The following is a 255,306-nucleotide window of genomic DNA, read 5'->3' as shown; positions in this document are numbered from 1 at the left end:
GGGAGGTTTGATGCAAATATATTCAATAAGAAGTTGCGGACAGCCAATGAGGAGTAGTCCTCCAGCTTGGGGGTTGGATGTGAGGCTAATAACCTTGTACTGTAAAAACCAGCATTGTTACAAAAAAAGGCCTTATTGATCAAATTCCAGCAGAATTAATTAAAACAGGTGGCAAAAAGTTGCATATGAAGATCCATAAGCTTTTTCAGTTAAAATGGGATAAGGAAGAGATTCCACAACAATGGAATGAATCGATAATTATTCTTATTCGTAAGAAGGGTGACGACAGTGCGGTAATTCCCGAGGAATTGCTCTACTGTCAACCTCATACAAAATTCTATGAAACAATCTTCTGGCGAGATTAACTCCATATTTGAATGACATTATTGGGGATCATCAGTGTGGGTTCAGACGTAACAGATCAATAATTGATAAGATCTTTTGCTTTCGTCAGATACTATAAAAAAATGGGAGTACAGTACATCAATTGTTTATAGATTTCAAAAAAGCCTATGACTCTGTGAAGAGAAAAGTACTGTGCAATATTCTTATTGAATTTGTTATACCAAAGAAGCTAGTGAGTCTAATATGTGCTTAAATGAAACCTGTAGGAAAATTTGTGTGACTCATTTTCCATCAAGAACGGTCTAAAACAAGGAGATGCTTTGTCTCCCTTGCTCTTTAACTTTGCACTAGAATACACCATCAGGGTAGTCCAAGATAGGCAGGAGGGTTTGCAATTGAATGGAACACATCAGCTATTGGCATATGCTGATGATGTTAATTTATTGGGGGACGATATGAATACAATAAAGAGGAACGCAGAAGTTTTACTAGAGGCTAGTAGACAGGTGGGGCTAGAAGTAAATTCAGAAAAAACTAAGTACATGTTAGTACCTTGTCGTCAGCAGACAGGCGGGTAGAATTATCTTTTGGTAGCTAATAAACCCTTTGAAAGTGTTACAAAGTTCAAATATTTGGGAACAACAATAACAAATCTAAATGATACTCATGAGGAAGTTAGGAAGAGACCAAATTCCGGAAATGCTTGCTACTTCTCAGTTCAAAATATTTTGTCTTTCCTTTTGATTTCAAGATTAAATGATACAAAACAATAATTTGTTGTTGTTTTGTATGGGTGTGAAACATGATCTCTCACTGAGAGGGAGGAACACAGATTGCAGGTGTTTGAGAATAGTGTGTTGAGGAGGATATTTGGACCTAGGTGAGAAAACTCCATAATGATGAGCTTGAAAATTTGTACTCCTACAATATTGTCAGTGATTAAGTCAAGAATAATGACATGGGCAGGGCATGTGGCACGCATAAATGGGGCGAGAGGAGTGCACCGGGTATTGGTCGAGAAGCCTAAGGGGAAGAGACCACTGGGGAGACCTAGACGTAGATGGGAGGATAATCTCAGATGGGATCTATGGGAGATAGGAGTTGAAGGAGACTGGATTTTGTTGACCCAGGACAGGGTCAGTGGAGGGATTTGGTTAATTCGGTGATGAACCTTTGGTGTCCGTAAGCCATATAGTTGGTATGAAAAATTATTGAGCCATTTAAATTTTCATGTGAACAAGACAGTTTTAAGAATCAATTTACATAAAAGAATTTTGTTCCTGTAATGTTATTAACCAACTGATCTTTGTAATAGTGAAGTAGGAACTGAATATTATGGTTGCCGTGATGTCAGACCAATGTCAGTTCTGCTGAAGATCCTTCGTCATCTGCCCTAGCTGTTTATAAGAGCATCAGATATTTAAATTCATGAAATTATAATTAATTTATTTGTCATGCACTTCCATTACTTTTATTACATCTTTTATCCAGCTGCTTTAATTATTGCTGATTCCATTCTTTGCACATCTCCTACCTGTTTCCACTAACTAACTAACTAGATGGCTTACCGAACCCGAAGGTTCATCACCGAATTAACCAAAGCCCTCCACCGGACCCTGTCCTGGGCCAACAACATCCAGTTTCCTTCAACTCCTATCTCCCATAGATCCCGCCTGAGATTATCCTCCCATCTACGTCTAGGTCTCCCCAGCGGTCTCTTCCCTTCAGGTTTCCCAACCAGTACCCGGTGCACACCTCTTGTCCCATCCATGCGCGCTACATGTCCCGCCCATCTCACTCTTCTCGACTTAATCACCCTCACAATACTGGGGGAGCAGTACAGATTTTTAAGCTCGTCATTGTGCAGTTTTCTCCACGCCCCATCGTCTTCCCTCTTAGGCCCAAATATCCTCCTCAACACCCGATTCTCAAACACCTGCAATCTGTGTTCCTCCCTCTGAGTGAGAGACCATGTTTCGCACCCATACAAAACAACAGGCAAGATTATTGTTTTGTATACTTTAATTTTCAGGTTCTTAGAAATCAGACGGGAAGACAAAATATTTTGGACTGAGAAGTAGCAAGCATTTCCGGAATTTAGTCTCCTCCTAACTTCCTCACAAGTATCATTTTGATTTGTTATTGTTGTTCCCAAATATTTGAACTTTGTAACCCTTTCAAAGGATTTATTAGCTACCCTAAGATAATTTTGCCCGCCTGTCTTCTGATGACGAGATACTAACATGTACTTAGTTTTTTCTGAATTTACTTCCAGCCCCACTTGTCTACCAGCCTCTAGTAAAACTTCTGCGTTCCTCTTTATTGTATTTATATCGTCCCCCAATAAATTAACATCATCAGCATATGCCAATAGCTGATGTGTCCCGTTCAATTGCAAACCCTCCTGCCTACCTTGGACCTTCCTGATGGCGTATTGTTTCCACTGCTTTTTTAAAAATTTCTCTTTTCCTGTACTCTAGTTTCTGTGCTGTAATTTGTGACTATTTTCTCTCTAGTTTTCATTTCATGTGCAGTCAGTTATATCGCCATCAAACATATTTTAATCCGGTGAAGCAAATTTTGCCTGAAGACAAAATACAGATGTACAACACTCCTGTAAGAACAATATTGAATTTTCTCCAAGCTTCTCAGTGATGGGAAAAGGGTGTCTCTTGTTAGAGGATGTTGGTTAGCTGAGCCTACAAGAATGCAGTTGATGTTGAGGCCTCTTACATGCTGGATATTTTTCTTTGAGAAAAGAAAATATTGCCATTTAAAAAATTTGGGTTGTGGTCTTCTGGGTTATGTCACAGAGTAATTCTGTAGGTGGTTGCCTGGAACCTGTAACTTCCAACTTCAGAACAGAATATTTCTATTGTCCTCAGACTGTACAAAACAGTTTGTAAATAAATAACTATTCACAGAATTGTTTATTTCATGTCAATGCTTCCCTCCTGCTGCCAGTGATCCTACAGAGTACCCAGCACACAGTGTTCCACAACACAAAGTTGGTGTTTGGTACTGAGAGAAGAACTCAGTAACAAAAAACATTACGCCCTAAGTACTAAGACAATTTCAATATACTAATGAGCACATTAAATATTTTATGACATACATTTTACAGATTATAACCAGACTTTGGTTGGGAGGTGATGCAGTAATAAAACCCAGAATTGTGGGCACTCTGGAGATTACCATAATCCCCAAGACCACAAAGAGGAGGGAGGGATGGATCTGTAACTAATATGTTACCAGTAAACTATGAACTCCAGCATTATATAGAATACCGAGGCAATGTATACAATGCCTAAATTGAGTAGGCAAAATATGAAATTCAGGCATTTTATAAAATGCCTAGAACATTTTGGCAATGTAACTTGTGTTGGGCAAGGCCGTGGTCTAGGCAACACAGAGTTTTCCTCTGGGGGCTTCCCCAGTTTCTCCGTGGCATCCCAACAATTACTCCATTCACACACAGAAGAAGGCAATGGCAAACCACTTCTGGATCATCTGCCAAGAACGTATATGAACAGGTCCCAGTCCGAGAAAAGGATGGAAGGATCCTGTTCATATGGACCTGTCGTCAGACAGAACACTAAATAAATAAAAATGAAGCTAATAGTTTATTTTATACTTTGCCTAGGTATTCTATAGAATGCCTCAGATTTTTTAGGCAAAGTATATAACAGAAGTTTCTATAATACAATTTATATAGTTTTATTTTATCTTTTATATTTTCAAAAACTTAATATAAAACAATTCCTTTTAATTCTCAAAACTTGTTATGTTCAGTTTCGGTAGCTTGGTGTTTTTGCGACTATCCTGCACAACCTCCATCTTGACAGCTTACCCTATTGACTTTGATTAATTTTAATTTACACAACCAAACAATATTAACATTACAATTTATTTCATACTTTGCCTACTGACTTTAGGCATTCTGTACATTGCCAGTAAGAAATATATTAAATAAAAGTCATACTGATAGTAACTTTTTCAGATTGGGAAGTAGGCCACCATTCGAGTTGGCGTTCTTTTGTAATTATAATGATGACTCAATTCAATGAGCGAATTACTTGGTTTACTTTATAAATTGTTTTAATCATACATGTAAAATAATGACACTTGATGTAGTGCATCTAATTATGATAATTTGTTACAGAGAAAAAAGAACATGACAGTACTCTATTGGCTTAAACTTTGAGCAGCAAAAAATTCTAGGAAAGCACAGTAAGTACAACTTTATGTTAATAATTGGCTGATTAGTTGTGCATTCTCTGCTTTTTCATGTGAAACATGGATGTGATTCTCTGAGCTCATATACATTGATGGGCGAAATAGTAGTAATAATAGTAGAAGCAGCAGCAGCAGCTGCTCCAGAAGGAAGAAAAGTGCTTTTCGGTCTCAGTTTAGAAGCAATCACAGAAGTTACAAGTACTTAACTAGACATTTTAAAGATATCAGAGCAGTTACAACTGTTACTGCGTATAAACATTTGTAATTATTGTTTATAATTTTAAACTCACAGGAAAATCTTGATTAGTGGTCCATAAAAATCATGCATCAGAATTTAAGAAGTCATCACAGGTTGAAGATGAATGGAAACTGCAATTTTCTTTTTGTTCCTAAATGAAGGCAATTTTGATCTTTTGCCAACAATGTCATTCTTTTTTGATACTCGACAGTGTTTTTGAATGTCTTCTCACAAATGTGGATTAGCAAAAGAACTGTTACTAGTGCTTATTCATTATCCTGTACTTTCTCAAGTACACTTCTGCTTCACCGGATTAAAACATGCTTGATGGTGATAAAACTGACTGCTCAAGAAATGAGAACTAGAGACAAAAATTTTAACTTTAAAAAAATTATCAAATATTTAAAATATTTTTGGTTTTTTGCGCTTTTTATACAATTTCCAGCTGATTTTGATCTTTTGAAAATTTTGAATTTTTTTCAAAATTTTCCGTTACAGATCCATACCAGAATCGATCTATGCCAAACCCGGTAAAAGCCAGGCTCGCTCCCTGTCTCACCCAGTATCTGCCTTAATCAGTCTCTGTCCAACACGGTCTCTTCTTCACCCGGTGTCTGGCACAAACCGTCTCCATCTCACACGATCTCTGCCTCACCCATTCTATGATGTAACTGATTTTTACAAGGCCGGCCCGTTAGTGATACAGTCATACAGAGACCGGGTCCGACAGACACAGGATACGTTAAACAGCGGGCCCGGCGCTGACCGATTGAAAAAGTTCAAAATTTTCAAAAAATCTGAAAATACTGAAAATTGTCCCAAAAGCGAACAAAACACTATATTTTTAAAAAAATTAACTTTAAAAAAATTATCAAATATTTCAAAGAAATTGTTTTTGCGCGCTTTTCCACAGAGACCGCTTCTTTTATGGGAATTTTCAAAAAAATTCAAATTTTTCAAAATTTTTGAAAAATCAAAAAATGCTGGAAATTGTCTGAAAAGCTCACAAAACGAAATTTTTGAAAAAATTATTGAAGGTAAAATTTTTAATTTTTTTGTTTTGTGCCCTTTTTCCACAATTTCTATTTTTTTTGTTTTTTTTCAAAATACTTTCAAAAATTCACCCCACCCGATCGCTCTCAGCATAGTGCTCTCCATCATCCATCTGTGACTCAAGTTTCTCTGACGGACCCTGTCTCAGTACCGTCCGGACTCCGTATTACAGTCTCTATCCTAACTTTACCTAACCTAACCCAACCTAAACTAACCTAACCCAAACAAACCTTACCTGAGTCATGCAGAGTCTGGCAGAGACCGTAATATGACGGAGACCGGTTGAAGCACAGCTCGGGTCAGACAGAGCGTGCCTCCCATAGATCGGGTTTGACAGAGACCGCTTCTTGTATGGACGTAGCAATGAAAATTTTTCAAAAAAGATTTAAATTTTTCAGAAAAATTTGAAAGTAAAATTTTTCAAAAATTTTTGGTTTTGTGCTCTTTTTTTTTACAATTTCCAAACTTTTTGGATTTTGGGAAATTTTGAAAATATTAAATTTTTTTCAAAAATCCTCCCCACTCGATCGCTCTCAGCATAGTGCTCTGCATCATCCGGTCTTTGACCAGACTTACTCTGACGGACCGTCTCAGTACCGTCCGGTCTCTGTATGAGTCTCTAGCCTAACTTTACCTAACCCAACCTAACCTAACGTAACCCAACACACGCTAACCTAACAACTAGTTACTTCTTCTAACGTATTGAAATGTAGCCAAAAATAACCGAGCCGTACGTAACATCAGGTAGACGTGCCGAAACGTGACATGGTGATCACGCGTGCTGAAGAGTCACTAAGCGTGACCTTCGCTCACGTCGTGACAAGGGATCACCATAAGTGTCGAACTGTGACGAAAATTTACAAAGCGTGAGCAAACGTGACTAAGCGTGATGAAGCGTGACTATGCGTGATTTACTGTAAAGGCGTGACCAGGTGTGGCCGGAAGAGTCGAATGATGACGAATAAACAAAACGTGACAATGCGTGACGTAGCGTGACTTAGTGTGACTAGTCATGACGTACTGTAATGGCGTGACGAATTGTGACCATAAGTATCGAATCGTCACAACAATTTTCAAAACATTACCGAACGTAACAAAATACACGAACCTAACCTAACCTAACCTGACCTAACCTAACCGAACCCAACCCAACCTAACCTAACGTAACCCAAACTTGCTAACGTAACCACTAGTTACTTCTAACGTATTGCAATGTAGCCAAAAATAACCGAACCGTACGTAACATCACGTAGACGTGCCGAAACGTGACATGGTGATCACGCGTGCTGAAGCGTGACTAAGCGTGACCTTCGCTCACGCCGTAACAAGGGATCACCATAAGTGTCGAATTGTGACGAAAATTTACAAAGCGTGAGCAAACGTGACCAAGCGTGATGAAGCGTGACTATGCGTGGTTTACTGTAAAGGCGTGATACGATGTGGCCGGAAGAGTCGAAAGATGACGAATATAAAGGAAACGTGACCATGCGTGAAGAAGCGTGTCGATGCGTGACAAAGCGTGACTAGTCGTGACGTACTGTAATGGCGTGACGAATTGTGACAATAAGTATCGAATCGTCACAGAAATTTTCAAAACATTACCGAACGTAACAAAATACACAAACCTAACCTAACCCAACCTAACCTAACGTAACCCAACACATGTTAACCTAATCACTAGTTACTTTTTCTAACGTATTGCAATGTAGCCAAAAATAACCGAGCCGTACGTAACATCAGGTAGACGTGCCGGAACGTGACGTGCTCACGCGTGCTGAAGCGTGACTAAGCGTGACCTTCGCTCACGTAACAAGGGATCACCATAAGTGTCGAATTGTGACGAAAATTTACAAAGCGTGAGCAAACGTGACTAAGCGTGATGAAGCGTGACTATGCGTGATTTACTGTAAAGGCGTGACCAGGTGTGGCCGGAAGAGTCGAAAGATGACGAATATAAACAAAGCGTGACCATGCGTGACGAAGCGTGTCGATGCGTGACAGCGTGACTAGTCGTGACGTACTGTAATGGCGTGACGAATTGTGACCATAAGTATCGAATCGTCACAAAAATTTTCAAAACATTACCGAACGTAACAAAATACACAAACCTAACCTAACCTAACCTAACCTATCCTAACCTAACCCAACCCAACCTAACCTAACGTAACCCAACACATGGTAACCTAACCACTAGTTACTTCTTCTAACGTATTGAAATGTAGCCAAAAATAACCGAGCCGTACGTAACATCAGGTAGACGTGCCGAAACGTCACATGGTGATCACGCGTGCTGAAGCGTGACTAAGCGGGACCTTCGCTCACGTCGTGGCAAGGGATCACCATAAGTGTCGAATTGTGACGAAAATTTACAAAGCGTGAGAAAACGTGATGAAGCGTGACTATGCGTGATTTACTGTAAAGGCGTGACAAGATGTGGCCGGAAGAGTCGAATGATGACGAATAAACAAAACGTGACAATGCGTCACGAAGCGTGACTTAGCGTGACTAGTCGTGACGTACTGTAATGGCGTGACGAATTGTGGGCATAAGTGTCGAATCGTCACAAATTTCAAAACATTACCGAACGTAACAAAATACACAAACCTAACCTAACCTGACCTAACCTAACAACCTAACCCAACCCAACCTAACCTATCGTAACCCAACACATGCTAACCTAACCACTAGCTGCTTCTTAAAACGTATTGCAATGTAGCCAAAAATAACCGAGCCGTACGTAACATCAGGTAGACGTGCCGAAACGTCACATGGTGATCACGCGTGCTGAAGCGTGACTAAGCGTGACCTTCGCTCACGTCGTGACAAGGAATCACCATAAGTGTCGAATTGTGACGAAAATTTACAAAGCCTGAGAAAACGTGACTAAGCATGATGAAGCGTGACTAAGCGTGATTTACTGTAAATGCGTGACAAGATGTGGCCGGAAGAGTCGAAAGTTGACGAATATAAACAAAGCGTGACCATGCGTTACGATGCGTGAGAAGGCGTGACTAATCGTGACGTACTGTAATGGCGTTACGAATTGTGGCCATAAATATCGAATCGTCACAAACATTTTCAAAACATTACCGAACGTAACAAAATATACAAACCTAACCTATCCTAACCTAACCTGACCTAACCTAACCTAACCTAACGTAACCCTTCCTAACCTAACCTATCTCATCCTGAGACATGCGGAGTCCGTCAAGGCGAGGCAAGGCCAATCAAGGCGAGGCAAGGTGAGGCAAGGCCAGGCAAGGAGAAGAAAGTTTAGGGAAGGCGAGGCAAAGCCAGGCAAGGCAAGGCAAGGCCAGGAAGGCGATGGAAATCGAGGCAAGGAGAAGCAAGGCGAGGCGAGGAGTTTATAGGAGAGGCAAGGCGAGGAAAGGCCATTCAAGGCCGGGCAATGCGAGACAAGTCCAGGCAAGGCGAAGCGTTGCCAGGCGAGGACATGCAAGGCCAGGTAAGCCGAGGTAAGGCGTGGCAAAGCGAGGCAAAGAGAGGCAAGGCGAAGCCAAGCGATGCGAGACAAGGACGGGACGAGCTAGACGAGGCATGGCGAGGAAAGGCGAGGTAAGACGAAACCAGGCAAGACGATGACAGGCGAGGCAAGGCCAGGCATGGCCATTCAATGCCAGGAGGGCCAGGCAAAGCGAGGTAAGGAGAGGCAAGACAAGGGAAGGCCAGGCAAGGCCATGCAAGGCGAGGGCAATAGAGGGCAGTCGAGGCCAGACGATGAGAGGCGAGGCAAATCGTGGCAAGTTTAGGCAAGGCCAGACAAGTCCAGGCAAGGCGAGGCAAAGCAAGGCAAGCCGAGGCAATCGAGGCCAGGCGATGAGAGGCGAGGCAAATCGTGGCAAGTTTAGGCAAGGTGAGACAAGGCCAGGCAATGTCAGGCATTGCAATACAAGGCCGTGCAAGGCGAGGGCAGGAGAGATCGGGCGAGGCAAGGCCTGACAATGCCAGGCAAGTTCAGCCAAGGCCAGACAAAGCCAGGCAATGCGAGGCAAGGCGAGGTAAGGTGAGGCAAGGCGAAGCAAGACCTCGCCTTGCGTGGCCTTCTCTGATCTTGCCTGGCATTGTCTGACCTTGCCTCGCTTAGCCTGGCTTTACCTCTCCTTGCCTGTCCTTGGACTTGCCCCGCCTTACTTCGCATTGACTCACCTTGCTCGCCTTGACTTGCCTGAACTCGAGTTGACTCGCCTTGCCTTGCCTTGCTCGCCTTGCGCCGCCTGAACTTGCCTTGACTCGCCTTGTCTAGCCTTGCCTCGTCTTGCCCCGCCTGAGCTAGCCTGAACTCGCCTTGCCTCGCCTTACTCACCTAGCCTCGCCTTGCCTTTCCTTACCTTGCCTGGCCTCGCCGTGCCTCGCTCTGCGTTTCCTTGCCTCACATTGCCTCGCCTTGTCTCCCATTGAGTCGCCTTGCTCGCATTGCCTCGCCCTGATTCGCCCTGCCACGCATTTCTCGCATGCATCGCCCTACCTGCCTTGCCTCGCCTGGCGTCGCCTGGTCTCGCCTTGCTCCCCTAGCCTCGCCTTGTTTCGACTTGCCTCGCCTTGCCTCTCCTTGCATCGCCTGGCCTCTACTTGCCTCGCCCTGCCTCGCCTTGCCTCTCCTTGCATCACCTGGCCTTGCCTGTCCGAGCCTGATCTTGCCTGGCCTTTCCTTGACTTGCCTTGCTTCGCCTAGCTTCGCCTTGCCTTGCCTCGTCTTACCTCGCCTTGCCTGGCCTGCCTCGCTTTGCCAGGCCTTTCCTCGCCTGGATTGGCCTCGTCTTGCTTCGCCTTGCTCGCCTAGTCTCGACTTGCCTCGCCTGGCCTCGTCTTGCCTCGCCTGGCATCGCGTGTCCTCGCCTTGCCTCGCATTTCCTGGCCTTGCCCTTCCTCGCTTTACCTCACCTCGCTTCGTCTTGCCTCGCCTCGCCATGCTCTGGCCTTTTCTCTCCTTGATTCGCTTCGCCTGGCCTCGCCTTCCCTCACCTTGCCTCGCCTTGTTTCGCCTTGTCTCACCGTTCCTCGCCGTTCCTCGCTTTGCCTCGCCTTGAGTCGCCTTGCGTCGCCTTGTCTCGCTTGCTTGCTTTCTATCGCCTTGCCTGACATTGACTGTCCTTACCTGGTCTTGCTTGGCCTTGCCTCCATTTGCCTTGCCTTGCCTGACCTTTTCTGGCCTCGCCATATCTCGATCTGCCTCGCCTTGCCTCACTTTGCCTCGCCCTGACTCACATTACTCGAATAGCCTCGCCTTACCTCCCCTGGCCTCGCCTTGCCACGCAATGCCTCGCCTTGATTTTCTTTGTCTCGCGTTACTTCGCCTGGCTTAGATAGGCCTCGCCTTGCTTCGCCGTGCCTCGCTCTGCCTTGCCATGCTTCGCCTTGCCTCGCCTAGTCTAGTCTGGCCTCGCCCTACCTCGCCTTGCCTCTCCCTTCATCGCCTGGCCTCGCCTTGCATCGCCTTGCTTCGCCTCAACTTGCCTGACCTTGCCTAGCCTAGCCTGACCTTGCCTGGCTTTTCCTTGACTTGCCTGGATTTGCCACGCTTTTCCTTGCCTTGCCAGGCTTTGCCTTGCCTCGCCCTGCCTCACCTTCCCACGTCTTGCCTAGACTGGCCTCGCCTCGACTTGCTTCGTCGTGCCTCGCCGTGCCTCACCCTGCCTCGCCTTGCCTCGCCTTGCTTCGTCGTGCCTCGCCTTGCCTTGCTTTCTTTCGCCTTGTCTCCCCTTAACCCACCTTGCTCGCATTGCTTCCCTGGCCTCGCCTTTCCTCGCAATGCCTCGCCTTGCATCGCCTTGCTTCGCCTGGCCTTCTCTTGCTTCGCTTTACCTCGCCTTGCCTCGCCTTGTCTCGCCATGTCTCGCCTTGCTACGCCTTACCTCGCCTTGTCTCGCCTTGCTTCGTCGTGCCTCGCCCTTCCTCGAATTGCGTTGCAGCGCCGCACCGTGCATCGCCTTGCTCGCCGTCATTCGCCCTGCCTCGCCTTGCCTCGCCTCGCCATGTCAGACCTTGTCTCTATTGCATTGGCTTCGCCTGGCCTCGCCTTGCCTCGCCGTTCCTCGCCTTGCCTGGCCTTGATTCGCATTGTCTGTTCTTGCCTCGCTTTGCTTGCTTTGCCTCGCTTTGCCAGGTCTTCCCTCGCCTGCATTAGCCTCGTCTTGCTTCGCCTTGCACGCCTAGCCTAGCCTTGCCTCGCCTTGCATCTCCTTGCTTCGCCTGGCCACGTCTTGCTTCGCCTTACCTCGCTTTGCCTCGCCTTAACTCGCCTTGCCACGCCTGGCCTCGCCGTGCCTTTCCCTGCCTCACCTTGCCTCGCCCTGCCTCGCCCTGCTCGCCTTTCATCTCCTTGCTTCGCCTGGCCACGTCTTGCTTCGCCTTGCCTCGCCTTGTCTCGCCATGTCTCACCCTGCCTCTCTTGCCTCTCTTTGCCTCGCCTTGACTCGTCTTACTCTCCTAGCCTCGCCTTGCCTCCCCTGGCCTTGCCTTGCCTTTCCTTGCCTCACCTGGCCTCGCATGGCCTCGACTTGCTTCGTCGTTCCTCGCCTTCCCTCGCCTTGTCTCCCATTGACTCGCCTTTCTCGCATTGCCTCGCCTAGTCTCGCCTGCCCTCGACTTGCAATGCCTAGTCTCACCTGGACTCGCCCTGTCTCGCATTCCTCTCCCTGCCTCGCCGTGCCTCGCCTTGCTCGCCTTTCATCTCCTTGCTTCGCCTGGCCACGTCTTCCTTCGCCGTGCCCCTTGTCTCGCGTTGCGTCCCCTGGCCTCGCCTTGCCACGCATTGATTCGCCTTGCCATTCCTTGTCTCGCGTTGCCTCGCATGGCCTCGCCTTGCTTCGCCGTAAGAAGTCATTTGTCCCAAGTGACTTCTGAAGACTCGGGACAAGAACTTCTCAAGACTTGGGACAAGAACTTCTCAAGACTTGGGACAAGTGACTTCTCAAGACTTGGGACAAGAACTTATCAAGACTTGGGACAAGAACTTCTCAAGACTTGGGACAAGAACTTCTCAAGACTTGGGACAAGTGACTTCTCAAGACTTGGGACGAGTGACTTCTCAAGACTTGGGACAAGTGAGTCCTCAAGACTTGGGACAAGAACTTCTCAAGACTTGGGACAATTGACTTCTCAAGACTTGGGACAATTGACTTCTTAACACTTGGGACAAGAACTTCTGAAGACTTGGGACAAGTGACTTCTCAAGACTTGGGACAAGAACTTCTCAAGTCTTGGGACAAGAACTTCTCAAGACTTGGGACAAGTGACTTCTGAAGTCTTGGACAAGAACTTCTGAAGACTTGGGACAAGTGACTTCTCAAGACTTGGGACAAGAACTTCTCAAGACTTGGGACAAGTGACTTCTCAAGACTTGGGACAAGAACTTCTCAAGTCTTGGTACAAGAACTTCTCAAGACTTGGGATAAGTGAGTTCTCAAGACTTGGGACAAGAACTTCTCAAGACTTGGGACAAGAACTTCTCAACACTTGGGACAAGAACTTCACAAGACTTGGGACAAGTGACTTCTCAACACTTGGGACAAGAACTTCTCAAGACTTGGGACAAGAACTTCTTAAGTCTTGGGACAAGTAACTTCTCAAGACTTGGGATAAGAACTTCTCAAAACTTGGGACAAGAACTTCTCAAGACTTGGGACAAGAACTTCTCAAGATTTGGGACAAGAACTTCTCAAGACTTGGGACAAGTGACTTCTCAAGACTTGGGACAAGAACTTCTCAAGACTTGGGACAAGTGACTTCTCAAGACTTGGGACAAGAACTTCTCAAGACTTGGGACAAGTGACTTGTCAAGACTTGGGACAAGAACTTCTCAAGACTTGGGACAAGTGACTTCTCAAGACTTGGGACAAGAACTTCTCAAGACTTGGGACTAGTGACTTCTCAAGACTTGAGACAAGAACTTCTCAAGACTTGAGACAAGAACTTCTCAAGACTTGGGACAAGTGACTTCTCAAGGCTTGGGACGAGTGACTTCTCAAGACTTGGGACAAGTGACTCCTCAAGACTTGGGACAAGAACTTCTCAAGACTTGGGACAAGTGACTTCTCAAGACTTGGGACAATTGACTTCTTAAGACTTGGGACAAGAACTTCTGAAGACTTGGGACAAGTGACTTCTCAAGACTTGGGATAAGAACTTCTCAAAACTTGGGACAAGTGACTTCTCAAGACTTGGGACAAGAATTTCTCAAGACTTGGGACAAGAACTTCTCAAGACTTGGGACAAGTGACTTCTCAAGACTTGGGACAAGAAATTATCAAGACTTGGGACAAGAACTTCTCAAGACTTGGGACAAGTGACTTCTCAAGACTTGGGACAAGAACTTTTCAAGACTTGGGATAAGTGACTTCTCAAGACTTGGGACAAGAACTTCTCAAGACTTGGGACAAGTGACTTCTTAAGACTTGGGACAAATGACTTCTCAAGACTTAGGACAAGTAAATTCTCAAGACTTGGGACAAGGGACGTCTCAAGACTTGGGACAGGTGACTTCTCAAGACTTGGGACGAGTGACTTCTCAAGACTTGGGACGAGAATTTCTCAAGACTTGGGACAAGAACTTCTCAAGACTTGGCACAAGTGACTTGTCAAGACTTGGCACAAGTGACTTCTCAAGACTTGGGACAAGTGACTTCTCAAGACTTGGGACAAGAACTTCTCAAGACTTGGGACTAGTGACTTCTCAAGACTTGAGACAAGAACTTCTCAAGACTTGAGACAAGAACTTCTCAAGACTTGGGACAAGTGACTTCTCAAGACTTGGGACGAGTGACTTCTCAAGACTTGGGACAAGTGACTCCTCAAGACTAGGGACAAGAACTTCTCAAGACTTGGGACAATTGACTTCTCAAGACTTTGGACAATTGACTTCTTAAGACTTGGGACAAGAACTTCTGAAGACTTGGGACAAGTGAATTCTCAAGACTTGGGACAAGAACTTCTCAAGACTTGGGACAAGAACTTCTCAAGACTTGGGACAAGTGACTTCTCAAGACTTGGGATAAAAACTTCTCAAAACTTGGGACAAGTGACTTCTCAAAACTTGGGACAAGTGACTCCTCAAGACTTGGGACAAGAACTTCTCAAGACTTGGTACAATTGACTTCTCAAGACTTGGGACAATTGACTTCTTAAGACTTGGGACAAGAACTTCTGAAGACTTGGGACAAGTGACTTCTCAAGACTTGGGACAAGAACTTCTCAAGACTTGGGACAAGAACTACTCAAGACTTGGGACAAGAACTTCTCAAGACTTGGGACAAATGACTTTTCAAGACTTGGGATAAGAACTTCTCAAAACTTGGGACAAGTGATTTTTCAAGACTTGGGACAAGAACTTCTCAAGACTTGGGACAAGAACTTCTCAAGACTTGGGACAAGTGACTTCTCAAGACTTGGGACAAGAACTTCTCAAGTCTTGGGACAAGAATTTCTCAAGACTTGGGACAATAACTTCTCAAGACTTGGGATAAGTGACTTCTCAAGACTTGGGACAAGAACTTCTCAAGACTTGGGACAAGTGACTTCTTAAGACTTGGGACAAATGACTTCTCAAGACTTGGGACAAGAACTTCTCAAGACTTGGGACAAGTGACTTCTCAAGACTTGGGACAAGAACTTATCAAGACTTGGGATAAGAACTTCTCAAGACTTGGGACAAGTGACTTGTCAAGACTTGGGACAAGTGACTTCTCAAGACTTGGGACAAGAACTTCTCAAGACTTAGAACAAGAACTTCTCAAGACTTGGGACAAGTGACTTGTCAAGACTTGGGACAAGAACTTCTGAAGACTTGGGACACGTGACTTCTCAAGACTTGGGACAAGAAATTCTCAAGACTTGGGACAAGAACTTCTCAAGATTTGGGACAGGTGACTTCTCAAGACTTGGGAGAAGAACTTCTCAAGACTTGGGACAAGTGACTTCTAAAGACTTGGGGCAAGAACTTCTCAAGACTTGGGACAAGTGACTTCTCAAGACTTGGGACAAGAACTTCTCAAGTCTTGGGACAAGAACTTCTCAAGACTTGGGACAAGTGACTTCTCAAGACTTGGGACAAGAACTTCTCAAGACTTGGGACAAGTGACTTCTCAAGACTTGGGACAAGAACTTCTCAAGACTTGGGACATGAACTTCTCAAGACTTGGGACAAGTGACTTCTCAGGATTTGGGACAAGAACTTCTCAAGACTTGGAACAAGTGACTTCTCAAGACTTGGGACAAGAACTTCTCAAGTCTTGGGACAAGAACTTCTCAAGACTTGGGACAAGTGACTTCTCAAGACTTGGGACAAGAACTTATCAAGACTTGGGACAAGAACTTCTCAAAACTTGGGACAAGTGACTTCTCAAGACTTGGGACAAGAACTTCTGAAGACTTGGGACAAGTGACTTCTCAAGACTTGGGACAAGAACTTCTCAAGACTTGGGACAAGTGACTTCTCAAGACTTGGGACAACAACTTCTCAAGTCTTGGGACAAGAACTTCTCAAGACTTGGGACAGGCGACTTCTCAAGACTTGGGACAAGTGACTTCTCAAGACTTGGGACAAGAACTTCTCAAGACTTGGGATAAGTGACTTCTAAAGACTTGGGACAAGAACTTCTCAAGACTTGGGACAAGTGACTTCTCAAGACTTGGGACAAATGATTTCTCAAGACTTGGGTCAAGTAAATTCTCAAGACTTGGGACAAGGGACGTCTCAAGACTTGGGACAGTTGACTTCTCACGACTTGGGACGAGTGACTTCTCAAGACTTGGGACGAGAACTTCTCAAGACTTGGGACAAGATCTTCTCAAGACTTGCGACAAGTGACTTGTCAAGACTTGGGACAAGTGACTTCTCAAGACTTGGGGCAAGAACTTCTCAAGACTTAGGACAAGAACTTGTCAAGACTTGGGACAAGTGACTTGTCAAGACTTGGGACAAGAACTTCTCAAGACTTGGGACACGTGACTTCTCAAGACTTGGGACAAGAACTTATCAAGACTTGGGACAAGAACTTCTCAAGACTTGGGACAAGAACTTCTCAAGACTTGGGATAAGTGACTTCTCAAGACTTGGGACAAGAACTTCTCAAGACTTGGGACAAGTGACTTCTCAAGACTTGGGACAAATGATTTCTCAAGACTTGGGTCAAGTAAATTCTCAAGACTTGGGACAAGGGACGTCTCAAGACTTGGGACAGTTGACTTCTCACGACTTGGGACGAGTGACTTCTCAAGACTTGGGACGAGAACTTCTCAAGACTTGGGACAAGAACTTCTCAAGACTTGGGACAAGGGACTTCTCAAGACTTGGGACAAGAACTTCTCAAGACTTGGGACAAGTGACTTGTCAAGACTTGGGACAAGTGACTTCTCAAGACTTGGGACAAGTGACTTCGCAAGACTTGGGACAAGAACTTCTCAAGACTTGGGACTAGTGACTTCTCAAGACTTGAGAAAAGAACTTCTCAAGACTTGAGACAAGAACTTCTCAAGACTTGGGACAAGTGACTTCTCAAGACTTGGGACGAGTGACTTCTCAAGACTTGGGACAAGTGACTCCTCAAGACTTGGGACAAGAACTTCTCAAGACTTGGGACAATTGTCTTCTCAAGACTTGGGACAATTGACTTCTTAAGACTTGGGACAAGAACTTCTGAAGACTTGGGACAAGTGACTTCTCAAGACTTGGGACAAGAACTTCTCAAGACTTGGGACAAGACCTTCTCAAGACTTGGGACAAGTGACTTCTCAAGACTTGGGTTAAGAACTTCTCAAAACTTGGGACAAGTGACTTCTCAAGGCTTGGGACAAGAACTTCCCAAGACTTGGGACAAGAACTTCTCAAGACTTGGGACAAGTGACTTCTCAAGACTTGGGACAAGAACTTATCAAGACTTGGGACAAGATCTTCTCAAGACTTGGGACAAGTGACTTCTCAAGACTTGGGACAAGAACTCCTCAAGACTTGGGATAAGTGACTTCTCAAGACTTGGGACAAGAACTTCTCAAGACTTGGGACAAGTGACTTCTCAAGACTTGGGACAAATGATTTCTCAAGACTTGGGTCAAGTAAATTCTCAAGACTTGGGACAAGGGACGACTCAAGACATGGGACAGTTGACTTCTCACGACTTGGGACGAGTGACTTCTCAAGACTTGGGACGAGAACTTCTCAAGACTTGGGACAAGATCTTCTCAAGACTTGGGACAAGTGACTTGTCAAGACTTGGGACAAGTGACTTCTCAAGACTTGGGGCAAGAACTTCTCAAGACTTAGGACAAGAACTTCTCAAGACTTGGGACAAGTGACATGTCAAGACTTGGGACAAGAACTTCTCAAGACTTGGGACACGTGACTTCTCAAGACTTGGGACAAGAACTTCTCAAGACTTGGGACAAGAACTTCTCAAGACTTGGGACAGGTGACTTCTCAAGACTTGGGACAAGAACTTCTCAAGACTTGGGATAAGTGACTTCTCAAGACTTGGGACAAGAACTTCTCAAGACTTGGGACAAGTGACTTCTCAACACTTGGGACAAATGATTTCTCAAGACTTGGGTCAATTAAATTCTCAAGACTTGGGACAAGGGACGTCTCAAGACTTGGGACAGTTGACTTCTCACGACTTGGGACGAGTGACTTCTCAAGACTTGGGACGAGAACTTCTCAAGACTTGGGAGAAGATCTTCTCAAGACTTTGGACAAGTGACTTGTCAAGACTTGGGACAAGTGACTACTCAAGAATTGGGGCAAGAACTTCTCAAGACTTAGGACAAGAACTTCTCAAGACTTGGGACAAGTGACTTGTCAAGACTTGGGACAAGAACTTCTCAAGACTTGGGACACGTGACTTCTCAAGACTTGGGACAAGAACTTCTCAAGACTTGGGACAAGAACTTCTCAAGACTTGGGACAGGTGACTTCTCAAGACTTGGGACAAGAACTTCTCAAGACTTGCTACAAGTGACTTCTCAAGACTTGGGACAAGAACTTCTCAAGACTTGGGATAAGTGACTTCTCAAGACTTGGGACAAGAACTTCTCAAGACTTGGGACAAGTGACTTCTTAAGACTTGGGACAAATGACTTCTCAAGACTTGGGACAAGTAAATTCTCAAGACTTGCGACAAGGGACGTCTCAAGACTTGGGACAGGTGCCTTCTCAAGACTTGGGACAGATGACTTCTCAAGACTTGGGACGAGTGACTTCTCAAGACTTGGGACGAGAACTTCTCAAGACTTGGGACAAGAACTTCTCAAGACTTGGGACAAGTGACTTGTCAAGACTTGGGGCAAGTGACTTCTCAAGACTTGGGACAAGTGACTTCTCAAGACTTGGGACAAGAACTTCTCAAGACTTGGGACTAGTGACTTCTCAAGACTTGAGACAAGAACTTCTCAAGACTTGAGACAAGGACTTCTCAAGACTTGGGACAAGTGACTTCTCAAGACTTGGGACGAGTGACTTCTCAAGACTTGGGACAAGTGACTCCTCAAGACTTGGGACAAGAACTTCTCAAGACTTGGGACAAGAACTTTTCAAGACTTGGGACAAGTGACTTCTCAAGACTTGGGAGAAGAACTTCTCAAGACTTGGGACAAGTGACTTCTCAAGGCTTGGGACAAGATCTTATCAAGACTTGGGACAAGAACTTCTCAAGACTTGGGACAAGTGACTTCTCAAGGCTTGGGACAAGAACTTCTCAAGACTTGGGATAAGTGACTTCTCAAGACTTGGGACAAGAACTTCTCAAGACTTGGGACAAGTGACTTCTCAGGACTTGGGACAAATGACTTCTCAAGACTTGGGACAAGTAAATACTCAAGACTTGGGACAAGGGACGTCTCAAGACTTGGGACAGGTGACTTCTCAAGACTTGGAACGAGTGACTTCTCAAGACTTGGGACGAGAACTTCTCAAGACTTGGGACAAGAACTTCTCAAGACTTGGGACAAGTTACTTGTCAAGACTTGGGAAAAGTGACTTCTCAAGACTTGGGACAAGAACTTCTCAAGACTTAGGACAAGAACTTCTCAAGACTTTTGATAAGTGACTTGTCAAGACTTGGGACAAGAAATTCTCAAGACTTGGGACTCGGACTTCTCAAGACTTGGGACAAGAACTTCTCAAGACTTGGGACAAGAACTTCTCAAGACTTGGGACAGGTGACTTCTCAAGACTTGGGACAAGAACTTCTCAAGACTTGTGACAAGTGACTTCTCAAGACTTGGGACAAGAACTTCTCAAGACTTGGGACAAGTGACATCTCAAGACTTGGGACAAGAACTTCTCAAGTCTTGGGACAAGAACTTCTCAAGACTTGGGATAAGTGACTTTTCAAGACTTGGGACAAGAACTTCTCAAGACTTTTGACAAGAACTTCTCAAGACTTGGGACAAGTGACTTCTCAAGACTTGGGACAAGAACTTCTGAAGACTTGGGACAAGTGAATTCTCAAGACTTGGCACAAGAACTTCTCAAGACTTGGGACAAGTGACTTCTCAAGACTTGGGACATGAACTTCTCAAGTCTTGGGACAAGAACTTCTCAAGACTTGGGAAAAGTGACTTCTCAAGACTTGGGACAAGAACTTCTCAAGACTTTAGACAAGAACTTCTCAAGACTTGGGACAAGAACTTCTCAAGACTTGGGACAAGAACTTCTCAAGTCTTGGGACAAGAACTTCTCAAGACTTGGGACAAGTGACTTCTGAAGTCTTGGACAAGAACTTCTGAAGACTTGGGACAAGTGACTTCTCAAGACTTGGGACAAGAACTTCTCAAGACTTGGGACAAGTGACTTCTCAAGACTTTGGACAAGAACTTCTCAAGTCTTGGTACAAGAACTTTTCAAGACTTGGGATAAGTGACTTCTCAAGACTTGGGACAAGAACTTCTCAAGACTTGGGACAAGAACTTCTCAACACTTGGGACAAGAACTTCACAAGACTTGGGACAAGTGACTTCTCAAGACTTGGGACAAGAACTTCTCAAGACTTGGGACAAGAACTTCTTAAGACTTGGGACAAGTAACTTCTCAAGACTTGGGATAAGAACTTCTCAAAACTTGGGACAAGAACTTCTCAAGACTTGGGACTAGAACTTCTAAAGACTTGGGACAAGTGACTTCTCAAGACTTGGGACAAGAACTTCTCAAGACTTGGGACAAGTGACTTCTCAAGACTTGGGACAAGAACTTCTCAAGACTTGGGACAAGTGACTTGTCAAGACTTGGGACAAGTGACTTCTCAAGACTTGGGACAAGTGACTTCTCAAGACTTGGGACAAGAACTTCTCAAGACTTGGGACTAGTGACTTTTCAAGACTTGAGAAAAGAACTTCTCAAGACTTGAGACAAGAACTACTCAAGACTTGGGACAAGTGACTTCTCAACACTTGGGACGAGTGACTTCTCAAGACTTGGGACAAGTGACTCCTCAAGACTTGGGACAAGAACTTCTCAAGACTTGGGACAATTGACTTCTTAAGACTTGGGACGAGTGACTTCTCAAGACTTGGGACAAGTGACTCCTCAAGACTTGGGACAAGAACTTCTCAAGACTTGGGAGAAGAACTTCTCAAGACTTGGGACAAGACCTTCTCAAGACTTGGGACAAGTGACTTCTCAAGACTTGGTTTAAGAACTTCTCAAAACTTGGGACAAGTGACTTCTCAAGACTTGGGACAAGAACTTCTCAAGACTTGGGACAAGAACTTCTCAAGACTTGGGACAAGTGACTTCTCAAGACTTGGGACAAGAACTTATCAAGACTTGGGACAAGATCTTCTCAAGACTTGGGACAAGTGGCTTCTCAAGACTTGGGACAAGAACTTCTCAAGACTTGGGATAAGTGACTTCTCAAGACTTGGGACAAGAACTTCTCAAGACTTGGTTCAAGTGACTTCTCAAGACTTGGGACAAATGATTTCTCAAGACTTGGGACAAGTAACTTCTCAAGACTTGGGACAAGGGACGTCTCAAGACTTGGGACAGGTGACTTCTCAAGACTTGGGACCAGTGAATTCTCAAGACTTGGGACGAGAACTTCTCAAGACTTGGGACAAGATCTTCTCAAGACTTGGGACAAGTGACTTGTCAAGACTTGGGACAAGTGACTTCTCAAGACTTGGGGCAAGAACTTCTCAAGACTTAGGACAAGATCTTCTCAAGACTTGGGACAAGTGACTTGTCAAGACTTGAGACAAGAACTTCTCAAGACTTGGGACACGTGACTTCTCAAGACTTGGGACAAGAACTTCTCAAGACTTGGGACAAGAACTTCTCAAGACTTGGGACAGGTGACTTCTCAAGACTTGGGACAAGAACTTCTCAAGACTTGGGACAAGTGACTTCTCAAGACTTGGGACAAGAACTTCTCAAGACTTGGGATAAGTGACTTCTCAAGACTTGGGACAAGAATTTCTCAAGACTTGGGACAAGTGACTTCATAAGACTTGGGACAAATGACTTCTCAAGACTTGGGACAAGTAAATTCTCAAGACTTGCGACAAGGGACGTCTCAAGACTTGGGACAGGTGACTTCTCAAGACTTGGGACAGGTGACTTCTCAAGACTTGGGACGAGTGACTTCTCAAGACTTGGGACGAGAACTTCTCAAGACTTGGGACAAGAACTTCTCAAGACTCGGGACAAGTGACTTGTCAAGACTTGGGACAAGTGACTTCTCAAGACTTGGGACAAGTTACTTCTCAAGACTTGGGACAAGGACTTCTCAAGACTTGGGACTAGTGACTTCTCAAGACTTGAGACAAGTGACTTCTCAAGACTTGGGACGAGTGACTTCTCAAGACTTGGGACAAGTGAATCCTCAAGACTTGGGACAAGAACTTCTCAAGACTTGGTACAATTGACTTCTCAAGACTTGGGACAATTGACTTCTTAAGACTTGGGACAAGAACTTCTGAAGACTTGGGACAAGCGACTTCTCAAGACTTGGGACAAGAACTTCTCAAGACTTGGGACAAGAACTTCTCAAGACTTGGGACAAGAACTTCTCAAGACGTGGGAGAAGTGACTTCTCAAGACTTGGGATAAGAACTTCTCAAAACTTGGGACAAGTGACTTCTCAAGACTTGGGACAAGAACTTCTCAAGACTTGGGACAAGTGACTTCTCAAGGTTTGGGACAAGAACTTCTCAAGACTTGGGATAAGTGACTTCTCAAGACTTGGGACAAGAACTTCTCAAGACTTGGGACAAGTGACTTCTCAAGACTTGGGACAAGTGACTTCTCAAGGTTTGGGACAAGAACTTCTCAAGACTTGGGACAAGAACTTCTCAAGACTTGGGACAAGAACTTCTCAAGACTTGGGACAAGAACTTCTCAAGACGTGGGAGAAGTGACTTCTCAAGACTTGGGATAAGAACTTCTCAAAACTTGGGACAAGTGACTTCTCAAGACTTGGGACAAGAACTTCTCAAGACTTGGGACAAGTGACTTCTCAAGGTTTGGGACAAGAACTTCTCAAGACTTGGGATAGTGACTTCTCAAGACTTGGGACAAGAACTTCTCAAGACTTGGGAAAAGTGACTTCTCAAGACTTGGGACAAGAACTTCTCAAGACTTAGGACAAGAACTTCTCAAGACTTTTGACAAGTGACTTGTCAAGACTTGGGACAAGAAATTCTCAAGACTTGGGACTCGGACTTCTCAAGACTTGGGACAAGAACTTCTCAAGACTTGGGACAAGAACTTCTCAAGACTTGGGACAGGTGACTTCTCAACACTTGGGACAAGAACTTCTCAAGACTTGTGACAAGTGACTTTTCAAGACTTGGGACAAGAACTTCTCAAGACTTGGGACAAGTGACATCTCAAGACTTGGGACAAGAAATTCTCAAGTCTTGGGACAAGAACTTCTCAAGACTTGGGATAAGTGACTTCTCAAGACTTGGGACAAGAACTTCTCAAGACTTGGGACAAGAACTTCTGAAGACTTGGGACAAGTGAATTCTCAAGACTTGGCACAAGAACTTCTCAAGACTTGGGACAAGTGACTTCTCAAGACTTGGGACATGAACTTCTCAAGTCTTGGGACAAGAACTTCTCAAGACTTGGGAAAAGTGACTTCTCAAGACTTGGGACAAGAACTTCTCAAGACTTTAGACAAGAACTTCTCAAGACTTGGGACAAGAACTTCTCAAGACTTGGGACAAGAACTTCTCAAGTCTTGGGACAAGAACTTCTCAAGACTTGGGACAAGTGACTTCTGAAGTCTTGGACAAGAACTTCTGAAGACTTGGGACAAGTGACTTCTCAAGACTTGGGACAAGAACTTCTCAAGACTTGGGACAAGTGACTTCTCAAGACTTGGGACAAGAACTTCTCAAGTCTTGGTACAAGAACTTCTCAAGACTTGGGATAAGTGACTTCTCAAGACTTGGGACAAGAACTTCTCAAGACTTGGGACAAGAACTTCTCAACACTTGGGACAAGAACTTCACAAGACTTGGGACAAGTGACTTCTCAAGACTTGGGACAAGAACTTCTCAAGACTTGGGACAAGAACTTCTTAAGACTTGGGACAAGTAACTTCTCAAGACTTGGGATAAGAACTTCTCAAAACTTGGGACAAGAACTTCTCAAGACTTGGGACTAGAACTTCTAAAGACTTGGGACAAGTGACTTCTCAAGACTTGGGACAAGAACTTCTCAAGACTTGGGACAAGGGACGTCTCAAGACTTGGGACAGTTGACTTCTCACGACTTGGGACGAGTGACTTCTCAAGACTTGGGACGAGAACTTCTCAAGACTTGGGACAAGTGACTTCGCAAGACTTGGGACAAGAACTTCTCAAGACTTGGGACTAGTGACTTCTCAAGACTTGGGACAAGTGACTTGTCAAGACTTGGGACAAGTGACTTCTCAAGACTTGGGACAAGTGACTTCGCAAGACTTGGGACAAGAACTTCTCAAGACTTGGGACTAGTGACTTCTCAAGACTTGAGAAAAGAACTTCTCAAGACTTGAGACAAGAACTTCTCAAGACTTGGGACAAGTGACTTCTCAAGACTTGGGACGAGTGACTTCTCAAGACTTGGGACAAGTGACTCCTCAAGACTTGGGACAAGAACTTCTCAAGACTTGGGACAATTACTTCTGAAGACTTGGGACAATTGACTTCTTAAGACTTGGGACAAGAACTTCTGAAGACTTGGGACAAGTGACTTCTCAAGACTTGGGACAAGAACTTCTCAAGACTTGGGACAAGACCCTCTCAAGACTTGGGACAAGTGACTTCTCAAGACTTGGGTTAAGAACTTCTCAAAACTTGGGACAAGTGACTTCTCAAGGCTTGGGACAAGAACTTCTCAAGACTTGGGACAAGAACTTCTCAAGACTTGGGACAAGTGACTTCTCAAGACTTGGGACAAGAACTTATCAAGACTTGGGACAAGATCTTCTCAAGACTTGGGCCAAGTGACTTCTCAAGACTTGGGACAAGAACTTCTCAAGACTTGGGATAAGTGACTTCTCAAGACTTGGGACAAGAACTTCTCAAGACTTGGGACAAGTGACTTCTCAAGACTTGGGACAAATGATTTCTCAAGACTTGGGTCAAGTAAATTCTCAAGACTTGATACAAGGGACGACTCAAGACATGGGGCAGTTGACTTCTCACGACTTGGGACGAGTGACTTCTCAAGACTTGGGACGAGAACTTCTCAAGACTTGGGACAAGATTTTCTCAAGACTTGGGACAAGTGACTTGTCAAGACTTGGGACAAGTGACTTCTCAAGACTTGGGGCAAGAACTTCTCAAGACTTAGGACAAGAACTTCTCAAGACTTGGGACAAGTGACATGTCAAGACTTGGGACAAGAACTTCTCAAGACTTGGGACACGTGACTTCTCAAGACTTGGGACAAGAACTTCTCAAGACTTGGGACAAGAACTTCTCAAGACTTGGGACAGGTGACTTCTCAAGACTTGGGACAAGAACTTCTCAAGACTTGCTACAAGTGACTTCTCAAGACTTGGGACAAGAACTTCTCAAGACTTGGGATAAGTGACTTCTCAAGACTTGGGACAAGAACTTCTCAAGACTTGGGACAAGTGACTTCTTAAGACTTGGGACAAATGACTTCTCAAGACTTGGGACAAGTAAATTCTCAAGACTTGCGACGAGGGACGTCTCAAGACTTGGGACAGGTGCCTTCTCAAGACTTGGGACAGGTGACTTCTCAAGACTTGGGACGAGTGACTTCTCAAGACTTGGGACGAGAACTTCTCAAGACTTGGGACAAGAACTTCTCAAGACTTGGGACAAGTGACTTGTCAAGACTTGGGGCAAGTGACTTCTCAAGACTTGGGACAAGTGACTTCTCAAGACTTGGGACAAGAACTTCTCAAGACTTGGGACTAGTGACTTCTCAAGACTTGAGACAAGAACTTCTCAAGACTTGAGACAAGGACTTCTCAAGACTTGGGACAAGTGACTTCTCAAGACTTGGGACGAGTGACTTCTCAAGACTTGGGACAAGTGACTCCTCAAGACTTGGGACAAGAACTTCTCAAGACTTGGGACAAGAACTTCTCAAGACTTGGGACAAGAACTTCTCAAGACTTGGGACAAGAACTTCTCAAGACTTGGGACAAGTGACTTCTCAAGGCTTGGGACAAGAACTTATCAAGACTTGGGACAAGAACTTCTCAAGACTTGGGACAAGTGACTTCTCAAGGCTTGGGACAAGAACTTATCAAGACTTGGGACAAGAACTTCTCAAGACTTGGGACAAGTGACTTCTCAAGGCTTGGGACAAGAACTTCTCAAGACTTGGGATAAGTGACTTCTCAAGACGTGGGACAAGAACTTCTCAAGACTTGGGATAAGTGACTTCTCAAGACTTGGGACAAATGACTTCTCAAGACTTGGGACAAGTAAATACTCAAGACTTGGGACAAGGGACGTCTCAAGACTTGGGACAGGTGACTTCTCAAGACTTGGAACGAGTGACTACTCAAGACTTGGGACGAGAACTTCTCAAGACTTGCGACAAGAACTTCTCAAGACTTGGGACAAGTTACTTGTCAAGACTTGGGAAAAGTGACTTCTCAAGACTTGGGACAAGAACTTCTCAAGACTTAGGACAAGAACTTCTCAAGACTTTTGACAAGTGACTTGTCAAGACTTGGGACAAGAAATTCTCAAGACTTGGGACTCGGACTTCTCAAGACTTGGGACAAGAACTTCTCAAGACTTGGGACAAGAACTTCTCAAGACTTGGGACAGGTGACTTCTCAAGACTTGGGACAAGAACTTCTCAAGACCTGTGACAAGTGACTTCTCAAGACTTGGGACAAGAACTTCTCAAGACTTGGGACAAGTGACATCTCAAGACTTGGGACAAGAACTTCTCAAGTCTTGGGACAAGAACTTCTCAAGACTTGGGATAAGTGACTTCTCAAGACTTGGGACAAGAACTTCTCAAGACTTTTGACAAGAACTTCTCAAGACTTGGGACAAGTGACTTCTCAAGACTTGGGACAAGAACTTCTGAAGACTTGGGACAAGTGAATTCTCAAGACTTGGCACAAGAACTTCTCAAGACTTGGGACAAGTGACTTCTCAAGACTTGGGACATGAACTTCTCAAGTCTTGGGACAAGAACTTCTCAAGACTTGGGAAAAGTGACTTCTCAAGACTTGGGACAAGAACTTCTCAAGACTTTAGACAAGAACTTCTCAAGACTTGGGACAAGAACTTCTCAAGACTTGGGACAAGAACTTCTCAAGTCTTGGGACAAGAACTTCTCAAGACTTGGGACAAGTGACTTCTGAAGTCTTGGACAAGAACTTCTGAAGACTTGGGACAAGTTACTTCTCAAGACTTGGGACAAGAACTTCTCAAGACTTGGGACAAGTGACTTCTCAAGACTTGGGACAAGAACTTCTCAAGTCTTGGTACAAGAACTTCTCAAGACTTGGGATAAGTGACTTCTCAAGACTTGGGACAAGAACTTCTCAAGACTTGGGACAAGAACTTCTCAACACTTGGGACAAGAACTTCACAAGACTTGGGACAAGTGACTTCTCAAGACTTGGGACAAGAACTTCCCAAGACTTGGGACAAGAACTTCTTAAGACTTGGGACAAGTAACTTCTCAAGACTTGGGATAAGAACTTCTCAAAACTTGGGACAAGAACTTCTCAAGACTTCGGACTAGAACTTCTAAAGACTTGGGACAAGTGACTTCTCAAGACTTGGGACAAGAACTTCTCAAGACTTGGGACAAGTGACTTCTCAAGACTTGGGACAAGAACTTCTCAAGACTTGGGACAAGTGACTTGTCAAGACTTGGGACAAGTGACTTCTCAAGACTTGGGACAAGTGACTTCTCAAGACTTGGGACAAGAACTTCTCAAGACTTGGGACTAGTGACTTTTCAAGACTTGAGAAAAGAACTTCTCAAGACTTGAGACAAGAACTACTCAAGACTTGGGACAAGTGACTTCTCAACACTTGGGACGAGTGACTTCTCAAGACTTGGGACAAGTGACTCCTCAAGACTTGGGACAAGAACTTCTCAAGACTTGGGACAATTGACTTCTTAAGACTTGGGACGAGTGACTTCTCAAGACTTGGGACAAGTGACTCCTCAAGACTTGGGACAAGAAATTCTCAAGACTTGGGAGAAGAACTTCTCAAGACTTGGGACAAGACCTTCTCAAGACTTGGGACAAGTGACTTCTCAAGACTTGGTTTAAGAACTTCTCAAAACTTGGGACAAGTGACTTCTCAAGTCTTGGGACAAGAACTTCTCAAGACTTGGGACAAGAACTTCTCAAGACGTGGGACAAGTGACTTCTCAAGACTTGGGACAAGAACTTATCAAGACTTGGGACAAGATCTTCTCAAGACTTGGGACAAGTGGCTTCTCAAGACTTGGGACAAGAACTTCTCAAGACTTGGGACAAGAACTTCTCAAGACTTGGGACAAGTGACTTCTCAAGACTTGGGACAAATGATTTCTCAAGACTTGGGACAAGTAACTTCTCAAGACTTGGGACAACGGACGTCTCAAGACTTGGGACAGGTGACTTCTCAAGACTTGGGACCAGTGAATTCTCAAGACTTGGGACGAGAACTTCTCAAGACTTGGGACAAGATCTTCTCAAGACTTGGGACAAGTGACTTGTCAAGACTTGGGACAAGTGACTTCTCAAGACTTGGGGCAAGAACTTCTCAAGACTTAGGACAAGATCTTCTCAAGACTTGGGACAAGTGACTTGTCAAGACTTGAGACAAGAACTTCTCAAGACTTGGGACACGTGACTTCTCAAGACTTGGGACAAGAACTTCTCAAGACTTGGGACAAGAACTTCTCAAGACTTGGGACAGGTGACTTCTCAAGACTTGGGACAAGAACTTCTCAAGACTTGGGACAAGTGACTTCTCAAGGCTTGGGACAAGAACTTCTCAAGACTTGGGATAAGTGACTTCTCAAGACTTGGGACAAGAATTTCTCAAGACTTGGGACAAGAACTTCTCAAGACTTGGGACAAGTGACTTGTCAAGACTTGGGACAAGTGACTTCTCAAGACTTGGGACAAGTGACCTCTCAAGACTTGGGACAAGAACTTCTCAAGACTTGGGACTAGTGACTTCTCAAGACTTGAGACAAGAACTTCTCAAGACTTGAGACAAGGACTTCTCAAGACTTGGGACAAGTGACTTCTCAAGACTTGGGACGAGTGACTTCTCAAGACTTGGGACAAGTGAATCCTCAAGACTTGGGACAAGAACTTCTTAAGACTTGGTACAATTGACTTCTCAAGACTTGGGACAATTGACTGCTTAAGACTTGGGACAAGAACTTCTGAAGACTTGGGACAAGCGACTTCTGAAGACTTGGGACAAGAACTTCTCAAGACTTGGGACAAGAACTTCTCAAGACTTGGGACAAGAACTTCTCAAGACGTGGGAGAAGTGACTTCTCAAGACTTGGGATAAGAACTTCTCAAAACTTGGGACAAGTGACTTCTCAAGACTTGGGACAAGAACTTCTCAAGACTTGGGACAAGTGACTTCTCAAGGTTTGGGACAAGAACTTCTCAAGACTTGGGATAAGTGACTTCTCAAGACTTGGGACAAGAACTTCTCAAGACTTGGGACAAGTGACTTCTCAAGACTTGGGACAAGTGACTTCTCAAGGTTTGGGACAAGAACTTCTCAAGACTTGGGACAAGAACTTCTCAAGACTTGGGACAAGAACTTCTCAAGACTTGGGACAAGAACTTCTCATGACGTGGGAGAAGTGACTTCTCAAGACTTGGGATAAGAACTTCTCAAAACTTGGGACAAGTGACTTCTCAAGACTTGGGACAAGAACTTCTCAAGACTTGGGACAAGTGACTTCTCAAGGTTTGGGACAAGAACTTCTCAAGACTTGGGATAAGTGACTTCACAAGACTTGGGACAAGAACTTCTCAAGACTTGGGAAAAGTGACTTCTCAAGACTTGGGACAAGAACTTCTCAAGACTTAGGACAAGAACTTCTCAAGACTTTTGACAAGTGACTTGTCAAGACTTGGGACAAGAAATTCTCAAGACTTGGGACTCGGACTTCTCAAGACTTGGGACAAGAACTTCTCAAGACTTGGGACAAGAACTTCTCAAGACTTGGGACAGGTGACTTCTCAACACTTGGGACAAGAACTTCTCAAGACTTGTGACAAGTGACTTCTCAAGACTTGGGACAAGAACTTCTCAAGACTTGGGACAAGTGACATCTCAAGACTTGGGACAAGAACTTCTCAAGTCTTGGGACAAGAACTTCTCAAGACTTGGGATAAGTGACTTCTCAAGACTTGGGACAAGAACTTCTCAAGATTTTTGACAAGAACTTCTCAAGACTTGGGACAAGTGACTTCTCAAGACTTGGGACAAGAACTTCTGAAGACTTGGGACAAGTGAATTCTCAAGACTTGGCACAAGAACTTCTCAAGACTTGGGACAAGTGACTTCTCAAGACTTGGGACATGAACTTCTCAAGTCTTGGGACAAGAACTTCTCAAGACTTGGGAAAAGTGACTTCTCAAGACTTGGGACAAGAACTTCTCAAGACTTTAGACAAGAACTTCTCAAGACTTGGGACAAGAACTTCTCAAGACTTGGGACAAGAACTTCTCAAGTCTTGGGACAAGAACTTCTCAAGACTTGGGACAAGTGACTTCTGAAGTCTTGGACAAGAACTTCTGAAGACTTGGGACAAGTGACTTCTCAGGACTTGGGACAAGAACTTCTCAAGACTTGGGACAAGTGACTTCTCAAGACTTGGGACAAGAACTTCTCAAGTCTTGGTACAAGAACTTCTCAAGACTTGGGATAAGTGACTTCTCAAGACTTGGGACAAGAACTTCTCAAGACTTGGGACAAGAACTTGTCAACACTTGGGACAAGAACTTCACAAGACTTGGGACAAGTGACTTCTCAAGACTTGGGACAAGAACTTCTCAAGACTTGGGACAAGAACTTCTTAAGACTTGGGACAAGTAACTTCTCAAGACTTGGGATAAGAACTTCTCAAAACTTGGGACAAGAACTTCTCAAGACTTGGGACTAGAACTTCTAAAGACTTGGGACAAGTGACTTCTCAAGACTTGGAACAAGAACTTCTCAAGACTTGGGACAAGTGACTTCTCAAGACTTGGGACAAGAACTTCTCAAGACTTGGGACAAGTGACTTGTCAAGACTTGGGACAAGTGACTTCTCAAGACTTGGGACAAGTGACTTCTCAAGACTTGGGACAAGAACTTCTCAAGACTTGGGACTAGTGACTTTTCAAGACTTGGGACAAGAACTTCTCAAGACTTGGTTCAAGTGACTTCTCAAGACTTGGGACAAATGATTTCTCAAGACTTGGGACAAGTAACTTCTCAAGACTTGGGACAAGGGACGTCTCAAGACTTGGGACAGGTGACTTCTCAAGACTTGGGACCAGTGAATTCTCAAGACTTGGGACGAGAACTTCTCAAGACTTGGGACAAGATCTTCTCAAGACTTGGGACAAGTGACTTGTCAAGACTTGGGACAAGTGACTTCTCAAGACTTGGGGCAAGAACTTCTCAAGACTTAGGACAAGATCTTCTCAAGACTTGGGACAAGTGACTTGTCAAGACTTGAGACAAGAACTTCTCAAGACTTGGGACACGTGACTTCTCAAGACTTGGGACAAGAACTTCTCAAGACTTGGGACAAGAACTTCTCAAGACTTGGGACAGGTGACTTCTCAAGACTTGGGACAAGAACTTCTCAAGACTTGGGACAAGTGACTTCTCAAGACTTGGGACAAGAACTTCTCAAGACTTGGGATAAGTGACTTCTCAAGACTTGGGACAAGAATTTCTCAAGACTTGGGACAAGTGACTTCATAAGACTTGGGACAAATGACTTCTCAAGACTTGGGACAAGTAAATTCTCAAGACTTGCGACAAGGGACGTCTCAAGACTTGGGACAGGTGACTTCTCAAGACTTGGGACAGGTGACTTCTCAAGACTTGGGACGAGTGACTTCTCAAGACTTGGGACGAGAACTTCTCAAGACTTGGGACAAGAACTTCTCAAGACTCGGGACAAGTGACTTGTCAAGACTTGGGACAAGTGACTTCTCAAGACTTGGGACAAGTTACTTCTCAAGACTTGGGACAAGGACTTCTCAAGACTTGGGACTAGTGACTTCTCAAGACTTGAGACAAGTGACTTCTCAAGACTTGGGACGAGTGACTTCTCAAGACTTGGGACAAGTGAATCCTCAAGACTTGGGACAAGAACTTCTCAAGACTTGGTACAATTGACTTCTCAAGACTTGGGACAATTGACTTCTTAAGACTTGGGACAAGAACTTCTGAAGACTTGGGACAAGCGACTTCTCAAGACTTGGGACAAGAACTTCTCAAGACTTGGGACAAGAACTTCTCAAGACTTGGGACAAGAACTTCTCAAGACGTGGGAGAAGTGACTTCTCAAGACTTGGGATAAGAACTTCTCAAAACTTGGGACAAGTGACTTCTCAAGACTTGGGACAAGAACTTCTCAAGACTTGGGACAAGTGACTTCTCAAGGTTTGGGACAAGAACTTCTCAAGACTTGGGATAAGTGACTTCTCAAGACTTGGGACAAGAACTTCTCAAGACTTGGGACAAGTGACTTCTCAAGACTTGGGACAAGTGACTTCTCAAGGTTTGGGACAAGAACTTCTCAAGACTTGGGACAAGAACTTCTCAAGACTTGGGACAAGAACTTCTCAAGACTTGGGACAAGAACTTCTCAAGACGTGGGAGAAGTGACTTCTCAAGACTTGGGATAAGAACTTCTCAAAACTTGGGACAAGTGACTTCTCAAGACTTGGGACAAGAACTTCTCAAGACTTGGGACAAGTGACTTCTCAAGGTTTGGGACAAGAACTTCTCAAGACTTGGGATAGTGACTTCTCAAGACTTGGGACAAGAACTTCTCAAGACTTGGGAAAAGTGACTTCTCAAGACTTGGGACAAGAACTTCTCAAGACTTAGGACAAGAACTTCTCAAGACTTTTGACAAGTGACTTGTCAAGACTTGGGACAAGAAATTCTCAAGACTTGGGACTCGGACTTCTCAAGACTTGGGACAAGAACTTCTCAAGACTTGGGACAAGAACTTCTCAAGACTTGGGACAGGTGACTTCTCAACACTTGGGACAAGAACTTCTCAAGACTTGTGACAAGTGACTTTTCAAGACTTGGGACAAGAACTTCTCAAGACTTGGGACAAGTGACATCTCAAGACTTGGGACAAGAAATTCTCAAGTCTTGGGACAAGAACTTCTCAAGACTTGGGATAAGTGACTTCTCAAGACTTGGGACAAGAACTTCTCAAGACTTGGGACAAGAACTTCTGAAGACTTGGGACAAGTGAATTCTCAAGACTTGGCACAAGAACTTCTCAAGACTTGGGACAAGTGACTTCTCAAGACTTGGGACATGAACTTCTCAAGTCTTGGGACAAGAACTTCTCAAGACTTGGGAAAAGTGACTTCTCAAGACTTGGGACAAGAACTTCTCAAGACTTTAGACAAGAACTTCTCAAGACTTGGGACAAGAACTTCTCAAGACTTGGGACAAGAACTTCTCAAGTCTTGGGACAAGAACTTCTCAAGACTTGGGACAAGTGACTTCTGAAGTCTTGGACAAGAACTTCTGAAGACTTGGGACAAGTGACTTCTCAAGACTTGGGACAAGAACTTCTCAAGACTTGGGACAAGTGACTTCTCAAGACTTGGGACAAGAACTTCTCAAGTCTTGGTACAAGAACTTCTCAAGACTTGGGATAAGTGACTTCTCAAGACTTGGGACAAGAACTTCTCAAGACTTGGGACAAGAACTTCTCAACACTTGGGACAAGAACTTCACAAGACTTGGGACAAGTGACTTCTCAAGACTTGGGACAAGAACTTCTCAAGACTTGGGACAAGAACTTCTTAAGACTTGGGACAAGTAACTTCTCAAGACTTGGGATAAGAACTTCTCAAAACTTGGGACAAGAACTTCTCAAGACTTGGGACTAGAACTTCTAAAGACTTGGGACAAGTGACTTCTCAAGACTTGGGACAAGAACTTCTCAAGACTTGGGACAAGGGACGTCTCAAGACTTGGGACAGTTGACTTCTCACGACTTGGGACGAGTGACTTCTCAAGACTTGGGACGAGAACTTCTCAAGACTTGGGACAAGTGACTTCGCAAGACTTGGGACAAGAACTTCTCAAGACTTGGGACTAGTGACTTCTCAAGACTTGGGACAAGTGACTTGTCAAGACTTGGGACAAGTGACTTCTCAAGACTTGGGACAAGTGACTTCGCAAGACTTGGGACAAGAACTTCTCAAGACTTGGGACTAGTGACTTCTCAAGACTTGAGAAAAGAACTTCTCAAGACTTGAGACAAGAACTTCTCAAGACTTGGGACAAGTGACTTCTCAAGACTTGGGACGAGTGACTTCTCAAGACTTGGGACAAGTGACTCCTCAAGACTTGGGACAAGAACTTCTCAAGACTTGGGACAATTACTTCTGAAGACTTGGGACAATTGACTTCTTAAGACTTGGGACAAGAACTTCTGAAGACTTGGGACAAGTGACTTCTCAAGACTTGGGACAAGAACTTCTCAAGACTTGGGACAAGACCCTCTCAAGACTTGGGACAAGTGACTTCTCAAGACTTGGGTTAAGAACTTCTCAAAACTTGGGACAAGTGACTTCTCAAGGCTTGGGACAAGAACTTCTCAAGACTTGGGACAAGAACTTCTCAAGACTTGGGACAAGTGACTTCTCAAGACTTGGGACAAGAACTTATCAAGACTTGGGACAAGATCTTCTCAAGACTTGGGCCAAGTGACTTCTCAAGACTTGGGACAAGAACTTCTCAAGACTTGGGATAAGTGACTTCTCAAGACTTGGGACAAGAACTTCTCAAGACTTGGGACAAGTGACTTCTCAAGACTTGGGACAAATGATTTCTCAAGACTTGGGTCAAGTAAATTCTCAAGACTTGATACAAGGGACGACTCAAGACATGGGGCAGTTGACTTCTCACGACTTGGGACGAGTGACTTCTCAAGACTTGGGACGAGAACTTCTCAAGACTTGGGACAAGATTTTCTCAAGACTTGGGACAAGTGACTTGTCAAGACTTGGGACAAGTGACTTCTCAAGACTTGGGGCAAGAACTTCTCAAGACTTGGGACGAGTGACTTCTCAAGACTTGGGACGAGAACTTCTCAAGACTTGGGACAAGAACTTCTCAAGACTTGGGACAAGTGACTTGTCAAGACTTGGGGCAAGTGACTTCTCAAGACTTGGGACAAGTGACTTCTCAAGACTTGGGACAAGAACTTCTCAAGACTTGGGACTAGTGACTTCTCAAGACTTGAGACAAGAACTTCTCAAGACTTGAGACAAGGACTTCTCAAGACTTGGGACAAGTGACTTCTCAAGACTTGGGACGAGTGACTTCTCAAGACTTGGGACAAGTGACTCCTCAAGACTTGGGACAAGAACTTCTCAAGACTTGGGACAAGAACTTCTCAAGACTTGGGACAAGAACTTCTCAAGACTTGGGACAAGAACTTCTCAAGACTTGGGACAAGTGACTTCTCAAGGCTTGGGACAAGAACTTATCAAGACTTGGGACAAGAACTTCTCAAGACTTGGGACAAGTGACTTCTCAAGGCTTGGGACAAGAACTTATCAAGACTTGGGACAAGAACTTCTCAAGACTTGGGACAAGTGACTTCTCAAGGCTTGGGACAAGAACTTCTCAAGACTTGGGATAAGTGACTTCTCAAGACGTGGGACAAGAACTTCTCAAGACTTGGGATAAGTGACTTCTCAAGACTTGGGACAAATGACTTCTCAAGACTTGGGACAAGTAAATACTCAAGACTTGGGACAAGGGACGTCTCAAGACTTGGGACAGGTGACTTCTCAAGACTTGGAACGAGTGACTACTCAAGACTTGGGACGAGAACTTCTCAAGACTTGCGACAAGAACTTCTCAAGACTTGGGACAAGTTACTTGTCAAGACTTGGGAAAAGTGACTTCTCAAGACTTGGGACAAGAACTTCTCAAGACTTAGGACAAGAACTTCTCAAGACTTTTGACAAGTGACTTGTCAAGACTTGGGACAAGAAATTCTCAAGACTTGGGACTCGGACTTCTCAAGACTTGGGACAAGAACTTCTCAAGACTTGGGACAAGAACTTCTCAAGACTTGGGACAGGTGACTTCTCAAGACTTGGGACAAGAACTTCTCAAGACCTGTGACAAGTGACTTCTCAAGACTTGGGACAAGAACTTCTCAAGACTTGGGACAAGTGACATCTCAAGACTTGGGACAAGAACTTCTCAAGTCTTGGGACAAGAACTTCTCAAGACTTGGGATAAGTGACTTCTCAAGACTTGGGACAAGAACTTCTCAAGACTTTTGACAAGAACTTCTCAAGACTTGGGACAAGTGACTTCTCAAGACTTGGGACAAGAACTTCTGAAGACTTGGGACAAGTGAATTCTCAAGACTTGGCACAAGAACTTCTCAAGACTTGGGACAAGTGACTTCTCAAGACTTGGGACATGAACTTCTCAAGTCTTGGGACAAGAACTTCTCAAGACTTGGGAAAAGTGACTTCTCAAGACTTGGGACAAGAACTTCTCAAGACTTTAGACAAGAACTTCTCAAGACTTGGGACAAGAACTTCTCAAGACTTGGGACAAGAACTTCTCAAGTCTTGGGACAAGAACTTCTCAAGACTTGGGACAAGTGACTTCTGAAGTCTTGGACAAGAACTTCTGAAGACTTGGGACAAGTTACTTCTCAAGACTTGGGACAAGAACTTCTCAAGACTTGGGACAAGTGACTTCTCAAGACTTGGGACAAGAACTTCTCAAGTCTTGGTACAAGAACTTCTCAAGACTTGGGATAAGTGACTTCTCAAGACTTGGGACAAGAACTTCTCAAGACTTGGGACAAGAACTTCTCAACACTTGGGACAAGAACTTCACAAGACTTGGGACAAGTGACTTCTCAAGACTTGGGACAAGAACTTCCCAAGACTTGGGACAAGAACTTCTTAAGACTTGGGACAAGTAACTTCTCAAGACTTGGGATAAGAACTTCTCAAAACTTGGGACAAGAACTTCTCAAGACTTCGGACTAGAACTTCTAAAGACTTGGGACAAGTGACTTCTCAAGACTTGGGACAAGAACTTCTCAAGACTTGGGACAAGTGACTTCTCAAGACTTGGGACAAGAACTTCTCAAGACTTGGGACAAGTGACTTGTCAAGACTTGGGACAAGTGACTTCTCAAGACTTGGGACAAGTGACTTCTCAAGACTTGGGACAAGAACTTCTCAAGACTTGGGACTAGTGACTTTTCAAGACTTGAGAAAAGAACTTCTCAAGACTTGAGACAAGAACTACTCAAGACTTGGGACAAGTGACTTCTCAACACTTGGGACGAGTGACTTCTCAAGACTTGGGACAAGTGACTCCTCAAGACTTGGGACAAGAACTTCTCAAGACTTGGGACAATTGACTTCTTAAGACTTGGGACGAGTGACTTCTCAAGACTTGGGACAAGTGACTCCTCAAGACTTGGGACAAGAAATTCTCAAGACTTGGGAGAAGAACTTCTCAAGACTTGGGACAAGACCTTCTCAAGACTTGGGACAAGTGACTTCTCAAGACTTGGTTTAAGAACTTCTCAAAACTTGGGACAAGTGACTTCTCAAGTCTTGGGACAAGAACTTCTCAAGACTTGGGACAAGAACTTCTCAAGACTTGGGACAAGTGACTTCTCAAGACTTGGGACAAGAACTTATCAAGACTTGGGACAAGATCTTCTCAAGACTTGGGACAAGTGGCTTCTCAAGACTTGGGACAAGAACTTCTCAAGACTTGGGACAAGAACTTCTCAAGACTTGGGACAAGTGACTTCTCAAGACTTGGGACAAATGATTTCTCAAGACTTGGGACAAGTAACTTCTCAAGACTTGGGACAACGGACGTCTCAAGACTTGGGACAGGTGACTTCTCAAGACTTGGGACCAGTGAATTCTCAAGACTTGGGACGAGAACTTCTCAAGACTTGGGACAAGATCTTCTCAAGACTTGGGACAAGTGACTTGTCAAGACTTGGGACAAGTGACTTCTCAAGACTTGGGGCAAGAACTTCTCAAGACTTAGGACAAGATCTTCTCAAGACTTGGGACAAGTGACTTGTCAAGACTTGAGACAAGAACTTCTCAAGACTTGGGACACGTGACTTCTCAAGACTTGGGACAAGAACTTCTCAAGACTTGGGACAAGAACTTCTCAAGACTTGGGACAGGTGACTTCTCAAGACTTGGGACAAGAACTTCTCAAGACTTGGGACAAGTGACTTCTCAAGGCTTGGGACAAGAACTTCTCAAGACTTGGGATAAGTGACTTCTCAAGACTTGGGACAAGAATTTCTCAAGACTTGGGACAAGAACTTCTCAAGACTTGGGACAAGTGACTTGTCAAGACTTGGGACAAGTGACTTCTCAAGACTTGGGACAAGTGACCTCTCAAGACTTGGGACAAGAACTTCTCAAGACTTGGGACTAGTGACTTCTCAAGACTTGAGACAAGAACTTCTCAAGACTTGAGACAAGGACTTCTCAAGACTTGGGACAAGTGACTTCTCAAGACTTGGGACGAGTGACTTCTCAAGACTTGGGACAAGTGAATCCTCAAGACTTGGGACAAGAACTTCTTAAGACTTGGTACAATTGACTTCTCAAGACTTGGGACAATTGACTGCTTAAGACTTGGGACAAGAACTTCTGAAGACTTGGGACAAGCGACTTCTGAAGACTTGGGACAAGAACTTCTCAAGACTTGGGACAAGAACTTCTCAAGACTTGGGACAAGAACTTCTCAAGACGTGGGAGAAGTGACTTCTCAAGACTTGGGATAAGAACTTCTCAAAACTTGGGACAAGTGACTTCTCAAGACTTGGGACAAGAACTTCTCAAGACTTGGGACAAGTGACTTCTCAAGGTTTGGGACAAGAACTTCTCAAGACTTGGGATAAGTGACTTCTCAAGACTTGGGACAAGAACTTCTCAAGACTTGGGACAAGTGACTTCTCAAGACTTGGGACAAGTGACTTCTCAAGGTTTGGGACAAGAACTTCTCAAGACTTGGGACAAGAACTTCTCAAGACTTGGGACAAGAACTTCTCAAGACTTGGGACAAGAACTTCTCATGACGTGGGAGAAGTGACTTCTCAAGACTTGGGATAAGAACTTCTCAAAACTTGGGACAAGTGACTTCTCAAGACTTGGGACAAGAACTTCTCAAGACTTGGGACAAGTGACTTCTCAAGGTTTGGGACAAGAACTTCTCAAGACTTGGGATAAGTGACTTCACAAGACTTGGGACAAGAACTTCTCAAGACTTGGGAAAAGTGACTTCTCAAGACTTGGGACAAGAACTTCTCAAGACTTAGGACAAGAACTTCTCAAGACTTTTGACAAGTGACTTGTCAAGACTTGGGACAAGAAATTCTCAAGACTTGGGACTCGGACTTCTCAAGACTTGGGACAAGAACTTCTCAAGACTTGGGACAAGAACTTCTCAAGACTTGGGACAGGTGACTTCTCAACACTTGGGACAAGAACTTCTCAAGACTTGTGACAAGTGACTTCTCAAGACTTGGGACAAGAACTTCTCAAGACTTGGGACAAGTGACATCTCAAGACTTGGGACAAGAACTTCTCAAGTCTTGGGACAAGAACTTCTCAAGACTTGGGATAAGTGACTTCTCAAGACTTGGGACAAGAACTTCTCAAGATTTTTGACAAGAACTTCTCAAGACTTGGGACAAGTGACTTCTCAAGACTTGGGACAAGAACTTCTGAAGACTTGGGACAAGTGAATTCTCAAGACTTGGCACAAGAACTTCTCAAGACTTGGGACAAGTGACTTCTCAAGACTTGGGACATGAACTTCTCAAGTCTTGGGACAAGAACTTCTCAAGACTTGGGAAAAGTGACTTCTCAAGACTTGGGACAAGAACTTCTCAAGACTTTAGACAAGAACTTCTCAAGACTTGGGACAAGAACTTCTCAAGACTTGGGACAAGAACTTCTCAAGTCTTGGGACAAGAACTTCTCAAGACTTGGGACAAGTGACTTCTGAAGTCTTGGACAAGAACTTCTGAAGACTTGGGACAAGTGACTTCTCAGGACTTGGGACAAGAACTTCTCAAGACTTGGGACAAGTGACTTCGCAAGACTTGGGACAAGAACTTCTCAAGTCTTGGTACAAGAACTTCTCAAGACTTGGGATAAGTGACTTCTCAAGACTTGGGACAAGAACTTCTCAAGACTTGGGACAAGAACTTGTCAACACTTGGGACAAGAACTTCACAAGACTTGGGACAAGTGACTTCTCAAGACTTGGGACAAGAACTTCTCAAGACTTGGGACAAGAACTTCTTAAGACTTGGGACAAGTAACTTCTCAAGACTTGGGATAAGAACTTCTCAAAACTTGGGACAAGAACTTCTCAAGACTTGGGACTAGAACTTCTAAAGACTTGGGACAAGTGACTTCTCAAGACTTGGAACAAGAACTTCTCAAGACTTGGGACAAGTGACTTCTCAAGACTTGGGACAAGAACTTCTCAAGACTTGGGACAAGTGACTTGTCAAGACTTGGGACAAGTGACTTCTCAAGACTTGGGACAAGTGACTTCTCAAGACTTGGGACAAGAACTTCTCAAGACTTGGGACTAGTGACTTTTCAAGACTTGAGAAAAGAACTTCTCAAGACTTGAGACAAGAACTAGTCAAGACTTGGGACAAGTGACTTCTCAAGACTTGGGACGAGTGACTTCTCAAGACTTGGGACAAGTGACTCCTCAAGACTTGGGACAAGAACTTCTCAAGACTTGGGACAATTGACTTCTTAAGACTTGGGACGAGTGACTTCTCAAGACTTGGGACAAGTGACCCCTCAAGACTTGGGACAAGAACTTCTCAAGACTTGGGAGAAGAACTTCTCAAGACTTGGGACAAGTGACTTCTCAAGACTTGGTTTAAGAACTTCTCAAAACTTGGGACAAGTGACTTCTCAAGACTTGGGACAAGAACTTCTCAAGACTTGGGACAAGAACTTCTCAAGACTTGGGACAAGTGACTTCTCAAGACTTGGGACAAGAACTTATCAAGACTTGGGACAAGATCTTCTCAAGACTTGGGACAAGTGGCTTCTCAAGACTTGGGACAAGAACTTCTCAAGACTTGGGATAAGTGACTTCTCAAGACTTGGGACAAGAACTTCTCAAGACTTGGGACAAGTGACTTCTCAAGACTTGGGACAAATGATTTCTCAAGACTTGGGACAAGTAACTTCTCAAGACTTGGGACAAGGGACGTCTCAAGACTTGGGACAGGTGACTTCTCAAGACTTGGGACCAGTGAATTCTCAAGACTTGGGACGAGAACTTCTCAAGACTTGGGACAAGATCTTCTCAAGACTTGGGACAAGTGACTTGTCAAGACTTGGGACAAGTGACTTCTCAAGAGTTGGGACAAGAACTTCTCAAGACTTGGGACAAGATCTTCTCAAGACTTGGGACAAGAACTTCTCAAGACTTGGGACAAGAACTTCTCAAGACTTGGGACAGGTGACTTCTCAAGACTTGGGACAAGAACTTCTCAAAACTTGGGACAAGTGACTTCTCAAGAGTTGGGACAAGAACTTCTCAAGACTTGGGATAAGTGACTTCTCATGACTTGGGACAAGAATTTCTCAAGACTTGGGACAAGTGACTTCTTAAGACTTGGGACAAATGACTTCTCAAGAATTGGGACATGTAAATTCTCAAGACTTGCGACAAGGGACGTCTTAAGACTTGTGACAGGTGACTTCTGAAGACTTGGGACAGGTGACTTCTCAAGACTTGGGACGAGTGACTTCTCAAGACTTGGGACGAGAACTTCTCAAGACTTGGGACAAGAAGTTCTCAAGACTTGGGGAAGTGACTTGTCAAGACTTGGGACAAGTGACTTCTCAAGACTTGGGACAAGTGACTTCTCAAGACTTGGGACAAGAACTTCTCAAGACTTGGGACTAGTGACTTCTCAAGACTTGAGACAAGAACTTCTCAAGACTTGAGACAAGGACTTCTCAAGACTTGGGACAAGTGACTTCTCAAGACTTGGGACGAGTGACTTCTCAAGACTTGGGACAAGTGACTCCTCAAGACTTGGGACAAGAACTTCTCAAGACTTGGTACAATTGACTTCTCAAGACTTGGGACAATTGACTTCTTAAGACTTGGGACAAGAACTTCTGAAGACTTGGGACAAGCGACTTCTCAAGACTTGGGACAAGAACTTCTCAAGACTTGGGACAAGAACTTCTCAAGACTTGGGACAAGAACTTCTCAAGACGTGGGAGAAGTGACTTCTCAAGACTTGGGATAAGAACTTCTCAAAACTTGGAACAAGTGACTTCTCAAGACTTGGGACAAGAACTTCTCAAGACTTGGGACAAGAACTTCTCAAGACTTGGGACAAGTGACTTCTCAAGGCTTGGGACAAGAACTTATTAAGACTTGGGACAAGAACTTCTCAAGACTTGGGACAAGTGACTTCTCAAGGTTTGGGACAAGAACTTCTCAAGACTTGGGATAAGTGACTTCTCAAGACTTGGGACAAGAACTTCTCAAGACTTGGGACAAGTGACTTCTCAAGACTTGGGACAAATGACTTCTCAAGACTTGGGACAAGTAAATTCTCAAGACTTGGGACAAGGGACGTCTCAAGACTTGGGACAGGTGATTTCTCAAGACTTGGAACGAGTGACTTCTCAAGACTTGGGACGAGAACTTCTCAAGACTTGGGACAAGAACTTCTCAAGACTTGGGACAAGTTACTTGTCAAGACTTGGGAAAAGTGACTTCTCAAGACTTGGGACAAGAACTTCTCAAGACTTAGGACAAGAACTTCTCAAGACTTTTGACAAGTGACTTCTCAAGACTTGGGACAAGAAATTCTCAAGACTTGGGACACGTGACTTCTCAAGACTTGGGACAAGAACTTCTCAAGACTTGGGACAAGAACTTCTCAAGACTTGGGACAGGTGACTTCTCAAGACTTGGGACAAGAACTTCTCAACACTTGTGACAAGTGACTTCTCAAGACTTGGGACAAGAACTTCTCAAGACTTGGGACAAGTGACTTCTCAAGACTTGGGACAAGAACTTCTCAAGTCTTGGGACAAGAACTTCTCAAGACTTGGGATAAGTGACTTCTCAAGACTTGGGACAAGAACTTCTCAAGACTTTTGACAAGAACTTCTCAAGACTTGGGACAAGTGACTTCTCAAGACTTGGGACAAGAACTTCTGAAGACTTGGGACAAGTGAATTCTCAAGACTTGGAACAAGAACTTCTCAAGACTTGGGACAAGTGACTTCTCAAGACTTGGGACATGAACTTCTCAAGTCTTGGGACAAGAACTTCTCAAGACTTGGGAAAAGTGACTTCTCAAGACTTGGGACAAGAACTTCTCAAGACTTTAGACAAGAACTTCTCAAGACTTGGGACAAGAACTTCTCAAGACTTGGGACAAGAACTTCACAAGACTTGGGACAAGTGACTTCTCAAGACTTGGGATAAGAACTTATCAATACTTGGGACAAGTGACTTCTCAAGAGTTGGGACAAGAACTTCTCAAGACTTGGGGCAAGAACTTCTCAAGACTTGGGACAAGTGACTTCTCAAGACTTGGGACAAGAACTTCTCAAGACTTGGGACAAGAACTTCTCAAGACTTGGGACAAGTGACTTCTCAAGACTTGGGACGAGTGACTTCACAAGACTTGGGACAAGTGACTTCTCATTCTTGGGACAAGAACTTCTCAAGTCTTGGGACAAGAACTTCTCAAGACTTGTGACAAGTGATTTCTCAAGACTTGGGACAAGAACTTCTCAAGACTTGGGACAAGAACTTCTCAAGACTTGGGACAAGAACTTCTCAAGACTTGGGACAAGTGAGTTCTCAAGACTTGGGACAAGAACTTCTGAAGACTTGGGACAAGTGAAATCTCAAGAATTGGGACAAGAACTTCTCAAGACTTGGGACAAGTGACTTCTCAAGACTTGGGACATGAACTTCTCAAGTCTTGGGACAAGAACTTCTCAAGACTTGGGAAAAGTGACTTTTCAAGACTTGGGACAAGAACTTCTCAAGACTTGGGACAAGAACTTCTCAAGACTTGGGACAAGAACTTCTCAAGACTTGGGACAAGAACTTCACAAGACTTGGGACAAGTGACTTCTCAAGACTTGGGATAAGAACTTATCAATACTTGGGACAAGTGACTTCTCAAGACTTGGGACAAGAACTTCTGAAGACTTGGGTCAAGTGACTTCTCAAGACTTGGGACAAGAACTTCTCAAGACTTGGGACAAGTGACTTCTCAATACTTGGGACAAGAACTTCTCAAGTCTTGGGACAAGAACTTCTCAAGACTTTGGACAAGTGACTTCACATGACTTGGGACAAGAACTTCTCAAGACTTGGGACAAGAACTTCTCAAGACTTGGGACAAGAACTTCTCAAGACTTGGGACAAGTGACTTCTCAAGACTTGGGACAAGAACTTCTCAAGTCTTGGGACCAGAACTTCTCAAGACTTGGGACAAGTGACTTCTCAAGACTTGGGACAAGAACTTCTCAAGACTTGGGACAAGTGACTTCTCAAGACTTGGGACAAGAACTTCTCAAGACTTGGGACAAGAACTTCTCAAGACTTGGGACAAGAACTTCACAAGACTTGGGACAAGTGACTTCTCAAGACTTGGGATAAGAACTTATCAATACTTGGGACAAGTGACTTCTCAAGACTTTAGACAAGAACTTCTCAAGACTTGGGACAAGAACTTCTCAAGACTTGGTACAAGTGACTTCTCAAGACTTGGGACAAGAACTTCTCAAGACTTGGGACAAGTGACTTCTCAAGACTTGGGACAAGAACTTCTCAAGTCTTGGGACAAGAACTTCTCAAGAATTGGGACAAGTGACTTCTCAAGACTTGGGACAAGAACTTCTCAAGACTTGGGACAAGTGACTTCTCAAGACTTGGGACAAGAACTTCTGAAGACTTGGAACTAGTGACTTCTCAAGACTTGGGACAAGAACTTCTCAAGTCTTGGGACAAGTGACTTCTCAAGACTTGGGACAAGAACTTCTCAAGTCTTGGGACAAGAACTTCTCAAGACTTGGGACAATAACTTCTCAAGACTTGGGACAAGAACTTCTCAAGACTTGGGACAAGTGACTTATCAAGACTTGGGACGAGTGACTTCTCAAGACTTGGGATAAGAACTTCTCAAGACTTGGGACAAGAACTTCTGAAGACTTGGGACAATTGACTTCTCAAGACTTGGGACAATTGACTTCTTAAGACTTGGGACAAGAACTTCTGAAGACTTGGGACAAGTGACTTCTCAAGACTTGGGACAAGACCTTCTCAAGACTTGGGACAAGTGACTTCTCAAGACTTGGGATAAGAACTTCTCAAAACTTAGGACATGTGACTTCTCAAGACTTGGGACAAGAACTTCTCAAGACTTGGGACAAGAACTTCTCAAGACTTGGGACAAGTGACTTCTCAAGACTTGGGACAAGAACTTATTAAGACTTGGGACAAGAACTTCTCAAGACTTGGGACAAGTGACTTCTCAAGACTTGGGACAAGAACTTCTCAAGACTTGGGATAAGTGACTTCTCAAGACTTGGGACAAGAACTTCTCAAGACTTGGGACAAGTGACTTCTCAAGACTTCGGACAAATGACTTCTCAAGACTTGCGACAAGTAAATTCTCAAGACTTGGGACAAGGGACGTCTCAAGACTTGGGACAGGTGATTTCTCAAGACTTGGGACGAGTGACTTCTCAAGACTTGGGACGAGAACTTCTGAAGACTTGGGACAAGAACTTCTCAAGACTTGGGACAAGTGACTTGTCAAGACTTGGGACAAGTGACTTCTCAAGACTTGGGACAAGAACTTCTCAAGACTTAGAACAAGAACTTCTCAAGACTTGGGACAAGTGACTTGTCAAGACTTGGGACAAGAACTTCTGAAGACTTGGGTCACGTGACTTCTCAAGACTTGGGACAAGAACTTCTCAAGACTTGGGACAAGAACTTCTCAAGATTTGGGACAGGTGACTTCTCAAGACTTGGGACAAGAACTTCTCAAGACTTGGGACATGTGACTTCTCAAGACTTGGGACAAGAACTTCTCAAGACTTGGGACATGTGACTTCTCAAGACTTGGGACAAGAACTTCTCAAGTCTTGGGAGAAGAACTTCTCAAGACTTGGGACAAGTGACTTCTCAAGACTTGGGACAAGTGAGTTCTCAAGACTTGGGACAAGAACTTATGAAGACTTGGGACAAGTGACTTCTCAAGACTTGGGACAAGAACTTCTGAAGACTTGGGACAAGTGAATTCTCAAGACTTGGGACAAGAACTTCTGAAGACTTGGGATAATTGACTTCTCAAGACTTGGGACAAGAACTTCTCAAGTCTTGGGACAAGAACTTCTCAAGACTTGGGACAAGAACTTCACAAGACTTGGGACAAGTGACTTCTCAAGACTTGGGACAAGAACTTCTCAAGATTTGGGACAAGAACTTCTCCAGACTTGGGACAAGTAACTTCTCAAGACTTGGGACAAGAACTTCTCAAGACTTGGGTCTAGTGACTTCTCAAGACTTGGGACGAGTGACTTCTCAAGACTTGGGACGAGTGACTTCTCAAGACTTGGGACAAGAAATTCTCAAGACTTGGGACAAGTGACTTCTCAAGATTTGGGACAAGATCTTCTCAAGACTTTGGACAAGTGACTTCTCAAGACTTGGGACAAGAACTTCTCAAGACTTGGGACAAGTGACTTCTCAAGACTTGGGACAAGAACTTCTCAAGACTTGGGACAAGAACTTCTGAAGACTTGGGACAAGTGACTTCTCAAGACTTGGGACAAGAACTTCTCAAGACTTGAGACAAGTACTTCTCAAGACTTGGGACAAGTGACTTCTCAAGGCTTGGGACAAGAACTTCTCAAGACTTGGGACAAGTGACTTCTCAAGACTTGGGACAAGTGACTTCTCAAGACTTGGGACAAGAACTTCTCAAGACTTGGGACAAGTGACTTCTCAAGACTTGGGACAAGAACTTCTCAAGACTTGAGACAAGAACTTCTCAAGACTTGGGTCGAGTGACTTCTCAAGACTTGGGACAAGAACGTCTCAAGACTTGGGACAAGAACGTCTCAAGATTTGGGACAAGAACTTCTCAAGACTTGGGACAAGAACTTCTCAAGACTTGGGACAAGAACTTCTCAAAACTTGGGACAAGTGACTTCTCAAGATTTGGAACAAGATCTTCTCAAGACTTGGGACAAGTGACTTCTCAAGACTTGGGACAAGAACTTCTCAAGACTTGGGACAAGTGACTTCTCAAGACTTGGGACAAGAACGTCTCAAGACTTGGGACAAGAACGTCTCAAGACTTGGGATAAGAACGTCTCAAGATTTGGGACAAGAACTTCTCAAGACTTGGGACAAGTGACTTCTCAAGACTTGAAACAAGAACTTCTCAAGACTTGGGACAAGAACTTCTCAAGACTTGGGACAAGTGACTTCTCAAGATTTGGGACAAGATCTTCTCAAGACTTGGGACAAGTGACTTCTCAAGACTTGGGACAAGATCTTCTCAAGACTTGGGACAAGTGACTTCTCAAGACTTGGGACAAGAACTTCTCAAGACTTGGGACAAGAACTTCTCAAGACTTGGGACAAGTGACTTCTCAAGACTTGGGACAAGAACTTCTCAAGACTTGAGACAAGAACTTCTCAAGACTTGAGACAAGAACTTCTCAAGACTTGAGACAAGAACTTCTCAAGACTTGGGACAAGTGACTTCTCAAGACTTGGAACAAGTGACGTCTCAAGACTTGGGACAAGAACTTCTCAAGACTTGAGACAAGTGACTTCTCAGGACTTGGGACAAGAACTTCTCAAGCCTGGAGACAAGAACTTCTCAAGACTTGGGTCGAGTAACTTCTCAAGACTTGGGACAAGAACGTCTCAAGACTTGGGACAAGTGACTTCTCAATACTTGGGACAAGTGACTTCTCAAGACTTGGGACAAGAACATCTCAAGACTTGGGACGAGTGACTTCTGAAGACTTGGGACAAGGGCTTCTCAAGACTTGGGACAAGTGACTTCTAAAGACTTGGGACAAGTGACTTCTCAAGGCTTGGGACAAGAACTTCTCAGGACTTGGGTCAAGTGACTTCTGAAGACTTGGGACAAGAACTTCTCAAGATTTGGGACAAAGGACTTCTCAAGACTTGGGATAAGAACTTCTCAAGATTTGGGACGAGTGATTTCTCAAGACTTGGGACAAAACTTCTCAAGACTTGGGACAAGTGACTTCTGAAGACTTGGGGCAAGAACTTCTCAAGACTTGGGACACGTGACTTTTCAAGACTTGGGACAAGAACTTCTCAAGACTTGGGACAAGAACTTCTGAAGACTTGGGACAAGAACTACTCTAGACTTGGGACCAGGACTACTCTAGACTTGGGACAAGAACTACTCTAGACTTGGGACAAGAACTTCTCAAGACTTGGGGCAAGTGACTTCTCAAGACTTGGGATAAGTGACTTCTCAAGTCTTGGGAAAAGAACTTCTCAAGACTTGGGACAAGTGACTTCTGAAGACTTGGGACAAGAACTTCTCAAGACTTGGGACAAGTGACTTCTCAAGACTTATGACAAAAACGTCTCAAGACTTGGGACAAGAACTTCTCAAGACTTATGACAAGAACGTCTCAAGACTTGGGACAAGAACTTCTCAAGACTTGTTACAAAAACTTCTCAAGATTTGGGACAAGTGACTTCTCAAGACTTGGGACAAAAACTTCTCAAGACTTGGGACAAGAACTTCTCAAGACTTGGGCCAGGTGACTTCTCAAGACTTGGGACAAGAACTTCTCAAGACTTGGGACAAGTGACTTCTCAAGACTTGGGACGAGTGACTTCACAAGACTTGGGACAAGTGACTTCTCATTCTTGGGACAAGAACTTCTCAAGTCTTGGGACAAGAACTTCTCAAGACTTGTGACAAGTGATTTCTCAAGACTTGGGACAAGAACTTCTCAAGACTTGGGACAAGAACTTCTCAAGACTTGGGACAAGAACTTCTCAAGACTTGGGACAAGAACTTCTCAAGACTTGGGACAAGTGAGTTCTCAAGACTTGGGACAAGAACTTCTGAAGACTTGGGACAAGTGAAATCTCAAGAATTGGGACAAGAACTTCTCAAGACTTGGGACAAGTGACTTCTCAAGACTTGGGACATGAACTTCTCAAGTCTTGGGACAAGAACTTATCAAGACTTGGGAAAAGTGACTTTTCAAGACTTGGGACAAGAACTTCTCAAGACTTGGGACAAGAACTTCTCAAGACTTGGGACAAGAACTTCTCAAGACTTGGGACAAGAACTTCACAAGACTTGGGACAAGTGACTTCTCAATACTTGGGATAAGAACTTATCAATACTTGGGACAAGTGACTTCTCAAGACTTGGGACAAGAACTTCTGAAGACTTGGGTCAAGTGACTTCTCAAGACTTGGGACAAGAACTTCTCAAGACTTGGGACAAGTGACTTCTCAATACTTGGGACAAGAACTTCTCAAGTCTTGGGACAAGAACTTCTCAAGACTTTGGACAAGTGACTTCACATGACTTGGGACAAGAACTTCTCAAGACTTGGGACAAGAACTTCTCAAGACTTGGGACAAGAACTTCTCAAGACTTGGGACAAGTGACTTCTCAAGACTTGGGACAAGAACTTCTCAAGTCTTGGGACCAGAACTTCTCAAGACTTGGGACAAGTGACTTCTCAAGACTTGGGACAAGAACTTCTCAAGACTTGGGACAAGTGACTTCTCAAGACTTGGGACAAGAACTTCTCAAGACTTGGGACAAGAACTTCTCAAGACTTGGGACAAGAACTTCACAAGACTTGGGACAAGTGACTTCTCAAGACTTGGGATAAGAACTTATCAATACTTGGGACAAGTGACTTCTCAAGACTTTAGACAAGAACTTCTCAAGACTTGGGACAAGAACTTCTCAAGACTTGGTACAAGTGACTTCTCAAGACTTGGGACAAGAACTTCTCAAGACTTGGGACAAGTGACTTCTCAAGACTTGGGACAAGAACTTCTCAAGTCTTGGGACAAGAACTTCTCAAGAATTGGGACAAGTGACTTCTCAAGACTTGGGACAAGAACTTCTCAAGACTTGGGACAAGTGACTTCTCAAGACTTGGGACAAGAACTTCTGAAGACTTGGGACTAGTGACTTCTCAAGACTTGGGACAAGAACTTCTCAAGGCTTGGGACAAGTGACTTCTCAAGACTTGGGACAAGAACTTCTCAAGTCTTGGGACAAGAACTTCTCAAGACTTGGGACAATAACTTCTCAAGACTTATGACAAGAACTTCTCAAGACTTGGGACAAGTGACTTATCAAGACTTGGGACGAGTGACTTCTCAAGACTTGGGATAAGAACTTCTCAAGACTTGGGACAAGAACTTCTGAAGCCTTGGGACAATTGACTTCTCAAGACTTGGGACAATTGACTTCTTAAGACTTGGGACAAGAACTTCTGAAGACTTGGGACAAGTGACTTCTCAAGACTTGGGACAAGACCTTCTCAAGACTTGGGACAAGTGACTTCTCAAGACTTGGGATAAGAACTTCTCAAAACTTAGGACATGTGACTTCTCAAGACTTGGGACAAGAACTTCTCAAGACTTGGGACAAGAACTTCTCAAGACTTGGGACAAGTGACTTCTCAAGACTTGGGACAAGAACTTATTAAGACTTGGGACAAGAACTTCTCAAGACTTGGGACAAGTGACTTCTCAAGACTTGGGACAAGAACTTCTCAAGACTTGGGATAAGTGACTTCTCAAGACTTGGGACAAGAACTTCTCAAGACTTGGGACAAGTGACTTCTCAAGACTTCGGACAAATGACTTCTCAAGACTTGCGACAAGTAAATTCTCAAGACTTGGGACAAGGGACGTCTCAAGACTTGGGACAGGTGATTTCTCAAGACTTGGGACGAGTGACTTCTCAAGACTTGGGACGAGAACTTCTGAAGACTTGGGACAAGAACTTCTCAAGACTTGGGACAAGTGACTTGTCAAGACTTGGGACAAGTGACTTCTCAAGACTTGGGACAAGAACTTCTCAAGACTTAGAACAAGAACTTCTCAAGACTTGGGACAAGTGACTTGTCAAGACTTGGGACAAGAACTTCTGAAGACTTGGGTCACGTGACTTCTCAAGACTTGGGACAAGAACTTCTCAAGACTTGGGACAAGAACTTCTCAAGATTTGGGACAGGTGACTTCTCAAGACTTGGGACAAGAACTTCTCAAGACTTGGGACATGTGACTTCTCAAGACTTGGGACAAGAACTTCTCAAGACTTGGGACATGTGACTTCTCAAGACTTGGGACAAGAACTTCTCAAGTCTTGGGAGAAGAACTTCTCAAGACTTGGGACAAGTGACTTCTCAAGACTTGGGACAAGTGAGTTCTCAAGACTTGGGACAAGAACTTATGAAGACTTGGGACAAGTGACTTCTCAAGACTTGGGACAAGAACTTCTGAAGACTTGGGACAAGTGAATTCTCAAGACTTGGGACAAGAACTTCTGAAGACTTGGGATAATTGACTTCTCAAGACTTGGGACAAGAACTTCTCAAGTCTTGGGACAAGAACTTCTCAAGACTTGGGACAAGAACTTCTCAAGACTTGGGACAAGAACTTCACAAGACTTGGGACAAGTGACTTCTCAAGACTTGGGACAAGAACTTCTCAAGATTTGGGACAAGAACTTCTCCAGACTTGGGTCTAGTGACTTCTCAAGACTTGGGACGAGTGACTTCTCAAGACTTGGGACGAGTGACTTCTCAAGACTTGGGACAAGAAATTCTCAAGACTTGGGACAAGTGACTTCTCAAGATTTGGGACAAGATCTTCTCAAGACTTTGGACAAGTGACTTCTCAAGACTTGGGACAAGAACTTCTCAAGACTTGGGACAAGTGACTTCTCAAGACTTGGGACAAGAACTTCTCAAGACTTGGGACAAGAACTTCTGAAGACTTGGGACAAGTGACTTCTCAAGACTTGGGACAAGAACTTCTCAAGACTTGAGACAAGTACTTCTCAAGACTTGGGACAAGTGACTTCTCAAGGCTTGGGACAAGAACTTCTCAAGACTTGGGACAAGTGACTTCTCAAGACTTGGGACAAGTGACTTCTCAAGACTTGGGACAAGAACTTCTCAAGACTTGGGACAAGTGACTTCTCAAGACTTGGGACAAGAACTTCTCAAGACTTGAGACAAGAACTTCTCAAGACTTGGGTCGAGTGACTTCTCAAGACTTGGGACAAGAACGTCTCAAGACTTGGGACAAGAACGTCTCAAGATTTGGGACAAGAACTTCTCAAGACTTGGGACAAGAACTTCTCAAGACTTGGGACAAGAACTTCTCAAAACTTGGGACAAGTGACTTCTCAAGATTTGGAACAAGATCTTCTCAAGACTTGGGACAAGTGACTTCTCAAGACTTGGGACAAGAACTTCTCAAGACTTGGGACAAGTGACTTCTCAAGACTTGGGACAAGGACGTCTCAAGACTTGGGACAAGAACGTCTCAAGACTTGGGATAAGAACGTCTCAAGATTTGGGACAAGAACTTCTCAAGACTTGGGACAAGTGACTTCTCAAGACTTGAAACAAGAACTTCTCAAGACTTGGGACAAGAACTTCTCAAGACTTGGGACAAGTGACTTCTCAAGATTTGGGACAAGATCTTCTCAAGACTTGGGACAAGTGACTTCTCAAGACTTGGGACAAGATCTTCTCAAGACTTGGGACAAGTGACTTCTCAAGACTTGGGACAAGAACTTCTCAAGACTTGGGACAAGAACTTCTCAAGACTTGGGACAAGTGACTTCTCAAGACTTGGGACAAGAACTTCTCAAGACTTGAGACAAGAACTTCTCAAGACTTGAGACAAGAACTTCTCAAGACTTGAGACAAGAACTTCTCAAGACTTGGGACAAGTGACTTCTCAAGACTTGGAACAAGTGACGTCTCAAGACTTGGGACAAGAACTTCTCAAGACTTGGGACAAGTGACTTCTCAGGACTTGGGACAAGAACTTCTCAAGCCTGGAGACAAGAACTTCTCAAGACTTGGGTCGAGTAACTTCTCAAGACTTGGGACAAGAACGTCTCAAGACTTGGGACAAGTGACTTCTCAATACTTGGGACAAGTGACTTCTCAAGACTTGGGACAAGAACATCTCAAGACTTGGGACGAGTGACTTCTGAAGACTTGGGACAAGGGCTTCTCAAGACTTGGGACAAGTGACTTCTGAAGACTTGGGACAAGTGACTTCTCAAGGCTTGGGACAAGAACTTCTCAGGACTTGGGTCAAGTGACTTCTGAAGACTTGGGACAAGAACTTCTCAAGATTTGGGACAAAGGACTTCTCAAGACTTGGGATAAGAACTTCTCAAGATTTGGGACGAGTGATTTCTCAAGACTTGGGACAAAACTTCTCAAGACTTGGGACAAGTGACTTCTGAAGACTTGGGGCAAGAACTTCTCAAGACTTGGGACACGTGACTTTTCAAGACTTGGGACAAGAACTTCTCAAGACTTGGGACAAGAACTTCTGAAGACTTGGGACAAGAACTACTCTAGACTTGGGACCAGGACTACTCTAGACTTGGGATAAGAACTACTCTAGACTTGGGACAAGAACTTCTCAAGACTTGGGGCAAGTGACTTCTCAAGACTTGGGATAAGTGACTTCTCAAGTCTTGGGAAAAGAACTTCTCAAGACTTGGGACAAGTGACTTCTGAAGACTTGGGACAAGAACTTCTCAAGACTTGGGACAAGTGACTTCTCAAGACTTATGACAAAAACGTCTCAAGACTTGGGACAAGAACTTCTCAAGACTTATGACAAGAACGTCTCAAGACTTGGGACAAGAACTTCTCAAGACTTGTTACAAAAACTTCTCAAGATTTGGGACAAGTGACTTCTCAAGACTTGGGACAAAAACTTCTCAAGACTTGGGACAAGAACTTCTCAAGACTTGGGCCAGGTGACTTCTCAAGACTTGGGACAAGAACTTCTCAAGACTTGGGAAAAGTGACTTCTCAAGACTTGGGACAAGTGACTTCTGAAGTTTTTGGGACAAGATCTTCTCAAGACTTGGGACAAGAACTTCTCAAGACTTGGGGCAAATGACTTCTCAAGACTTGGGACAAGAACGTCTCAAGACTTGGGACAAGAACTTCTCAAGATTTGGGACAAGAACTTCTCAAGACTTGGGACAAGTGACTTCTCAAGACTTGGGTCAAGTGACTTCTCAAGACTTGGGACAAGAACTTCTCAAGACTTGGGCCAAGTGACTTCTCAAGACTTGTGACAAGAACTTCTCAAGACTTGGGACAAGTGACTTCTCAAGACTTGGGACAAGTGACTTCTCAAGACTTGGGACAATTGACTTCTCAAGTCTTGGGACAAGTGACTTCTCAAAAATTGGTACGAGTGACTTCTCAAAACTTTGGACGAGTGACTTCTCAAGACTTGTTACAAGTGACTTCTCAAGACTTGGGACAAGTGACTTCTCAAGACTTGGGACAAGTGACTTCTCAAAACTTGGGACATGCGACTTATCAAGACAGGGCTAGGCAAGACGAGGCCATGCGAGGGATTCGAGGCCAGTTTGGGCGAAGGAAGTTGAGGCAAGGCCATGGAAGAAGACGAAAGCGATGCAAGGCCAGGCAAAGCGAAACAAGGGGAGGCAGGCCGTGGCAAGGCGAGGCAGAGCCACGCAAGCCCAGGCACGGCCATTCAAGACCTGGCAAGACCAGACAAGGTCAGGAAAGTCCATTAAAGGCCAGGCAATGCGAGGCATGGCGATGCAAATTCAGGCAAAGCCATGCAAAACCAGGAATGCTAGGCAGGGCGAGTCAAGGGGAGGCGAAGCAAAGCAATGCCAGGCAAGGCCAAGCAAAGCTAGGCAAGGCGAGTCCATGCGAGGGCAGTCGAGGCAGGCAAGGAGAGGCGAGTTAAGTCCAGGAAAAACCAGGCAAGTCGAGGCAAGGCCATGTAAAGTGCGTGGCAGGGCGAGGTAAGGCGAGTCGACGCGATTCATGGCGAGGCGAGGCCAGACGTTGCGAGAAAAGAGGAGGCAAGGCCAGGCAAAGATAGGCAATTCCATGAAAGGCGAGGTAAGGCCAGACAAGGCGAAGCAAGGCGAGTCAATGCCATTCAAGGTCATGCAAGACAAGGAGAGGCGGGGCAAGGCGAGGTCAATCGAGGCCAAGCAAGGGCATGCGAGGGCAGGTGACAAGCGTGGCCAGGTGAGGCGAGGGGATGCAAATATTGGCAAGGTTAGGCAAGTCCAGGAAGTCCAGGCAAGGCGTGGCAAGGAGAATCCAGGCAATTCCAGGGAAGGCGAGGTCAAGAGATGCAAGGCGATGCCAGTTGAGGCCAGACTACTCCAGGCGAGACCATGCGAGGTGAGGTTAGGCGAGGTAGTGCAAGGCGAGGCAGGGCGTCGCAAGGCCAGGTAAGGACAGTCAAGGCGAAGCAAGGCCAGGCAAGTCGAGGGAAGACGAGGCAATGCTAGGCAACTCCAGACAACGGGAGGCAAGGCGAGGCGAGGGAAGGCGATGGGGAGGATTTGTGAAATTTTCAAAATTTCCAAAATTTTTAAGAAGTGTTGGAATTTGTCCAGAAAGTGCACAAAACAGAAATCTTTTTGAACAATTTACTTTCAAAATTTTATAAAAAAAATTCGAAAATTTTGTCTTTGTGCGCTTCAATTTCCACCATTTTTTGAAAAATTTTCACTGCTAGATCCATACAAGCGGTCTCTGTCAAACCCGAACTATAGGAGGCACGCTGTCTCACCCGATCCCTGCCTTATCTAAGGCTGAGTTAGGTTAGGTTAGGTGATGTGAGGTTCGGTAAGGATAGGTTGGGTTAGATTAGGCAAGGTGAGATTAGGTTAGTTTGGGTAAGGTTATTTTGGGTTAAAATAGGATAGGTTAGGTGAGATTAGGTTAAGTTAGGTTTGGTTAGTTTAAGTTAGGTTAGGTTAGTTTAGGTTGGGTTAGGTTAGTTGAGGACAGGTTGGGTTAGTTTAGGTGAGATTAAGTTAGGTTGGGTTTTGTAAGGTTAGGTTGGGTTAAAATAGGATAGGTTAGGTTATCTTAGGTGAGGTTAGATTGGATTAGGTTAGGCTGGGTTAGATTAGGTGAGGTTGGGTTAGGTTAGGTTCGGTTACGTAAGGTTAGGTAAAGTTAACCTAGTCTCATACAGAGATCGGACGGTACTGAGACAGGGTCCGTCAGAGAGAATTGCATCAAAGACCGGATGATGCAGAACACTATGCTGAGAGCGATCGTGTGGGGAGGACTTTTGAAAAATTATTGAAAATTTTCAAAATTTCCAAAAAATTAAAAAATGTTGGAAATTGTCCAGACTGCAAAAAACCAAAAAAAATTGAAAAATTTTATTTTCAAATTTTTTCCCAAAAATTTCGAAATTTGTAATTTCTTTTGAAAAACTTTCACTGCTAGATCCATAACAGAAGCGGTCCCTGTCAAAGCCGTTCTATAGGAGTCACGCTGTCTCACCCGATCTCTGGTTCAACCGGTCTCCGTCAGATACGATCTCTGCCTCACACGGTCTGTCGGACTCCGCATGTCTCAGAGGTAAGATAGGACTGAGTTAGGTTAGTTGATGTGAGGCTCGGTTAAGGATAGGTTGGGTTAGGTTAGGTGAGGTTGTTTGGTTGGGTTATGTTGGGTAAGGTTAGGTTGGGTTAGGTTAGTTTAGGTGAGGTTAGTTTGGGTTAGGTTAGGTGAGGTTGGGTTAATTAGTTGAGGTTGTTATTTTAGGTTGGGTTAGGTTAAGTTACGTTAGGTTAAGTAGTTATACTAGAGTATCATACAGAGACCGGACGGTACTGAGACAGGGTCCGTCAGAGAAAATTGCGTCAAAGACCGGATGATACAGAGCACTATGCTGAGAGCGATCGGGTGGGGAGGATTTTTGAAAAAAAAATTAAAATTTTCAAAAATTTAAAAGATGTTGGAAATTGTTCAAAAAGTGCACAAAACCGAATTTTTTTTGAAAAATGTTACTTTCAAATTTGTTTAAAAAATTTCGAAAGTTTTTGGTTTTGTGCGCTTTTCAGAAAATTTCCAGCATTTTTTGATTTTTCAAAAATTTTGAAAAATTTTCACTGCTATATCCATACAAGTAGTCTCTGTCAAACCCAATCTATAGGAGGTACGCTTTGTCTCACTCAATCTCTGCTTCAACCAGTCTCCGTCAGATACAATCTCTGCCTAACACGGTCTCTGCCGGACCCAGCATGTCCAAAAATCGCACAAAACCAAACAAAAATTGGAAAATTTACCTTCAACAAAGCGCAAAAACTGAGGTAAGGACAGAAGCATTAATTCAATTCCTTGATGACTCAAGTTTGAAGGTCAACCATGCACCCAGAAATGCAACGTGTTCCAAATTGTTTTGGCCACAGAAATACCAGAAAGACTCTGTGGTGTACTGGAAACTCCGTACAACAAAAATAATGATGTAAGCATACAGGTGTTATTATGATTCCAATCATTTCTGATCTTCTTGTATATGTCTATGTGTATCTTCCACACCTTCCCTTGACTACAGTGATTTGTGCGAGATGTACATTGAACAAAGACACTAATATGTCTCATTAGCTTCTCAATGTTATCGTAGAACTGGCATGTAATGCTGAGTCCATGCCAAAAGAAATGAGATCTGTGGTTGAAGTTCAAGGTTCTGGAAATCTTATTAAAGATGTCAGGTCTTGAAAACAGCCCTTCAAGGGCTAACATAGCAATTAGTATTTTTTAATGTCATTAGTATCCTGCGAAATGAAAAGTTCTAAAGTATGCAATTTTGAAAATAAAATCATTTGTCTATGGCCAGATTCAAACATGGAATCTTCAAGTCAGAATGATGAATAAGTCATGAATAAATCAAAGAAATACCTGTTTCCCTTGCACTTATAGTATTCCCAATGCACCACAAATAATACAGCAATAATGCAAATGACAATATTAATGATTACTTTTTGCTCATTAAGAAATGTTCATTACAAACAACAATCATTCTTTTTGAACATCATAATTTGCATATTTTGGCACCCATTTCCAGTTGCTCTTGGTATGAGTTAAACATGGAAGCTCAGAAACATACATAGTTAAATAATACAAGTGCACAATTTTAATGAGTAGGCCTATGTGTGAGTAAAAAAGTCAAACATGCGAACATGATCTTCGTATCAACACCAGTCTCCTATTTTGCTGACTGGTCTACAAGGGAAAATGGGCAACCAACTGAAGTACACCTTTCACCTCTGTTTTATTTGTGGAGGACTCAGAAAAGTAATTAACATTAATTTATGCTTTTATTCAAATTAGGCAAACATCTGGCATAAATCATTGTAGTTAACGGAAGGCATAAAAATGTCACATAGAAACAAATACAAGGTGGCTCAGTGCCCTGATGATGAAGGCAGCAAAGACCTCTGAAACACTGGTAAACTTCTACCAGACTATATGCAACTACAACACAGAAGGCAGCTATCTTCATATAAAAGGAGATACACAAATGGATGAAATTATTTATGATGCCAGCTGTATGCTTACATAACTTCCAGTTGTGAACTTAAAAGTTTCAAGTGCTTGCTTCTTGTTGATCACAATGTACACATCTCACTTCTAGTATGTTGAATTTTGTGAAACTAGATTTATGGAATGTACTGTTCAGTTTATAAAATAATTCTATATCAAAAAGAAATGTCTGTACTTAGAACAATAAACTTTTTTAATCCTTCCTATCTCTGTCAGCACTTGCCTGAGCGCACTTTATGGAGGAAGAATTGTTATAATTTTTTTTACTTGGAAGATACAGAGTATGAGAAATGGGCATTTGTAAATAAGAAATAAATAATAATTATTATGCAAGGAAATACATTTGAAAAAGTGTATATTTACTGTGCATCATAAATCAAGAGCTTTGTTTTTATTTGTAATACAAAGACTGAACACTATTTCATATTTTGGAATTCCCTGATCCACATCTTGATCCCAAGACGAGCTATCCCGAGGTTTTTCTGATTCCCTCCAGGCAAATACTAGGATATTACCTTAAATTACGCCATAACTGTGTCCTTCCACATCCTTTCGATTCTTTAATTCACTAATCATCCTACTGTCCAAAGCTACATAATCTATTATCATTAAACAAACCATATTAAATACAATCTACAACAGGGACCCAGAATTTCCATCAAGGTTTACATCTTATCATTGCATCTGTGGACATTTGCTATAATTAGCGATGCAACATTTTGAAGTTCAATGCACTCTTTTCATTGTGAAACAAAGCAAATTAAGTTCAACCTAAAACAATGGATTTTGGTGCAAATCATGTCATATGTCATTTTCTGGATTAAATGTTCCCAACTTCTTATCGGTGGGGGGGAGTAATATATAATACAACTGTGTTGCATACTGAAAATTATACAGAATTTTCAGCCAATTACCGGATGCATGCAAACAAGGAAAACATTCTTTTTTTAATAAATACAAATGATCTATTGACATACACTGTACATACCTATGACATTTGAGCATTTCACAGCAGTGAAGACATCTATGTTGGTCTTCTAGGTCACACGTTGTGCGGATGTGTCAGTAAATACCGACATTTTGCTTCTATCTTCAGGACTGAAGGCTTAGAATTCACACAGCATCACAACTCAGAAGACCAACATTAACACTGTACATATTTATACATATTACTCAAACTGCATAATTGTAACACATCAATGACAGTAATGAATCTGATAAATACAGAGCAGAATGATCAACAACCTTCACCAATAACAAGAGTATTATGGGTATGTCATGTCATATTGTACATTTACTGAGACACCTTTTAATAACATATGTTTACCAACAATGACTTACGTTAATTAATTTTAATACTGGATACTGTATTTCTGTGCTGTCTTTAATTATGATAAACACAAGTATTATTTTTAACATACTAGCACTTTAGAAAGCTCATCTACCCTAAAACATAATATCTTAAAAAATATACAATTCTGATATTCAGTGACTTTAAAGCTAATTCTCTGAAGTAAATAAAGCCTTTGTGCTTAAATAAAAAGACTCCCCCCTTAAATAAATAAATTAATTAATCACAGATCTGTTCTACTCTAACAACTGAGAAGCCATAAGCTTTCACTGACAGTCACAGCTGTAGAAATGTATCTGTTTTCATTTCTTTAGGCCAGACAGAATCTTCTCGGAGATGATTCTATTCCAGTCCATTGTGCATTGTCGGTAATTACCATGAATCACAAGCCTGTAAATTAAGTATCACTTGCAGACATAACTGAACTGAACAAGAGTTACATGATACTACATTTGTAAACTAATATCACTTACAGCAGGACCTATAGTAAGAAGGGGCACTAGCACCCCTCCTAATAACTAACTAGTTGGCTTACAGAACCAGAAGGTTCATCACCGAATTAACCAAAGCCCCCCACCAGTGTCTGTCCTGGGCCAACAAAATCCAGTCTCCTTCAACTTCTATCTTCCATAGATCCCGCTTGATAGTTTCCTCCCATCTATATCTAGGTCTTCCCAGCGGTCTCTTCCCCCAGGCTTCCTGACCAATACCAGGTGTACACCTTTTGCCCCATCCATGTGCCCCACATGCCCCGCCCATCTCATTCTACTTGACTTAATCACCCTGATGATACTGGGGGAGGAGTACAAATTTTTAAGTTTGTCATTATGCACTTTTCTCCATGTCCCATCGTCTTCTCTCCTAGGCCCAAATATCCTCCTCAACGCCCTATTCTCAAACACCTGCAACCTGTGTTCCTCCCTCAGAGTGAAAGACCGTATTTCGCACCCATACAAAACAACTCCCCCCCGCCCCAACTCAGAAAATAATGTACACGAGTAACATGCCCAAAATTCATGGAATATAATTGTTTCATTGTAGTCATTCTCAAAATTCCCTTATGAATCCACTTAATTTATTAGGAATAAAATTGCACCCCCCCTTTCAGTTTGATTCATTGTCAATTATTGTGTTTTTGCTGCTGGTCATTTTTAGAGTTTTATGAGTGGCCCCATAATTTTTATTTTATTTTATTCTTACTATCACCTGCTGACAAGACCTGTTTTCAGGTGGATATGTTGAGACAGCTGAATGACATCTGTTGTCCAGTGATAGAGAATAGCTCTTTCTGATGGACCCATATGAGTAGGTACCTCTTGCCTGAAGACAGAAACAGAGCCAGTTTCCAAAACGACATGGTTTTTATTTTAAATGAAGATGATGGAAAAAGATCCGATAACAATTAACTTTAAGAATATGACACTTCTACACCAACGAACATGTTACAAATTTAGTTCAGTATGAGAAGAAAAAGGCAGCAGAAACAAAGCCACAAGGACCTGCCCATTTGTACATGTCCCGTGTCATACCTTGAGAGTATTTTTGCCTTTATAAGGCCTCACACCACTACATTAAGTCCTTCTTTTTAGTTCAATACGTCTGAAAATGAAATGTCGAATAGGTTTCAGATTTTAGAGACAGATACAGATAAAGAAAATGTGGACATCAACAGGGAGTGGGAAAATGTCAGAAACTTTCAGCCAAAGAGAAACTAGTATACTACAGGAGAAAGCAAAATAAACAGTGGTTTGATGAAGAGTGTTCAAAATTAATACATCAAAGGAAGCAAACAAAATTTTAATGGTTGTAGGACCCAAACAAAACAAATATGGATAATTTATGTAAAGTGAGACGTGAAAATAATACAACCTTTAGGAATAAGAAAAGGGAATACCCGAAGGGCAAAATTATTGAACTTGAGACAAATAATAAGAGAAAAAATATCAGAGACCTGTACAGAGGCATTAATAACTTTAAGAAAGGATACCAACCTCAGACTAATTTGATAAAGGATGATAACAGCAATTTGCTTGCAGATCCAATAAAAACTGTGAATAGGTAGAAAAATTTCTTTAGCCAGCTCTTAAATGTTCACGGGACTGATGATGTTACACAGATTAAAATGCATACAACTGAACTGTTACTGCCAGAACCTAGTTTAGATTAAGTTAACTAGCCATTGGAAAGTTGAAAAGTTATACATCTCCAGGTATTGATCAAATTCCAGCAGAATTAATTAAAGCAGGTGGCAAAGGGTTGCATATGAGGATCCATAAGCTTATTCAGTTAATTTGGGATAAGGAAGATATGCCACAACAATGGAAGGAATCCATAATTATTCCTATTCATAAGAAGGGGGACAATATTGAGTGTGGTAATTACAGAAAAAATTTCTCTTGTATCAACCTCATACAAAATTCTATCAAACATTCTTCTGGCAAGATTAACTCCACATGTGAATTAAATTATTGGGGATCATCAGTGTGGGTTCAGACGAAACAGATCAACAATTGATCAGATTTTTTGCATACATCAGATACTAGAGAAAAAAATGGGAGTTCAATTATTAATTATTAATATATTTAAAAAATGCCTATGACTGTGAAGAGAAAAGTACTGTGTAATATTCTTATTAAATTTGTTATACCAAAGAAGCTAGTTAGTTTAATATGTGCTTAAATGAAACTTGTAGCACAATTCACATAGGTAAATATTTATCTGACTCGTTTTCCATCAAGAATGGTCTGAAACAAGGAGATGCTTTGTCTCCATTGCTCTTTAACTTTGCTTTAGAATAAGCCTTCAGGAAAGTCCAAGGTAGGCAGGAGAGTCTGCAATTGAATGGGACACATCAACTATTGGCACATGCTGATGATGTTAATTTATTGGGGTCGATATGAATACAATAAAGAGGAACGCAGAAGTTTTACTAGAGGCCAGTAGAAAGGTGGGGCTAGAAGTAAATTCAGAAAAGAAAACTAAGTACATGTTAGTATCTCGTCTGGAGACAGTCATGCAGAATTGTCTTAGGGTGGCTAATAAATCCTTTGAAAGTTCAAATATTCGGGAACAATAATAACATATCAAAATGATATTCATGAGGAAGTTAGGAGGAGACTGAATTCCAGAAATATTTGTTACTTCTCAGTTCAAAACATTTTGTCTTTCCGTTTGATTTCTAAGAACCTGTCTGTTGTTTTGTATGGGTGTGAAACATGGTCTCTCACTCTGAGAGAGAACATAGATTGCAGGTGTTTGAGAATTGGGTGTTGAGTAGGGTATTTGGGCCTAGGAGAGAAAACTGAATAATGATGAGTTTAAAAATTTGTACTCCTCCTCCAATATTGTCAGGGTGATTAAGTCAAGAAGAATGACATGGGCAGGGCATGTAGCGCGCATGGATGGGACAAGAGGTGTGCACCGGGTATTGGTTGGGAAGTCTGAAGGGAAGAGACCGCTGGGGAGACCTAGACGTATATGGGAGGATAATCTCAGTTGGGATCTATGGTAGATAGGAGTTGAAGGAGACTGGATTTTGTTGGCCCTGGATAAGGTCCAGTGAAGGGCATTGGTGAATTCAGTGATGAACCTTCGGGTTCCGTAAGTCATCTAGTTAGTTAGTTGGTTTCTTTCTTTTTGTTTCTATGGCTAATCAATGAACACCCTCACTTAGGCCTTTACAAAGGTAAGACAAAATCTGCTTTTTGTATTGTGCATTTTTAACCTTTACCCACTTATTAAATTTTTCTGCTAATACATTCAGTCACCAATGCAACAATCTTAATTACTTCAACATATTTCCATTACAACATTACAGTCAACAGAAGAAATATTCTTGAATGGATTTCCCTATATATTATTATAAATACAAAAAGGAGAGTATTTCACAGTCTAACATCTGAGATATAAAAAAACTGTTTCCAAACCTGCACACTTGTTTTGCCTTCAGCTTCCCAGAACATTAATGTATCAAATATGTAATATGTTACTATCACAATGGCATTATTGTGTATAACTGAAAAATTCAACAAATATTTATGGTATACATCTATACATTTCAGTCAGATTATTTTTGTGATTTTGTAATTCAATTACAGTTTTTATTTCATTAAGCAAACATGTAAGCTGCGTATTCATCCACATTTATTCTTGCAGATAAAAATCTCAAAATTAAATGTGTACACTCCAGAACCTTGTATTATACTAAAATAATACACATGTATAATGTCATATTTGCTACTAGTTTGTTGTGGCTCAAAAATTATAACCTGAGACACAATTTATTTCTACATTCACGACAATTGAAGTAGGTATACTGTCTAGTTTAATTTATGCTATGACATTCAGAAAAATAATTTTCAATATGTAGAGTCAAAACCAGAATGTAAATCTGCATATAACTACAACTGAATAACCATAAAAAGAATATAATGTAGGACTCAATTAAGAATGATCTTGGTTTCATGACACCAAAAAGTGTTTGGTGGATGTGCTACCAAATTTTAGCTACACAAAATATATATCCCAAAATCAGCTGTGCAAACCCAACCCAAGGATACTGACTTTAACTCTTCAATCCATCCAATATTGTGCATGCGGCTTGTTCAAGATTCCAGCTTGATTTCTGTAGTGCTACTTCACACTGATGTCTTGAAGCTATGCCCAGCCTGAAACGGGAATTTTAACCCTTTCAATGTGGCAAATACATGATATGATCTTACATTAAGGAAATGTAACTACCAAAATCAAGAAGAACTTAGTCATGACAGTTTAATTATCATACCTGCCATGAAGAAAATGTTACTAACAAAATTCAAATTCATTTAAAGTTTACAAGCTTCACAGTTTTTTTGATGTGTCATTAATTACAAATAAAAAGTATAATTGTGTCTGCCCAGTAACCCAATAAATCAAGACTGATTATTACTGAAAATAGTAGAATTTCTGGTAACTGTGAAGATGGCTGTCTTCTGGGTTGTAGTGTCATGTAGTCTGGCAGAAGTTTACTGATGTTTCAGAGATGCTTACTGTCTTCATCATCAGGATGATGAGTGAGGCGGTAAGTTCATCAGTAAACTTCTACCAGACAACATGGAGCCACAACCCACAACACAGCCATTTTTATAATGAAACTGACTGGTGCAATCCACTACTAAATAGCAAATACAACTTCAATATTTCAGTAATTTGGGCATTGGATTACAACCTTTAAAATATATATATACAGACACATTTAAACCAAAATACTTAGGTCTTCAGTCTAATTAATTGAATTCACAATACTAATTTAAGAAAACAATAAGAACACACATGCACATTACTACTGAATACAGTGAAACTATCTATAATCTATGTGTTTTTTGTTAGAGGCAGCCACTGTAGGGGTTAGAGAAAACCAGAATTCTTTATAATGCTTTGTTAAAAACAGAAGCTGCAACCAAGAACCAAACATGCTTGCTCAACTCTGACAAAATGCTCATCACTCACCTACAGCATTCTTACACGCATAGGACTGCCAGGTATCCAAAGGAATGGACTGCAGTCTTCTAAGTGGTTCCCAATGTTTTTGATAATTTATCACTACATTGTGTCACAAGCCAAAAAGCCGCAATTAAAATTATCACAGCTGCAGAAACTTCAAATCTGATGATAAGGAACTGTTACTTATTTCATCACCTCATGCCAGAAAGGTCTATCAGAAAAAATAACTGTCCTGTTACATGTACTTTAAAAAGCAGCATGTCAACAACAACACACGCTGTTTGTGATCACTATTTCATTCCACCAATCCACAAATATCTGGCCTATAACTAACTAGATGGCATACCAAACCCAAAGGTTCATCACCGAATTAACTGAAGCCCTCCACCAGACCCTTGAATCCTGGTAACAGACCTGTAATTTACTGTTTATTTTCAAGTGTATATTAAGCATCTGTATGAATGTTCTTGTTGAGTGAATTTTCTCATTACTGATCATCTAGTCGGGGTATCTACAAAGGAGTCAATTCTGTTAAGTTCGTTAAAAATTAACATGTCATGCAGCAAATACTACCAGTATGCACTTCAAAACAGTTGCAGATACACAAATAAATATAACATCAAATATTAACACAAGCTATGTACATTAATTTGATATGGTATTTTTGTTCAAACTATATTTATGATTCTCCAAATAGAATTTAATATTTATCATCTTTTCCCCAATTCTTCCCCACAAGACTGGCTAATTCTATGACCTGAAATGAGAAATCTGGCAACCATACACAAGCAGACTGACCTCAGCAGTCGACTAAGCTTAACGTGTCTTGCAGCAGCTTGTACGTCCCAGCCTGTGGCTTGGAGGGCCGCCAAGCCCTCCTCTTCAGCCGCAGCATCACCAATCTCCTGCAGCAACCCTTGTACTTTTCTGGTCCGTAACTCTTCACTTAGTGATACCACCTAGTGGTATGTACACCAACCATCCAACCAAGCCCCAAAGCAGACAGTACGTCATAGCAGAAAAAAAGTTTCAGTAGTATGGAAGTAGTATTAATTATAAATCTGCCTAGCTACAGAACAAATTAGTGAAGGAAATAAAATATACAATCAAACAACAAACTTTTGGAGATGATGTGAAAAAGAGGGATATGAGGATGTGACAAAACCTTGATTTTGAGAAAAGATATTCTAGAAATAACTATTTTGTAGGTTAATATCATCTGTCACACAGTATGGACTTGTAGCCAGATACCAATATTTCAGAGGAACATACTACCTCCATCTTCAAGATTGAAGATGAACACTAACAGCTCAAATCACACAACGTATCAGTTTTTTGCTAACATTACCTTCATACAACCTATTAGCACAGATCTACCTGGAAGTATCTATGAAAATACTATAGCCTAAAATAATTTGACCCATTACATTCGACTCTTTGTTCCAGGCTGGATGACTGACTTGCAGCTGACTGATGTGACTGATCAATATCCGTCTTTTGTTTCTCTGTCTTTTCTTTCTATTGTATCCTGTGCGCATTGGGAGGGGTATTCCAGATGGATTAGAGAGGGGTGGTTCCGGTGGTTGCATTGTAGCCCACTGGAGTTAAGCATATGCGTGTGCACACACACACATGCACGCGCAGTTCTCTGGTGGAGGAAGGTACTGCTTGTTTTCAAGCTGGTATTATGGGCAGCTAGTACAATGTGTGCAGACATTACTCTTGTTTTTGTTGAAACATTAGAGTCATCAGTTAACTGTACAGGGTATACACAAAAGAATGGTGCAGTTTCAAAAGTTAATAAAAAATTATTTTTCACCTTACACGGGCACAACATACACCGTCAGCGGCGGCAACTGTCCAAGTTTCTCATGTGTTAATTACAATCCTTCAATGTGTGTACCCTGGGTCACACAACACACATCCACACCCGGTGTAGCATGTCCGCTGTAATGGCCTGCAGTGCATGCGTTATCCGATCACGAAGTTCATGGATGGACGTGGGCAATGTTGGTACATAAACGCTGTCTTTAACAAACCCCCAAAGAAAGAAATCGCACGGTGTAAGATCTGGCGAACAGGGTGGCCAAGGGAGAAGATTGTTGTCTCCATTTGCAGCAGCACGTCCGATCCAGTGATGTGGAAAAACACGATTGTGAAGCACTCGTACATTCCTGTGAAAATGGGGGGGAGCTCCGTCCAGCTGTAGAATGTAATCGTCATAATTGGTATTCACTTGGGGTAACAACCAGCTTTCCAACATGTCCAAAAATGAGTCGCCAGTCACAGTTGCTTCAGCGAAGAAAAATGGGCCGTGTACTTTCTTGCGGGACACCGCACAGAAAACGTTGACTTTTGGAGAGTCACGCTGGTGCTCTATCTGTGCATGCGGTTGCTCGGTTCCCCAGATACGGACATTGTGACTGTTCACCTTGCCACTGATGTGGAATGTGGCTTCATCGGAGAAGATCAGTCTTTCTACGAACCCATCTTCCTCCATTTTTTAACTGCATCTCCTTACAAAAGCCTCGCCTTTTCACTTTGTCTGATGGTTTACGGGCCTGCACCAATCGCATCTTGTACGGTTTAAAACATAGCCGCTTCCACATCGTCATTTTTGGGATGCCCAATTCCCTGCTTCCTCTAGCCACTGACTTGCGGGGACTTCGCTGAAACGCCTCACGCACTCTTTCAATGTTGTCATTTGAAATTGAATGGGACACATCAGCTTTGTTCTATGCTAATATTAAACTGTTGGGCAATGATATAAATACTATAAAAGCAACTACAGAAACACTCTTGATGGCTAGTAGGGATGTTTTTCTAGAAATAAATGCAAAAAAGATGAAGTATATGACATGTCTCAGCATCAGAATGCAGGGCAGAACCAGAATATAGCGACAGATAATAAATATTTAAATAAATGTGACAAAGTTAAAGTACTTGGGGATGACACTAACAAGTCAGAATTACATTCATTACAAAATCAAGAGCAGATTAAATTCAAGGAATGCGTTCTATTATCATTCAGTTCAAAATATTTTGTCCTCCCGTCTCATATCTTTGGCATGTGTGCTGTTCGGGTGCAAAATTTGGTCTCACTTTGAAGGAGGAACATAGATTGGGGGTCTTTGAGAACAGAATGTTGAGGAGGATATTTGACCTAAAAGGGAGGAAGATGGATCCCGGAGAAAATTGCATAATAATGAGCTTCATGGCCTATACTCCTCACCTGACATTGTTACGGTGATTAAATCGAGGATGAGGTGGGCAGGACATGTGGCATGCATGGTGGAAGGGAGGGGTGTTTGCAAGGTACTGGTTGGAAGGCCTGAAGGGAGGAAACCACTGGGAAGACATACGCATAGGTGGGAGGATAACATTAAGATGGACCTTAGGGAGATAGGAATCAATGGAGCAAACTGCATGCATGCAGCTCAGGATACAGTCCGGTGGTGGACTTTTGTGAGCACGGTGATGAACCTCCAGGTTCAATACAGGATGTGGACTATTCTTTGACAAGCCGAGTATACAATCATCTTTTCAAAGAATTTCCTATACCATAGAGTATGATACTACAGTGGTACACAGATTTCAAGTTTATCCCATACTACTGCACTACATAGATGCCATGGTTGTTCCAAGAATCATACTAGCACTTTTGAAGTATGAATTTGTGCTGTTATGAAACTAGCATATCTTTACTTAGTAAACTGAGTGTAAACTGTCTGTAAGCAGCTTTAATACTTTTGAATACATACAAATTCAATTAAAATTATTGTGATGTAAATGAAAACACAAAATAAAGTTTATTTTTACATTTCCACATGTTTATGTGCCTATAACAAGTATTCACTATAGAATTTTTTCAATTACAAGGAACTCTCATTAAAACAACACTTCTACATTTACTTCCAAAATAAAGTAACCACATCGAGCTCAATGTTGTCACTGATCCACTTACAGCTGTGGTCAAACCACAGTAGAATTTTTTTTTTTTTTTGGGAGGGGGGGAGAGTAATGTTTCAGCAATGTTAATGGATCCCAGCTGTTAGTAAAGGTAACACAGCTTTTAATCTGGACACTCTTAATTTTTATTTTAACATATGAAACTGAATATAAATAACTGTAAGAACAAAGTGGTTACTGGACTGAAGTTGGAGACCCACACCAAATTAAACAATAAAATTATCATTCATAAGAATACAAAGATACATAATTTCTTGCAATTTTCTGCAAAACACTTACCAGTTTATCAGTAGCAGGTTTCACTGGTGTACTGCTGTACTGGTATGCTTGCTGTCTGAGTCCAACCCAAGCTGGGAAAGTTGATCCACCGCTAATAACCTGTCCTCCACTTGAGCCTGCTGTGAAAGGCACACAAGCACAGATAAGCTCACACCCATATCAAATTTCACTTATCCTTTAACTTTTGCATATGCATTCAATCAGTCCTCATCAGCCTTTAAAAAACTGAAGCTTTTCTGTAAATCAATACCTTGTCTCACATTTTACAGTAACAGTCTACAAAGTATTAGCTCATCTGTAAACATAAAAACAAGGAAAATTAATTAAGCCTACCCTCCTACTGCACACACTTCCAGTCTACAAATGTTGCATTACTGTTGTGTTTAGGTAGTGTAACTCTGTAATTTAACAGTAAAATGGGAAATAGTGAAAATTCCTACAAAGTTAACATTTTAGATGTTTCTTGGCCTTGCAGAAACAGGACACTAGCAAATGACACCAGAAAGATAAAATGAGATATGACAAATGTGAAACAGGAAAACTTGTAAACAAAACAAAACAAAAGACATCATAAAACCTATGAATAACAAAGAGGAAATATCACAAAAAAACTATCACAATGGTTATAACATATATATGCATGCTAATACTAATGCTGGATTATGAATGGCATTTTAATGTATACCTTTATGGTATTTGTTTTAAATAACAGCACACCAAAAAAGCATTAGATGATGGCATATGAGCTGATATGTGTAGCCGTGTTTTGCATAATCCTATCTTATGGTTGTTTTACTATTAAGAATACACAATTTAGCTCATTCATTAGCCACAGTGTCTGCAATTGTAAATATGTTACAGAATGCTGTAACTGTTGCCATTACTCCTACTCCTACCACCACCACCACTGCTGCTGTCATTTATTATCATTACCATCATTATCACCACCACCACATTAGTCATTAGGGTGCTGGTAGCAGCAGCAGTAGTAGCAAACTATTTTCTATTTGGGAACCTTACTACTTAAGTTTCCACAGTGTTGCCATGCTTGTAATTGATAACTTCTAAATAATATATTAAGCTGTGACAATTTCATCATTTTTCATTCACAAAATTTCACACACTGAGAAAGGAAAAGAAGAAAAGCATTAATTAGTTATCACCATCAAACTGAAAGCTGCATTTGGTATAACTGTCATGCAATTCTACATTCTACAAACAAGTTACCCTAACAATTAAAAAAAAGTTAGGTTAGGTTTTGCATTATTTTGTGACCTTTAAAAAGTGGTCCTGATATCACCCTCACCACACAATTGTGTGCTTCAGTCATGTTGTTGTAAGTGAATGTGAGAAATCAGAAGTATAGGGTGTTCAAAACGTCTCTATACAGTAGATACATAGTTGCAAGTCTATGACATGCATAGATTGGCAACATGGTTATTTCTTGTCAAGGTTGGTAGCACAGATTTATGACAGTTGTTTACTATTCAGAAGTGCTTACAAGTTAGAGGAAATCATTTCCAGTACTTCTGTAAATAAATGTAAATGCAACTAAATGTTTTTTCTCAATATCATATTTATGCACACGAGCATATTAAATAATTTAAGTTGGTGAACACAAGTTATCCATCATCTACAGATCTGAGACTTCAGCATTTCTAAGGAATGAAGCAACCAGTACTAAAACTCCAGGTTCCGTACCCCACAGATCAGCCATTTAACAACACAAACGGCAAAAAAGGAAGAGTGAAAAAACCCAGTAATGTTCAATTCATATCAGTGATTTAAATGTGGGTTGTTCACTGATGGATCATGTCCAAATAAAAGATAACTTTATTGTAAAAATGAATAATAATATCTTCAAAGCAATCCAAATATTCAGTGGAAACAAAGAAGTATAGTAAGTGAAGACATATTTGGTACACAAATTTCTCTTGGATTATGAAATGTGTAAGCCTGCTCGTTGCTCACCTGAGCTGATTCCTTGTTGCTGATACTGAACACTACTGCTGGGAGAAAAATGCTTCTCTGCAGATACTCCCGAAATCCTAGTCTCTTGCATCACAGTACTTCTAACACTATCCAAGCTTTGGCCATTACCAGACACTGTACTGAAACTAGAAAATCCGGCAGACACAGAGGTCAAACTACTTTCACCCAATGGACACATCTGCCGTTGACTTACAGAAGTAACACTGCCACTTAAATTGCTGGAATGTGGTACTACAGGTGATGATGCACTTGGCTGGTAATTGAGAGATTCACCTGGTTTAGCTTTTGAAACTGTTTGATTCCACATCTGATTGAAGTTCAACATTGCTATTTCCTTAACCAGTAATTCTGTTTCATTATGATGAAGTAATGTTGAACTAGTAGTTGGAAATGTATTATGGATGTTGCTTTTCTGTACTTGCACGAGTGCAGAATTGCTGTCAGAGCTGAAATGTTGCGATGCAGTTGTAGGATATGTCATGCTGATGTTGCTCGTGGATCCACGCGGTGTTATATTATTACTGCTACAGCTGTACTGTTGTTGCACTGGAGGTCCAAAATACGTCGTAGTGATGTTACTGGCAGACGCATAATGTGGCTGTTGCTGAGGCATTAACCCGTCCAGTGACTGGCATGTATTTCCATTGGAGAGTAAGTGTAATGGCTGCAAGTTACCGTACTGTTGCGACATATTACTAGTTGGCTGTGATATCAAGCTGCTAGCAGAACCATAGTGGGGTTGATGTAGTGCTGAAAGACTGGTACTGCTGGTAGTAGAATCATACTGCAGAATATTGCCATGATGTATATAAGTGCCACTCAAACTTCCATACCCTCCACTGGTATTCTCAGTTACATTCCGCTCCCTGAAACAAGCTGAGTAGGTTACCAGAGAGTTCAGGTTAGGATACATATCTAATATAACTTAAAGATGGCTGTCATAAAATCCTCTCACCCTGTTTTCTGGGTTGTTGCAACATGGAGTCAGGTAGAAGTTTACTACTGAACTGGTAATGGAAGCCCCTCATCCATTTCCTCAAAGGGCACAGGAAGCCTCTAATATACAACAGTGCTTGTCTCAACTTGACCACTAGGCTAGTGCACTGTCCTTTTCAGGAAACTGACCCAGTCCTGGCCAGTTCCTTATTTCCTCTCTCCCAACTCTTTACGTCAGTCTACATACCCCACATCTTTCACTCCCTTATCAATTTTCCTATATTCTTGCCTTTCTTGAGGCTGCCCCTCTTCCTTTGTTTCTTCTGTTTACCCTCATTTCCTTATATTTGGTGATCTCCCTGAAAAGGGCAACTTCCCTCACTCTCTCTTGCATATATGAGCTACACCCATCCGTCCGCCCCCTTCCCACACTTATGGCCAAGCTGCGGTCTACCCTTCTCCCACTGTTCACTCCCTTGCCATTGCCAGATGCACCCTCGTCCCGAATGGTCCGGCCAAAGTTCTGCCTCGACTGGCTGGTTCCTTGTATGTGGCTTACTTGATGCACCTCTGAAATGTTGGCAAACTTCCATCAGACTACATGGTGCAACAACATTCAGCCAACCACCTATGTACTTGCCAATGTTAGAACCTAAAATCATATTATTATAACTTAATAAGGTATCTGACCTTTGTCTCTCTAATTTACCTAAATTCTATTTATTTTCCAATACATACTGCAGAAACTGGAAGCCATCTGTTGGAGAGAAAAATCGATATCGAAATATGAGGTTCTCATGGTGGTAAATATGTCAATATTGTTGTTCCGAATTTTGACACTGAGTGAACCTGTAAGCGTGTCAGTGATAAAGATGGAGACAGTATGTTTCTCCTGAAATGTTGGTATCTACCTGTAAGTCCAAATGTCATCAGAACGCAGAACAAAAACATCAACCAAAGCAAGCAGTTCTCTTTGATACTGGTACAGTGCACTTGAGCAGTAGCTATCAGCACCAGCAGCTAATATGTTAATTTCAGAGGAAAACATTTATTTTGACAATGAATTTCAACCTGCATTAATCCATTACATTTGAGATATGAAAATTATATACCTAAACTGATGCTTCTGAGAAGCAACTAGCAACACCAATCAATTGGCATGTTCAAACATTGCTGCATGATTTAACAGATTTGCGTAAAACACATGTTCTTCTGCGGCAGTATCTTTTTCTGTTACCAATTTTCAAAACAGGAATCAAACTGGTGACAAATGCTCAAAATTGACAAAATATTACACTAAGTTTATATAGAAGGAAGACTGAGCAAACACAAGGTCTTTTTTGTGTGGATTAAGCAATTTCAAAACCAAAAAATCCAGAGATTTAGCAACTGCAAGATCGGATACAAGTGTGTGTGTGTGTGTGTGTGTGTGTGGGGGGGGGGGGGGATCAACAGACTGGTAAGAAGATAACAGACAACCTGAATATAATAAACTGTGAGACAGCCAAAGAACATGAAGTATGTGCCAAAATGGTATTCATGGGAATGAGCAAAAGTGAGGATAAAAGAATTCTGCTCACACCTTCCAGCAAGTTGTTTGAAAGAATCCCACCTTATCTGAAAAGTCAGAGACTCGTGATAAAATCTGGGTCTTCCAGTACAAGCCAGAAACAAAATGCTAAAGTGCACGATGGAACAGTCCAGACCCTCCAGAATTGAAAATCATAAATGTCAAAAGTCAAATCTTTGGCTGGACAAGTGAATTTTCAACTATGCCAATGGACATTCACCACATAGTACTTTCAGAAACAAATTTTTGGACAAGAACTAAATATAAGTAAAAAGAGCTTCACTGTACACCCAAATTGGGCCTGTGTAACCTTTTTATGTTTCTAAAGATAAAAATCTGCTTGAAAGGGTCTCATTTTTAATCACTTGAAGACATTCAATGCAATGAGACGGTAATACAGAAAGGAATTTTGGACAAGTATTCCCAGCAATGTTTCCAGGCATAGGCTGAGACTCTGATATGTAAGTTGTTTGAAGGTGGCCCAAGCACACTAAAGTTATGTGACAACACATTTTATTCTTTGTAGAATCAGCATGGTTATTTGTCAGACAGGGTTCTCCTTGAGCAGGATATACCTGACAATGAAAAATCATATATTTAATGAACCGAAAGCTCATCACCACATCCACTAGTGGACTCCAACCTCAGCTAATTCAATCTGGTTCAAATCTTCATAATCTATATCATTAACCCCTCGCTGAGGGAAGTCGTCTTAAGACGTGCTGGCATTTAAATGTAGGTCTTCGGAACCACGTTCAATGACGTGCGGCTGTAAGCCTAATTTCAAATGCCCATAAGTATGGAAATAATAACGACTGATATATGATGTTTGTAGTTGATTTGTCGTGGAAAAAATGCTCTTTCTGTTCATGTTGTGGCAACGTCGCATTTTTGGATCTGTCATGGCAAAGTCCGTGTATGAATGCGTGACCTAAGAGTTTACGGAATCTTCACTGTGGTGATTGTTTGTGAAGGGAAGAAACGTGCCTGTTATCCCAAAAAGGTTTATTTTACAATCTTACCTAATGCTGTGAAGGACAGAGGGGAAAAAAAGTATCTGAAACGGTCAGGGACCCCATAATTTTTCTATAATATATGCCGTTTTCATGTTTCGGTGTGGCAGAATAACAACATTTTAGCACCCCTATATTTACAAGGGTATGGAAAGAAGCCTTCCTAGAAAGAGACAGGTTATAACTGTTATGTATGATGCATATATTTGGCCTTCAGTTCGGGGTCAGATGGTGGGGTGAGGCTCCCACATTTCCTTCCGCTTATTCCTGACACAGGCCTCATTGCGTGTTATGCAGGAAACGCCAGAAAAGGATAGAATCTCTGTTTGTGTAGTGTTTTGTTTTGGTGAAGTTTCAAGAACCACCATACAAAACTCAACTTCTTCCACTATGTGACGATGTTGCAATCCTGTTGCATTCTCTGCAGCAAAGTGCTGGAACGAAAACGAGGAACAAAGTGGTACATGACATTGTTCAAAAGATTACTGAATGTATCAATACATAACGCAATGGTCATGTATCGGTCTGTTCCAAGTAACAGGAAAATAGACACCCTGAAATTCAGGATTCTTCTCGTCCAAGGTCTCGTAGAGAAACACGGTCCTGCTGTTCCACGTCCTGTAACCGGCCGTCCATCACTTGAGCCCCCCACCTAAGAGACTCTCAGAACGACATTTCCCGGAATGTATTCCACCCACTGGAAAGAAGGCTAGACCTCAAAGGAGATGTGTGGTGTGTACGAAACACGGGATGAGGAAAGACTCAAAATATTGGTGTAGTGAATGTGGGGCAGGGTTGTGTATAGATGGATGTTTCAAGAACTATCACATGAAATTGAAATTCTAAACCACCTGCTTTTATTCCTCACACACAGAGTGCTCATCTTATAAGGTAAGATTATAAAACCATCTTTTAAAAGGATTTCAGTGAAATTTCATTATTATGTCTCATATAGTTTAAAAGTTATGATAAAAAAGTGTTTTAAAGCAAAGTTTAAATGGACATCGAAAAAATCCCCACTGTACGAGCTCGACTGCGGCATTTAAACCCCCCAGCTGACGGGTTAAGGCCCCTTATCTTCCAACAAGGTTTCCCAAACAAAACTTTATGTGTGCATCATGTTTCACCCACACATGCTACATATTCCACCTATGTCATCCTTCTTGATTTAATCACCATAACAATATCAGGTGAGAAGTATATATTGTAAAATTGGTGCTAATATCTGAGGGAACAATTATTTATATTTCTATACTTACTTTAATTCCTCATTTGGAAGTATCTAAAAATACATTTGGAATGTTAAAAATACAAACTTTTGTGAGAGTGGTGATGATAAACAGATGCTGTGAGAACGTGTTGTTTTTGGTGAGCCACTACCTGCGCCATCTTCAGACTTCAAGTTAACAGTCTTCCACTCCCATGAATTTTGCAGCATCTTGATGCCAGTGGGAAGCTGGGCTAATGCAGATAAAATGTAATAGTTAGCATAACACCTTTACAGACTAAAAATTACTTTGCAAACTTCAGTTACAATTTATTTAGTGGATCAATTTAAATACTTCTCCAAGCCCTCCTTTGGGCTTCATCATGAGCCAGTTCTCTCCAATCCACTTCAAAATTTATTTCTGAAACTTCTAATAACTGTCTTGGTTTTCCAAGTGACAACCTTCCAAGAAATTTGCCCCTCAGAATTACATATTAACTTGTTTATCCTAATGTAACCTTTTACAGTGCAACAATCTATAGTATTTGTAAAAATACTTGTTCTAATGGGTATATGTAATATCCAAAAATGACTGAAATCACAATCTTCCAGTCTATCTTGTAACTACATATATCACAATACAGCACTAATTTTTAAAATTTTTAATGTGGTGTATATTCTTTGTATATGTGCTTATCATGGAGATAGGAAAATAATTAAAAATAACTCAATATTATCTGTCTTTGCGTTACCTGAACTGTAAGATTTACTCATATTTACATAACCTCTTCAATTAGCAACTGTGTATTAGGTACCATTCTGTACATGCAAACTTCCCAATCACTATTTACAGTGAGCCAGGAAGTCCCACCCACAATTTGCTGTGTGCAACTTATCAATACACGTAAGCTATAGCAAGAGCTAGTTCTAAACATTATAACTGGAATAAATGGACTTCCATCACACAAAATAGCTAATCACATTTTGCCTTTGATCTTAAAAGTTGTAAACAGTGTCTTCCTATTTCGCTCTTTGAAGAGCCACTCACTTCATACACTTACATTACTTCAACGTCCTAATGAAGTTTCATTACAATAATTAGGACTGAAGAGTATTTAACCCAAAAAGCACAACTTAAAAATAAATAAACTCCCATTCACCAGCCAAGTGGAAAAATGTGCAATGCATCAAGAAAATGTTTTAAAATATCTTTGCTGTGATGTGTACTGTCAGGTGTATATTCTGTTATGACAAGTCATTTTGGATTAAACCACCAACCTGATCAGATGATGTAAACATGCACACTGACTGACTCTATGGCGCAACAGCCCGAAGCTGAGCCTTGGCCTCCTCCCATGTGAAAGGTTTCTTTGTCTTTGAAGAGTGTGTCTATGAGTAGTGAGTGACAAGCCCACTGCCCCTGCACAACTTCTACTCAATCCTGATTTGTCTGCTAGAGCCATCTAGTAGTGAATTAGGAGAGACTTGGGCGAGAAATGGCTGCTGAATTTTGCTTACGCTCGCAAGGTCTTTTACATACCATAAATCTATGACATGGGACCGCCAGTTTTACTTCCCCTCCAAAGAAAGTTGTGCTATGGATTTTTATCACCCTTAAAAATCCATTGACCTCAGCTGGGTTTGAATCTGTGAACCTTGCATCCAGTGATGACCACGCTAACCACTAGTCCACCGCGGGCAACAAACACACTCACTATCAGATGATATTCTTCCATGATGTGACAACACCATAAACTGGAACTATCCCTAGTAATGGTTTGCTCTTGTGAGGAAGCCATGCAGAACACAGCAGAAAATTTGAAATACTGCTCCTATTTCAGTGTTCATGATTAAATTACTGGCATCACATCAAAGAGCATAGCTCAGTCAGTATAGTGACTAGCTACGGGCTGGATGACCGGGGTTTGATCCCCGACGGGGGCAGAGGATTTTTCCTCTAGCCTCTGCGTCCAGACCGGCTCTGGGGCCCACCCAGCCTCCTCTACAATGGGTACCGGGGTCCTTTCCCGGGGGTAAAGCCGGCCGGGGCGTGATGCTGACCACTCACCCCCATCTAGTGCCAAGGTCAAGAAAGGGAGGAGCTATACCTCCTCTCACCCCAAGTGCCTACATGGCACATAGCGGGACAAACTTTACTTTTACATCAAAGAGCAGTGTGACCAAATTACATGTGAATTATCTGAGGGAAATGGTGTAGCTTGGCCAGAGAATGTCTTTGATAGACAGTCCTCATAGGCTAAAATTTGGAGGGAGTAAAATCAATCTTCTAACTGAGCCATATGCCTTCTAAAGTCCACAAATAGTTGGTGTAATGACCCATTATACTCCACTTTTTCTCTAATATTTGTGAAATGCAAAAGATCTGATCAATACAAAAAACATATTGGCAATAAATATACTTGATATATGCAAAATGGTGTTAAATACATTAGGAAAATATTTTTACTTTTGTTCAGTAAACTATGAATTTAAATCCTCCCCATCAAGAGTTGATAAATAAAAACTCACATAGCAAGAGATTACTTACCAGTTGATGTTAATGGTAAGTTCTTCTGAGATACTTTGCTTGACTGTGGTGGAGGTTTTAGTGCTGGAATAACTGATGTTCCAGGTGACTCATTCTGTTTGCTTTTCCCAATAGAACTTGTACTTGCAACTACTGGATTTCCAACTTTTTCAGGCATTCCTACAGAACACACATTTGTGGGCGAAGAGCTCACAAAGCTATTTGGTGGGTTAGTATTTGCACTAGCTTCCTTCTGCCCTAAATGTTTCTCTAGTTCTGCTATAAATTTTGGATCAAGCATCTTCACTGGAGACTTTATCTCCTCTTTGTTTATGATGGTATGTTGTTTCGCTGGTTGACTAGAAGACACACTTGTGACCATAGAAGAGTTCACTCTGTCCTGAAATGTAGACTTGTCAGATGAACAGTCTACTAAAACTGAACTAACATTAGGCCAATCAGGAACTACAGGTGGTGAACACAAAGGCCGACTGTCCATACTGACATCGCTTGGCCAAACACTTTGAGAGGATGGTGATGAATTCTTTACAGATGAGATTTCTGTGCAATGATCTATGTTCAGGTACGTGTTCTGCGCAGGATGAGAAAAAGAAGAACTTTGTTCTGGAGTATTAGCAGCAGAAGCACTGATACTGGTTCCTGAAGCTGAGGGCAGTACTACCACCTCAGGTGTCACACGAGAATAGTACCTGTTTGGACCTGAAACACATGTATAAAATTCATAAACCACCAAGAATTAACTTCCATGCCTCTATTTTATAGTGTACATTAACAATCTCTCCAGAAGAAACAAAAGGTTCAATACTAATGCTGAATCAGTTCACAACCTCATAATTTAATTCATGTTCCACATTCATATTACCACCTCCCACCAATGTTATCTCCCTGATCTTCTTAGACTATCTGCTTTCCGAAGATATCCACTACAAATACATCTTATAAATTCTTGTTTCTCCCACATGATCTACTGCCCAATTCTCATAAATTCTTTGACTAAGTATTAAAATAACATTTGTAAATAAAGTATGCTGTTAAGTATCTACTTTCAAAAATTTTCAACTGTTTTTCTATAATTCTTTTGCTAAGAAAAAATGTGGAGAAAAATTTAAGTGACCACACACACAAACATTACTCGCAAGTGCTCCAGCAAGTAAACTAGACAACAGTTTTTTAAGCTGGAAAAGAGCAAGCATTCTCTGAATGTATTGCTCACGCACGTGTGAAAATGACTTTCACAGTTTCATATCAGACTGAGACAAAAAAGTCAATTTTTTTGAGAATTGAGATGAGAAAAATAATGTTCTTCACAAGACCATTTTTTTTACTGTAATCACAAACTACAATACCAGCTACTTTTTCACAGTGAACTAAAGTTGAAATTATTCACGAGTTCAAATGTGGTGAAAAATATATTTGTGTCAAAAATTCAACTTATTGTCTAGTGTCAACTCTGTGGAAGAACAAAGAGAAAACTTTATGTACATTTGAGAAGAATTTCACTGTGAACAAAAAGACTAGAAAATGTTTTCACGACACTGGCATGGAATGGTTTGAAGTGCAGGGGGATGCTGCTAAGCAATCAATGGTCCCATTTTGAAGATCCAAGCAGGAAATTTTGTAACGCAATTAGAACATGAAAACCACAGTTGCAGCAATGGACGGCTCAATCATTTCAAGAACTGGCATAACATCATTCATGCTTAAGTCAGTGGAGAGGCCCTAACAGCCAGACAGCATGAAAACAGCAAGTGAATGGGTACAAAGTGTGTGAGACAAGTGCAAGCAAGGATAAACCAAAAAAGAAATCTATAACACAGACAAAACTGGACTCACTCACAATATGACCCCCAGAAACAATGTTTAAATTTAAAGATGAGAAATGTGTTGGTAGAAAAATACTAAAAAAACCATTTGCATTGATGTGTGAAAATATGAGTAGAATGTGAAAAGAAATGTAATTGGATAATCTCAAAAGAATCAACATTTAAAAAATGTAAAGAAGTTTCCTGTTGAATACAAAGCTAGTAAAAAGGCACGGATGTCTTCTGACAATATGTGTCCAAATGGAATGAGTTATACTGGATCCTGGGAACAACCCGTTCTTTAAGTGCCTGAGCACTGCGGGTCCCAACTTTTCGTTGGCTTGATCTATACATATTTAGTAGGACTCCTTGGATGAGGGATTGTTCCACTGCACGGCCTCTACCTGGACACAGGACAGCACAACACAGAAAAACGCAGACAAACATCCATGGCTTGAGTGGGATTTGAACCCATGGTCCCCGTGACCAAGCGGCACAAGGCACACGCCTCAGACCAAGCGCCACTGCGGACCCATGAGTTACAGAATTTAAAAAATTAGTTTGTGTAGACAATCGTCCAGCACACCTGCAAACTGAGAATTTATAGAACATAAAACTTTAGTTTTTTAATAGGCAAGAACAAGGATTGGATGACAAGGTGTCAAAGTAAGACACAATTTATTTAATGAAAGATTGCTGAGATAAGCTGGTGGTCCGAGAAGTGAAGTCTGACATCACATACAGAAATAGAGGAAGATGCAGGAACAGAGAGACAAGCAGACTTTATTGACAAATTGTGATTGATTAGGCTGTTAGAGATCTCTAAAATTCATGATTTGCAAATGCATAGTATTCTTCCCTTACTTTTATTCACAAAACTAATTCTCTTTTTAATTTTGTCATTTCCAGTTACTTAAATACTAATGCATTTTCAAATAAATTATTTGGCAACATCCCACAGGACAACCACCTTCAAGCGAGCACATGTGCACATCCTTACTTTATTATGAAACAAGACCAAAAATTTAAATTGCTTATTTATAATTTCTTGGATTTCATCAATTAACTTGGTTTTCTTAAACTGCAGAGTCCTTTGACTGAAATTACAGAAATAATTAAAATTACTTACCATAGACGTGTGAGGTATCGAATGGATCTGGTGACTCAAACCTTGTATTAGTAACAGAGACAGGTTTTGAATCCACATTGCTGTAGCCGTTTCCAGCACCGACATTAAAAGAACAGTTTTCATACACACGGTTGCTTATTTCTCCGTCACCCCAGAATTCTATGACAAGTGAGAGAACAGTTTCAATATAGGCACTTTAATCCAGAGTGGGAGGGAAAAAAAAGAGAGGGGAGGGGGCAAAGTTTTATCAAATTTGTTTGCCGTTTTATACCTATGGCAATGATGATAGCAAACCAAAAAGATTGTTGGGTACCCAAAATGTTGTTTTAATAAAATGTTAATGTGTGTGGGCATGTCCATTTCATAATGAAATTTATGTTTCTGTATGTAGAACTGCACAAATATATAAAAGCTGTCACTTCCTCACAAATAATCACACAGCCGCACTACAAAATGAAAGTAATGAGTGATGCCACCTCCCAATTTGTTTCTGATTGTCAGAGGTGTTCATTCCAAAAAGATGAGTTGCAGTCACCTGTTTATTATATATTCATATTCTACAAGTCCCATGGGCAATTTTCTGTGTGTTCATTTATGAGGTATGAAGATGTTTTCTAACAGTATCAAAAGAAAATAAAATTCAGAAACAAAAAATTTCAGGGGTAGTGTGGGAAAGTGTGTGGTTTATACAACTTTGTCTGTTATACTGCATGAAAGTAAACATAAATAAATATATTTCCCTGAAAAGAGATGAGAAAAGACAGCATATATCACATGCACTGAGAACAACAAACTTAACAACCAATTCTCATTATAAAATTCAGTGAGAATTCTTTTAATGTAGTAGCTGCAAGTTTTGAGGCCAGCAAAAGAATTTCTAGACAAAGCAAACCAGTTATCAGTGGTGAATTTCTGAAACAAGCATGACTAGCAAGTGCAATCTCATGAAAGACTTTCAGAATAACAACACAATTCTGCAATGTATCAAAGTAGCCAAAAAACAATGAAGGACAGATAATAAAAAATAAAAATGTCCACAAACAATTAAGAATGGCTTTACATCCTAGTAATAACCCATTTTTCTGTTTGTTCTGATGAGAGCACAGACATTATTCAGTTCATTTAGCTATCACAGTTTACTTCTTGAAAGATAAGTCTGTGAAGAACAATTATAATTGGTTACTATAAGCAGTACAATAACTGGTCTCACAATTACTACTCTGAAGCAATTTCAGTGACATTGTTAACTTTTTCATTTATGTATATTTGCGACAGTTTATTTTCTGTGATGAACAATGTAAAATCCAATTAATATTCCTGGAATGTATGTTTTCCATAATGTACAACACACCTCTTTTAGTCCCATTAATGTTCATACAATTTCAATGGCTTTACTTCTTGTAAAGTATATGTCATTTCATTTTAACTTAATCTGTAAATAGCTGTTATAAATATGTATTTATATTTGTGCTATGACCTGTTCTACATCCTTGGCTTAGGCCCATGAAGGATCTATGGAATGTAAATAAATTCTATTCTATTCTATTTGTTATACCATCCACTCACTGAGTTTATCAGTTGACACAAATCATGATCTGAACTTTTTGCAAGACATTTTGATGACAACGTGCAATAATGTGGCCAAACTTATCATGAAACTAGTGTAAAGTACCAACCCAAAGGGGGAAAGTGACAAAATTAGCTTACCTTCCTCTGCTGCATCTATTGGCTCATCCATAATAGAATTTGTGTTTGTGCTTTCTGAAGTGGAAACTGAACGAACTAATACGGGAACTTCCACAGGTGTAACCAAATCAATCAGTACTCCTTCCAATGAACTTGTTTCACCTTTTGCCTCTTTTGTGCCACCAGCTGCAGCTTCAGCTTGCATAAATTTAAGCCCATCAGCAACACTGTGAGGTGTTTCATCTGTTAGCTTGGAATAATTAAATTGCTTCTGGTTGCTTCGCCCCCTGGCCTGATGGGCAAGTCCTATAATGAAATTTATATTATGTGTAATAAATGTGTGAGGTAGTACTAAAAATATGAGTGCTGTCTTCTGGGTTGTTGCACCATGTATTGTACATGGCACAACAACCCAGAAGACAGCAAACATTAGACTCACCGCTGTGAAAACCTCAAATCATACATATGAGATTTTAGTTTCTCATGGTGGTGAAGATGTTTATGTTAGTCTTCTGCATAGTAACAAAGTATGGACTTGTAGATACCAGTGTTTCTCTGAAATGTTGGTATCTACCTACAAGTCTACATGATATTTCTACTCGGAAGACCGATATAACACATAAAATATTTAATTATGTCAACACATTATACTTTGGAAGGGGGGGGGGGGATTCCAACAACTAAATTATCAGACAACTGAAGAAAAATTTAGTGCAGTTGCAAACAGGAAGTGATCTTTAACATATGGAAAATGAAGCTATTTCAAGTAGTTGTAAAATACCATGACAGTGGCAACAAATTAGGAAGAACAAAGAACTGTGCAGATACATTAAAATATGTTATTCAATGCAAGAAATTAAAAGTGTAATGTATAAATGTATCAATGCAATGAATAAATGTCTTTCCTTAAGCGCTTTGTCTTTAATTCTATAAGCATATCTCTAGAAACAGCTACACTTCTAAGTTTCTGAATTTAGAGGCCCAATTGAGGTTCAGGTACTAAAATAAAAACATGTAACAAAACACAGATAAAGAATAACTTACTCTTTTTCCTGTCAGGCAGCTTAGGAGCTGGACCTGGATCTTGTGCCATGCCTAAGACATCAGGAGGTTCCATAGGATTTCGCAAATAGACGTCGTCTATAAACACTGGGCTACCCCATGATTTGCCATATGGAGACCCATGGCCTAAAAAGAAAAAAATATTAATGTAACTGAAAGTCACATAAATATGTGTTACTTTCTTATATTTAAACTCTTTTAATTCAATAACTGTAAACACTTAGTTTTGTTACCTGTATGAATAAATGAATTCTGAAGAGGTTTGCTAATGTCTTCTACAACCTTCTTTCGCATAGGATCCACCAAACACCTTGGAAACTGACCAATCTGAAAGGTACGCTGATTTTGTCCTTTCCACCAATAAAGTTCTGCTCTGTAACATAAGTTTCATGAAAGATTTTTCATTCTTCATATTGTGGTAATGGTACATTAAACTTTGTATGTTGGCAACAAATGTCATTAAATGAATCAAGGCAATTCATGAGGAAATGACAAAAATATTACAATGATATGACTCCCTATCAACTAGTAAAGGATATATTACAAACGTTCATAATATAAGAAGAAGAAAAAGGCACAGAAAAGTATTCTCTAATTAAATTAAACACCACATTTTCATATAATGAGTGACAAAATTACATGAATATTAGGCAGAAACACACGAGTCAAAATGCAAAAGTGAAAAAAGCAATGCTTCTGCTCAACAAATAGTACACAAAGTTATTTCTCTCTTTTACGAGTAGTGTAAATTGCTTGGGGGGAAAGGAGGTATAGCTCCTACTCATTCTTGACCTCAGCACTAGATGGAGGTGAGTGATCAGCATCATGCCCCGGCCAGGCATTACCCCCAGGAAAGGACCCCGGTACCCACTGGACAGGAAACTGGGTGGACCCCAGAGCCGGTCTGGATGCAGATGCCAGAGGAAAAATCCTCTGCCCCCATTGGGAAACAAATCCAGGTCATCCAGCCCACAACTAGTCACTATACTGACTGAGCTATCCCAGCTCTGTTTTCTACTTTATTACATCAACAAACCCAAGTACTAGATTTAAAATATTTCTATGCAGCTAACTGAACAGAGTTTAGAGCTTGAAATACTTGTCATGAAAAATTTTCTAATTTGTGGACGAATAATTCCTTCTTTGAATTTTGTGTCATTTACTTTTGCTTTAAATAGACCATAACTATTTATGCCAAAAGCCTTCACAAAATCTTTCATTAGGCTCTGCTTATATGCAGCACGAGGAGGATCAACTGAGGATCCCCTAATGGCACACGTTAATCACTGCTTGTTAGAGGAACAAACTCTTTCCTTGCCGGCCAGTCCCTAACAATAAAGTAGTTTTCTGTTACTAGAGTATCACAAAGAAAGAGAAAACAGTAATACTCGCTTGTATTCAGTACACAGGACATGCTGTTAAATTTCTTTCATTCTAAAAACACGCACCACATATATTGATGGCGCCCTGTGCTAGTTAATAGACTTCCTTGAAATTTACTTTAGATTAATCAATAAACAGCTACCATCCTTCATCTTTCTGTTTAAATTCCAGTTCTTCCTTCAATCAGTCCATATATGTCAAGACACACATAAAGGGAATCCTGCATTAAAATTTCAGATTTCTCTTTCTGAATATGGAAATCACTGTACTCTCAGAAACAGAATTCCAATGTTGAAACCTTTATCCTAAATGCTCTACCTGTTTCTTTGTCATATTTAGATTATGCATCAGATCACTACAACTTAGATAAGGGATGTATGTTTCTAAACCCCGAAAATGGGGTTTTACCAACAGTGAACAGTAAAACCCCAAAATATGATGTGAATAGTTCTTTTTCTGGACTTTTACCAACAGTTTGGTAAAACCCAGGTTTGTCTGGTAAATCCTAGGTTTCACCAACATTCGGGCTTTTATGGTAACATTAAGACCAACAGGAAAATATAAGGATGAGCTGGTGATAAAACACCACAAACAGGGATTAGAAATTAAGTTGAAGAGAATGTAGTAGGTAGATAGGGAGTGAGAGAATACACCCTTTTGACCAAGATGACCTACAACAGCAGGAACATCATGAAAAAGCAGGAGGAGACAGAGCAGAAACTAAACACCTTAAAACACTGAACTACAGAAAAATGCCAATGGGACAAGTACCTGCCATCAATAACAATGATGGTGTCTCCAGGTTCAATATGCATCTTGTCTGCCTCATCAAACTTTTGGGTGACCTTCATGACGGGCGGCAATGTTTCCGAGAGAAAGTTCCTTAGAGCCTGAAATGTGGGGCGATCTGTGGGAACTTTGGACCAACACTGCAACAAAACATTTGACATCCTGACAAAAATATATAAATAAACCCTGTAACATTTTAATTCTAATTAACAGAATGTTGATGCCTTATGCAAACTTTATTGAAACTTCTGTCACTTTCTTTCAACTGAAGACAAAGACCTTACAAACAGGCACCAATCAATTTCACTCCAATCCTTTCCAATTCACAATGCATAACCACCCTCTCATCTCACCTATGTAGTTGATGGAAATCCATTGAATAAACTATGAACCTCGCAGGCTGGGTTGAAAAGAACGTTCTAATCAGCAATGGGCACCCTCTTTTATACAAAGGCCAAATTAAAAAACAATAAAACCCCATGCTGACCATATGCCAAGTGATAACAATGGTAGTTATATTCTTTCAATAAAACTTTCCAGCAACAAAAATTATTTCTATTAACATAATGAAAAATATTAATGTAACTTTTTTGGACTTACAGCTTTATTCAGAACACTGGAAAAACATCAAGAGGAAGGTTGCTACCGTTTCTTTGCCTCCAAGTTCTCAATATCTGAATGTCCAAGGGAAGTAACAATTTGCAAGCAGATTCCTCATCTTTTGTCAAGCTGATTTAAAGATTTACTGCTGACAACTTTAATTTTTGAAATGGACTGCTCACAAACACACATGTTTTTGAAAAGGCTCGTCATGCATGTCTACTTATTAGCAGAAACTTAACAGCAGGTGATTTGAATTTATAAAAGTCAGGCAGCCAAACATGTATGACCTGAAGCTTGTGTTCGTTCTTTACTTTACTTTACTAAGTGACAATATACAGCTACTATTGTATTTTTAAAATGGAAACTCTGTCAATACTGCATTGACAATGATAAACACTGCCGCAAGGCCACTGTTTTTTTACTTTGCCAAATACAAGCCAGAAATGTAAAATGTACTCTTACATTAAGATTTTGACAATTCAGAAAAATAAACATATCTTATTCCAGGTGAACATAAACATGAAGAATGTCCACAACTAACATTTCACAAGAACAAACGTGCATTATTTCGTGGAGATACACACACACACACACACACACACTTGTTACCATGGTGAGAGCCTTGCAGTAGACACCATTAATTTTATGCATGATTCATTGTGGAGTGACTGTCACTTAGCTAAGTGAATGCATGGGAACTAGGGCTGAATAAGTCTCCCCATTTATTTACACTTTACCTTCCTAGGTTTCATCCCTTCAATAAAGCAGCACTTCAAAAGATATGTAAAATTTATATTCAGTAATGCTGACTGATGTTCTGCATTATCACATTCATTACCTGCAACATACGCTGATACATGTCAGGTGGGCATGCTTCAGGCTGGTGTAACCTCTCTCCTTCTCGATCAATCTTCTGCAAAATTTGTGTCCCATTTAAGCCTATCCATGGCTCTTCTCCAAATGTAAACATTTCCCATAGTGTGACACCGAACATCCATGTATCTGTTAACATCAATTTGTTAAGTTTAAAACCCACAGATTAAACCAAAATATATTTGAGAACCCACATTACTATACCTTACAGCAATAATGTACTGCTTCTTCAATTACTATATACAAATATAGGAAAATAAACCTACTTTCAGCAGAGAATCCAGAAAATTCAATATTAAGTTAGCCATATAATTTCATTCACAAATAAAATAATCACTACTACCCACAAGAACACACAATAAGAACAACATAAAAGCTGCCCTAGGTCAAAACATTGTAAATATTTCTTGAGTTGCTCCTGCATAGGACTCAAAGTAAATTCATTTCAACCAACAATTAAACGATCTGAAGCTTTCGCGGCAATGTAACTTAATAAAATGTTCTCGGGAGATCAGCCGCATCAGATGGTTAACGATAAAACCGACATTTCATTTTATTAACACTTTAACATTTACATGTGTAAGTAAATTTGATACAGAATAAACTCGCGCTACTTTTTATATCTATCATCAGTCAACAATATATCAAAAATGGCAGTTACACTGAGACTCTAATTTCTTTACATAACCATACGTATTGCTGTCAATGTTGGGAGTTTAATAATAAAAATATTAAGACAGGCCAATAAGATTAAAAGCGCCTATAGCTCACAGCTTTCAAATGTTATAACTTGTTAATTCAGTCTGAAAAGTACACAGTTACGATGAGTGGAGCACATTAGAAACTCAGTGGATCACAGTACAGAAAGTTGGCCAAAGACAAATTAGTAAACAACATTACACAGTCATAACATTTAACAGCATCAGCACTGGAAAGGTCAGAGATGAGAACATTATTTAAAATATAAGCCCAAATTACTGTCAATGGCTGGTTCAGAAGGAAGAATAAACATTCCCAATTACAATTCCTCCTGTTTCAATCCACAACAATATCACATCATTATTTACATTTTATTCTTTTAATTATCAGAAGTGAACATCATTCTAACATCTGCAATAAGCTTCAAAACAACTGAAGTTTTTGCGTAAAGCAGGTAGTCAAAACAGTACATTTTGAAATGCGGCCCCTCATATTCCGATGCCCTGCAGCTTACTTAGGGCATCCGTAAGTCTGGCCTCGAGACCAAGGTACATGCAACAGGACAATAACAGAAATAATTTTGAAGAAGCAGACGGTAATAATAAGAATGAAGTTTACCTTTAAATGTAATTAAGGTGATGAACTGTCAACATCTATAACAGCAGGAATATCTTGATCAGCTAAACAACTACCAGCTGCCACTAACCTGATGCATGGCTGAACATCCGACTCTTCAGGCTCTCCGGGGCACACCATGGGAATGGAACTTTTTTATGCTCCGTCATTACATAACAATCCTCCTGCTGCGGAAGTGCTCTCATGAGGCCGAAGTCTCCTATCTTCACCTGAAAATAAAATACAGAATTGTGACCAAATTAATTTCAAAACACACACAGTTTCAAGGAAAGAAAGTTTACAAGCACTGGTGGCCATGAGTTGTGTTGGCAGGATCTACCATTCCATACAGGTAAAAAGAAGAGTAGATCAATTCTGAAAGTTTGTGATGATGGTGCGTTGTTGAAGCAAACTGTTTTCTGGACATTATCCATCAACCAAGATTAAATAAAATCAATAAAACCACAACGTTTCGGAGCTTGCTCACTTAAGGCTTCATTTTTTTTCATAGTTCCTGCAGTATCGCAACACTGAAGTACAGATATTAATTTTATTTCCTTGTCCTGCATAAATAATTATTTCAACATACTTCGGTGTTCGTTCAAAAGGCAACAAAGCTTCTGCTGTTCAGATTGTGTGCTTGCAGCTACAGCTTCAATCAAGTTCTCAGAACCAAAGTTCACAAATGCATTAATAAGTTTGCATAGACCAGGCCACTTTTTCTCTATCAATTACCAGTGGTAGACTGTTTAATCACTGCAATGCTAATGGACTCTTAGTATAGAAACAATATACAATCAGCTACCACACACCATCTTGACCACTTGTAAAATTTGTTTCTGCGCCTGTCAGCCTAGGACAATCTGAAGTTATGAAGCACTGTGTTAAAAAGTTTCTGCCACTCTAAATCATCTATTATCCAATATTTCAAAGAATAAAAAGTGGGATAAAAATGGAAAATGCATGTAAAATATGCTCTCAGCCTGATTATTTATATACTCCAGTATGGTAAAAAGTAATTCATCTTCAAAAGCCAGCATTTTATTTGAAAACTCTAGATCAAAAACTGCAGTGATAATACTACAATTTATTTAATGATTTTCCAGACTTCACAGAATTTAAATGCCAACATAATCCAAGTATAATGCTAAACATGGAATTTAAATGCCCATCACAAAAAGGTTAATAATAAAATTCCCAACTTTTACCTCTTCAACGATACATATATAAATCTAAAGGAAATTCAAGGTCTTTCAATTCTCAGTGTTTCTAAATGTTTGCCAAACCTCCCCCATACTCTTTCTTTGTACCTTACTTAAAAATAATGACTGGCTGAGTTAATAACTGACAAAATAAATATTTACCTTATCAGCTGCAGCAAGCAAAACATTGCGGCATGCTAGATCCCTATGAATGAACCTCTTCGACTCCAGGTAAGCCATTCCAGTAGCTACTTGAAGAGCATAGTCCCATAACGCTGTCATAATATAAAACAATACAGTTAACTATGATATCACTTGCTTTTGGATAAAATGGAATGATATCCCTTGTCCAGAACTTTCAAGAAAGATGGTTTGAGTGCATCTGTCATGCATTATGGATGGAGCTATTCAATCAAAGGTAAAACATGCTGCAACGTCATATTTTTTGTTTGCTTGTTTGTTTCAGGAAATTCTACAGAAGAAAAAGGTATAAAAATTAAAAATATTAGTTACACAATTAGTTTTAGAGGTAAACACATACACACTAACTAACTAACTAGATGGCTTACCGAACCCGAAGGTTCATCACCGAATTAACCAAAGCCCTCCACCGGACCCTGTCCTGGGCCAACAAAATCCAGTTTCCTTCAACTCCTATCTCCCATAGATCCCGCCTGAGATTATCCTCCCATCTACGTCTAGGTCTCCCCAGCGGTCTCTTCCCTTCAGGTTTCCCAACCAGTACCCGGTGCACACCTCTTGTCCCATCCATGCGCGCTACATGTCCCGCCCATCTCACTCTTCTCGACTTAATCACCCTCACAATACTGGGGGAGCAGTACAGATTTTTAAGCTCGTCATTGTGCAGTTTTCTCCACGCCCCATCGTCTTCCCTCTTAGGCCCAAATATCCTCCTCAACACCCGATTCTCAAACACCTGCAATCTGTGTTCCTCCCTCTGAGTGAGAGACCATGTTTCGCACCCATACAAAACAACAGGCAAGATTATTGTTTTGTATACTTTAATTTTCAGGTTCTTAGAAATCAGACGGGAAGACAAAATATTTTGGACTGAGAAGTAGCAAGCATTTCCGGAATTTAGTCTCCTCCTAACTTCCTCACAAGTATCATTTTGATTTGTTATTGTTGTTCCCAAATATTTGAACTTTGTAACCCTTTCAAAGGATTTATTAGCTACCCTAAGATAATTTTGCCCGCCTGTCTTCTGATGACGAGATACTAACATGTACTTAGTTTTTTCTGAATTTACTTCCAGCCCCACTTGTCTACCAGCCTCTAGTAAAACTTCTGCGTTCCTCTTTATTGTATTTATATCGTCCCCCAATAAATTAACATCATCAGCATATGCCAATAGCTGATGTGTCCCGTTCAATTGCAAACCCTCCTGCCTACCTTGGACCTTCCTGATGGCGTATTCTAGCGCAAAGTTAAAGAGCAAGGGAGACAAAGCATCTCCTTGTTTTAGACCGTTCTTGATGAGGAATGTCTCAGATACATATTTACCTACTCGAACACATACACACAGTTTTTTAATTGTAGGGTTCACAACTGTTGTACCAATTATCTACTGTTAATCTTTTAATGTCATCATCAAATACAATTATTGCATATTGCTCTTGCTCATTAAAATAGTTCTAACACCTAACATGTTTCAGTAATCATTATGCCATCATCAGGGTATACATGTAGCATTAAAGCTACTGAAGTTTATAACAACACATAACATTGTAGTTATTGCTTACATCTTAATTGCATCATGCTTGTGTTTCAATACAATACTTTTATTTTCCGTAGTTTACACAAGCTTATTGTTAAAATCATATAAAATTTCACATAAAATTGTTACATTTTAAAATTGACGACATGTTTCGATATACAATCTTATCATCGTCAGGTCTATCAAAATTAAAATTAAAATCTGGTGTATCTGTTGCTCTGCTTATATTGCTTTTGTTTTTACTCGTTTTTATTACATCTCCAGGCTTCTTCGATTTTATTTTTGGAGACGCGCCTGGGTGCCTATATCTGCAAAATCAATTTTAATTTTCATATCGTGATAAGGCTACCGAAATAGGAAATGGAATAATATTACTCTAATTTATAATATTTTAAGGAATTATTCAAATATATCGTATTACAAACAAAATAAATGTAATCACAAAATATAAAGTATTATAACATACCGGGTTGTGTATGAGGTGCGTGTCCGTTGTTATTGAATGGCAGACAGTAACTGAGATGTGAGTATCGTGTATGGCTATATATATTGGGTGAAAGTTGTTTAGGGGGTTGGGTCAATGGACTGTAGAATGTTAAATATCGGATTGTTCGTGTAAATGTTACTGTCGTTTAATGCAAGGTTTTGTTTATGTGTTCTTTGTATATGATATTTCTCTATGGTGTCTCTATGTCGTTTGTTTTGTATTATTTTTATAATGTCCAATGTATGTTCTATTTTGTTGTATGAATGTCCTGTGTTTAATATATGCTTTGCATATGCTGAATGGTCTTTATTATGTTTTATTGCTGTAATATGTTCTTTATATCTTTGATTAAAGGTGCGTCCAGTTTGGCCTATATAGGTTAACGGGCAATCATTGCATTTTAACCTATATATGCCTGGTTTTTCGTATTGATTTGTTGTATCTATTTGTGGTTTTTGTTTCAAGATGTTTTTTATAGTGTTTTTTGTTCTAAATGCTATTTTTATGTTATTTGTTTTAAATGTTTTTGTTATATATTTGGTTTCTTTTCCTATATATGTGAATGTGGCCCATTTGTTTTGTTTATTTTCGTTTCCGTCTTCATTTATGTTGTTTATATTGTTTATTTTATTTTTGGGTTTTACTTCATGATTATTATATTAAATTAAATTAAATTATATTCATTTGGTGTGAATTGAATATTTGTTAAGTTTACTAAACAAAGGCTTAAAATACAATTTACATCATAAACATAAAACATGGATCACAAACCTAGCACTGGAAGCAGAAACTGCAATAAATCTAATTCCTATACAAAAACAAGATCATATACGACACATAATAGCTGACAAAATTGAACACCTAATTAAACAAAACAAAAAGAACGATCAATATAATAAAACACATAATAATGAATGGAAATTAATAAAAAATATCAAACAAAAATTACAACAAAATAAACTAACAATTACGCAAGCAGATAAAGGAAAAACCATCATAATACTCTCTATAGAACAATACCAAAAATACATCACACAATTTATAAACAAAAATGAATTCACACAACTAACACAAAACCCAACACTAAAATATCAAAAGGAAATACAAAAAATAACCCAAAAGTGTAATAACATTTTTAACCATCCCAAAACACAATACTATAATCATAGCGCCACCGCACCAATCATCACAGGACAAATTAAACTACATAAGAACCCATACTCTATCAGACCATTAATAAATTGGACATCAGCCCCTGCATATAAAATAGCAATAAAAATGCAAAACATTTTAAAAGAATATTGTAATTTACCAAATACCTTTAATATAACAAATTCTATAAAATTAATAAATGAAATCCAACAACTAAATTTTCATAATAATAAAAATATACAAATTTGTTCTTTTGACATCAATAATATGTATATAAATATTCCAACAAGCATGCTACGAGATGTTGTAAGAGATATTCTAAATAGACAGAATATAAATACAGATCTAATAAATGAAATTACAAATATAACTAACATTATTATTAACCAAAATTATTTCCAATTCAACAATGAATATTGGAAACAAGAAACAGGATTACCTATGGGAGCTCCCACCTCGAGCATATTATCTGAAATATTCTTACAATATCTCGAACATGATTACATAGTAAATATATTAAATAAATATCAAATTAAATACTATAGTAGATATGTTGACGATATACTCATGATTTTTGATGGAAAAAATACAGACATAAAAAATGTTTTAAATGAATTTAACAACATAAATCAAAATATACAATTCACTTTAGAAAAAGAACAAAATAACAAATTAAATTATTTAGATCTAACTATAATACGAAACGAAAATAACTTCGAATTCAAAATATACAGAAAGCCCACAAATACAAGCACCATAATACATGCCTCTTCATGCCATCCGAATGAACATAAACAGATGGCTATTAACTACTTAATAAACAGGAAAAATACATATCCCATAACCACAGTAAACAAACAAATTGAATGTAACACAATAAAACAAATTCTAATAGAAAACGGATATAATAATCATGAAGTAAAACCCAAAAATAAAATAAACAATATAAACAACATAAATGAAGACGGAAACGAAAATAAACAAAACAAATGGGCCACATTCACATATATAGGAAAAGAAACCAAATATATAACAAAAACATTTAAAACAAATAACATAAAAATAGCATTTAGAACAAAAAACACTATAAAAACATCTTGAAACAAAAACCACAAATAGATACAACAAATCAATACGAAAAACCAGGCATATATAGGTTAAAATGCAATGATTGCCCGTTAACCTATATAGGCCAAACTGGACGCACCTTTAATCAAAGATATAAAGAACATATTACAGCAATAAAACATAATAAAGACCATTCAGCATATGCAAAGCATATATTAAACACAGGACATTCATACAACAAAATAGAACATACATTGGACATTATAAAAATAATACAAAACAAACGACATAGAGACACCATAGAGAAATATCATATACAAAGAACACATAAACAAAACCTTGCATTAAACGACAGTAACATTTACACGAACAATCCGATATTTAACATTCTACAGTCCATTGACCCAACCCCCTAAACAACTTTCACCCAATATATATAGCCATACACGATACTCACATCTCAGTTACTGTCTGCCATTCAATAACAACGGACACGCACCTCATACACAACCCGGTATGTTATAATACTTTATATTTTGTGATTACATTTATTTTGTTTGTAATACGATATATTTGAATAATTCCTTAAAATATTATAAATTAGAGTAATATTATTCCATTTCCTATTTCGGTAGCCTTATCACGATATGAAAATTAAAATTGATTTTGCAGATATAGGCACCCAGGCGCGTCTCCAAAAATAAAATCGAAGAAGCCTGGAGATGTAATAAAAACGAGTAAAAACAAAAGCAATATAAGCAGAGCAACAGATACACCAGATTTTAATTTTAATTTTGATAGACCTGACGATGATAAGATTGTATATCGAAACATGTCGTCAATTTTAAAATGTAACAATTTTATGTGAAATTTTATATGATTTTAACAATAAGCTTGTGTAAACGACGGAAAATAAAAGTATTGTATTGTAGTTATTGTCTGCCTATTCCCTAAATATGTTAGTTAAGACTGTTATCTGAATATTATGAATGAAGATGGCTGTTTTGTGGGTTTTTGCGCCATGTAATCTGGTAGAAGTTTACCGATGTTTCGGAGGTCTTTGCTGCCTCTGTCATCTGGACATGATTGATGATGGAAGCAGCAAGCATCTCTGAAACATCGATAAACTTCTACCAGATTACATGGCACAAAAACCCACAAGATAGCCATCCTCATACTTGCTGCTATGAGAACCCAAAATCTCACAGTAGGGTCAATCAAGTTAAATTTATTTGACAATAATACAGTTTCAATCACAAATAATCACATTTATCCTGGTTTACTGCATCAAAAATCACTGAAACAGTACCAGTGGTAATCTCCTTTTGGCACTTCCTGTCTATAACAGAGGCACACACAACCACTTCGCAGGCACCATACTCAGCACTATGTACTTACTGTGTCCTGCCATTACTAAACGCACAACTGCTTGTATAAGCACTCACTGTTCTTCCAAAAGTCCTGTATCCACTGCTTGTACTGGCCATTCCAATAGTATTTACTTTGCACTTCCCTGCTGCACTAACTAGATGGCTTATGGAACCCAAAGGTTCATCACCGAATTAACCAAAGCCCTCCACCAGACCCCGTCGTGGGCCAACAAATTCCAGTCTCTTTCAACTCCTATCTCCCATAGATCCCACCTGATATTATACTCCCACCTACGTCTAGGTCTTCAAAGCAGTCTCTTCCCCTCAGGCTTCCCAACCAATGCCCAATCCTGCTGCATTATCCACTTTAATACTCAAACACTTCTTATCCATTGTAACTTTCCACTTATATGTCACTTCTGACACCCAGGAAGGACTCAACAATCCCTCCCACCATCAGCACAACACTCACTGTACCATGCCAGAATGCCTTCTTTTAAAATACTCAGTTATTGCAGCTAACTCTCTGTTCGCCAGTCTCTCGGACCTTTTGGAAATTATGTTGCCTGGTGGAGCATGCCACTGCACAGAAATGTGACTGTTTCTAGGCTAAGAGAATGAAGGGCACAGCAATTTATCACCAGGTCAAAAAGCTGCAGCAGAGAGGGGGACTTGAGACAATATTAAGGATATTTTCTCAAATCATTAAAATTTCTTGTTTTTTCTACTTTGTTTGCTATAACAGTGTTTATTGATTTAAAGGTAATGGCTCTTCTGCATAATAATTATAAGCTTCTATATCTGTAAACATAATATGGCATGTTTCAATTATTTTTATGAGTCAACTAAATGATGAATGACACTTTTATTGTGTCTACAATAAAGAGCAGTTTAGCGTCACAGTTTTCACATTTAAGCCTTCATACCTCTTTCTCTGAGTTGTGTCAATGCATCCAAGTAACTGTGTCTGCTTTTCAAGTGATTACTGTTCTGTCTGCTAGTTTATTCGTTCCGTTCAGTTACATAATTCATGTGTAACAGAAATTTGTGAAAAAATGCTTCAATAACAATTTCAACTTAAGTATTAGAAAACGTATCATTAAAAATTACAATTTTATATGTTAACACTCTCAACATCTAACGGCTTTAAAATAATGCATGTAACCCAAACTATGGCACAATGTTTGCCGATACATGTCGGGTATCAGAACAATAATATGTTTTAATGAATCACAGTAATATGTTATAATTATATTTGATGGAGATACTTGTATGTATAGCAATGAAATATTTCATAGCAGTCTGAATTGTGAGAACCCAATGAATACTGATAAGCATGCAACTGGATACTGCATTTTTAGAGCTACTGTCTGAATTTAATGAGTATCTGTAGATTGGTCAGTAAAGTGACTGGCTACATTTGGAAACATAAGAATTCAGTTCCCGGCAGGAGCAGCATTTCTTCCCTTGCAAAAACATACAGACTGACTCTGGGGTCCATCCACTTTTCTATCAGTTGGTACCAGAGGCTCCACAATATGCAGCTCGTGACTGATTACCACTAGTGCAAGGTTAAGATTGTGTGGAGTTTTACCCCCACCTCAATTACTGCTAATGAGCCTACCGTCCATCCCGTGATGATACATGACTGAATTTGGAGCGCTGGCGGAATGATACCGGCAGGAAAAATCGAAGGACTCGGAGGAAAACCTATTCCAGTGCCACTTTGTCCACTACAAATACCACATGACCTACCCTGGGCATGAACCCGGGTCTATGCAGTCAGCACTATCTGTCTTGAGCTTTGGCATGGCCCCACTTTACCATACATCATGGCACGGTGCTTAAACACGGGGCAACATCAATTCCTTTTAATGTCTAAGTAATGTAAATGGAAGTTGCCAGAAATTTTTCTGCATGGTAAAGCATAATGTTTGAAAGTGGAAATCATTCAAGTCCAATAATGATAAGTCACTACAGCACAGCAAATCTTCTCCCCCCAAAATTATTCATCACCTACATGTATTTTGTAACAAACTTCACTTTCTTACATCAAGATGTGACAAAAATTAATTGAATCAACCATCTTATGAAGTTATGTTTTCTGTGCATGTGCTTTGGCTATAGGCAAAATAAAGTTTTGGTTACCCATATACAAAGTCTGATATAAAGATTCATAGCCCATCTCTGTATGAAATGCACTGTATTCTACTGCCTCCTAATGGAGAAAATTACAATTAAAAGAACAGATGCATGCAAACTGTGCACATGACTAGTTCTTGTCCGTAGGTTTCCAGGGCTGAGATCAATGTATAATTTCGGCTTCTGGGCAAATGCCACGTCAAATGTTTGGTTTTAACCAACATCTTGGCAAACACTGCTGTTGCAATTTTCGGGGTGGGTATGAGGTAAGGTCAGTTCAGGCCTCATGCCCATCTTGACAATGACAACTGAAATGTTTTTTGACAATATACTTGGACTTCTAGAGATGGTAGCATACACAATAAAATAGATCATGTTGGGATAGATAATAGAAGGGAGACAAATATAATTGAAGTGAGGTCATTCAAAGGAGCAGGTTGTGACACTAACCATTATCTGGTGGTAGCAAGAGTGAGGGAGCGGCTTCCACTAAGTAGACAAAGAGTATATTTGGGCCTAAGAGAGAAGACAATGCAGTATAGAGAAAACTGCATAATGATGAACTTAAGAATTTGTACTCCTCCCCCAGTATTGTCAGGGTAATTAAGTCGAGAAGAATGAGATGGGCGGGGCATGTAGCACACATGGATAGGACAAGAGTTGTGCACTGGGTATAGGTTGGGAAGCCTGATGGGAAGAGACCGCTGGGGAGACCTAGACATAGATGGGAGGATAATCTCAGATGGGATCTATGGAAGATAGGAGTTGAAGAAGACTGGATTTTGTTGGCCCAGGACAGGGTATGGTGGAGGGCTTTGGTGAATTTGTTAATGAACCTTCAGGTTCTGTAAGCGATCTAGTTATTTGGTTGGTTAACACCAAACATTCAACAGCTTTCAACCAAAAGCTGATGTTATACAACTTGACTAGCATTCATAACAAGCCGGACTGTAGTCATGTCCTGAAATGTGTTAGTAAGAAAATACATGCTGCTCACAACAAAACATCTGAACAGCGGAAAACACAAATGAAGAACATGCAGTGAATATAAAGAAAAATAGCAATGGAAGGGCTTACTTGTGATTGGAGTGTGCTGACACTGTTTCCTGAGATAATCCAACAAATTGCCAAGTGGAGCAAGCTCTGTGATCATCATCATAGGATTTGTAAGCACAACGCCATATAACCTGTCAACAAATTTACTACAATATACAAGCTAAAAACATTTTCCTTTGATTGTTTGAAATAGTTAAAAAATTTAATTCTGCTATTTATCCACAGCTGCATTATATGTAATGCTACCTCAACATAACTTGGTTCAGGTATTTTTAACTAACACTCTGTCAAAATGCAGAAGACAGGAAAATACTTAAGTACAAAGATTAAATAAGTTTGCACTTTAGGAAATTACATAAAGAGGAGCTTCAAAATACGATAATGAACACCTAGTACTGTTAGGAAAGCGAAATCAAGGTTATGATGGGCTGCGCTGTAATCAGAGTAGGAAAACAAGGAATGCATACAGAACTTTGTTGGGGAAACCTATTGGAAAATATCTACCTGGATTCTTTTGAAAACTAAGAAGTAGAGGTAAGCAAAATGTCAATAAGTGATTTTATTGCTGTTACTTAAAAATCGTGATCACTGCCTGTTACTATCTAAAGTAGTTTTGACCACAGTAGATGTTTACATTTCACTAGATAGCATCCATTGTAATGGAAATCAGTTGGGCACCAGAGTTATTTCAATCACTGGAACTGGCATCTCCCATGTAACAGTTAATGGAGTCGCTGATTAAATTTCACTGGCTAGTGGCTCTAGTAGGTAATAATAGGTACTTGTTTACATACTATACTTAAGCCAGTATAATAGGGAAAAAACACACACATGCATATTTACCAATGTGCACCTCCTAAAATTAGGGTGTGCCTTTTGTTCATATGTTTTCATGGTAAGGTAATGTATCACATTTAACAAGAAATTTTGTATCATGATTTTTGACACAGAGTCAATGTAGATATTTCAAAGATAATAAATACATAAACAAGTGTTTCACAGAAATATTATAACAGAATACTGCTTGAGACTATGTCCATGCTATGCATGACTGACCAGTTTACAGCAGTAGACTAGATGACAGAATGGTCTATGTTATAAGTGCTGCTACCATCAAGCAGCTTTCAAATGTATTTGTAAAGGAGTTCAAGGTATGAAAGAGATAAAGAAAAAGAATAAAATAGGTAAACCCACAGAGGCTGTCTTCTGGCAGCCAAATCAGGATTGAGTAGAAATTGTGCAGTCAGTGGGCTGGTCACTCAGTATTTCACAATCAAGACCAAGAAACATCAGAAAAGTAGGCAGTGAAAACCCACAACAGGGTTGTAGAGCCAAGAAACACCAGAGGCTGTCTAATTTAAGCATCAAATGTTGCAAAAGTAGAGAACAGGGTTTTCCATTCCACATGATCCTCATACAGTAGTGAACCAAGTCCTTGTTCATTGTTTCTCTCTTGGGCCATCACAATGTCATCATGAGGGAATACCTATTTTGACACTTTCTTGTTTAAAAATTACATCACAGAATGATGGAGGCAGCAAGGACCTCTGAAATGTTGGTAAACTTCTACCAGACTATGTGGCGCTACCACCCAGAACACAGCTATCAAAGGACAGACAGCCATAAAAACTTTAAATCCTACTAAGAAAACATTTCTTACACTTCTCTGACAGCATTTGGAAAATACTTGTTCATCTAATGGTTAACATTATATGACAATTCATGAATTGCCAAACCCAGCAGTGGCTAACTTCAAATTCTGAATGTGAAATGTCCAAGACTTTGTGCAATTTTGTTTGCTTCCAACTCGTTGCTTCAGTCAAAACAGCAAATTATGATTTTCTTGTCTGTATTACATACATACACACAATCAGTTTCAAATTAAGAATATATGCATTTAGTTCCAAAAAATGCAGATGTCCCTTCTGCCACACCACAGTCTTGTATTGACTTCATTAACAATAAAATGTCATCCAGTAGCATGTTTACCATGTTCCATAATACAATGTATTAGTTGTAGCTCAAACTCTGTAGCGTAGTTCATGCATTCCTTAGCCATATTTCTCTATTAGCAACTAAGATGATTCACAATAACGACACAGCTGCTATAAAGCATGGTTTTTGACCATTATGACAGGCTGCAAGACTGGCACGGAATGTGATGCAGTGTGACCGATTGTCATGAAATCACTACAACCAATGTCCTTTGAACTTTTTTAAAAGTATAACTGGAACTTGAATGAAATTAGAAACTTTGATATAGGTTATACATGAGATTTTAGTTACTTTTTTATTTCTTCTTAAACCTTAGACATGCCTTGTATACACATATTCAATAACTGGATTTTTACATAATTACAGTACCGTATAAGATTATGGTGATCCAACTGATGCATGGATTGTACTTCCTTCACAAAGTCTTCAAATACTCCTGGATGATTAAGGGCATCTTGCTTTAAAACTTTCACAGCGACAGGCTGCAATCGTCCACTGGGAGTTGTCCATTCACCTCTCCTTACCACACCAAATGAACCATCACCCAACTTCAGAGACAGGCTACATAAAGACACAGAATGCTGCATTAATGAGAAAAATATGAAATAAAACGGTAATTCAATAATAAAAGTACCTCTATTTTAAAAGTTTGTGACGATGGTGCGTTGTTGAAGTAAACTGTTTTCCGGATATTATCCATCATCCAAGACTAAATAAAATCAATAAAATCCATGATGTTTCAGAGATGGGATTACCTCTATCGATTGGGCCCAACAGAGTAGGTTTTACCTGAAGACAGAGATAGACTCCCATCTCCAAAATGATGTGGTTTTTATTGATTTTATTTAGTCTTGGACAAAGGATAATATCCAGAAAACAGTTTACTTCAATAGAAATATCTATTTTAAAAAACATTTTTGTCAAATACTAGTTAATGAGGGGGGAAAAAACCAATTCACCTCTACTGGAAATACAAATTTCCATACAATGTACAAAATTAGCCTAGATTCTTATAAAATTTCAAATAAGTATTTTTGTGTGCTATCAAAATCATAAACTTTAATTTCCCATTCTAACCTGACATCTTTTTCCTGAATGAGACATGTCAGACTTAGAGATGTCAGCCCATCAGCATTTTGAATGCCTTTCCTGATGGTTCCAGTCTTGCTTCCACTTGTATTTCCAGCTGCTGGAATCAGTTTTGTCAAAATGTTCCGTTTCCATTGTTGAGTCTTGCGCTTTTTTAAAGCCTCAAGCAGACGCCTTGCACCGGGTTTACCCATACCAATTTTTTCTAAGTCTTCAGCTTGGACATAGTCAAAGTGGGTTAATCGAGTCACCTATTACAAAAAACAATATAGAAAGATTACTGTTCAATAATCATATTTACTTAATTACTCCATGGAACCAAGTCATTTATAAGATGTAATTTTGTTATACTGTATAAATGCCTATTTGCATATCTCGTTTACTCAGGCCTGACAGCTGATACACACTTATCATTTACACCAAAGATGTACTGACATATTATCAATAGTATATTAAAAATTCAGAATTGCACTCACATTCTATTCTGAAACAACTGAGTCTAAATAGAATACATAAGCACGTGTGCCTCTTTACATGGAGCACATGTAGGTTCCATGTGTGTGGTTAACACTGGTCAATGAGAATACCCACTAATTTGTTTCTTCTCAATTTTGGATAATAATTTTGGTAACAATTTATATGTTTGACCTGTCTCAGTGTTGGGTGTGTATGACACGCAGAACATTTGAATTCTACATAGAACACATGGTCTTGTCTTTCTTTAAAAATAACTAAGTATCACTGACAGAGCTGTGGAGTCGGTACACAAAACCTCCAACTCCGGCTCCTGAATTTTTAAACCTCTGACTCCATCATAAAAGCACAATATGTAATAATGGTAAACCTACTAAAATGGTAAATGGTACCATAAGACATTTCATCACCACCACATGAATCATCAGGCTACTTGTTAGACTTATAACCTATATTTAAGTATAAGTCTAATGGTTATTGTAGAAATCAGTTGATTTGTAGACAATTTGTATTCTTAAGGTATCGGAGCCAAAGTTACAAAGCATTATTCCCACACCATGTGGCTCAACACTTCATTGAATCTCCCTAAGTGTGAGACTACTGGCGGCTCACATGGTAGCGAAAGTGTTAAAATAGTATTTTGTTAAGATTTTATATCAAGGTCGGAGTTAGTACATTTTTACCGACTCCACCTAAAATTGCTTCTGACACCACATCCCTGATCACTGACCAACATACTCACACACATAAATCATGATCATTTGAGATATCAGTATGCTTGTGCTGTTAGACTCAAGATTTTTTTGTTATTTGGAATGTTGTGAAAGATGTGGACAGAGAAGAAACAGTCTGAGTTCAATAGCCGGAAACAAAAATGCTTCTTTAAATGAATGAGTGTGCTAAAAGTGCCAAAGTAGGGTGGCTCTTAAGGATGATGTTCATACAAATATTCACAAGAATCATTTAATTAGTATCTATAGTACTGGTGTATGCAATTGACTCAGTGAACAAATTAATAGATGGACAGAATAACACCGTTGATTAATGGAGTTCAGAAGAAGGAAAACTTCTTCCATGAAAGTCTAAAAGAACAACCAAATTTCATATTTGATGAAAAAATGCTTTCATCATATAAAATCACCTGTAAGTCATCTCTGATTCTTGTGGCAAACTGTTCTAATTGCACATCGTGCAGCAACTCATACAGCCACTCAATGCCACCCTCATCAGCTGCCATTTTAGCACTTGCGTATGTGCAATTCTAAAACAGAAAAAAATACATTATAATTACTCTACCACATAGCACTACTACCACATTCTGTAAGTAAAACATAGTGTTGCTGATCATACTTTATATTTTCCATACATACATACATACATACTGCCAACATAATACCAGATCCACATACTTTGCTCTACATTTAAAACATACCTATTTACGATTATATATATATATATATATACCGTATTTAACAGATGAACTTGAATAAATGACATGAAACATTTAACTTTGTTGAAGACAGTATTAAAGTTATTCACCAACTCCTAGCACAACGATGAACTGCCTGAACATCAAATTGACATAATGACACTTGATTAGTTGTAGCACATTGCATGAATGGGGATGTAAATTGCTGTTATTATAAATGAGTTCTGCCCACCAAGGTCAACACTCACCACTCAACTCACACTGCATCTGGCTAGCAGCTGCAAAGAAATGCATTAGTTGTTACTGTACTAGCTACCAGGTTATAAAACAGGCTTTCAATATAAATCACTTTCTACAGAACCAAACAACCAATAGATATCACTCGTTCTTACTGGAGAAGTTAAATCCTTTGGTCTTGAAATTTTCTTCACAGTATTGTTTCCAACAAATGCAAAAACGTTTTTTTCTCTCGTCCGTTTGCAGCTGAATTACTGCAGGACAATATGACGTTTTCCTTGAAAGTGGAAATGAAGGAAGACTTTCATAGTGACAAAGGAATATAGATCCAATGTCGGAAGAACGTCAGAATACACGACGAAGAATGACAGAATTATGATTAGCTGTTCATGGTACATGGAGCATAAGAAATCTTCTATCAAAGACCTAACCGCGTTCTATTCAACTTTCACCCAACGAAACACTGTTCCTTTCATGCATACGATATGAAGATCCTGTAACACTTATTAAGCGCTTTAATATAACAACAGTATCTCTTTCGATTTACAAATTCCTTTGTAACGTTGATAACAGATAGTTACTTAATTATAAAACAGTTTCCCACCAAAGACCTCGTTACACTTTTGTCATATGTTTCCCAACCCCCTTACATATTGCTATATGATCTTCGATGCGCAACAGTGCTGCGCAGTCTGACTTTCATTTGTTTCCGTTCCAATTGTGTGAATTAACATTAATTTGTGTTGTTTTTGTGCATGAGATTAGCGAATATGACTAATATTGAACGAATCCGAATTTTACAATGTTACGCATAATTTATCGTCTTAAAAAATGTGTTTTCATTATTGGAATAGTAATAGGCGTGATATTAGCATATTTACTCATTGATAGTGAAAATGAAACTTCCATGCAAATGAGTTGTAAAATTAGAGACGGTTCCGAAATTGCATACAGAGAATGGTTTTCCATGCAGAATTTTAAAAAATACCCCGCGAATTACTTTGAATTACGTGATGTCAACTCTGCATCTGGTGATTTAACGTCAGAAGCATCATATTTATACAGTGTAGTCCATGTGCATTGTGTCGTGTTTATTAAGAAACGGAGGAATGCCCTCGCTGTCAAAAACACGTGGGCGAAACATTGCAACGAAATTCTCTTTTTTGGCCTGGAAAATAGGAGTGATGTTTCTGTTACTGTACTTAAACCAAAATCGTCATGGCATTATTTATGTGATGCTATCAGATACTTATGGCAAAATCATAAAGCAAATCTTCATTGGGCTCTTTTTGTTTCTGATGATGTATTTGTAATTCCAGAAAATTTACGATATTATGTTGCATCTTTAGATTTCAATGAACCTCATTATTTGGGTGAAGAAGGTACTTTCTGGGGAATAGAATATAATGTTGGTGAAGCAGGATATGTCCTTAGTAAAGGTGTAATTTATGCATTGCAAAATAAATTCAGTTCAAGTGAATCATGCCTGAGGAGTGGAAAATACTGGAGAAATGAGGATTTTTACTTAGGTAATTATGTATGTTATGATTTTGACATAGGCAATAATATCTTTTCAGATGTATTAATGTAACAGAAGTTTGGAATACAGTAACCACAAATACAGCAGAATTTTCTGACTTAACTATGATTCCTTGAGTAGTAAAACACTTAATCATGTTCACCTCTTTTCCTACCCTCTTTGTTGTTTAATTCTTATCATGCCCTATTTAAGTCTGTTCTAATAGAAGATGAGTTCCTATATTTGAGGTGATTCGAATTACAGTCAACATCCAGATTAATCTTATTCTATATGTTAACTTGAAATTACAATACACTTAAGTAAAAGTGCACAAAGTAATGAACATGAATCAGACACCAATCGCATTTCAAAGGTGCCATAATCCTTTAAAACCCAGTGGGAAACGTATGTACCACCAACTTTAATGATTGCATCTTTCCCACAGTGTATTTATGGACTGAATATGATTTATGGAATAAATGGCAATTATTTCCCAAAACAACATTAACAAATTTATTTTTTCAATGGAGATGTTTTGTGCTTTCTTTGTTGTATTAACTGAAACTTTAAATATTGTTTATATTAGCTTCAGAGAGATGATCAGTACATGAAATGTTGAGATGTAGATAGGGTCACCATAATCTTTGGAGCCGAAAACAGGACAAGCCAGATTTGCACTGCCCTTCTGAAAGAAACATCACATATAATAATGCAATAAATTAAGGGCCATGGATTCTGTACAGAATGTTTTACTTTTTTAAGCCCTCAAAAGTATGCATCTTGAGTGAATATATGCATCATCTCCTGTATGTTGATCACCTTAGCAATATATACTTGTTATTAGTGGCAATAGCCTGACTGAGGCTCTTCCCATGATGTTGATGAAAAGGGTTAATTATAATGATGCCTAAAATGAAACTCTGAGCCCAATTTTTTCACCAAATTCTTAATGTCATAAAATTTTCTCAACTGTGGGAGATATGTTAAGACAATAAGGTGAGATTTCTCATCAGTCCACACATGATAACAAATGTAACACCATATCAGTGGTTTTCAGGATTTCATACTTGATTTTTTAAGCTTCTGTCTTGTTGATGATTTGTACCCATATCTCAGTAACTTGTGCCTCCTCTTATCCCACTCTTCCAAGTACTGCATCACAACTTCTTATGTGCACTGCCATTGATCAAGTAATTTGGCCACTTCCTGTGGACTTGAAATTGAATGGACACATGCTCACTGAAAAAGTGGCAGTGCTGTTTTAAATGTCTGACCTGTTGGGTACAACTTCTCAGAATCACCATAGTTTTGCTTCCACTTCCTACACATGTATAAAATGTTCCAACCACCTATAGGAATACTTCTTCCACCAGAATTCCAAGCCTTATGAACTTGCTTACCTCTGTTATAATAGGCCTTTCCAGCTGCCTTCCAACCACTTGTTTCCACGGGGATTCAATTTGCCATGCAGTTTCTTTGGCGAAATATGTTGCCTTTCTCAGTAAGCTGTAATGGTTCTTGGAATATGTGAACCTGTTCACTGATGAGTATATGCAACTCAAAATGTGGTTCTTCAAACAAGTTTCTTGAGCAGAACACGACACTTTCTTGTGAAAGATTGTGTGAAAATGCTAGTGACTGAAAATGTCCAGTAGTTCTTTTTGGTTCAGGTCCCAATGACAAAGAATTGGTGCTGCCATGTTACAGTAGTTTGACGTACTCGGCACCAGTGACTGCACGGCATTCTTTGAGTGCTGAAACATGAATACATTTTAACAACAAAGCTTTCAGCATTGAAACAAAGGCAGTACACAGCAGACTCTAGGCAGTTGTGTATAATATGCACATCATGCAAAGCACTGATTATTTCTTTCCTTCAGAATAAGACAAGACAGGTTTTTCAGTAGTCTTGTTGGAAGCATCCAGTTAGCATAACACTAGTACATAATTTTTAATTATAAAGATGGCTGTCTTCCGGGTTGTAGTAACATATAGTCTGGTAGTAGTTTATCAACATTTCATCGGTCCTTGGTATAACATTGTCCTGATGATGGAGGCAGCAAGGGCTTCTGAAATGTTGGTAAACTTCTACTAGACTACATGGCGCTACAACCCAGAAGACAGCCATCTTTGTATTCACCGCCATGAGAACCACAGATCATGATTTTGAATTATTTGCCGACACTTCTAATAATAAAGGTACTAAAACATTGCACGTTATTATACCACTTTCATAGGGACTGACAAATACTTTGGCTCATAAAATTTCTTTATTAGCTATTATCTCTTTAACAGATTTGATCAGCTTTGGAACCTCTGTCTGTACACTATGATAAGCAAACTAATGCTGAGATGCTAAAATTTTTTCTTGATTTTTATGAAAAACAGCATGACACCAAATGAAGTACAATTGGCATTTTCCATGTATTTTTTATGACTCGTTATATTATTTTAAATAATTTCTAACACTGAACAGTTAACACCACACATCTGACAGACCACTAAGGGTATATCTTTGCTCATTGTGTCTGAATGCAGAAACTTACATTCTCATTGTAGTTCATCACTGAAACTGCAAATGGATCTTTTTGACATTGTCTACATAAGGTTATACAAATCTACTTTTAACTTTATTACAGAAAAAAGGCAGTTTAAACTTGACCATGGTGTTGGACTGAGCATCACAGGACATATTATGATGTTCTGAGTTTTGGTGCTGTGTAGAATTGTCAGTAGATGCCAACATTTTGGAGAAACATACTGTCTCCATCTACAGGGCTGAAGTGGCAATTCTGGGAAGTGGAGGGATTTGTATAGGGTTGGAGGAAGGGACACATTATTGTGCTCTCTTAAAATACAGCACGTACACAAAACTCTTCATTGTTTTTGTTCGACAATGAGCAGTTCACTTACATGACCTGCCCTATTCTTATATGTGGTAAAGAGACAAGGAGAAGGTGTACCTTCAGTAGTCACTGTTGATGTCAAGCTAAGTAGCATAGAATAATTTGTTTGTTAATTAAAATTAATTCTAGTGAACCCATTTGAAAGCAAAACAAAAAGACATTTGTTTTAAAAACATAAATAGTTAGATGAATAAAGTATTGGCACTTTGAACAAAAATGGGACAAAATGGTATCCTGGGGCAAGCCACCAGGACAATACGCAGCAGTAAAAAAGCTGTACCATTTGAGATGAGACATTACCATCTGGGTGTAGATGTTGTGGCAGTTACAACATTCATTAGTACACAAAAGTAACTAATGCATGAAACAAAAACCAAATATAAAGTGAAGCTTTCACAGCGACAGAAGTTGATGAAAGACTCTCAGGCAACCAGGCACCTGACGTGTCTTTCATCAAAAACCAAATACCCCTTACAGTCATACCAGTCTACAGATAAGGTTCCTACTAAGATGGCTGTCTTCTGGGTTGTACTCTGGTAGAAATTTAACAATGTTTCAGAGGTTCTTGCTGCTTCCATCATCAGGGTGATGAGTAAGCCACATGCGGGGAGTCAGTTTGAGATATAGGAAGCTGTGAGTAGGCAGAGCCTTGGCCAGACCAGTGGGAGCCATCAAGAACAGGGGACATGCCACAGCCTGACCAGCAGGGGGGGGGGGGGGGGGGGGGGGGGGGCTATGAAGAAGAGAGAGGTCCAAGAAAGCAGCTTACTCATGATCCTACTTTTCTAAATAGATTTAAGCTAGTTTTCCAACTAAATGTAAAACTATAGGCAAAATAATGAATTTCTGTGTTGTACACAATATAAAAAAATCTTGCAGATGTGAAAGGAATCTATATATCTACAGTAGAACACTTAATAACCCAAACATGAGCATTTTACATCAAGTTTGTAAAATTCTGAATAATGTTACAAAAGAGGCTACAGTAGACTTATAACAAAATCAGAGAAAATGAAGACAACATGGAACATAGTAAAAAGGAAGACAGGAAAATACAAATTGATTCTGAAGGGTGCTGATGATTGTGTAATGCAGTCTGGTTGTTGGGTTTTTGGACCTGCTTCTTATCTTATTATTTCCTGTTGTCATAACCTGGTCTTAGTGCTTATATATATGTGGTTGTTCTGACCTAGGTTGTCCAGTGATTGAGATTAGCTCATTCTAATGGACCTCACGGAGTAGGAGTCCCCTTCACTCCACTTGAAGATGAGGAAAGATCCAGTCCTCGAAACATGTTTTATAACAACGGACAAGGTCCAAAAACCCAACAATCCAGGAAAAATGAATTCAACCTAACACGTATCATGTCTTCTAATAAACAATGAAAAAGTAATGGGTCCAAGAACAGTTGTTAATGCCTTGAATAATTTTTTCTAACAATTACTGAAAGCTTAAATTTACATCATGTGGGTAGAGAAGATGCTATTTCATTTTTAAAAGATGCATTTCCTGGTAAAATTATTCCAGTTACTAAAACTGACATAAAACTATAATCCAAAATCAAAACTCTCATTAGGTTATGATGAAATAAGTAAAATTTTCAAAGCTTGTTCAGCTTTAATTAGTTACTCATTGACCCACATTTTTAATCACTCGCTATACACAGGCATTTTCCTGGATCATCTTAAAATCAAAGTAGTAAAGGAACTGTACAAAAAAGATGACAAAACTAGTATGACAAACTATAGGCCAATTTCACTAACAACTATTTCGTCTATAGTGCATAAGAAGATTGTGTACAATAGGTTAAGTCAACATATGCATACTAACATAATGTTCCGAGAACAATTTGGCATCAAGAAGAGTATATTCATTGAAGATGCAGCCTTCAAACTAACAGTGTGTTAAAATGTGTTAACTAAAAAATGTATGTTTTGGAATTTTCTTGTGATTTAGCAAAAGTTTGGATTGTGTAAATCATGAAAATTTGTTAACTAAATTACATTTTTATAGTATTCAAGGAACAGCTGAAAAATAGGTCAGATCCTATCTAACACAAAATAAAAAGTCAGAATGAAATTATGTAATAACTGAGTTTTTTTCTCAAAATGGGAACAATATAATATGGAGTTCCCCAAGGGTCAATTGTAGGGCCCTTGTGTTTCATAATATACATAAATACCATGTCAGAATCCAGAATATTTGCTAATGACACAAGTGTCATTATTTCTATTAAAAATGTTGATGAGTTCTGTACAACAGCAAACATAGTTCTCGCTCATATGAGTAAATGGTTTACTGCTAACAAGCTGGCCCTAAATCTGGATAAAGCAAATATAACCAGATATTTGCTATGGGCTGGCTACCCATACTTGCATAAATATTCTAAACTGTGTCTCTTGTACAAGGAGACCACACCTTCATTTACAGTCTACTGTTGTATCACTGCATACTTCAGAGGCATATAAGTACTTTACTGCCCTTACCTTGCAGTGTTAAGTCACCAGTACAGCATTGCTACCTTTGCTCCATTGTGAGTCCTGAGTTGTCTTCACTTACGTGGCTCTGCTGTTTGTGTTGCGATGTTGTACATTTTTTGTGACCTTGAACATACAATTTGATGGCTACTACAATTTTTTGACTGGAAACTGGAAAGGGAGTCTAAAATATGGTGGTTATACTTGAGTGATCTATGGTCATGGCATGGACACTTAAATTTGAAGATGATGAACAGATCAAGTAGCATAACATGGTGGATTCTAGAGTACCTAATAACATTATATAAGAGAGTTAACTATAATAACAACCCTGACTAAATATTTTATTTATCATGAGTTCGAAGGTAATTTGAGACTTCTGAGAAATATGTTGGATGGTCATAATAGGATCTGTAGTTATAGCTGGATGTGATAACCTTTTTTGACATAAAAAATAAATGTATGCCTTTGGTAACACTACTTCTAAAAGAGAATAATGAGAATGATATTTTTGGGACTATAGAAAGTTGGGCAGAATTAGGAGTTTTTGAGATTAAAGGCTGTACAAGTTACTCAAAATGAAAAGGCAAAATCATGTAATTTTATAGAAGTCAGGAGATTAAAACAGATGGGATAAGTCAAAGGATTGCAGAAATGTTCACAAATATTAAGGAAATAATACGGTTAAGTTTTGATAAAAAGAGGAATTTGCAGATAGAATTGTGTATCACATGGTAATGGAACTCAAACTTCACAGTGGAATAAACCTAATTTTACAAGAGAATTTTGACTAGAAGTAAAGGAGTTGAACCGGCTTTCAAATACAGAATATGTGACAAGGATATGGTAAATCATCATCATCATTTCAAGATGAGAGTAAAGACTATGACAGTCTGGTAGTAGCATAAGAAGGAAGGGAGTGCTTGAAATGATAATGGGAAATATGAAGTGGGCACAAAGGACAGTTATACCTTTGTTGATCAGCTATGTAAAAGATTATGCATCATAGTTTGAAAGAATATTGAGTGACCCCTTGATTTTTGAATATGAATTCATATTATTAGTATTCATATGCCATTATCAGTAGTAATAAGAAACAACAGAGATAAAGAAGTGATGACAGAACTAGCTGTTGAAAATCAGACATAAATTAGATATAAATAGAGAGCAAGTTCAAAATTAGAATGTATTGACCTGAGTAAGAATGGTAGCATATATGTATGTATCAGTATTTGTTTGCTTGGATGTATGTATGCATGTAGTTAGTTTTCACTGCAAAGAGACAAGGTTAATAATTTGGAAATATATTTTGTGATTTGAAGGACTGGAGTTTATATGAAAAATTCTGGAGAAATATATTAGCCTTAATCTCGTAAAATGTAAGAAGGAAACAAGGGAGTCTTCAAAAGATTTTAGAGAAAGAACTGAAGGAAACATATGCAGGGGCAACGATAAGGAGACTGAATAATTGGGTGGAGAAATGGAGCGCTATTTTAGAATGCCAGATGGGATTTAGATAATATTTTTTTTGGACTCCAATAGGTAAGTGTATGTACATATATTTATCTGGATTTACAATGAATACAATAAGAACAAAAGTGATATAAATATATGGGAATGGACAAATATATACAATAATACGTGGTAATTGCCAGGGAGCATAAAACAACCATTTACCAAAAATCCTCCCAAACTTTTGTGGGTTCCACTCCCCCAAGAAACAAACACTGAAAAATAAGGCAAGATAATAAATTACCAGGTGACATCATGTGAGGTGACCACTGTCGTAGAATATTCAATGGGTGCCGAGATGAAATTTAAAACACAGAACCAACGATGTATTTTTAATCTTGGCATTTGGTGGAGATCAGTGATCAGCTTCATGACCCTTCCACTTCAGCCTCTGGAGGAAGAGCTTCCAGAACCCATTGGATCAGAGGCTGGGGAGGGGGCCAAAGCTGGTCTGCATGTGGCAGTAAATAGAAAAATCCCTATCCTTGTTTGGAATCAAACCCCAGTCATTCAGCCCTGCATTGAGCTATCAAAGGCAATGTAGTTTATAGGCAAGGAAGTTTATAATTAAATTTGGTATTGCTTTAACCACATCATTCCATCTACTCAATCCATCATTCACAGACATCCTGCCATTCAGCGCTGTATAGCCTGTCCACGTGAATGAACCAAGAGTCCAGTCAGTATCTTGCCATTGCCTTTAACAACTAACAAACAAATACGATCAGCGAGGTATGAAAAGTCATAAAGAATGCATATGGAAACTATGTATACTCAAAATTTAAATACCTCTTACTATTGATATGAAGCCAGACTCACCTGTATGTATTGTACGTCACAAATATTGATGTTACAGTCTCACTCCATTGCAGGTTGTCATATATAATGTACTCAAGTGTTGCTGATGAACTTTGTTCATGCAGTTATGAATTCTGTTGTTATTTGTTATATTGCAGGAAAGAATTTGGGTGAAATGGGGATCACACCTGCAAACACAAAGGATGATTCTGGTTGTAACCGGTTTCAGCGCTACAATCTTAATTATGTATCAAGCCCACAGAAGCACACAGTTCCTTCATCAGCACACAGTTTATTGAATCAGATTGTAAGTCCACATCTTTTTAATTTACTTTCTTCCACAATGAAAACAACTGGAGTCAAGCAAACATTTATGTATTGATTTATACTTGTTAAAAAGTGATTAAATTAAGAAGTTTAAGGTGGAATGTACATGTGATCATGTAATAAACACAAAGAAAACAAAAGAATGTTCATAACGTTTCTGTTGAGTTAGGTTGGTCTATGTCATCTCAGATTATCCTTTCTGTCACCATATTTTCTGCCATAATCTTTACCACTTTTTTCCTTTTCTTTACTGGCTCCATTTCAATGTTGAACACCTACCAATTTCCCCATAACATGATCATATTTAAATTTTCCATGTCTAAGTAGGATTTGAGGTCCTTACAGTGGTGAGTAAAAAGATAACTGTCTTCTGGGTCATAGCACCATGTAAAACCATCATTTCATAGGACCTCGCTGCCTCCATCATCAGAACTCATTGCCCTGATCAAAAAGTCACACAACCCATATTGAAATATTTATTGATGGTTGCATTTCAGTATAATTTAATTTTATGAATAAACATACAGTATCACTGTGACTATACAAGAATCCACGCTGGTTACGTCATGTTCTAAACTGCTTGCACCAGTCTGTCAGTTGTCTTTCAGCACTCAATATGCAAGGGCGTCTTTTTCCCAAGTGCAACAAGTGTTCATTGTTGAACACAACCTGGCAAATCATTTTTTACTTCAGTTGCCTGAATGAGTTTAGGAATATATTTCTAATTCTATGGTGCTAAACAAATCTGGTGAACAGCTTCTGCGACACTGACACTCATCGCTGAGTTGCATCAGACATGAGAAAAAGAGTTAATGCATGCACCACTGAACAAGGTGTAGATTCCAACATTGTTTTTTTGTTTTCTGATTTTAATGTAATTTATTTTTTGACAAATAAAAGCATGTGTCAAAAATGGGTTGCATGACTTTTCGATCATTCTGTAGTATCTGGAGCAGTAGTGGTCTTTTTTAAAGGATGCTTTCAAAATAGATAAGAAAATAATGCATCTTTTGTATGTTTTGTTTGTCCTAATTTGAATAGCACAACCTAGAGGTATAACTATTCTATTTCCAGACTCCAGGCTGCTACAGTGACTACATCATAACTTTCAATGGCATAGAACCTGACAAGTTCTATCTGTATGACTATCTTTTATATTCTGTCAGAGTTGTTCACAATGGAGTATCTCATGGCAATCAGCCACCACCAGTATCTGTGTCCGAAGATCAGGTAAAGTCATTTTCATCTTCATGTGTCATTAATGCAAACTTATTTAACATGTCACTTGATAGCTTGTCCAATTAATAAATTAAAATCATGTAATAAGTAAAATATAAAACCACAAAAGAGAAAATTAGGATGGCATGTGATTATAAACATGTGTACAAATTTTATATGAAACATCTGTGTGTGTGCGCGCGCACACACAACACGTGTGGAATTTATCACTATTCTATCAGCATGAATCATTGAAATTCAGCATCATGTCAAGTGTTTGATCTGTGGGCTGTTACAGTTTCATGTATCATATCAGTAGTAAACTTCTCCCTCTAGACTTGTATGATAAAATATGTTTTAGTATTCTGCTGTTTTCCATGTCATTTGCAATTTTGTAATTCTGTACACATTTTATAATCAACTGAATTTTTAATTTTTCTCAGTTATAAAACAAACACACCAGTCCTTATTGGCCCATGTCTCATCCAAAGTCCTTATTTAATTTATGGTTTATTTTTAATCTAGGTCTGGCGTGAGTTTGTGCGGGCAGAAGGTTTTGGGGAGCCAGCCAGTATATCTTCTAAGCAGTATTTTGAATTATGGCAACAGAAGATTCAATCACCAGAAGTGTTTAATACTTTCCTCAGGCAACATTCTGAAGGAATTTTTAACTCTGATGATGTGGATGGTGCCAACAGTCTTGGATCATGAAACATTATTTTCATATCTGGAAACCACTTTGTTCCAATTCAGTGAGTGTTTCGGTTTTCTTTACATTCCTATTCTGGCAATTTCATCCTTCTGCATTTCATGGACTCAAGGTTGAAGGAAATGCAGATAATCAGAAGAAATTTGTAATTCAAAGTCATCTTATTTCAACTCAAATGTTGCATCACAAATTAGACTATTGAAGTAATCATAGTTTTAGTGGAACAGTATAGTACAAAATGGATGAGTTTACATGGTAATAATGTTTTTGGAAGGGGGGAGGCTTGGTCTGTACCTCCCCTCAGTTATCTGTGTCTAAGATGAAATTATATGTACGTACATATATATATATATATATATATATATATATATATATATATATAAAGAGAGAGAGAGAGATATCTTCTCCTTTTGTAGGATTTGAGGTTTTCACAGCAGTGAGTCTGAAGATTGCTGTCTTCTGGGTTATTGCGCCGTGTAGTCTCGTAAATTTCCACCAACATTTCAGAGGCCATACTGCCTCCGTCATCAGGGTGATGAATGTTAGTGGAAATCTACCAGACTACATGGTTTAATAACCCAGAAAACAGCAATCTTTTTCTTGTTTCGTTAAACTGTCACATTTTAATAATTTATGAAGATACTGCAATACAAAAAAGGCATGGAATTTATGAACAGTTGTTATTTGTATAAAACCATTATTTTTATGCATCTTAGTGCTTTAAATTTTTAAGAGAAGTTTGGACTTTTATAATGGCTTTCTCTGATAAACAAGCTTGTACCATTTTTCAGTTTACAAATAGGTAATTTGTTCATCTGCCTTACTAAAATTTTGTGCTTATGAGTTCACACTATTACTTTGCAGGGTAAGAACTTAGGTTAGGGATTTTCCTAATGCATTTCTACATCCCAAAACCAAGAGAGCACTCTGTGGGTGTGGACATGAGTAATTACCAGAATATCTCTTCTGGAATTTTACAAATTGTACCTTTCTCAAAAAACAATTTCCCTCAGTTTTACAGACAAGCTGTTACACTTACAGCATTATTTGGAAATGGCTATATTCGTGAAGAACCAATAAACAATATATTCCAAACAAGAACTGAGGAGCAGACTTAAGGAACAGCATTTACAGAGTGAATTATGACTTACCTCCTCTTAAAACATATAAGAAAGCAGTGACAGGTATATTAATGATGAGTGGCATGTACATTTAAACTCTTGACATACAGTGTTCAGTTGATTGGTGTAATATATTAAAATGTGTTTAACTGATTGTTATAATCAGTTCAACCAATTACAAAATAATTACAAATGATGCAACTGTAATTTAAACCTCAGGATACCAAAGCTCCCAAGTGGTCCACAATAACCTTAAATTCTAAATGTAACCTGCACTCTAACAAACCTGTGTGCATCAGGATTATGGGGTTATAAGGGTGTTAGCAGGAACTATGAAAGACAGTAGGAATTATTATACTGTGCAACAGTAATGATGTTATACCCAAGATGATTACATAAAGAATATGCAACCTTTCCACACAGCACGGCACATTGAAAATGACTATTTTTTAGATTCAGGCACCCAATGGTGTACATTGTGATATTATACCTGGTATTACAGGGAGGCCTAGGCACAGATGATAGGATAATACTAAAATAAATCGTAAGAAAGGGTAAGAGCATGTGGACTGTATTCATCTGACTTAAATAGGGACCAGTCGTAGACTCTTGTGAACACAGTAATGAAACCTTCAGGTTCTGTAAAAGGTAATTTCTTGCCCAGCTGAACAACCATTAGATTCTGAAGGAGGGCTGTGAACCATTAAGTCAGTTGCATGAAATTAATTATAGGAACAACTCATTTGTATGTAGAATAGTTTTTGGCCACGCATCATGCTTGTCTTCTTTCAAGTTACAAAAGTCTAATTTACAAATGTTAGTGGGTCTCATATCCCTCCCATTCTCACCCATTAATGGCTTTCTTGATGGCTGATAATGGAGGTAGAAAAGGACCAGTGAAACAAAAGTTTGTAAAATTCTACCTGACTACATGTTGCTACAACGCAGAAGACAACTATCTTTGCACTCACCACTGTGAGAACTTGGAACCCCATCATCAGGGCGATGATGATGGAGGTAGCAAGGACCTCTGAAACGTCGGTAAACTTCTACCAGACTACACGGCGCAACAACCCAGAAGACAGCCATCTTCAAACTCACCGCCATGAAAACCTCAAATCCTACATTCCTGTTACAGATAATTATATTTTTAAATTCATAATATATGTATTTTTGCCAAATTTTTGCAGGAAAATGTTCATAAACACCCACAGTTGTGCCCTTTTGTATCACGTTTAGTGCATTTGTCTTCTCAGTTTCGCTGTATTCATATTTTTTGTCCAGGATATGTTTTGCATATTTTGAGTTATCTCCATCATGTGAGTGAGATCTTCTGTTTTCATGGCAGGGAAAATGAAGATAGGTATCTACTGAGATATTGTGCAGTTTAGTCTCACAGAAACTGACTTCTTATCAATGGAACAGCTGGCCTGTTCAATGTAGACTTGGTCACATTTGTTGGGTCCAAAGTCTTGGCTGAGGGCGGAGGGCAGGCTTGACATGATTGGACAGCATGTTGCTCATTTGACAGGTCATGCAAACAAAGGGAATGGTCAGTTTCTAGGAGGCAGCATGGCACAACGTCCCATAAATCGGTCATTATTAGCACTTTTACATAAGTTCTTCTTGTAAAATATTTTTAATTTGCAACTTGTATGGTCTGTGGTCACGCACAAGACATTGTCATGTATTCCGATTGTATTCTATTGGTTGTTATGTTGTTCATGTATTTTTGCTTGAGCTTTGAAGCTATTTTTGAATATTTACGTTTAGTATGATTATATATTTATCAAATAATAAATTTTGCCAAATGGGTTGGTTTATGAAAAGTTCTCTATCTTATCGTAACTATATATTATTGCATACACAAATGGAGGAAGTTAATATTCAGCTTCTAAACGTGTAATTCTGCTATTATGCTATTATGATTTTTAAGTATTTGTTCTGCTGTCAATAAATATACCTATGTATTCTATAGGATAAAAAAAAAGAATATTCAGCTATTATGTGTGTTAGAGGTATCAAAAATGATCTGGACTGATGAACAGGCATTTTAAGAAAACAAATAATTCAGGCTACACAATGACAGGGAAGGAAGAATGATGTCACTGCAGCTTTCTTTTTAAATATGCTAATTGAATGACCTCAAAAACACTTTTCACTTCGTGTAATATTTCGTATTGACAAAATGTTGGTTGCTACGAGTGATCGTTGCAGATCTGAACTTTACATGCCCAGCAAACCGCTTAAATATGGTTTCACGGTTTTCATGCCTCACTGATACAAGAAGGCTATAGTGAAAAAGAATCAGACAGGCAAACACTTTACTGAAGTAAGGTAGCTTGTCTTTCCGTCTCAAGCTGCAAGGACACTGGTGAAACTAATTGTAAAGACTAACAAAGACGTCACAGCCTGCAATTGGTTTTCTTTAGTTTAAGAACTTCAGAAAATCCGCCTTGCTTACACTGGAACATTAAATAAATAAACAAATATAAATACCTGCAAAGTTTCTGCCTTCTGTATCTCGACAAATTACCTCTTCACTACACGAATCCAGTGAAGACATGAAGCCATCATCGTGTGTAACCGAAAGATCAAAATCAGTGTTGTTGACATCAACGATACTACACGGTACTGGAGATGGCCCTGAAACTGGGAAATTATACGTCATAAAGAGATGTTTGCAGCCTCGACCAAAAGTTGCGAAATTATTCAGCGAGGCGGCTGATGGAAATATTTTCCATATTATTACAGCAGATTCCTTTTCTCGTCAAATCTGGGTGAAAACCAATTAGAACATTGTGAAACAGAGCAGGGTGGGCGGACAGGATTCGTGCGATATGGTTCTCAGCCGCTTTCGGTCGGGTCGCAAAGTACAGAGCGGAAGTCAAAAGCGTTTCCAAATATATCGTATTTCGTCTGAAGCGTAGCTCACCTGGGGATGAAGGCTGTCCTCACACCACTAACGCTATTAGCTGCTGAGTTGGATTCATCGAAACCGTTTCTCAGCGAGAAAGTGGCCTATCAGGATAGCAAAGGGGAGGATGAAATCTTGGTGGGAACCCCTGATAACAGAACTAGGACGCTCAGCCCGCCTCGCCAAATACGCCAAGTGGGAAGTTCGAGCCCAAAGGGTATAGGACCCAGCACCGCACCTTCGTCCGCTGCTTCAGCCAGTCTCCGAGAACTTCAAGTAAAGGTTGAGGCGTACAACGCTCCAGAAGGGCCGCTACAATTCAAACACTGCCAGCGCTTTGGACAAACCCAGCACAACTGCTGCCGTCCACCTGGGTTTGTGGATTTCGGGGGGGGGGGGGGGGGGACTCGCACTCATCTGGGAAATGTGCCATTATGCTGTAGCTTAAGTGCTGACGCTGTGGAAGTTTATCGCGGGTATAGTGAGTTGTTAAGGAGCAAAGACACGCGCCTGCCTGCGCCCAGAGGAGCCCCACGAAGGGTAAAAGCTGGACCCTGGAACCACATGGTGCAAGGGGCCAAGTCGGTAAGTCTCTGGCCACTTCCTACCAACCCCCACTTCATCCTGCAGAGAAAGTTGGATCGAGCGACAGGCTGCCCCAAAAGAAGGTCAATGTGAACCGAATCGCCCTTTTAAAGATGTCAAAAAGGGGAGGGTTCTAGTTCTTATTGTCATCAGTTCCCTTGGCAGCCCCCTCTTTAGTACACCAAACGTAAATAAACAGGATGTTTATAAAAGAAATACAGGCACAAAATTTATGTCTTTTCAGAAACGCAATCAACCATAAATGCATCCAAACAAAGCCACATCATACCAGCTTATAATTATAACTCCCACTTACAATAATTATAAAACACTTTCTTACAATAAATACAAAACCCTCTCTTACAATAAATAAAAAAACTCTCTCGTCCACTCTCAAAAGAAGAATTATTTGGCCTGTTTTTTCCCCTTCCCCGACAGACAGGGCAGCTACCCACTCCTCCACTCCTGGTGAGCACACAAATACCCAAGCAAAACATACCCAGTTAAACAAGAAGTAGCTACCTCTAAAACTGGGGGAAACTGCAGTACACCTACAGCGAAAATACTTCCCCAGCTGGCGGTTCGAGCGAGAGTGACTCTTGTGCTTACGAGAATCGGGCAAGACATTTCGACCAATCCTCCAACCTCACATCCCGCGCCTGCGCAGCAAAAGATAGGTATTGATCCAAGATTCTTAGTTCAGCCATTCCTCACCAGTCACGAGGTCGCCACCGCTAGCTCTTTCAGACTCCGAGAATGCGGAAGCCCTGTCGACAACATCGGGGCACAGTTTCACCCGATGAAAGACCGGTGACAATACAAATTCAGCCCATAATATGAAGAAGAAACAGAATATATGTAAATTGAGATTTGAGGTTCTCTGGGTGGTGGGTTGTGATGCCGTGAAGTCTTATGAACTATCCTATTACAAGATTTACATTGGCAATATGTGAACATGAAGGAGAATGAGGCATGTAGAATCACGTCACCCTGATGACGGAGGCAGTATGACCTCTGAGACGGTGGAAATCTACCAGATTACATGGCGCAACAACCCAGAAAACAGCAATATACAGACTCAACACTGTGAAAACCTCAAATCCTACATACAAAGGATGCATTTAATAAAAATGTGTTCTCCAAACAGAAGTACTGTTGCGAAAGTTTATCAGAATAGATAAGCCAAACAATGCTGCACAAATAATGCTCTTGACTTTTATCAAAAGCAGTCACAAGATCTTTAAAATAAACAAACAAACAAACTTGTAAGTGGCAATAGAACACAAACATATCATGTCCTGTATTACATTTAAAATTTCAAAATGAAAGAAATAGAAAAAAGGAGACAAGAATTTGAAATTGGCAAAGAATATATGTAAACAGCGTTTTTTTTTTATAATTAAGTTATCATATACCAGTGTTTTTCATACTGTGGTTTGATGAAGAAGCATTAGCCCATACTTTGAGTTTCCACTTAGTGCCAAGGTTAAGTATATGTAAAGTTATACCTGAAGTCCCCCATATGCCTGTCATGAACAAACATACTGACATGGTTGCTCAAAGTAATGTATCAATTACTGCATTAAAAAGTACTGTGTACAAGTAGGGACGATGGTACTTCCCAAAATCTGGTTACATTTAACTCATTTTTATCACTTGTGAAACAGCCAGTTGCTATACTGAGTAGCTGATGTCAAGAGCAGACATTTGATTAAATATGCCATTAACTACTGGACACTCACGCAATGTAGCAAACACACTCTTTACACACACGCGCTTTGTAACAATGGAAATATTTGTTATCTGCATGGAAGCACAGATCCATTAAAAGGTCAACATGATAAGATAGACTCACAGCATACAAAAAAATATAATCAAGGTTTCGTACAACAGTGAACTAAGATGCAATGTGATAAATTTGAAGTTTCATTGTATAGTAAATCATCTGATCAGCAGTGTCTGCCGATGGCAGAGACCAAAGAAGATGCAGCTTCTCAAGTAAGAGGTTTGGTTTTTATTAAATGTATTGACTAGAAAATATCAAAGGATATTTTTGATCAAGATGCAATTGGGAGGATAATAACATGAATGAATATCAGAAGTTAAGTTCTTGAAGTATGTATTTTATGCTTTTATACTTGAGTTTCTGACGTGTTCTATATCCACTATTGGATTTCTGAAACTTGTAAAATAAATCAAATATAGAACATAATTAGCATACATTTTGTTATTTCATCATTGTTTGTTGAAACATGTATTTTTTTGTGTTTTTCATTTCTTTATAAGGCATCACATGAAATTTCCCACAGATAGAGAAAAATTACTTGTTTTGTAGAAGTTGAACATGTACTTGTATGGATTTTTTTTAGAAAGCTTAACATGCAAACAAAGAAAGTTTAATGTGGCTGTGCAACTTGTTATCATGTGCCCAAATGTTATATTTTTGTTATGATTTATATACCAAGAAAGCTATGTATCATATTTGATTAAATTATTTGTTAGGTGTTTGACAGTCAGTTGTCAAGAAAATTTGATTTCAGTTCAGATTGGTCCATTGTAAACCCTACTTTACACAAAACTAAATTCAAACTCATAGATTTCTTGAAAATATCTCTTTGTACAAAGTAATTGGTATGAGGCATCAAGATCTCACTGAATTTTACAACTTTAACATGACAGATTTTTCGATGTGATCTCTATTTAATGAAGGAAAAATAATTTCTTCATAAGAATTGCTACGCAAAAACAGGTTTGAATAAGCAACATAAAATTCTAACTGAGTGAACATAGGTTTATATGATGATGTTAGGGCAGCAACATGTAATTATGTGCTTGAATGGTCTACAGACAATTGTAAGTCTAATGAAATGATATGAATTATGATACGAGGCCACTCTGGCACCTACATAACATTTAAAGTTCCAGACATTTGAAACCCCATATGCCCTTTTGGTCCAATTTAAATCCACCTGTTATACTATGCTGTGCATGTGTTTTGATAAAACTATTTATCTTTCTCATAAATTCACATACAACTATGAAATAAAAAACACGGTATTCAGAAAGAAGTTGATTTATCACTTGGAAATGTGCCTCAGGTTATTGCTTTGCAAGATTAGAACTAATTGAGATAAATATTACATTAATTTTTATTTCCTACTAGCATATATTCACCTCCGCTCACCCCAAGTGCCTGTATGGCACGTAGCGGAACAAACTTTACTTTACTAGCATATATTTATATTTTCAAAACAATGGAATTTTATTAATATACTTACTTGGAAATTTGGATGCATTTGTAAAAATTTCTTGTGTCTCTGACAACCATCTGTAGCATTCTTTGTTTCTGCTGAATACACAGAGGTTCAAACAATTTACCACATGAGGATTAGTTTCATGTTGCACAGTTTCCAACACATAAATGTGCAGTCCACCACACAACAGTAATGTTTTTTGATGGTTTTCAAACTACACTCTGCACCTCCTTTTCTTACTATTCAGACGGAACAACTGCTATGATTCTGGGTCTAATCTTCCTAGCTATATCAACCTCTATCTTGTCTTCCACTGCAATGGCAAGTTACCCCACATGCCTTCCAGATTACAGAAGCATTCAAGCATTTGGGTCAATTAAATAAAAAGAACAACTTTCTTGTTCACTTCAGAGTTCTGCAACTTATGCTGTGTGAGCCATTCTGTAATTTTTATCAACATAGTCGAAGTGTTTCTTGAAGTTTTGGACTACTCAGGGCTTTAGAGCATTCCCTGATTCTTCACAAAAATTTCCCTCAGCTGCTGACGGTGGATAGTAGGTAACACATGTATCTCCCTCTCGTCTTTCCAGCACACTGCTGTGAGATTACCATGAAGTCTACTTCTATCATTCTTCTTTCCCCTTTATTCATTTCGAGGGCTTCGGGGTTAAAATTTGGAGGCATTCCTTATAGACTGTATAATGTTAAGAGCCGATGGTTGCCTCTCTTCTGGGTTATAATGCAGAAGACAGCCATCGTCTGTCTGTCTGTAAAACCATTACTGAAAATACTTTTAATTTAATTCTTAATATATTCATTAATGTAATATTGTCTTACTTAAATAACAACATCCTTTTTTAATACTAGAAAAGACAAATTTGTTTCCTGATCTTATTGTTACTTAAAATATTATCATGGATATCATTTTAGAATACCAATTATGTTTCTTTATGTTGCCACAAATTAATTAGGTGCCGGTGGAGGAGAGAAGGCGACAGAGATGTCACTGGTGGGATTTTATTACAGTGGAGCCAGTGATGTTCCTGTATATGATGGCATTTATGCTCACGTCAGTTATAGAACAAAGTTTCTTCGTGGACAAAGCCTGCCGCGTCAATCTGAATTTCTCTGACACAATTTGCTCCAACCTCACAAACAAGCAGTACATGGACTACAACAAGCAAGTTCAAGTGAGATTCTATCCAATTATTTCAGGAAAAAGAAAATTGCTATGTTTAATTATCAAGTGTGAACATATAAAGAATCACGAGCCAGAATATCATTATCATAAATAAAATAGTACCTAACACACTGCAAATCCGAAAGCTCCGAAGTGCACGACAGTCTGAAGAATTTACGTGACTAACCTTGTTCTGTTTAGGATTAGTGAGTCTTGACATTAAAAGCAGGCAGCGCAGTAGGCGGATAAATCTGATACTCACATAGCAAGTTTTTCTGCTCTACACACACTTTATACTTGAACTAAAACATTCAACAGGACCTTGTGCCTTCATTATGGTTAAATAAAAGTATTAGATACACATATAATTAATCATTAGGCTATAGGTCGTGCGAGAAGTGCTGGCACTTGCGCAAAGGACTGATGGACCCGTCCGAGGTACGCGCTAGAGGGGTGTCAGCTTCAGTTCGTTTGTAGCTCTAGCTGTATTTAGTTCGGTGCGTCACCGCAGCAGAGGCTGTGCGACCCCCACTACTATTGAACTCCCCTCTCTCGGCTTATACATCGCGCATTTAGGTGCCACCATTACTCGCGCGACCTATACCCATATACCCAGTTTAACACAGAACCCCGAAACTGCCCGATACAAGCGTTATTTTCAGAAGTAAAAATTATTACGAACTACACTTGATATTTTGGAAAGTCGATGATGGAAAGATCAGTGCAGATAATGTATAAGTTTACTACTTATAACCATAAAATAATGATGATCAGAACGGCAAGAATTACTATGAAAATGAAAATAAAACATTTGCTTTCTGCTGCAGGTCATAGTGTCTGATTTTCACCAGTACAATAATGTGGCTACACACGCCATCCCCTTGGTGCTGGCCCTCTTTCTGGGTGCATGGAGTGATCGTCGTGGGCGCAAATTGCCACTACTTCTGGGATTAGTTGGCAAACTCTATTATTCTGTCATGATTATTGTTAATGCGTTGCAAGGTAACAAAAATATTTCAGATGTATTAGAACAGATCTCACAGCTATTGTCCATGCCACACATTTCAAATTGTTGGCCGACAAACTCTGTGTGAAAATTTTGAAAGACCACTGAATATTCATAGGAAATAATTTGTATGTGCCAAACTGTCCATTATCAACACAGTAATTACAAGTGGTTCCAAAATAGCAGGGAGTACTGATGGCAATATTAATGATCATGATAATTCCATTGTATTCTTTGTTTTCTTCATCATTTGGCCAGTAACAGATACAGCACAACAATAAAAATTACAATTTTGCTGGACAAAATTAATGCTAAATAGGATACACGAAGCAAAAATGTATTTTAAAATATTAAGTGTAACTATAGTCAGTGTTATTCTTCCTGGCCTTTGGCCGGCGTGTTAGGGGAATGTAGTGGGGCAACTACTAAACAAATGAAAAATATCTGGCGTACGTACCCAATACTCGAGACAAGCAGAACACTCCGGATTTTTATAGCTCTATAGTGTGGCTGTTAAGGCCGCCATTCACGATCGCTCCATTCGTCCAAATGGCGCGGTGTCGCTCCAAAATTGTACCGTGAATGCGGAAACTGAAGTCCATTGGCGTGGCGCGGTGGGCTCGTTTGGATATTCTGTCGAGCCATAATCCATCCGATCGCTCCATCACTCCATCGCGCCATCGTATCGTGAATGGGGGAATCGGCGATCGAGCCACTCCAAATCGGTTCGTGAGTGGCGGAAACGTGGTCCATTCTCATGCCAGTCTGCCACGAGCCTTCGTCCAGTGAAGTCCAAACTTGTATAATGTCGGGTCGTGAGTTTGTTATTGAGGTGATTGAGAAATATAGAGAGTTGCCATGTTTGTGGCAGATAAGTAATGAAGACTATCATGATAAAGCTAAAAGAAGCTTAGCAATGGAAGAATTGGTGGTTTTATTTAAAACCAAAGATCCTACCGCCAACAAAGAAAATTCCCTTAGAAGTTGCTTTAGAAAGGAGCATAAGGACTTAAATTGCTTCTATTTAAGAGCCATTGCTTTGACCACTTTCGATTTGGTTTTTTCCTTTTAATATACAGGCATACTGCCGTAGCTAGTACCAATTCTTCGTCCATCGCAAACACCACGCACTTCACAGAGGGACAACAAACCGCGACTGGCGTGACGCGACCGTGAATGTAGTACCTCTTTGGACGACATCCGTTTGGACGTCATCCATTCGGATGTCATCCATCTGGAGCGATCGTGAATGGCGGCCTTAACACCGCCACTACAAGGCACTTAAACTGCGCCAAAGTAAAGGGTTATTCATTATTCCCTGACACATTAGAAAAAATCGCTGTACTTGAATGGTGCAACGGATGGTAACATAGGACATGCCGATAGAAAGACAAACTCTCCAAGTTTATTTTACGAACCTCATAAATTCTCTAGGTGTCCGCCCCTTGTGACGCGGCAGACGTCAAGCCGATAATCCATTTCCGCCCGTACCGGCTGTAGCATGCCACGATCGATTTGTGAGATGGCTCAGGCAGATCCCGTGGCACAGGCGGTACAAAGACCTGGTCCTTAACGCACCCCCATAAGAAAAAGTCACATGGCGTCAGGTCAGTGATCCGGGTGGCCAACGAAGCAGCGCATGGTCATTGGCAGCCAAGCATCCGATCCAACGCTGTGGCAAATGCTGAGGTAGCCGCGGACGAGGCGGTGGTAGTGTGGCGGAGCCCCATCCTTCTGATAAATGAAGTCATCGCTGTAATCATGAAGCTGTGGCATTAGCCATTCTTGCATCATCTCAAGATAGGACATGCCAGTGACGGTTGCCTCGGCGAAACCGTCTTCCTGCATATCGGTACAGAACTGCAAACGTCGGGTATTGTCTTCATCGGTTACAGCCTGCAGTAACTGCCGCGTGTGTGGCTTAACCCGCAGACGCTTACGAAGAATTCGCCACGGGGCAGGTGCTGAAAATCAAAGGGACAGCGAAGTCAGGCGAGGCCATGACAGGAAAGAACCATGAAAAATCATTAACTTATACCCTTATCAGCACCTCGTCCAAGAGTTTGGCGGGACGCAGTGACAACCCGAAATAAAACAGGAGCCGTCCATCACCGGGCTAGCATGACTCCTTTTAATTCAATGGAAAGTCTCAGCAGAACTTGCAGGACCCGAATCTAACATTGCGTTGTGAACAGTATCGATTTGGATTTCGGCTCGAGCCAAGTTTGGCTTCGCATTGTGGAATCACAAGTTTGGCACGGACACGTATTTCGTTCTGCCTTAAGCTGGAAGACATTTGTGGCGTCGGAGATGAAGCAGACCTCGCAGACCGTTACCACTTGAGACAATTCCGACATACATGTCCTGGATTTTTTTCAGAAAAATCAAAACACATTTAAAGGGCCCAGAGATTTAGTCCCTAACCAGCATCTTAAACCTAGGCGTCCTGATGCCCAGGTCACAGCTGATAATTAGGGGCAATTATGCAACACGCGAAACCCTAAAGTTTTCTCTTACTATCGTGCATGTACAGAAGGTCGATACATATATACATCTAAGAGACAAGAGACCTGAAATAACAACAATGATACATAATAATAATAATTTCAGCAACAGCAACAATAATATTTTTGTCAGTAAATTATTGTGATTATGGGAATATTATTAATAGCAGTAGCAGTGGTTGTCTGACGATGATGATGATGATGGGGACAACCTTGTACTTTTCAGACACGTGGTCCCTTGAGGTGGTTTTGTTATCAGCTTCTCTGCCATCTTCTCTAACTGGAGCAGACTTGGCAATATTTGCTGCATTGTTCACTTATGTGGCTGATGTAACAACAGTGCAAGATCGTACATTTAGAGTGACAATGCTCGACATCACATATCTCTTAACAATGCCGACTGGTGTTGCACTGGGTATTGTATTGTAATTTTATTATCATTGTTATATCTACTGCCATGCATATTATAGGACTTGAGGCTTTCATGGTTGTGAATTAAAAAATAGCTGTCTTCTGGCCTGTAGCCTCCATGATCAGGGTGATCAACCTGATGATGAAGGCAGCAAGGATCTCTGAAACGTTAGTAAACTTCTACTAGAGTACACAGTGCTACAACTCAAAAGATAGCCACCTCGAACTGTTATACATTTTTAAAGGTACTTATATTAGACAATTACAATTAAATATGAATATTGAAGAGTTTACTTCCATCTGACACAAAATTAAAAATGAGTTAAATGCACTGCCTTGATCATCAGTAGGTCCAATACACTACAATAATTTCATCTGTTCCCAAACCAGAAGTATATAAAAGTAAAGTAAAACAAAGCTGTCCCATTATACACCATGTAGGCGGTTGGGGTGAGAGGAGGTATAGCTCCTACTCATTCTTGACCTCAGCACTAGAAGGGGGTGAGTGGTCAGCACGTGATTTCAAGTCTGTATAAACTCAATCAAGAATTTCCTTCTTTTCACTGTTGCGACCTTCAGCTGAAGCAGTTGAAGTATTAGTTTCATGTTGAATACATTAGTGCGATAAGATAATATATTTAAGCTGTTATGTATAGTGGTCATTAAAATTGCCTAAGCTAAAGGAAAATTGACGGGGCTCAACAAATTTTCATAAAATTCTCCAGTAAAAAAATTTCAATAATAGGGAAAATACTTAGACTAACGACGGTTGTATTAAAAAAAGCACAAGTTAAAGGCACAGGAAGAAATTAACTATGGAATGTAGCAGACAAAGTAGTCATTGACAGATTTACTTTTTTTTAAGTTGGTATGATTTTCTGCAGGGAAATACTTGTGGAGTTCTGTTGCTGGATATTCTTATCCAATCATGTTTGGCATCAATTCATCCTTGCTGTTTGTTGCAATTCTGTACGCGCTGTGGCAGCTTAAGTGGAGGACAACTGAGAGCCAGCAGCCAATACCAAGGAACTATTTTGGTGACTTCTTTGACTGTGATCATGTGGTGCAATCAGTGAAAGTTGTGGTGAGGAAGCGACCAGGGAACAGAAGAGTGTACTTGGTGATACTATTCATTGCCATGGCTCTCTACACATTCCAGCGAGGTTAGTCTAAATTGCATTACTCTTCACATTCATGTAAAACAGAAAATATTTTGGATGCAGATGAACATAAAAGGGTGAACATCACTTCTGTACCCTGAAACATCAAAATGCATGTCATTATGCCAAGATAAACAATTTTGATTTTTCTGTGCTCTTTTATTTGTACAGATGAGAAGCCAATGTCGTACCTCTACACCCAGCTACAGTTCCAATGGACAGCTGAAACGTACAGTGACTACAGGACTTTCCAAAATGCATCATATGTTGTTGGTATGTGAACACAATCTTACTCCTTCAGTTTCTATGTGACAGCAAGAGAATGTGACAGGCCCAGCTAACTCTGATAACAGAATCAAAATCATTTCCCCACAAATCATTTTGATTAAGTGTAGTGGTCGTCACTATTACTTCATTTTCAGGGGTCCATAACAGCTATTTAGACTGAGATATTATGTGAGTTTCCACAGTCCATCCAGTATGCAAACCATTCCATGACCACTTTTTCTAACGTATTTTCCAATTCATCCTTGTGGCTCTCTTCTGGTTTGTAGTACCATGTAGTCTGGTAGAAGTTTGCCAACGTTTCAGAGGTCCTTGCTGCCTCCATCATCAGGGTGATGAGTCATCTACCTGACTACATGGCGCTACAACCCAGAAGACAACGCCATGAAAATCTCAAATCCTTAATTCTTTTATTTTGTATTCAGCATTGTATAACCTAACAACTAACATGTCACTGAAAAATCATTTCAATCCATCCACATCTGATCTCAAAAGTAATCTTTTTTTCCCAAGAAATTTTGCTTTGGAACGGTTCCAGTTTTGGTGCTGAATTCTCATCCTCTTAGGGACTACAGTTACTTATTTACTGTAGCTAATATTACAGGGATTTTTAGGACAGCTTAATCTCTTATCATTTCAGGCACAATCCTAGGTATTCATGTAATGGGGAAACTCATGAAAATGAGAGACACGACAATGGTAATGGTGGGATCAATAGCACATGCTGTAACCAGGGTAGTGTTTGCTGTTGCCCAAGTTCCATGGTTATTTTATGTTGGTAAGTTGTCATAGCCTGACTCAAATGTTTTTATATATCAGTTTATAAATATCTGGAGTAACACTAAACATTATTAAAATTAAAGCTTGAACTTACATTCAGTGGACTTAAAATAACCCTTTGCACTTTACCATTTTTATGTTGGAAGTACAGTTAAACTTTTCATTTTTGAAAGCAGTATAGCCAACAGGAGTCGCCCTCGGTAGACTAGTGGTCAGCATGCTTGCCAGTGGACCCAAGGTTTGCAGGTTCAAAATCCGTAGCACAACTTCCTTCGGAGGGGAAGTAAAGCCGACGGTCCCATGTCGTAGATTTATGGCATGTAAAAGAACCTTACGAGCATGAATGAGATGTTTTGTAAGCAAAATTCAGCGGCTATTTCTCAAAGTCTCCTGATTCACTGCTAGTTGGCTCTGGCATTCAAATCAGAGACAGTGGGCTGGTCACTCACTACTCACAAATGCACATTTCAAAGACTTCAAAGACTAGGATGTCAATTCCAGTCAGACACACAGATTAAACGAGCTGTTCGTGACTTTTCCCAGTAGCAGCCTTTGGAATTCACTGAGAAAGGCATCAAGAGTTTGATTCAGTGGAATATGTGTTTGAAAGTGGGTGATGATTGTTTAAGTGAGCTCAATACATGTTATGTAATTGGCCACAAAATTTCAAAACTGAATTTTGAACAAAATGAAACACAAAGGAAGGACTGATTACACATTGTTTGCACACCTTGATCTGTATTCCAGGTGGCACTATAGTGGCTCTCGGACCCATTGTTGCACCAGTACTCAGATCCATGACATCCAAGGTTGTTCCACTGTCAGAACGAGGTACTGAACTTTTTGATTATTCGTAATATTTCTCTTTTAAATCTTGAAATATTCATTTTTGGAAGACTGGGTAATCTAATCAGAAGTAAAACAGCTAATGAATATTCACATTTATCTGTTTGGAATTCTATTTTCAAATTTCTCATTAACTTTTGAAAGCTGCATACCAATAAAACACAATGTAGGATTTGAGGTTTACACAGCGGTCAGTCTGAAGATTGCTGTCTTCTGGGTTGTTGCGCCGTGTAGTCTGGTAGATTTCCACCATTGCCCTGATGACGGAGGTAGTATGACCTCTAAAACATTGGTATAAATCTACCATACTACACAGCGATATAACCCAGAAGACAGCAATATTCAATAATACACAAACTTATTTTTGCATGTGAGCAAATTTTAAAAATTCTGGTAGATAGTCTTGAAACATTTTGATGCACTTTTAAATTTATTTGTGGTTTGATTACACTATTTTTAAAGTGTAGTTCCAAAGACACATTTTTATCTTCATTTAGGGAGATTCCACACAATCAAATAGTTTTATTAGTTATTTTCTTGTTCAATTTTGAGATTCACTAAAGCAACAAAGTGTAGAAGGTTTTATGTCATTTACTCACACACTAATGTTCTCATACTGTGATTTAGTGGCTCATTTCACCGTACCTTTATCACTGCTGAGTGGTCTACAGTTATTGTCAGATGTCAAATGTGTACTTGCACTAATTTTCTCATTTACACAACAACATTATTAGCAATGAATAAATAAACAAGTAGCAGGTCCCTTCAAAGATCTGTGTTTGAGTGAATAAAATATGGTTTGAGTACTGCAGGCTTAATTTCCATCTCTTTGGGTCATTAAGGAGTTGATGGAGAGACAGAAGTTTGAACGTGATAAAATATGGCAACATTCATCACTGAGCTTTAGTTATATTTTATGCATCCATAAGTGGAAGTATTCATGCAAGTTTTATTGTACATTTCTTACCCATAAAGGAAAAGTATTTGCAATCCTCGCTGCAGCAGACAATGCAGTGCCTCTATTCTCAGGCATCTTGTATACTCAGGTGTATAATGCCACTATCAGCACTGCTCCTGCTACAATCTTCTGGGTTACATTTGCCAGCCAGATGTGCGTCTTTTTCCTCATCTTGTGAGTATATGTACTGAATGAAATGATGCTTATATTGAAACAAGAGTGGAAATATATATCCATGCAGGCATTTTTTATTCTTAAATCACATCAAATTCATAAGAATGTCCTAATTTCCAGATATGTACTTAACAAAGTATTTTTCTAAAAACTACAATCTTTTTCTGACGCAGTGGTGTGCACTGTATTCAGGAGGTACCTGACTGGAATGAAGACCTGACCTAACCTAACCTAACCTAACATAACATAACCTGCTTTCCAGTTTCTCAATGCAATTTCTAATATATATTTTAAAATGTTCTACAGTGTTTCTTTCCATATTCTTAATAATGAACTCTTCACTTGTCATATAATTTGTTCCGTATAAGCAGTATATTAACATACCCTATAAACCAAGCAACATAACTCCATCTAAAGCACTTTTTTTGATTTCCTAAAATACGTAACTAGATCAGGGATTGACAAAGTATACACCACAGCAATGTTGAGATGTTATAAACAACAAAAATCTTCACAAAATCTTGCTTTTACATGTACTGAATAGAGAAAATATAAAGAGAACTTCAGTCAATATCTATGAGACTGCATGGCGCAAGATCCCAGAAGGCCGTCATCTTGCCATTACACTTACTGTTTTTATTTACTCTACCTAAGTGTGGACAAACATTGAGTGGGAGCACTCTGGATTCAATTTAGTGCATATCTTAACATTGTAAGAGCACCAAAGTTTAATAATTATTAATAATGTTTTATGTTTTTGTATTCAGTCATGAGTCATGTGATTTGAGGTTGTCATGGCAGTGAAGATGTTAAAATTGGTGTTCTGGATTGTAATGCTACATGAATTTGGAGGCAGATAAAATTGTTTTAGAGAAGCAGGATTGAAGATGGAGATGGTACGGTTCTCTGAAATGTTTATGTCTAACTAAAAGTCTATTAGTGTTACAACCCAGGAGACCAACACGCTGATATGTTCAATCGGTGTGAAACAAGTGATAGCTATCCATCAATTTTATATTTTAGAATTCTTATCAAGGTTCTTACATACCTGCTGTTACTTCAAAATGGCCCCACTGAGCCCCAAATGAAAACTGATTACCCACTCCTGTGCTAGATAAACAAGATACCATCAGGTTATAAGTCAGTGACTTGGTACATTATGCAGTCAAATTAATAAATGTTACTTGTAACAAAATATAATTAGCTTTTCGGTTAATTAATTTTATAATTTTTTTTGGTTTTATTCACACACTGTTTCAAAAAGTGTCATAATTTTAAGAAGTTATTTTATGAAGTCTATAAATTGAACTAAAACATGTTTTCTATTTACATTTAATGCGATAAAGAAAATATATTTTGACCTTCAAGAAAAGTATCAGTTCCGAGAGACTTGCATGGTCTGAAAAGCTGGCTCCAGTTCTCTAAGTGAATGATAATTTTAGAAACTAGCTTCTGTACACCCATGAGAGCCAGACATTTTCAAATTAAAGTGTAATGAACCATTAATTTCATTCTGAACATGTTTCAGGTGCATACACATGTCTCTCCATGGAGGAAGCCTGGAGGACACTTTTGTTCATCCACTCAGCTACAGCAATGATCCCAGAGATAGTGGATGACTGTTATAAGAAAATGTCTACCTTCTATTTAAACATACAAAATATCACAATTTTGTACCAATACGAAAACTGATAAAGTGCTATTAGATAGTCAAAGTCTCATTATATATTCCTATTAAACCACTCAACTTCAAATGCTAAGAATAACAAAGCGACATTGTCACATGGCGAAAACCTATAAAAAAACCTGTTATAGGAAAGCCTAGACCTGAAACCAAAAACTTCAGACATTCCGAAGAAGGCTGGATTATTGTGTTCCAAATACGAACGGAATTCTCGCACCCAGTTACTACTGTACGGACCTCCTTTTCGTAAATCAATTACCTCCGCTTGGCTGGTGATAACAACCTGCTACTAAAGGCTGGGATACTGGGAACGACCCGTTCTTCAAGTGCCTCAGCACTGCGGGTCCCAACTTTTCGTTGGCTCGATCTATAAGACATTCGGTAGGACTGCAAGGACGTCGGGTGTAGCGTCGTGTTTGTGAGAAGTCGGGAAGTCCGGCCCGTAGAACTAGCAGGGGTTTCTGTTAGCGGAAGCACGCGAGAGCGAACCTCCACTTCTGATCAGCGTAGAATTCCAGTCCGTGTGTTTCACGCTGAGATCACACGCGCATTCGGTCATGTCTGACTCGGCAAGGAACAGGCCGCCCGCAGCTTCGCTGGTCTAGTCGTCGATCCTGTGCGTGAGGTGGTAGGCTCCGTTTCCTGCAGACCCGCGTCTTGTACAGCATAATGACGTTGCCCCTGCTGACTAAAATCACTTTGCCTCATCGTCTTCATTTGTAGGATGAAGTGAGTCTGTTTTTCTCCGCAGCTTGGGCGTTGATGAGAAGAGCCTGATTGTAACATTCTTTGTGGGGGGGAAAATCAGAAGAGATTCTGAGAAGAATTTTGAGAAAAAAAGTATATTCGAAAGAAAAAAATTACGGGGGAGAAGAAATCGGATAAAAATTCTATAGAGAAAAAATTAAAATAAAAATCGGACAAAACTTGGATAAAAAATTTTGGAGAAGGAGGGAATAGATCGGAAGAGAAAATTATGGTTTGATTTTATGGTATTGAAAAATTAAAATTATAGCTTAATTTAATTACTTGCGCTAAACTCTCATTGTCATACTACTGTTACCTGTTCTAGTTCTTCTTCTCAAGAGCTAAAATTATTTTCTGGTGGAATATTTTGCATTTCTAGAACAACTCATATGTGGACTGGTTATTCTTACTGAGACATCTAGCAGCTGACAAACACATCACGACACAGTGTTGTTGTCAAGTAAGCGTAGAACTAAGTTCAGGAAGCTTTACATTTCTCAACAACATCCGATTTCCGCTTCGACCAATAATTATATTGGGTCTGGTGTCATACTGACTCGCAGTGATGGACCCGTGGCGTCGGAGACTTTATTATCGTGTTCGATTGACAGTTGGAACTGTATCAGGATTACCAGGTACGTGGTAACTGCCCCAAAGATCTGGAACAATAGGAACGTAGATCAACATTTAGAAGGTCGCAATTGAAGAGTTACGTCAAATGCAGTCAGAACCAATGTGAAAGAAACTGCTCTGAAAGAAAAAGAATATTCTAAGGTTCATAATTAAGACAATTTCTACCTTTGTCTTTCAATTATTATTATATTATTTAGTGTTCTGTCTGACGACAGGTCCATATGAACAGGATCCTTCCATCCTTTTCTCGGACTGGGACCTGTTCATATACGTTCTTGGCAGATGATCCAGAAGTGGTTTGCCATTGCCTTCTTCTGTGTGTGAATGGAGTAATTGTTGGGATGCCACGGAGGAAAACTCCGTGTTGCCTAGACCACGGCCTTGCCCAACACAAGTTATAAATTCGGGCACCGCCGGGAATCGAACCCGAGACCCCAGGATTACAAGGCCAGCGTTCTAACCGCTAGACCACCATGTAAATTGCGGGGTATGATATGCTTTTATATAATGTATATCAGCGTATTCCGACCCGTCAAAGTTGAAATGAATTAACCTTTCAGTTTATTTCAGTACTATCATAGCATATCGCACTTAAAGTATGAACTTTGTAAAATCAATTTTTAAAATAAATTAAACGTGGAAAAATCTTCACTCCCAGTAAAGTCAGATTCCTGTCAAATGTACCAATATAAAACCAACGGCCTGAATCCAGACTCCCGCCTGACCCAAATTGCCAGACGCCACCGTAGGCACCACCACAGCGTCATTTGCATTTGATGCTTCCACAGTCGCCAACATCCAAACTTTCGATTGTTTCTGCACGGAACGAACGGCACAGTCGAATGTGACGGACATTGACAATTACATTAGGAGGAAATGTTACGATAGAAGTAAATAATCCGCGGATTACAGGGGGGCGACTCGTCTTCATTTGTTGACAAAAACTGCTTCTGCTACTCCACATGTCTTCGCGGTGTGGTGCTTAATAAAACACATTAAGACTACATAATTCTTACTGTTCTTCATAAGTGCTTACATTACTCACCGAGTACAGCAGGGTAAAGTTTAGAGGGAAGATTCCGCAGGCTGTGAAATGGACCTTCCTATGCAGCAGCTGTAGTGAGAACACTTCAAGCTGAAACGTGAATACAACAGAGACTCAACTTCATGTCTTTAAGCGGACTGCCAGACGTTGAAGAAACAAGGATGAAGAAATGTTCTTCAGGTAGTAAGAAATAAGTATGAAACGCAACTCAGCAAGCTCAGAAGAGTATTCCGTTTCATAATGCACATAATAATATCCTCATGCGTTCTTTACAACGTGCATTTTGAGACTTTACATCCGCCTTGTTCCATAGTTCCCATATTGGCCACCAAATCGCCTCACCTCAATGTCAACCTCTCGAATTACCTCACCTTCTGCTCTTTCTTGACCTCGGCACTAGATGGGGGTGAGTGGTCAGTAACACAAGTTTTATAACGTCTAAGAGGTCATTGCTGATGAAAAGTCATCGCCCTGATGATGGAGGCAGCAAGGACCTCTGAAACGTTGTTAAACTTCTATTAGACTACACGGTGCTACAACCCATAAGACAGCCGTCTTCAAGAGAGAAATCTTACTGCTACAAAACTAGATAAGGGTACGAACATTGAAATGTTTAATTGATTCTCGAATAAATGCCAAGCAGTGCAACCTATAATTCTAACCCTAGTGCTTCGTACCTCATCTCTCACGTCAGGATCCATGACCTTGTTGAATAATTTGTGTACCACCGCAGCAATTTGCTTTGCCTGGAAATAAATAGTGGATTTAAAGTAGACTGATTTCAAAACTGTGCTGTTGTGCGTTTTGATATCGAATGGGAAGTTTCGAATACTTTGCGGTTTCGTCAATTTAAGGTGAAAAGACGAAGCTTCATATTACAGTCCGTTGGAAGACATAACAGTTTATATCTTGCATGTCTTAGATGGAAGCCAAGCTGCGAATTTTTTAAGGTGTCTCAGATTGGTGAGAAAAGATATTTAGTCGGAAAAGCTGTGGGGAAGAAATCACTTAAGATATCTGGTGATAGTTTGGAAGATAATATTAAAAACCTGAGGGTATAGACAGGACATATCGGGGTTGGGGTACACAACATTTATGGGCTTTTGTGAGCACGGTAATAAATCTTTGGATTAAACAGAAAGCGTGTGGTATATTTTATTAGCTGAGAGACTATTAGTTTTCAAGAAACACCAAAGTAACGATAAGAAACAATCGATTTACGTTTAATTGTTCAAAGAATTCGAAACTATTTCCATTAAGGTAGAGCAGTTAAAATCTAAATAAAATTCTTTACATTCGTGTCCACTTATTTCTTAGTTGATAAAGGAATACAGCAAGCTTGTTTGTGCGAATTGCAAGGGTATGTTCAACTGCAAGTCTAGAAAATAACTTATTACAAGTATTTAATATTCGACAGTGGTTTCCGATAATTCGTCTCCGTGGCAAATGGAGTCCCGCCTACCCAAGGTAGAACGTGCATGATAATTAAACAGATTAGAAATATGTTGGAAATGATAAAAGATGTAAGAAAAATATAAAACTGGCTTTGAAACCTTTCTTACCTCGTGTGTCGTAGTGTTGCATGCTGAAAGCAAAGCCATGTTGCTTAAGAAGGTCAGCATTAACCAGTAAAATGCAATCAAATTCCATTCCGTACCAGAAAACACACCTTTACTTTGATTAAACAAACTTAAGACGCAGAAATATGAATTGTACGTCACAGTTAAAAATGAAACCCCAAAAATAAACAATAACTGGACTGAAAACGCAGCTGTTAAGAATGATGAAGAATCACACAATAAACCGTGGACTTTCAAAATTATCTGCAGCTTCCTCTTGATAGAAGACAACGAAACAATTCTTGCATTTAATAAATGCATTTCAGAAGTAACGATTGGCATCTCTAGGAGAACTAAGTTGTTAATTATCACCCGAAGTGCCTTGAAACGTTGGTTTATGATGCAAACTGAACTGGTGAAATCGATGATTAGGACAAGATAAGTGGTCCCGCTGGTTACTGTAACCAGACAGCCAACTATCGAAGGAAATAACCCAGACCTGTTGTTAGCTAAGTGAAGCTGACATCTACCGATATAGTAGAATGACAGTAATACGAATGTTATTAGAAGTACATAAATAAGACGCCAGAATACTTTACTGTAAGTCCGATTTATATTTTGGAAATTTTTATCAATTTTGTTCAAAGTTTTGTAAAATGATTCATATTTACTTTTCTTCAGAAGACATGCTAAACGTAAAATTATATTTGTTACGATAATTGCTGCGTATTCGATGGCTCTAACGTTTATGAAAAACGAGTGGTCTGTATATTCCATAAACAGCGTGAGTTTTAGAAGAGCCAAAATGGCCAAGCACATAATTATGGATAAATCATAAGACGTTAATATTTTGGAATCCTGAAGGCGTCGCGATCCTGAGACACCTACGACATTGAATGGTGTTAATCCAAGCACCCTCAAAATGCAGTTTAGAGGATACACAGCTGAATAAATATCCATTGCTTCTGTACGCTGGTGCTTTAAATACTAAAGGAAGAAAGCGACGTCTGCAGCAAAGGAACTGGTGTACGATAAAATGTTGTTCATTACGTTAATGGATAAGTGACGACTCACAGCGAAAATGATCGGAGATACGCTTGATACTATCATTGAAGATCCCCAGTGCCCACACATGCGTCGTTATTCATAGTACAAAGCTTCTTACAGTCAGCAACCTTTGCGTTTAAATTAAGGAAATTCATGAGTAAGCCTGTTGTTTTGGATCTGAAATATTATCTCTCGCCAGAAATTAAGGAACGCGTAATAAAAACAAGATGGCTGTGCATTTGAAATGTTGAGATATGTTTCTGAGACAATACGTATATATGTACGTACCTATAAAAGGACGTGTGTGTGTGTAGTATTTGTCTGTGTGCATGCACGCAATTATGAGTGCGTGTACGTAATGTAACCGAATTAATGTATGGATGCAGATGTGTTTGTAAAAATGTATGTAAATCGTGTAAACGTCAGAGCTACACTTGCATTTCGACCATTAACTGGCCTTTCAGCCCTTCCCAGTTCTTCTGATCCGAAAGTAGTCGCGTGCCACAAGGCCACACATTGTCTTACTCAACGTCATCTCCTGAAAGTTGCCTTGTTCCAGCAAATATCTGCCCAGACTGGAACATCATGAATCTCGTGGTCATAGTGAAGCCCTCGCTACAGATCCCTGGTCTAATGGCGTCCCTTTATCCTTGATAAAGATAAACCTCCTAACTACTTTGCTCCCATCAGACTTGGGACATTTTAGGCACACCACTTAGTTCCTCCCAAGGCTTAGTTAGTGCGACGCGCCGGAGTTGGCTATAAGCACCCGGACGTGCTCCGGGCTCTTACCAGTTAATGTCTGCCTAAGGAACACTTGTTTCATTATTCGGCTACCCTGAGTTGGCTGATGCTGTCATATCCCCAAAGTGGCGTGCCAGAACTGCGGTGTTACTGCTGACAGGGATTGACTATGAAGTGTAAGGTCTGTGTTAAATTACCCTTTTTTTGTAGCTACGAACAGGTTCCTAGTCTTAAAGAGTCCCTGGGTCGTTAGAGAGGACTAACCTCTTTAATTAAGATAATAATCTTCGACTTGGGCCTTACGGGAACAGGCTGGGCCCCCTCGTGTTTGGTAAATGCCATATACACGGTCTCTCCCGTTTCTTGGCAGGTTCTTCACCACTGATGATGTCAGCAACCCCGGATTGGCAGGTGCGTCACTTCCCCAAGATGGTGTACCAAAATCACCGGTTGCCTGCCGAGATAAATCAGCTTTCAAACGGAAGCTCCATATTGGAGGAACTTCCTCGTATCGCTCCGGCCCACTCAGAGCCTACTTACAGAAGGAAATCGTCGTCCACGTGTTATCTGGAACCACCAGCTCCTTCTTGTGGCATGTCAAAATTGTTGGTTCCTGATCTGCAGGTTTGCTGGAGCCACCAGTCCCCTGTAGGGTTACGTCAGAACTGGTGGCTTCCTACTGAGAAGAATCTACTTACATACGGAGTCTGTATTTGAGAACACCTTTACGTGGCTTCCGCCATTACTCTATTATTCTCGTGTTACATTTTCGTTCCACGATGACTGGGGAACAAAAGTCTCCACCTGCAGAGCCCCACGCGGTAAATATGTGGACCTCAGTACGAAGAAGTAGCAGGAGGAATGGGAAAATTACTTAATGAAGAGATTCATAATTTGTAGCAGTCACCAAATTTTATTAGGATAATAAGGTAAAACTTAACGTGATGGACAGGACATGTAACATGCATATAGTTTATAAATGTGACTGAGGTTTGTTAGGGAAGCCAGAAGGTGAGATATCAATTCAGAGGTTTTGGTTTGAGGTTAACACTGAAAAGGATTTTAAGTACGACTACATAATGTTCGAGGACGTGAAATGGATTTATTTGATAGAGAAAGGGGCAAGTGGCAGGCTTTTGTGAATACTGTTATGAACCTGTGCGTCTCATGATTGACGAGCTGTATAATTATTAGGTTCTTAACGGCTTTACTTTACGGATTAAATTAGCTAGTCGTGAGTTAACACACAGAATTTAACACATCACTGCATTAATAATATATAATAAGATACAATGAACTAACTTCAAATGTTTTTTACGACTGTGTGATGTATTGTTCATAATTATTCTGTTGGACGTTGTCCATATTCGACACATTTTTTTGGACTGCGAGAAAATCCTACAATGCTGGGCTTCCTGTTCGAACAAGTCAAAGTCTGAGATTCAGTCAACCAGGGGGTGGAGCAAAATAGATTTCCTAATAGTCGCATGATGGCGGAAGTAGAAGGAACTTCCGAAAGATTCCGCTTGTAAAAATATTTGGGCGCTGGATAAAATCAAACAATAGAATCACATACACCCAGCTGGAAACATGCAGTAAAATTATAAATTTGTTCAAACACTTAAATAAACTGAGCAGCACTATTATGGAAGGAGTAGAAGAGATCGGTTTGGTATAATTTAAATCTAGATTTATGGGTGCATAATGGGAGTGACGCCACTTGAAGACGTGGCTTCTTGCAAAGCCATCGTCACTGTTATGTTCTGTGATGGGACCGTGAACGAGAGTTGAAACTGTATCAGAATCACCAAATACGTTGTCACAGCCCCAGTGATCTGCAACACAGACATTACATGCATTTCAGACACCTTTCAGACGCGACAAAATGTTTCTCGTTACAATTAATTTCGCTGTTGGAAGAAACACAACAGATTTTTGGTTTTAAAATGACGGGCATTCGGCCTATATCGCAAAAATAACAACTGTCTTACTGCGAGAGTTCTTTAATGAGCGTACTGCTTGGAGTTGCCTTTGGCCACCGCGATCTCCGAACCCCACCCCACTACAATTCTTCCTGCCTCAAAGAAAGAGTTTATTCGGATAACCCAAGAAGTTTTGAAGATACTGAACAATGTCCCAGAAACACTGCAAACACTTACGGAACACAACGGAAAAAGTGGTCGCTTGACTTCAAGAAGGCTGTGGACATTACCAGCGTCTGCTATAAAGCTGCTCCGGACGTTTTTCCTAACAAATGACAACTAAAAGCGAATCGGTTGTCTTGTTATATTGATTTCACCGAAGATTTAAACACTTATGTAATGCGTCTTAAATTGTACATCTGACATGTAGTCTGGTCGCCTTGATGACTGCAGCAGCAACCACCTCCGAAACGTCGGTAAACTTGTACCACACTACACGCTACATCACCCCAGGAGACAACAAGCTTCATATTCAAAGCCGTAAGAACCTGAAATGTTACAATCTAAACATACGCTTACTCTAACAATAAAGGCAGACGTTTAGATAATAACAATAATTGTGTTTTGGGTACTAATGCACTTCTTACCGAGTGGAGAAGGGTGAAGTCCAACGGAAAGAAACCGCAAGCCGTGAACTGGACTTTCCTGTGTAACAGCTTCAGCGAGAATATTTTGAGCTGAAATATATACGAAGCGTCACACGTAAAGCAAATTACACCAGAACTGATTATGTTGTCACGCTGTTTTATGTACAATTTTTAAAGTGTAAATTACATTTGTGGTCTTCCTTTGTAATATCAGAAGTAAAATTCGCTACTTTGCAGAAAGTTATATTGAATAATTTATGTGGAAATACTTCGTCTACGTTTAGCTGACCATTTCCTCTGTGTTACTAAAATAGAATTAAGGTAGCTGTAACCCTTAAACACGTCTTATATACACCATAAAATAATAATCCCATACCTCTTCTTTTACTTCAATGTCACTTGTGTTACTGATTAATTTGTGAACGATGGCTGCAGTTCGATTGGCCTAAAAATAAGCAATAAACACAGAGCATCACTATGATTCGTCATGAAAAGCTATAAATAACATAACAGACAACTGCTTAAAATTCCTCACACACACACACACACACATTTTCATTGACGCAAAACACATTTCTAATAAAATATTTAGCCTTCACATGTCAGTAGTAACAACGTTTACCGTCTCTTTTGAAGGTCTACCTGTTCGTTTCGATTCATGTTAAATACGATAAGAAATGCGAAACAAATACTGAGTATAAATAAAGGAATGCGATTTGGATCGACCAATTTTGAAACCTGTTCATGTCAAATACTTCCTTTTTTTCCCACTCTGACTATTTTTCTCAAAGCTGAAACAAAACAATTACAAAACTGACCCAAATCTGAAACGGTTAAGTGAAATCCGGCTGTGAGTCAATAGGCCAAATAGATAAAAAGTAAGAAATTAATTTAAGTATTAAAACCCCTTGTGTCTGCACATTCCCTTCAGTTCATCCTTATGCAACTGATTCTAGTCAAAACAACGTCGATGACGAGCTGGACTATGCTTGTCTCAGGACTCAACGGGTCCCTGTCATATAGGCAACTAGCTGACATTCCGCAGTGTTAGAGCCGGAAAAACTCGACACTTGGACAAGCATCATTTAACAAAATTCCATTCACAGGTCAGTGTTATTTTCATTGACTTCCTTCTTATTGTCCCAGTCAAAGAACCAAATGCATTTAGAAATATATGAGAATTCCGAAACACATTTGTCATCTTTTAAAAAAGTTATATTTTTCCATAAATAATCAAAATGCCAAGTTTTCTCTGTTGTAGTTCCATTGACGACTATTTTGAATTTTATATGATAGCTCCCTTCAAAATCTATTATCTTACTTTGTGTGTTAAAATTACAAAATAGTAAGCTACATTTATTGTTCAACTGGAACACGGACCCTTGCAGTTCATCTCCTGCTTCCTAATTATCAATTGGTCGTTCGCAAAACATTTTTCTGTTATTCATGCCTCCAGATTGCGTTTGTTCACATTCATCAAGGAAAAATTTCACCCCTCTCTTGAGCCAATGTAGACGGCAGACTTATTTGGAAGCCACTGGGCGGTTTTTTTTACGATTTGTGGTATGGGCATTATGCCGCTGAGATATGCCCCAAAATCGTACTTCCCAATCTCCTACAATCGGTAATACCAACATGGCGGACGAATGACCGTGTTAATTGTCATCGACACTAGCGCCACTTACAATAGTGCTATACAATGACGTATCTTTGAAAGACACACGACAATAGTACACATCACGTTATAATCATTCAAAGCAAATGGGTAGAACGACTTTTAATGGAGGAAATGTGTTATAAACGGTTCTGGTATATACATAATTTTAATTTACGTCATACTGTGAAGAAATGGATGAGTTTCGTGAAATTAATAGCGCTATTACATTAAATATTAAGTAAAAAAAAAAAGATGTTTAAACGGCCTATAACTGACGTTAATTACTACTTTTCACTTTGTATGCTTATCGGAATGTAAAGTTCATGCTTTACAGCTCATACATATTTTAACAAATATTGATTGTACTAAGAGATACGCGTGTGTTCGTCGAACTGGAAAAAAATTAAAACATTTATATTTTGTACTCCCTACACGAATAACTGTTTTACGATCACAAAATAAACAGTATTATAAGATATATCAAATCTAAAAGTTCCGGACGATGGTGATGAGTCATTTGAAAAAAAGGTTTTCTTGGATATTATCCATCGTCTAGTAGATAAAATATAATATATTATATTATATTAAATATAATATAAGGAAATTGGTAACGGACATGGCATACATTTCAGGAGACCTACCATGACTAACAATCTCAATAGAGCAGAGTTCTTTTTAAGACTAAATAATTGTCCAGCAAGTCATTAATAGACAATATCTGCAGTGTGTCCGCAACAGTATATTCAAGGCTGAAGGACGTGTTTTGGGCTCAACTTTAGTACAAAAGTTTAGACATTTACATTTCCAAAACTCAATAGTTACGAAGATGTGGTGGAAGGTGTGTGCAGTGAAGTCGAGTTCTAAGGCTGAGCTGTTGAATTACAAAATGGATGGTCCCGCTCATACAAGAACGACCAGCTCCTTTTACAAAGCGCCACAACGTAAGCGGTTATCGAGGTAATTTTGAGAACGAAGGGGGAAACGATGAGGTACGAAGGGGTGTCCCCTCTATTTCAGCCAGAAAATGATGCATGAAGTTGTCGATGCCTGAAATTAAACACCAACTTCTTTTCCTTATCTCAGAAGCAATTTTTTCCTGGTGAAAAAGATGCTCACGTAAGTAAAACTTCGATTTCGTTTAATTTTAACTTAGCTGATCTCACATCACATTCAATTTCAGCAATTGTAATTAGTATTATGCTGGGTCACCGTAGCTGAGGCTGTGCGACCCCCTCCCCTACTACTGTATTCCCCTCTCTCGGCTTACAAATCGCGCATTTAGGTACCACCATTACTCGCGCGACCTCTACCCATTAGACTCTTAGGAAAACCCACGGACTGATGTTGTTGAGAACGTGATATGACGATGACCTTTTTGTGACCTCAAACTGACATAAGTATTTTCTTACAGGTTATTACATTTCGGCAAAAATATCCGTTTGAAAAATTGGCTTTCAATAATCTTTGGCTTACAAGCAGAGGGAACCAAAATGTATTTCTACGCTTTTCCGTTGCTCTTAGCAAAAAGCGGTAGTTTCAACAAAATCCATGCCTCGACTTATCAGCCTAGAGCACACTCCACAAAATCGAGCTCCCAACTGAAAAGAAAACGCTGATTTCACCGTCCGCGTGCACGGACAACAAGAATCTGCGATTGCGGCAGTTTTACCGCTGCGGCAGGAAAACCGCTCTTGCGCTCTACTCTTAAATTTATAAAAATACAATTTCGCTTAGTGCCAAGGATATTAATTTCAACAAAGTTTGGAATAACCACTGCAGCCCGCGGTAATTCCGACCCCTGCTTTGACGTTGTGGTTCAGCTTTCACTGAAAAGTACTTTCACTTCGTTGTTGCAGACAGACTTACCTCTTCGGACGCGGATTGGCAGGCCCACACAAGTGCTGTTAGCTGCAGTACATTCCAGGACAACACAGCCGCCATTATTCCTTCATACACATTATCTTCATATCTGCCTCTGTCGTAATTTAATACTCGCAGAAGTCGAAAATAAACATTGAATATAATAGCAACAAACTTCAGCATAACGTCGAACAACATGTGAACTGAATATGTCGAATTTACTAGCGCAGATACATCGCAGAGGAAATCGTGCAGGTCTGTGAGATTTTTCAGTTTGAGTAAAGACGACTTTACGTGAATAAACTTTGGAACAGAATTATCCATATAAAGTATCGATGTATTATCCCATCGCTTCGGATTTGGAATTTCGAAGTTAGTTTTGCCTATGCACTCACTAAAGCGACTGTTCACAATACAGAAACGTTGTTTCAACGTAAAAACCAAATTCGTAATCTCAAGGTCTACCACAAGAACAACCAGAAAATTGCTACCGATGGAAATAAATCGAAACAAATCTCCATAAACGTTAAACCCCCCGTTGCTGACACTTATAATGCCAAGTGAACCGAGAAATATAAAGTGAAAACACATCTGACCAATGACACTTAGTAGTGATTGCTTGTATGTAGCGCACATGCCACCCAGAATTTTATCCAAAGTTGCAAGTTTAAAGAAAATCTGGTAAACTTTACGTCGGTTTATAAGGTTCAACAAGAAGAAAACACATACAGCAACATTACTTGTAATTTCCTCAATGGCTGAAGCAGTCTGAAGTACTGATTCAACATTATCGATAGTGTACAAATCCCGTACAAATAGCAGTTGGCGTGCTACCAGCGTTATCAACATGAAAAGACTGTACAGAAAAGTGACGCATGACAATCTTAACCTTCTGGATTCAGACTTTCCTTCAATGACAAACGGTGCCAAGCCTAGTAATTTAGACAGATAATACAAGGGTTTAGCTACAGAATATATGTCGAGGACTTTAAAAACTTTCATTTTGTCGCTTAAAATATTATAGAATCTTAAATTTCAATAGTGACGAGACGATTTGATGTAGTTGAAGGCATGGATAATGACAATAATGTTAAATTTCATCTGTTACTTATAAGACATCACGTCGAATCTATATTTTTAATTACATCTAAGGTTTACTCAGACCTAACCTAACTTACTATAAGCTGGAATTCACAGTAAAATGGACAGGTGTTTGTAAACTTGTATATCCTGTGTACCATGCAAACAGAACACAAACCGGGCTCTGCATATACACAGGATCAACATATGCATATGAACACTACACCTGTACATACTTACAGTTTTCTTCCACACATTAAACAATATAATTAACACTAATTAAGTGCCTTCTTGCAACATTCGATTTTTATTATGGTGTTGAAACTATTATGTTGCCGAGTATGATATCTTACGTTAGTCATAACAATAAGAACAAATAGTACAATAAAAAAGCTGTAAACTAAAAGTCTATGGTTTTGTTAAATTATAATTATTATTAATCTTTTATTCAACTCGAAATTTAATTGCGTCATATTCCCCATATTAGTCCGTTAAATCGAGAGTTTAATTATATCAAAATATACCTCAGAAAATGGACAATGCCAAGCATAATATTTAAAAAAAAAATTCACTGCGTTTCGCACAAGTGTGTTTAAAAATTCAATACTATCAGATTGAGCACTATAAATAATAGGCTCATACGCATACCAGATACTGGTTTCTAATAGTGCATCGACTTTCAGAATAAGAATATAATTATGTTCTCGTATCCATGGCAACTAGTTAACACCAGTCTAACTTCCAGACACACACACTTATAAACGGAGTGCACAAGCTCTCCATAGTGTGATCCCTTGTCAAAAGAATAAACCGAAAATTTAAAACAACATCGCACTGTGCGAAAGATGTCCGAAAGTGGTTGAATCCGAATTATCCAGGTTACGTTTCAGGGCCTATTACATGGCCTCCCCGGTCACCAGATCTCACTCCGATGACATTTTCTTTCCTGTCGGAACTTCTGAACGAGCGTTTTTACGCAGTCCAGCTCAGGACTATGGTAGATCTCGTGGGAACATTTCAAGCAGCTGTGACATCGCCAGTTGCAGCTGTAGGACGTGGTGCGATAATTTCTTCCGTTTGTACTGGCGGTGTAGCTGCACCTGGATTTTGCGGTTCGGAGTCGAAGCCTTTCCTTCGCAGATGGTTCAAATAGTCTCGCGGGTGCATCCGTGCCATGTACCCTCTCCGCGGCGTGATACGCAAGATGGCCACGCCGCAGATCGTCCGTCCACACCATGCGGACGGCCCCAGGGTTTGTGCCACTTCCGAGGAAGGCCGGCTGGAAGTGGCTTTACTGCGATTCTTTTTAAGAACCAGCTTAAACTACGCGCCGGGTGGTTGGCCCGACGTACAGACGGCAGCATCAACTTCTAGACGAGACTGATGACGTAACTGTAACGCTTTAGTCTTGAGTTTAAACTTCTATTTGAGTAGTACTCGTTTCAAAGCCCGTCAAAGAATTTCTCGCAGTTTTCCAGTGTCTCCAGACAAATGACGGCTCAAGTCCGCAGCCCTGTAAATCCTCACCTATTCAATAATTATGATTTTGTTACTCTCATTCCCTGCTACATGTGTTTGGAACATCATCGTAAAATAACCCATGAATCAATCCAATCGGCTATTTGATACTGACACAAAATCATGTAGAAATTCGTAGTCCAGTAATTGGCATCCCTGCTCGTTCGCGGGTTCAAATCTCGGCCCGGAGCCCCAAATTCTGATTTGAGATCCTCCGAAGTTTTCTTCAGTCACTCAAGGACAATTTCCACAACCGCTGCTTCCTTCTCATATTTTCAAATTCATTACGTAATAAGAGCTGATATTCTTTAGGATTTGTTCAGAAACTTCATTATCATTCGCTTTCTCCAACATTTCTTCATTTGCATTAAAGTAGGTTTCAAATGAGCTTCTATTGTACACAGCGTACTGCATGCATACATTCGTACGTACGTCCATAGTATCAATTTAATTGTTTACTAATCATCCCATCACTGCACGCTATATAGTCTGAGCTATTGATAGTGTCGTAAATGAACCATAAATATTAATGGGGAATGCTAATAGATTAAGGAGACTGCGATTAAATCTCAATGAGAATTCAGACGGCTAAGCTCCGTTTCTATTCAGAGTGAGTCCATTCAGCATAATATTTGATGCAACTGATGGCAGTTGAGTACCGCCCCTCACACATATGGTGTAAAGAGCACGTAGATTAAGTTGTTAGCTTATCAAACTACACTTGTTTCTATGTATATTTGATGCAGGACCTTCAATAAAAAGAATATCACAGAAAGTTAAATGATTGTTTTCACGTCGCATCATAAATAACAACCCAGAAGACAGAAATCTTCATACTCACCGCAGTGAAAACCTCAAATCTTACAATGGAATCTGTCTGAAATAATCAGATTACGAAGGAACTAGGTTAATTTATTAAACAGTCTGTTTAAATAAATTAACAATTCCGTTGCGGTCGGCGTTATACGAGGAATCATAACGTGAAAAAATAAACCGTTGTTAAAATGCGAAGATACACACGATACAAATTACCGAACACAAAGTCAACAACGTAACTTACATATTTTAATCCGACTGAATGTGGAAACAAAACTCGGATCAGCCCTTACGAGGAAATTAATTTCGCGATATTACATGGAAAAACGCGTACATCATGTGGCCAGCACCGAAAATCACACGATTCACAACGTCGACTGACGGAAAACAACAAATTTGTACTTATTACATAAATAAAATTAAATCCTTCCACAAACTAAAAAATTTCCAACTACGAGTTGCATTAGATAATAGAAACGTGAATATAAAATATAAAGCAAGAAACATGAAATGAATTACGGTGCTCGTTGAGGATAATTCTCAGCAGCAATAAATATATTTTCTTCCTGGTACATTCAAACTAGGCTAAATACGTAACTGAAAAATCTGAAATGCTGAATTATTATTATTTAAATATGAAAGAAACTTGAATATGAAATTTATAAGCCACTTACCCTTGAATAAATGAGCGACGCGGAGGCCATCTCACGTATAGGATTATGTTCTAAAGCGTTGCATACAGGCCCATGCACAAGGTACGTCTAGGCCGAGTGTACAGCCCTTTGCTCCATTTTTGTTTGCACGAATCAGTTTATAAAAATTAAAAATCAAGTACAGCCATATCAGCTCTTGATTAAATAGTGGAATACGATTAACTGTAAAGCAATGTCTAATACGATTATATATCGAAGTCATAATAACTGTGCTGCGTCAAAAGTGCACGAAGGCAGTAATCGGTTTTAAGTTCAATTTAAATGGCGATCGTCATATAAGCAGCAAACTCATTAATAGTAAATGTTCAGCGCACATCGGAAACCGACATGAGATATGGCTAATACAAAATGACACGATCGATGTTTTAGTTAAGTTATATCACGTTATCGTGTAGATTAAAGTAATGCTTATGGTTTCGTAACCCACGAGTGCGTTTTGGCGTCATACATTATTGGATAATGCATTTAATGTAAAATGAATTTAGTCTACACTATTAATGCAGGCATTAAAACGATATTCTTGGGTCTTACGTGACTAAAACTTGACGTTAATCCTACTATGATGACGTATTTCACAATCAGCAGTGAATTTATAATAGTTCTAATTTATAAAACAGGTCACTGAGTAGAATATTGAACTAATTGAAATTGCTTACAGTGGCCCTTAAAGAGACAGGTTCACACTTAAAATCTAAGTAGCGTTCATACATCACCCATTCCACTGTCACCAAAATTGCACTGTATTAACACGACAGTTTTCTGAGTACCTAACACAACCATCCGTAATTACCGACCGTTTCAATGGCCACCGACTTTTTCGGACTACATTGGATCAATATTAAACATAATCTGTAAATTCTGATACGATTAAATCCGCAAACTATAAAAACCAACACCACACTGCGCTATACTAATACAAACTAAATTTTGCATTGCACGACTGGAAGCAACTGCACTGAAACACGGACGCAAACTAAACAACAACAAATTACCAAAGTTACAAATTGTACCGTATCGAATCGTAATCCGGTATTCCTGCGATTACATGAGCTTTACTGGGAATAGCACGAGATGTCAGGCGGATGCAAATATTCTTGTCACCTGGTCACAGACATGTAAGATATATGCATCAGTTTATACGTAGAGTCACTCTTCTCACAGTCGTCGAACATTCAAAATACACTCAGAACCTAAAAATCGTAATTCCTTAAAAGCCTCAAAATTTTGAAATGTAAACATTTTAAATATTAAAAACTGCAAATTTTTAAGCTTTCGCAGTTTTAAAATTATCCAAAGTCTAAAATCTTCTAACATTTTGACACTCACTTATATTCATACCTGATGGCCATGCTCAGTTGTCCTCTACATCTTGGAAATTCTAGTTTGGCTTTCTTCATCAAAATTTGGTTCGGCTTTGGGGTGTAAGCCCTGTGCAGGTGGTCCGCCGGTGCGGACGCCCACAGTAAGTTGTATTTTCTTTACGAAGCTGTGGCTCTTTTGCCCTATGCAGCGGATGTCGCTCCGGTGTTTATTTTTGTATTGTCTGTTTTGTATCTTCTTTGTTATTCTAATATATACATTTACAGATATTGTGTTCTTTGTGATTTTGTTGATCCACGCCATTTCCACATATTTGATTAGTGCACAATCAGAAAACAAATAACAATGTTATATTTAAGTGCTTGAAATATCCACTGCATTCAGCGACGCACGCATTCAATCTTTTCATGTCTGTGCAATCCAGCAAAGAGTCCTGTCTGGGAAACGGTTCTCCAGACGAGCTACTGTTTACTTGTTTGGCGCAGTAGAATCAGGTAACATGTTCCTAAAGTCACTGAGGCAAAGTTCATTGAAAACTAGATGTCAGGTAGTGTTCGACAATAAACACTCGCTGCACTTGTGAAAAAGACATCTTGGACTTTGACTGTTTCAAGACAACTGACAGACTGGTGCAAACAGTTTGCAATATATGAGCTTTATTAATTCAATCAACCTGTACTGAATTTTAATACTCAATAAATGTTTTGATATGAGACTCTCTGATCACCCTGTACATTTATTTACTCAGTAACACAGCAGTCAGCTTGCATTCTTGGACACCTCATCTAAATTCCAAAGAGAATACGGTCCGTCTTGACTGTGGTTCTTAATGGCTTCTCCCCAGTGCCGCCAAGCTAATGCTTCCTATGTCTCAACATCATTCCAATCATCTTGCCAGCTTTATGACACAGCGTAGGTCATAAAATATGTAACTGATGTTGCGTTCATACATTAAGAGAATATATAAGATGCATTGCATCTGACAGAAATTGAATTAAATTCATTTATTCTTATGCTTGACAACAGCCACACACAATGCGGTACAAACAACAGCCACACACAATGCGGTACAAACAACAGCACGAGAACAAATTACATAAAAGATTAAGAAGTAACATTAATAAAACAGAAACATGGTCAAATGTACAATATGAAATACAAACAATATAGACAAAAAAAGAAAATCTATTTACAAGCAATATCCATTAGCAAAATATAATACTTGTTATGTATTCTTTGCACAAAGTGCATGGTGAGAGAACATTATGGGCCGGACATTCCGTCCGTCCGTCCGTCCTTCTGCCCAGTCGATTCAACTTCAGAACTACTGGATAGATCTGAATGAAATTTGATGTGAAGGTTGTGCTATTCTGCACGACTTCAAAATTGTAGCTTCCAATATCCTGAGTGGTGATAACAAAATGACGGATGAGGAAAATCGTGAGGTAGACGCAGGTGCTGTAATCTGGTTGCAAGTCGGTACTATCAAACATGGTGGATTTAATACCTTTAAATGCACATTGCAAAGAACACACGAGGATATTACGTGCATTCCGGTATGGAATACACTTTGAGCAAGTTATTCTAGCATGTATCCATACACTGACAGAATGAAATATGGAAGAACAACTAATTTTGCTTTTTAATTACATTAATAAGGAAACAGGTTATCAAGATGCTGCTGCCTGGAATGGTGATAAAAGATTCAGTCTAGATAAAATAAATGTAATAAAATAATGTATTATTATTATAGTAATAATGACACTGATTATGAAGAACATCACACCTAGTACAGAAAGTGCCACAATCAAAAACCACTGGTACAAGACGAAAATTATGAGGAATAACTCTGTAAAAAGATGAGAATATGAAAACTTAAACAAAATTCTTAATTTTATTAGCTGAAATGTATGGATATTTTTACATTCTAGTTGACTTTTGTGACAGTTTAATGTTTAGTAGGTTATCTCAGTGAAAGTGAGAGTACAAAGACTGCAGAAAGGCAGTAGAATTTGTTCTTTCTTTAACATTCTTCAGGTAAGGTCCAAAACTATAAGCATTCTTTGGAATGAATATTAATATTCATAATAATATATAATTTCAAACTGAAGAAAGAAAACTCATGGGACTGGTTTAAATTCATTGATATTCCTCCTACATATTGCAGTATTAATACTCCAAATTAGAGTAAAAAAAAAATAGAAAAAAATATTAAGATTGGTGTCTTCTGGGTTGTAGAACCATGTAGTCTAAGACTCATCAGCCTGATGATTGAGGCTGCAAGTACCTCTTAAATGTTGGTAAACTTCTACCAGACTACAAGGCAACACAACCCAAAAGACAGCCATCTTCATACTCACTGCCACGAGTACCTCAAATCCTACTTTGGAAAATATTACGTCTAAACCAAAGTACTATTGTACCTTGACACTAATAATTCATAATAAAAGTAACGCATTAAGAACAAAATTTTACGCTATCTCTCGCTATAAGCCACCCCTCTCATATGTTACGCTGTGCATGTGTATTACTGCAGCAACTAAAATGATTTGGCCATTCATCGCATAGTATTAAATGATTTTAATGAGACAGGGTAAAAGAATGGAGCACCCACATGCAAAAGCCTTCAGCCGTCAATTAGCACAGTCTGTTAATTCTGTAAGTAGGAAGTTTCTTCTTGTGAAGCTTAAAACAGCAGCCATTTGTTAAACCTTCACCTTCGAACCACTCGGCATCATAAAGTAGGTTATTTACCAACTCAACTTGACATGTGTACATTCAAGTTATCAGAGTGCTGAATATTATATTCCTGAACATTAAACTGTCTACATGATCCACATTAGGCATCACACAACTCGCCATTCATCACAAAGCATACCATTAACCCTGAAGACAAAGTCTGACTAGCATCCCTGTAATACAGGGATATAAATCCCCTATTCCCATATGATAAAACATTAACACCATCATCCACACATCCTGTCTGCCATCGTATGAGAAGTTTTAAACAAGTATGTTTGAAATTCCCACCACAAGTTGGTTGAAAACAGAATCTGGTAACTCTCTGACGACAATGATCTATGTGACTATGTTCCGCGGCCAAACAGACCAAAAACCAGGGAATTAGTTGTAATACTGACAGGACTGGAAGTAAGAAGGGCAGCGTGTCCAAAACACACAAACTGAGATCAGTGCCCTGTCGCCGATACGATACTTATGACCAAAGCTTCTCAAACATGTAACAATAAAGTCTTACAAATATATGTGTATACAAGTTCCTTGGCACATAATACAACATAAAGTCGCTAACTAAATGCAACAGCTGGTTTTGGCACAAATTAATACATAAACAGTACACTGGACGTTTGGCTTGATTATATCATTGGTCATTTTAACAATAAGGATTATTGATACTAATGCAAGAATGTACACAGTTACTCTACTGTTGCTAGTATCACATTAAGGTTAAGCAGATGAACCAAGCACTGCATGGAATATTTGTCATGGCAGTCAGCAAAGTAAAGTAATATACTTGAATAAAAAAAAGGGAGAGAGCCAGATTACACTGTGCGAGACAGTGAATGAGGAAGTAGGAAGACGACTGTCTTCTGGGATGTTGCACCGTGTAGTCTGGAAGAAGTTTACTGATGCTTGCTATCTCCAACTTCAGGATGACTCATCACCCTGATAATGGAGGCAGACAGCATGACGCAACAACACAAAAGACAGTCATCGCAAGAACCTGAAATCTCTGCTCGTAAGAAGCACTGCCAAGCTGGCTTTACGAAAGTTGTCATTTGTATTAAACTTGTTCACGTTTTATTCCATGTCTTAATTTTCATTATTTCATCTTCCATCTAGCCAGAACTAACATTTTTGATATTACTAAAAAAAGTGCACAATTTACGACTTCCTCTAAAGATCCCAACTTCCTAATAGCATTTTAAGAATCTTGTTTGTCAATTACACCAGGTAAATTTATATTTATATACATTTCTAATGGTTCGAACCTGTTACATTAACTCCCGAGGTACACCCACGATGGACCTATATAGAGTCGAAGAACTTGGCCATTAAAGGTATTTACAATCCTGAAGATCTATCCAAACTTGAATCTTTGTTGATGTTCACTGGAGAACGAGAAGCTGTGTTAGATGTGATTAGCCGAGGTTACATAGGTCAGCACGTAGTCCAACAAGGTGTTGGATTCGGACAACTCGAGACTTCTCTGCTATCTCAAACAATGTGATAAAACAGTGTGGGGTGTTTTTGGCAGCTTTGGTACTTATGCGTCAGGATTTGTAGGAGTTTATATAATCTTAAGAGCTATTAAATTACTACTCAATTCTATTTGAAATGGTACATTATTGTATAAGGCTTTTGGCTTTAGTTTTAGATTATTGGATTGTATTTGGACGAATGCTACTACATGGTTTTTACACAGCAGTGTGCGCTCCCCAAACCCTCAACTGTCCGACCCAGAGGACATAAAGCCTGGCCCTATAAGCACTTCAAAACGAATCCACAGAACCCAATTCATCAAATCCTTTACTAACTGATCATGTACAAATAAATATGAATCCGCTCTTTTCCTGCAGTAAGTCTGTCTACCCACATGTTTAAGCACTGATCATAATTAGTTTATTTGAATGCATACAGGGGAGCCATTCTGGACTGTCCAGTTCCAAATAAACTTGCAGCAATGTAAAGTCTCACAAATCAATGGGGATGGTCCATCAAAAACAAGGATCAATCCTGAATGACCAACTGCTGTAAACAGGATGTCACTCTGACTATCTTTATGGAATGTGTTCATTGCAAAAAACTTTGTACAATTAAAATAATTACTATTTCATTTATAGGTTATACAGCTTTTAAGTCACTCTGTTAATGAAGTAACTATATTAGCTAATCACCTTCTTTGACAGTTTTGCCTGACATACTACTGCTATAAATGACAAAATTTGCAGTGCTTGAAGGTTCATAACAAAGTGTGATACTTCTTGGACCCTTTCAACTAAATACATCTGTCAAATCAGAAATTCTATAATTTACTATCTACAATACTTCCATTGTAATATACATTTATCATTATATGTAACATAACATAATTAGGGCTTAATTTTATCTTTGAATTTTTTACCAGCATAATAATGCAATGGCTGTGGGAACAAGGATATTGCGTTACTCCCAAGTTCAACGGACAAAATTAAGTCCAAGACATTAAATCCTCATACATGCAGCGGCACCTAAAATTTTTGTAAACTAATGTTTCCTTCACAGTTATGTGCCGAGGCAACTCTAAGGCAATGTCCTAGGTAAGCGATAAGAAGCGAGCTGTGCAAGCTGCATAAGCAGCATGGGGTGTCATATGACATAAGGGAATCACTTGTGTCCTACGTAAGAGAAACACACGGCCTTCCTGCGCATGCCCCTTCCGTGTACTGCACAGGCAGAGCTTTCTTGCGCATGCGCCTTACTGGTCAGCGCAGCGACCTGCGCGAAAATATCAAAATATTTGATCTCGGAATCCGGCCGCTTTACTCTCTTGACTGATTCGCTGTAACCTAGGACAGCGCCATACAAACAGTCAGTTTGATATTTCTGCTTCACCCACGCAACACGCACCGCTCACATTTAATCGCTCACGTAAGACACCGGGTAAGCCGGTAACTGCCGATCTCCAGTCTGCGCCTGCACTTACTGCTCTTGATGCCTTAGGCAGGTCACTACAACCTACCCACATCTGAACTCCTTGAAGTGTGCTTTACATAACAGCACCATCCCTGACAGTACGATGAGAAGGCCAAACACCGAGCAGACAAGTCCACCAGTCGCCGCAGGAAACCACTCCAACAAACCTACAAAGTATTCATAATCATAGAAATTTTGTGGTGGTACATTCAATCTTCAATAACAACAATGTCACATACTGGGCATTTAAAATAAACCAACAGCCCCATCTTTGGGGTGAGGTGATTAACAGATCTAATCCTCATCTTCATCTTAAAATTCATATGTTCTAACTGATACATGACAAGATATGTAAACAAACCACAAATTTTCAACAACTTCATGGTCTAGTATTATAAATATGTAGACTACACCTGTTAGTCACTTTGTCCTGAAGACAGAGACTGTTAATTTCTCCCAAATGGTGGTACCGCAAAGGAATGTCATAATCAGAAAATGAAAACACAAGTTCCACAAACAAATCAACTTCAAATGCAGCAGATTTTAAAATCTGAAAGGTCTATGCAGTTCACTAACCCTTGAGCACAGATATATGTCCTCTACACATCCCAAAAAATACTCTGTCCATCACAGTGTGACTCGGCCTATTAATTTAGGAGTAATTAAACAAACTGAAATTCTTCAGCTCTGACAAGGTCTTTCTTCTGGGTTGTGATGCCATTTAGGCTTACGAGTAGGTAAGATCCCAAAGTTTGAACTAGTGGAGCTAGAAAGAGGATAGACAGGTTATATAGGGTTAGAAGAAGGGCAAACCTCAGGGGCTCACGGTAGTGGGTACAGGACGCGGCGAAGACGGTAAAAGTAATTCAAACTCCTACCTGCATTGGAATGGAAGAAATGGAATTCCATTACAAATGTATGTCACTATTTCTCATTCAAAAGATCTTACAAATATAATATTGCTAGTGGAACTCACAGTCAACTGCCAAATTACGTAAAAATTAAAAGTTAACTTTCTAACATAAACCAGCGAGAGATTTCTTACAAAATAAAGTAAAAATACAGTTTTTATGCAGTCTTAACTATGGCAATCTTATAGTAGTTTCTCTTTGATTTCTTGTGATAGTTTAATATCTATTATTTCTCCTTTTCTCTGTTTCTACCTTATGTTCATCTTAGCCTCTCTAGTCCACTTTATTTTCTATATACCAATCCTTGTTTCTTTGCATTTGTTTCTATTCATTCCAGTCCAGTTTGCCTCTCGTTATTTCTGAACTTTGCTCCACTCTTAACGTGCATTTGCTCTTTGGCTTCTTCTAATCTTTGCTTTCCTGTTACATCTCTCTGCTTTCTTAACCAAGTATCTACCGGACTATGTGGCATAAAATCCCAATTCCTCAGTTACTGGCAAAACAGCATTTTAATGGTCACTGTCTTGTTCTCAACAGTAAATCAATGGAAATAGTAGCCCCAGAAATAACTGTATGAACACACTGTGATTAATTATAATAATACATTTCAACCAAAATTCCATAAATGCAGCATACAGCTAAAATTCCTGTTATTTTGATAAATGGTTTATGACTGCTTGTTTCTGTGAACCATTTAGACTCCTAACAACAGAATGAACTTCATTGATCTCTCCACTCCTCTTCTCCCGTTTGTTATATGGCATCACTGGCAATGTGCACACTACCAAAAAAGGAGCTTTCCAATAACAGCATCCCTTATCCTATACAGCATGTCTGTATTACAGAAACATACACTCATTGAATAATCCTCTTATAATTTAACGTTTCCAGTTATCATAAAGCAGACACCCACCACAAGATCAGATTGTCCAACAAAATTCCTGAGCACTTTGCTTCAAACGGCCCTTACCTGGGGTTGATGCTGTCATACGGAATAGAGACCACCATATTCCAGCAAGTGGGAGAGCGATGGTGCTCACGGCCACCGTGAAAACAGCTGACTCAGTCATTATGAGGAACTGAACTGATGACAGCACGAAAAGTATATATGCGAAGAGAAATGGCCATGCATAGATCGCTACCTGTCACAGAAACAGAAATAAATTACACTTATGATGAAAACATTCAAATACAAGTTAAGAGGGTGAAGTTCTCAGTTGTTTTGCTGGTTAGTGTTTTGGTTGTGTCAGAATTTCAGAGGAACATGCTGCTTCCATCATCTGGGCTGAAGCAGGAGACGACTGCAGCATGTTCGTTCAGAATGTTGGCACATGACCAAAATCACTTGGTACAACAATACGGAGAACCACTGTGTTCAACTCGGGTTGTCATTAAAACGTAAAATCAGTGCACACACAAATTAACAACACTTACGTAGCATGTTTCCAATTTCCATCCAAGGACAGAAAGAAATACAGTGACACTGTGGCATATAGGGTGGAGCCTGTTTGCAAGCCCACTTGCACACCTAACAAAACTACTAATACGACACATTCCATAGGCAATGCAGTACATGGAAAGTTTAGAAACCAGGGGACAAAGAGGTTTCATGGGGTAACAGAACATTTAAGACCTGATATTATGTGGCTGCCAGCCAAAATTTAAATCTGGGATTAATGATTTAGTATTATGCTAGTGTGATGCAAGGTCTGTTGGATCATGGGTAAGCAGTGACGCATGGTTGACAAAGGTTAAAGCAGGCTAATATAAAATGTCACCAAATATTGCACTAGAAAAACTGGCACAGAAACAATGAATATTATTTGGGTGGTGTATAATGAAAAAAGTTTCCCATTACAAGAAGTGTGAGTGGTCTCACAGGTTTAATCTCTAATCATCATCAAACAGTAGAGACAACTGAAGATTAGGCAAAAATTGCAGTTGGTATGAGTCTTGCCATCTTCAGTAAAAATCTGAAGATGCATTATGCCTTTTGACACATTATACCAGAAATACTGATACAGGACCAATGCAAAAACTACATAAAATGAAAAGTGAAATCAAGGCAGCAGGACCTTCCCAGAAAGATCATCAAATGTAACAAAACCTGTTCTTTCTGTACAATTTCCAAATAAATGGCAATCTTCCATGTAGACGTCGCCACAGTTACCAAGGGCCACAAAGGGACTGATAGAAAGGGAAGGCAATGGTGAAGTCTTTTTTGACTTGCAAAGCAGCGGAAATTGCCCTTAAGCATAGCAAAATTGCATCTTGTATCTCTTCCCACGGATGAAGAATGCAACAGAAATTGATGTGGCTTCAAAGACAATGCTGTGGAAGGATGCACACGGTTATCTCGAGAAATGTTTCAGAGAACTTTACAAATACTGGAAGAAATGTGTACATGCAGAAGAACAGCATTTTTAAGGTAACAGCTTAGAGCTGAATTATGGCTCCTATCCTAGCACTTTTAGTTGAAAGTCTGGAAAAATGAATAAGATGTTATATACAATGAAAAATGTTTCTACATTTACATTTTCTCAGTAAGTGAGATGTGTGCTATGAATCTTGGAGAGAGACTACATAACAAGAAATCCTGCTGCCCGATGGTTGAATGTGTCCATTGCACTGTGTCATGTGTCAGAAGTCTTAAGCCCTGGTAGAATATTGGGGCTCATGAACAATGAAGCAACAGAATAAATGAAAAAAAGTTCATAAATGAGGAGCATCACAACTTTTACAATTTACCAAATACAATTAGAGTAAATAGACCAAAAATGAGATGGGTGTGCACTGGGGCTAGGGGGACATGCAGAATTTGTTCTGGATAACCCAAAGGGAACAGGCCACACTGAGCTGGCAAGGCACAAAGTATAGTTCAATTATGGTGATGATTACAAGTGTCAAACACAGACAAAATGATACTTTCTGTTAAGCCTATTCAGGAGTAGGAACTATAAACCAATCTTACCTGGTGACAAGTGTCATAAATACTCGTTGACATCCCTTCATTACTCATGTTATGTGCCATTTTGTCATGTCCACCAAAATGACAGTATAAGCCATTTCTTGTCAAATTCAAAAACTCATCTGCAGAAGAACCCTGGGGATGCAAACAATAACAATTATTATCACAATAATGGCGGTAAAAGTGGTTGATTTATTCAACTTCTGTGTTATAGTACTACATGGTATGAAGGGTTTTAAGACTGACTATAGGCTGTGGAAAAAGTCAAAGTACAGATGATTACAATTTGAAATGTTAATTAAGTTTTATAAATGACAAAGTTAGGCATAAAATAATTAAAATGTTACATTGAATCCACAGCTATAAAGCAGATTTTGTCAATAAAGATAATTTATATTATATCGGCACAATAATGAGTCCTTTTTAAACTGCGGGAATTCATCAACATAATAAAAGGCGTGTGCATGAAAGTACCATTTAAAGCTACTTTAAATTTATTCTTCTTACATGAAACTGGATTTTCTTGTTATAAAATAAATAAAAGTGGGCCATAAACAGTAATTTTAATCAGTAGTGAAAAGGAGATTAAGATTAGAATCTGAGGACCAAAAGATTTTCTTAAAGTCTCACTAGATTCAAGTGGAATGAATCTAATTATGTCTCTCAAAACTGTAACATACGAAAACTTCCTTCAAATGGACAGACTGACTACAAGAAATATTAATCATAAGCACAACTGAATGCAAATCTATTTTACCTTCCCCAATACAGAAATCATATCAGTCCAGCACAAAGCCAAAGCCACCACCAGTGTGATGAGATGCAGCCATAATGCTATAGGCAGAGCTTTTGGCCTGACGTCGGAGTCAGAGTCCTGTTGACTTACGTATGTGATCTGCCTGTGAATGAGTGGGTATGCGTCAAGAAGCAGTTTTCCAAAACATATATATATATGTTTTTCTGAACTGATTGATACTGACCTACGTTGTCTCGTGGGTGAGCTGGTGCACTGTTCCTGCTCTGAAGAAATCCCTTGGCTCTCATCTGTGTTATTCAAAAGTGGACATGAATGACATGTGGTTGAATGAGAGTGAATATCTCTTGTAGAAACTAACCGGGACACAGTGAGCAGGCGAGAACATCCTGGCCCTACATATGTAAAGTCCTGTGGATCACAGTACCAATTACAGGGTACAAGGTATTCCTTCAACATTTAATAGCTGTTCAGCTGATCAATAAATTTCATGTTGTTATAAAACCTCAAGTTAAACACCACCCAAGCAACTCCATGGAGCAGAGTCCTTGATAAGCTAACAGTCACTCAGCTAGTCAAGAAAGTATATGCCGCTCATGGAAAGCGAAGGTTTATTATCGTGATCCTAAGACCCTGCCACTGGTCTGTAAATGAAATTCTGATTTGTTAACATCATTCCCAAATATTTGAAATGTGCTACAAGTTCAAAGGATTTATATGAATTTTACCGCTTGTCTAGTAACAAAACATTAATAAATATTTGGTTTACTATGCATTTACTTCTATACCAACTTCCTTACTAGCATCTAACATGTTTCCCTTTGTGATATATATGTATGTTACCGGCAAACTACATTACTTATATTACTTTCCATTTGCTTATGATGCCATGTGAGTCAGCTAACAGATCCCCATTCTCGTCCTTGATCAAACGTTTCCTAGATTTGTACCCCTTCTTAAATTCACTTATGTCTCTATACAACAGTCTCTATATACAAAAATTCAAAATCTTACATGGAGACAAAAAACATTTCCTAGAGAAGAACATTCTTTTAATCATTCATTCTCTTAAAATAATATTAAGGCTTTCTTTAAATACAATGCATATTTTTGCTTTAACTTGCCTCGTATTCCATGAAAATTTAAGTAAAGTAAAGCTGTCCCACTATATGCCATGTAGATGCTTGGGGGAATTGAAAATATAGCTCCTACTCATTCTTGACCTTGGCACTAGAAGGGGGTGAGTGGTCAGCATCACGCCCCGACTGCGCTCTACCACCAGTAAAGGACCCCGATACGCACTGGACAGAAGTGTGGGTGAGCCCCAAAACCAGTATGGCTAAAGGTAAAATCCTCTGCCCCCGTCGGGGATTGAACCCCAGTCGTCCAGTCCATAGCCATTCACTATACTGACCAAGCTATGCCAACTCATGAACATTTGTGTATCCAATTTAATTTATAGTTTTAAGAGCACAACTTTTATACATTCATCTGCAAAAGCCTGACACATTGACTTAGATGCCCATATTACATATACAATGTGTGTACATTTGCATGTGCTTTTTTACGAGCCCTTTCTGCTGTGCAATGTTATGAACAGCAAGTCCATGACGAAAAGTACACTTGATTGAAACATGGCATGAAAACAACTACGTTACCAGAAGATGGCCGTCTTCTGGGTTGTTGCGCCGTATAGTCTGTGTGATGGAGGCAGCAAGGACCTCTGGAATGTCAGTAAACTTCTACAAGATTACATGGTGCAACAACCCAGAAGGCAGCCACCTTCAGACTCACCACCATGAAAACCTCAAATCTTACTGTGTTACCAATTGTAAAACTATCAAACAATAAATCCTTTCAATAACACCTTCAGAAAACTCATAGAAAATCACACCAATTGCAGAAAGAAGTATTTCTCTGATACCTGTTATGATTTATTTAGCCATATATCTAGTCTTAAACTACACTGAATATGTGAATAAATGACACATGATACCAATCTCTGTCCTATTACAGCAGAAACTAAATTATTAAGTCCCTCATTATGTATTTCTACAAAAGAAAGCAAGAGCTGTGTTAGTGCATCAATCTATTCTGTAAAAAACTAGAGTGTTACCCCAGACATTAGCAGATGTCCTTCCAACAACGTATAAGTGAGGCTCCACAGTGCAAGTGCCACAACGTATACCAATGTCCACACCACGTGACTCTGCCAGCTCCAGTCCCCAGCATCCTCATTCCTGTTCTTGCGCTCATTGCCACGGCAAAGGAACTCATCACACAGGCCATAGTCAACAGTGATAAACAGCCCAATAATGACGAGTGAAGACCATAAAATCTTCTCGAGACTCATCACTGCAATCAACAAAAAATGTAATCACTAAAGATCTCTGAAAATTGATGATTAATTAATGTTCAAAATTAATAGATCGTAGGAAGCAAACAAAATTTCAATGGTTGCAGGACCCAAGTAAAACAAATATGAATAATCTGTGTAACATGAGTTGTGAAGCTAGTAGTACCTTTAGGAATAAGAAAAGGGAATACCTGAAGGGCAAAATTATTGAGATTGAGACAAACAATAAGGAAAAAAATATCAGAGACCAGTACAGAGGCATTAATAATTTTAAGAAAGGATATCAACCTCAGACTAATTTAGTAAAGGATGACAATGGCAATTTGCTATCCAATGGGAAAGAATCATGTGGGTAAGAAAAGAAGGTGACAGAATTTTGAGAAAAGGCAATGAAGGAGGTTCTGGTAATCATGTTGGATGGGAATGGATTGTACAATCTAGGAGGATACAATGGGGTGGACATGTCGCACGCAGGGGGGAAGGCAAAGAATTTTTTTAAGGAATCCTTGTAGAAAATAACCACTGGACAGACCAAGAAGGAGATTGGAGGATAATATCAAGCTGGATCTTAGGGAGGTGGGCCATGAGGATGGTAAATGGATGGGGTTTGGATAAGGATCATGGCCGGTGTCAGGCTTTGGTGTTATAAAGACTCTTTGGAATGTATATAAATTCTATTCTATTCTATAAAGAGCTGTGAAGATGGATGTGTTACTTTTTGTAGTGCTGTGCAGTCTGGCAGAAGTTTACCAGTGTTTCAGACATACTTGCTGCCTCCAGTATTAGTGTGATGAGTGATGGAAACAGCAAGTACCTCTAAAACATTGTTGTTTCTACAAGACCATGACCATGACCATGACCCAGCAGAAAGCCATCATCATATTACTGTCGTGAGATCCTCAAATCCTATATTTAGAGTTGTGTTTGATGGATAACACCTTAACTAGAAAATAAGGTTAATCTCTATAAAACATACATTAGAACTACACATTATACATACTTTTCCTGCAAAAGAAGAAATAATAGAACAGTGAAAAGATAAGTACAATCATCTTGATGGGATCCTGCAGGTGGCATACGACTTTCTTCCTTTCAAGGGAATATATCACCAGAAAGCAACTTAATCCATAGATTACGCCGGTGCGAAGAACGAATGAAAATGCAAATGGTGGCATTAAACTTGATCTCAGGCCATTTCTCAATCTTCCAGCTATACACGACACAACAAATAACCCCAAAGTTGTTGAGAAACATGTGAAAATAATGGCTGTATATGCATCGCCATGAAAATCCACAGCCTCCAAATAGAGGGGTAACAAAATTATTATGGCTGTCGAAGAACAGCATAATAAAAGGCCAATGCAAATAAACTGCACTTTGTCATAAAAAGAATTAGTCTTATTTTCACCAAGCACACTGCCTTTTGTGCCATCAAATGAATCTTCATTATCCGTTAGTTCAATACCACTACTGGCACGGATTAATAAATCCTCTCGTTCTACGTCTTCCATAATTTGACCACCACTGTTTCAATCACACAAAAATGTCAAACTCCCTTCTATCACCACACACTGACAACTTCATAAACACAATTACCGTTCACAAACGGACACGCCCGTTTCTTTCGTCAATCAATAACATAGTTTAATGTTCCGTTACTAGATGACGTTCATCCTTCGCCATCTGTGGCGATACCTGACACTCAAACGACATAGCCGCGCGCCCGAATCTTCAACTCTTTCTGAATGTGAGCTAGATAGTTTGACAAATTATACGCCAACATAGATCATCTTCACAACACAGATACCAATATACAGTACATGCCTGCAAAATAATTGCTGGTCTAAATTATTAATACATGTGGATTGATATATTACACAAGTGATTCGTTTCAGTAATATTTATAATATGTTGGTAAATGTTATTAATTGATCATCATCAAGGACTTACCCGTTCCGGCCTCGTAGTCCGAAAGCCTCTTTTGCAGTTTCATAGTCCATCCAAGTGTACTTTGCAGTACGTCCCATAAATTTCTTCCCGGCAGCTGTAATTCTGTTTTTGTCCTTCCTTTTCAATGTCCAGTTTTCACTGCCATATAAAATTGTAGGTAGTGCCAAAGTAAAAATCATATTGATAAGGCCAGTAACTTTCAGAAATTCTGAAAGTTTGACATCTATGACATTGAAAAATGCACACATGTCAAAACACAAAATGCTATGATAATCCCATGGAAAGTAGCAAATTGACTGACCGGGGTAAACATGTTATGACTGGAAAGTGGAACAAATTTGCTCTATATTTCCCTGGTTCTGTAACAGCATTTCTATGTTCTTCATGGTATTTAAGGGACACACAGAAATAGACAGGATATTAAACTGGACCTTAAATATGAAGAGATTTCAAGTTCTCACTGCAGGAAGTTTGAGGACAATGTGTCTTCTGGGATGCTGCAGCATGTCATCACACAGAAACTGACCAATTTTTCAGAGGAGTTTACACCTCCATCATGAAGGCAGCAAGCACCCCAGAAACATTAGTAAATTTCTACAAGATTACATGGTGTAATATCCCAGAAGACAATCATCTTCACCCTGAAATGTGCTGGATGACGTAAAAGAGTATCTTTTGCAAAACTGACAAAAGGGACCAAATATCACATATATATATATATAAAACAAAATGCTTTTGCTAACACCACAGAATGAAATTATGGGAACCCCATTCACTTAACAATATTCACAAATGCATCTCTCATGCTCAATACCTACAAACGTGGCATAACTTGTAGCTTCCATCTCACTCACCTGCATTTTGACTTTCATTATTATGATCATTAGTAATTAGTATGACACAGGGCTCTTGAGAGATTATTAAGGATGCATTTACAATATACTGCAGAAAGTCTGTCATGGAAGTGGAATTTATTCTTCTCATGCATGGAGTTACAATCCAGCAATTTTCAGAGATTTCAAAATAATGGATTGTCTACATACTTACTTGGGTGTCAGGGTGAAAAGAGTTCAAAGCATTCAATCATCATGAAAGCTTCAAATGTTATCTCGATTTTATGCTGACTGATGTTTCAGGTTAAGGATGATAATGGCAATTTGCTTGCAGACCCAATAAAAACTGTGAATAGGTGCAAAAATTTTGCTAGCCAGCTCTTAAATGTTCATGAGACTGATGATGTTACACAGATTAAAATGCAGATGGCTGAACTGTTAGTGCCAGAACCTTTTTAGATTAAGTTAATTGGCCATAGGGAAGTTGAAAAGTTATAAATCTCCAGGTATTGATCAAATTCTAGCAGAATTAATTAAAGCAGGTGGCAAAGGGTTGCATATGAGGATCCATAAGCTTATTCAGTTAATTTGGGATAAGGAAGAGATGCCACAACAATGGAAGGAATCCATAATTATTCCTATTCATAAGAAGGGGGACAATACTGAGTGTGGTAATTACAGAAAAAATGTCTCTTCTATCAACCTCATACAAAATTCTATCAAACATTCTTCTGGCAAGATTAACTCCACATGTGAATTAAATTATTGGGGATCATCAGTGTGGGTTCAGACGAAACAGATCAACAATTGATCAGATCTTTTGCATATGTCAGGTACTAGAGAAAAAATGGGAGTTCAGTACATCAATTATTTACAGATTTCAAAAAAGCCTATAACTCTGTGAAGAGAGAAGTGCTATAAAATATTCTAATTGAAATTGCTATACCAGAGAAATTAGTGAATCTAATAAAAATGTGATTAAATGAAACTTGTAGCACAATTCATATAGGTAAATATTTATCTGAATAATTTTCCATCGAGAACGGTCTGAAACAAGCAGATGCTTTGCCTCAGTTGCTCTTTAACTTTGCGCTAGAATACGCCATCAGTAAAGTCCAAGATAGGCAGGAGGGTTTGCAATTGAATGGGACACATCAGCTATTGGCATATGCTGATGATGTTAATTTATTGGGGGACGATATAAATACAATAAAGAGGAACACAGAAGTTTTACTAGAGGCTAGTAGACAGGTGGGGCTAGAAGTAAAGTCAGAAAAACTAAGTACATGTTAGTATATCGTCTGGAGACATGTCAGGCAAAATTGTCTTAGGGTGGCTAATAAATCCTTTGAAAGTGTTACACAGTTACAATATTTGGGAACAACAATAACAAATCAAAATGATATTCATGAGGAAGTTAGGAGGAGACTAAATTCCGGAAATGCTTGCTACTTCTCAGTTTTGTCTTCCTGTCTGATTTCTCAGAACCCAAAGATTAAAATATACAAAACAATAATTTTTCCTGTTGTTTTGTATGGGTGTGAAACATGGTATTTCATTCTGAGGGAGGAACACAGATTGCAGGTGTTTGAGAACAGGGTGTTGAGGAGGATATTTGGGCCTAGGAGAGAATACGATGGGGCATGGAGAAAACTATATAATGACAAAATTAAAAATTTGTACTCCTCCCACAGTATTGACAGGGTGATTAAGTCAAGAAGAATGAGATGGGCAGGGCATGTTACATGAATAGATGGGGCAAGAGGTGTGCACCAGGTGTTGGTTGGGAAGCCTGCGGGGAAGAGACTGCTGGGGAGACCTAGATGTAGATCGGAGGATAATCTCATATGGGATCTATGGGAGATAGGAGTTGAAGGAGACTGGATTTTGTTTTCCCAGGACAGGGTCCAGTGGAGGGCTTTGGTTAATTCGGTGATGAACCTTTGCGTTCAGTAAGCCATCTAGTTAGTTAGTTAGATATTTCAGGTTCTCACATGGTGATTATGAAAATAACAGCCTTTTGGGATAGTGTGTCATGCAGTCTCATAAAAGTTGACTGATATTTCAGAGGTGCATACTGCCTCTTTCAACAGGGTGATGAGTAACTTATTGAGCCAAGTTACATGAGACTACACAGTCCAATATCCTAAAAGGCTGCCATCTTTATGCTGATTGACAAATACCACAGAGTCACTTTCTTCTTTTCTTTATTTCCTTCTTTCTTATCTTCTTGGGATTGGGCACTGCTTGCTTCAGTCTCAGTGGCTGATACTGAAACTGTGGTTGCCTACACATTATCTGGGTGCCTTTGTCCTGCACATCCATTGGCTCATCCACAAATTTTCTGACGCACGTACCCAATATCACCTTGTTGGAGACGGTATCAGTACCCATATCAAGGGACAGGAAGTCCACAGATGGCTGAAGAGAAGAAGAAGGCAATCTTGGCACAAATGCGCGCTCCTTCCTTGAGCTGCGATATTTGTAGACATCTGCACTAACTTTCACTTCAGTAGGCTGTGGGTCTGATGATTTTTCTGCCTGATCATCAGTTGGACCATGCGACAAGGCATAGCAGAAGGCAGGAAGGGGCTCTGGCACAGGTATCGTCTTACACAGCTCCATTACTGTCTTGAAGACTGTGTGGAAATGGCCGCCCTCTGACTCCACAGCTGATCTCTGTGACACAATTTTTACATTACAGACAGTACTCTGTGCTTTAACGTCTTAACTGTAAATTAAATCAAGTAATATTTTGTGGTTTTAAAAATACCAGCCTGTTCTTTGCAACAGGTTGGAACTGCCGGAAGAATTCTAGTTTGCTTTATAAAGTTCCTTGGCTTGAACCATCATCCCTCTGTAAACACCCACCCACTAGAAACTATGATAATGGCAGCAGTCTATATTCCCAGATAGGGAATTTGTTTGATGTTTAATTTGAAATGTATACTTATCTGAACACTGGCACTAAGCACTGTATAAATTCTGATAAGAGGAGCCAAGAAGTTAATTATCACCTGCTGAAAGATCCCTTAACACAGACTTCAACATAATTTGGTAGCAGCATGCTTGCCCACATAGGGTGTGAATATGGTATGATACTGTACATAATACACAATTATTTACATATTAAGGATATAAGACTTGTTGGGGGTTAAAGGAGTGTACAAAATTGATTTGTTTTATATGTTTCAAAATGTTAATACAACTACTAAGCCCCAGTTCAAAAAGAAACAAGGCATTTTTCACTGAGCAGCTGCTCCTCTTATCAAATCAGCAACCAAGATATACGTTACTAACACATGGCACGTAGAAGGTGAATCATATCATACATTGTTAAAATGACTCTACGTACTTTGATACCAAGAGCTAAACAGGAGAAGCCAAGTGTGGTATTGACAATCGATCGCAGAGAAGACATGATGAGAACGGGAACACCCTGCATAGCACACATAATGGGGATGTGGCTTATGAGCATCCTTGGGTCTGCATCGTGAGCAAGAAGCACACAGCCAACCAACGAAGACTCCAAACCACGCGTCACAGTATTCACACCCAGCAACAGACACTGCCTGCAACAATATATGGCACCAAAACCAAGTTATATTCACAATATTTCAGGGTAGTATATTAAATGGTGATAGTTTTGCTGACACCTCTGCCACCAGGCTGATACTGCTGATGCATCGTACACATAGTTGCAAGAACATTTTTGGATGGACTGAACGTTGCAGTTGAGCTTTCCCACTTCATATTCATAAGCTGCAGGGTTCAAATCTTGGCCCAGAGACTGAGATTTCTCATGGTTTTCCTCAGACCCTCAAGGGAAGTGCCAGGATAGTACCTAAAATTAGGCCACAACTGCTTCACTCCACATCATTTGCAATTCATTATTCATTGTCATTGTCTCATCCCACACTATATAGTGTAGATACTGAAAACATAAATAAATAAACTATAATAAATCATCATCATCATCATCTGTGGTTCTACAACCCAGTGTGGGTCTTGGCCATCTCTTTTGGAGGTTACTTAAACTATTTAGACATTTGGTAGGACTTGGATGAATGATCAGCCCGTCAAAAGGCCTCTACGTGTACGCAGAGCAGCACAACGCAGAGAGACGTGAACAAAGATCCATGGCCTCAGTGCGATTTAAACCCGCAGTCCCAGTGTCTAAGTGCACGAGGCCCACACCTCAGAATGTGAGGCCACTGTGACCAGGAAACTAATAATAAATAAGTAAATAAATAATTTTTGGTTGATTTGTTGTTTGTTTGTGGGTTTAGAGGGTGCATCATAACAGGCAGGCAAGACTGTACAGGGAGCTGCCAGTGGGATCAGAGTTAAAATAGCAATGTTACTAAGGTACAATGGTGTTTCAATGAAACTTAATTTCCCAGGCTATAAAAGGGCCTGGCAGTGTAAAAGTGGGTAACACGATGGACTGTAAAACCTATTACATATCAACAACTACAGGCAAGGCTTTATAGAGGTTACCAATGAGTGCAATGGTTTTAAACGAAAAAAGTATTCCTCTATTGATGGATGTTGCCATACATGATGTCCTGTGATCAAAAAACACAATGAAACAGCTGTACTACCCAGCCTAAAAAGATATTCACAGTACTACTAATAACAGAAATATTCGCCCTATTTATAAAATTTTATGCGTGACTATAAGACACCCCCATTTTTTGATAATAAATTAGGAAAAAATTGTCATCTTATATTCAGGTAAATACAGTATATGAATTCTGACACAAGAATGAGACTGATGCTGTAACTCTTTTCATTTACATAATTACAAAAATTAACTTTGTTCTCCCTCGAAATAGTTCCCTTCGGAGTTGACACACAGCCGCATATGATGCTGCCACTGTTGGAAGCAGAGCTGTAGACCATTTTCTTGTAAGGCTGTTCAGTGGCTCCGTTGTTTATGCCTTCACCTCTTCTACCATCTCAAAATGGGTCCCTTTGAGCAAGGTTTCTATCTTGGGGAAGAGAAAGAAGTAACAGGGAGCCAGGTCTGGTGAATAGGAGGGATGGTCAAGCACAGTTATGTTCTTATTGGTTAAAAACTCCTTCACAAAGCTGTGTGGGCTGGCACGTTATCCTGGTCCAAAATCCACTCGTTTTTCCACGACTCTGGATGTTTTTCTCTCACTCGCTTGCTCAATTCTGTCAATACTTCAATGTAATATTGCTGATTTACCATCTGGCCACTGGAAACCCACTCTGCCATCACAACACTCTTGATATCAAAGAAAACATTTAACATGGCTTTGAACTTCAAACAGCTCATCTGTACTTTCTTGCTCTTGGAGAGGATTGTGACTTACAGTGCGTGGACTGCCACTTAGTTTCTGGATCACACTGAAATATCCAAGTCTCATCACAAGTAATTATTTTAATAATTTTCATAATAATTTCAACAAATCCAGTTGGCCCTCAATGCATTGCAAGAGGTCACAACAAATATCCTCTCAACTTCTTTTTGTTCAACTGACAACATTTCAGGAAGATTTTTAAGAAAACATTTTTCATGTTCAATTCTTCGGTTAAAATGCACCGAACTCTTTCCCATCTAAATTAACTCGAACTGCTCAAACACCTAACCTATGGTCTTTTCGAATCACATCTCACACTTTTTCAATGTTATTATCGGTAATTGACGTGCTTGGATGGCCTGGGCGCTCATCATCTTCCACGCTTTCGCTGCCTTCCAAAAATCATTTGTGCCATTCAAACACATGTGCACAAGACATACAATCTTCAGTGTAAGCCTCAGTCAATAACTGAAAAGTGTCCATTGCAGATTTCTTATGCTTAACGAAAAACTTAATGTTCACGCGTTGTTCCAAGTTACAATCTGGTATTTTCCGACCAAGCATAAAAACATGTCTGTACAGAAACACTTGTCCACTACTATTGAGTACACCAATCAAGATGAAACTTGCATCACTGGTAGACGATAGATCAAGGTCAAATACAGTCTCATTATTTTGCCCTCACTATTATTGGTTGCCTAGTTACAGCATCAGTCTCGTTATTTTTGTGTCATACCTCGTATTGTGTAATATGTAAACATGTATGCTACAATAATAAATGTTTATAATTAACATCTATAAAGTTTCAATAACTTGTCCTCATTTCTACCTCTTTCAAACCCATTGAGAACCTGCTTTGACAATCAATACATTTTGTACTTATAGGTCTTATATGTCACTTAGTGTAAAAAGTGATTATCTCTTCAAACAACATTAACAAACTGATCTTTGTAATGGTAAAGTACTATGTTTACTTTGAGGCAAGAAATGAATTCTTGAATATTATTTTAATAAGCTCCAGTTTTAAAGGGATAACTTGGCAGCCGTCAAGTCTGTAAGTAGCAAATTTGGCCTGAAGACTTAAAATGCTGAGAACACCTGTTGTAGAGAGGCTTTAAATGTTACACTAGCTACAAATCTGTTTTGCATAATAAAGCATTTCTTAAAAAATGGACGTTTAGTTTGAATTTCATTTAATATATGGTTTAAATCTAATATAAACAAAAATTATATCTCACCACAAAATTACATTAATTCAACAAGTTTTAATGTAAACCCCCAAACCACATGTGAAAATCCTATCAGTGGTTTCAGAGTTCAAACGTGCTGAAAGATATAACTTCCTCATTATGCATTAAATTGTGAATAGAATAACACCCTGTGGATTAACCCAGACATGAAAATGCTTAATATAGTGTCCACCTCAGTTCCTTAGTGCAATCAGATGAGACAGGAACATGAGATTCCTGCTGCAATTTCATTCTCATTTCCCTGCGCTGCTTACAAGGCACCTTTCTCAACTCTGACCAATTCACTTTGATGGCAGGCTTCCTAATTGGCTGCAAGATGCTGAAACAAAAATGTGCAGCATCACAAACAGTGTTCCACACTGCATCTTTGCAATGCAGTAATCACTTACATTACGTGAGTCAGGCCTGTACTGCAAAAGGTGGTAATAGAATCAGCCAGTTAATGATATTTACAAATGTAGTCCAAATACAGGAAGAGGTTGAGAGCATTTGATGGGTGAGAATGGTCACTATATTCTAATGCTGTTCTCACAGACCAACAATTTCATCTTAACTTTAAAAATAATTATAAACTAAATTTTAAATGACTTTAAATGGAAGTTAAAATATAATTACCTTCAACCATTTTAAACCAAATCACAACTGTATGTGCCACCTGCTTCTAAAATCAATAAATCTGAATTTAATGCAATACATGTATTTATGGGTTTTGTATCATTCTCAGAATAGACAGAAATTATTTCCTTAAACAATGTTAACTAACTTATTTTTGCAATAAATGCACACTGTGTTTTCTCTGAGGTAAGAGCTAGTTTTTTTAAATATTGCACAGATGAGCTTCACTTCAAAGAATTAAAATCTTTCAAATGTACAGATAACCAAGTATAACTAAAAATTACATTTACATACAATTCCCACAATTCTAGTACTACACAGTTTGCAAACATAACCTCAAAGCTTAAGACTAATGCCAAGTGCATAACTTTCAACATACAAAATTTCTCACAGACAATTTTAGAACAATTTATAATGTGTCAGTATACCAACTTCCATATTCCTATTGTTTCCAGCACCTCATAAATTCTTACAAGTGGTAAAGTTACCAATGTAACAAAAGATGTGTAATGTTATGGCAGTAACACAACCACCTAACCTAATAAGCAGCTGGTTCAAGTCCACTTCTGTATCTTCCCCCAGCACCGGCCTGGAAGCAAAAACAAAAATTTCTACCGCTTGTCTCTTAACCTCAGTACCTTCATACCCATAACTGAACCCTTGTAGGTATGGAAGACAATATAATTTTTAGCAAGATCTCATAACATAAGAAGCCATGTTAAAGAGCTCTTTTGTAGCTGGTCATAATAAAGGCCTCCCTGTAGGTCCCTGGTCTCACCAAGTCCCCAGGCCCTTAAAGAGTAGTGCCCTCTTTAATTAGGGCATTGGCCTTAGACCTGGGCCTTACAGGCACCCTAGTCAGGGCCTCCCTTAAGTTGGTTTGTTCATGTGCCCTGGTTTCCATAAGCCCCCAGTACTACCTTGGCTCTCCCTGGCTAAGAATTAATACTTATTACCCACTGGAGAGAGAACTGGATGAGCAAAAACGCTATTTTGGATGTTGTAGCAAAGGGAACACTCAATGCTTGTAAAATGTGTAGTTTGTCACCTTACTACCTGAGCACAGGCCACACTGCAGAAACAAGTCTAACTTCATGAAAATTTCTTTGGTAAAACAGTATTATGTAATCTATACTACAAATTCATGTTCCATGTTGAGGTGCAGGACGTTATACTAGCTACTGGATAACAATAAGTATAAACATTTTATTGTAGTGTACTCAGAACATACTTTAATACATCTAAATAGCATCTAAGCCATTATATAAACTTTTAAATCAATGTGCTCAATTCAAGCAAATATTTTCTAATAAAAAATTTAGTAAGGACTGTAAATAACAAACTCCATCAAAAGTGTGATTAATATGTGCAGACAGAAGCAAGAATGTACCAACCAATAAGGACTGTATGGTGAAGTAAACACACTGTGGCCACTCTGGTCCCTGTTTTTACTCTTCTTGCCTGATAAAGCAATTCTTTGCTGCTTGATTGTCAGCACTGTTGTTTCTGGCTGTTTCATGTTTAAGCTGTAACAAAACACATTCTTAATACCTATCATAATTTATTATTACTTAAGACAAGCATGTAGGATACAATAAGGTACCTGGTCAACTAGATAAAAATATTTTAAGACTGTCTATCCCTTCTAAGAACCAATTCAGCTCCCCAAACATCTCTGTCAGTTGTAACCATTAACATTTATTTGCTCTGAACTTAGTCACAAGTGTGTGTGTGTGTGTGTGTGTGTGTTATATAAATTGTCATACTGCTGTTAAAATGCTATAAGCCAAACATAATAAAATACCCACATTCTAAGTCTGGAGCAATTTCTGGAGGATTCTAGATAAGTAACAATGCATTTAACAATTTGTTATGCCTTGTTCTAGCCACATGTATCATATCATACCCACGTATGGAGTTATATGTCAAAGACCATTAATTTACAATGCAAAAATGAGATGCAAACTGTTTTGGAATATTAAAAGAACCAAACATTGCAGACCTGTCTTCAGAGAACTGAGGACAATAACCCCATTTTCAAAAAACACCTATGAAACTTTTCTGTATAACAGGAACAAATGTACTACAAATAAATGAGGATGTACACACATGAGGAAGAAATATAACTACTATATAAATAGCCACAGGATTGAAGTCTACAGACATTATCATTTGTAGCTGGACTAGTACTAGCAAGTCACTATGAGTAAAAGAAATTTGAAAGACTGAAGCGTTCCAATATTCTGCTTGTGACAAAGTCTATTAAATAAGTGAGATTTCTTGTTCTCACAGAGGATAGTATGAAGATGGCTATCTTCTGGGTTGTTGCGCCATGTAGTCTGGTAACAATTTATCGACGTTTCATAGGTGCCTGCTGCCCCGATCATTACTCATCACCTTGATGATGGAAGTAGCAAACGTCTCTCAATCGTCGATATATTTCTACCGAATTACACGGCACATCAACCCATAAAACAGCATCTCAACAGAATAAAATTACTGCTACTAAAACCACTAGTGCTACAACATACATTCCTGTAAACACTATGTGCAAAATCGAACATAACCCAAAATAACCTACGACTTTTCAGTTGAAAACAATTTTACGAGGTTATACTAATCGTCGTACTATTACCTTAAAACACAAAAATATGTAAGTCAATCACAAAGTAAATATGTTCATAATCCGTGACTCCAACATAATGATAAATATATCAGCACAAATTTACAAGCAATATATCAACTCATTAAAAATAAGCATTACATAGAATCATGGGAAACACGGCTATCAATATCTCCACGGCCTACATTAAATCCCGTTGAAAGGATAATTTGGTGTTGACTTGTGGTTGGCTACTGACATCTATCTTATTCTTCATGAACAAAGACGGAATAAGGAACTAAAGATAAAGAGTTTGGTTTTTCCGGCGGTTGGTTCGAAGACGGCAGTCTTCTGGTTTGTTGTGCCTTGTAATCTGGTAGAAGTTTACCAAGGCCCTCTGAAACGTTGGTAACTTCTACCAGACTACACGGTACAACAACCCAGAATACAGCTATCAACCGGAGATATGGAACTAGTTCTACAGAATAAAATATAATTTATTTTTATTCCGTAGATACTTCACAGGACCAAGCCAAGGAAAAAAGCATGTCATAGCAAAAATACAATACTTGATTATAACACAAATATAAATTTCTTAGTTATGACAGTAATTTACAGTCAACTACAATACTACTGCAAAAATAATTACTTGTGAAAGAATACCCACTATTGCTGACATGTCTTTGTAATAGCTGAAAATTATAAGTTGAAGTAATTTCTTTTATGGAGTAGGAATGAGATAGGAGATATTCAAATAATGCTGGCTTAAAGTTCTTCATATCGTCGTTCAGACTATTTATAAAGGGGGGGGGGGAGATTATTGAATAGCTAATTCAAGTTTATTAATGTATTAAACTCTTTTTGATATTTACTGAGATGTACTATTTGGCATATGATGGTTATATATGTATATTGTACTTAAACTTTAGACATCTGAGTTTGCTTTTGAACATGGTTGGAATTCTCGTCTGCTTTGCATATGTAATTACTTGCAGCTGGCCTGATATTACCCAAGGTACAACGCGTACAGTGTACTTAAAGAACTACGACTTTCTTACTAAACCACAAGAATAGGTAGAAAACTAATTCTGATATTTGATGTTTATGTAACTGTTGTTACACAATTAAGTACGGTAAATGGTCAAAAGAAATTCAAATGTTGTTCTCGACTATCGAAAAAGCCCAAGTACGATAAGAATGCATTTTTTGTTCTGTCTTAACTCAAGCAGGGTCCTGAAAATCGCTATTTTGTTGCTACTAGATTCCATTTTTAAGGCCAATCTGCGGAATAAGAAAGTACCGTGGAATCACTGATCCGCAGACAGAAGCGGGGTGAAAGCGCGGCACAGTTTGATAGCAAAATGCACTTGAAGGAGGACTCTCAATTTAGTTAGTGGTCTACCTAGAGTGCGCGCGTAGTCACTCGGCTCGCTTCACACTTCTCAGACGCTTCTTCTACTCGCAGGCTGAGTACAATTTAGCATGTAGTACGTTCTGTATACGAGGCGATAATTTGGGCTGTAGCAGGTTAAACATTCCCAACAGTGACAACAGAATAAGTGTGTAACAGACAAGAAAAGAAAGAAAAATGCCTCCAATTTCAAGACCAGCTTCTTCTACGTACTGGGCACCGTGTTCTAACCGACAACGACGCTTATCGGAGATACCAACGAACAAAATAAATTACCTTATAACGAGAAATTCTGAGGGAGATGTATCAAGTACTGCATCTACATCAATATCACGGCATTACGTAGACCCGTGGGACCTAGAAAATTACGCATTTATGAAGCGTCATAGTACTACAGACGCTGAAACGGATTACATCGTCAGATCAACTCCGGCACTCGAATCATCGCAGTCAGATTTTTATTACGTGCCACATTATCAATATCCAGACACCGATTATGACGCTGGGACCAGACAATTCTCTCCTTATCTGCAGGATCCTACACAGAATTTTTCTGTAGGATTGGTCAACGGAGTTGAAGAAGAAGACTTCTACAACGAACGCTTCGAGTTACACAGCAATCGATATTCTGGGAATTCTGAGGACGCCAAGTGTTATATCGATCAGCCTTCAAGGACGAAGTTCAGACCGACTAGCTGTTTGTATTCAAGGACAGGTATGTTTTAGTGTAGCTCTGGATACGTAAGAATTCTGTTTCAATAAATTATAAATTAGCATAATAAATTTAGGGGTGAACAAAGTCGAATGGACTCGAGATGAAACTTGCCACTACTGGAAAGAATTTTGTTACAAATTAAAAAATAAAACTCATGTCTGAGTACAAAATTTGTAGGTCCAAGCGTTTTCTGGTTCTTGGATTATTGAGTGAATGGAACTAGGTTAGGTTATGAATTTAACCTCGGGATCATAATACAGGAAATATAAGAGGTTGAAGTTTTGTGCGTAATCGGGTTACTATAGAAACACATTTTCAAGCGTTAACACGCACTGATCAAATAAAAGGGTGATTTAGAAGTCTGCAAAAGATGTTCAGAATATCTTAAGCGTCAAACTGAAGCAAGTGTTTCAGTTTCACACTAAAGTAACTTCATATTAAATAACGCATTTCAGTTCAAATTCAAAATTTTACTGTGAGAACTTTAATTGAATTCCCTTAATTTTATACGTCTAGGTATCATAGTAAAAATGGGAGAAGAATGAGACAGTACATAAGCTGTTGATAGATTTCAAGAAAGGCATGATTCAGTTAGGAGGGAAATATTGTATAATATTCTATACTGTTGGCTATACCTCCACTAGTTGTAAGCGTTAATCAACAACAACATTCCTTTTTAGACCCCACTGCAATTTTTGCTTAGTCTTTGAAGTTCTGTAAAGTCTACAAACTTTAACAAGAATTTATTTAGTGATAACATCAGCATTATTTCTTTGGTAGAACAGTCGTGTCTCTTGTGATGTGTAGAATGACTTACGGACAGAACTGTGACCACGCTGTCGTCAATGTATCGACTCTTGGGCCGCCGGATTATAATCGAGAACAATCTGTTGAAAGTTCACTGCAGTCTATTAAAAATGATAGTCTAATAAGTTCACATATTACTCAATTATCATGCTGGCTTGATGTTTTTATCAAGAATACGCTTAAATTTAATATCCTAAGACGAAGACCATCTTGAGATCCGTAGAGTATAGAAAGGTTTCAGCGGTGTAAGTTACGCCACTTCCGATGGATACATCAAACAGCACATACGCCTACTGAGAGAGTAGCACGGATAGCTCCTGGAAGGCTAAGCTTCGCTGAGTAACACTCCGGGGTTGAATCCCCGGAGCAGAGAACCCTGGCAATATAAGCCCCGAATGAGCCCTTAGGGACATTCTCTGGTGTGATCTAGTTCGTAGGTGCTGTTCCCAGCGGGAGTACGTACAAAGACGTGACAGACTTGCATAATTAAATAATAAACGTCGTCATTTAAAGATCATTATCTTAAAGATCAGGGATAGATAGACGGATTTTTTAAGTTTAACGACTAGCTATGGGCTGGACACCTGGGGTTTGATCCCCAACTGGGGCAGAGGATTTTTCCTCTAGCCTCTGCGTCTAGGCCGGTTTTGGGGCCCACCCAACCTCCTATCCAATGGGTACCGGGGTTCTTTCTCGGGGGTAAAGCTCGGCCGGGGCGTGATGCTGACCACTCACCCCATCTAGTGCCGAGGTCAAGAATGAGTAGGAGCTATACCTCCACTCCCACACCCCAAACGACCTACATAGCGTGTAGCGGGACAAACTTTACTTTTTACATTTTAATTATCTTCGTCAAATAACCGTCAACGTCATTGTGTAATAATTCTTATCATGGACTCAGGATTGCGCAGTTTCGGAATATGTGTTAGGTCTAAACTGTAGCGTTTCAAATCAGAAAACTTGGACGTGATTTTAGGTTTCTGTTTTGAAAAAAAAAATCCGACACTTAATTTTAAACCAATTTGCATTTGATGATAAATACCAACTGAATTTTAGACATCCAAATGTTAGCGGCTATAAGTGCACGGAAGTAACACTTGAGAACGGCCAGTTGATGTAAGAAGTAAAACAATATTATCAATAGGCACCGCAGGAATGATATTTGATAAATATAAGTCCAAATCAAGTCGTCTCTAATTCTAAAATACGAATAACTTGCAACTCAGAGTAATATTACTTAGACGAAAGAGTATACATTTTAGAGGTAGTTCACAACAAACTGCAATTTTAGGCAGTAACGTTGTTGTCATTCCAGAGGAAATTAACAAGCATTGTCTCACTAATTAGGGAAATGTCTAGAGAAAGTTTATTTGTAATAGATTCTGAACATTACATTAATAAAGGAATGCCACGCCCAATAATAATGATGTCCACCAAATCAACATAAAATGTTCGGCCTGCTTATTGCCGACGTAGTACGAACACAGGCCCCGAGAAATGTTTATTTTGGTTATTTAGATAATTTTATATCACAGAGATCTTAGACACATACCCAAATATTTTTATTTACAGAACGAAAACAATACATTGAAAAAAAGACTCTCCTCTTATCCATGGCCTGCCATTTGCACGTTAACTTCTCGTAGTAGGAAGCCAGATTTTTGCGTATTAAAACGTTCAAAGCCCAACAGCTGTAAACCCAAATGGAGAAATTTCGCCCTTCTGTAGGCCTGATCGTGAAACTATCATTTCTCCCGACGTCAGGGCGACGCCACCTTCTTAAATAATAAATTTAAGGTCGGTAGTGAAAATATGAAGTTGCCCATATGCATCATTAAGCACCACGCTTTGAGAATGTACGTGGGAATCGGATGTTAACGCCACTCATTATCCTCGGCCCTAGATGGGGAGGAGCAATATGCTTCACGCCCCGACGTCTTTATTCTCAGAGAAGGATTCTCCGGTACTCCGTGGATCGGACGATGAATGGGTCCGTCCAGGGCTCACTGCGCGCTGTGGTGAAAATAAAATTTCTTATCACTTCCGGGGAGCGATTTCGGGTTGTCCTACCCAGAGGCGGCCTCTGAAATGAAGATTATTGTACAGAGTAGGCCCGCCTGTTAGTGACACAAGAAATGCTCTCACATTTTATCTGAAAACTTGAAAGGAGAAAACCACATCGGAGACCTAGGCGTGTGTAATAATATAAAACTGACGGGACACACAGGTTGTGGAGTTGAACTTCCTCAGTATGTTAAGTCCAAGATCTCGGGCGATTTCTCGATGAAGTGTTAAATCTGTGACAAGAGTTTTCTGGGCAGTCGAGAAGAGCTGTATCAGAGACAGCGCCCCCTTCCATTACTTCCGTTGCATGCACAGCTCTTAAACGGAAACAATAATAATGCTGCTCACATTTGTATTCAACGCTTACTCAACGCCCGGATGTTGGAAGCAGCAAGGACCTCTGAAACATTCGTAACCTTCTATTGGCCCAGAAGACTTCGTAATCTTCATTATTATCAGCCTTCCCGTACAAAGCCAGCGCCTCTCTCTCCAATGTTCTCAGTGCATGTCATTGGTAACAGCGAATTTGGAATGGAATTCTTCAGTGTGGCGGGCGTTCAGAGAGATTTTCCACTTGGACGTATGAAATTATGAGTTTCTAGACTAATTATTATGATTATTATTACTATTATTGAGCAGAAGCAGTGTCAGCTCACATTGGAGGTCACTGACAAGGAAGTGTAGACGTAATGTAGTGGATTATGTATCTCGAAGTATTTTCGAACTGCGAAATATTTTTGGGTCTTGGAAAAAAAACTTGCAAGCGCAAGGTTTCTCGTGTTTGATAATCAGTACTTCTGAGTCTGCGATGAAATACTGGTTTAGTATACTTAATAAAGTTTAATTTCTACACATCCCGCACACGAAACCACGGTGGGGAATCCTCCATCGCAGTCGAAGAATCCCACCCAAACAACGGTCATTGATCACAGACAACTCTGACGTAACAGACATGATTCACAAGGTCGTCGACGCACGAAATAACAGCATTCACGACGTGAAAATATCAACATAGTTACGCTGTATATTTCCTCACTTGTTTATTTTTACAGTGAACTGTATTTGGCTAAATCAAATTTGATTTCAGTTTCATGTAAAGTGTAAGGTACGTTGTATTAATACGAACCAAAAGTATAACAGTGGACACATCCTCCACAAATGGGACCATTTATATTAGACAATCCAATGCCACGCTTGTAATGTTGGTTAGCCCTGTCAGCTGCACAATATTACTTTTAACAAATGAGCATTGTGACGAACGAGGGTCGTGAAATAACAAGGAACTATATTTATGCTCGGAACTCCGCCATGGTTAACCAAGCCTACGACGCCGCTTGGTCACAGCAGCTAAGTTGCATTATTAGAGGTTAGGTTATTTTGTTGTTGTGTTTATCGTTGCATTGTTGACAGTATTTTGGTTAGGAAATACTCCTTAATATTATGAAATTAGCTGAGTCGGCATAATATACAGAGCTCACGTATCTGGCAGTAGCATAGGTTAATTTAAATCCTGGAATTCATTTAACATTAAAGAGAATACATATTTTATAAAAATATCTGTTCTAGAAGTTTTCTATTAATCTCATACCGTGTCTAGTTAGTGGTAGAGACATTAACACACTCTTGTAGTAAAGGCAAAAGAAGATTCAAATTAGATAAAGAAGAAACAGTTGGACGCATTCATTAGTCTTTTTTTCCTGTCGGATATAAAAACAACAGCTTTTACCCTGGTTTGTCACAGGAGGCAGCACATGTCCTACTTCTCGCTACCAGCTGTAACATTATCTCGGTCATAACACCGGTTCATCTATACGACAAGGATGACCTAGTCAACGGCTGCGTGGCTTCTTAAACTTTATACCATCTCAGCTTGCTGCATTTTCACACACGTTCATCGACAGTATTTACACAGTGACCTCGTATTAAAATAACACGCAGCTGTTTTACTCTTTTCTTAAAATTGTGTCTTCTTTTTTGTGTGTTGTTTGTATTAAGGACAGGATTTGTAAGAACAATGGGTTCGTAACATTTCAGACAGTATGACGAGATGCTTTTGTCTTTTTTTTACCGGTAGGAGACACAGTTCGTGGTTGACATTTGCTTAACCACGGTGAAGTGTTGCGTTTATCTTGTCTTAACTATCAACTGCATGAAGGTTCGGCATGTTACGTCCATCATAACAGAATTATTAAATAATTAGCAGGTTTTTAAACGGTAGGCTGTGAATCAGCTTATTCTGGGAATTTTAAAGAAGTACACTATAAGATTTAACCGAATTTAATTTTGCTCTGGACCGGTTCACGAAACATAATCACCAAAATTTCTAACTAAAGAAAAACACTGGTTGGTCTGAAAAAATGTTGGTACGTGATATAAAATATTGACACTAGATAAAATCGGTAAAGATTTTACCCCAAGTATGTTTTACGCGGTCTATAACAAAGTACAATAAAAATATAGTCTATTCTTTATACAGAAAGAATTTTTTTTCTGTAATTAAAATAAAAGCATTATAATCAGGTAACACTGTCATTGACATACGTACTTCTTTGCCTCTTGTATTCAAGTACACAGTAGGCCATGGACGAGCGAAATCTTTTGTTTCTATTCTGTGAACGTTGACAATATGAGGATGTCAGTATGCCAAGTTAGTGTTTATCGTACAATGACAGTTAACATTATAAAGATATGGACGATCCTTTTTCAAAACAGGGATCTATAAGATGTCCATATAGACCCTTTCGATAAAATAATATTCAGCTGACCTCTAACCTGAAACTAACTAGGTATCGGTATCAATGAGAAAGCCGGGTCATGCCCCTTTGGAATTATATCCTGGCATTTGTCTTATAACTGAGGAAACGCACAGAAGACCTCAGTCAGTGTAGCCGAGTCGTTGGACCCACTTGGCCGATTTCTCAGGCAGTCACCGGGAATTATTTAAAAGAATGATCGGCATGCAGTGTCGGTCAGGGTAGGCAGGTGATCCAAGCTGAGAGCAGAAAAAACGAAGTCGTTGATAACTGCTACATAAAGGACGTCGGTGGTAGCGTTGTGTCTGCAAGGAACCGTGGTTGCGGAGTTCGACCCACAGATCAAGCAGGAGTTTCTGGTAGCGTAAACCGGCAGGAGCGAACCTCTGACTGTGATCAGCCACCAATAAGATGAGAATTGCCCCGCTCAGACACGCGTGTCTTTCAGAACGCCGTGCTCTCTCAAGAACTGTTCCATTTCCAGCGTCCTGCCACGAACACCATCGTCATTCCGAAAAGCCAGCATCAGAGCTTTTCCGCTGTTTGTCCTAGGCCGCGTAGCCATACTCGGCTACAAACAGGAGGACGGTTTTAAGGACAGCTCGAGGACAAAGTTCCCCCGCTGGGAGGTAGATTTTAAAGAGAGGGAGAGAGAGAGAGGAGTGTCGACTCTATGCAGGCATGGCGAGGAAAGTTCTCCATGATATTTGCGATTCCCTCAAGCGAAAACTGATTCTGCGGGAAAGAGGGGTCAATCTTTCTGGATCGGAGTGGTTGGGAGTCCACCACTGACACCTCGTGACAAGCGGACTTATGCTGCCACCCGCAGGGGCAGCCTGCCGCTCGGTCTGTCTTCCTGTGTCGGATGAAGTGAAGCCTGAGCCTTAACGACGCGGCCACCCCGGACGACGTGGCTCCAGCCAGGGCCCAAGGTCTCCTGCTCGGAAGAAGGCTGTACTGGCGCCGATCTGGGAGCTGGAAGACGCGTGAAGACGTCGTTCTCTCGGCCAGGCTCCCCTTGCGCACGCTTCCACTACTGCAACCACCGGCGTTAGCAGTGTGCTTGCCTCTTCAGCTGGAACATTTAAGACGATGCTTTGGGGTGACACACTTCCGAAATGGGTGCGGGTCCCCGCGTGTGGCCGGCGACAGAACGCATCTTAACAACATCAGGACCTGGCCACATCGACACAATGGAGTGTGGTGTCAAGGGGCGGTTCTTCTCGGAGTCCTGTTCGCATCCTCGCTCACATCAACGGCTCCAACATTGGCCCGGAAGCAGTCAGCAGTCTCGGGCACCAACATCAGCATCAGGCCTTTCGTCAGGGTCACGAAATTGCTTGCGGACTTCGCACGAATGTTCACCCCGGAGACGTTAATTGGGGTGTTGTTGTGTTGATCCCGGGAGGGGGGGGGGCTGCTTTGTCCACTTGCGAGTTAGAAGTGGTGCCACTGGGCGCTATGCTCAGCGCCCTGAGGCTGCGTCCATAGAAGAAACGTGCACCGGCTCGGTGCCGGTATCTGTAGCTGTGGGCTTTATCGTCCCACTTGGCGCTTCGGCGTGAGCGTCCAAGTGTCCGCCACCAGTGGCGCCAGCCGCGACGTCCTTTTCCCCTCTGGGGAACTTGGATACGAGGGGAGATCCGCGCGACCCCTTGTCAGATGTTTGGCGAGATAAATTACATCTATCGACGTACTGATAAACGAAAACTGCATTACATCCCCATTGCCCATTTGCCTTATTCATTTTGTGCAAAATTCACGTGGAAATGCTTCGGAAATATTCTGTGGGGTTTAAGACTCGTCAGCTCCACATTACTGATGTGGTTGGTTACGTCTATAAAAAACTCTTGGAAACAGAAACTTTCTTGATAAGCTGAAGTTCGTTAAGCCAGTCAAGAAACTCCTCGCCTCGTATAGATCTGGAAGTTTAATTTCCGCGTCCACAAGAGTCCGCCATCATTCTATCAAATTACGATCTAACTTTTTTTTAATTATTTCTATGAACATGAATCTGTTATTTGAAACACGTTAGAAAGAATTATAAGTAACATTTTATGTTTCATAGATAATAAGAACGTAAGACAGAGAAAATACTTCTTGTGATGTTGACCTAAATGTGCAACTTACGAACAAGTCAATTCAGTTCATTTAAGCAATATTTCTGTTAATTATCCTATGTTGTGGAATGTGTGAAAGTTTGTAGCGCAGTTTAGATTGTCTTTCAGGACGAACACCAAACTAAGTTTCTGGGTTTGAATGCGACAGTTCATGTGAGAAGAAGAATGTTATTCCGTCTTACGCTTCGGCTGATATTATTGGTAGCTCCCGTGATGTAGCCCCCACTTTCGATGTCACACTGAACATCCAGTTTATTAGTTGTAATTACTCACTCTCCGGTCTGAATCTGGGTTAACACAAAACATGACCATTTTGATTTTGATGTAATTCAACTGTGGTTCCATTTTCTTAGAGTCATTTACATTTTGAGGCTCCGCTAACCTAACCTACCAAAACGTAATCATTTTCTGTTTCGTAGTTTCGATGTAGTAGAAAAATAACTTAAGCTTAAACGTTTGGCCCACTACAGTTACAACATTCATACTTTGAGATCTGATACCCCGTGCTACCAAGAATTCTTTACGCAAAACCAGAGGAAACTTTTTATTTCAGTGGTTTAAAATTAAATTGTCCTTAGACCTTGTCTTTGAACACTTTCAATTTCTGTTTTATGGTATTCTAAACAACAAAACGATATCAATATTTTTGCAACCATGGTGACATGAATAACCAAAAATTAGTTTGCACACTGTTGTAGCCCTATAAATATTTCTATTCTTCACAATGACAACAGTCAAAGTTATCAGAGTACATTAATAACTGCGGTATAGAGAACATCATTTTCAGAATAAGATGGTCGGAAATTGCTCGCATGTACGTAAGTTAATTCGCTAACGAGATATGCAGTTCTTCAATTTGTCGCTGGCAACAGGTTTAAGCATCCTGCACAGGTGCAAACATCGATTTATTTCATGTAAAATAAGCAATATATAGAGTGTCCCACTTAACGTGAAACCGCCGCGACAGCAGGCAGCGAACGAATGACCGGGAAGTAAGTTTGTCACAAAGCAGAGCATAGCCGTCGCATGCTAGTAGGTGCGTTCCGAGTTACGTGGGACACACTGTATTAGACAAATATGAACAAACAAATTCATCGGACACGTTTTAATTTCGGCCTATACAGTCGAATACCACATTTTTACGAAAAACGTTTCGTTGATTCGAACATGAAAAATGCGAATGGATGGCTAAGATCTCGCCATTGTACGTTCATCTAATGTCATGCAATGAACGGGTCGAAACCAAGTTGTTTACACAAATTAAAGTCTGAACCGTTTCCAGTCCAGGAAAGGAATCCTATCAAATTCCTAATAAGTCAGTGTCGTGTCCCGTGGAACAGAACAAGCCAGTTCCCTTCTCTAACTACAATCCTGGGTCTCGTAGACCTCAACACTTGTCTGCGAGGATGACTTGTGGTTAATAAGAAAGTAATACACAAAAAATGACTAACTGCTATTCTGGTTTGAGGGGTGAAGCTAACGCCATTTTGTTGTGACGTGAAAACGCTTATTCCAGCAAATGGCGTATACAATTCGAACTCCATGATTGGAGAATAAGTAGTGCGAAACCATTTTCTATCGATTACTGTACAGAAAAGGAAGTTAATACGGAGAGAAATCGTGAGTTAATTTCATTTCATGGTCGAAATGGCGGTGGAGAAATAGGTTGCCTTGTAGCTTCGAAGCTTTCCGTTTCCACACCAACTACTAGACAACTTTTACTTTAAATCTGGTAACAGCAAAACCTTTTATTTTAACGCTTCGATTTTGTTTGGAACGGAGTGATTCAAGAAACCAGAACGCCATCTCAGAAAACTTTCTCTCTGATTATAACGAAACAAAACCTGGTCATTATTAAGTGACCCTTTCTCAAGTAACAAGTTGCCATCAATAATATTTGTGTTCCGCTAACCACACTTCAGTTCAAGGTTATGTAGAACGCTTCGTAAAGGAAGGAATTTCACCACCACACACGTTGATTTAATATCGGTTCTAAGACACTGAAAATAATCTGTAGCTTTCTCTCCTCAAAACACGAGCATTCCTTCACAGAGACGGTTCTGTCTTATTCAACTACAGGGCTTTAAGTTATCATAACAGAAGAATGTGGACCAACACTCACTCCGATCGAATATCGAATCTGTAGTCTCTTAGGGCTACCGCACACGTAAGACAAACAGTCAGACGACTGTTTCGTCGTTCGCAAGTTACACTGTTACGACACGACAGCGACACGACTGGCAGTCGGTTACCTCTACCGACAACCCCGGACTTTTCTGTCTACCAACTGTCGTTGGCCCTTCGAATTATTTGAACGCGCGCAGACGAACGACGTTTCATTTCGTGAGAGCATTTGCAGACAGTAGACGATTGTCAAACATGGATTTTGTTGAAACTGCTATAGTATGTGCACCTGTGATTCGCCTCAATAAAAGGAGGAAAAGGAATTACTGGGTGCATCCATTATACAGTGAGAGACTGTTGAAAGGAAAATTCCATACTATGTATGAAACATTACGGAATTATCCTGCAAAATTCTTTTCATATTTTCGCATAAGTACACAAAGTTTTGATGAAGTTCTATTATTGCTGAGACCGAGTATAACCTATCAAGATGCGTCTCGCTATTTCACCTGAAGAAAGACTGGCAGTGACACTAAGGTAAGTGAATAAATAAAATCAACTTTACATTAATTATTTTTATTATTCTTATTTTTAAAGAAAGAAACTTAGATACAATGTGAAGTTATGCCTTGCTCTAGACAAATAACCTAGGCAGACAGCCTAGTATCTAAAGGCCTAATATGTCAGAATCACAAGAGAAATTGGAATAATATGTTTGGACTGTGTCATTTGAATTTGGAGAACTGAAATCAGGATGCACTGGAGTAGATGAGCAACGTCGTTGTATTTCTTCGTAGTTGACTGAGGTTGTTGCAGCAGCTTGCGTCCAAATAAAGGCATTCCTTTAACCCAGATGGCCCAGCTGCATTCCACGTGAAAGGGGGAATTGTTCTGCTCTTAAGTTTTTAATCACGCTCAAAATTCTTATCTTCGCCTCTAATTTTTTCTCTTCGCCTAGCTTTTTGAGCGAAGGAACTAAGGAAAGTGCGAAGTGGACATCTTCGTCGTCGGAATTTCTTGAACTCAAATTGTTGAGTAAAGATTCCTCGAAAGGCTGCTGCTTGTTTCTTTTTTCTTCCGTGGAAGATTGTGCTCTGTTTTCAGCCTCGTTTACGTGGTCGATTCCCTCTTCTTTATCGCCATCGTCATCTGATATTACATTTGTTTCCGTTGTGGGAAGTAAAAATAACAATTTTTCAAAATATATATATTTCCTCCTCTTCGATGATGATTGGCCGGACTTGGTCTGTTTCTGGGCGCGAAGCTCTCTGCTAAAACATGATCTTAAATTCTGCCACTTCTTTTGTATGTCTCGACCTAGAAATAGTGACAATATTTTATATAATATAAGTTTATAATACGACCCTACTATTTTATGCTATGTTGTGTGATTTTATGTTACGTTGTACGTATAGGTCTATTATGTTCTGTGATGTGATAGTATTTATATTGTATTATGACCATATTCTAGACTTGTCCCATTTTTTTCAGATATTTGGCAACCGGCGCAAGCTTCAATTCGCTGTCCTTTGAGTTCTTAATTGCACCTTCAACGTTAAGGTTGATAATCAAATGCACCTGCGCCAACATTTGGAGTATTTTACAACCGATCTATATACCAGGAAACATAAAAGAAGAAGATTGGATCAAAATAGCTGATCAATTCTAACAAAGAACCAAGTTTCCCAATGTAATAGGTGCCATTGATGGAAAGCATATTCGCATTATCCAACCTCCTGCAAGTGGATCAACTTTTTACAATTATAAAAAGTATTTTTCACAGGTGTTAATGGCATGGACTGATGCAGATTACAAATTTATATTTATAGATGTCGGATCATACGGATCTTCAAGTGACTCAACCATTTTTAAGAATTCGAAAATGGGGAGAATGTTGGAACCTAACCTAACCTAAACATCCCGACTGGAATGCCTTTGCCTGCTTATGAAGACGACCGAGCGTTGCCGTTCTCTGTTGTGGCGGACGAAGCTTTTGGGTTATCAAAACACGTCCTGAGGCCATATGGAAAGAAAAAGTTGACAATGCTCAAAAGAATATATAATTATCGACATACAAAGGCTCGCCGAATGGTGGAGTGCACTTTTGGAATTTTAGCTAACAAATGGAGGGTTTTGCACAGACCATTAGATGTCAGCATCGGCTTCTGCGACTGCATAATTAAGGCATGTTGTGTACTTCATAATTTTGTTCGCTGTAAGGACGGCACACGTTTTGTTGATACTGTACAGGATATACACAAATAATGGTGCGGTTTCAAAAGTTAATAAAAAAAATATTTCTCACCTGACGGTGTATGTTGTGCCCGTGTAAGGTGAGAAATAATTTTTTTATTAACTTTTGAAACCGCGCCATTCTTTTGTGTATACTCTGTATATGAGTGTCCTCTTGAAAGTACTGTTGTTAATAACGTACGAAATTGCGGAACCGATGTTAGGAGTTTCTTGTCGAAGTTTTTCATTTCACTTCAAGGATCAATACCAAAGCAATACGAAAAAATGTAATAGGCAGGTCGTGTGAAGACAATAAACATTTTACCAAGAATGACAGATTTGGTGCCATATAAGATGAAACAACATTTAATTTGGAATAAAATAAAAATTACCAAGCAAATCGGTCTACACTATAAGTAAAAATTTAAATTGTTAAAATGTAATTGTTGAAATTAAATAAAAAACAAATAAACTAACCTGTTTCAGTCTTTTTTTCGGGTGACAATTCGCTCCAACCTGGTACCACAACTGAACAAATCTCTTGCCAAAGTTCTCTTTTAACATTGATGTTTACATAATCTTTCAATTTTTTGTCATAAAGAGCAGGGCGTCTTTCTACCTCTTCAATTAATCGTTCGATATTATCTTCTTGCGACATTTCTGACTTCTGTACTCGGCGAGGATAGAGCGAAGAATGTGGAACAAAAGAGAACAAGAGAACGACTGTTTAGTCGTACGTGTGCGCATGCTCGTGGACTGAACTGTCGTGTCGTTTATTGATCGTATGCTTCAGCCGACGACAGAACAGTCAGCCGACGGTTAAGTCTTACGTGTGCGCTGGCCTTTATAGAACGAAGACCAAGACAGTCTTAAATTCATTATTTGAAGACAAATCTCATCCGAATAATAATTAAACCTTCGGTCCCTTTCTCACGGGGAAACCCCCCCCCCCAACACTTCTTCATTATAAAGATCAACTTGTTAAGAATATAATCAATGTTTAGTGGATACCCTTCTAACATATCCCGGTAGTTCTTTCCCGTCACAGTTTGTTCAGCAAAAAAGAAAGGGCCAATGATTCTGTCTCGTCCAATTGCGCACGACAAATTAACTTTTGGGCTATCACGTTGATGTTCCATAATGACATATGGAGGTTCATTACCCCATATTCTAACATTATGCCGATGGACTCGTGCCGAAACATGAAACGTAGCCTCATCACTGAACATAAACCTGTCTAAAAATTCCCCATCATGATCTAACCTATCAAGAATGTCTGTAGCAAATTCGAATGGTTTAATTTTGTCCCGTGGATAAATTTTATGTAACACCTGAATTGCATTGCCCCAAATACCGGAGAATTTCATTCTCCAGTTAGATGGAGCTCCTCCACATTTTTCCACATTCGTGCGGGATTACCTAAACCAAACATTTCTTCAGCGATGGGTCGGACGAGGAGGGTGGATAGCCTGGCCTCCACGCTCTCCAGATCTTACCCCTATGGATTTTTATTTCTGGGGTTATGTGAAGCAACAAGTGTTCTCTGCCCAAATAACAAATTTGGACCATTTGAAAGAACGGATCACTGAAGCTGTTTCATCTATCACACCGGATGTTCTCGGTCGTGTATGACAAGAGCTTGAATAAGCGCATATCGAAATCTACTGAACAGGTAAGATTCTTGGAGAGTTTCTCTTTATTTTGAAGTTTATTTCATGTGTCTATCTTTCTTTGTTCCAAAACTATGACTGCTTGTTACCCCACCATTATTTTACGGACACATTGTATATTTTTTATCTCTCTATTTTGCCAAAATACGAGTTTCATTTTAACATAATTCCACTTTGTTCAATTTAAATATAAAAAATCATTATTGGACTTCTCGGTCCGCACATAGTGTACAATTTGAGGAATGAGTCGGGTGGAAGAGAACCGCTAGTGCCCGCGGGCCACAAGTTGTAAATAATAACAAGCTCGGAAATTATATTCATGTCACAGAACGTAAATGTTTTGCGTTCATTGCAACGAGCATGAAACGATATAAAATTCCGCCTTTTTCGATAATTACCACTTTGGCCACCAGATTGCAACACCTCAGTTCAGAAGGTTCCGACCACAGGCATACCTCGTAGATATTGCGGGTTCGGTTCCAGACCACCGCAATAAAGCGAGTCACGCTAATTTTTTGGTTTCCCAGTGCATATAAAAGTTATGTTTACACTATACTGTAGTCTATTAAGTGTGCAATAGCATTATGTCTAAAAAACAATGCGAGAACATTGCGAGAATTATCAAAACGTGACACAGAGACACGAAGTGAGCACATGCTGTTGGAAAAAATGGCGCCGATAGACTTGCTCGACGCAGGGTTGCCACAAACCTTCAATTTCTAAAAAAAAACCAATATCTGCGAAGCGCAATAAATCGAGGTGTGCCTGTATTTAACGCACCTTCGTTGTTTCTAGTTTTTCCTCGTAAGATGATCTCTTGTTGAAAAGGAGCGAGAAGCCGGGAAAATTATTTAATTTCTTATACAGTCGCGGACCCCCAGAGTCCGCAGACCACGGGTTAATAAACGCTGGGTAGAGTGTAATAATCTGTGAAGTTGGAAACGCAGCAAAATGTAGGTTTCAGAATTGCATGTTACAGTCCGATAGGTCTCAACGTAACCACGGTAATGTACACGCAGAAGGCTTTCTTGGATGACAATGCAGAAGGAAAACACCGCAGCTACAGAGACTTGACATCTGGTGTCGCACATCATACAGAACCGGTTTCGTCTGTTGATATCATAACTATAACACAGACCTCCTTTTAAGAGCACGCTCGTCTGTCTGTGTCAGGAAGTTCTCGGTCCAGGGCAGAGCAACTATAGGCTCTATATTAAATGAGGCTTCTTACTACATCCATTACTGAGGCGGCAGTGTCCGCAGGGTGTGAGCTTAACGCGGGCTCAGAAGCGAGATGAGGATCCGACATTCTTCACATGTCCAATGTCTGATCTTTGGTAGAGGTGAAGACTGCTTTCTGTGAGCATAAAATCCTCACACAGATCTGAAAGCTTCCCCATCAAAGTTCTGTAAGCGTCCCGTCACATCGTATTAGCCCAAACTATCCTAGCCACATAGCTAATCCTCGTTATTCATTATTATAAACAGACCACTTCATTTGCCTCTCCGTCAAAACATTTACGAGAACATTTCGCTTTCAGACACTTATAATTTACGTATATTCGTTCCTTAAAGTCGGAGACCATGTTTCGCACCCATACAAAACAAGAGGCAAGATTATGTTTAAGCTTTAGCCCTTAAAGTCCAGGGTTATCTACACGCGGGGTGAAACGAAATTTGAGCACAAGCTCTCAATAGTGTGATTTCTTGTTACAAAATAAATCGAAAATGTTTTCCAATATATGCCCTTAGTAGCTTAGTCAAATGGGGCGACACAATTCCCAGCAGTGGACTCCTTAAGAATCTGACAGGTTCTCAGCTGTTGCGGGAATTCCCTGCCTTTTATATAACTCGGAGATTCACTGCCTCGCCACCTGCCCCTATAATGAGCCAGTAGAATCCATTCGACGCACTAAGGACACGAGTGTTCCTGTGTGTTCTGTCTGAATTAGTATCGCCCTCCCATCTTCGTCTAGGTCTAACAAGTGGTTTAATATCCTCAGGTTTACCGAAGAATATTTTGTATCCGTTTGTCATCTGTCACATGTTCCACGCATATAATTTTAGTACCTAATAGTAGGTCATTATCGAGCTCTTCATTATATGATTTTCTCCAGCTTAATGTTAATGCCTTCCTCAGGTCGACTCTTCTGTTCCTGTTAAGTTGGCGGTCTTCAGTTCCGAGTCGATGCGGCTAGTCGCCCGAGAGTATATTATCATTAATGACGTCATGTTTTATTAAGTAGACATATTTCTTCATCTTGGAGCCACAGACTGATTCCAGCCTTGACCTACTCTAACAGCAGAGACTCAGAAGTCAATTCAAACTGGAGGTAGGGCTCCTTTGGAGGCATCTGAAGATAACCAGGACAAGCGTTCGTCATCCATGCATCAAGCGGGATTAGAATCCGCGATCCCAAAAGTGGAAGACTTCAGATTATGCTACTACCGCGATCGGATGGATCATCGATTATTAACGGTGCTGTATCAACTGCAGTGACTATTTAGCGTCGAATGGTTTGGACAGATGGCGTTTGGTCAAACTGAAAGAGATTGGAATTGGGCGTAGCCTGTTTCATAATACTATCCCGGCAATTACCAGGAGGGACCTTAAAAAACCACTAAATCCCCTCAAGGTAGTCGGCGTTCCGGCCCAGATTCGAACATGCGCCTTCCGAATAAAAGTCAGAAACGTTTCCGTTTGACTAAAAATGCCTTGCGGCTGCGATAAGCTCTTTTTGTTGCCTTCTTATTTTCGCTCTAATTCTTTGTTCCCATATTTGAATGACGTTACAGCTGTTAAGTTGTTCTGGAGACTGGCTGAATTTATTAACCACTTTGTGAAAGTAGTTCCACTTCAATTTGAGAACTCCGTTTCGGCGATGTTCTCAAATGTTGGACACAGGAATGCTCACTGCGAACGGAAATAAACTTTAGAAAGCAGCGGAAATTTTGTGACACGGGGACGCGGCAACTTGCATGCCTCAGGTCAGAGATTCTCGTGAACCGTAAAAGTGGGGCGCGTTTCGGTTGCCATTGCATGTACTTAAGACTGTCCACACAAGTTACTTATACTAAAGTCATATTATAAGTCTTACAGACTTACCTCAAGGTAACATCACACTTCAGTACTTTATGACAGTGGTATTCAACCTGGGGTACGCGTACCCCCGGGGGTTCGCGAATACATCTTAGGGGGTACGTGAAATTAAAAAAAAATTTTATGATAAACACTGAAAAAATCAGTAATGTAATTTATTTAATTTATTTTATATGTAGATTATATAGTATGTATAACTTGAATTATACACCAACAACTTTGGGGGTACAAAGTTGAAGAGAAATTATATCTGGGGGGTACGCGAACAAAAAAGGTTGAATACCACTGCTTTATGTGAAGACTCCGTGGAGTTTGAAAAAGCTGATTAGCGGTTTACATTTGTTTCGGTTGTGTTACCCACTTTTGGAAAACAGACGTTTACCTGTTTTTCTTAAGGGTTTGAAACACTAGTGACAAAGTTCACTGACTTCATAAATCATACTCATTTAATTTTGATTTACTGTCTGTCTCATAATAGAAGTAACCTCTGTAATATTTGAGGTTATGAAGGCGGTGAATACGAAGATGGCTGACTTCTGGGTTGTACCGCCGTGTAGTCTGGTAGAAGATTACCAGCAGCAAGGACCTCTGAAACGTACGTAAACTTTTACCAGACTACAAGGCGCTGAAACCCAGATGACAGCCATCTTCAGAAGCAACTTCTGCTCACATCCTGTTGGTCTTAAAGTTGCTGGTTTCCGAAAAGTTTGTCCACCAGGATTCTGTACCTTCTTTATTTATTTCTGTTCCCCCCCCCCCACATTACTTACATGCCCTCAATTACGATTCCTTTGATTTAATTACCGCAAAATCCTTAGTGAGGTACGTTAATTACGAGTCTGTCGGTCCTCTCAAATTCACTTGTTTTAGATATCAACACACCGGTTACTTCGAGACAGTACGTCAGAATATTATTCCTGAGGTATTCCTCAGGCACATTTCAGATGAACAGAGGTCTGACAATCAACTGTTACGGAACTACGGACAGAAATTGCGGAAGATTGAACAGGCGTAAAACATGATTATACTGATTTATTACCGGTGTATTACCGGTATTTACGTTTCAGTATGCACGTGACGAAGAATCTTAATGAATAGTTTCCTGGTCAATTTATTAACCGCGGCGGTCCGCAGAATTGGCCACCGTGATTACCGGACCTCAGTCCGCTATATTTTCTTGAATGAAGTTACATGAAAATAAAACATGGCGTATGAACGTAAAGTGAACAGAAGAAAAGAATTACAGACCCTGGAATTTAGATATTGTAAAGCGTTGGAATGACCTTGCTACGCATAGCACCGGGGGTACTAAAAAAACTGGGTCTATGATGGAGGAATTGCGGTCCCATAACAAAACCCACCAGTCGGCCATCTTACACAGACTTCGTCTGCAATGTAATTAAAACATATTTTGATTTCTATCTCAGACGCTGGTGATTCATGTGAAGACTATGATTCAGCAGCCCTTTATTCAGACGACTCCACGGCCATCGGAAGCAGCGGAAGCTATAACCAGCGGATCGAGTGTCAATTGTACTCACCGTCTGTGATGTTGAGACGAGCACCGAGCGACCATTCGGAGCAATCCCTTGTTTACGTGTACGAGACAGGATCCAGGAAAAGGAAGATGGCCCTGCCGAAGGGAAACCTCGTCGGTGCACAGGGAGGTTCAGTGCCAGCTGCAACTCTTCTACGCAGACACAGCACCAACAGCCACCTCACGACAACCCACAGGTGATGACCCTCACGTGCCTATAATAAGAGTAATAACAATATTGAACTGGAACCTAACCGACGTCGCTTCGGGAGTTGGCTCTGCTCCTGTCTTCAGGTCATTGTGCTGACACTAGATAGAAAATCCTAAAGGACTTGGGATTGAACCTGTCACCACATAAATAAATGTAATGATGAAATATCTGCTAGTATAATGACAATGAATCATCTGAAGACAGGAAGAAAACTCCAAAAAGTAATTTATTTACAATACAAGGTGTCCGGGGAGGAAATGTCAGGACATCATCAGTTGATTCTTGAAGCAATTCTAAGTAAAAAATGTTATATCAACATGGGTCTAATTGTTAACGGTTACAGAGATAATGCAGGTCTCTGCATCACCACTTATGCAGATCCCAACACCCAGAGTTGTTTTAGCGTACATTTCAAACAATGCCGGCAGTTTCCTCGTACGAAGATTACGCATAAATGGTTCTTGTACACGGAGGTGGTCACCTTGAAAACAATCTGGACTAATATAGTAGTATTTATTGTGCATATATTTGGTACATACCACAATTCACATTTTTTTATCCAAATGCAGAGACCTGCATTATCTCAGTAACCGTTACGAATCAGATCCATGTTGATATAACATTTTTAACTTGTAATTGCCCAGAGAATCAACTGATGAATTCTTGGAATTTCCTCCCTCGACTTCCTGTGCATGTTTTATACAATTAAACAATCACAGAAGTTGTTTCCACGTCAGAAATTAGTACAGCAATCATGTGCATATTACCGATTTCAGGGAAGTAGAGAGTAGAATGTCATAATATACAGACAGGACCGTACTTACACTTCTCGGGGCCCGAGGCGCTAAGATTTTCGGGCCCTCTTTAAAAATACTAGAGAAAAAACCATAAATATAATCATAAAAAAACAATTATTTTTGCCGATCTGTTTAAACATAAACGTTGTAATACTGCGAAATATAAAGAACAATACAGAACTAAACTCTGTGTTGCAACAGCCCCTGAGGGTATGATGACCAGCCATACGGCTTTGGCGGGTTATTACGTGGTCAGCGCATCGACTCCCATCGCCGTGTTTCTGGCTTTCGTGACCAGAGTCCGCTGCCCTTTTAAAAGTAGCTCCTCATTTCACATCACGAATCTAGGGGGCCCCGATCGATAAAGCACAAATTATTGAATATTTTATTTAGAAATAATAATATAATTTTGTCATTGGTTGCCACAGAAATACAGAAACCTGCACACAATAAGACGAAAGGAAATATAATATTTGGCGTGGCCCGGTCTCCCGGCTTGGTTTAATGTTTTCTTATCTCAAATAAGTAAGGGGGTCCCGATTTCTTCTTGCACCCGGGTCTCAAGTACCTTTGCATTACCCTGATATTTATCATCGTAATTTTTACGTAGTAAAATTCGTGTTTGTTTGTTTTTACTTTTTGTAAAAATTAACTTTATTGGGGGCCCCAGGCTGGCGTCTCATGCGCCTGCTATTCTGATTTGTTGTGGAACTTAGGCATGTGGATAGACTTTACCTATTACTATATATTGCTATTTTACCTGATTTTAGATCACGAAAAACGATGCATGGACAGCTGGTGTCTGGCTGTTACCCCAGCAAGTTCAGCAACACAGATCCATCATACATCATGGCATCACATGACGATTTGCAACATCCTTACTACGATATTTACTGTTCGAAGCCTATACAAGTCACTCCTCACCATTTTGGCCTCAGCAAGTACGGTCATCTAAAGATAGATTATTCCTTCAGTTGGAACTCTCTTGACAGATACATTGCCACTGACTGAGTGCAATAATTTCAATGGAGGGATAGGTTAACAAAATGACATCTTGTTCCCACATCTGTTCTGAAAAATGAGAGAATATGGCGAAGTGAGTCTTTCATATACTAATTTATTTAAATCTTATTAGTACTTTAAAAATAGTAAAATTGCTTGTCAGATGGCACTGGCAAGGCAAATAAAATAGTTACTTTCAGTATCTTCTACAGTTTACTGTAGATGAATGGGAATCAGGAATTTATATGGTTAAAATGTAATAATGAAAATTATTTCCTTTAACCCCTTCACTGCCAGTGGTGAATATTCTTAATGTATTGGTAGGGTAGCAGTGATGTTATGACAAACTACATAAAATTTTTTGGTTCATTAGTTTCATTCTTGAATTCTTGTGCCTGATTCAACAATCCTGAACTGCAGACTTCAGAGTCATTTTTAATACAATAAAAAGAATGTTTAAATATTTTTAAGGCAATGACCAGTTGTGGTAGACTTACTTTCTTCTTCTTCCTGTAGCTCTACAACCCCGTGTGGGTCGCCACCTCTTTTTTTGGAGGTTACTTAGTCTCGAAGTTCATTTCGGAATAGTGAGTGACAAGCCCACTGCCTCTGCTCTGCACAATTTCTACTCAGTCCTGATTTGACTGCTAGAGATTGTTCATATCCTATGTACCAGTATTGCTGCATACAAACTCTACCACATGTACTTCGGCGTGGATCAACCACAATACTTCATACTATACACACAATCTAATACCTTTTTATAAACAGTTTCACACAACATAAATATTTCTGTCACATATATTACATTTTAATCATGTAACATATATATACTCTTAACATATTTTATTTACAGCTGATGGTGTTCAACATAAATATTATAAGTCTGACTTTAGAATTTTATATATAAGATGGCTCATCTAGTATATGGCGTAGAATTTAACTTGATACCACCACGTTCTGAAGTAATAACACTGATGATTTAATGCAGATATTGTTTTGTTGCATAATCAGTAGAATATTACCATTGCGTTCAAACACTGCTGCAGGATGGTCTCTTGTAAATGGGGGGCTTATACCTCAAAACCAAGAAAAGAATTTAGAGATATGAAAACTCAGAAGTTATTCTGAGCTTGAGTCCTACTGAGGATGGCGTAAGTTGGAAACTAAGTATGATAGAAGAATGGCACCTATACCAGAATTGTTTTTTGCAGTAACGACATTACAAAACCAAAGGTCACAAACCTGAAAATCCAATTCTGGTTCGAATTCTGATGAAGATGTGTCTTGTACCCTAGAAACTAAAGATGAAAGAACACACACCAAAATTGTGTGTTTCAGCAATGAGATGACAGGAGCAGTGCAAACTGTATAATTTTGAAATAATTATGTTGACTGTCTAAGAGTGGTTTAGCTCAGCTAAAAATGACAGCTTATCGAGCAAATCGTAACATTACTGTGAAATTAAAAATGTGTGAATCATCATAGGCCATGCTGACAGTTATAACTTTTTTAATAATGGGAATCAGCATTTTCCTTACAATTATCAAAAATGTGAAATTACTGACTGGGTATAAAATCATGTAAAAACTGTGAAAGAGGTGAAACTAAGTAGAGGATGGTTTGGAAGGAGCAGTCAGGCAAATAATACATGATCAAGAGCAGTTTTCTTGGAAACATATGGATATTATAAAGCAATCCTCGTTGACAAAGGTAATATTCAGAATAAAGGTTGTAAAAATAACTTAAGTATCTTATGTAAGGAATACAGTGGGGAAAATAAGGATATAAGATACTAAGGCATCAGGCAAAAGCATGGCAACCAGTGTGCAAAACAGCATTAAGTGACTAGCACATCAGAAATAATAAACTATTAGTTGAAAGAGGAGGAGATAAAGAATAATGAAACAGAGGAATGCTCATGATTTTTCACTTTGTACGCTTCTGAATGTTTTGCATGCATTTCAATCAGTATCAGTGTTGAAAACTGGTTTAACAAGATGAAAGATCCAGAGTTTGCTGGCTAAAGGCAACCTCAGCTTACTCACATCACAGTGGCCTATGTGATAATAGCCCCTAAAATGGAAATGTAATCATGAACTGTCATAACTCTGTACTTTAAACAATGTTGCAAGTTAATTCTGTCATATACAGTGACTCAGTCAACTAATAGTTATAATCAAAAGCAAAACATATCAGTCAGCAGCAAATATAAATTTTCTCTCCTCATTACTGTGAGAATGGAACAAGGACTTCTCATTCCAAGAAAGTACAGTATTTGAATCTCATACTGGACATACTCCTTACAGTTAATGAACGTCACAATGTAGTAGCAACCACACTGCCTTGCAGTCAGAAGGTACATCCAGACTGACCCTGAGGCCCAGAAATGAAGCCGACCACTGCCAAGGTTAAGAAAGTGTGGAGCTATACCTCCACTCCCCATATGTGCATGGTGTGATGCTCTGTTCAGCACAGGGACAACTTTACCTTTACCATGGTTCAAATATCATTCCTGAGTCACCATATTCTGAGCTATTCCATGATTTTCCTTAGTAGTGCCAGGATACTATCTTAAAAATAGGTTATAACTTCCTCTTTTCAATTCATAATATGCTGAATATCCTGTACTTAAGAGATAATTTCTGGAGGCGATACAACAACTTTTAATAGTCGTTTAGGAATTATCAGAATACATCTTATATACAAATTAGTAAGTTACAAAGCAATGCCAGAATGCCAGACTAGTCTGAAGTATTCCTGCCTACCTCAACATGGGCTTACTATATTAAATAATGTGGAACATTTTATTCTTTTACAAACTATCCCCTTCATAATGTATCTTTAGCATTACAACAAAATAATTTTCGTTTTTTCGCTGGCACAAATCTTCTTTTCTTTCCCTCTAAGGATTGATTAGACTCCTGCTTTAAAGGACCATTAGCAATTGTATCAAGATCTGCTGGTTCAGTCACAAACTGCAAATGAGGCATAATGGAATTTCTAGTTGCAACGCTGCTGTTATCAACAAAACTATTTGTTGACACTGATGTCATAAAAGAAGTGGAAGATGCTTTTGCACAGATATTTAAAGTACTGTATTCCACTGGTTTACCATCTCCAGTACCAACATTCTCAGAATCTGCAAAATCATCTAGTGAGGGTAATATGTTTTCTTTATCAGATGAAGATTGTGCTGAATCATAAACTGATGTTTTCTTTAAAATTGAATGTAAAGGAATTATTGAAGGTTGGCTTTGGTTTACACTAGAAGGAATGTGATACTGGAATGGGTTGTTTCTTCTTCTTCTTGTTCCAGGTATGAAACTTTCTGAGGAGTTGGGTGGCAATGGAGAACATGGTGGTGGTAATATCTCTTTCTCTTGTATCATGTTATTGTATTGTTGTTCCATTGCTAGTACTTTCTGTAGAGAAGAACAAAATTTTTACATAAAATTTAACTGTGCATAAATAAAATAAAATGTTTAAATATCAAAAATGGTAAAAAAAAACAAAAAAACAAGTGAATGTCATACTCTATTTTCAGGAATATTCATCATACTTGTGGTTTGAATTCTGGCAGTACTTGTATTTTTTCACTTGACCATGTGGTCCATACCGTTCATGTCAAATGGGTAATGGGATATATAAAGCTCTTGCCTCTATTTAGGTCTAGAACTTGTGGAGTTTTATGCACATGAACATGTTAATGCTTAGGTAAAAAGGTAATTATAATTAACCTTACCAGTACCTTGCCTTTCAGTGATCTGATGCAATTCTTCAAACAAAATTGGCAACACTTAAAAAAACAATTATTTACTAACCTTCTGATAAAGAACAACATCAGTAGCAGCTCGATCCCGAATCTGTTGACTTTCGGCTTCAGCTGCTTTTAATCGCTCTTCCATTTTATGCAAACGTTCTTCATATTCAAGCACAATTATATTGATTTCATTAGAATTTTGATTTTGAATATTTTCTAACTTTTTAGCCAGTTCAGAACACTGTGCATGAAACTTTGCTTTGATGACTTCTACCTCTCTCTCAGCTTCCATTACTGAATAAATAAGATAAGAAATGTGTAGAAGAACTAGCAGAATCTGTTGTGGAATGCCTCTACTCCTCATTAAGCTAGCTACAGATTTACAATGTAAGGACTCTTAGAAACTATTATCACTCTTCTCAAAGTGAAATTTAAGTTATGCTTTAAAACTGATAGCCAAACAATGCTGTAAAATATCATATGAAGGAATGGAATTATTCTACTGTCTCTTATTTAACCTATAGGATGGCAGATGTTCTCAGACATAAATTCAGAGCCACACCAACATAACCCAGAAATATAGCAGGCCAGTGGTTTAAATCTTACCTAAATAACAGATGGCAGAAAGTAAAATTAGTTCCCCCCATACCAATCACAATATCTAATCAGAATGGGTCATTGCCGCAAGGCTTGGTACTTGATCCCTTACTTTTCCTCATATCCATCAATGATCTGCCTGCAACTATAAACTGTCAATATAAACCTACTTTCATTGCTCCTCATACAAGTAACATTATTAAACATCCAAAATGTACAGTCTTTAAAATATCATGAATTATGTCTTTGCCAACCCAAACAAATAGTTTAAAGCTAACAAATTGACACTAAATTTTGATGAAAGAAAATATATAAAATTTGCCGCTAAGAACAAGATATGTCCCAGTTTAAACGTAGGTTTTGACAATAAATTAATTGAGGAAGAAGAATCAAATTCCTTGGCTTACAAATTGACAATAATTTAAATTGGAAGAAACTCATTAAATTTATTATTCTCAAACTAAACTCTGCATGCTTTGCCATGAAGAAAGTCATACCACTCACGACAATAAATAATTTAAAATTAGTTTTCTTTGCTTACTTCCACTCTGTACCATCATATGGGTTAATCTTCTGGGGAAATTCAATTTACATTCAAAAAGAAAATGGTCCAAATAATGGCAGGTGTTAAAAGCAGAACCTCTTCTGGAAAATTGTTTTCAAAATTTACTATACTTCCACATGCAAGTGAATTCATACTCTGGTGGACAACTTAGACAATTTTCAAAGAAATACAGATGTACACAATTTAAACGCAAGACATAAATATGACCTTCAAATGCACAATATTAACCTTATTAAATATCAAGAAAGAGTATACTACATAGGTATCAAGTTATTCAATAATACTCCACCTACATTTAAAAGTTTAAATCATGATATGAAAGTATTCAAGCCTGATTTAACAGATAACCTCTTAACTCACTCATACTCTGTAGATGATTTTACATCTGCTGAAAACTCTTAATCTTTATGTATATGTGGAACACGTTTTTATACTTGTATTTAGAATTATTAAGTTTATATATAAATTTACTTGTATTATTACATGTTTTACATCCTTCGGTTTACCTCAAAGAAGTTTGTATGGAATGTAAATAAACTCTTAACTCTAACTGGTAAATAAACTTACCTCTTTTCTCACAGCTTGATTTCAGTTCTTCCATTTCATGATTCTGACTTAATTTCATCTTTTCTTGATTAGTGTGCCATTTTTCTTTTTCATCTGCCAATTGCTGTATATAAGAAGAGACAAGAATGACATTCTTTGATATTTTGTACAACAGCTGGCTAATTAAATAATTAAAGGAAGAAAAAATATACTGATGTGTGAATCTTGCCCTCAGACTCTGCAGAGCAAAGTCCTTCTTCAGAAGCTAATATTCATTGAGCTATTCAAAAATTTCCCACCTTTCACACAACCTGAAGGATCATTACTGCATTCACAAGAGACTGCTAAATTAAAACATTGAACAAAACATGTACATCTCACTAGAATGTGTATGCAGTGTCTGAAAAACTGGTCATATTGATGATCTCACTGTATTAAACAAGACTACAATATTGTGTACACTTAACAAGCACATTTTCCAGAATTCTTAAACAATTGCCTATATGAGGCTCTTGTTTTGCTGCCTGTCACTATTCTAACAATTTCCTTTTGAATCGAAATATTATTTTGCTGTCTGCTGGGGTTTCCCAAGAAAACAAATTCATAGGACATGATCAAATGGAAATATCCAAAGTAGACTAATTAAAAGTTTATGTGATAGTCCTCATAGCAAAGCATGCTGAGCTTAGGTTAGTGATAATGCACTGATTATGTGTTTTCCATTATTGTCAATTAGTAGGCAAAGAAATTTAATTGTTTCTACTTCTAAAATTGTTTTATTCTCATAACCTGTAAGCAGATGAACATAATTTTTGTTGGCTGCACAAAAATTCATTAAATTTCTTTTGTAAAAATTTAATTTGATTTCATTGGCTTCAATTCATTTGTACACGATAGCAAAGACATCATTAATTTAAATTTGAAAACAGTCAATTTCTGGATGTGAAATAACAAGATTAGTATCACCTGCAAAAATTATGAGTTTAGACTGAATGTTAATGGTCGGCAGTAGGTCAATGTAATATATGAAGAAAAGCAGAGGACCAAATATTTAACTTTGAGGAACTCCATGTTTTATAATGACCCAACCTGAATAGGTGCTATTATTTGACTCTTGTGATTTCATTCCTACTTGTTGCCTTCTGTCATAAAGGTCTGCTGACCACCTGCATTTCAAATTCCACAAAACTGTAGTTTACCAACATTTCAGAGGTCATAAAATAAGCAAACAAACAAACTATTTACACTATAAAAAAGACACTAGTGCCAAACACGTTTCAACCTCAAGAGGTCATCATCAGTAGCAAAAGGGGAAATTAATTCATTTAGTCAAAATGGTTTAAAATTGGTTCAGAAAACAAATCATGAAGTAGAGTATTTTACAAAAGCATTACACTAGATGTTGGTTTCACAGGAGTTGAACTCTGCACTTAGCTATTGATCCAATGGTCCGGTGGCCGTAGCTGGTCTGCGGCGAGCCATGGTTACGTCGCCCGTACGTGTGAACTCCAACGAAGCGTGGGTGTGGAGTAACACTCTTGAGGTTGAAACGCGTTTGGCACTAGTGTCTTTTTATAGTGTTACTAGTTTGTTTGTTTGCTTATTTTATGTTCTAATACACTACACAGTATGCAAAGTTTTAAGATTTCAGAGGTCCTCAGACTCACCACCATGAAAAACTGAAGTCCTACTTAATTCTACGTCTTGTTCTTTGCACTGATGCAGTACACTCAACTGATTAATTTGGATTCTTTTTAATAAAAATAGTCACTCCTCCTTTTGCCATATTTTGTCTGCCGTAACTAGCTCTTAAAATACAATGCATGAAAGAATGCAACAGAAAACCAACATTTGAAAGGCTGGACAGAAAAAAAGTGTACCTTAAAGGGTCTGTTCATGTTTCTAACACCTACTAACTTAAAACTGTTGTACACCTACTGTCCTAACAGTTTATTTTGTCAAAGTCATTGTGGAATTGAAAGAATAGTATAATTCCGACATACTCTTTTCAGGTCAGCCAAACTTGCTTCAAGTTGTTTCATGTGTTCTGATAATCTTATATTTTCACCTGCAAAATCGAAAAATAAAATTATGATCTCGTATGACATCTTTCGTTTTAAATACTCAAATAAGGGTTATATTTCTGTGTACTTTTGACATCAAGAAGACTTGAAATGGTGTCTTGCTGTTGAAGTACTAACTCTCGACTGATGTTCAGTTTACTACGTAAAGTTTTTTCTAAGTCTTGAACGACTTTGTTTTCTTCCTGCAAGTGTTTTGTAATTCCTTCGTACTTCTGACGAAGCATTTGCTCCTTCAAATAAAACTGAAAATTTGCAGAAACAATTTATTACAATACTGTTAACAGCAAGTTAATAAATAAATAATACCACAAGAAATCTCGTCAACCTCTTTGATTTTGTAGAAGTCTGTCATAATATTATTCACGTCTGCATTCAATTCATTTTCAGTACCCATGTTAAGGAAGAAGTGTTTTTAATATTATTCTAATAAATGTCTACTTCACCACCTTAAACAAATCATTGTTCCAATTAAATTATCCATAACAAAGGAAATACCAACATACACATAAGCATCTCAATGTTATACGTTGGCAACTAACGTGGACTATGACGTCACGAACGTTGTCGTGTCATCTATCAACATATCATAAAACTACTTTAAGAACGATCTGGAGGCCAGTCGGTAACAACGCTGTCTATCAATCAACCCACCCCTGTCGTCACACCACGAACCACGTATACATTTACTGTATTCCTTTGTCTTGAAGTCTCCTTTTTGGTGCCACTGTTATGTTGTGAAATCAAGTTAATTTTCATCCTACGATATAGTTCTGGTGTTCAGTACTTGATACCACAGTCGACAAAAAAGAATAAAAGACACTGAACTGTTTTTTTATTAATTTTGCCACAACTGACTTTAGTAAGTGAACGAAATTGAATTGGTCTGTGGCAGAGGGGCAGAATGATATAAAATTTTAAAACAAAGAAAACTCAGACATAAACTCTTAATCATAGGCAATGTTGGGCTGAAGACATTTCACTGAAGGTATTTTGAAAGAATTCTGATTCTGAATACTGATGACAAAACAGAATAAACTGCTGAAAATGGTATATTGTACCGTGTCCTCAGAATTGGTAAGTTTGAAAATATTTCCTTGTTGCAGCGAGTGATTTCAGAACTGCTACCTTTGACTTGGATAATGAAAGTTGTTAAACTTCGTTTCTAATTCTTGGAATTACATTATCGACTGTAAGTATTTAAATTTGCTGTTACTGAAACGTGCCTGCATCAACAGAACAGTCACTGAGACCACATTTAGTAGTATTTGAGGATTTCACGGCGGTGAGTATGAAGATGGCTGTCTTCTGGGTTCTTGCGCCGTGTAGTCTGGTAGGAGTCTCCATCATTAGGGCGATGAGTGATCAGATGATGGAGGCAGCAAAGACCTCTGAAACGTCGCGAAAACTTCTACCAGTCTACCAGGCGCAACAACCCAGAAGTTACAAAATATTACATTTATAAAATTTGGAGATGATCAAAATTAAATAAGACTCGTATATAAAATCCTTAAAGCGTTTTACATGCTCAAATCACAACGATCTTTGTTGAGTATCTTAGAGAGAATAGCAGATTAAATGTATAATCTATTTAAATCAGATGAAAAAATATTCGTTTCTTATATGGTAGTAATTTAATTTTAAAATGACAATAATAGCGAATCAAAAGGAAGCTTACCTTCACTTGCTAGTCAGCGTGATACTTGTGCCTGCTTTGTCGGGCAAATGTGGTTGAAGCTGAAGACAAGTATATCTCGTTTCAGCATTCACGCTTTGCGGTCGTTTCCTTTTTGAAGTCTTCGTGTCCGTGAACGTCGAAAATCCCAGCTCACACACGTACGTCGTTGAAAACGGCAGCAAGATTTCTATAGCCCTTTCAGCACCTGTGAGATGTTCTTCCCTCACTGATATTCAAAAAAGAGTCTAGTTCGGTCTTCTTCGGCATTTAAGCGGAAGAAATTGCTGACCACACGTCACCCTATATCTGGTTGGATGATCGTTCACCTCTGCTTAGGCATGTGAACGTGAGGCCAGCAGTCAAGCTAGTCGGCTTTGGCTCTCTGGAGCTGTTACGCCACGGAAACAAAAAACTTGTACACACAAAAACACCCATACATATAAGTGCAAAAGAGCTTTGTATCAAGTTTCCTGAAAATTTGTCAAAGAACCACAATAATACAAGAACAATTTCTCTGTCTGTCAAAGGGCCCAAAAGAACTTCGAATTAAATGTACGCCTTAAAGATTACTGTGTCCGTGTCGTGACGTATGTTAGCTGTTGATGGTAGGTGTGGAGACGTACAAAGAATGTCTCTGTGAATAATCGTTTTAAAACAGAAACTGTTGTTGGAGTCCACAGTTCCTTTTCATAGCCGTCAGACGAACGCGCTTATAATTAATCATAACGACTCTAATTTCATTCTCCAGTTAGATGGAGCTCCTCCACATTTTTCCACATTCCTGCGGGATTACGTAAACCAAACATTTCCTCAGCGATGGGTCAGACGAGGATGGTGGATAGCCTGGCCTCCACGCTCTCCAGATCTTACCCCTATGGATTTTTATTTGTGGGGTTATGTGAAGCAGCAAGTGTTCTCTGCCCAAATAACAAATTTGGACCATTTGAAAGAACGGATCACTGAAGCTGTTTCATCTATCACACCGGATGTTCTCGGTCGTGTATGGCAAGAGCTTGAATATCGTCTTGATGTCTGCAGGGCAACTAAAGGAGCGCATATCGAAATCTACTGAACAGGTAGGATTCTTGGAGAGTTTCTCTTTATTTTGATATTTATCTCATGTCTATCTTGCTTTGTTCCAAAACTATGACTGCTTGTTACCCCGCCATTATTTTACGGACCACTGTATATATATTGAAAGTGTGTGAGTCTTGTGGAAATGTAGGTAAATCAAATAGGAACCTAACAAGTCAGAACGAAATTACATATTCAGTTGTGCTTTAAAAGCAAGAGCGATATAAGTCTCCATAGTGACATGGATTAGAACCAGAAAGAGATAAAAATTATGATTTGCATCCCAGTCTCTTTGAAAAGAGAGATCTGCCATCTTCAGAGGCGATTACACCACCATTGTCTACGCCAGAACTGCGAAACGTGCGTCCCGCAAGTGTTCTCTTCTTATATTGAAGTACTTAGTATTAATTATTGACTTCTTACATTTATGATTAAATGTAACCAAATTATAAGTTAGAGTAATTCTCTTTATATTTTCTCAACTACCAACAATGTGTAAATATGGACCGACAATGGTAAGCTTTTATGTTAATACCTGCGTCTACAACAATGTAAGAAAATGTATTCGGATTTCCAACCCACACCTGCAACAATGTTGGTTGAGCATGCCATAAGGCTCTTTATTCATTTCTTATACATGCAGTATAATTGCCTGAATAAACCGTGTTGCACTCGATTCCTTTACTAATTGTTACGTCACAGTTTTCGACGGCATTGTTGTATTGCCGTCCGCTTTCGTCAGTGTGGAAAGAACTGAGCTGTGAATCGCTTGTAGAAGAAGTGTGTCGTAGACTAGATAATTTTGTGCTGTTAAAAACTTTTTAGAATATCACAAGTACTTTTCTTATATAAGAGTTATTAAGAAATCTGTGATACTATCCTCCAGTCTTTCCAGCGGACATCGTGGTATCTTACCATTGAACAAATTTGAGGTAAGGGATTCCTATTTATTATTATAATTGTTCATGACATTTACGTGTTTTCATCTACATTTATGAACTCTTGTAAAAGAATTAGGCTTGTCGTCTTTCTAACACAATTTCAGGCAATATTAGGTTGGCTTCTGTTTGTTCACGGCATCATAGATAGTAAAATAATATTCCAGTAGGCAATTAACATTTTACACTTTTAAAGGAATAAAACGTGTTTAGTAGCCCAGAATCTTAATAAAAATATATGGATGCTAAGAAGTGGGGTATATATTCTAACACTTCACATCTCTTGATACATCGACATTATTAAAGCGTTTTAGGGAACTGTGAGAAATTTTTATTTGGGTTTTATGAGCCTAATTATCGACGAATCTCCCTCTTACTATCTCTCTACAACAGCAGATTAAATCCGGGGAATACCTGAGTGCAAATCTTTTTTTCCTCCGGTCTCATACCAAAAGAAAATTAAGATTAAAATGAACCAAAGCGTAACTTTGCCAGTTGTGGCGTATGAGTGCAAAACGTGGTCTTTCACAATGAGGGAGGAACATAGACTGAGGGCTTTGAGAACAGAGTGTTGAGGACGATATTTGGACCCAAAACGGGGGTGGGACAGATAACAGAGAAAAGTGCATGACGAGCTCCACGGCCTGTTTTCCTCACCCGATGTTGTCAGGGTGAGGTGGGCAGAGGAGGGGTAGAGGCCTGAAGGGAGGAGACCTCTGGGAAGACCTCGGCGTAGGTGGGAGGATAATATTAAGATGAACCTTAGGAAGATGGGACTCGATAGAGCGAACTGGATGCAACTGGCTCAGGATAGACCCCGGAGGCGGGCGCTTTTTGAACACGAACCTTCCGGTTCAGTAAAGAAAGTGGGCTACTTTTTGACAAGCCGAGTCCCACTCGACTTTTCATAGAATATCTTGATCTTTCCAGTGTGTGAGTAGCGTGATGTAGGCTGGATCTACGCATGTGGTAGAACAACGAACAGCTTTTGTGACTGTTCCCAACTGTAATTCTCGCGTTCATTTGATAAATTTAAATTACATTTTGTGCTTTTAGTGTATATAAAAGTCCTTAATCATGTAAGCTCTTAAGAACTTTTAGTTCTACAGAGCGAGAGAGAGAAGAACTAGAAAATTTTATGGTTATGAAAAGGCATAGCTTCTTTTTCCAAAATTTATTTGTTAACTGCCTGGTCCTGCATCAAAGGTCACATAATTTCTGTGGCATACTTTTGTCGTATTTTTTTAAAAACGATTTACCAGAGTAGAAGCATCTAAGACTTTACAGATTACATTGATATTTTATACTTAATGTCTAAATGGTTTACTTGTAAGAAGATTTAACCTGATGTTATTAATGAAAAACACGCGGCATGACTTATTATTGCCTATATCAGCCACATTTTCAGGGAGAGTAAGTTAAGAAGAGAGGGATGGGCGGGGCATGTGGAGTGCACCGGGTATTTTTGGAAAGCCTGGGGAGAAGAAGAGCCGGGATAGCTCAGTCGGTATAGTGACTAGCTACGGGCTGGGAGATCGGGGTTCGATCTCCAACGAGCGCAGAGGATTTTTCCTCCAGCCTCTGTGGCCCACCCAGCCTCCTGTCTAATGGGTACGGGGTCCTTTCCCAGGGATAAAGCACGGCCGGGGCGTGATGCTGATCACTCACCCCCATCTAGTGCCGAGGTCTACATAGGCATATAGCGGGACACTTTACTTTCTTTACTTACTGGGGAGAAGAAACCGCTGGGGAGACCTAGATGTAGATGGAAGGATAATTTCAGACGGGATCTATGGGCGATAAGAGTTGAAGGAGACTGAATTTTGTTGGCCCAGGGCAGGGTCCGGTGGAGGGCTTTAGTTAGTTCTGTGTTGAAACCTCGTGTTCCCTAAGCCGTCTAAGTGGTTAGTTTGTTAGTTATATGTCGCATTTAGAGCTTTGTCATTTTGTATTGAATCTCAACAGGCATTTCTATAACAAAGAAACAAACTGAGTCCATGGAGCCCAAGTCGAGCTTGAGAATCTAACAGTAGCCTAGGTAATCAAATGCCTCGCCCTTTATGAAACAATAACAAGTTCTATAAAGCTCCATATTACGCAATTTTCACCCTTCCCTTGTCAGTAACTCTCTCGCAGGCCCAGATATTATTCTCAGTACCGTGTTCCATCTCAGTTGATGTGCACACGCGTCAGTATGAGGAAAAACCTGTAACAGCGATGGACTGTCTTTTCAGGAGATGGAGTTAAACCTAAGTAGCAGCCTTTTTCACGACGGTTCGAAGTGCACCGAAGCATCGGTCCCTCTGAACGATCTGAGAGAGAAAAACCACGTCTGTGACGCGGTGTTGAGGTTGGAGGATGGCGGCGTCTTTCCAGTCCACAGAATGGTTCTCTCGATGCGTAGTGAATATTTCAGGTTTGTTTATGTACTGACTTGGTTGATTAACATGTGAAATAAGAACACAATAGACGTCAATTCGTATGTGAAATGTTATACCCCCTTTGTTGCAGGAACCTGTGTTTTTATATTGCCAATTGTCTTTTGTTATTAAATTTCATGGAAGCGAGGAAGAAGACTAATGTCTTCTGGACGTTGCGGCGTAGAAACTGAGTGGTATTTTAGGCGTAATTACTGTCTTCTTTTCTTGATGATGGAGGCAGTAAGCACCTCTGAAACGTCCGATAATTTCTACGAGAAAACACGTCGCCACTTCCCTGAAGACGTAAATGGCCTTTTGTACTAATTTTTAAGTGCGAGTGTACCAAGGTGACAGTCAATCGATCTGAAAGTAGAATTACAATCCATTTCCAAATCGTCTTGATTTTAATAAATAAAGACGACCGAAAATGTCCGGAAGGAAGTTGGTAATGCACCTTTGTCACGCCAGTGTCCGGAACATTGAAAGTTGCTGTGCGTTGCTCTGCCTGAAATATAAGGAACTGTAACAAAGAACTTCGCGAGAAATGTTTCATTGTGAGGAGAGAATCGTTCGAGAATTTGTGCATACGTTAATCTGCTTGTGTTTTAAATAAGGATGCGGTGATCTGTTGAAACGAGAAATGAATTAGACCCTTGAAACATTGTTTCTGTTTTCCAACAGACGTTTCTTACGTCATGTTACAAGCTGTGCCTCTCTTTCAGTTTTCCGACAATCAAATCTTTCTCTTTGTCTTGCAACGTAAAGCCTTTACTTTGTAATAGGAAATTGTTTGCTTGTTGGAGATCACTTTTTAAAAGCCGCGTAGAAACATCGGCTTTTCATTTAAGTTTATTGTCGGGAAAATGTTTTGACAGAACAAATCGATTTCATATTACGAACTGATTAATCAGTGGAATGTACAGCCTGCGATGTATGTTGAAACAATTGTGTTAATTTGTGGCTTGGCTTCAAAATTTCTGCAGTAGTTGTTATAACCTCAGATATCTCTCATCCACCACATTGACAAAAGGATACTTTTATTTGGCTACGTGAGTTATAAAAACTTAAAGTTTATGCGCATGATTTGTAATTTTCTGCTCGCCGTTTCTCGAAATCGGTCTGAATTAAGGACTGCTTTATGACGTTTCAGGGCCCTCTTCACGACAACACTGCACACCAGTGAGGAGACTGATTTTCTCCTCCGCGGAATCAGCTCAGAAATGATGACCCAGATAATGGAATATGTTTATTATCGCAAAGTGGACATCCGCTCCGACAACGCATGTGAGCTGCTCGTGGCGGCCGATTACTTGTGTATTCCGGACCTTCCTAAACTCTGCTGCGACTTCCTCAAAGACGCGACAGACGTCGACAACTGTATCAGCATCATGCGTTTAGAAAGGTAAATTAATGTTCATTTGTCATTCGCTGAGACGCCAGCATTCGTCGCAGGATCGAGGCAGCTTTACCCAACAGAGCAGCCGAGTGCCGGGTCGGAGTTTAAAACCTGTGACTGAGGACTGGGCAAATTATAATTCGTTGTAGGTCAGGGCTGCTTGCAGGTTATAATTAATGTGCCTGTAATATAAATGTTTTGATTTAACTGCGTATGTATTGGTCGTCATTAAGACCAGCAGATGACTAATTTCACCACGTAGAACGTTAATCACGAAATATTGTAGGGTCATAATTAAATCTGTCTTCCTCTCGAATTCCTTTTCTTCTTTATTTCTTTCTTTCTCTCTTTCTTTCTCTGCGGCATTCCTTGCTTCCTACATAATTCTCCCAATATCAATGTCAACATTCAGCCCCACATCTTTCTGCATACAGCAAAACCTCTGTTAACCGACCCTCGATTATCCGATTCCCTCATTAAGCGACCGAATTTCAACCAGATCGGTTGTGATCGGTTTCTACCGGCTGAAGTGTGTAAAGAAATGTCCACGCGGCACAGTTCATTGATCTAACCTCACACCCTGATTTTGCTGACTATTGTGAACACTTCAGGACATTTAGGGAATTGGTTATTATCGGGCAAAGACAAAAAACAACCTGCTGATTCCCGTAGAAGCTGAATCCCTACCTTCCTTGTTCAGGAAAACATATTAAGCGAATCAACTGACATCGGCAGAATCACACCAGAACGTCCACTTCATGTAATGGTCAGAATGACTGATAAGTTCACTATTTTAATATAGAGACTTCCTCGAACAGCTCTCACGAGTGATTCTTTTGCCGTCTCCTTTCCCTCGGTCATCCGACTTGTAGGCTTATCCGACCCGTGGTCACCTCCACGTAGTCCGGTTAAACGAGGTTTCACTGAATTAACACACACAGTTAACACAACGTCCTTTCGCCAATGTTAATGCCTGAATTCTAAATTCTACGCTTGTCGTCTCACTGCCTTCTTCACTTACGTACGCCAAGCCCTTGTTTCAACCTATAACTTTATCACGAGGACGAGCGGGCATTGCCTGGGAACCTTCATGGACAAAAACCTTCAATTTTGCCCCGGTTACACGGAGCGTCTCTCACAGTTGCCTCTCCACTTGTCTGCTCTCAGTCTCAAAGGGCTAAGGTAAAAACTGGAGGTGAAATACTGTGGTGTGCAAATGCTTGAGAATCCAGTTCTTGCTTCAGTGTTTCAATGTGCCAGAGTTCAAATGAATTCGATTCTGAGTCCGCTTTTACCCTCGCTGTCGCAGGTTTCAATTCTGCGCCAAACTTGAGACTCAAGCTCGTCGCTTCGTTCTGCGCCACTTCGTGGAAGTGTCTCAGGAGAGCGAAGAAGTACTAGAACTGGATGTAGATGAGCTACAAGCGATAATCGAGACCAAGGACCTGAACGTGAAGGACGAGAAAGTTGTGTGGGAGTGCATTCTCCGGTGGATCAACCACGACCCGGACAACAGGAAACGCCACATCGTAGGCCTTTTAAAGGGCGTCAGACTGGGACTAATTGAGGCAAAGTTTTTCAAGGAGAAGGTCAGTATGCCTCTGAAATCGTGGATGTTTATGGGAATTGAAGTCCACATTTTCAATTCCATATTCACACGTGTTCGTAAGTAATTAATGCAAATCGTGAGCCATTTACGTCACTACGTGTAAGCCCGTCTGTCTGTCCGCAGATCCAGCTCGACACCGTCTAAATGGATGTTCATTAGATTTAATACTGATGAGCTTTAACAGAATCTGTTGACATATTCCAATTCTGGTTAAAATCTTACAATAACAACGTCAAAATTACACTATGATTTTAATGCTTTATTCCGCGCAAAATTTGCTGCGAAAAAATTCCCAGATTATCTTAGTTTCCATGGTTACGAAAACTACCTGTGGAATGGCGCTGGTATTCTAACACGCTCGCATGTGTGGGTGTGTGTGTATGTTCAAAACAAATATTCGATTCGTCCTTTTGTGCAGAGATGTGGTTGGAGTTAATAATCGTCTTTATTCATCGTCTGTATGTGTCCGTTAATCCGTCCGTCCGTCTGTCTGCGCGCCAATCTTTTATTACAGTCACAGAGTTTATTAAGATCCATTACGTGTTTCAGTTCAACTACAGCATCCCACTGTTAACAACATTCAAACGTTCACTCTGCTTGATTAGTAAAATCATCCAGCAGATAACTCACGTCTTCTGGCTCAGATCCTACTGCCATACGAAACGTATCTCAGCTGCTATAATAATTTCACGCATCTCCGGCGATGTACATAGTCAACCCGAGGTCACTTCAGCATGATAATCCTCAGGTGATTGACTACATAGGGACAACAGACATCCGAAAATTGCATCAAGAAAGCTTCGTTCTACCTCCAAGAGTAAATTACTCTAAGGGTTTCAAACTCATAGACAGCTTGAACATTCCAATATTTCAACAGTCGTCTCACGAAGCAGCCATGAAACTTAAGATATTATTTCTTCCATTTCAATACGTGCTTTAACAAGAGAGAAAAAAAGTTTCTACTCTAGGTCAAATGTCCTGTGATTTCAGCTACTTTCCTCTTACGAATACGTGTGAAACAATTGCACGGATCCATGAAAATGTTATCTGCTTCAAATGTCTTTATAATTTAGCATTCATATCTACTAGTTTCGAACACTTAAAGAAAAACACCTGATGATGACCAATTAAGGTCGAAACATGCAATGGATCTTAATAGACATGGAGCCCATAATCACACGCTGTTGTGTTGACGGACCTTCAACCCAACCATCAACATGCAGCAGGTTGCCTCCCTTGAAACTCGAAGCAACTATTTGTCATAATTTTTTTCGATGCTACGTAATTATGAAGATTAATTAAAGTTATAGATTCAAAAAGAATGTGGTGTTCGCAGCGTGCGTCTCGCACTAGAGAGACGAGAAATAGTTTACAATTTTGAAGGTAACTCAAAATGCAACCATTATTGAACTATTTAATTTTGTCGAAACATTTCTCGATATAACTTTGCTTTGCTCTCCACATCCTGTGCATTTGTGATGAGCGTCATTACATAAATGAAGAAACATTTTAACCTGTATATTCCATATCTGTTTCGGTTAGTTTTCAAACAAATTATGTGTGCATTTCTTGTCTCCTCTGCAATGATTCAAGGCATCCCTTCCTAAAAGTCTATAAGGTCCACATTGAACTGTTTATCAGGTATCAAATCACCCTTACGTGATGGAAAATGAGGGGTGCAGACCATTGATCTCGGAGACGCTCGCGTTTCTTCACGACTCAGAAATGATGACAAAGAAAAAAGACAAGGAATTCGTGACACCAAGATTTGCCTACCCACGAATCCCACAGGACATTCTTTTTGCTATTGGTGGGTTTCACAACGGAATCCCGTCAGATGTGATCGAAGCGTACGACGTACGAGCAAACCGGTGGAGTGTGGTGAGTTGAACGCATTTCTACTCTTACCGTGACCTGTTAAATGACGCCCCGAGAAATACTACTTTTCCTACATTTTGCTTATTTTTACTAAGTAATTGTTTATTTGGGTTTAATCACAAGTACTTCTTTTCCTATTTTTCGTTTTCATTTATTTCCATTGCAGTGAACCCTTTTTTAAGAGAAGCTTCAAATACATGAATAAATAAATTAAATGCTGATTCTCATGTAAAATGTAAATTCTAATAGGAATCCACGAAAGTTGCCTAAAATACCACTTACAATAAGCGTCCGACGTCATCTGTCATGGTAACCTGTCTGCTGATTTTAGACATGAAACGAAATCATCGTTGATCGTCAGTGTGGATTTCAATGCAATAAATGAGGTACTGATCATTGTCGATGTTGGCCATCTGCGTGGTAACGCCTCGTGAATTAGGAGGCACACTGTTTGGGGTGGGGTGGGGGACATACCGCCTCCAGCTTTGCGTCGATAAAACCCAAAACACCAACATCTGTCTCTACCATCGTACGAACCTGATATGTCAGCTGTTGATTAGAAGTTAATTCTACATTTGTCTATCCAACTTGAAGAGGGCACTGGTAATGTTGAAGTTTCTCTTCGGGATCTTCCTGTTTCCTCCGCCTCTCTTAATTCCACGATTGCTCCAAGTTAATTTCTCACGGTCTTTGTCGAGTGCCACCCACCACGGTGTAGCAATTTCGGTCAACTGTCGGGGGTTGCACCTCTGCTCCGGTGGTTGGTCGCTTGGACTCTAATGTATGGACTTCACATCAGTAGACCAAATGAGGCAAAGTAACAAGAAGCCATAACCTGTCGTTCTTGCAGGTGGAGGGTTTCGACTCGATCGGTCGGCGAGTCCACCATGGCACGGCTGTAGTCGGTTTCGACATTTACGTCATCGGTGGTGAAGAAGGCTCTAAAGATTTAAGATCATGTCTCTGTTTCAACGCTGTTACGAAGACATGGCGCGAGGTGGCGCCAATGAATGTATGCAGGTAAGATGCAGCTTGGTAACTAAGGAACTCCGTGGCACAGAGCCCTTCTTCAAAAGCTGATAGTCTCTCCGTTAATCAAGATATAAATGTGGGCAGCGGCTGTAAAATTGTACCACTCACATACAGGAGCATCGTGCAAAGTGTGAACAGGTAGAAGGACATTTGCTACAAAGTTGGTTTTAAGAATACATTATGCTTTTAATTCATCTGAATTATTATTTAACAATGACGATCGAAAAATTGTGGTCTGCGAGAGGAAATGTATATCCATCAGAAATAAATGAGCATAGCAGAGCGTGTACTTTTATCGTTTCAGACGCTATTTAAGTGTGGCAGTTCTGCGAGGTTCAGTGTACGCTGTGGGCGGTTGTGATGGTGGTCGGGATCACAGCACGGCTGAAAGATACGACTGCGAGACGGACCATTGGTCGTGGATCGCTTATTTGAAAAGAGAGCGATCCAGTGCAAGTGCGGCTGTGCTGAATGGTACGTAAATGCTGTGAAACAGAAATGTATGAATTAGTGCAAGAGGCGAGGCGTCTGTCTGTCTGTCCGCGTGTAACAACGTAAGAACTGTTGAAGTAATTGCAGGATTTGAGGTTCTCATGGTGGCATGTTCGAGGATGGCAGTCGTTTAGCTTCTGCCGACGTTTCAGACGAACTTTTTGCCTTCGTCATCAAGGCATTCCTCTTCGCTCTTTAACTTAGTTTCCCTCACTCCATTGTTCCATATTGTTTTATTATCACTTACTTTTATCAGTGCTACGTACTACGTTATTTCACAGACTGCAACGATTTGAAGTTCTGAGTGTGTGATGGTTTCCTCTGCTCTTTTAAGCTGTCCCTGTGCATCGTCTTCTGCCTTTATATTGTATAAAATACACTAGGAGTGAATGCAAACAACAATCAAACTATCAAACTGGCTCTCATATAATACAGATGTAATATGTTTTTGAGACAGTTAATAATCTCGTGCAAACAGCACTTTACATTATAATTGTAGAGCACCGCTTGGCAGCTCGTACCGCTCATCTCTGGTACCAAATTTAATAAAATTCGTTTCACAGAAGATGTAGCTTACCATCGTTTCCACCTTGCACTAATTTAAGCACTTTATGCTGTTTATACTAAATTTTATCAGTTAAACTCGTTTCTTTTGGCTCGCTGATGGTCTGCAATCGAAATAACGAAACAGATGAACAGAGACAGCCGTGTCTGTGCAGTTTCTGTCATATGAAGGGGGACATTAAATACAATATCATTAATAGATTTACAAATTTAAGTTTGATTGCCCCATGTTTGTGCTCTGCATGACCCGATATAAAGCCTCTGCCTACACCAAATATGTGTACAGTTCGTGTCATAGAGCTAATTTGTTTTTCAGACAAAATATACATCGCTGGTGGAGATAATTATCTCGGTTATCTAAGCTCGGTGGAAGTTTATGACCCGGACACCGACCAGTGGACGTTCGTTGCGCCAATGCTTTGTCGACGTACGTTTTTTTCTTGCGTTGCGTTTCACGGCTGTCTGTACGCCATAGGTGAGAACTCTGATGCTCCTCTATCCTTACAGAACTTGCTATTGTGTTTTTTTAGAGTGACTGAGATTTTATGAATAGCATTTTCTCCTGTCACTACAGAGTTAATTTGTCAATATTTTTAACCCCGATTCGTGGTTTCGATTACGTTCTCCATAAAGACCACTAACTAACAACGCATAATCTCTTGTGGCATCTGAACTAACGTATGCCCCATTTGTCAGACAGTCCCAGTTTTAAAGGTAAATATTTTGTTCTTGTAGCAAGGAAATTTCACTTTGTCGTGCCGTTATCCCCGAAAAGCCGGTGGTTTAAAGCAGTCTCTTCGCATTCAATTGTTTGAGCAATGCCGTTTTGAACAGTGCATCTTGTGTTGTTGTTGTTGTTGTTGTTCAACAATATTTTCGCACGCAGTTGTATGAAGCAGTAAACAGATGTCAGGCGCAATTTCCTGATGCCACAAGTACGAAAGGAATATTGCAGCTATTCGATCCTCAATTTCGTTCCTGGTACTAATATTAACACTGCAAAAGGGAATCAGTTTTCTTCGTTGTATTTCATTCATTCTTTCCGTTTACGGAATTACAAATTTTAAGAGCATAAAGTCCTTTGGGTAAGACGGACGGAGTGTGAAGCATTGAAGATACGAGAAATACATAGACCATATCTAGAAAGTTATAATTGGTAATCTTGAAGGTAACATAACACATGTGATACATAGGCGTAGAAGGAAGGATAATATTAAAATGTTTTATAGAACTAGAGTATGTGGGAAGGGTTCAACTACCGACATTTGTGAATAAGGTAATGACTCTTACGGTTCCATAAAGGCTAAATATTTCGTGGCCAGGTGACAGAGTAATAAATGTCAAGTTGGTTCTAACTGAATGGGGTTAGAATAAGTTTCGTTTGGCAGCTTTTTTTTTATATACTGTGACCTATTACGGAATGTGTGTGTGTGGGCAGGAGGACGCAACAGGATATCATCCAAGCTCAGTACCGAAAAGTACGACCCTGCAGAAGACATGTGGACAGAGATCCCTGACATGAACTTCCATTCATATAAACTCAACGCAGAAGTGATGGACGACACAATCTTTGTCATCGGTACACATTATAAGAAGAACTTCTTCCACGTCGCATATTTTAATGACAAGGAAAATCAATGGTTTGTTTCTTTGTTTGATTGGTCAGGGCTGTATAATCACAGACTGTTACTTTCGAAAAGCGCTAGGAAGTGAATCATTTCCGGTCAAAATAACCGCGATATTCCTGATGCTGCGCCGTGTAGTGTCGTAGAAACTGACCGACGTTTCGGAGGTTCTTACAGCTTACTTAGGGCCTTGAATACAACGCGAGAAATGGGTGAGAGGAAGGGGGTAGAATGAAAGCAGACAGGGCGATGTTGCGGTCAAGCTGAATCGTTAAAGCAGAGGGCGAATGACTAGGTAATGCTAATCAGACGTAAGCTGTAACTGCGTTAATAAGAAGCTCTTTGACTAAGTTTCTTTGATCGGGGTACTCTCTTGGGCAGGAAGTTTCTGGCGTTCAGCTCATCAGCATCTCCATAATCTTCGGCTTTCATCAAAGTGTTAACGACACCTATCAGTCTCATGTTCAGGTTTTTGATGGATGGTTATTTGGAAAAGGCTGGCTCTTGGCGTGTTTGACCACGCAGTCTCCTGCCATCTGTTGACTGTGTGAGTAAGCAGCTCTAAAACATCCCAGAACAAAGTTTTCTTCATACTCGAATGTGCAAGAGCCAGAAATCGAACTGAAATTAATTTGGTTTAGGTTATTGTCTGTTTTATATCCAGCAGAACTTCCCCAGAACTACTTTTGGTGGGACAAAAAGATTTTTGAAAATATATTGCTAAAAGAGGGATATACTGTCATGGGCGCATGTCTCAAACAAAACACGCTTTTCTCTTCAAAGAAAGTGTGTGATTAAATTTATTATTCTGACCGAAGGTAATGGCTTGATGAAGTACACCAAACATATGTACCGCTGAACGTCATTTGACAGCGTTTTAAAATATTCATAACCTCTCCCTCCATTTTGATGTAATAAAATGTATTGTGTTATAATAGCACGTAGGCCGGTGTTCTATGCGTATATGAGTAAAACAGATCACGGGGAACTGTTCTGAAATATGGTGTGAGAATCGTGATCTGAAGTCCCATTGGAGGAATTTTTGTTAAAGTTGTCTGGAAACAAAATACAAGCAACGACATTTCGGTTTAAGCTTGTGCCCTTAGCTTCAAGCAGTTTTCCTTTCTAACCAAAGACAGAGCCAGCCCATCAGACATGGATAATTCTTCTATACCTATTCTACACAGAAATATCTGATACTTTAGAACCCTAAAGGAAAAAAGTATATATATTAAGAAAATGGATAATTTCTTGACATAAGTGCACTGACATTGAAATTACATTTCTATTAAATTTATATTAAATGAATAATTTGTGGTAGAAGACACATTCCTTCGTGAGTTACATCATCTCATTTTGAGCTACACATTTTCTGCAACTGTGTTTGCGAAATGTGAAAAAAATTCTCTTGAGTGTAGATAATACTTATGGATGACACAAGAGGGTTTGTTTTTACTTTTAATATTTCAAATTGCAGGTACCTGGCGGCAGACATGAATGTTTATAGATCCCAGATGTCGACTTGTGTAATCGAGAACCTACCGAACGCAAGCGATTACTCCTACAAACACACGTGGTAACGGGCAGGCGTGTTTACTATAAGCCGGCTGCGGGGACTGCAGCCCCGATACGTACTGTAACAGTGAGCTGCCCCTCACTCCACCTCAAGCCTCGCTCGGTACTTTTGAACGGCTAGCGGCGCTGAAATCTTTGCAGCCGGATGATAGCTCCGTTCTGCTTCGCACTCCTCGCCCGTGGACTTACTGTCAGTTCAGCCGATTAGTGGATAATGACAACGTAAGGGGTAATATTGAAATAATGATATGTAAGAAATAAAGTGTTACAAATTATATAAACAAAAAAAAATATTTTTTTTTATTTTTGAAAAATTATAGGGGCTGCCACTGCAAGTGACCCTATCATAAATACTTATTGTTAAGTTAGGTTAGATTAGGTTGTTCTTTGCCTGTTTAAAATAACTTTGTCGACGATTGCCGACGTGTCACATTACCGGGATGTTTTCTTAAGGCAACCGTCATTTCACATCCGGAAAGAATTAAGTTTTCGCCTCGTAAACAGCTTTTACGAATGCGAAAGCTTTGTGAATGTCATGTCGTCGCTAGACGGAAAGTCTGGAAGAAAGATGTATAAAGTGAAGTTTTCGCGGCGACCTTAATTGATAAAAGACTCTCGGGCAACAAGCCACGTCTGGTGGATGAATGAACCATTTCTTCCTCCAACGTTACGAGAGCCATCTCTGCTCTCATCCTCAGGGTAGCTGCGAAACGATAGTGATCCTATGTAGCGCGCTCGCCGATGGGAACTGGCAGAAAGATGTTCAAGCGACTGAGTGTCGCCACTCCATATCAATTCAATAAATTAATAAAGCCAAAATTAATAAAATCAATAAATTTGGATTAAATAAGGCATATCAAATATTATGCATCGTGTCCCATAATTATCTTTACAATTTTAACACTTAATAAAAATAATATGAGATATCACAACGTGTTTTTTTGCATATGAAAGAGTAAGTCAGGAATAATGCGATGGGCAGGGCATGTAGCGCGCATGGATGGGGCAAGAGGTATTGGTTGGGAAGCCTGAGGGGAAGAGACTGCTGGGGAGACCTAGACGTAGATGGGATGATAATCTCGGGCGGGATCTATGGGAGATAGGAGTTGAAAGAATCTGGATTTTGTTGGCCCAGGTCAGGGTCCGATGGAGGGCTTTGGTTAATTCGGTGATGAACCTTCGGATTTCCTAAGCTATCTAGTTCGTCTGTTTTTTCGTTAGCAATATTATAGTAGAGACTAAAGTAATAGTTACAAATATAGTGACGTAACTAGAAATTTCAACACCGCTTATATTAAGAGTCCGCCATTAAACACGATTCTATAACAGTTGCTGTCGTCTCATCATCTCAATCCATCGTAAAGTTATTCTGCGTCTTGAAAGAAATATCACAATGCAATGTTTCCCATTAAATTACCCGGTCATTAACGCAACCTTTATGTAATCGACAGAAATATGAAGGAGGTACGAGTTTCAGATTTAAGCTGTTACCCCCCCCCCCCCCCCGGCAACTAATAACACTGTCGCAGTAATAGGAAGTGTTAGTGTTACTTGCATCTGTCTTCACCTAAGTGAATAAGAATACACTGAAGCAGCCATTTTTGGGTTTTCAGAGAACCAATCTTTTGTAACTCGAAAAGTAAGCCACGTGGATGACGCGTGAAGGCTTTGTCTGTCCACCGAAGAAAGTGAATGACGATTTCACTGCCTCAAATTCTCACGGTCTTTAAACAAACTAGACGTAAGTGATAATGAAACAGGGAAATGTCAAGGTCAGGCGAGGATAGAGTCGATTGTCTTCTGGGATTTTGCGCTGTGGTAGACCAGTGGTATTCAACCTTTTTTGTTCGCGTACTCTCAGACATAAATTCTCTTCAACTTTGTACCCACAAAATCGCTGGTGTATAATTCAAGTTATACATAGTATATAATCTACATCTAAAATAAAGTAAATAAATTACATTACTGATTTTTCAGTATATAGAGTGAACAAACCAACATCTATTAACACTATAATGGACAATATTGCCATACGCGTTTCGACCTCAAGAGGTCATCATCAGTGGCATCAGGGAAATTAATGCATATAGTCAAATGGTTCGAACAAATGAAAGGAAGCGACATTTGCATGGAGGGGCTGAAGAAAACCACGAAATTCATCATTCACAACAGCCAGTCTCCGCAATGAAATTTTAACCCGGGATCTTCCACCACGAAGCAGGGCAGCTAACTATTCAACTGCGTTCAATTTCAGTGTTCAAGGGTGCGGGGAGATCATTCTTGTTACGGATGTGAAATTTCAGACAAATAACTTGTCCGACTTCGATGTGCGTGAATCACTAGAATTCTGATGTTATTCGCACATCAAAGCAATCATTTCCCATTATCAGTGCAGTTTATTTATAACCCATTCACTACGGCTAGCACTTAGGCATTACAGCTGCACAAAGTAAACCTCTGGCCTTTCGGGAGAATTATCCACCGATTGTCCTGCTTGACGTGGGGATCTTCCAGCCCCAAGGCACCCACGCAGACCTGCACATATAGAAGATGACACACGCACTCACCTTCGGTGGGATTCAAACCCAACATCGCAGTGTTCAACGGAGAAGACCCACGCCTCGGGCAACGTGATCTGTATAATTAATTAATCCTTCAAAGCCCAGAGCCAGCTACACGTGCTAGCTACTTAAACAACGTAACATTAATTTTGTCCATGGTTAGAGTTCATACGACTCTCAGAATAAACAGCAATTATGTCCTCAAATACCGTTAGCCAATTTACCTCTGTGGTCATAAAGCTTTATTTAATTATATTCATCACTATCACACGATCATATTCATTGGTTTCTCTTTGTAAATTTGCACAACTCTCATTTCCATCCACATCACTAATTGTACCATCTGACAGAATGCACTGGCGTTTGGCAACACCTGGAAATTATTCATGATTACAGATACAAAAGAGTTTCCAATAACCGTGGGTCTATAAGCTCTGAAACAAAATTTTAAATCGGAGTTCTATAAGTGGCTACAGATTTATGCAAGACGGATTTTACAATCTCTCTCAACGGAACGCCATTAAAAACAAACCAGGACAATCGTCACCCCAACATTCGACCCACGACATAGAGCACGACCATCCTTGATAAAACTGCACATTTTCATTTTGTGTGTAACTACACTAATACAACGATTTATTAATGGATTAATCTGAATACTCACCAGCCGGTCAAAATTACCAAAATTTAAAATTAGTTTTCGGTAAAGTCTGCTTGGTTATATTACTACCGTGTTTAAATCGTTTACTACTGGTTAAGCACACGGAAACGCGAAAAATTAGCGTTTATGAGATAATAAAAAGCAAATTCCACGATTGAACTGGTTCCCTAAAACATGTTAAGCGCATCTAACATGGTATTGGCTGCGATCTAAAACACGCTCGTTTAACAAATAAGCAAATCTGGTTTCGAGCATAAAGACACGATTACAAAAAAGCATGCTTAAAATCCAGAAATCACATTTATAAACAGTTTAGCCTTTCATTTGCATTTCCTAGACAACTGATTTTTCACTTCTCCTCGCAGTTTGTGTTCCAAACATTTTTTCCTTATCTTATTAAGTTTTGGCAATGCACTTTCTTACTTTATAGCTGCATTAATAACGTTCTGTGTCTCAGTTACTTCCCGAATTCATTTGTTAAATCGTACCTTTGAAATATACTCGGCATCTTCTCCGGTCTGACCACTTTGTCGTCTCCACCTGCCCGATCTGTCCTCCACCTATCACTTGTTTTTGGCCTCTTTGATGCACGAAATCAAGGAGTCAACTAACCCTCCTGCAACTACGTCATGTTGGTACTCCCCAACATCACTCTCCTCCTCGCCCTTTACTCGAGTGTTACCAATATCCCCCTACCACCGCCACCACGCACAGTTTACCCTAACCTAGACATTTGTCAATTACACTGTTTTCCTAACAAGAAATGCGAATGGTTTTGATGTCATATACAATAAGAAATTTTCAAATCCTGATATCATTAAGTACTTTGTGTCCCGGAGTAACTTGACCTAACTTTAGAGTAAAAGTGAGTATGCATTTTGTTGTATTATGTCAGTGGTCAATTGGAGACATCATTTCAGCAATCTCTGTATGACAGTGTGATGCTTCACATATAAACATATGCACTTTTCAGTGTCAGCTTAATGCCCATAAAATCATAAACCGTTTAATGAAAACTGAAAGATATTGATATAATGAGCTTTTATATGTGAATCCTTTGTAGATTCAGCTTCAGCTGTTGAATTATCTGGGACATGACAGCACAAAGAGTGTGGACTGGGGAAAATGGCAATTTACACTTCCTCCCAAAGCTGTAATGATGGCCCATCATATAAAAGAGGGTTTCTCTGGAAGCAAGATATTGTATCCTAAAACATTCCTTGGAAAATCAGATTTGATCATTTTATGTGATGCTGCTTTCACAATTTTGTATTTTTAAATGAGGAAAATATTCCAAGGTTCACTTTGCAAACTTCTGGAAGAATGTTATCAGAGAAAGCTAACAAATATACTGATTTGCAGTTACCTGGGATATACCATAAATTACAATTTTTGCCTGTTAAATAAAGATATTTACTTCATATGAAATTATTTTATTTAAAAACTGAATATTACTCACCACTGGGATATATCTGCCAATGTCAAAGTATCTCCGACGTCCTGTGTTTTGAACCTGGTAAGTCTAGTCTAGTCACTGCAGAAAATCATTTGTTGTCCTTGAGGGTGAAAAACTTGGTACTTATTTCCATCAGTGTCAAAAAACAGTGACCTAAATAAATGTTTAGCATCAAGAGAAATTTTACTTTTGAGCTCTGAAAACCACTCAAATGTTTCAGTGGTGAGCGAAAAGTCATAAACATGTACTGTTCTGCAATATTTTTGCACGAATAATTGGAAATTTCATTTTAGGACTTTGCTTCAACTCTTGGGAGACTCATATTTACATTTCTTAATGGAAGAATTACCTCAGCTACTGGAGGATGTACCACCGGCAATGCAACATATATGAGGTTTACAAATAATACATTTCTGTTGACTATCAAAGGCTTTCTTGAAATCTATAGAGGTGACATATTTTCAAATTGAATTCTACCTATTTTTCAATAAATGATTGAAGTGGAAATACATATCCAACACCACAAGAGAATCCTTTGCAAAAGCCATTTAATATTTTCTCTGTTATTCTGTCAGACTTTATACAATTTTTATTTACAAATAAGAATTCTACCTATTTTTCAATAAATGATTGAAGTGGAAATACATATCCAACACCACAAGAGAATCCTTTGCAAAAGCCATTTAATATTTTCTCTGTTATTCTGTCAGACTTTATACAATTTTTATTTACAAATAAGAATTCTACCTATTTTTCAATAAATGATTGAAGTGGAAATACATATCCAACACCACAAGAGAATCCTTTGCAAAAGCCATTTAATATTTTCTCTGTTATTCTGTCAGACTTTATACAATTTTTATTTACAAATAATTTCATACGGTATATTTACTCATACAATTGATTACGTAATTTCACAACAAAACATGAATACCATACAACAAAACAGTAACAAGTCTCAAGACTAATCGCAAACTCTCTCCCTTGAGTTACTAACATAAATATAAGTTGAATATGGAGAACAGGGCATGTGTTCAGTTAATAATGTCAGCACAAAGATCCCCTGTAAGCTTGCAAAGAATCTTAAATTTCTGAAGTGTGACTGCAGTCGTACCCTTAGTAAGATTATGACTTTGGTCAAATGGATCCTGAACACACATACAGCATTTTGTGAAGAATCTTTCAGCATGCTTGTTGTTTACGACTCGACACACATACGCATCCATTGCGTCTGGAAGATCTTTCGGATTGAAGGCAAAAAGCTTTCTGCGTACAGGAAGTCCTATTAAGGGACATACTACATTTTTTGAAAAGTCAAATTTGTAATAGTACATGAAAAAACCATGAAGTAACTGCAATATACGTTGTGAATTATTAATTCTTGGTATTTTTAATTTATTTACATTAAAGCTGCATTCCCATCCTGTAAAAAAAAAAAATACCAATTAACAGGTCTACAAAGTGCATAAAAGGGAGAGGTTACTATAGTTTGCAGATCACAGAACCTGCTAGATGATAAGACGGTCTCTGATTTTATACAGTAGAAATAAGAAGTTTACTGAAGCAGTTAACTCTCTACACATTAGTATCTGGGAGGCATCTGGCTTGAATTTCAGCCGAGTTATCAGTTATTCTGAGATTTTTCAAGGTTTCCCTTCTAGAGGAAAATGCCAAAACAGTTCCTTGAAGTAGGCCATGACCAGTTCCTTCAAAATCCTAACCCACCATTCATGGTCACCTTCCAGTCTCATTCAACACCATTAAGTAACCTAAGAATCGAACAGACTACTCAGAGGATGGATTTCATGAAAATTTATTTTCATGCACGCAGTGCAGCACAAGAAAATAACTTTTTTTGTCACTGTTATTCACAGTTTCACCATTACTCATGTTCTGGCACGGACAGACAGTCAGGCTTGTCTTAAATAATGGCAACAAACTGCTGTTGGAACCACTGGCCCTTCACTTACCTGCTATGAGTTTCTCTGGTCCCTTATGAAGTTTATGCAAAACTTGAACTGTAGGGAGACCAAAACCTGAAACTTTTTGGAGGTAGAATATCACAAGCCAAGCAAGAGCATAGTTGGTGATCTTGGACTGCCCAATCAATTGATGAATGTGAGCCCAATGTTTGAGGAATATAATCACAGGCCTCACACGTGGGTCCAATGATAAATAGAACCTGCAAATATGAAAAATATCAAACCAGAGTTAATCCCTCAGCCACTGTTAAACTTATCAAGTTTAGGCAGTATGCACAGTAAAACAAAGAATCAGTTTAAAAATGTTGACTATTATTGGCATACAACTAGACTCTTGGAAATATACCCTGGCTGAGACAATATGATAATTATAAGCAATCAACTACAGTAAGGATGGCCAAATATTCACTCTTGTTCACATATATGGCTGATAGGCAGATTCACACTGAGGTCTGCAGGAGGTAGAACAGAAAGACATAAGGAATTTTACAAATTTGTGAAGCAAAATCCATGTTCCTGTGTTAAAATTGAGTGTTACACACTCAATCTGAGCCTCTTGTGGCAGGGATATGCCAACTGTGGTCATCTGGGCTGTAATGCTGTGTGCTCTTGTAGGTGGTTACAGACATTTCAGAGGAAAATAGTGTCAGGGTGACAACCATTTACAAGACCATACGGCATCACATCCCACAAGACAACTGGCAATTCAGACACTCTCTACCACGTGCGTGAGGCGGAAAAAGGGATAACATTACACACTTGAATGCTGCCACGTAGGTAGCGTATTCATGCTCTGAAACATAAACACAGCTGTATAAGCCCAAACCGAAAAAGACAGCCGCATGAACAAGCACTACTCATCTCCTCGTCCACAAAATTTCACTCACGTCGCTGCAAGCAACAAAAACCTAGCAGATGACGGTGGAATACTTCTGAACATGTTGAGAATACGTTGATTCTCTGGCCTTGAATTTCTGTGACTTGTGACCAAAAATAAAGGAACCTTTCTGAGGAGAGCAGTTTGCCAGAGAAAATATATGGCAAGCAGAAGAGACAAGATAAATATCCTGACAAAATCTGTCGCCTTCCATGAGTATGGGATCAATGTTAAACACATGGGCAAGGACTACATTAAATAGTTCTTAATCTGCTTTGATACCAATAAAAAATTACTAACAAACTGCCAATTTTGCCACTATTTTCTAAAAACAGTACTTTCTACACTTAGGGGGTCATTAATATTTCATGGCAGCATTTTTACATATTTTAACCCTATCCAAAACACATAAAATTACAAGATTTATAAAGATGTATAAACTAAACTCCCTCTCCCTCAGCTGCATAAGAATTCTTCCAAGCACTTAAAAACACTCCCACTAAATTGTACAGAATCACTTAAAAATTATTTACATACCTCCTCAGTTCAGAAATGAACAATTTAAATGTAATCTAACTAAATATTTACAGTCTATATATAACCATTAATCCAATTAATTTCATTACATATTTAGAAAATTTGGGAAAAACATCATACTTAATAAGCATGGTATTTTCACATCCAAGTCCATGAGAAAAAGCCACATCACACTGCATTTCAATCGGCTTGTAAAAAAACTTTACGATAGGTGTGCGAGCATTGCGAATTTCTTGCACATTGCAACACTCTGGACGATTTATCAATCTGTTTCCTGTAGATGATACTATCAGCTCTTGAATAGCTGATTCTTGGTTCTGTTTTCCACCATACATATCACCTGCAATAATAAATGACTGTTCAATGTAATTTACATAAAAATGAGATAAGAATGAATAGGATAAGTATTTCCTAAGAGAAGTCTTCAAAATGAAAGAAATAAACCCACACTGCCGGATGGTTTGATGCTCTCTGTTTATGTGTTATGTTCTACTAAACGATGACAGGAATGTTAATCTAACGCATAACTTGCTGTAATTATTCTTTATTTCTCACACATAATCGTCCTTGTATACACAAGCTTGTGAAATGTGCATCTTTAAAAAATTACCCAAGTTATGAAATTATTTTCTGCTTCCTTGAAAACTGTAGTGGTAAAATCTACACACGATCCATCTTCTATATATGAAACAAGTTAAGAAAAGTATACAAAGAGTAACAATTCTGGCATGTTTGCTCAGTTATAAACTGAAGATTTTCAATTTGTGAATGCTAACTTACGATGCACTGTTATAAAGAGCATAAAACAAGAAAATTGGTACTGCCAATATAAAATCTTATAAAATCAGTTCAATAATTCTCAAGTTATGAGATGACACAACATAAAAATCCACTTTGTTCAATTACTTTCGAAACAATCAGACATGAAAAAAATGTACTCACGTGTCTCATTTTTGTATACTTCTGTTCAAAACATTTTGCGCTCCAGCAATTTCTTATTAAGTTAAGCTTGAGATACATGTAGGAAGATTTGGATTTTCATATAAAGAGTCTGTTATTGTCATCCAATTTTAATCAGAATTAGAATGTGTTAACAAACTAGTTAAACTCCCCAATATCAAATTTCATGAATATCAATTCAAGAGTTCTCACAGTTTCTCTGCAGACAGACAAATATAGAAAATTTAACAGGAGCATGTTTCCAACTTGACATAAAAGAATTATTTATTACCTGTATCAAGAAATACATCCAGATCACTATCATGGAGAGCAAGGCCTGACACGCGTGAGCCAAAGGGAATGGCTTTGCACCCTGGGAAGATTTCAGTACATGATTCTTCCAGAAACAAGCACACCTGCTCATGTTTCTCTGGATCTGACAGGGAACTAGATGCTGTGCACAAAGCATTCAGCTTCTCCTCAACTCTCTGTGGGGAGGTAAATGTTGACACCAAACTTTCATGTACTGAGACAGTTGGCTCAGGAACTGTTAAAAATATAACAAATATGATATTCCATTTATACCATGGAAGTTCAATATGATCATTTATATTAAACATTCTGGTCCACTATTAATAAGACATTAGTAAAGGTGAAAAATCAAATAAATTTTCTCAGGCCATTCATACTTCCAAGGTCCTTTCTGATCACCAATATGAACAGAGGACAGTCACTGAAAATTTATTTCTTTGTGAAGATTTCTGTCTTCTGGGTTGTTGCACCATGTAGTATGGTAGATCTACCATACTACACAGCGCAACCCAGAAGACAGAAATCTTCATACTCACCAATGTGAAAACCTCAAATCATACTTATCTCTTTGTGTTTACCACAGTATCACACACGTCAGAAACTTGAATTCCATACCTAAGTTTAGTCAAAAATTATAACGAGAGATGTTTTGTTGTGTGGGAAGATGATAATATAATAGATCAAGAAATCTAACTCATGATAGGGTCCAGTGACAGAATCTTGTGAATATGGTAATAGACCGTAAGTACAGGAAATTTGGTTTGCTGAATGTTCATTAACTTCAAAAGAAAGAATCTGATCCAAGAACTTAGTTTAGTTATTTAAGTACAAGATTATACTTCCAATGCGCATTCTTCAGCTATCTTCTTGGTACTACATCCTGATTTTAGTCTTGGTCTCTGGAATTGCAGAAGTTTTCTAGATCCTCATTCAGAGCAGCAGGATAGCTCCCTGGATGGGTTAACTGACCATTGCAATGCTTCTACAATCACAGAATATAAAAATGTGCAGACATACATCCATGACCCCAGTGACTCAACAACCCAAGATCTTGTGCATCTTAAACTGTATTGGCAACAAGTATCAGGAATGCAGCATTTTAACTAATTGTCTTAAAATTATTTTTGATGAATAATTTCACAGACACATGGAAAGTTTCAGTCATACAAAATAATTGAGACAATATTTAATTTTTTACGTTTATAGAATACAGATAGGATTGTGTAATAGACTTTTACATAATTACTGGCATTTATGTACTGCTTTAAGTTAAAATAATGCAAGAAACATGGCTACATTAGTTTACACGTTCTAGTTTTGTAAGGTGGACATTGGAGGATTACTATGATAAAAAAATTCCTGCATTTATCAAAAGACATGTTTGTCTATTTCTTTAAATTCCATTACTCATAACATTGGAGTTCAGTGACACGGGTGCCCATCATATTCACACTGGTGGACTCTTTTTGAAAAATTAAAATAAAGATGTTATTGTCTCAAGAAAACAGCAGCCAACACCATATTTTGGATCCGGTCCTTGTTCAACAGATAAACGCCTTATACATTTGAGAATTAAACAAGATTCAGCACTTCCACAGCAACTGAATGCAATGAAGTCTTCATGGGTGGTCAGGCATATACAGTAGGGCCCCGCTTTTCGGCGCTCCGCTTTACGGCGATTCGCTAATACGGCGCTCAACAGCTGAGTCAGAGAAGTGCGTCCGGCGCCATTTTTTCGTCGCTGATTCAATCTGTTTACAGCTTTTGTGTGCTCCGCGTCTATCTGTATTTCTAGCAATTCTTCAAAGTTATTACAAACTGTATATTTATATAATATTTTGTGTTACTTTAGTGTAATTACAATGGCGTCAAAGGGTAGTAGCGATAAAAAGAGGAGTTGTAAGCCTCTTACTTTAAATACCAACTTAGAGATGATTAAACTTCGTGAACAAGGCATGTCTGGCCGAGATAGGACGTAAGCTAGGCCTAGCTCGCCAAACTGTTATTGCCATCGTGAACGCTAAGGAGAAAGTGTTAAATGAAATTAAAAGTGCCACACGAATGAACTCTAAAGTCATAAGAAAAAGAGATAGCCTTATTGCCGACATGGAAAAACTTTTAGTTGTGTGGATTGAAGATCAAACCAGCCACAATGTGTGTACTACTGATAGTCATTTTACTTTCATATCGTTTTCTTAGGCCTAGCGCTATTGTGCAATTACTATATGATAGTGTAAACATCTTATTAGGCTTTGATTTGCATTTGCAAGTGAAAAAAGGCAAAGATCCGCTTTACGGCGATTTTCGCTTTATGGCGGGGGTCTGGTCCCTAACCCGCCGTATAAGCGGTGCCCTACTGTAAGTATGGAGTCACAAACCAGTATTTCAGACATTGTATCTTCCTGCAACATCACAGTTAATGACAACCCTAATGATGAAAGTACAATCTCCAATACATTGGAATGTAATTCCATACTTACATGGCTTATCACTAAAGAAGACTTCATTATATTCTAAATTAATTATAAATGCTTCGGATGTGGAGCTATGGTATATTGCATTCAGTCTGACTTTGCAAAACACAACTGTTTGAAGGTGGAAAATGGTGTACCATCAAACAACATACTCGGTGAAATTGCTGGGAATGATCAGCAGATAAATGGAAGCAATGCAACAGAATCATTTCATAGAGAAAACGTGAAATGGAAAGAGCAAGATGAAATAACTGATAATGTTCCAAGGATAATAGTACATGGCAAGAACTATGATTTACGTCTTTTTTTTACCACTAGGAACATTTGCAGTATCTTGTGTAATGTAGGTAAATAAACTTCACTCAATGATATTGCTGGGATCTCACTATGGCCAAGGCCAATTGTCTGGGAAGCTGACAACCAACACATTGTTTATGTGTGGCAGAAGAGGCTCAGCACATTCTCCCGTGGCATCAGAGAACATATCAATGAACAGTAGTACATGGTGGCCCAGTAGCATTGCCACCGAGGTCACCGGACCTGACTCCATTGGACTTTTATCTGTGGGGTCACTTGAAATCCGTCGTTTATGCAACACCCACAAACAATGATGACGACATATGGGAACGTGTGCAGAATGCATGCCAGATAATTCGAGGAAACCCTGGAGTGTGCAAACGAATCTGTCAGTCTTGCGTACGTCGTCCTAGGGCATGTGTGGAGAATGGAGGAACAACCTTTGAGCATCTGTTATAAAGAAACATCCCTGTCCTTATACTTGGCAACAAATGCATACATTGAAACTTATATTTTGCTATTATTTTGAAGAGGCATTAGCGACCACATGTTCATAAGATAATTTGTTCTTATTCTTGGTCCAGGAACACGCACACAGCGTTTGTAAACATACTTTTGACTCACCTGTATAAGTAAAAGTTCTAGCTAAATATATAATACTAACAATAAACCTTAATTATAAAAATAACATTCTGAAATATAGGGCTTTGGAAGTCTAGTCAATGTGTGTTCAAGCTTGTCAATTCCACTAATACTCGTATAATAATAAACTTACCTTGATGAACAAAATTAGTTAAAGATTTCACAGTCAATGCAGCTTCTCCAATAAACAATGGTCTTGCTAAAGCCCTTTCTACAGATGCACTGTAACAATAAAAAGGGATCACATACATACACATGAAAAAGGAACGAAAGAATTCTCACACATGTGCACGTACACAAACATCAATCAGCTGAAGTTTTGTTGTGACTTTCGTCATCTAGTCCACTAATTCAAGAAAGAGGCATCAGTGGCATCTAAGGTCTGCCAATTTAGATAAAATTTCTTTATAAAACTCAGAATGGAACTTAAAATGTCTTTGCCAGTCATGGCTTCCAACATATTTGCACAGGGACAGTCTTCTTCAATAATGAAAACATAGCAATGACTGCAGATAAATGTGTATTTCACATGATTTAATATTATTTTATTATGATTTTCAACAAAACAAATAATGAAAATTCTACAGCGAAAATGTAAAAGTTACTTACTGTTATTCCCTGTTCAAATGTCATACACCTACGATGTTTTATCAATAAAGGTTTGAATTTCAAATGTCAATAGTAATTTGAATGGCATATCCTTCATGAAAATCGGTCATATGGTTTTATAGCTACTGAAGTGAAATGAACACAGACAGATGGGATAAACCTGTAAGCTTTCCACATAATATGAAAAATGAGCTACTAATAAGTCCACTGAAGTGACAGTTGTAAATAAAACCAACATTTTCAAGATTAAGCAGAATGGTTACATACATAATGTGGAGCAATGAATCATCATTAACCATTCAATAATAAAGTAATGGGTCTTAAAGGGGAACTAATAATAATTAATAAAGCTGGCAAAAAATGGAATTAGCAAACATATGCCAACCAAATGGAAAGTAGCTCCTTATGTGGACACAGACAAAGCTGCTGATTTATAAATTGTTAACACAGCAACAAATAAATGCTTTACATTATAATGCCTATTAATTTACTATTTTGGTGGGGAAGATAGGGGTCTTAAAGAGAGCAATATAAAAAGATGATGCTCGACACCCACATCATCCAGAAAAATTGAAATTCCTAAAAGTACATACCAAGACAATGAAGCATAGGGACTGCAAAATTTTACTCTTCAAAATGCATTACTGTTATAATAAGAATTTATTTCAAGATTATGGCAACCAAATTTCATTCTCCTGAATACAATAGCTCATTATTTCCCTGAAATGAAAATTAATATTTAAACATGACACTTCGACAAGAATGTATGGAGGTCTACATAAAAAATTTTATTAACTAGCCATAATAAATTGAATCAATCGTCAAATAACATGATGTACATTTTTGTTCAAATTGCCAACTGCTGTATACCTAGATTTCACTAAGTCTTGTTTGAACTGCCACATTCTTTGATAATAACTTCTTCCTAAAAAAATATTATGGCTTTCTGAATTGATGAAGCAGTGACATACACTTTCAGAACAGTCTTAACTGCTTCAAGGGTTAATAAATTAAAGCAATTTGTAACTGACTGATTGCACTAACAGTGGCAGTATATAAAGGGAGAACACCTGCATGCTATATCAGGGTACAGCCTTTTCTTCCACTCATAAACAATGTGTTGTTTGTCAGCTTCCCAGACAATCGGCCGTGGTGATACTGAGATCCCAGCAATATCACTGAGTGAAGTTCATTTACCTACATTACACAAGATACTGGAAATGTTCCTAGTGGTAAACTTCACTCACTGTAACAGCAGACTAAGAGGAACCAATGTCATGATTGCACACAGTACAAAGGATGTGTGTCCGCATAGCAGGCACGTATTCTCCTCGACAATGTATTTAAATGGTAAAAACTACTTACTTTTCTGTGAATTCAATTATAGCTGATCCATCAGTAACCACAATGAAAGACACTGAGCCAAAATCTTTAAAGAAGTTAAACAGTCGCTCCAGCCCAAAATGCTTGGGATAACCTATGGAAAGTAACAATAATTACTCCCGTACACTGTAAAGTGCATTAATGTAATTTCTGAATACTTGGCACTTATCCAATTAACATTTTTATTATTTTAATCCTGGACAGCAATGAATACTGAATGTTGGAGCAGCAACAGTAAGTTGACTTGTTCCACTACAGAGGAAGACAATATCTATTTTAATTGAATGATACTGGCGACTTACAGAGCCATAAAAATGTTGAATACAGAGATAGGCAAAGACTGCTTTAGAACAGAATCAGATCCATCACTCTGCTGATAGGTAGAGGTAGAATAGAAGCAAAAGTAAGACTGCAGCACACACAAAAATAACCACCATGTCACAGTCGAGGAGATTCAATTATGTGGTGAAAAAATAATCTCTTATTTTCTCCTCAAAAATTGAGAATTGAGGCAGATATATAAATAATTAGTGCTCAGTATCATAAAACAATTGATAAAAATGCCTATATAAAGAGCTTAAAAATATTAACATACTTCACAGATACTAATTCTGTCCATTTACCCTATTTTTTTACCAACTTAAGCACCTAAACTGAAAATTTAAATTGCACAGACCACAACACACGGCTAACACCATCAAGCAGAACAGTTTTTAAGACACTATCACTCAAGCTAGTCAAGAAACTCCTTACCTTTTACGGAATGCACAAAAGCCCATCACTAGTCCTTCACCAGCCCACAGCCTCCAACCATATTTCTTCAAGATCTATTTTAATACTGTCTTGCCATCATCCCTAAATAATTCAGGTGGTCTCTTTCCTTAAGACTCTCCAATAAAATTCTGTTTGCATTTCATAAAAGGTGGACAATTTAATTTATTCATCAGCTAAGCAACTATAAGCTTCTCAAGTAGGACTTGGCTCCAAACAGTCAGTGATACTCATGGTCCACTATCCAGAAGTTTCACAAAATGAATAAAAAAGACGTAAATCATAGTTCTTACCATGTACTATTATCCTTGGAACATTATCAGTTATTTCATCTTGCTCTTTCCATTTCACGTTTCCTTTATGGAATGATTCTGTTGCATTGCTTTCATTTATCTGCTGATCATTCCCAGCAATTTCACCGAGTATGTTGTTTGATGGTACAAAATTTTCCACCTTCAAACAGTTGTGTTTTGCAAAGTCAGACTGAATGCAATATACCATAGCTCCACATCCGAAGCATTTACGAGAGACCAGATTCTTTCCTTCAGTAAGGAGCTTGCCAGCTTGAATCCTGTGTCCTCTGCTGCAAGTGTGTTGACACCATAACTCCTCTGATTCAAATTTACTGTCACATATTACACAGATAAATGAAACAGATTTTTCTTTAAGCATGGAAGTGCTCTGACATGAAATGCCCTTTGGATTTGGCATTAGAGCATTCACAAGTGCCTCTTGTACATCATATGTAGTTTTACATATTTGGGGTTGAGAACTTTTTGAATTTAACAAGTCCTTTGATGGAGCAGACTCACTCAGTCGTCTACCTGTCAAGGTCTGGTTTTTTATAGGTTTGGGACTGGGTGACTTTCCCTTATCCGAACAGTTTCCTTGTTTCATTACACATGAATGCTGTGATGATATCAAGGTTTTGGTAACAGTGGCCATGTGATTTTTTCCACGAATGTGATCAACCACATTGTCAATTGAAGCAGGGACTTTGACACAACAAAAAGTACAGTAAATGACAGTGCAAGTATCAATTTTGAAGCAGACTTCATGTGTACGATCTGCAGCGTGTATTTTTTGCCATATGTCAGCTGCAATTTGCATCAACGTTTCATTCGTACGTACATTTTTTGGTTCTCTGATTGCTTCTTGATGTGATGCATCCATAACATGAGCCAGAACTTTATCAATTGACAATATTATATTACAAGGTTCACAACGATATGTCTGTCCAGAAATATAACAAATGTTGGACCACTTTCCATTTTCAGCTTTGTAAATCTCATTCCAAATATTATGAACATCATATGACATGCATTTCTCTGATACATGTGCATCTTTACCTTTATTTTTTGTCTCTTTTAATTCTTCCAACTTCTGTTGATGAGTACTTCCTCCTACATGAGAAACAACATCACTGACATCTAGATTTTTGCAACACAGTTTGCATCTAAATTTGTTATGTAAGGTCATGTATATATTGTCTGTTTTTCCTCCCTCAAATTTTCTAATCATCTTCCACAAACTTTCAAAATGAAGAGCTCCTGTAGCTAATTTTTTTGCATGCTTCTTCCCTGCGACATGCTGTTCAACGGAGACATGATTCAGTAAAGTTACTTGACAAATTTCACACAGAAATGAATTACCGCCTCGACTCAGAATATTTTGGAATCCAGCTCTTTTATATGCTGGCTTCCATCCTCTTTCATCAGTACTTGATTCCTGCTGCATTTCAAACGATGCACCCCGTAACTCAGGCTGCCCTTGTACGTCTACTCCAGTGATTGTCTTCTCACACATTTGGATACTGGAAGGAACAGATGAATTTACTGTGACAAGCAATTCTTCCTGAACCTTTCCATTTTGAAAGTATCTGAGATCTTAACTAAATAAATGTTTTACATCACATGTACAGAATGAATTCAGATTAGGCCAAAATTTGATGGCATAAGAAACACAACAGATTCAAAAGAATGGGAACCTCATCACCAAGAAAGCCTCTTCTAAAAATCACATCCTAGTTGTCCAGTCCATACTCATTTTTATTTCCTGAATTACCCAATATTCCTTATAAAATGATCTAGCAAGATCACATGATTTGTCCAGATATTTCACAATTCTCACTTTAATGCAACATGGACCAGCAGAAAGAATAACTAGACTTTCATGGACAGGAGCAGTGTTCAAAGAATATCCACTCTAGCAACACACCATGTTGTAGTTTACTCAGCTTATTCATACATTTGGATCAAACATTCAATTGGAAAATAATTATAATTATGATGATTTCATTTAACTGAGATATTCTCATGACTTCAAATAGGATATTAACAATAATTTTCAGCGACATTTCAAAAGTTGTTAAAAGAGCCCTTTAACAAAACATAATAGATTAAGAAAACAACAAAAGCATTTCTCCTGCAAAATGCAGCAGTCAGATGCATAGCTGCCCTGTAAACAATGAATACTTATCAAGAAAGTTTTGTTACACTATGGCCCCTAATTTTATATTTGTCGTACATTTAAAAAGCTAAAGCTAACCCATTAGGTGCTATGTAGGTACTCAGGTTGAGAAGAGCTATAGCTACTACTCTTTCCCAACCTAGGTACTAGAAGGGCATGATCAGTCAGTTTGAGCCGACTACATTCAGCTTTGGTAATTAGATGGAGAAAACTTCGAGGTGGGTGCACATGCGTGTGGGGAGGTTTAGTCGGTTTAGGAGGGGGGGGGCTGATTCGGGGAGACCTCTTCTCACCAGCACATGAACGGGAACTCGGGGCTTTGCTGCAGATCCGCTCGGTAACGTTCTCTCTGGCTGGGCACCCCCCTTCGAGGTGAACTCAGTTTGTATTTGGCTTTTGGTGTTGTTTGACATTGCGGTTGCCCATCCGAATTGGTATTGATTTTGTTGTGTTTGTGGACGGGGCAACTACCATGTTTTGTGTTTTCCCTGGACCCTCAGGGTGGTCATGGCTGGAGAGATGAATAGGAGTTGTTAACGAGAGTTGAGCCAAGTCATGGTTTTTTTCCCTTATATGTTTTGTTCGTTGGTCTCTTTGTTAGAAGTAGCGTAATTAACGACACTGTGTGACACGTATGCGTTGTAATGATGTTTTGAGTTTGTTAACCTGTATTAAGAAAGTAAACGGTTTTTGTTTATAATTTTATGCTGCTGTGTCCTTGAGTTTGTTTTCCTTAAGTGGGTGTTACAACCTTTTTCAGGGGCATTGGCCAAGTGGACCAGTGACACATTGAACTGGAAACCTCCTCCCCCTTTTGACTGTTGTTAAAAAGGGGAGAGTGGATCCAGTGTCATGACCCAGCGGCAATTTTTCTGGGGAAACTCAGCAGACAGCAAAAAATTTTACATTCAAAAGAAAATCATTAGAATAATGGCAGGTATATGGGTAACTTCATTGCTATTAATATGCTGAATCATCAACATGAATTAAGAGTTACAGTTTACTGGCATCTTGTGATCTTGCTAAAGCATTTGATTGTGTAAATCATGAATTATTACCATCAAAACTAATTATTATGGAATTCAAAATATAGCTGGCAACTGGTTTAAATTATACATTCATAACACAAAGCAACAAGTAAAAATAAAATCATCAGATGCAAATGATAACACCTACTCAAATTAGGGAGTTGTAAATAATGGAGTGCATCAAGGTTCAATACTTGGTCCTGTGCATTTTCTCATATATATCAATGATTTGCCCCCAATGATCAATTCTCAGTGAATTCTTGCTCTCACTATTATCATTTGTAGTGGATAACATGGAAAAATTTCAAACAAATTCAGATATCCACAACATAAGAACATGCAGATACAACTTTCATGTGTCAAATTCTAACCTCAGCAAATATCAAAAAGAAGTTTACTATACTGGAATTCAATAATCTTCCACTTACTAATGAAAAGTTTAAATTACGATATAAAAATGTTTAAGCCAGCGATAAAAAAGTATCTCCTATCCCACTCCTACTCAGAAGAATTTACATCACCCATAAAGTCTCAACGGTTTTTTTTACTGGCTAGACTAATTTTATTAACCAATAACAGTTAAATTCTATTCCATTCAATTCATTCTTTAGATCCTTCTTTGAGCTAAAAGTACTTTACATTCATCGTAAAAATTAGAAACTTACCACTATCAAGGAATCACATCCATCTTGTATTGATCAACTGATTTTACCAGTAATACCAACTATGCCGCTGCTTCTTCTTCTACACGTCATGGGATAGTTATGATTGTCTGTTCGGCTTCACAAGTCTTTTGTCTTGTGTAGCTTTAAGAAGAGTTAATTTATATTCCTTAGATCCTTCTTTGGGCTATAGGTGCTTTATATGCAACGTAAAAATCATACTCTTACAAATTTACCATTTTCCAGAAATACCAACGAAACTAATTCAATGTTATGAATTGGTAACACCGACTAGCAAATTGTTCTGCCATCTAAGAGTGATGTAAACTACTATGAGGATCTATTGGTAGCAAGTTGCATTTCACCCTCGCCGACAGCCTATGATCGGTATTGACTACTAAACTTACACGTGACAAATTGTCAATCCCAACCTCAAATCCCACACAGGAATGGATATACATACATATTTTATTACATTCCATGGATCCATAAGATAGTCAGATGACAATAGGATTTGGACAAAGTCTTAATAATAATAATACAATACATATTATAAAACACAATTGATACTATTATATACATTTCACATAATACAAACAAAGGGTTCACCTAAAAAAATGATAAGTTACAAATAGATCTACCCATACACCCAAAAGAAAATTTATCACTTATTTGTAAACAACATAAATTCATTGACAGATTAATAGGAGTGTGTAATTAAGTATATTTTTAATGCTACCTTAAATTGTTCCTTCTTATTTACACATCTGAAGCTGACTGTCTTCTGGGATTTTCTGCTGCAGTCTGGTAGAAAATGACTGATGTTTCTGAGGTGCTTACTTCCTGTGTCATCAAAGTACAACACTGATAATACAGTAAATACAACAGAACAAATTGAGAAAGACCTGCTAAATGCAACAAACCATTCTGATAGTTCTAAAAGATTTCCTTAAACATTATGGCAATTCCAGTACTTTAAGAAATTACAATAACTGAGAAAATTATTGTAACAAGCTATTTTGATAGATGAAACTACATGAACAGAACTTTTAAGTAGTTTAATTTATTGCAATATTCATCTACTACTCAACCCCAATTGCAAAACTTACATAAAAAGTTTTAATAAAGCAATTATGCAGTCTTGCACAAAGGGTAGCTTCCTTTTCACAACCATCTAATGAAAAGAAGACATATTTTATGAAAGTGTACTACAGAACAGCAGATATTCATAGGAAAGGACAAAATGGGACCTACAAATATTTCTTTCATCAACCATCATTGTGTGATAAATTCATTGTCTAAAAAAGTAGATCAGCTGGGAGGCTCACAGACTATCACTGTTTAATATGAAAGACCGAGTAACAGCTCTTCCTACTGTCAGCTGGAATATATAACATTTTAACAATTTGTGATGACCTATGTTAAATACAAACACAAACCCATATGCCTTGCAGTAACATGAGCTGTAACTAAGGTCGTCCAAATCTGGTTAAGTGTGCATTACCCCAGATATAAATATAAACTCTGAATATGGAGGTAGTATGTTCCTCCTGAACACTGATATATATCTACAAGTTCACATGGTGTTAAAATCCAAAATGAGTTTTGGCTTGTGACATCACTCTGCATGAGTACTGAGGCTGCTCAAGTATACAGTATATCCTTACAAATTCGTACAGGCCAGTGTCCACTGGCAGGATCTTGTGAACATGGTACATGTAACAAAACTTTAGGTTCCATAAAAGGAAAGATATATTTATATTAACTAAGGAACCTTTAGCTTCTCAAGAAGGACAAGATATCATTCTCTCCTAAGCTTTTCAAACCAAGTAGTGAACTACATCAGTAAAGTAAAAAGTAAAGCTTTCCTGCTGTACACCATGTAGGCGCTAAGGGGGAAAGACAGTACAGCTCCTACTCATTCTTAACCTTAGCACTAAATAGGGGCAAGTGGTGTCACACCCTGGCCACACTTTACTATGGAGAATGGACCCTGCCACCCATTAGGTAGGAGGCTGGGTGGGCCCAGAGCTGATCTGGACACAGAGGCTTACTTACTTTACTTAGCTAGGGAACCATTAGCTTCTCAAGGACACTCTGTTATAGAGGATATCAGTCTCTCCTATGCTTGTGAGACTAAGAAGTGAACCACATCAGTGACTTCAAAATCCAAAAACTTCTTTGCATAATATTACCTGACTAGAAGTATGTTCCAGTATCAAGGTATGTCCCAAAAGCACTCTGCCGGAAACCTGCACCACACCCGGGAGTGTTTATTACTAATATGTCACATCTGGGTGGAAGAATCTCAGGGGCTGGCAGGTGGTTCATCCAGATTGGTGTTGGTAATGGACCAGATTGCTCTTTTGTGGAAGTGATGTGCTAAGTGAGGAAAGTTATGACCTGAATAATACCATATACTTTGAATCTCCACCATATTTTCACTTCTCTGTGTTTCTCAAGAGACAAAACACAATACCGAAGCCTTCCTATACATGGACTCCAAAATTGGGACAAATTTGAGAGTTCTGATCTTGGTTGCACCTTGAGTTGAGTGGTAACATACTGACATGAGACACAATGTTTGAAACCTGACAGGGAATAGCTATTCTTATTGAGATATGCATAATTTTATTCAGTCCCTCCCCTGACTCATTATCCACAATCACCCTACCACATCTCATACAATGCTGGTTAACCACAGTAGCTGATGCATGGTTATAAACTAACCAAATAATAAATAGAATAGACTAGAAACAAATATATTTATCAAGCAACTTGAGTACAATTCCAGTTGACTTTTCTTGAACTTGGAAATACAATAATCAATAAAAATATTCATAATTTGCTTACTACACAGGAATCAAGTTGTAATCACGTTGTTAATTTCCCTTCTATTTAACCTTAAAACTTTAAATCATGATACTAAACATATTTAAGCCAGCAATGAAAGATTATGTTTTATGTTACTCCTACTCTGTAGAGGAATTTACTTCAATTGGAAATCCTTAAATTCTTCATACATTTATGTAAATAACTGTGACAACTGTGTATTTATATTTGTATCTGTACTAAGTGCTGATATTCATATTATGACATGTTCCATATCCTTGTGCTATGAAGAATCCGCAGAATGAAAATAAATTTTATACTATTCTATTGAGGAAGATAATTTTACTAAAATACTAATCATTTATTTGTAGCTTATTTCAATGATAATGTCAGTAGCTGAAACTATGTAGCATCAAATGATCAGTTGATTAATGAGTACTGGATTGGTAAGGATATGGAAGGAAGTCATTGTGCCCTAATTTATGATACCACCCTGGCATAAGATTAAAGAGAATGGGGAAAACCACGAAATATATAAGCAATGATATTTGGTTTCCAGACCAAGATTTGAACCTGGGAACTCTTGAATATGGAGCAAGAATGTTAAAATCTAATCATACTAGTGGTGGGTAGTTCATGACCGAATCATTACAAAGGGATTACTCCCTCCTTGTAGCTGGGAACTACCTGTCTATTGAAAAAGAAGGAGTCGTTCCCTCAAATATTAGTGCACAACTCCACAGTTTCATCTCACAGAGATCCAGAACAAAGGAGCACATCTCACTCCCTGTCAATGGAAGTCACAAATGAAAAGGTCTCAAGCATAGATATTACCAACAGCCAACTTACAACAAAACTGCATTGTTTGCAGTCTGCTCCATACTAGATGTACACTACATTACTGAAATGTTTTGTATGAACTGTATTTCCCCAACAATTTATTTTCTTCCCTATTTCAAACTTAAAGTATTTAATATATTTCATAAATTAACATCACATCCACTTTAGTTATTCTTTATCATAATATTAGTGGATATACATTTGCTTATTATTTATTTATTTAATAATTACTATTGAGAAATGAGAGATAAAGATTACAAAATAACAAAAATTAGCTACAAGCAAATAGTCTCCTGCAAAATTATTTGCTGTAAGTTTTTGATAGTACTAAATCAATTTCAGATACAACTTGACAGATTGTTGACTCATCACCCCCCCAGAAAAAATAAACTTTTTTGTGAAATTAACTAGTATTATTATTTTTCAGACCTAAGAAATTCTATTTTTTATACTAGTTCTTAAATAACCAACAAGCCTTCATGAGGATCACGCCAAGGCATAGTTAAGAAAAGTATAAACTAATAACTACAATTTACAAATACAGTTTCTTGTAAAATTCTGTTCCACAGAGAAATAATTCACACTTGAAAATTTTATTAATAATTAAATGTGACATAATCAGATTACAAGCGAAATCATCAGAGAACAAATTAAATTCTGGCTTTGGGTGGAACTGAGGAACTATAGAACAATTCTCTGTGAACAAACTTGAGTGAACACGTCAGAATCATTACTAAATAATACATGTATATACAGTTTCAGTGTATCTGAATTAGTTGGGATTCAAACATTTTGACAAAACACACAAGATACGACTACTCACAGATTGATTTATGTGGGTTGTACTGTTCTCTGTGCCTTTCTTTGGTATCCACTTCCACATGTTTGAATAATAAGCTAGGCAATGTCAATGACACAAGAACAGGCTGTACCTTTCTGTTCATTTGCCTTGTAACAGAAATGTGATAAACAACTGCAAGATTACAGAACTAGATTAAGGAGATAAAAGCTGGAGAGATACTGATAAGATTGTTGGTTGAAATGTGTTATGACAATTTGTAAAACCAGAAACTTATAAATGCAAACATCTTCCTTCCTGTTCTTCAGAAAAAAATTACAGTACTGACAACTTAGTTTTCTGAATTTAAAGGTCAATGCTGATTCAGGTAAATAACGAAAGCTTGTAAAAATTTCCATTTATTCTTTTACTGATTAAAATACAAATATAACATGAAGGTCATCATTCAAAAGCACCCAATGTGTAAAAGGTAAGTTTGCGCCTTTCTTAGGCATCACATCATGAAGATTTACAGGGGGCACATGCGTAAAAGTAACGGAGCTTCAAACACGAAAATAGATATTTTAAGTGATGAGTTTTCCGTGATCGCTCCACATTATAAGAACTCACACAAAACGGTGTACATGTTAGTTGTGGCCGAACGTGTGTACATGTTGTCTACTGGAGATAGTATTAGGAAGTTCTGCATGTTTTATATACCCGTTTTACTCTGAGTTTTAATCACATCGATTTTAAATGTTGGACGTAAGTTGAGGTTAAGAGGACCGCTGACGACGCGGTATTACAGGATGTCAAAATTAATGTTGAGTTAGCTTGTTTCCACAACATTTTAACGTAGCAAAGTGGCAGGTAATTAAGTTTCCTGATACTAAAATGAACATACATACACTGCTTGAACCAAGTTCATTAAATCATGTCCTGTATGATGGAACCCAATCAAATTGTGAAAATTACATTACCATCATTTGGGTGTATTTTTGCTGGTATTCAAAATCATACTATGTTAGCATGATGTTTATATCATAAAGCGATTTTGTATCATGTCAGTTGACTAAAATGGAATTGCTGTTTACCACAGTGAGCTGACTTAAAGGAAGACAACTTACATTTTCCAGCCTCTAAAGGCCATATATTCTAAGCTCGTGGAAGGATCACATTCTCGTAGGACTGGCACTAGAATCCATTGATTTGTGAGCCAGTAATTTATTACTTCGTATCACCTCATGAAAGATACAGCTGAAAAAATTCTGTAACAAGTAACTTAAATCCTTATGCGTACATATAAAGCCGAAGAATTGTACAGTAGTCTGATCTTACTTGTAATAAAGTTAAGTTCTGTAGACACTTAAAAATATTGTAGGAATACTTAACGTCGGAATTTTATAATAATACAACACAAATTCTGTCACAAAGCAATACGCTATACAGTTTGCCTTGACTAAAAAGAGACAAATTAATTTATATTGCAAAGTTTTTTCTTTTATATTATAAGTATATAGTGTCATAACACAGGTAATAAACTTTATGTCATCTTGGTCTATCACACGAAAGAAAGTAGTCATACAGAGTGTTTCCGAACCGAGTCCTGAGCAGAATATTTGGACTGAGAAAGAAACAAGAGGATATAAGAAAATACGAAATAAGAAATTTCATAATTTGCAATTACTCCTGGCTATATATTATCAAGGTACTCGAATTAACACAGATGAGATGGATCGGATATATATCATGATAGTGATGGTAAATTCATAAAAAAAGATTTTAATCGTGAAACTTGAAACATTACTACATAGACCTAGGAGTAGATGGGAGAATATTATGCGTTTAAAATGGATCTTAAAGAAATAAGTTACGAGGTTATGAAATGTATTCAACCAGTTATGGAAACAATTTACAGGCAGGCTCTTGTGAACACGGTAATGAACATTCAAGATCCACAAATGACGAGGAACTATTTGACCACCTGAAAGACTACACCACTTTTCTATGACTGCTCCATGTGGTTAGGTATCTGTATAGTTAACACGGAAACCTAAACGCAAACTTTTCCTCTAATGGCATGATGCTAAACGCATTTCAATAAATCTGCCCTCACCTTATATAGGGTTGAGACTCGACGAGAGTCATGTATGCTGGAACTATAAGTTTGAACAAAGCAAGACACTGGATGTCCTGAATACCATAATTAAAAAATTTGAACACCAAATTTGTTCCAGATTACGACCAAGTGTAAAAGATTATTATATAAAGATAGCTGTCTTCTGGGTTGCAGAGCCGTGTAGTCTGGTAGAAGTTCACCGACATTTCAGAGGTCCTATTGATGGAGGCAGTAAGAACTTCTGAAAAGTCGGTAAACTTTTATTAGACTACACGGCGCAACAAACCCAGAAGATTTGTCATGTTTAATCTCACCCCCGTGATTACCTCAAATCCTACTGATTATTTTATACTAATACTAGCTGCATGAAAGAAGGATGACTAAAACAAAAACAAAACAAAAAATTGACTGTGATTTTGCGGGCTTCCATGCTGAAAATTTTGAACTTAAGTAATTTTTTAACACATAAATAACAAAATATGAGTACAAATTTATACAGAAACGAATCTGTGAATAAAGGACTGACATATTATTAATAAAGTACAGACAAGCTAGGAATTACTACGAAACATAGGAGGACAGTATTTCAGATGTTAGTGATACAATGAAAATTGTCTTTTATGGCCGTAACTCAAATGTAATAAATGTTAACTGTCGGAAGTTACAGTCAGGAGGGCGTAAATGGAAAATAATGTATTGTTGACGGAGGACCAACGTGCGCAGACAAAGGGCGAAGAGTGCTAGCTCATACGAGGATATGAACGCGCAGTAGATTCGTTTCGTGGAAGCCAGAATCAAGAACATTGGATATAAAAGCTAGGTCTAGAATTTTATGAACAATGGTTATGTAGTACATTAAAAGGATCGACATCTTTATTTAGTCTGCTCCATTAGATACGATGACGACAACAAAGGAAGAAGGCAGAAGACAGTAAGCGACTCACGCTGTTGTCCGGCGTCTAGTGTAAACAAAACACAAGTCACATTTCCCCAGAATGGAAAATATTGACACACAAATCCCTCTACCATTACTTCAACACAACATAACTGAAACATATAACAAAATACCAGCTTGTTGACTGAATCAAGTGACCAGATATAAGTTGTCATAATTCAACTGTTAACAAATAGCAGAGCTTTGAATTTGAGGCAAACCTAGTATATTTATTAATTTGTTCCAGAATCGAAAAACAAGTGATTACAGGTAACAACTTCGTAGAACTGAAATACGTATTTATTTGTCAAAGTGGTCATTTCGAAGCAGTTTAATATTAAGTGGAATAACAGGACCAGTGTCCATTTCCATTTAAAATCCCGTATTAATTTGCTTTCTTCACCACACATTATTAGGTTCATTAAATTAAGGAAGATGAGATGAGCGGAACATGTAGCACACATTGAGGAGTTAAGAAACGTATAAAACATTTTAGTTCAAGGACATGAAGGAGAGGGGCCATTTTGGTGACCCAGGCGTTCATGGGATGGTAACATTAAGATTATTAAAAAGTGTTCGTAAATGTGGACTGAATTAAATTGGCTCAAAATGCAGTGTAAACACTAATACCTCTTTTGTTCCTACTTAAAGCGGGGACATTCTTTAGCAGCTGGAGAACTGTCTATTTCCGAAGAACGAACCTGCTATATAATTCTTTTGCCGGAGAAGACAATCCACATTAAAAATGTGCGAAAATATGGACAACATTTCCACTACCAGTAAACTTAACTTCGACGTTTTAATTCTGAGAATCTTTCGACAAAAGCCATCTCTAAGACGTGCACTGTCAAGTTAAACAATGTTGTCATGGAGGTGTGTTTAGAAAGCTGCCTTTCATCACAATAACTATCTGCTCTATAACAAAACAACGATTCGTGGAAGGTGAAATAGGTCATTCGCCTAAACGACGTATCAAACTAAAATTCAGGATTACAAAAACCAAAGGACCTAAAACAAACATGAACACAGAGTTTATATGGTACGTGATATGATTCTTGCTTTTTAGATATGTACCGTATTTTATTTTGAAACTTCTTCTACAGGAATAAATCGCTAAAATATCATAATTTTATTGGTAAATATGACCAGGGGCATTGGAGCTTGAGAATTCGGCCGGGTCTAATAACACATCACAAAATACTTGGAGTTATACGAAATGTCACAAAAGCCTGTGGTAGGAGACAGGAAGTTACGACCTCATAAACAGAATGACGTGATATTTCGACCTCGAAGAAAGCAGGTTCGATTTAAGTCGTTCAAAACCCAAAACATGTCAAATAAGATAATCTGAAAAATATAAGACGCGGAAATGGTACCACGACCAGCAACAAAATTAGTAGCAAAGGAGACTGAATAACTTCGCATGCTGTGAAGCCTAATACCTTTTACTCATCCCCTGATCAAATAATGGAAGATAAAATTGGCAGGACATTTAGCACGCATGGGAACGTAACAAATACACACAATATTTTAATAAGAAATTCTAACGAAAAGAAACGACTTGGGAGACATGGCTGTATGTAGCAGGAAAAGATTAAAATGAATCTTAAGGGCAGAGTACATCAGAAAATAAATTTAAGTGGCCAAGGATAGGATCTAGCAGCGGGCTGTTGTGAAGACGATAATGCAATTCATTTTCCGTAGGAGGCGAACATTTTCCTCAAGAAGACTCTGTCCCAGAGGGCTAATTAGCTCATCACATACCACATAGAATATAATTACTTCATAATTAGTAAACGAAAATACGAAATATTTAATTTTAATTTCGAAACATTTACACAATGTCAGGAAAAGAGTAAATATTAATCATTATACTGTAAGTGAAATGTTTCTCTTTTCAGAAAAATCGTGCGTTGGACAAACAGCGGTGAATCGAAACACGTGTTGGACAAAGCACGCTGGGTCATTGCTTCTCTTTACTGAGATACTTTCCTCTTTGGGGATTTATTGAGAGCAGTCCTGGAACTTTGCTTTGTTCCCTTCCAGAACAGGAAGCGTTTCAAGTGACCGTCTTATGTTACGGCAGCAACAGTATTCATCCTTCCGTCTCGTCCTACCCCACAACACTATTGCTATTTAGAACGTTTCAGACAACAAACAACTTTAGAAAAAATAAAATATTTTGTGAATTTCTGTTCAGTCTATTCACGCCATAGAAACGAATAACTCCATCTGCTTATTAATGTGAATATTCTTCATAAATATTCATGTCTCTTTATGACCAGGCTGAAATAAATTACATAACGTAAACAATTAAAATCATAATATGCGTACTGATAAAATGACCACACAGAGTAAAGGGCTCTTATTTATTATATAATAGGCTTATATTTAAATGCATTTAGTCCAACGGTCCACAAAGGTCCTGATTCTTTCACAGCAAAATGTTTCTGGTTGACTTTAACTTTCTTCGCATTACTTAATCTATGCTGATTCATTTGTCGGCTTCAGAAACTGCATGAACCATCCTAATTATCATCTTAATTATTCCTAAAATTATAACTAATTTATTTAAGATGCATTTTAATATGAAACTCCTATCCGCGCTTCAGTCACTCTAAGAATCTCTTCCCTCGTTTGAGGACTAAAATTTTGCACGCATTTCTCAACTCTCCATGCGTGTTACACGTCCACCCATCTCTTTCTCCTCCATCTTGTTTGCCAATTGAATAATACTGGCAGTAATTCAGGTAACTCGTTTATAATAAGAGGGGGAGTCACGTTTTAAGAGTCGCATCACAAATTGTTTTGCACTTTCTTCTTCATGCATCAACGAGTAATCGATCTTTATATAGTTTAATAGTGCGATATTAACCGCTGAAGGAAATATGTAAAGTGACCTTGGCACTACGATTACGCTACAAAGAAGTGGAAGTTATGTCATTCGAATTCTAGAGAACTTCGCAAGTCTAAGTGAAGATCATCTTCATGTTTTGCCAGTCCATCTTCCCAGGACCACTAGGCACGGGATGGTAAGGATCGGATCCTATCTGAACGCGAAGACAAAGAGAAATTTTTTCCGGGAATCTCGCCTTCCAATCGCATAAATAATAAGTAACTGTGCTCTTAATAAGAGATTCAGAACATTTTATGACC

At 39.1% G+C, this 255,306-nt stretch overlaps 11 protein-coding genes and 4 long non-coding RNA genes across 45 annotated transcripts; 6 read left to right on the top strand and 9 right to left on the bottom strand.

The window, feature by feature from the left end:
* Window positions 1–59,621: 59,621 nt before the first annotated feature.
* Window positions 59,622–126,728, bottom strand: Ack (activated Cdc42 kinase). 15 transcript variants are annotated; one of them, XM_087344389.1, is made up of 24 exons: window positions 126,356–126,728; window positions 125,077–125,833; window positions 120,796–120,948; window positions 114,943–115,109; window positions 112,621–112,737; window positions 108,629–108,982; window positions 105,185–105,304; window positions 103,558–103,820; window positions 102,850–103,041; window positions 100,507–100,616; window positions 91,635–91,747; window positions 90,362–90,500; window positions 88,922–89,085; window positions 87,463–87,620; window positions 85,542–85,681; window positions 85,291–85,434; window positions 84,268–84,552; window positions 82,561–82,719; window positions 79,630–80,328; window positions 77,191–77,335; window positions 72,335–73,221; window positions 70,364–70,482; window positions 66,914–67,074; window positions 59,622–65,301 (listed from the first exon to the last, which is right to left on the bottom strand). In XM_087344389.1, exons 7-24 carry the CDS (start codon window positions 105,278–105,280, stop codon window positions 65,199–65,201), a joined length of 4,077 nt encoding a protein of 1,358 aa, XP_087200515.1. In that variant the 5' UTR covers window positions 105,281–105,304; window positions 108,629–108,982; window positions 112,621–112,737; window positions 114,943–115,109; window positions 120,796–120,948; window positions 125,077–125,833; window positions 126,356–126,728; the 3' UTR covers window positions 59,622–65,198. The 15 variants fall into 15 exon arrangements, with proteins under 15 accessions (XP_087200515.1, XP_087200518.1, XP_087200517.1 ...); XM_087344392.1 differs by having other exon boundaries at window positions 125,077–125,819; XM_087344391.1 differs by having other exon boundaries at window positions 126,420–126,727.
* On the bottom strand, window positions 93,418–95,119 carry LOC147874630 (uncharacterized). Its single transcript, XR_015533952.1, has 2 exons — window positions 93,677–95,119; window positions 93,418–93,518 (listed from the first exon to the last, which is right to left on the bottom strand). It is a non-coding gene; the product is annotated as an uncharacterized LOC147874630 (long non-coding RNA).
* On the top strand, window positions 95,138–96,690 carry LOC147874629 (uncharacterized). Its single transcript, XR_015533950.1, has 2 exons — window positions 95,138–96,431; window positions 96,590–96,690. It is a non-coding gene; the product is annotated as an uncharacterized LOC147874629 (long non-coding RNA).
* LOC110835073 (C1GALT1-specific chaperone 1) lies at window positions 106,396–120,125 on the top strand. 2 transcript variants are annotated; one of them, XM_022074941.2, is made up of 4 exons: window positions 106,396–107,238; window positions 115,080–115,228; window positions 116,323–116,478; window positions 116,992–120,125. In XM_022074941.2, exons 1-4 carry the CDS (start codon window positions 106,512–106,514, stop codon window positions 117,175–117,177), a joined length of 1,218 nt encoding a protein of 405 aa, XP_021930633.1. In that variant the 5' UTR covers window positions 106,396–106,511; the 3' UTR covers window positions 117,178–120,125. The 2 variants fall into 2 exon arrangements, with proteins under 2 accessions (XP_021930633.1, XP_021930634.1); XM_022074942.2 differs by lacking the exon at window positions 106,396–107,238 and adding an exon at window positions 110,878–111,523.
* LOC110835072 (putative peptidoglycan muropeptide transporter SLC46) lies at window positions 121,678–136,065 on the top strand. 2 transcript variants are annotated; one of them, XM_022074939.2, is made up of 10 exons: window positions 121,678–121,798; window positions 126,024–126,242; window positions 127,060–127,234; window positions 129,969–130,157; window positions 131,038–131,316; window positions 131,485–131,586; window positions 132,239–132,376; window positions 133,126–133,209; window positions 134,200–134,356; window positions 135,885–136,065. In XM_022074939.2, exons 1-10 carry the CDS (start codon window positions 121,778–121,780, stop codon window positions 135,973–135,975), a joined length of 1,455 nt encoding a protein of 484 aa, XP_021930631.1. In that variant the 5' UTR covers window positions 121,678–121,777; the 3' UTR covers window positions 135,976–136,065. The 2 variants fall into 2 exon arrangements, with proteins under 2 accessions (XP_021930631.1, XP_021930629.1); XM_022074937.2 differs by lacking the exon at window positions 121,678–121,798 and adding an exon at window positions 123,066–123,796.
* Window positions 134,405–152,990, bottom strand: LOC110835080 (putative gustatory receptor 28a). 6 transcript variants are annotated; one of them, XM_087344403.1, is made up of 6 exons: window positions 151,990–152,990; window positions 144,761–144,829; window positions 144,385–144,474; window positions 139,143–139,211; window positions 138,466–138,555; window positions 134,405–137,446 (listed from the first exon to the last, which is right to left on the bottom strand). In XM_087344403.1, exons 1-6 carry the CDS (start codon window positions 152,017–152,019, stop codon window positions 137,318–137,320), a joined length of 477 nt encoding a protein of 158 aa, XP_087200529.1. In that variant the 5' UTR covers window positions 152,020–152,990; the 3' UTR covers window positions 134,405–137,317. The 6 variants fall into 6 exon arrangements, 4 of the variants coding, with proteins under 4 accessions (XP_087200529.1, XP_087200528.1, XP_021930648.2 ...); XM_087344402.1 differs by lacking the exon at window positions 151,990–152,990 and adding an exon at window positions 147,908–149,399; XR_015533956.1 differs by lacking the exons at window positions 139,143–139,211; window positions 151,990–152,990 and adding exons at window positions 142,080–142,269; window positions 147,908–149,401 and having other exon boundaries at window positions 137,436–137,446.
* Window positions 152,991–154,337: 1,347 nt separating this feature from the next.
* Window positions 154,338–168,122, bottom strand: LOC110835079 (uncharacterized). Of its 3 annotated transcripts, none has more exons than XM_022074953.2 (7): window positions 167,982–168,122; window positions 165,792–166,030; window positions 163,902–164,086; window positions 163,679–163,820; window positions 162,925–163,056; window positions 160,924–161,095; window positions 154,338–159,209 (listed from the first exon to the last, which is right to left on the bottom strand). In XM_022074953.2, exons 1-7 carry the CDS (start codon window positions 168,022–168,024, stop codon window positions 159,085–159,087), a joined length of 1,038 nt encoding a protein of 345 aa, XP_021930645.1. In that variant the 5' UTR covers window positions 168,025–168,122; the 3' UTR covers window positions 154,338–159,084. The 3 variants fall into 3 exon arrangements, 2 of the variants coding, with proteins under 2 accessions (XP_021930645.1, XP_021930643.1); XM_022074951.2 differs by lacking the exon at window positions 167,982–168,122 and adding an exon at window positions 167,032–167,727; XR_015533949.1 differs by lacking the exons at window positions 154,338–159,209; window positions 163,679–163,820; window positions 167,982–168,122 and adding an exon at window positions 167,032–167,732 and having other exon boundaries at window positions 160,958–161,095.
* A 2,879-nt stretch (window positions 168,123–171,001) lies between these two features.
* LOC110835077 (uncharacterized) lies at window positions 171,002–199,289 on the bottom strand. 3 transcript variants are annotated; one of them, XM_087344384.1, is made up of 6 exons: window positions 199,149–199,289; window positions 177,404–177,535; window positions 176,548–176,598; window positions 175,567–175,713; window positions 172,170–172,386; window positions 171,002–171,493 (listed from the first exon to the last, which is right to left on the bottom strand). In XM_087344384.1, exons 1-6 carry the CDS (start codon window positions 199,181–199,183, stop codon window positions 171,005–171,007), a joined length of 1,071 nt encoding a protein of 356 aa, XP_087200510.1. In that variant the 5' UTR covers window positions 199,184–199,289; the 3' UTR covers window positions 171,002–171,004. The 3 variants fall into 3 exon arrangements, with proteins under 3 accessions (XP_087200510.1, XP_087200511.1, XP_087200512.1); XM_087344385.1 differs by lacking the exon at window positions 199,149–199,289 and adding an exon at window positions 178,645–178,846; XM_087344386.1 differs by lacking the exon at window positions 199,149–199,289 and adding an exon at window positions 178,774–178,843.
* LOC147874627 (uncharacterized) lies at window positions 180,018–206,659 on the top strand. The gene is made up of 4 exons (XM_087344383.1): window positions 180,018–180,737; window positions 199,035–199,341; window positions 200,923–201,248; window positions 204,065–206,659. Exons 1-3 carry the CDS (start codon window positions 180,200–180,202, stop codon window positions 201,161–201,163), a joined length of 1,086 nt encoding a protein of 361 aa, XP_087200509.1. The 5' UTR covers window positions 180,018–180,199; the 3' UTR covers window positions 201,164–201,248; window positions 204,065–206,659.
* On the bottom strand, window positions 191,166–199,038 carry LOC147874628 (uncharacterized). Its single transcript, XR_015533948.1, has 2 exons — window positions 193,315–199,038; window positions 191,166–191,922 (listed from the first exon to the last, which is right to left on the bottom strand). It is a non-coding gene; the product is annotated as an uncharacterized LOC147874628 (long non-coding RNA).
* LOC147874626 (uncharacterized) lies at window positions 201,507–209,229 on the bottom strand. Of its 4 annotated transcripts, none has more exons than XM_087344382.1 (6): window positions 209,035–209,229; window positions 208,777–208,951; window positions 208,629–208,693; window positions 206,647–206,749; window positions 204,979–205,211; window positions 201,507–203,230 (listed from the first exon to the last, which is right to left on the bottom strand). In XM_087344382.1, the coding sequence occupies exons 1-6, from the start codon at window positions 209,101–209,103 to the stop codon at window positions 203,204–203,206; spliced, it is 672 nt and encodes a 223-aa protein (XP_087200508.1). In that variant the 5' UTR covers window positions 209,104–209,229; the 3' UTR covers window positions 201,507–203,203. The 4 variants fall into 4 exon arrangements, with proteins under 4 accessions (XP_087200508.1, XP_087200505.1, XP_087200506.1 ...); XM_087344379.1 differs by lacking the exon at window positions 201,507–203,230 and adding an exon at window positions 203,797–204,579; XM_087344380.1 differs by lacking the exon at window positions 201,507–203,230 and adding an exon at window positions 203,797–204,579 and having other exon boundaries at window positions 209,156–209,218.
* Window positions 209,230–212,214: 2,985 nt separating this feature from the next.
* On the top strand, window positions 212,215–220,729 carry LOC147874625 (kelch-like protein 10). Its single transcript, XM_087344377.1, has 6 exons — window positions 212,215–212,390; window positions 214,631–214,812; window positions 215,967–216,218; window positions 217,522–217,801; window positions 219,463–219,702; window positions 220,550–220,729. The coding sequence occupies exons 2-6, from the start codon at window positions 214,634–214,636 to the stop codon at window positions 220,721–220,723; spliced, it is 1,125 nt and encodes a 374-aa protein (XP_087200503.1). The 5' UTR covers window positions 212,215–212,390; window positions 214,631–214,633; the 3' UTR covers window positions 220,724–220,729.
* Window positions 220,730–220,892: 163 nt separating this feature from the next.
* On the bottom strand, window positions 220,893–228,817 carry LOC147874623 (uncharacterized). The gene is made up of 2 exons (XR_015533946.1): window positions 228,698–228,817; window positions 220,893–221,216 (listed from the first exon to the last, which is right to left on the bottom strand). It is a non-coding gene; the product is annotated as an uncharacterized LOC147874623 (long non-coding RNA).
* Window positions 221,055–225,994, top strand: LOC147874624 (kelch-like protein 23). Its single transcript, XM_087344378.1, has 4 exons — window positions 221,055–221,205; window positions 222,104–222,262; window positions 223,226–223,427; window positions 224,890–225,994. The coding sequence occupies exons 2-4, from the start codon at window positions 222,202–222,204 to the stop codon at window positions 224,990–224,992; spliced, it is 366 nt and encodes a 121-aa protein (XP_087200504.1). The 5' UTR covers window positions 221,055–221,205; window positions 222,104–222,201; the 3' UTR covers window positions 224,993–225,994.
* Window positions 228,818–230,331: 1,514 nt separating the features above from the next.
* Window positions 230,332–244,879, bottom strand: LOC110838598 (uncharacterized). 3 transcript variants are annotated; one of them, XM_087344376.1, is made up of 9 exons: window positions 244,651–244,879; window positions 244,134–244,254; window positions 240,782–242,301; window positions 239,700–239,811; window positions 237,859–237,947; window positions 234,293–234,547; window positions 233,182–233,401; window positions 231,636–231,847; window positions 230,332–231,088 (listed from the first exon to the last, which is right to left on the bottom strand). In XM_087344376.1, exons 3-9 carry the CDS (start codon window positions 242,292–242,294, stop codon window positions 230,700–230,702), a joined length of 2,790 nt encoding a protein of 929 aa, XP_087200502.1. In that variant the 5' UTR covers window positions 242,295–242,301; window positions 244,134–244,254; window positions 244,651–244,879; the 3' UTR covers window positions 230,332–230,699. The 3 variants fall into 3 exon arrangements, with proteins under 3 accessions (XP_087200502.1, XP_087200501.1, XP_021937603.2); XM_087344375.1 differs by lacking the exon at window positions 244,134–244,254 and adding an exon at window positions 243,251–243,468; XM_022081911.2 differs by lacking the exon at window positions 244,134–244,254 and having other exon boundaries at window positions 244,651–244,878.
* Window positions 244,880–255,306: the final 10,427 nt, after the last annotated feature.

Source organism: Zootermopsis nevadensis, unplaced genomic scaffold (genome assembly GCF_977971745.1).
Source record: "Zootermopsis nevadensis isolate Lab colony 2312 unplaced genomic scaffold, Znev_1.0 Znev_ptg000007l, whole genome shotgun sequence".
Taxonomy (NCBI): domain Eukaryota; kingdom Metazoa; phylum Arthropoda; class Insecta; order Blattodea; family Termopsidae; genus Zootermopsis; species Zootermopsis nevadensis.
Note: the sequence above shows the minus strand (reverse complement) of the source record. Positions and strands in the feature narration are given on the sequence as shown.

Bases quoted from the DNA above. Each gene is read 5' to 3' on its own strand.
- LOC147874626 (XM_087344379.1), bottom strand. From the start codon at position 209,103: ATGGGTACTGAAAATGAATTGAATGCAGACGTGAATAATATTATGACA. The intron at 208,952-209,034 runs GTTGACGAGATT...GCAAATTTTCAG, and splicing joins ACTTCTACAAAATCAAAGAG to TTTTATTTGAAGGAGCAAAT. The intron at 204,580-204,978 runs GTTAGTAAATAA...TCTTCTCTACAG, and splicing joins ATGTTGTTCTTTATCAGAAG to AAAGTACTAGCAATGGAACA.
- LOC147874625 (XM_087344377.1), top strand. From the start codon at position 214,634: ATGGAGTTAAACCTAAGTAGCAGCCTTTTTCACGACGGTTCGAAGTGC. The intron at 214,813-215,966 runs GTTTGTTTATGT...ATGACGTTTCAG, and splicing joins ATGCGTAGTGAATATTTCAG to GGCCCTCTTCACGACAACAC. The intron at 219,703-220,549 runs GTGAGTTGAACG...TCGTTCTTGCAG, and splicing joins GAGCAAACCGGTGGAGTGTG to GTGGAGGGTTTCGACTCGAT.
- LOC110835072 (XM_022074937.2), top strand. From the start codon at position 123,701: ATGCAATGTGATAAATTTGAAGTTTCATTGTATAGTAAATCATCTGAT. The intron at 123,797-126,023 runs GTAAGAGGTTTG...CAAATTAATTAG, and splicing joins AAGAAGATGCAGCTTCTCAA to GTGCCGGTGGAGGAGAGAAG. The intron at 132,377-133,125 runs GTAAGTTGTCAT...TCTGTATTCCAG, and splicing joins TCCATGGTTATTTTATGTTG to GTGGCACTATAGTGGCTCTC.
- Ack (XM_087344389.1), bottom strand. From the start codon at position 105,280: ATGGCAGCTGATGAGGGTGGCATTGAGTGGCTGTATGAGTTGCTGCAC. The intron at 89,086-90,361 runs GTTAGTGGCAGC...TGATGTTAACAG, and splicing joins GATGTTCAGCCATGCATCAG to ATACATGGATGTTCGGTGTC. The intron at 87,621-88,921 runs GTAATGAATGTG...GTTTTGTTGCAG, and splicing joins TGTATCAGCGTATGTTGCAG to TGTTGGTCCAAAGTTCCCAC.
- LOC147874627 (XM_087344383.1), top strand. From the start codon at position 180,200: ATGCCTCCAATTTCAAGACCAGCTTCTTCTACGTACTGGGCACCGTGT. The intron at 180,738-199,034 runs GTATGTTTTAGT...TTTCTATCTCAG, and splicing joins CTGTTTGTATTCAAGGACAG to ACGCTGGTGATTCATGTGAA. The intron at 199,342-200,922 runs GTGATGACCCTC...ACCTGATTTTAG, and splicing joins CACCTCACGACAACCCACAG to ATCACGAAAAACGATGCATG.
- LOC110835073 (XM_022074941.2), top strand. From the start codon at position 106,512: ATGTTACGCATAATTTATCGTCTTAAAAAATGTGTTTTCATTATTGGA. The intron at 107,239-115,079 runs GTAATTATGTAT...GTTATATTGCAG, and splicing joins AAATGAGGATTTTTACTTAG to GAAAGAATTTGGGTGAAATG. The intron at 115,229-116,322 runs GTAAGTCCACAT...TTCTATTTCCAG, and splicing joins ACAGTTTATTGAATCAGATT to ACTCCAGGCTGCTACAGTGA.
- LOC147874624 (XM_087344378.1), top strand. From the start codon at position 222,202: ATGCTTTGTCGACGTACGTTTTTTTCTTGCGTTGCGTTTCACGGCTGT. The intron at 222,263-223,225 runs GTGAGAACTCTG...GTGTGTGGGCAG, and splicing joins CGGCTGTCTGTACGCCATAG to GAGGACGCAACAGGATATCA. The intron at 223,428-224,889 runs GTTTGTTTCTTT...TTCAAATTGCAG, and splicing joins AATGACAAGGAAAATCAATG to GTACCTGGCGGCAGACATGA.
- LOC110838598 (XM_087344375.1), bottom strand. The intron at 231,848-233,181 runs GTATGATGTTTT...TCATATTTGCAG, and splicing joins GAAAATACCATGCTTATTAA to GTTCTATTTATCATTGGACC. The intron at 231,089-231,635 runs GTAAGTGAAGGG...TTTTTTTTACAG, and splicing joins ACCAGAGAAACTCATAGCAG to GATGGGAATGCAGCTTTAAT.
- LOC110835080 (XM_087344402.1), bottom strand. From the start codon at position 148,903: ATGAAAGTTTTTAAAGTCCTCGACATATATTCTGTAGCTAAACCCTTG. The intron at 139,212-144,384 runs GTAAGAAGTGCA...ATTTATTTCCAG, and splicing joins ACTTCACCCTTCTCCACTCG to GCAAAGCAAATTGCTGCGGT. The intron at 138,556-139,142 runs GTACGAAGCACT...TTCACGTTTCAG, and splicing joins ATCCTGACGTGAGAGATGAG to CTTGAAGTGTTCTCACTACA.
- LOC110835079 (XM_022074951.2), bottom strand. From the start codon at position 167,542: ATGGAAGACGTAGAACGAGAGGATTTATTAATCCGTGCCAGTAGTGGT. The intron at 166,031-167,031 runs GTATGTATAATG...TGTTGATTGCAG, and splicing joins TTTCTTCTTTTGCAGGAAAA to TGATGAGTCTCGAGAAGATT. The intron at 161,096-162,924 runs GTAAGATTGGTT...TTTCTGTGACAG, and splicing joins TTTATGACACTTGTCACCAG to GTAGCGATCTATGCATGGCC.
- LOC110835077 (XM_087344384.1), bottom strand. From the start codon at position 199,183: ATGGTCGCTCGGTGCTCGTCTCAACATCACAGACG. The intron at 176,599-177,403 runs GTTGGTACATTC...TTTTGCTTCCAG, and splicing joins TCACCATACAGTCCTTATTG to GCCGGTGCTGGGGGAAGATA. The intron at 171,494-172,169 runs GTACGTAGAGTC...ATTGTGTCACAG, and splicing joins GTTTAGCTCTTGGTATCAAA to AGATCAGCTGTGGAGTCAGA.